This window comes from Felis catus, chromosome C2, assembly GCF_018350175.1.
Source record: "Felis catus isolate Fca126 chromosome C2, F.catus_Fca126_mat1.0, whole genome shotgun sequence".
NCBI lineage: Eukaryota > Metazoa > Chordata > Mammalia > Carnivora > Felidae > Felis > Felis catus.
Window position 1 is genome coordinate 8,050,984 of NC_058376.1, and position 239,277 is coordinate 8,290,260.

At 42.3% G+C, this 239,277-nt stretch overlaps 1 protein-coding gene, 1 long non-coding RNA gene and 2 pseudogenes across 4 annotated transcripts; 3 read left to right on the forward strand and 1 right to left on the reverse strand.

The window, feature by feature from the left end:
• The first annotated feature begins 6,856 nt into the window (after window positions 1–6,856).
• LOC109503314 lies at window positions 6,857–9,908 on the forward strand. Its single transcript, XR_002162215.2, has 2 exons — window positions 6,857–7,315; window positions 7,457–9,908. It is a non-coding gene; the product is annotated as an uncharacterized LOC109503314 (long non-coding RNA).
• DYRK1A (dual specificity tyrosine phosphorylation regulated kinase 1A) lies at window positions 8,700–158,128 on the reverse strand. Of its 3 annotated transcripts, none has more exons than XM_023238743.2 (12): window positions 157,997–158,128; window positions 104,586–104,671; window positions 49,312–49,508; window positions 42,675–42,767; window positions 40,482–40,670; window positions 35,961–36,108; window positions 31,548–31,834; window positions 28,861–29,007; window positions 26,670–26,810; window positions 17,884–18,190; window positions 17,038–17,162; window positions 8,700–12,036 (listed from the first exon to the last, which is right to left on the reverse strand). In XM_023238743.2, exons 2-12 carry the CDS (start codon window positions 104,593–104,595, stop codon window positions 11,416–11,418), a joined length of 2,265 nt encoding a protein of 754 aa, XP_023094511.1. In that variant the 5' UTR covers window positions 104,596–104,671; window positions 157,997–158,128; the 3' UTR covers window positions 8,700–11,415. The 3 variants fall into 3 exon arrangements, with proteins under 3 accessions (XP_023094511.1, XP_023094510.1, XP_023094513.1); XM_023238742.2 differs by having other exon boundaries at window positions 42,675–42,794; XM_023238745.2 differs by lacking the exon at window positions 104,586–104,671 and having other exon boundaries at window positions 42,675–42,794; window positions 157,997–158,110.
• A 49,849-nt stretch (window positions 158,129–207,977) lies between these two features.
• Window positions 207,978–208,062, forward strand: LOC111556425 (annotated as a pseudogene).
• Window positions 208,063–211,786: 3,724 nt separating this feature from the next.
• LOC111556478 lies at window positions 211,787–211,966 on the forward strand (annotated as a pseudogene).
• The last annotated feature ends 27,311 nt before the right edge of the window (window positions 211,967–239,277 follow it).

The following is a 239,277-nucleotide window of genomic DNA, read 5'->3' on the forward strand; positions in this document are numbered from 1 at the left end:
CGATTGAAGGGGGAGGCAGAATTTTTCCTGAAGAGGCCAGATGTAAAATATTTTGAGGTTTTCTGGGTCAAAAGCCAACAATCTAGGATACTGTGGATTTACGTCACAAAAGAAAAAAAATTTAATTGGCGAAACTCAAATATAATTATTGAGCACATTTCTTGAGGTCCACTAATGAGTGCAATTTTCATTCTTTTTAGCGGGGGCTTAACATTTCACCGAATTGAGGCGCAAAGCTAGAGTTGCCTCTCGTCAAAATCGGCTGCCCGTGTGTATCTGTTAATGCTGACCTGTAATAAGACTTCACAGGTTTCATCGCGGAGACAGCCTTCACGTGGATGGGTGCCTCACATCCGTACCAGGCCGTAAGCACGGGATTTTTAGCCAAGCACACTGACCACCTGAAAGGCACTTGTGGAATTCTGCTAGATTTTTCTCTCGAGGCTTATTTACCTTTGGGCAGATTAATCGCTTCCACTGAAGGGTCAGGCAGGAGTTCCGCAATGGAAGCTGGGTGGATTTTGCAACATGGGAATTTCTTGTGGGTTCATATTCACGTCTACAAGAGCACCTGCTCGAACTGCGGTGGGAGGTCCTACACCTGCTGCAAATGCGTGTGGAACGGAGCCCTCGCTTTCGGTGTTAGCTCCTGACAACACGGCAAGTGTAATGAAGCAGGGTGATGTTATTCTGACATTAGCTCCTGTGGAGAGGACTCTACCTGGTCTGAATCCCGCGTAGAAAACACTGCTTTGCTTTGTGATTTTAGACAGAATCAGTGAAGAGGGTCAGGTCTGCAGCCAAAGCTAATTTCCAAAGCTCTTCGGGGTTGGGGAGCGGTGGTTGAGGGCCGTGCTTCTCATTCAGATAAAGTTCAATCTTGTCAGTCTTCAGCTCAAAGACTGAAATAAAACCTCACCTGAAAAAAAACTACCAAGCCGGCAAACTGTCGTGGGGCAGCCCATGTCCGGATATCACGCTCCTCCAGCTGATAAAACTCCACAGACCCGGGGATGGTTCAATCCACAAGAGAGAACGCAGCCCACTGTTGACAATACTGGGTTCGAGAACGCTGGACTCGAATGTTCTCCGCAAAACACCTGCTGATTTAAGCGATACAGTAAATAGCCAGAGGCTCTAAAATCTGGTATCATCACAAGCTTTGGAAGCCTTTTCTATTCCACACGTATGTTTTTCCACCGTCGATTGCGACGCATCTTGAGTCAACCTCAGGTTGTACGGAACCCGTTTCCTCCACTTGGAGAACGTTTTTGCCCGTGATGTTCCACCCAGGTTTTCGACGGAGCTGAAGTCTTGAGTAACTCGTCACTCGGCACAGACTCGTCAAACCACCGAGCCTTGCTGGTGCCACAGGTCACCCCCTGTAACAAGAGTCAGGGAAAGCCACTCAAAATCACTCGCCTGGCTTTTCAACGGGCTGTTGGCATCACCCACAATATCCTCAACCCTTGGAGAGGCCGTCGTCAGAGAAAGGCGAACAGTCCTACACGAATTCACCTTCCCTGGGCACAGTTCTCCAGCCGCCGCATCAAAACATGGTTTAACTGACCCACTGAGGGTCTGTGGTTTCCCCTGCTTGGCTAACGAACGAGCCAATCAGAAACGCTGGTTGTAGCAACACTATCATTTGTGTGTGTGTGTGTGAAGAAATTCTGTGATTAGATACTCAATTTTAAATTTTCCCATTTTTCTGGCCACCGCTTTCTCGTGAGTTAGAGAGATTTCAGTTCAGAGGCGTCACGCCAGCATCTATGGCATTCTTTAGGACAGCCACCAACCACATCAAGGCACTTTATCAGTAACGAAACAATCCACACTCCACCACGCCTGAGAGGCACGGAGATATCCGAAGTTTCCTTTCCACCTTCCTCGTTTTGACACGATGGGAAACACTGGTGAGAAAAAAACAGAACGTTGAGGCATGGCCACACGCGCGGCACTCAGAAGCCCAACGGGTTGTAGCCGTGTCCCAGCTCTTTGTGATCCCCCAGGCAGGAAAAAGACCCGTGCCACACGCTCTCTGTGGCAGCTCCTCAACTCTGCCACCGCAGCATGAAAGCAATCACAGAAAAAGACGCAAATCAAAAAAAAGAATAATCTGATGGTATTCCAATAAACTTCATTCACGGATTCCGAAGCTTAAATTTCCCGCAATTTTCACATCGTGAAGTATTCGCCTGACGTTTTCCAACCGGTTAAAAGGTACAAACCACTCTTACCTGGATGGGCCACGGGAACACAGACTGGCTGTGATGTGCTGACACTTAGTCTATGGCAACAGCAGGAAGCAGAGGCCAGTCAGCCCTGCCTTTCTAGAGCTCTCCCGTTCCTGAAGGACCCACCACCGTGGAAGGAGTGCCAAGGGCCTGATGCCAGCCACGGATTGGGAAATGCAGGTAACAGTAGCAAGAAAGCAGGCGGAAACATTTCAGGGAGACAAAAAAAAAAAAAAAAAGTGAGGCTTCCCTGGCGATCGCTGGAACATGACACATCTACTTTCTCTTCCATCCCGAGCCTATTTTTTACCTTTGTTCAGAGAATCCTAGAGGGCCTCCCTACCTCTTGGTCCAGAGCTACGGCCCAGGGTCCCTCTCACATGGCAAGGTCTGGATGAAGGATAACATACGGTGCCTGGAGTTGTGGGCACGGATGGGGACCGAACGCCACACGGGACAACCAGTTGCTGTGAAGGGCTACCGGGCTTTTGGGTCACAACACCCCGGAGCTGCCGCCAGGTGAGGGATTGCTGGACCCTGGAAACCAGGAGCAGGGAAGATGACCCAGGGAAGAGGGGGAGGGGGAGGGGAAGGAAGCAGCACATTCTCCGTCTGGATTCTTCAGAACCTCCTGGAAGCTATTTTAGTTGCCCAGTTGGATGAAAAAATCCAGATACATCTGTTCATTTCCAAGTTCATGAAAAGCCTGTCAGAATAAAAACTTTTAAGCACCACGGTGATTCATCAGGACAATGCAGGCGGTCTTAAATAACTACGCTTCTTTTAGCCCCTAAGCTGAGAATCTGGATTAATTGAGATTAAATTAGTCTCACCCAGAACTCTGCTTCTGGTGGTCCGACAACTGGAGGGGGCAGCCAGCGGTCGGTTGTCCTGGGGATCTCAAGGTCAAAGTCAACATGGAGAACTTCCAGCAGGCTGCCCTAGAGGCCAGTCGCGGGCCAGTCGGGCCATCTTGACCAAGTCGCTTAAACTCTTCGGTTGTCTCAAATGTAAAGGGAGGCGCTGACCACTGCTTCTCGAGCGATCACGCTTACTCGCCGCCCGAGGACCCTCGTAAGATGCGGATTCTGAGGCTGATGTGGCCAGTCCCCGGACCACCGAGTGCTGAGGGACGAGACCATCTCCACCTCCCCGAGACACCCTCAGGGTCATGGAAGGCATGATGGGTAATAAGTCTTGGAACAGACAGGCTTCTCGTGTTGAAGTGCCCAGGCTCTGCTCTTAACCCCCTTTCCATCGCCTCATTCACCATCACCTGCCTGACGAGGACCCACACCTCCCACCCCAGGCCGGACTTTCCCACCCTCAATCCGTTCTCTGGCACGAAACCGCCCACTGGACTTCTCCCCTCAGATGCCCTGCAGGCCCTCAACGCTCCGAGTCCTGTGACCGAACACATGAGCATCCGGCCCGCCTGCTCTCCCTCAAGTGCCCCAGGCCCCGCGGCCGGCAAGCACTCTGCCCCTGCAAAGCCGAGTCGACAAGTTGGAAGAAGCCCGGCTTGTCTCCCTCACCACCTCTCTCTCTGTCCACCCAATCCCAGAGATCAATCAACTCTCCTTCCCAAGTATGTGGACCCTATCCGTGTATCAACAGACACTGGCAAGGCCTCTCGATTTCTCATTACACCGGGCCTTGAACATCCTGTTGTCTTGTCTCAGGTTCTAGAACATTTCCACCACCGCTTGCACGACTCCCATTTGCCCATTAGATATCCGCTTCGGCCTCGATTCCGCAGGGAAACTTCCCTCGGCACCTGGACCAGAATACACTCGGCTTCCTGGGAGGTGTTCGCCATCTATCTGCTTCCGCTCCCCAAACCAAACAGTGACAGACGGTTGGTGTCACCCCTCGGACACAGCTAAGTGCCTTGCACATGACAGGTGTCGGGACTCCTCTCCTAGAGTCCTCACATCAGTTGCCCCAAGATCCCCGTTAATGTTCTCCTCCAGGATGAACTGACTGCTATCTTTGGTTTGGGGTGTCTTCTGTAGGAAGTAGGAGGGATATTTCTCCTGGTCTTCATCCAACCAGTAAAGGAGAGTGCAGCCTCGCTCCTCGTACCCGGCCGCTCCTGGTCACCCTCTGCTAGGGCCAACGAGACAGGACTCGCAGGGGCAGGGCCGAGCCGGGGAGAAAGGCCGGTTGGTAATCATGCCCATGGGAAGGCCTCAAGCTTGAATCTTCGCAGCCCCTACACGATGGGCGGGGGCCACCTCCGGAAAAGCTCTCAGCTCCGGGAAGGAGGGGACCAGTCTTGCCAGCGTCCACACCCTACACGTGGAGGAAGCCCTCGGAGAAGAGTCGGACTCGGGTCAGAGGGCAGTGGGAAGCAGATACATGCCGGGTAGGCACTCTGCAAACAGCAAAGCACCAGGCAAGTCTGGGATTGGCGAGGGAGGCCAGCCCTGCCCACGCTGCCCCAGAGGGGTGAGGTCAGAGCTGCACCCCTGCAGGCCAGGCCCCAAGGGGCAGCCACGTGCAAACAGGGCAGGCCCAAGACCGAGAGCTGTCAAGAGGTTTGCTTTACAGGTAGACGGCCGTCTGTTACCTGAATTTTAGCTGGGGGTGGGATGGGGTGGGGGGTTTCTGCTGCTCCCCAAAGAGTCGTCTCTACCTCAGGTGAACACTTAGACCCCATTATCAGATCTATGGTTTTCATCTTCATCCAAAGCCACAGGCCCGTGCAGTGCACACGTCCCGGTGAGGGGACGCCAGTCATGTATATTCTAAAGCTAATGAACTGGCTTTTTGCCCTAAGAAAGTGTTGTCCTTGGGCTTGTTCTAAGAAAGGGAATGAAAAGGGAATCACGTTGAGGGACTCCAAGATGTGGAGGTAGACAGTCTCCTACCATATGAGCAAAATGAATGGAAAATAAAAGCAGAAAACCAGCAGTAGCTAGCCCCTCATGCTTTCAAAATGTGGGTTACAACCAGTTAAGTTCTAAAAGCCTCCCCATGGTTATCAGTTTATGAACCCAGGAACCGATCGTCTACTTCTCCTGTCTTCCCCCTAACTCTGAAGGCTAACCACTCAACACGTCTGCCTCGGGGTGGCGACAGGGACGAGCGGAGAGGGGCCGCCGGACGCAAGACGACCAGGTCTAACCACACTGCCTTTCCACAGTTACTCCTCCAGCCTCCTTGAAGCTGTAGAGGAAAATTCTACTTGAAAACCGTCCTTTATGAGACATTTAAATATCACACGTTATCTCAAAGCAAACTACAAAACATACAACCTCAGAATCGTAAAATAGTTGTAAGTAGCAGCAAAACGAAGTACTGAAGGAAAAGTTACGACCCAGTGGCAGACTCCAGGAATAAAAGTAAACTGGAAAATAATCCTGTTGAATCATCCACAGAAAACACTACTCACCTGAGTTCCCGGGGTGGCTGCTATATTCACATATAGAAAAAGTAGATTGATTCGTGCTGCAGAGTCAAGCTCTGTATTCAGTTACAGATTCTATTTTTCGAGTGCTTCCCATGCCGAGCTATGATCCTTACGTTCATTACTAGCTCACTGAAGCCTGTGTAGAATCCCATACAGTGGATACTACAGTTACTCCCCCTCTACTGAAGAGGAAAGGGAGGCTCGGAGAGGTAAAGCGACTTGCCCAGGAGAAGAGCAAGGACGGGACCCGATTCTGAGCGGACAACCACGGGGCTTCCCAAACGTCTGCTTGCTCAGACCAGGGGACCAGTGGCCCGGAGAACTCCTGCGCTTCACAAAGACCAAGTGGGGCCAAGGCGTGAAGGACGATGTCCCCGGCCCGCTGTTGGGACACTTAACACGTGTCATTCTCACGGGACCTCCGAGGGCTGCGGAGAGGTCACATCAACCCAGTTCCAAAAGGGAAGATGCCAGAAAGACACAAATTGTTAAAGTCTGAGACCCTTACATCTGACCATTTCTGACTCTGTTGGAGGCTTGTCTGTGACATTTTATAATGCAATGTAAGTGATGAGTCTTAGTTGCTCGTTTATATATATTTTATACATCTATATGTATAAAAGCTGCAATAATAAATCTACACTTTAAAATCTCTTTACTAGAGACTCTGTCAGATGAGCCGCAGGCACCTCCTCGCCCTGAGAGGCGCCTGGCTATACAGGTGCAGGATCACCCGAAAGCTTCCCCCAAACCACAGCTGCCCAGGCCCCACCCCCACCTCCTCCACCCGTCACCAGCAACTCTGCCATGATTTCTCCTCCTCGCTTAAAAAAAAATGCGTATTAGCCAAGAAGATTCCCACTCTGGTCCTCCGCTCCTTCAGAAGCCAGGGGAGCTGAACCTGACCGGGCGGGGGGGCAGGGTTTGGGGGGGGGGGCAGAGGGCGGCCAGGCTCAGGCCCCGCGCGGGGAACTCCCGACACGAAATTCACACGCCTGAATCCCCACCCCCTCCGACTTCTCAGGAAGAGGACATCATCTCAAAGTGGGAAACCACGAACAACAAACCGCCTTCAGGTCAGGAGACCACTAGGTGTGCGGTCACAGGTTTCCGCCGGCCGAAAACTTTCCCACATCCAAAATGGCCGAAGACCCCCCCCCCACCCCCCCACCCCCCCACCCCCCCACCCCCCCACCCCCCCGGAGTCCTGGTGTTCGCTGACCCGGGAAATCTGAAGAGGAGTTTCGCTCTCACAAAACAGGCCGTTACCGTGCTACCACGGGTCTTTTTGCAAACACGAGCGGCACAATGCAAACTTCCGGAAAGCGAGGGATACTCGCCCCTGGTTATCCCGCGTGTGCTGAAATCTGAACGTTTTAGTTGGCGACGTAGCTTTCTTTTTGTCTTTGGACAAGATTTAGGGTAAGAAAGTGGAAACAAACTAATGACGATAAATACCTGGTGCTCACCGAGAGTCGTGCACGAGCACCCTGGTGCTCACCGCTCACTTGGAGCAACCGAAACCCGGGCGGGACACAGGCTGCGCGCACGCCAGCGAGAAAGACACACACACAAACCGATGGTCCGCTTACCTTGCTCAAGGAGTCTGCACAAAAAATATCTAGTGCTTGAAACACAGGGACGTGTAAAACTACGAGGCCAGGTGACCCCCAGGGGGACGAATGTCGGACACAGGGTACTGCTATGCGTTTTGAGGGACGACAAAGAAAAGAAGCTATTTTCTTCGGGTCTCTTTTCTTGTTCCTTGTCCTAAAAACTACTCACGGTTATGTTTTCACCCTAGGAAATGAAGTCTAGCGAAGGAGATCCAAGATTAAGAAAATGAGAGCTTCTGCTCTACTCTGACACCAAGGGCTTCTCAATGCGGGGGCCACCTGCTGTCCCAGGGAGGGTTCTAAGACATCTGAAGACCATCTCAGGATACCAGAATGGGCCCTGCCCAAGCCTTAATCTTAACATTTCAAACTGTCTTCATATATGGCACTAAAAACCAACCTCTGGTATCTGGAACAAACCATCTGACCTATCAGTTCTGGTCACCACTACAGAACTGGACATAGAAACGAGTACTGAGCTTGTATTCTGAGAGCAAAGTAAAGGCCAAAAGGAAACTGGAGAAGTGCCCTGGAAAAAATTTGGCATTTGCTATCCTGTCTTTGTATTTTGTTTATGTATTTTTTATCATATGACTTACTGCAACAGTCAGTTTCACAACACAGGAGCTGAGGAGGAGGGTACAGGGACAAATGCAACAGGCATTTCGTGGGTCTTCTAGAATTACCGCAGCCTTAAGGATTTTTACAGGTCTGCTTAGGATTTTCGGAGTCTGATCCCATCTAAAACGTGCCACTTACCGAAGTTAAACAAAATGCTCAGATCCTAAGAAAAAAACTAAAGCCAGGTTTTTTTTTTTTTCTTTCTGATGAAGTCTAACTTTGTGCGGCCAACTTGCCTTTTACGGAATCACATTTAACTTTTTAAGTTAAGTTTTCTGCCTTCCTGAAAGCCACCCTCATATATACTTACATATTAATTTATAAAAGGAAAAGACTTTAGGTTACACGTTAATTCACTGTGGCAGGAGTTCCAGACTCCACACAACAAAGTCCCTGATTCCCCCCCCCCCCCCCACGTGGATCTGGGGAAGGAGGGACGAGATGACGTGTATTTCCTCTTGTTTCCCAGAAGGTCCAACCCTATTAAAAGAAAAACCACTGAACCCTCACATCCATTCTAAAAACTACAAGCTATTAGCACTCTGAATAGGAGAGAAACCGAATATAGTGATCACTCATATAAAGAAATGATTTTGAAAATCAAAATGATCAAAACCAAAACCTCCAATTCTCACTTTCCGGGATTTGGGAAGCCTAGGTCCACGTCACCACCATTTCCTTCTCACACATTTGACCAAACTTATACTCAGTATACCTACCAGACCCATTACCTGGACCAGGTTAATTGCATAGGAAGATTTTTTTACTATGTTTACATCTTTCTTAATTTTAAAAAAGCATAGTAAAGAGTCTGAGGACAAATTATTCAACTGTTTATCATACATAAGACCGCATGACTATGATACAAAGGGGGGTTCTTTTTCATTTAACGTTACAATATACACAGCAAGTCCGGACCAGATCTTACAATCTGCACACAGGTATTTAACCTTTTCCATGCTGTTTATGTTTTACAATGCACAGAAGTCCTGTAACCAAACCGTGTAGTAAAGCACACAAAACTGGACTGTAACATAACACAGTATGCAGAAGCATTGGATTTTATGATTTCCTTTATGTAAATAGCGGTTTAAAAACTGCTTTCGTTTTTGGTGCTTGCTAAGATGTGGCAACCAGCACAGAAAAAAATGACCTGACCCATATAATATCTTCCCCTTATAGTCCTAAACAGCAGTAACTACTGATTCCTTTTGATATTGCTATACTCAAGATGATATCCTTTTATTCACTGTAAACTTTTATGAACTACCAAGTTCAAAAATCATCCACAGGCTTGACATTTAATTACAAAATAAATATGGATTTCCTGATTAACAACAAAAAAATTTTGTGGATTATAAAAACGGTATTTCCAAGTTTCCATTCACATTCACATAGTTTTAAGCCTTTCTTTTTGTCACTGTTTACATATAAAAACCTGCTTTTTGTTCAGAAAAAATTGACCTAGTCAGCCACATGGAATTGACCAATAAAAAGTAATGTGGTGTTCTGCTGAGTTGTTTTGAACAGGGTTATCGGCAGAGGTAGATTACTGCTTCTTTCCTAGGCTTCTTTTGATCCTGGACAGATAAATTACTTATCTTCATTCTCCCAATTCAACCGCTCAAAAGTATAACACCCTAAAATTGGTCAATTTAAAATGGGAACACAAATTTAGCAACTGCCAGACTGTGTTACATTAAGGCAGCATAATCTCAAAACTAGGCACCTGTTAAACACCAGCCTGTTCACTTCAGGTCACGCATGAGAGTTTTGCTTTACTCGTGCTCATATTTTGGACCTGTTGGTGCAATCAAGGTCTTGCTTTCAAGTTTACAAGTAGGTTAATCAGGAATACAAGAATCGACTGCTGGTTCCATAGCTTCTGGATCCAGTGTCCCTTTACCTTCAGAAGCCTGAACACATTTAGAATGTAACAGATGCTGTCATCTTGAATTAGATGTCAATCGATTATGTTCAGAACACAGATTGCTGTAGATGTATTGGCTATGGATTCAACAACAGTTCCAGTTTTGTTTAAGCAATAGTACAGCCATAATTTTCAACTGACATTTAAAAATGGTCTAGTTACACCTTGTGTCAAAGTGCAGGACTGCTACATTATTGGTTACAGACATCTATGTGCTATAAAAACAGCTTTGGTACAATAAATTATCAAAAAAGAAAATAAATTTTTGTAAAATTCACAGCATAATTGTGAGGCAAAAAAGCAGTCACATAAAATTCTGCATTTTTTAAAAATGTTCAGGATGAACAGAAGACATCTTTGTGCAGAAGAAATGGTGGAGATACCACGTGCCGAGAAAAAAAGCAAAAACGAAACAAAAAAAAACAAAAACAAAAAAAAAAAACAAAAAAAGTAAAAAGCAGGAAGGGACACAGCTGTAGCTATTTCCATCAAAGCAAACCACTACTTCTGTGACCTTCAACCAATAAGGAAGTCAACTTTATGACACACGCAAAGTGACCTTGCAATACCTTACAATTAGTGGGTCACAAAAGTCTATTTTAAAAGAAAGGCCTCTTGAATTACCCATTCTCTGTGTTTTCAGCATTAAGGACTGTCTGCAAAAGCATGTCCAAAAGTGATTGCATCTGAAATGGTAGGCTCTTCTAATTTCGAGTCCAAATCCATAAGGCCAAAGGTTATCCCAAAGACCACCACTCAGACCTCCCCAGGACTGGCCACGACTGACCCGTTGATTGCTTCTCAGTGCACCTCGGTTAGGAGACCAGTCACGTTCCATTACTATCTACCGTGGCCTCTCCAACAGGAGACCCACGGGATCCCATGTAATTGCTGCTTTGCTCCTCAGTAGGTTCAGACAGGAGAGTTCTGATCCCCGCCACTTAGCATGCTCACTGTGCCTTACAAACAAACTCCAAAACAACCGTCCCTTCCATACAGCTGAAGGTGATGTTTGTGTCAGCTGGAGGTCCCTCTTCCTTACAGTACTGCGTTTCCGTGCCCAAGTGTGTTTAGAGGACTTAAAAACCCAAATTTCCCACCCCCCACCCAAAACAAAACAAATGAGGGGGGGAGGGGGGTAAAGGGAGGAAAAAGGAAAAAACAAAAAGGAAAAAAAACACCCTCGTGGGGCCCTTTATGCAAATTATGTGCAGTGCCTTTTTATTTTAAAATTAGTTGGCAAATGACCAAGACCAACATCTGAACATTAACTTCTGTGGAACAGAAAAGACAAAAAAACCCACTACGGCTGGGGTGTGGCAAGTTAAAATGGGGGAGGCGAAAAGAGGACACCTCTGCGCTCTCCGTGACGACGGGTTTGTGGACATGGCTCTTTGAAAAACTTCATTGTCCCTTTGCAATCTTTTCAAGTTAAAAAAAAAAAAAAACAAAAAGAAAAAAAAGTCAGCTTTGCCCTCTTGTAGCGGTTCAGTGTGTTAATCTCCTTCTGATGCAAGCAGCTTTGCACTTTGTTTTTTGGAAAAAAACACCACTTCTATAAAAACACACAAGAAACAAACTCAAGTTTCAATTTAGTCACGAGCTAGCTACAGAACTCTGTTGCACACAAACTCCTGTCATGGGGGACTCTTCTCTGTCAGCTCCTTGCCTCATCGTCAGATGTCCCTCAGTCATGTAATGTGTAGAACCTGTATTAGCAGAAAATTGGTACGCTGAATGTCCAGCTAGGCCAGTCTCTTGGCGGGGATTGGAGTAGACGGTCAAATTAACGTCCATAGCTCCATTCTGTCCAAAGTCCAAGGTGTTAGCAGCCACCGGGCGATTCTGGTAGGCCTGGTTGCCTTGATTACCGGTAGAGGAGGAGGACGTAGAGGAAGAAGTAGTTGAGGAAGACAGGGATGTCATGGAGTGGTGACTATGGCCAACCTCCATAGAATCCTGGGTAGAGGAGCTATTCGTTGGAGAATTGTAGACCCTTGGCCTGGTCCGGTTACCCAAGGCTTGTTGTCCGTGGTGGTGGTGGTGGTGGTGGTGGTGGTGATGGTGATGGGAACTATTTCCATGGTGATGATGCAATGCATTCTGTTGAGGGGCTACATGAAAGGTTGTTTCTTGAACGGGATGAGTTTCAACAGTAACCTGTGTAGGAGCTTCAGTGCCTGACCAACCAAGGGGAGCAGGAAATTGTTGACGCACCTGTAAGAAGATTTTCGAAGCATTTATTCAGAGTACTGTTTCCAAGCTTTACTTAATCTTCAATCGAAAGCTAGGACACCAGCATTTATGTTAATTAGAGAGAGGGGATTTTTGAAACTTTTAATGTGTCAGTTCTAGAACACAAAATCCCAGGCTGCCTGGGTGGCTCAGTAGGTTGAGCATCCGACTTTGGCTCAGGTCATGATCTCACCGTTCGTGAGTTCAAGCCCCGCCTCGGGCTCTGTGCTGACAGCTCGGAGCCTGGAGCCTGCTTGGGATTCTGGGTCTCCCCCCTTCTCTCTGCCCCTTCCCCGCTCACACTCTGTCTCTCTCTGTCTCTCTCTGTCTCTCTCTCTTTCTCTCTCTCTCTCTCTCAAAATTAAACATTAAAAACAAAAAAATTAGAACGCAAAATGCCAAGTTATGTTTGAGTGAACCAGTATTTTACTGTGAAAGCTGCAATTTTTAGCAAGCTATACCCATAAACAGGCTCATGTATTTCACTGGCCACTTTCTTTCCTGGGATGCATTGTTTAGGCCAGGGATCAGCAAACTTTTTCTGGAAAGGATCAGATAATAAACATTCTTGACAGGTTCGAAATGAATTCCTGGCTTTCCCGTAAAGCCCCTCTTCTCTCCATCTTTCCCGTTTCAGTAAGAGCACTCTTTTCATCAGCGGCTCAGTAACTCCTGCATCCACACCATCAGCAAGGACCACGGAGCGTGCCTTCGAAACGGCTCCAGCCTGGCTGCTTCCCTGGTCTCCACCACCATATCCCTTCTCCCAGGCTCCTACCGTCCACCGCTCACCCACACTGCACAACTGCCTCCTAAATCAGCTCCCAGCTTCCATCCTTGTGCCTTTGTTCCAATCCATTCTTCATAACAGAAGAAAAATCTTCTCAAAACACAAATCCAATCACTTTCCTATTTAAATTCAAATCCTTTAATGATTTCTCCGTGCCCTTATTAGAAAAACAAAATAATGCAAAATCCATAGGTGGTCTGCCTCGGGGGCCACCGTTCGTCTCGCCAACCTTGTCCTCCAGCCATCCTTCCTCTTGCTACCTGGGCTCCAACACCGGGTCCTCCTCCTATTCCTCCACCCGGTAGTCATATCTTTCCAACGTCTCAGGGCATCTGTGCCTACTGTTCCTTCCTGCCTAAAATGCTCTGACTTCTAATTTCTGCTCGGGTGCTTCCTTCCCATTTCGGTTCGAGTCTTCTCTGACCACTCTGGCTAACACTGCCTCAACTCCTGTGGCAGCAGCTACCAGCTGTCCACATGGCGGCACTACACTTCCCAGCCTCCCCTGTCCTCAGGTATGGCCACGGGACTGAGTTCTAGTCCGTGCAACACGAATGAACGTTTTGATGTTTTTATGTCACGGCCGGACCTGGCCCACCAACACCTCCCACATCCTGCCTGGTGGATGCCAGCAGACAGCCAGGCCCTAAGGGCCGGAGTTACTCGCCCAGGACACGGGAGACAGCCATGCCACTGACCTGAAAGCCCTCCCGGGACCGCTACCCAAAAAAGAGACTTCATACTCCCTTTGGCTACCATATTTTGTGGGGTCTATTATCAGCCTGGCTTACTCAAATCCTCATGCATCCCACCCAACAAATCGCCATCCTAGATCACATCCTGATACCTTTTATCAGCAGTACTTGCAATTTCTATTAATTTGACTCATTTTGTTTATCTACTCTGTCCTTATGAGCTGGAAAATATGTCTTTTACCAGGAGCTGACATAAAGCGTTTGTTTCTTTCTCAGAGGAAGTGGTCTGGAGAGTCAAACTTTAAGACACACCACTGAAAACAATCCAGTAGAAAAAGAGGCAAAAGTTCTCAAAAAATACTGACGGCTCTTAAACTACAACACTACTCAAATTCATGTATAAATAGAAAATAAGCAGGGTTGCCTGGGTGGCTCAACTGGTTAGACATTGGACTCTTGATTTCGGCTCAGGTCATGATCTCACGGTTTGTGGGATCGAGCCCCGCATGGGGCTCTGCACTGACAGTGTGGAGCCTGTTTGGGATTCTCATTCTCATTCTCTCTCTCACTCCTCTCTCTGTCTCTTCCATAAAAAGTAAATAAACTTAAAAACAATTTTTTTTAAAGAAAAAAGAAAAACAAATAAGCAAAATAAAAATATCTTCTGTCCAATACCATTTTTCATTTCAGACTGATCAAAGGTGATCATGCCCCCCCCCCCCCCCGATTGTTTCTCCAAAGGCTTGCTGGTGGAAGGCTAAACTGGCAAAACTAAATGGAGAGCAACTGACAGCAATTATAAAACTTACAGATCACATCACTCTCTGACCTGCAATTTCACATTTAGGGGTTCCTATCACAGGTACACTTAATGTGTATGAGTGACAGGTCTGTGGCATTCTACCATCATCTGTAATAGCAAAAAAGAGTGGAAATTAACAGGGGAAATGACTTATGGAATATCTAAACACAGGAGTATCATGTGAAGAAGAAGGAAGAAAAAGTTCTCCAGGTACTGATGTAGAAAGAGCTCCAAATATATATCAAAAATACACATAAAACATATAACGACCCCCCCCCAAAACAAGCAAAGAAACAAACTCAAAACATCAACTTGTGCATGGCACGCTATTGTTTGTGTACAAAGATTAGGAATCTATATCTGTATGTGGATATGCATACAATATCTCAAAAAGGATACAAAAACCAATAGCGACATTTAAGTGAAGGTCTGAAGTGTAAGTGGCAGTGACCAAAGCCGAGAGAGGGGAAAAGTGTTCCAGGCTGAGCACAGAACATGTGAGAAACAAGAAAGAACGTGGTATATTCCAAAAAAATGACAAAAATCCAGTAAGACCAGAGCAAATAAAGAGGAGAAAGAATGCCCTGAAAAGGACCAGACCGTGGCAATCACTGAGACCTTCGCAGGAAGTCTAAATTCCCTTTTAAGTACAAAGGAAAAGCCAAACACTGGTTTAAAGTGGGGAAAAGCCACATCAGACTGCTTTACTGAATGTTCATGTGCCTGCAGGGAAGAAAATGGCGTTGACTGCTGAATGGAGTTAGATGCTGGAAGACCAGGTTAGAACATTCTTTACAGTAAGGCGGGCTGGAGACGATTGTAGCAATGGGATGAAGTGAAGAAAATAAAAGCTCATTTAGGATATTCAGAATTCACACAATTTACCATTTGATTCAACTGTGGGATGAGGGAAAAGACGAGTCAAGGATCAGCTCCCCAACCTAACCCCCAGGTGTAAGGCTTGAACAAATGGGTCAATCTAGGGCCATCTGTACAAGGAACACGAAAGAGAAACAGAGGCCCAGGGCTCAGGAGCGAGGTCCAGGTCAGAAACAAAGCTGGAGGAGGGACCTGTGCCAAGACGGTACTGAGGCATCGGACAGGGTGGGCGAGGTCAACCGGCAAGTAGGCAAGCCTTGGGAACATCCGTGTCTACAGGGTGGGCAGAAGAGAATCCAGGAAAAGAGACAGGGAAGGAAAGGCCAGACAAGTGAGGGAAACTCAGGGGGCATCCTGTCAAGGGAAAAGAGGGAAAGTGCTTCAAAGGGCAGGGAGGAGCCAAAATTGTCCATGTGGGTGAGGAACAAAAAAAGACAAGCCTCTGAATGCCCGGCACCGGCCTCCTCAGTGGCGGCCGCAGGTGACACTTGCAGCAACGGTGTCCCCCACCGGAGCAGACCGAGGAACTCTTCACGGGTCCAACACATCCACCACAGGCTAGCACGACGTAGGGCCAAACAGACACCAGACAGACACGGGCCAGGAGGAGGGCTGGCTCCAGCTGGGAGAGACCTCGGGGGATCAGATGCTGACAGAAGAGAATCAAGCAGACCCAGGAGCCAGAGGCTGAGCAAGAGGTCAGTTTCTAAAAAGAGTAGAAGGGGCATTGGAAACAGTGCCTACAGAGAACGGGGAGACACGAGGTGATGGTGCCTACAGAGAACAGGGGAGACACGAGGAATGGCGAGCCCGCCCAGAGGCTGGGCACTAGGAACTGGCAACGGCACCGACCATGCCAGCTTGATGCTTGTGGTCTTCTCCCGCAGCGCCCAGCAGCCCCAGCCACAAGAATGGGGCGTGATATTCAGCAACCTGTTCTGACTTCGCTTTTACCAAACGATACGCCGGCCCCTCGTCACACAGCACCGTGACACAGTGCCCAGTGTGAGTTAGTATTTTACAAAGAGTATTTCATAAATATTTTTACTACCAACATCTGCTTCATCCCATTAAAAATACCCGATTACAGACTCTTCTTTAACACATTTCAAAAACAAACGAGGGGGGCCTGCATGGCTGTCGGTTGAGTGCCCAACTTCGGTTCAGGTCACGATCTCACCGTCCGTGAGTTTGAGCCCCATGTCGGGCTCTATGCTGACAGCTCGGAGCCTGGAGCCTGCTTCAGTGTCCTGTGTCTCCCTCGCTCTCTGCCCCTCCCCGCCTCAGTCTCTGTCTCTCAAAAGTAAATAGATATTAAAAACAAAAGCAAAAGCAAAAAAAAAAAAAAAAAAACCCAAAATAACCCCAAAACAACATGGAGGTGAGAGACCACAAACTGATTCGGAATCAAGGACCATTAGTGACCAAACATCACAGGAAGCGGTCGGAGCACAGTAATGAAGAGCACAAGCCAGGGAAAGTTACTGAGCCCATCAAGGGTCAGTTCCCAAAGTTAAAAGGGAAACTCGAACAGCGTAAGGCTCCAAGTGCTACTGTCGTAAATGAGACAAACACAGCGAATAACAACTGGAACAGTGGCTGGTATGCACCCGAGAAATGTTAGCTGCTTCTACATAACGAGGGGGAAAACTGCAAAGACGTGCTTCCTTAGTTACGGACAGGGCAGAATTCCCTACACACGTGGAAGCTACTGAGACCCCGTGGGGTAAACAACACGACCATCGGAAACGCGCTTGGCGCCCACCGCGGCCCCGGCCGGCTGCTGCGGGGCCGGGCCTCCACGGCGGGGAGCTCACCTGGGGACTGTGAGTCTCACAGTCCATGGCCTGGACGGCAGCTGTGAAGTGCCCGCCGCTGTGCCGGTGCTGGTGCGTCGGGTCTGACCTGGCTCTCCCACTGTTGCTCGTCCCCGACGATCCACCTTCGGGATCACAACACAGTACTTGTAAGTCTGAAGTTAACTTTTGCTCAAGTATGTATTCCAACACTCACTTAACACCGAAGGTACGGCACGCACAAAAAGCTGTATGAACCTCAAAGCGTATCAGGAAGTCATCCAATTCTCTAAGTTCTTTCACACCGACCAGTGAACTAATACACGACAGTCTGGTTTGGGTTAAGTTAGGGGAAAGTTCAAGCACATGAACAAAGTATTTCTACTTAAGAAACCAAAGGAAAACTTTGGCTAAGAGGGGTGCCTGTGGGGCTCAGTCGGTTGAGCGCCCAACTTCGGCTCAGGTCATGATCTCGCAGTCTGTGGGTTCGAGCCCCGTGTCGGGCTCTGTGCGGACAGCTCAGAGCCTGGAGCCCGCTTCGGATTCTGTCTCCCTTTCTCTCTGCCCCTCCCCTGCTCATGCTCTGTCTCAAAAATAAATACAAACATTAAAAAAAAAAAAAAACATTTAAAAAAAAAAAGAAAGAAAGGGTTTCGTTTCCAACTGCCAAGCAGAATTTATCACGGGTAATTAAGTATCAGAGCTTGGGGACAGGTGAAATGTTTTACTAACTACAAAGGGTAGATTTAGGTAAAACAATTCCTCCCTATCCCCACAACCAATTCTTCAAAGACTTTACAGTAACCCCCACCTTGGAACAAAAATAAGAAACGCTTCCAGGCCTCCCTGAGTATCAGAAGGACCGACCTGAGCTGGAGGACGTGCTGGAGGTGGTTCCGGAGGACTGTGACTGCTCCATCGCAGGACTCGTGGACACGCTGTTACTTGTGTTTGTACCTTCGTCAGCTGTCTTCTTGAAAAAACTGTGCTGCAGGGCATAGTATGGTTGAATTCGAGTTTTGGGGTCATAATCAAGCATCCTTAAAATGAGGTCTTTGAACTTCAAGTAGTCAGCCACGGTATGACCCGATTCCCCAGCACGACGCCCACCAGGTCCTCCTGTTTCTACTCCGAGAATATTATGAAGTTTACGGGTTCCTGGTGGTTTATACTCCTGAAGAGAAGAAAGAGAAAAAAAAAAAAAAGCTTTCTCTAAATGTGATGGAGTATATAAAAGCCTGCATAACTTCAAATACGCTTAAATATGTTATATATTGAGACCTTTATTAAAAAGAACGCTTTATACTCAGATTCTCTGGGTTTTCACACATTACTATTCCAAATGCGCTTGTTGTTGGAGAAATTCAAAATAATTTCAAGACCAAAAATGACTATAAAGACCATGTAGCCCAGGGGTCAGCAAACAAAGGCCTAGCCTGGGCTGTTTTTCTATAGTTTCAGCTATGAATGGGTTTTATATTTTTAAAGGTTGTAAAAACAAACAAACACAACCACATAATATGCAATAGAAGCCCACAAAAGCCTTAAGCTTTTACCTTCTGGTGTGACCGCTGCTCCGGCCCAGTGGTCTGAATCGCTTTTCTGCCTGATACACGTGACCTTGGATGCACTTCCTTTCCTAACAGTGGCTCTCCAAAGCTGTGGTAATCACTCCAAGTGAAGATTCACTGGTTTAACCCTACACGCTCGGATTTACCGTTCTCATTTCGTTTATTTTTTTAAGTAATGTCTACACCCAGTGTGGGGCTGAACTCATGACCCCAAGACCAAGAGTTGCATGGTCTTCAGGCTGGGCCAGCCAGGCGCTCCCCCACCACTTTCATATTTAGATAAAGAAATTAAAAGCATTTAGAATATGCTGAGTAATAAATTAACACGTGTTGAGATTTTTCTGAAAACTCCTTTTTTAATAGATGGTGGTAGAACCGTTAAGACGCTTATGAATATTGAATTTATTCAGAATGGCATCACCGATTTTTGCTTCTAGTGACAATGCAGAAATTCGTAAGAGACCATGGCTCTCACTCTGAAAGCAAAAACAAGCCAGCAGGTAGGCCACAAAATCATTCCACTTAAAAAACCCATCTGAGTGCCAAGAACTAAACAAATCAGAGTTGACTGAATTCCAGAAAATGAGAAGCCCTTTCTAGGAGAGAAGAGACCTAAGGTGAGGGAAGGAGCAAATGCCAGAGATGTGGGCAAGAAGAATCCAGCCCAACTCTGAACCAACTCCTGGCAGTGTGGACGGGCCAAAGGCGGAGGGCAGGCGGAGAGCCCAGACATGAGCCCCCAGGGAACTGAGCAGCAGGACGGACAGACTGCCTGGGGCAGCAGGGCTGCAGAGAGAGCACTCAGGTCTCCACAGACACTGCTTAAAACCTAGGAAGACAGTGGAGAACAGAATCTAGGTGGAGCGAGCAAACAAACAAAGCAAGGCCCAGATTCAGCTCAGCTACAAAGGAGATGGACGGAGTCCCATATGACGGAGTAAGAGGTACATCTCTTTCTGGAGGGAGGGTTTACTTCCATCACAACTGTTCTCAGATACAAAGTCCAGCGTGCATTTAAAAAACTACAGACACAAGAAATTTTAAAAAGATGGGTCCATAATCAAAGTGAAAAAATCAGTCAGAAGACCCACATAAGTAAACCACCCAGATGCTGAAACCGGCAGGCCGGCATTACAAATAACCATGATAAACAAATAGGTAAAAGAATTTAGTTCAAAAGGTGCACATGTGTGAATAGATGGGGGGTTACAGAAGACCCAATGAAACCTTTCCCTGAAAGGTAAGTGGAAATGCGGAAATGTTAGAACTAAAATATGCAATATCAGAAATCAAGAATTCACGTAATGGTTTTAACGGCAGACTGGACTCAGCAGAAAAAAAAAAAAAAAAATCAGTGAATCAGAAGACCGAGCAAAGGAATTATCCAAACTAAAACAAAAAAGAAAACAGCATGAACAAACAGGAGACCTCTGAGATCATGCCGAGCCTGTCACACACATTTCAGTAGAGAACTAGAAGGAGAAGAAAGACGGAAGCAACAGATACTGGAAAAGATACAGTCTTAGGAAAAACTGACGAAAGCGATCAACCCACAGACCCAAGAACTTAGCAACTCCAAGGAAAATAAATACAAAGAAAGCTATACCTGGAGACATAAGAGTCAAATTATTGAATAACTGAACAAAAACAGAAAACATTAAAATCAGCCAGAAGGAAGGGGGAAAGGGAGAAACATTACATATAGGGAAGGACACTTAGAAAAGCCACTGGCTTCTCTTCAGAAACGTGATACACAAAGCAATGTTATAACCTCTTTTCTCTTTTGCTGAAATGTCAACCTAGAATTCTACATCCATGGAAATGTCCATTATCTTCCTTAAGAAAGTAAATAAAGATATTTTCAGATAAACAACTGCTGAGAGACACCATCAGCAAAAGTTATTCCCTACAAAATAAAAAAGTTAGACGAAGTTCTTCAGGCCGGAAGCCAAGAAGGGTGGGAAGGAATCAAGAACATACATAGGTAAACAGAAAAGACCTTTTTAGTATCTTTATTTTGTGTGTGTTTCAAAATTTCTTTAAAAGTCCCTTTTTATTTAAGCAGTCGATGTGTCTGCTGTGAGGGTTATAACATATGCAGAAGTGACGTATGATGCCACGTGCACAAGAGGTAGACAGTTAGACAAAAGGGCATGCTTGATCGAGTGGTGTTACGTGAACGTCAACTGATGCATTAAGGGTACATATAACACTAAAAATTACACACAGGGTAAGAGCTAAAGGGTCAAGAGAGGAGATGAAATAAAATACCAGAACACCAGAAAGTACTCCATTGACCCAAAAGAAGGCAGGAAAGAAGGAATGGGGGAAAAAGGTGAGACAGAGAACAAATATAACAGTTAAAACCTAAACTTCCGAATAACTAAATGGGTTAAAAACTGAACGTGAAAAAAAGAGACTATCTGACTGGATTAAAAGGCTTGACAACTAAATGTTGCATACAAAAGCCGTATTTCAAATATAAATACAGACAGATTTGACGTTAAAGGGCACAAAAAGTACAGACTATGAAAATGTTACGAATAAGAAGGTTGGCACAGATAGTGTAATACCAGACAAGTCTGACTTAACAATTAGAAATATTACTAGAGATAAAAAGAGACGTTTCATCATAATGAAAAAGTCAATTTATCACAGTCACAACAATACTAAATGGGTACACACCTACTAAGAGAGCTTTGAAACACATAAAGCAACGAAAGGGAGATTAAGACAAATCCAGAATTATCACTAAAGGTTAACACTCCCCTCTGTCATTGATAAAACACATATCCACAGGCAGACACATGGACACACATATAAAATAAGGATGTAAAAGATATGGAAAAAAAAAATCGAACAACCTGACCTATACTGACATCGGTAGACCACTACACCAAACAACTGTATAAAATGCAATTCTTTGCAACGGCACACAGGACATTCACAAGGTGAGATTACCTGCTATATTCTAAAACAAGTCTCAATGAATTTCATTTAAAAGAGTGAAATCATGTTTTCTGACCCATGATGCTATTGAATTAGAAATCAGCTAACAATAAGATACCTAGAAGATCCTCAAATATTTTGAAATTATACAACAACATTCTAAATAACAATGAGTAAAAAGAAATCACAAGGGAAATTAGAAATGTTTCAAAATCAATGAGACTTAAAATATATCAAAAGTTGCTGCATGCAGCTAAAGCAATAGTTGGAGGGACAGTTATACCATTAAATGCTATGAGAAGAAAGTTTTAAATGAATGATCTAAGGTTCCACCTTCAGAAGCTAGAAAAAGCAAATTTAGCCTAAAGTAAGGAGAAGAAAAAGAAATAACAGAGAAAAGCACCAGTGAAATAGAAACAAGACGAAGCAACAGTAAAAAACAAAACAAAAGACTGGTTGTTTGAAAAGACTGGCAAATTTGACAACCACTAGCAAGAGTAATGGGAGAAAGGAGAAAACAGGAATGACCGACATTAGGAATACAAGAGAGACTGTATCACTACAGATCCTCTAGAAACTACAAAGATATTAATGAAATATTAGGGGTCATTTTATGCTGACAAAGCCAACAACTTAGATGAGGACAAGTTGCTTGAAATCCATACCTACCAAAATGGACTCAAAAAAGAAACTCCAAATAGCCACATATTTACCAAAAAATGTGAGCTACAATCAATAACCTTCTAACAAAGAACATCTCCAGTCCTGATAGCTTCATCGATGAACTCTATTAAACATTTACAAAAGAAATAATGCCAATCTTATACAAACTCTTTCAGAAAAATCAAGAAAGAATACTTCCCCAATAGTTTTATGAGACCAGCAGAATCCTGGGATCAAAACCTAATGAAGGCATTATATTAAAATTTTAGACAAATATTCCTACCAATGTAGACTAGCAAACTGAACCCAGCAATATGTAGGAAGTGTGGTTTATCATAGGTTGAGCTTAATATTCTAAGAGTTATTGATGTATTTTACCACGTAACAGGGAAAAAACCATATGATCATCTCTACAGGTGCAGAAAGCATGTGACAACACTCAAAACCCACTCATGATTTAGAAAAACAAACAAGACACTTCCCTAAAAACATAGGAAACTACTCCTTCAACCCGACAGAGCTACAAGACACATACACAACGAGCACCATACTTAAATAGGTATGCTTTCCCACAAGATTGAGAACACGGGGAGATGTCCGTTCTCACCAAAACTACTCAATATACGGAGGTCCTAGTCAGTATGATAAAACAAGAAAAATAAATAAAGGCATACAGATTGAAAGAATAAAACTGTTCATTTGTGGAGGATGTAAGTAGAAAGCCCTACAGAATCTAAAAACAAATAAAAAACTAGAACAAACAGGTAAATGTAGCACGATCTTAGGATACGAGTTAATATACAAACTCAATTCTATTTCCACATATTTTCAATGAGAAAGTAGAAAACGATACTTTAAAAATGACATTTTAATGACTGTTAATGATACTTTAAAAATTGTATCAAAAAATCAGAAATTAAATAAAATGAACTAAAAATATGTGTGAAATTTCTGCACTAAACCCTACAAAATGTTGTTGAGAAGAATGAAAGACTAAATAAATGGATAAACCATGATCACAGACTGAAGACACAATACTGTTAAGATGTCCATTCTCCTGGATGGACCCTTAATGCAATCCAAACAGAAACTCCAGCAACATTTTTTTTTTTTTTTTTTTTTTTTTACAGACTTATAAGCTGATTCTAAAATCTCTACATAAATAAAAAGGACCTGGGGAACAGGGAGGGGAAAAAAAAAAAAACTGAAACGGAAGAAAAGATGCTGGTGAATTTACACTACCTGCATTGGGGACTTCCCACACGGTATGGAACCAGCACTGTCGTACCGGTTCAAGGACTGATAAAGCAATGTAACAGAACAGGGTGCAAATACAAGCCTGCACAAAAAGAACAATAACTGAATAAAAGCACCCAGATTGACGGGGAAAGGCAAGTATCCAACAAACGATGCTGTAACTCTAAGGCAGGCATCTGGGGGTGTGAACATCAACTCCTACACCTCATTCCATCCTTAAAACTTAATTCGAGATGAACCCCAGGACTAACCATAAAAGCTAGGATCAAAAAATCTTTTAAAAGAAAGCACAGAATACCCTCACAAACTTGAGGAAAGCAAAGATTTCTTCAGATACAAAGCCTTCACTAGAAAAAGTTGACAAATTTGATTTCATTTGAAAATAGTAAAATTTCCCACTCATCAAAAAAACACCACTAAGAAAAGAAATAGTAAACTACAGTCCAGGGAAAAAATATGGACACATGTATGACGAAGCACTTACATTCATTATGTGTAAAACAAAAACAAAAAAAACTCCAACTCAATTAAACAACTCAACAATAAATGAGTAAAAGACTGGAAAGATGGTCACAAAAAAAGCTCTATGAATGCTTAAAAAGCACATACCATTAGTCATGGGGAAATAAATGCAAATGAAACCGCTACGTACGTTCGCCCGTCAGAATGGCTAATTTCAGAAAGAGAGACCACGTCAAATGGGGAGGATGTCATACAGCTAGAACCCTCATACTCAGTAGGGATGTAAAATGATGAAAAAATTTGGAGAACTGTATTTTCTCATGAAGATCAACACACATATACCCTATGACCTGGCAATTCTACCTCTAGGCAATGACCCTAGAGAAATGACAACACATGTGTACAAAAGATTTATGCAATAATGTTCCCAGAACTCTTATTCATAATAGTTCCAAACTGGAAACAACCCAAACGTCCACGGACAGGTACATACAGATAAACGACAACATTTTAATTCGATAGAATACTATGAAGCAGTAAAATGAAATAACTGTTGACACACACAACACGCATGAATTTCCAAAAATGATGTTTGTTAAAGTGAAGGAAACAAAACAGTAAATACTATAGGACTACATTCATATGAATTTTGCCTATGAACAGGCAAAAACTAACCTAGGACGAGAGAAATCAGAAAGTAGGGGTGGGATGACAAAGGGTCACAACAACATTCTGTTATCTTATTCTAGCTAGTGGTTATATTATTGTATCTAAACCATACTTCAACAAATCAGCATCTTAATTCTTCATCCACTTTCCCCACCAAAAACACATACACAGAGTATAGATATCATTACTAGGCAGCTAAAAGGGGCTCTTGACACATAGGTGAGAAATTACAAGTAAAAATAAAATCACTGAGAAAATAAACAGTACAAAGATACCCAATGACAGCACACGCAATGAGTTCATACTTATGGTTAAACTCCCGAGTGCAGCCTTCATAAAGTAATCGTTTGGTTGTGGATTTGAGTTTTTGGTTGGTGCAAAATTTACCTATGTCCGAAGACAAATACTTATTTTATACTTTAAGTTTCTTAAATGAGTTGCTAATTACAACTAAGGGAAATCTCATAAAACCCACAGTTAAGTAAGAGGTATTCAATACAGGTTAAGATACTTTCAATTTTAAGAAGGGAAAAGATTTATCTACTCTTTTCTGAAATGCCCCCCCCCCATAATTTTGTTAAAAAGTAATTATAGCTCAGTTTGGGAGAAATGATAGGTTTCAGCCCATAGTAGCTTCACTGTGGTTTTATAAGGCAGAGATGTGCATGGGATGGGATGAATGTTTTCTTTAGAAAAAAAGAAAAAACCGGCAGAAAAAAAACAACAAAAAACAAAAAGATTCCAAATGGAGAAAGCAGTAGCCGCCTGTACTGCGGAGAGAGAAAACACGAAGGAGGTTTCATGCCCTCCAACTCTATTTCAAATCGACTGGCTGGAGCTACCTTGAATGCTGGTGAAGCTAAGGATCCCCAGGCTGTGCTCTCTCTGGTTCAAGGGGAAAGGGGCCATGACTGATAAGCTCGCTCCGTGGATAAAGGCAAAAGGATTCAGGATGCTTGTGTGGTGTCTGCCATCCCTTCCTTAGCGGGAGGAGGCTGACTGTGGCTGCCAGATATTGCCCTGCCTAGAGCTCAGAGAATAAGGCAGAGCGCAGTAAGTTACAACCAGGTATGAAAGATACAATTACGGATGTATTTTTAAATCTTCTAAAGAAAATCGTTTGGTATTAAAAGCCTACGTGAAGGTGAATTAAAGCCAAGAACCATCATCTTCAGTTCACTGGAAAGGACACCTGGTGGCAGCATCGCTAAAACGCAAGGGGCAAAATACAAAGTGGCGCGGAAATCGTCCTAAGTGGCAACAACGTGTTTAAACTACAACCCCAAGGTGTCTGGTGCAAAGATCACACACCATCGGGTATTGATACATCACGTTCATCTTACACCAGAGACAAACTAGATTACAAAACACATGATTATTTTCACATTTATATAAAACAAAAAGTAGATCAGGATGCGAAACTGCCATCGTTCACTCTGTTAAACTGACGCAGTCTAGCGATCTGAAACCAGAAGAAAATTACTACAACAACCTAACATTTTGAAAACCTTAATTGCAAGGGTTTTGGACTGACATCCCTGCCGTCCATGCCACCGAGCTAGGAACCAGAACTGAAATCTGCCGAAGGATTACGGAGTCGGTTGATATTCTTGCCACAAATCGCCCAAGTCAGAAATTCTTTTCTCCCGTCGGAACTAATTGTTTTGAAAAAGCCGTTTACTGCAATCCTGACCTCTACTGCCCACAGCTGCAGTACTGTTTACTGTGACGTCGTTATATACACTCACTGTGACAGACAGAGGCTGAACTTTCGGATTCTACTGCTGAAATGAGGCACGGTGATTTGATCAGCTGTGTCACACGGCAGACATACGGTTTCCAACATGAAGCCTTAACTCTGCCCATTAAACACACACTCGTCCATACAGACAGTCCAGGGCAAACTATACCCAACTTTTGAAGAAAGCAGACGCCTAGGTTATTAATGAAATTGTTAACGGAGACACTGATTTCAAGTAAATACAAAGTGAGCTACCAACAGCTGCAGTGAAATAAGTAACACAGGCTAAATAAATATATATGTAAAAATATAAATAAATAAATAAAGTTTCCCTATTTTACCCGTTTTCCATCTTTGGTCTTCTTTAAGTTCCAAGTGCCATCTGGCAACTTCTCAAAGAACTTTCTTGCTTTTGGTGCTTGGTCAAGAATGTGAGCAGGTGGAATACTCAGAACTTCCACTATTTTATTCATCTGATCTACCTGTATTAAAAATAAAAACAAAAACGCCTGTAACTTCTACTGTAGTACATCCTGCTTCTCCTCACCAGTTCATTCGTTCATCCATAAATTTTATTATTTTCTTTTTAATTTTTTTTGTAACATTTTATTCATTTTTGAGACAGAGAGAGACAGAGCATGAACAGGGGAGGGTCAGAGAGAGAGGGAGACACAGAATCTGAAACAGGCTCCAGGCTCTGAGCTGTCAGCACAGAGCCCGACACGGGGCTCAAACCCACAGACCATGAGATCATGACCTGAGCCGAAGTTGGATGCTCAACCGACTGAGCCACCCAGGCGCCCCTCATCCATAAATTTTAAACAGAGCATCTTGCGCGTGTCAGGCACTCCTCTTAGGCATTGAGCACACGATGATGAACAAAAGAGATACAGTCCCTGCCCTCCTGGAGCCCACCATTCCACACAGGGCAGGGCAGACAATTAAACAAATGAACACGTAAAATCAAATAACCATCCAAAAAAATATCCCACAGGCTTAATAAAGTGTGGACCAAATAAAGTGTATTTTTAAGTGCAGGTTCATTCACTCAAATACCAAGTGTCTCCTATATGCTAGAAGCCATGCTCAGTAGAACATAGCAGTAAACAAAACAGATAAAAAAAAATCCCTGCCAAAAAGTTCATATGATAGGGGAAGAGATCACTAATGAACAAACACATAATGAAACACATTATGTCAGATGACGACGAAGAACCATGAGGAAATTCAAAGATGGAGGGTGAGAAGGGCACTGCAACCGAAAGCAGGGTGTCACCAAGAAGAGGGTATGACAGCAAAGACCCAGGCAGGGAGGGAAGGAGCCACGCGCTCCCTGGGGAAAGGGCATTTCAGGCACGGAGAAGCACTAATGCAAAGGCCTTAGTACTATGGGCCTGTGGCTACTGTTTCCAAGGGACCACAGAGTAAGGCTGCGTGCTGGTCCAGAGAGAGCGAGGGGAGGCAAGGTCGCAGAGAGAGCGCAGGAGTCACAGGGAATGGGGGATTCTTTGAACCACTCAAAGAACTTGGCTCTTACCATGGGTGAGGTGGAAGCCACTGAAGTTTCACATGATTTAATAAAATACAGTTAATTGTATCTCATTATGTTTTAGTTAGAATTAATACAACTGAATTTAATACCGTGTAAGCTCATGAGAAAGATCCTGATTTACAGGATAATATTAAGGATAACAAAACAATACCAAACACACACTATGCCAGTTACTGCCCAGGACTAGCTCACTACTCCTGTAGTTCAAGTGAATTAAAAGGATGGAAGGGACAAGTTTCCGACGCCATATTAAGAGCTGTATAACCCTGTGTAAGTCATGGTCTTTCTTTTCTTATTTATAAATGCATGGACTGATCAAGATCTGTAATGGTTAACTTTTCTTCAAAACACAAAAAAAACCACAAGGTTTTAAAGCCAATGGAAGTCCAATTCCTCTGACTACAAGAGAGCATGGCCTCTCCCGTGCCCTCCTAGGCACTGCCTCTGACTTTCCAACACCTTCTGAGAACAGACCGGAAACCCATGAATTAAAAGAATTACATATAGCCTGTAGCTCTAAAATTCTATAATCGTAATTCACCCTGAATTACTCAGATCAAATCTCATCAAGGCTGCCAGCCATCACTTCTTAAATTCTAAATCATACCCTCAAAATTTACAGCAATGTTGACACTGTTTTCATAGTGGCCCCCGTGCCTTTGTTACCTTTTTCTGTTATATTATACTTAAAATCTGCAACATTTAAACCAAAATGCTGAACATTTTCTAATCTAACTTATTGTTCTCCTTATTAGCAGATGAAAAGATCTCACTTCCCATCTCAAAATCCTAAACTCACCATTATAATAATCGAAAAACTTTTTAAATGAACAATATAAATTCAAAACTGACCCAACATTTGAATATTTAACTTGATTATAAGCAGACGTCTTTTCCTAAAAAAAATTTTAAGATTACACAAAGATTAAAAAGGAAATTATGAAAACAGAAACAGAATTTAGAAAGCCATCATCATATACCTCATTGGCTCCACTGAACAGAGGTTCTCCAGTGTGCATTTCAACCAAAATACACCCAAGGGACCACATGTCGATAGCAAGGTCATAAGGCATTCCCAGTAGCACCTCTGGAGACCGATAAAAGCGACTCTGAATATACTGGTATATCTGAAATATATTGCAATATCATATTAATTCCAAGATAAGTTTTGTTTAATTGTGCTCAACACTGAATTAAGAACATTTATCTGGTATCAACAGAAAAAATAATTGGCTAACTCCTAAGTTGGGGTTCCATTTACTGATTTCACCTTTATGCTACAAGTATCATTTAAACAAACATTTCAAGAGAGTGGTTAATCACACTGTGAAATGCAAAACATACAATTCAAGCCCTTTCATTTAGTCCGATCCTAACTGGCAATCAAGATACACCTTAAAACAATTATGTTTTGTTAGAAAAAAGACATTATTGAGAATAGGGTCTCCCTATTAATTACTCTTTCTTGCCATGGATAGCACTTGGTTTGCCACTAATTTAAGGACTAAACTGTATTTTAATTAACCTACAGAATGTATTTCAGCATCAAGTCAAATAAACTCAGTACAATGTAAATGAAAATTCAGACATCTAAGACTGTACTGGTTTCACAGATGTATCTGAGAAACACCCCCATATAAAATGCAACCGGAGGTCATTCCTGATCAATCACTTCTTCTCTGCCCTGTCCTCCTCCACCTCCATTTGAGAATTCTTAGGGAAAAAAATCTTGAAATGGATAATTTTCAATGAAGTAATCTGAGGATGTCTCTAGAGACCAATTCATTTTCAGCCATCACAAATTTGTATTTAGAAACATCAGGAAAGCAAACAAAGTTTTATTCAAAAAGAGAAAGAAAGAAACAAAATCCTCCTAACTAAAGCTCTTCACACGTAACAGTCCAATTAGGTGGCCAGCGGCATGGTGCTTTCTCACGGATGCTTTTGTGGCTCCCACCTAAAACTCTAGCCGAGTCCCCAAAAACAATTTGATGCCCCATAAGCAGATCAACCCCAAACCTAAGGCCTTGTCAGAATGAAGAAAGTGAAATTCAAAGGGAGAGGTAAGAAGTATTACGTTTCCAAGTTTGTGGAGGGCCAAGAGCATCGGTAAGCCCCAACGACTCCCTACATCTCAAAGGTCTCACTTCCCAGCTTACGTCTGTCACTCGTCTATTCGGTTTGGTCAAAGCAGCAGCTGGGTCATCTACAAGGTTGTGCACCCAAATCCCCTGCAACACACCTGCCCGGCCACCTTCTGAGACGGAACCAGTAAGTGCAGGGCAGGGCAGGGCCACTGGGTGCACGTCTCAGAAAGGATCTCTCACTCTCACCTGACACGCTCACATAGTTTAAACCTCACGGAGCTAAAGGGATAGTTGTCTCAATTTGGCTGGAGAGGCACAGTAGTGTTTGATATTAGATCACAACATAGGATTTAGGTTTAAGAGGTGAGGGCGTAGAAATTTTCCAAATCTAAACCTATTCAAATGACGTTCAAGATGGGCATGTATTTCCCATTCACAATATACTTCATCCCCATCAACAACTACGCACATCTCTTGATTTTCAGAGGCATCTGAAACCCCAAACTTTGCTTCCCACTCCCCTAAATCTCAATCAGTGATCTACAGAACACTGCTACCGTAAGACAAGTTGTAGAAAGTAACAAAAAGCCTGATAGTCCTGTTAACTGGCTATGAACCTCCACGATTAAATTAACCAGCCATGCTTAAAACACAAAAAGATTGTGCAACAGAAAAGTTGCAAAGGATAAGAAATCCAATCGGGAAAACCAAAAAGCGGGAAGCCAATATGAAATAGTATCTGAAAGTCAGTTGTGGCCTTTCCTTTTTCCCCCCGCTAAGAAGTGCAGTTTCAATACTTTCAAGTAAATAGGAACAGTGTCTGAAGTGAGTAAAACATCATCAGATGGGGATCTGACTTCCTTTCAAGAAGAGAGCAACCTATCACTCCTATTCTATATGCAAAACCCGCTGTTAAGGGTAGCTTTCATTAACGCTAGAAAGAATAGCAGGGAAAATCTTTCTTCCATCAGCTAAATCTAAATCCATTTATTGCTATAGACAGGTCTGTCTTCAGCAGTCTGAGAAAAACCAGTTTGGACATGTGTCAGAATGTATACAGGGTCAAAAAGATTTAAACTTATTTATCAACACAAGTATACTAACCAACTGTGTAATTTCTATACAAGATCACCATGTGTAAATTACCTGTATTTTTCTTAACTTACCAGTTTTTGGAGAAACACATTTATCTTGACCTTTAGAGAAATATTTCATACCAAGGATTCAATGCTCTAGTATTGGAATAGCCCCGAATTTATACTAAAACCTCTACTTGGAAAATACACAGATCCACGTAATATTTAATTCGCTCATCTCCTATTCTCTCTTTTAGGCACACAGGTCATTTTTTAAACCCCATTTTAAAAAACCAATACCTTCTCATTCAAAACCTAAGTATTTGCATTTGAAGAGATACTTCCCCAAAATAGGTTTCAACACAATGCGATTCAAGCAGCACATTTTAAAGATAACCATCCTGTGATTACCTCTGAATTGTATACACATTAATAACATCTCAAATATCTACCGACACTTTTACCTACTTCTACTTTAATACACAAGTCCTGAAATACACTTACCCTCTGCCCCAACTGACAGGAACTGCCAAAGTCAACGATCTTGATTGCACTGCGTTTGGGGTTACAAAGAAGGATATTCTCAGGTTTTAGGTCACAGTGAATGATACTAAGTTCTGGAGTCGCGAGGAAAAGCAGTGCAGTGCACATCTGTTGTGCAAACTTTCGTGTTAGGTTCAAAGAGACACCTCGAAAATTGGTGTTCCTCAACAAGTCATAGAGGTTGTAGGACAGCATTTCAAAAACTAAACAGAGATGGTTTCGAAACATAAAGTGGCGCTTCAAATGCACTGAAAGAGGAAGAAAAAGTTTCATTTTAAATTATATATACCAATAAGATGAGAATAAGGTATGCATGCATGAACTCTCAAACAGTCTAACATTTCCACGTCAAATGTAGAGTGAAAACCAAGTTAAAATTTGGAGATCGGCATTCTGCACTAACGGCACATTCTGTAACCAGTCAGGAATATCTAGATTGTTCACCTGCTAATTAAACAGGTGTCGTGCCTGCCAATCAGCAATATAACGTGAGAAGTATCACCAAAATGCTTAGTTTAAAAAAAAAAAAAAAGAAATCAGGTCTGAAAACACACATAGCAAACTGACAAACAATACTGAGAATACTTCAGTGACTTTCTGCTCACTTCTATGAGAAAGTATTTTTTACTCCCTGAGAGCCCAACCTCACAACTTCATATAAAGCCCCACCCACTGGGATCTCCAGGTTGTGACCATGCTGCTGTAGGCGGCTCTCAGGCTCTGATATATATCCATATTCCGCTTTGCTGAGCCTTGGATCTCACTAGTAATTTCCTGTAACAATTGTCAAAGGAAGGCACAGATCTTTTTTCTTTTAGGCAAATACAACAAGTATGTGAAAAGCATGCTTTACAAGAATTAGAGTTCATAATCAAGGCATTTGATTATGTTCATCAAACTGGTACATGGGATATCTTGTGCACAACTGAAGGTTTGGGAAAACTTGAAAATAAACCTCAATCACAAGAAGAAATTGTAAGCAGGCTCATGAATGAGAAAAAAGAGTATAGAAGCCATTATATGCGATCAGTGTTGACCTCTAAAAAGGCTTAATACACACTAAATTGCTTCAAAGATTGTGCTTTTAGTATTAACACTGACTGCACATCAGATGAGGTCATTCAATAAAGTGCTGCCCTTCACTATAAAATCCTTATATATACCAAGCTGAACACTTGTTACTCAACTGGAATGACATAAAACAACCATCTGTCAAGGTTACCTTCATTTTGGTCTCTTAGTTTCATAAAAAAAAACAGGTTTCTCTACAGATCTATCTGGAGTAACTATGACGGTATTGAATCTCTGGTCCCCCAAAATGGGGGATATATTGTGTGCTCCTGAATGGCCTCCCCAGGAGCAGGGCCCGTCAACATTGGTTTCACATCATTCTTGATACAAACAATCCAAAGCTGGGATAAATAATACAAATGCTAAACGGCTCTATAGGAGTCTACAGTACAACTCAACACTCTGAAAATAAAAAGAATCCTTAAAGGTTACATAAGAACGTTTAACATCTGGGGCTCCTGGGTGGCTCGGTCGGTTAAACGTCCGACTTCGGCTCAGGTCACCATCTCCCTGTTAGTGGGTTCGAGCCCCACATCAGGTTCTGTGCTGACAGCTCAGAGCCTGGAGCCTCTTTTGAATTCTCTGTCTCCCTCTTTCTAACCCTCCTCTGCTTGCTCTCTCTGTCTCTCTATCAATAATAATAAAAAAAATTAAGAAAATTAAAAAAAAAAAAGAATGTATAATATCTGCTCTTAATCAGTGAAGTGCATAGGTTTAATACTATAAACAGAGCTCCATGGGCAAGAAGACACCCCAGCAACATGGTCAAGAGTTTTAATTTGATGAAGCAGTAGCCACAAAAAGAATGTAGAAAGTAACTGATGTCAAAATTCCAGTGTAATTACAAAAATTCCTTTAAGAAACTCTGTGATTACAAAGTTCTTCGAATGGAAGATCAATCCACTTGGTTCCACCTGACTTCCCAATTCATTACTCATTTACTGAGTAACTACAATGGGCTGAGCACTAAAGACATTGTCAAAAAAAGCTCAAACACAAGTATATTCATGTATCTTTTTCACCGAACTTTGGGGATACAGTTGTGTTATCTTTTGAACTGAACTTTGTTGAGGGTCAGCAAGACTTTGTTCTAAACCTGAAGTGAATTTTAACTAGACCCATGACAGATACCAAATAATCCACGTGAGCAATTATGCTGCATGCTAAAGACGACTTTTTTTTAAGTCTCAAAGACCTAGGACTACAAACTATTAGAATAAATTATTCTTATCAATTACTTCAAAACAAAAAGTTACTGACATCACAAAAGAGCAATATGACTTTGAGACATCTTAAATTTTAAGTATCAATTCTCCTGGCAGGGCTATGTCTAATTTTAAAGTTTTTGCTTGTTTTCCAATATAGAGCCTCAGTTTCTTGAGACACTGTGCATTCACCACCTTCCTAAATAAAAACTTAAAAAAAAAAAAAAAAACGCATCCCAAAAGCATCTATAATAATTAATGCCATTAATAATCATTAAAGTCAGTTTATTAAAAACAAATTGACAGCCATTATTATATACAACTGAATAACTAACATTTATTGAATGCTTACTATAAATTTGCCATGTTTTCTTTCCGTAAGACAGAATTCCAATGTAATGCCATCAACATTTTCTCTACCACTTAAGCAAACACTCAAAACACAAAACACAAGAGTGAGGAGGAAGATGTTCACAGATTATAAGTATCCTTCAAATGTCCTTCTTGAGCTTCTAAGCCCTTTGAATGAAAACAGGCTCAAATTTACACGTGATAACTGACACTGAACAGTAAATGTTCAGTGAGTATGAAAGGTTTTAGGGGCACCTGGGTGGTTCAGTCAGTTAAGCATCCGACTTTGTGGCTCAGGTCATGATCTCACAGATCGTGGGTTGCAGCCCCACGTCAGGCTCTGTGCCGACACCTCAGAGCCTGGAGCCTGCTTCGGATTCTGTGTCTCTGTCTCTCTGTCTCTCTCTGTCTCTGTCTCTGTCTCTCTCTCCCCCTCCCCCACTTGTGTTTCTCTCTCTCTCTCTCTCTCTCTCTCAAAAATAAATAAACAAAAAAAAAAAAGGGTTTAAATAGACATGTTATTACTATGGATTATATCAGGTTTTCTCTACAGAGAGGAAATTAAGAAAAATTAATAATATTAAGGTCATTTTACTGTAAACACTAGGGAATGAAGGCGGTTTCATAAGGGAAATCTGATCTTGGTATCTGAACCTTACATCTTTAAACATTTTTTGTTTCCACCATTTTGGGCACACTAAAGAATCATAATGCCCACTTATTCATAAAAAGATATTTATTAAATAAAATTTAACCTCATGTTTATCAAGTCAGGCCAGCATTTCTGGAAATGAGTTGCTATGTATACATGCCTAGAGAAACTTCTATAGTTAGTTGATCCTAAGGTCTCAATCTTAAAACTTGATGGTATTTTGTATTTATTCTTGGTAGCAATTTGTTTCTTGGCACATAGAATAATGGGATCTTACAATCCTTGGCATCTTAGATTTGACTGAGAACAGTATTAAAAACAAGGTATATTCAGATGTTGTTGGGCCCATATATCAACTGACTTCACTATTTCCAGAATTTTTCTCTTTTTTGTTTTCAGGAAAAACACTGTAAGACAAGGAAACAAACACAGGGTCTAGATTCCAGCAGAGGTAGGTTCAGATGCTAGCTGCAGAGCCCCTGGGATCCTGGGTATGTTACACTTTGTAAACACAGTCTATAATCTAAGGACCCCACCGCTTTCCTTACAGGACTACCCTATTACAGATGATGGAAGAAAAGCACAAGGAATATGATAGGAGTTCAAGAAATAGTGGCTATTATCTCTTTTCTGTTGTAATAAGTCTCAACAGCATCTAATGCTGTCAAACTGACAAATAGCCTGAGGAGGAGTCTGAGAACTTGGCTCAGACATTCCAAAACTAGTTCTATTATTGTAATATATTTGGCTTACTTCTAATTTCTGAGGGTAGGAGAAACAGTTAAAGTTGCTAAAAAGAGGACCCCTGGATAAAGTGCATCATTACAGCAAACAAATGGCACTAGTAAGTTGCAAAACATGATACTATTCTTGTGTTTCTAAATTATACACCACGAGGAATGCACATTCCCCAAGATTTAGAATATTACTGCCAGATCGAGTAACCGACAAAAATCTATGCCCTCCAACAGAAATAAACAGTTGAATTTTTAACCTATCACTTTAAAAATGAACATATTCTCCTTCAAAAACAACCATGAACTCAAACTTCTGGCCCATGTGAGGGCACATGGCTTTGTGTGCCTGTTTGTTTACCTATGTAGTATTTCATTTCAGTGTCATGTTTGTTCATGAGCTCAAGAAGTCGCACTTCTATCTGGGCTTGATTCAGAAAAGCCTTCTTGTTCTTTATTATTTTAATGGCAACCCATTCTTGCTCCACACGATCATATGCTTTTACAACCTAAAAGAGAAAAAAGAGAAATAATTCTCTACTAACGGCAACAACTGCACGACATTCTACGTTTAACTTTAATTGTACATTTACCTAATTCTCATTCTTCTCATCTCCCTAAGATGAGGTCCTGTTCGTTTCCATTCAGTCTCATCCATTTACTACTTTACAGTCAACTTTAAGTCAACCTTTTCAGTTACATTTCTTTTGTATCCTTACAGTATTTCTAAATATCCACAATATTGCCTTCTTAACAAAAGCTAGATTTCTCCAGAAACAAATTTACATCATGACAAGTGCTTTGCTTTTTTACCTTTTTTACTAAATGACACTATAAAACAATTCTCCTAACCTTTTAATGGGAGAAAAACCTGGTTTAAATCTCAAGTATATGTGTAAATTATTTATTTTTTAAAGTTTTTTTAATGTTTATTTATTTTTGAGAGAGAGTACGCATGAGTGGTGGAGAGGCAGACAGAGAGGAAGACAGAGAATCCGAAGCAGGCTCCACGCTGTCAGGGCAAAGCCCAAAGTGGGGTTCAAACTCACAAACTGTTGAGATCATGACCCGGGCCAATGTTGGACACTCACCTGACTGAGCCACCCAGGCACCCCTCAGGTAAAATATTTAAAATAAGGTTCTGAGTCATTTGAAAAATGCAGAAAGCTTCCTAACCTTAAGTTAGATTTTCACAAACACGGGTATATAACAAAAGAATAGGTTTACTTAAAAAAAATAAATCTAATACAAATTACTCAGAAAGTTCCATGACATAAGGTAAAAGCCACAATTAGTGGATTTTGATAGTTTTAAAGTAGGAATCAATGCTAAGGAAAGTGGAGTGTTCATAAGCAAATCACCATGTACACCTCTCATCTTAATTTTACTCATTTAAAAGGAGTTTCACATTACTAACAAAGAGAGTTACATAAAAATTAGGAAATCGGGGCGCCTGGGTGGCTTAGTCAGAAACATCCAACTCTTGATTTTGGCTCAGGTCATCATCTCACGATTTGTGAGATGAAGCCCCAAGTCGGGCTCTGGGCCAACAGGGTTGAGCCTGCTTGGGATTCTCTCTTTCCCTCTCTCCTTGCCCCTCCCCCATTCACGTACTATCTCTTTCGCACACACGCAAAATAAACATTTAAAAAACTCAGGAAATCAATACATTGATAAAAGAGAACTATCCACAAATCAGAAAGAGCAATCTGATTAAATGTTAATTTATATTTATAATACATACAATCTGAATAGGCAAGAGTTTTTATACATTTTCTAGCATATTCAGAAAGCCTGGAGATAGATGTAGGTAGAACTCCAGGTAATTCCAGTTTGGAGGCTGAGTACCACTAGAGGAGAGGAAGAGAATGGAATGCATGAAGATTTACATCAGTCAAGGTTAAACGTATCGTCAATGGTATATTATAAATGGTCCAATTAAAATCAAACTTGGAGGGGTGCCTGGATGGCTCAGTCGGTTAAGGGTCCGACTCTTGGTTTCAGCTCCAGTCACGATCTTGCAGTTTCGTGGGTTCAAGCCTCACATCAGGCTCTGTGCTGCCAGCTTGGGATTCTGTCTCCCTTTCTCTCTGCCCCTCCCCCACTTGCGCCATCTCTGTGTCTCTCAAAAAAATAACTTGTTAAAAAAAATTTTTTTTAATCAAACTTGGAATGAAAAATGCAATTATTTCTGGTTTCATCCAATTCTAGAAAAAAGAGTATCTACTGTCTTTAAAATCGGAGGCTACCCCTATAAACATCTGACCAAGCGGTTTTGATATTCTTCTGTTTCACTGACTATATTGACGGCACCAAGAGTTGCAGTTCTACGCCCGGATCCTAATGGTCTCCAGGACAAAGGCCACTAACGGGCCCAACTATTTACTGACTTAGCAAATAGTTAACCGGCTAAATGCTAAAGCAATGGTTTCCGACCCTGAATTACACATTCAACAAGCAGCTTGAAAAAATACAAACGCGCAGAATCCAGCCACAGAGATTCTGGTTTAATTGGTTTACAGCCCAGGTAGCAGTCCTTTCCCCCCAACATCCCCCCCCAACCCCCTGCCAAAGCTCCCTGGGAAATTTCAATGTGCAATCAAGACTCCTAACCATTAGCTAAAGAAATGAAGGAGCACCTTACTTGATAAGGATCTGGCAGAGTTCAGAGAAAATCTGATCAAGTCAGTATGGAAGACATTACCTGGTGAGTGACGGGTCCTGAACCTGAACACGCGTGAGCCTAAGGCAGGCATCAGTCTAACCTGATGAGATGGAGTTTGAGGTCAACGGGTCTCAATTTTCAATCGTTTAACTATGCTCACTTGCTCTTAGGAATTAAAGTATGAGAAAATCAAAGTGAAGGGGAGGAGAAAAACATCACTCTGAACTCAAAGACTACATATTTAGGGAAAACCAAAAAACCAAAATGGAAAACGAAGTTTAGAGAGTCGGCTATATGGCCACAATTTCCACGGTGAACAACACAGGGGTTAGAAAACCGTCCTACTGGGGCGCCTGGGTGGCGCAGTCGGTTAAGCGTCCGACTTCAGCCAGGTCACGATCTCGCGGTCCGTGAGTTCGAGCCCCGCGTCAGGCTCTGGGCTGATGGCTCAGAGCCTGGAGCCTGTTTCCGATTCTGTGTCTCCCTCTCTCTGTGCCCCTCCCCCGTCCATGCTCTGTCTCTCTGTCCCAAAAATAAATAAACGTTGAAAAAAAAAAAATTAAAAAAAATAAAAAGAAAAAAAGAAAACCGTCCTACTGAAGGCAGCTGCCCAAGTACCTGGTGTGATTTTCAAGGTGGAGCCAGCAATCCCTGGATCTAGAGTGCGTGCGGCCTTACTAAAAGCTGGGCCTCAGACACGCCTTTCCTTAGGAGATCCTGAGAGAGAAGGAGCTGCTTCTGACAAAAGAAGTAATACTTCATAAAGAGGGACTCCCCCAACACTGAGAAACCCCTAACTCAAAGAAAAAGAGGTTACAAATCAAGGAGAAGGTCCCTGAGTTCTTTACAAGTACTGCAACTACTTGGAATTTGAAAGCGGGAAGGGGCAGATACTATACACAGGTGGCACCAGGGTCTTGAAGAGCCACACTGGAATTACAGAGGCCTCCTAGCAACCTTGTACATATTTCCTTACAGGTTTAATAGCTGAAGATTTTTCTGGGTCTCTTCTGGGTGGCTGCTAATGGCCCACAGTACATTTTTTGTCCTAAGTGTGATCAGACACATGCACAGGCTAAAAAAAAAGGCATTATTTTTCCTTCTCTCAGAGCAGGAATGGGTAAATAGGAGCACGCGGGTTCCATAGTTTTAAAAGGCCCCAAAACAAAACAAAACCATTTTTCTTTAAAGGTGGTTCAGGAAAGTCATTTTGAAACCCATTCTATCCTCATCACTGAAAAGTCCAAAGAAGTGTTTGAACTGCAGGTTAGTAATGGCCTCACCACACAAAGGGCATGAGGCAAAGGAGACTGGGATCAGCAGTAAATCACCTCTCACACCAAACAGAGCTTGGGGACTCAATGAGATAGGACTGACAAGTGGGAGTAGCTAGCGGGGCAGGTCCACAGCCAGAGAAAAAGTTTCTCCAAAGTGCAAGGACGAAGGGGTGATGGCTCTCGGTCTGAGCACAACTGATGCAAGAGACCGCCATATTTAGGGTTTTGCGCTCTACGCTGAGGCTGGGTGGGCAGGTGAGGACGGAAGGGATGTGGGTGGAGACGAGGCCAGGAATAAAGACAAACACCGAGTTCTATTGGGGAGCCCCTTCCTCTCTTTTCCTGCTAGAAGCTGCTAGAAGCTAAAAGCTGCTGAATGATCCTTTCCATCACAGTCACAGTATCAGCCGTGCTGGTACTGTGAGAACGGGAAGAGGAAACCCTGAAGACCATGTGCCCACTTCAAGGCCTGATAACAGAAGGTAAGTTGAGAGAAAAACCAGGACACAGCCCCTGGCTTTCCCAGCCTCTAAAAAAGTGGCAGGGCACCTGCTGTGCCAACTGAACTCTTTTCTTTTTGAAGAGGAGTATCAGATAGGAAGGTAATTATCTCTTGCATCCATAGTGAAGAATCATCCAGAGACCATACACAATCCATATGAAAGGGGCAATACTACCTGTTAGCGATTCCGATCAACTCATGTATCAGTAAGGTAAGTACTTGATAGCTCTGGAAAGTAAATATGGGAAGTCTAATGGAGTTTTTAGAGCTGATGCAGTTTTACTGCCTTTGAAGGACCATGATAACCCCAAATACTCACATATCTGTTGTTTACATCTATTTACAGACATTGAAAGTGTACTACTGAGGAAAAGGCATAACAACATGATTCACTAGGAAGCTCTAATTTAGGAAATACAGCATTTTCCATTAAATTACCTGTCCAAAGGAACCTTTGCCTATCAAGGAGTCAATTTCGTAACGATCCATCCACTTCTCTCCGTTTTTTACAATATAATCATAGTTATCATCATCATAACCATCATTGTAAACCTTCCGCTCCTTCTTATGACTAGAATCGTCTCCCTGGCCCTGTTGGTGTCTTCGCTTCTTTTTTGCATAGTAAACCTGAAATGAGAATGTACCGGTGTTAAGTGTAGAATTTAAATCTTTGGGGGTGAGGAGGCACCATGTGCACGTGCGTGTGTGTGAGATACAGATCAAGAGTATACGTGAGACAAATGTGCCATCAGGAAGAAACTGATGAATTTTTATTCCTCAGAACAAATACAAAAAAATGAAATAAAGAATTTTCTATAGTTGCTATTTCAATTACGTAATGACACTGATATATAACCATTGAAAAACGTCTATGGTGAAATTCACCTTTAAATTATATTGTTTATACATCTTATCAACAGATGCTAAGTGACTAGTCAAAGTATCCCATTCAAGAAGACTAACAGAGTCTGATTTATATTGATTTCTTAAACTAGGATATAACTTGTATACAATGAGATGGCATAGCTTGTACGAGTATAATATGAGGGATGGGGCAGGGAGGGGGGTGTGTGTGTAGATACTGATGTAATCAACACATGCCAAACCAAATAAAGAGCTTTTTCATCCTACCAACTTCCTGCATCCCAATTTTATATTTGGTCTTAAGACAAAAGGTTTTAAAAATGAAAGTTTAGATGGGTGTGAACTAAAATTTTCCTAATACAAAAGGCCGTCTGAGACATTCCGGTTTTTAAGCCTATAATAACGTAATAATTAATGAAAGCCGGCCTCTCCTTCCCCTTCCCCTTCCCCATACTAAGGGCCGTAAACCCTGTGGCTGATCACAGTTGAGTTCTTCTCCTTCTATCTATTTTTCTTACAAAATTGTTTCTAAAGCCGGTTAAAAAATTACAGGTAGACTAGGCAATAGTTCAAGTAATTGGTAACTAACTGAGGAAATTATAAATTACACTGCACAGAATAAGACCAGAAAAATTCTAGTTTACAAGGTGCCAAAATGGTTAAAAACCTGCTTCAGCAAAGCTACCGGGAAACTCTGATTTCACCACAGGTTAACAGCAGCTTTGTTAATAATCTCCCAGATATTAACAAACTGACATTAATGAACTGTTAACAATTTTCCAGATAATCAAAACTAGTTTGGCACATCTTTTCTAACACACTGTGTACAAAATCCAACGCAGAAATGTTCATCATTGAGTGCATACTAATCTTATCTTGCCACACTGCCACAGTAATACAACTATACTGGCATTAAACAGCATCAAACTGATATAAACTGTACACATGCATAAGAACATGCTTTTAGTTAAATGGCTCCAGAGCTGGAACGGGGCAAGCCGTTAGTATGAAAGGAGACAGGGCTCACATGAAGAGGAAAGGAAGCATAGACACATCCAGTCTTCTCCAGAAAAGCTCATTTCATAATTAATTACGGAGCGAGAGCTGCGGCTAGAAGCAGATGGCAATCAAGCCAAAGGTCTAAGACACCAGAAAAATAATTTTTGGAGCCAAAGGGCCAAGGCGATATGAGTAATTCCAAGTGCTAAGTTTTTTACTCTATTTACATCCACCAAAAACGCTTTCAAATATTTACAATAAAGCCACACACATAAAAATTTAAAAGACAATTTAAAGCCACAGAGATAGAGACCTATCAAATAAAGTAGGCCAAATGCCTGTTAACTGGGTATTAGATCTCACTCTGAGTTTCCTGACATCCATGGCGAAAACAGAAAGACATATAATAATTCACACAGAATTCTAACATATGCATAATTTTACAGTGTCATTATTCCCTCCTTTTCTCCTTTCTTGCTTCAGAGAAGAGTTATTACAGAAACACGATCTCAGCATATATTAAATACAACTTGGAAAAAAGGGAAGTCATCCTACAATTATCTTAATTTTTTGCAGTCCTTGTTAATATAGTTTTTTTCTTTTACACAATTATATTACCTATAAATCATTAACACTCTGGTCTCCACAATAATCATCAATATTATAATCACTGGGAATAAAGTTTAGTATATTTAAAAAGGCCACAAAATAACTTTTCTTCCCTGCTCTATTGCAAGATATGCTATTAAAAGAAATCAGTCATCTTACCTCATTAATATGCTTATATGTTTTGATCAAGTCAACAGAAAGTTTTCTCAGGGGAGCAGTTGCTGGATCACGGAAGGTTTGGGGCATCCGCCTCTGTAACATGACAATATCAGGCATCACCTTAAATAGACAGAAAAGACTAGCACTTTAACTATACTGTACTGGTATAAATCCCCTCTCTTCTGTAACCTGTGTACAGGTATTTAAAAAAAAAAAGACATCTACATTAGAAGATCATACATTCTCTCTCAGTTATCTCTTTCTCCTGGATTCCAATGAAGACCACTGGAACAAAGAAGTGAAATTAGAAGGTAATGTGCCAGCTGTGGCTTTCGATCCCGTTCCCCAAATTAAAGTGGGATCACAGACACACCCATGAGTCCAGGAGACACACACGCCACTGCCCAAGAGGACTTCTCCATCATACAAGGAAAAAGTTCTTCCAAATTATTCCTAAAGCCCGATCTGGTTGACAAAAGGCAAAGGCAAAGACAAACCCAACTTTCAGCTTCCTAGGACATGGTGTTGGGACCCGCTGGGCGGCCACGGGGCAAGACTGGAGCCCGGCACTAAGGCGTGCAGCCCCCCACACCCTCGACCCTGCCTTCTGACAAACACCTGCCCTGTAAGCAAGGCGGAAACCTGCGTTTGTTTCTTTAACAAAACATGCTCTCCCCGGTAACACGCCTGAGCTTACTGTCCGCATTCCCTCCCCGCCTTAGCACTTAGCGCCACCTGACATACCATATTTACGCATTTACTGGTTCTAGTTTTTTCCCCTTCTCCTCCCGTTACAAGAAAAACCCCATGAAGTCAGGGATTCCTTTGCTCAGTGGTGTATTATTCCCTTTGCCTAAAACAGTGGTGGGCACATACGATATGTTTCATAAATACCTGCTGAATAAACCAACGAATTCACAATACCGAAATCTCTACTTACAATTACACTAGGAGGGGACCCCAAGTAAGTTCCAGAGAACACTTTAAAGCTCGTGAAACTCTTTTAAAAACTAATTCCAACCACATTCTATTAACAACCTCCCCACTCGAATCCTAACCGGTGTCCCTTTTATCCTGTAACAGGTGGTCAGAGTTCAGCTGTGAGCTTCCTGCTCGATGGGAGGGGGACCAGAGCAGGGGCATCCTCGGTACATACACCAGGAATGCCTCCACTAGTGCGCCATGATCCTGGACTGTGGTCCCAACAGGGCTTCTTGCCGTCAACAGATCCTCAAAACCGATGACGTGCATCAAGGTACCTACAGTCACCATCACCAGCCATTCGCGGATTCCTGTCTAGCTCTTGCAGACAGCGATGCCACAAAATCTAATGACTGAGCCAGATCCCCTGGCACAGCCCCTCTCCAAGGACACTCAGGTCAAGGTGAGGGGCTGAGAGGCAGCAAATGCATCATACCAAGGCCTCACCGAAATGTCTGGGGTCTTGGGATAATTAACCACGTCAACCCACACCAACAAAACAGAGGGTTGGTCTGTAAGGTGATGGTGGACTTAAGAGTCACCATCCCCTCGGTAAGACAAGATGGGAGCGATCGTGGCAGTTTTCCAGGTGCATTTTCTCTAAAACTAACATTAACATTGGTTTCCTCCGCCTCTATACTCAAACTCTAAAAAGCTATTATCCAGAGAGTAATTTCACTGAATTACTGTAGTAGGCTATTAATTCATTCTCTGTCCTCATGATCTTTCCCTCCTTAAAGTTCGAAATAAAGTTTAAGGGGGTAAAACTCTTTGGTGGTTAGAACTATTTGTCTGCAAAGATGGCAGCAATTAATAAGAAAATCCAAAGTACTTAATTTTTCAAATATATGTTGTTTTATCTTGCTAAATATAAAGAGCAGGTACAGTGAGATGCACAGGATATTTTATTCTTATACTGTTCCTTGGAGATGTAATTTAATCGAGTAACAATACTGGTAATAAGCATGTCAATTATTTTTATGTGAATGAATGCTATAAGCAGTTAAGATAATGAAAAAGGTTTGCCTTAACATATTTCCTTCTTTATTTTTTAAGACCCTGGCAACGTTTTCTCATGCAGGGAATTAACTCGGCAAGACCATCCTTAGAGCACCGGAATGCGGCTAAACCCCACCATGAGATCTTATAGAACCTCAACCAGTGAGCTATTTCGTTACTACTCTAAGAAAAGTTTGGCAGGAGGCGTAGCTGCGGTTAGAAACAAATGAATGACTTAAGTAGTTGACAGCAAAAGAAGAGAAGCAAGTACTTGCTCCACGCCCTGTCAGAAGCATACACAGATTTCTGCATCGCTCATGGAATCCTCTCAACGATCTCCTGAGAACCAGCAGTGTTCTTGTCACCAGCTTGCAAGTGGGAGACCGGAGTCTAGGATGTGAAATGCTCGGCCGGAGTTCCGCAGCTCGTAAAGGGCACCTGTGAGATGGGAACTGAGACCGTGCGAAGTCCTGGGCCCTGAACCACACAACACTGGGCCAGGAGCTCCTTCCTGGTCAGGGGAAGGCCTCAAGTCTACCCTCTTGGCCGAGTCGCTTTTAGGCTATTTGTAGGGCAACATCACGGAGTTGTGCTTAATAAATATCAATAAAATAAGCACGTGGATTTATTACAATTAGTTATACACAAAATTGTGACTGGGTTCTTTAAATTTTTAACTTGTCCATTTACAGTTCCACTGGTGTTTCAAACATGGGACAAACAGAACCAGTGACTCCATCTTTCCAGGAGCAATTATGCTCACTCAAAAACACCATAATCACACAATCAAGACAACAATTTCAAACGTACAGGACATACAAGAAATTCGACAAGAAGGTAATTTGGACTCAGTAGCAATGGTTTTCCCACACTCGACAGGAGTGTGCGCTAGGTGCTTGCATTTTATAAAATATCACCGGCCCCTTCCACAGTTGGCCAACTCTGTCTATGAGGCCAAACTGCCCAGCTAATTCTAAATACCGTGCTTTTCTTATATACTTCTTGCAAAAGAAGTTAGTACTTTGGGAGCATCTGTATATGTAAACCAGAGGTATTCTGCCCACAAACAATCAGCCTTCAGACCAGACTGCATTTCATTGCTTCAAATGGCACCTCGTACAAGCAGGTGCTCAAACTATGTGGAAAGAACAAACCAAGTAACACTCCCTCCACTAACTTTCACGGCGATTTCAGGCTCGGCAGCCAAATCTTCTGTGTTTTGATACCGTGCTGCTTGCTAGAGCACAAACCCAAAATTAGGAAGTGACTTTTCCAAACACTCGGTTACGCATCTATGCTAGACTCAAAGCTGAATCCTGAGCGTTTGACATTTTTTCTCCCTTTCCTGCTTCTTGTCACAAAGCCAGGAGCACAGAGAGGACCGGAGCGAGCTCCCTTCTTCCCTGGAGCCGGAGAAACCCACACCCCCAGGGCTCATAGCTCCTGGACCCCTCTGGGCAAAGACACAGATCACAAAGCTCAGGAAAGCATAGTGTGCATCTCCTGCTTAAATCAGTTCTGAGAGCTCAAACTGTTTTTTTCCTGAAAAGATTACACAGCGTAAGCTCCAGGACGTTAAAAATTATCTTCTAGCTTAATAATACCTATTCCATCCATTTTATTTATATTTACCTCATAGTTTCATATAGAATGAAGAACTAGAAACCCACATTCTGCCTTTCTTGCTGTTTTGAGAGCTACTGAAACAGCTGAAAAGCACAGGTAGGGCATACCTTAGTCTAGTCTGAGGACTGTGCAAGGTATGTGAAAATTCTAACAGCACAAAGGGACTCAGCAATCCCAACACCAAGCATACTTTTCTACAATTGCTTTTACTGCGTTTCTCTTGCTTCCTGAATTTACCTTTTGGACAAAACTGTTTAAAAACCTGTATAAAACACACCACTCGCATAACCAGAAATAAAACGTTAAAGTTATTAGTTCATGTCAACTTACTTATATAATAAACCTTAAAAACAAACAAACTAGGATGTTAACAAGAAACAACAGAAATCAAATAATAAAATTATCCAAGTTTACAGCCAGAGGTAAGTTTAGAGCAGTGTAGTCTTAGGTCCCCATCATACATTCAAGGAGCAGACAGAAAGGCCACCTCCTGCAACTACGTGAGTCAAGACCCCGGGCCCATGTCTTAGGACTTGCAGACCATATGCTACACCAGCCCACAGTTTCAGTGTTTTATGCTTCAGTTATAAGAAAAATCTCTTCTCATCTGCCTGATTAGGTTCAGAAATTTCTGGACTATGGTAGAAATACCTGGCTGAATACTGTTATTTAAAAGACAGCCTTTTTGGGTCGCCCGGCGGGGCTCAGTCTTAAGCATCCGACTCTTGGTTTCGGCTCAGGCCGTGATCTCACGGTTTGGGAGTTCAAGCCCCACACTGGGCTCTGCACTGACAGTGACACTGACAGCAGAGCCTGCTTGGGATTCTCTCTCACTGCTTCTCCTATTCTCTCTCTCAGAATAAATTTTAAAAAATAAATAAATAAAAATTTAAAAAGACAGTCTTTTTACATCATATGAATCCTTTAAAAACATTTTGTAACTAAAAAACAGAAATATTAGTGAAGTATTTCTGACTTTAAAATAACCCACAAATAAGATGTCAGTTGTATCTCAAAACAGGTGCTGTGCGGACCGAATTACCTACTACGATTACCTACTACAACTAAAGGACTAGAATTTTTTCTAGCCCTCCACAGATGCCAGGTGTCATACAATAGAAAGGGCACTGTGTCTAAGAAGAAAGAACCTGGGCTGCACCCCCAAGTCTACGGCGTCAACACCTGGAGAAGTCACAGGTGGGAGCTCAGGCCCTTCAGCTGGAAAACAATAAAAACAGGCACCCTGCCTGACAGGCTGCTTTTGAACATGTGAGAAAATGAATCCAAACATACTCTGTTTCTTAAAAGTACAGGTGATTCTTGAACAACGTGGGAGTCAGGAACACTAGCCACGCTCCCTGTGCAGTTGAAAATCCACACATAACTTTTGACTCTCCAAAAATTTAGTTACTGATTAGCCTACTGTCAGCCAGAAGCTCTGCCAATAAACAATTAACACATATTTTGTATATTATGCACTCTATTCTTACTATGAACAAAGTCAGCTAGAGAATGGAAACCGCTATTAAGAAAATCCTAAGGGGGCGCCTGGGTGGCGCAGTCGGTTGAGCGTCCGACTTCAGCCAGGTCACGATCTCGTGGTCCGTGAGTTCGAGCCCCGCGTCGGGCTCTGGGCTGATGGCTCAGAGCCTGGAACCTGTTTCCGATTCTGTGTCTCCCTCTCTCTCTGCCCCTCCCCTGTTCATGCTCTGTCTCTCTCTGTCCCAAAAATAAATAAATGTTGAAAAAAAAAAAATTAAAAAAAAAAAAAATCCTAAGGAAGAGAAAATACATTCACAGTACTGGGCTGTACGTATCAAAAAGATCCACATCTAAGTGGGTCTGGGCAATTCAAGCCCATGTTGTTCAAGGGTCAGCTGCACAATGCAAACGAATCATTGTGCTTTTACTATTTTTTGGATGTACCACAGAGCTGTCTTCTGGTACACACTTGCCAAGTGTGAACACTCGGACCACATGCTCCAATTCTCAAACACGCAACCTCTCAACTTACTGCATAAAACAAATTCTTAAGTCTTGCCATAATTCGTCTTAACTATGAATGTTATTCACATGCTATATATATTTTATGAATGTAAAGCCAGCTCAACTGTTGACAAAATTCTTCTTATAACACATACAAGGGTGTCCCCTCATCATGATGTTACTTAACTGGAGCCAGGTGCTCATTAAAACCACATACTATGGAATTAGAAATAAATAATCCAGTGTAAGAAATATATTCAAATTTCCCAAGGTTCTGATCATCACTTGATATATTAAAAGGCCTAAAAAACAGGGGCAACCCAAATTCCTAAGGGCCTTTTTCAGTGGTCATCACACCCTCCATCTAAGTGGGGAAAGAAACTTTACCACAACTGTAGTCAGTACAAAAATTCTCCCCAAACCAAAAATCAATGTAGTGAATGCAGTTAATTCAGGAAATATGCAAAACACACACATATATGTGTGCATACCAAGAGATTTCTGCATTTATTCTGTTACACTGTCCATTTTATAAACAACTGCTGAAATCTCTAGTCTGAATATTAAAATGACCAGTGCGGTTAATTTGCATTACATTTTTCTCTTCTCCATTTTAAGGAGTTTCATATTTATTGCAATGCCTGCGCACTGAAGTTGTTTATAATGGCATAAAATCCGCTCTGCTTAAGTTTGGAATCTGACCTGTTTTCCTCTAACTTATATTCTTCTCCTTAACCACCTTTCTATAAAAATAAGCTCTCAGTTTCTTTATTTTAACAGACATTCTTTAAAATGAACTTTTCCCCTCCCTATTACAGAAGGAGAGAATGTGGCTATGGTTGGTTTATAAGTGTTTTTTAATCGAGTGGAAGAGACAGAAAAAAGAAAAAGCTGACAAACTTGAACGCAAACTTCCTGACATCCTATCTCATCAATCCAGAATCTCGCGAATGGCACGGAAAAGTGAAAACCGTCAAGCCGTTTTTGCCTATTTACCATTCTACCACACTCCCAACAAATCACTTCTGAAACATCACGCACTTACCTGGTTAGTGAGAGGTTGCTGAATCTGGTCAGAATAAGATAAGGCAGAAACCTGTTGGTCACTTATGTTTGGCTGGCGACGGTCACTGTACTGATGTGAATGGGGCATCTGTCCAGCCATCTGAAGGCCAGCAGCATGGAATGAAAATGACGGTGCGAGCCGAACAGATGAAGGTTTGCATGCTGAAGTCTCTCCTCCTGCGAGAAGACAGTAAGTGAGGTTGAAGGATGTGTTTATATCCCAGCGTCCCCATCCTTTGACCGAGCTGACAGTCCTCTCCACAAGGACCTTAGGATTTGGGAGTTTCAGTTAATAGTAAAAGTTTTTAAAACCACACACTGCAAACAAATAACTATACTCAACACAACAGTTCTAGATTCAACGGGATAAAAAATACAGTGACTAAGGTGTCCATAAATCTGTGGTAAGAGAAAATCTTGTCTTTTCATAAACCACTAGGAGTAACAACCCTTAATACTTATTTTCACATAGGAGGTTTCCATCGAGAACTTTGAGTTAAGTAAGTAATCTTTGGTTTTCTGAGAAGGGCCTCTCCAGTGGATCAGCTCCAGAGAAACTAACTCAGACGAGATCGGGCGTGCTCAGGGTGCTGTGGCTGTAGACACAGAAACCAATTCAAAGGAACGCCCCTGGGATGCCGCTTCGCACCCACCGGGTGTACGCGATCGATATTCCAGCATCCCCCAAACCAAGTGAAAGATCTGTCCTCAAGGTGCTCACCACCGACACGGGTCATTAACACCTGAGCATACAAATACACAGATAACAAATTCACAGGATGCTGGGTTCCTCCAACTCTTCCGACACAGTCCCGAGAGGATCCAGACCCCGCAAGCTCCCCGCGAGTACGAACGGCCAATAATCATCCCACAGGTAAGGCTGGGACCACGGTCACGATTTTCACGGTAGAAATGGAAAATGAACACTTGGTCCATACAAGCATTGGGTAGCTGGCGAATAAAAGTTCATTCTTCCTTGAAAAGAAGACGTTTCTTCTTAAATTTAACCACACTTGTAATCTCAGACGAAAGCCAAAAGGTGAAGCGCCGAACCCTGGCCAACAAACCGAGGGCCCAGAATTCCCGTGCTGGTCTTCCTGAACAAACCAGCTAACTCCAACCAGACAACAGGCCATGTCGTTCAGCACCTGGGTACTTTTCCTCAAGTACTGTTTTTGAGACCTACAACAGCGCAGGCCCCACGGTAAAGAGCCCGGACGCTCGGCCAGGCTGCTGCACTTTGGAACCTGAGCTCCACGCTCCTCGACCGCGTGGCCTTGCAACACCTCATTTCGGCAAACGTGCAAAGGCTGTGGGGACGGTGTGTAAAATACTCGGAACAGCTCTGGCGGCTCATGAACGGCCCACACCGGCCACGATGCTGCCCTGTGGCGTGCGGTAACGGCTGGTGGGAACAGCACCCGTTTGGCGGGGCGAACAGCCTCTTCCTTGACGGTCGCCTAGACTCCCCAAACCGGAGAGAGCAAAGCTCGGCACCCTCCAAACACAAGTGCCACTTCTCTGCTCCACCAGAGCACACGGCACCGCCTTCCACCCAGTCACCCGGAACCAGAGCTCCTGCAGTCAGAGTTCTCTGCCCCCAGAGACCAGCCTCGGGCAAACAGCTGCCCAATCTGGCTGCCTCCACCTCCCGTAGAACATTCAAATACAGCCCCTCTCTTCATCTCCATGAACCCCTGTCTCACTCAGAGGACTACAACAGATCCCCACGAGCTCTTTTTTGTCTTTATTCTGCCCATTTGCAGCTCTGGATCCCTTCAGTAAAATGCTAGAGTGACTCTTCGAAGCAGCAAACCTCGAGTCCTCTCCCCATTACTGAAACTGGAACATAACCTGCCTTGGCACGGCTCTTAGACCTTAGCTTCTGTCCCCTCCGTTACAGCCTGAGGTCCTTAACTGACCCACAGGGCATGATCAATAAATAGTTGCTGAATAAGTGAAAGGACAATGCCACTATCATGATAGATGGGGTGATTTTCTAAACATTTCATTACTCATACTAAAAAAATACAGTCCATTCAGATACACGGAACAACTCTGTTCAGCTAAAAAACAAAACAAAACTGGGAATTTAGCCTAAGGATATAATCGATGACGTGCACAAAGACACGGAAGAATGTTTATCCTGGTATTGTCTGCAACCATTTTAAAAAAAAACAAAAAAACACGGAAACCTAAATGTCAAATAATGGGGGGAAAAGGAGGCTTTACATCTACATGACAAAAATACAAAAACCAAACAAACTGGGAAGGAATATAAATAAATTTAAATATATATAAATAGGATTAAGTTCTTTGATATATAAATAGCTCTTATAAACAGTAAAAACACTGAGGCACTGAAAGGCAAGTTACTTAACCACTCTAGGTCTTAGCTTCCCTATCTATGAAACAGAGATATTATTACACTAACCCTATTCCCTTAGGTTTATTATGAAGTTTTCAAAAAATAAGACACAAGAAAGCACAAATAATGGATCTTGGTACTTTACAAAATACTAGCTTCTGCTTCTACTACCAGTGTCATTATACACTAGGTTTAAACTCACTTATTGTAATATAGCAAAAAAAGGATAAAAATCATTAGTATAGAGCTTAAATAATTATCATTGAACTTGTTAAAGGGGAGAGGGGAGAAACATGGGCATCATCCCAGAAACCCCCCACATCACTCTCTGACCCCTCTCAATCAATACCCAATTCTCTCTACCCCAAAGTTGCTATCTTGACCTCCAAACCCAGATTAGTTATAACTTTATATAAGTGGGTTTGTTCACTTCATGTTGTGCCTATAAGCTGCAGTCTGGTCACGATCGTTACTTCATGGTAACCCATCTGTCCTACTTCCGACCGACACTTGGATTATTTCCAGTTCAGAGCTATTATGAACTACGTCATTAGGACGAGTCTTGTTAAGGGTCTTTCGGCACATACAGAGATGCTGTTCTGTTGCTCTTCTAATTGCTGTAGTTTCTAATTTCTGTAGTGTTTTTAATTGCTCCGTTTCTCCCCTGGAAGTTTATGAAAGTCCCTTCTGCTCTGTTCCTTCACTGACACCTGGAACCCTCAGTCTTCCTAATCTCAGCCACTGCTGGAGGTATGTGGTGGCTCTCCACCAACACATGAGCGTGTACAAATTTCCTGGTGGCTACGAGCAGCTGTTCATCTATTTAAGGCCGCTTAAAGATCCACTTAGGTTGCTTTTCCATTTTTCTATCAAGAAAGACTATTCCTGATACATTTCTAAAATTTAAAACATCCTATTTTTAACACATATTAGGTACGAGCCCTTTGTCGGTTATAAGTGGTCTGCATGGTCACTCTCTTAAGGGTGTTTTTTTGATGAGTACAATCTACTAATTTTATCAACTTTTGCTTTAGAATTCGTATTTTTGGTGTCCGTTTAAGAGATGTTCCCTTATATCCAAGTCATCAAGAAATGCTGTTATCTTCTAGCAGGTGAGTTTTCACCGTTCACATCTAGATGGGCAGTGCTCTTGGATTTGATTTCTGTGCATGTGTACCACAGGAATTCGGCTGCATCCCCCCATAATGGACATTCAACTGACTCAGGACCAATCATTACAAAGACAAACTTTCCCTGCTGCTCTGCAAGGCATGTGTATCATAAATCACATGCCCGTGCATGCTTGGATCTGGTTTTGGATTCTCTACTCTATTCTACTGGATACAGACCTACCTAGATTTCTTTCAACCTTGTGCCAGAACCAGCTTTACAAGTTTTAATATCCAGTAGAGAATTCTGTACTTCCTCAACAATGGTTTGGGTTATTCGTAGTCCTCTGCATGTCCGTATATGGTTTAGAATTAGCTCCCCCAAATCACAAAACAAATAAACCTATGTTGGCATTGTGGTTGAAACTGCACACCGTCTCTCTTCAACAGTGCTGCTCAACAGAATTTCTGGCCATGATGAATTGATCGGCATCGTGTAACAGGCTACCATCGCCACTAGCACTTCTGGACGTTTGAACGGTAGTTTTGCCTTCCCATTCCTTATTCTTCCCCCCCCCCCCCCCCACCTCATTCTCCTTGCCACTGTCCCTCGAACCTGGCAGTGCTCAGAGAGGGACACAGGTACTTACTTTCCTGTCTTATTCCCAATCTCAGAAAGTAAGCTTTCAACGTATCTCTAGTACTGCGGTTGATGTAGGTTTTGTTTTTCCTTGATGACCATTAACAAATGAATCAAGTTCCTTTCTAATCATAGTTTGCTAAAACCTTTCCCTCACAAATGGATGCTAAATTTTATTAAATGCTTCTTCTGCATCCATTGAAATGACATGAGTTTTCTGATCCACTGTTAATGTGGTAAAATATACAGATTGATTTTTGAATGTTAAACCGACTATGCATTTCCTGGAACACAATTTGGTCATAATCATCCTTTTGTGATGGACTCACTGATGAAACCATCTTGACTTGGAATTTCCTTTGTGGGTAGTTTAAAAGCTAATAATTACTTGAAAGTTGTATTTCTTTAAGAGGACTATTCAAATTTTGTATTTCCTGGTATGTCTGGTAAATTGTATTTTTCTAAGAGTATGGCTCCTTCGTCTACATTTCATATGCACTGGCATCAAGTTTCATTACAGCCTCTAAGCTTTTCTATCAATGTAGGTGTAAATCTAGTGCTATCTCCTTCAACTCAGGACTGGCTAATGAGGCCATCTCCTATCTTTTGAGTTTGCTAATTTTATTAAGTATCCTCTCTTATGTGGGTTTTCTATTTCTGCTCTCGTCTTGTTCTATCAGTTAGCAAGAGAGGTGTATTAAAAATATCCTGGGGCATTTGGGTGGCTCGGTCAGGAACCGTCTGACTCTAGACTTCAGCTCAGGTCATAATCTCAGGATTCATGGGTTCGAGCCCCATGTGGGGTTCTACGCGGACAGGGCGCAGAACCTGCCTGGGATTCTCTCTCCCCCTCTCTCCGCCCTTCCCCTGCTTGTACTCGCTCTCTCAAAATAAATAAACTTAAATAAAAACCTTTTATCATCATAAACAGCCCTTCTTTATTTCCAATAATGCTTCCCTTTTTTAATATGGCCACACCACACTTTCTCATTCTTTGTGTGGTATGCCTTTTGTCCACTTTTCGCTGCCAACTTTCCATTCTCTTACATTTTAGGTTTGTCTCTTGTAAACAGTATGTACCTGGGTTTCATTTATGTATGTACACTTATAACCCTTCTATTTACTCCAACTATTTCATGTTCCTTTCTTACCTTCTGCTGGACTGAGATTTTTATACCTCCCAGACACACAAATTATTTTATTACTTTTTAGAGATTTTTTTTTTTTTAATGTTTATTTTTGAGAGAGAACGAGCACCTGTGTGGGGCTGAGGGGGGGGGCGGGGGACAGAAGATCCGAAGCAGGCTCTGTGCTGACAGCAGACAGCCCGATGCAGGGCTAGAACCTATGAACCTTGAGATCACGACCTGAGCTGACGTCGGATACCTAACAGACTGAGCCACCCAGAGCCCCCACTTTTCAGTTATTTTATATGCTACAGTATAGATTACCATCCTTGACTCATCAAACTCTCATTACTCCTTTAATTTGTATACTGTTGTTGCCTCGGGCATGTACACACACACACCTACGCACACATACTCACAATCACGAAATATCAACAAATCATCCAGCATGAGTACAATCAGACTCAAGGGTACGCTTTGAGGAAGGGATGGACAATCCTGTGACATCCAGATAGCTATGAAAGAAATACAAAGAAACTGACAGCTGCTGCTTGATTATTGTAACTATCCTCCCAAAATATCTGTTTCATTTTCTCAATCTAGATCCCATCAATTAACGGATTAACCGCGTGCATTAAATTCGCCAAGCACTGAGAGGTTAACGTGACACTGTTTGGAGGGGACAATGCCACCCATGATCTAGAACAGTACTTCACAAACATTAATGTGCTTACAAATCGCCTCTGAATCTTGTTAAAAATGCAGGTTCTGATTCAGTACATCTAGGGTAGGGCCTGAGGGTCTACATTTCTAACAGGCCACCAGACGATGCCAAAGCGGCTTCGAACATCATCTAAAAAACAATTTAATTGCTTAACTTAATGAAAGAAAGCTATTTCCAACTAATCCAAGTGGCACATAACCCAAACCTCAGCTAGAATTGTGACTATACAATACACCATAGGGCTGGTTTCCCCCCAAGAGATTTGCCTTCCTGGTTAATTATTTGGGGCTTTTTATTATTATTAAAACACTAATACACACTCCTGTATGTAAGGGTGGTATGTTAGGTGACAAAGAATCCAATGTTCTTTTTAAATTTTGCTGTAGGTAATCAAAACATGGACTAACAAGAAATCACTTTTTGTTTTTCACTTGTAGTACTTTTTTTTTTTTAGCTACTTACTATACCATCTATCACAACTACTAACAGTCCCCAGTGATGGGGCCTCGTAACTATGGTCTGTATATAGGTGTTGTTTGCCACATGCTCACTGTCTCCTTTCTGAGTTCAACTGTTATGCGTGCAATGCAGAAAGATACTCAAGTTTCATTTCCTGCCACAAGTATTTAAGTTATCCATTCATTCATTCATTCATTCATTCATTCATTCATTCATTCTTCTCCTATGACAAGATTCCATTCAGGAAGACAAACTAATACGAGAATTCCTTCTTTACCTGATTTTATAATCAGGCCCATCGCCACGGTTTTTAGTCTTTCCAAAGTTTCCCTCTTCCCTTTCTTTTCTTTTATGTTTATTTTTGAAGGAGAAAGAGAAGAGACAGGATGCACTAGCATGAGCAGGGGAGGGACAGAGAGAAGGAGTCAGAATCCAAAGCAGGCTCCAGTCTCTGAGCTGTCAGCACAGAGCTCGACGCGGGGCTTGAACTCACGAGCTGAGCTGTGAGATCATGACCTGAGCCAAAGTCAGATGCTCAACTGACTGAGCCCCCCAGGCGCCCCTGCATCTTCCCTTTCAAGTCAAATGTTAAAAAGAACAAGGACTCAGTTCATCCTATGATGTTAATAAAGTATCAGGCTGACCTGTAGGAAACTGCTAATCTTAGACCTCCTCTGGCCTACAAAACAGCCATTTCATATGGTTTAACGTGACATCGATCTATACCATACTATATGTAATCCTTGTCCAACTAAACTAAAAATTAGCTTTAATATTTTAGCTCAAGAATGTGTCAAAATACATGCTGTAGTATCAAGTCTAATAATATTTAATTCAAAATTATCTTCATAATCATTATTTGGAGTTCAGTACCAAAATAGTATTTTAAATTGCTGCCAAATAGTGTAAAAGTATGGAAGCTGGAAAAAGTATGCAAGTGGGGTCCTGTGCGCATTTTTATATCCTTCTGAACTATATGGAGCTTTTTTACCATAAGTATGTTTTTGAATTTTCATAAAAATTTTGTTGGTAGTTTACAGGAAGGAAGGAAGGGAGGGAGGGAGGGAGGGAGGGAGGGAGGGAGGGAGGGAGGGAGGGAGGGAGGGAGGAGAAAAAGGAAGAACAACTAGCAGTAGCTTTCTCATTCCACTCCAGTTACAATGTTTCAGCAAACACCTAAACCAGGGACCATAACACTATAGAAATCAGCGGTGATTCTTCAGAGAAGCATTCCATGAACAGATCTGAGAGACTGGGAGATGGCGAGACTCAAACAGGCAGCCGGACACAGAGAGCACACATCAAAGAGAAAAGCCTAGGAGAAGACCCTCGGCAAAGAAAAAAGCCATTTATTTATCTCGGATGTGAGACCCACAAGTAGCTCCACCTGTAGCTAGCTTGAATTTCTTTTGTTGTTAATACGTTGATAGGGGACCATCCTTGTGACATCTTAAACCACATTTGATTTTAAAGAGAAAGTACGGTATTAAAGACCAAAAATAAATGAAAATAATCCAAGCTAATTAAAACTATAACATCCACAAAATGTGGAAACTCTTAGGAGGCCAAGCTTCTGAGACAGACTCCCCTGAGAAAGGAGGGGAGGGCAACCAAGATTATGTAGGAAAATGTGCCAAGATCACTTGCAACAAGGCACACCCATAACAAAGGAGAAGAATGTTAAAGGAATAGCTGACTGCACTTAAATGATGGCTACAAACACAGGTCTGTGATGAAGAGGGTAACTGGATAGGAATCCATGAAAAAAGTTTTATTCATCAAGGTATCACCAGTACCGAGAACAGTGCCTGCCACGTGGCCTGCATTCAACAAATATTTGTTCAGTGAAATAATGAACTGAATCTATCAGGAATATTTAGAATATGAAGAAATGGTTGAGAAGGGAGAGAGCTGAAGGGAGTAAGGATGGAAGAAGTATTTTTAAAATGAGGGGCTCATGAGTCAGAAATAAAGAATAGTCTAATCACCACACAGGCTAGAGCTGTTGCTCGACAATTTCTCTTACTCGTTTTTATATCCCGAGCACATAGCACACTGCATGGCTCCATGGGTGTTAAAAAAAAATACATATTAAAGTAAAACTATGAAAATGAGATACAGTCAAACTACATTAGGGCTCCGTAAATTATCTAATGATAAGGACAAATAGATGTTTTATTCCCTTCTAGTTAGTGGACAGTATATGTCATGACAAAATGAGTGTACATACATAACGTGTACACACACACACACACACACACACACACACTTGCTTTAACCTACAAGCCAAAATAGCATATTCAGTTGTCTACAAACACGACGAATTTGCTCATGTAAGATCCAAATAAATGTTGAAATTTTTCAGTCTGAAACTTTAATTCAATTGTGAAGAATAACTGTGGGATAGGGATAAAAACACGTACTTTTAAAAGCCTATCACATCAATGCCTCGTAACTGACCTACCTCACACACCATGAGCAAAACTGGGCAGCTGCACAAAAGCACTGTTTTCAGACCCAAGACGACAGGCCATGCAGATCTGTGATCCCTGAAAAAAATGAAACAAACCTGGGGGGCCCCACAATCACTCTGGCTTTCTATCTGGAGACAATTTCCACAGTCCAGTGTGGGGAGAGGGGGCCCAAACACAACAGAGGGGTCTTGCTGAGTGGGGAGGATGGAGATGGGAGGTCCAGGCTGGAACTGGTAAGGCAGGCCACAGAAAGGAGGGAGCTCTGCACAGAAGGAGCTCCATTACCCTACACCTAGAAATCCCCTTGATTCTTTGGCCAAATACTAAGCTGCCCAAGTGCTGGGTACAGGTCCCTGCGGGAGGCGAGGCAAAAAGCATGCGCCAGGAGCTAGGAGCTGAACAGCTATTAGAACTCGCACAGCACCAGGAAACGTAAGTGCTCCAATTGGCTAGGGTGGAGAAACCCAAAAACACCACGGACATTCAAAGCAGACTTCCCCCACAAAAAACATCCAAGCTTCAGCAGTAGAGCCATCCTGGCTGCCTTCTGCCTGTCCCAACAGACACTGAAACATACCTTCAAGAATCAAGACAGTGTGCAGCCTGCCAGGGCAAAATTCAACACCTTTCAAAGGACAACAAAACCCAGAAGCTCAACTACCTAGTATTTCTAATGGCAGTATCCAATCAAAAATCACTAGATAGAGGGCATCTGGCTGGCTCAGTCAGTAGAGCATGCGACTCTTAATCTGACTTGTGAGTTCAAACCCCATGTTGGGCATGGAACCTACTTAAAAAAATTAAAATCACTAGGCACACAAAGAAGCAGAGAAAGGAGGCCTGCTTCAGGAGGAAAACAAATCCACCTATAGATCCAGAAATGACAGAAATAATTGGCAGAGGAAAAAACACGCATACAAAGGCTTCAAAATAGAAGGAAAATGTAGACAAAATAAGAAAAAACAGCAAATCTTCTAAGTTTATTTAAACAATCTCTACACCCAAGACGGGGCTCCAACTCACGACCCAGAGATCAATAGCTGCACGCTCCTCTGAGCCAGCCAAGTGCCCCCAAACAGCAAAACTGAATAAAGAGAAAACTATAAAAAGGAATCAAGTGGTAATTCTAGAAATAAATAATAATTGAAATGGGGATGCCTGGTTGGCTCAGTTGGTAGAATGTGCAACTTTTGATCTCAATGTCATGAGTTCAAGCCCTACGCTGGGTGCACAGATTACTTACAGAATGAAAAACTATGAAAAATTCACTGGATGGATCAAACAGCAGATTAAACACTGCAGAAGATCAGTGAATGTAAAAACGATGCAACAGAACTTAACCTAACTGAAAACAAGTATAAAATACAATGGAAAAAATAATAATAAATGAGACAAGCATCTAAAACCTTCACAACAAAATCAAGCAAACATTCCTATCTAGAGGAAGTATTAAAAGAAAAGGAGAGAAAAATTGGGGAATGAAAATTTATGAAGAAATAAGTTAAAAATTTTCCCAAATTCAATGAAAAGTATCAACCCACAGATCCAAAATCAATCAACCCAAGCAGTATAAAAATACACAGGAGCATCTGAGTGGCTCAGTCAGTTGAGTGCCTGACTCTTGATTTCGGCTCAAGTCATGATCCCAGAGTTGTGGGATCAAGCCCTGGGTCAGGTTCTGCACTGAGCACAGAGCCTGCTTGGGAGTCTCTGTCTCTGTCTCTCTCTCTGCCCCTCACCCTGCTCACATGTGTGAGCACCCTCTCTCTTAAAAAAAAAAAAAATGCATGTGCGCACACCCACACAAAGGCACTCAATTGTTAAAAGCACTGATGAGAAAAAACCATAAAAGCAGTCAGAATGGGGGGAAAATACACATTCACATACAGAACCACTGACTTCTCATCAGAAACCATGCACACCAGAAAAAAAAAAAAAAAACAACAAAGCAACATCTTAAAATGATAAAAGAAGGGGTGCCTGGGTGGCTCAGTCAGTTAAGCGCTGGACTTCGGGTCAGGTCATGATCTCACCGTTATTGAGTTCGAGCCCTGCACAGGGCCCTGTGCTGACAGCTCAGAGCCTGGAGCCTGCTTCCAATTCTGTGTCTCCCTCTCCTTCTCCCTCTCTCTCTCTCTCTCTCTCTCTCTCTGCCCCTTCCCAGTTCACGATCTCGATCAATCTCAATCTCTCTCTCTCTCTCTCTCTCTCTCTCTCTCTCTCTCTCAGAAATATACAGTAAAAAAAATTTTTTAATTAAAATGATAAAAGAAAAAAACCTTTAACCTACAATTCTGTATCCACCAAAACAAGCCTTCAAAAGGTGGGCAAAACTCTTCCACAGACAAATGAAAATAAAAAAAGTCTTCAATAGCAGACTTGGCACTCCAAAAATGTCCACAGTTCACAGAAGGAAAATGACACCAGACAGAAACGGAGATCCACACTAAGGAATAAAGACCAACAGAAATGGCAGATACGTAGACAAATAGTAAAGATATTTCTTGTCGGTAGTGTTAAGAGAGAACTCATTGTTTACAGCAAAAATAACAACAAACTGTAGAGTTTACATCATTTACAAAAGTCATGCAGATGACAACCACAGCACCAGGTATAGGACAGATAAAAGGCAAATACACCACCGTGTAAGTTAAGGGTGCACGTGCTAAGCTCGCAAGCAACCACTAAGACGGACCAGATGGACAAACAGACAACTGGAACACACAAAATCTTACTTAACTCTACACTAAATGGGTCTTAACCCTTCCAATTACAGAAGGCAAATTACATTCTTGCAGCAGAAATAAGAAGTCAAGAACTTATTTTTAGGAATAGCATCTGGAACACACACAAAAAAGATGAAAATAGCCACCCAAAATATAGCTGCTGGATTCCATAAATTATTACACCATACAAGGTATAACGTGTAATACGTTTATATTTATATGGCCCCCAATATTCTAAAATTATAAAACATTTTTAGGTGGTAAAAATAAAGAAGCAGATAATACCTCCTGGTATTTTATGGGTTATCAGTAATCATGAAAATTCCAGGTAGAGAAAGCAATATTTTTTTTCTTACAGTACCCAGAATATAAAAATGTTTCATCAGTAATCAGCCCATTTAAATAAAAGTTTTCCCCACTTTGTTAGAAACAAGGTGTTAAGTAACCTTTGATCCTTTAATTTCTAGAAATAAGGTGGGGGAGGGGTCTTGAAACAAAAAACAGGTAGACAAAGATACAGTGTCTCTAGACATAAACTTAACAGGTGAGATTAACCTCTTAAGAAATCAAGTCCAACCTCTTGGAGAAAATAAAGATCTGTGACTGTGTAACTCAGGCTGGTGGCTGGTTGGTGGCCGGTGGTGTGATCGGAAGCCCAAGGTCTACCTCCTAGTGCCACGGGACTGAGACGTAAACCCCACCAGGACGTCCCCCTTCGTCCAGCTTTGTTCACTGCTGAATCCCCGGGACTTACAACAGTGCTCAGCACACAGAAGCAGCTCCAGAAGGAAGTGCTGCTCAAGTGACTAAATGAGCAGTTGAACATAAAGAGCACAGACAGTCATAAACATAAATGTGCACCCGTCGTTTGTAAAGTGAATCTGCCACTAGAAGATTTAGAAATCCCAGAACAAGATGGAAGGTTATTAATACGCTGCAATATATTAAACATAGAAGTTGCAGAATTTTAGGTACGACTACCTGATACGTGATTTTAAATAACTGTGACGAAACTTTTGGAAAACTGAAAACAGATACTTTACCAGAAAAAACATATGTGGAAGAAAGCAACGTATTTAACACAACAACTGAAGTTAACGGTCGCTTGTACAAAGTGTTCACAAACATGCTGCTGAATGCCGTAAAAAAGTTTATCTTCATGACTGCAGTCACATGATCCTTGCTGCCTTATAATTGTCTTAAATTTACAAATACTGTAACTACCCCCCCCACACACACACACACCAATCCTTTGGGAGAACATAAAAAGTGAATTTGTTTCTAACCAAAGTTTAATTTTAGATGTTTCACTGGGCAGCCTTGCAGAGGGGCAGAAAAAGATGCCTCCTGGACTAGCAGAATCCAGGTAACAGCACAAGGGAAGAGCTAATGAGCCAGGACCCGCTGAGGCAGCCTTTTCAGGAAATATCAGTGCCATCACACCAAACCCGTGTGTTGGTCACATATACAAGACCTGAATTACGGGAGTTTCTTTCCAGCTGAGGATTAAAATAACATCATCAAGGGCGCCTGGGTGGCTCAGTCAGTTGAGTGTCTGACTTTGGCTCCGGTCACGATCTCACGGTTTGTGGGTTCCAGCCCCACGTCTGGCTCTGTGCTGACAGCTCGGAGCCTGCAGCCTGTTTCCGATTCTGTGTCTCCCTCTCTCTCTGCCCCTCCCCTGCTCATGCTCTGTCTCTCTCTCTCCCTCAAAAATAAACATTTAAAAAATATATGTATAAAATAAATAAAATTAAAATAAAATATAAAATAAAATAAAATAAAATAAAATAAAATAAAATAAAATAAAATAAAATAAAATATCATTAATTCGACGGGTAACCAATCAGGCTAACCTGAGACCAAGCCACTAAGAAAAACATCCACAACCACTGTTGAGAAGATCTAGAAGATCAGGGAACCTGGGTGGCTCAGTCGGTTAACTGTCTGACTTCAGCTCAGGTCATGATCTTGCAGTTCATGAGTTCAAGCCCCATGTCAGGCTCTGTGCTGACAGCTCCAAGCCTGGAGCCTGTTTCAGATCCTGTGTCCCCCTCTTTCTCTGCCCCACCCCTGCTCACACTCTGTTTCTGTCTCTCAAAAATAAATAAATGTTTAAAAAAAATAAACAAATAAATAAAAGATCTAGAAGATCTACACAAGCTGTGACACTAGCTCCACCAAGCATCCAGACGAACATCAGAGAAAATGGGCAGGTGACCGAGGTCCCGACTAGACGGCAGGTCCAAAAGCCAGCCTCTTCTTTAACGGGAGGAGGCACCCTCTCACCGCAGCCACTCGGGCCTTCAGGAAGTTCAACTTCCATAAACACTCCTAGTGTTTTACCAAGATGATGTCATTCAAATCGACAAATTTATTAGTCATATTCAAAGAACGAATTTTTCCAAGCAAGCTGAGAAACTATGGCTCCGACCACACGGTGCGGCTGACCTTGAGATTCTGGCGTGGCTTCCAGTGAGAGGAATGACACCAGGGACCCTCCCCAGCTCAGCACGATTGGTCTCAGTCTCAGAGCGGTCTCTCATACAGGCCCCACCAGCTCAGGGACCCTTACTTGTGGTTTGGCGACTCCAGTCACCTACGCCAGGTTATCGCAGCGGTCACCGGCACGCCAAACAGCAAAAGGGCAGCCAGACTGGCAACAGCATGACAAGTGCGTTCGACGAAGGCCGCTCCCTACTTGCAGTCAGAAGAAAGGGTTTTCCCTCATTTCTCCCAGGTCAGTCATCTGTGGGACAGCTAAGGGGGAACACTGGAACAATCCAGACAGGTAAGTGCAGGTTCCAAGCTGTTCATAATCACTTTTGTCAAACCTTCTGGTCCCGGGCCCTGCTTTCTACATCCCTACAGATTCCTCTATAGCATGCAAATAGCACATTCATTTAGAACACAGAAAAAAATGAGGAATCCATCCGGAACATTCATCTTGCGATCCTGACATGCTGGACTAGAATTTAAGCCCTCCGCTCGCCTGCCTTAGCACAAGCATCAAGTGCAGCGTGGCAACAAACAGGTCCCTTTCCTCATACATGAAATAGGATTCGTCATCTAGTCCAATCACGTAAATCCAAAGCACAGAGGCCTTCCCTTGTATGATGCCATGGATGTGAAATGTTACAGACTGTTGCCAGAGAAAGAAAAGGCTGCTCAGCAGTCTGTCTAGAGCTTAAAAGAGGCACTTTAAAGAACGGTGGTTAAAATCTGTTTCCTTTTTTCAAAAAAAAATCTATACAAAAACACAGTAAAATGCTATTTATCTAGAAAAATGTTAGAATGTTATGTATACACCCACGTGCACACACATACATATAATACTTGAATTACCCAGAGATGGGCCCTCTCCCACCCTGTTCCAGTTTTCTTCAGATCTCCTGACCATAACTTTGTCAAGGCCTACATAAGGCACACTAAAGCTGCCTTCCAAAAACCTGGAAGTACAGAAAGAAAAGAAACTATATATTACAATGCATCTAAAAGCTGAAATAGTATGAAGCCATTAAAAAGCTGAACACAGCCTGCTTAGCTGCCTTGCCCTCGAGGAGGAGCTGCTGTGCCGAAACACGGAAAGAGGCAGATAGAAACAGGCAGGAACGTCACCTACCACAGGCCGCCCATCATCTTCGACTATGCCACAACCATGGCATTTTAAGAAATGTCTAAAGATGCTACCAAGTTTCAGGCACAGAAGGTTTCTTTGGAAAGAAAGCTGCCTCAAACTTTCCCTGATCTTTATACCACAAGCAGGCGCAGCAACAGCAGCTGGGGGGGGGGGGGGGGGGGGACCCAAACCACAAAAACTCAACCCAACACATTAAAAAAAAACTTTCCCTCTCTCCTACCCCAAGCAGAAAAGAGAACCATACACACACCCCTCACTCTTTTTTAGTTCTGGCTAAACAGCTGTAACATACAAGATATTTTTAAATCTAGTTAAGTACTTGGGTACCTATATTGAATTGCAGCATAATACTTAAAATTACCCGATGAGGCAATCATTTGGCTTTGTGATTCCAATTAAAACACTGTATATTTACGGGATTTTCCATTACAAAATGGCCAAAAGGCAAGATATTCATCTGACCAAAGACATTTTAAAAGTTAGGCATTGAGCAAACTGCTATAACCGTTCAATAGAGGTTATAAAATTTAATAACATAAAAAAAGGTAACCCTTCATTAAAAATATATTTATGTGGCAAACAAATACATCATTTTAGGGCTCATCGTTAGTTTTCCTCCTTCCAAGTCTGCTGTGCCGAAGTGCTTAAAACTTGTACCTGAGTTCTATGCCAGATGGAAACAGTACGGAACCCGTTACTGTCCAAAGTATTCTACAGTATCCTTAATATATTCTCTAATAATACAATTAACACCGAGATATGCCCCTCCCTTCAGAAAGGACAAAAGATGCAATTCTCACAAACGAATAATAAGTATATGAGAAAAGTAACCCGAAGTCAAAAAGTCAATCAATAATAAGTAACAAGGAGACTTCCTTTTTACCTCTCCAACAGGCAAATTTTTTTTAGAGTACCCTGAATAATAACTGTATGGATAAAACAAGTTTCCATGACCCTTTACTGGAATACTCTTAAGTAGTCAGAATTTTTAAAATGTAATGAAAGTAAAATTAGTAATATTCACTGGACTTTCAGTCCGTGCCAAATACCGTTCCAGTATGCCTTGGTACCCCCAGAAGCTCTACAAACGAGGTGGCATCATTATGGTACTCGTTGCATTTTACACAGAGAGAAGCTCCAGTCAAGCAGCTGGAGAGGGGCCCCAAGTTCCTAGGTTCACACATTAAGAAAGCCAGACTGACCGCCGTCTCCAGAGAACACTCTCGTCGCCACCCTGAGCCAGGCCCCAAAGCCAGGAGTGAGCGGAAGAGTGCTCAAGAGACACGGAAACCCCTCCTCAAAAGTGAGACTGCTGAAACCCTGCAAAGGAGCGAAGAAAAACTGAACCGGCGAGGAAACCAGGGGCCAGGAAGCGGCACCCAGCCTGCGTGCCCCTTCCCAAACACACCCTGCTTGAATTCAAGTGAAAACGGACCAGTGGGTGGCTGTGGCAGAAGAGAGAGGAAATTACACAAGAGTCTAGAGAAAACGAGTAGACTTCACATCAAGTTTCACAAAAAAGAAAGGCCAGTTCTCTAGTGTCTCTAGTTTTGTAAAGAGCCCATGCAAATGTCCTGTGGGAGAAGGCAAGACTAGGGAGGGGACCACACTCGGGCGCCAACCTCCCTTCGCAGACTAATCTTATGACACACTCCCTCCCTCGGAGGCACCGCCACACTCTCTCAAGCACACCCCCCTCCTCCTCTACTTCCAACCCGAGTGCCTCAATCACTTTGCCCCATCCACTCTCACTTGTCTTGCAAGGAGTTCAAATGTCGCCTCGACTTTGGCTTGGAGAACACAGACAAAGGAGCAGGTTAAGGACAGAAGGGCAAGCCGGGCCCAAGAGTCTTCTCGCCAGGCTAAGGAATTTAGACTGTGTGAAACAGGTTAAGAGAGTGCCAGGGAAGGTGTGCCAGGAGCGACACAGCTCCAGTTGTGGCTTTGGTTCTAGCCATTCACATTCTAGAGTGTCGAGATTCAATTTTGCCACTTACTGCCTAGCTACTGTGTGACTTTGGGTAAGTTAATAAAATCTGCGCATCCCTTTTCTATCTGCAGAATGAGTTAATAATAGTACTTGCACCTTAAGATTATTATGAAAATTAAAGAGTTAATGTTTAAAGTGGTAGCTGGCACATTTAAGTACTCAGTAACTGTTCTATTATTTAACCTGATCATAACAGAACTGGTGTGTAATAGGGGCTAGAACAGGGAGAGCCCACAAGCAGAGATCAATCAGGGACTTTTTTCAACAGTTCAAGCACAGGACCGTGGGAGCCTTCAGGAGGGAGGGTAATGATAGAAAAGGAAGGAGACATATGAACAGACCCTCGGAGGTAGAGGTGACAGGACCTGAGTGCTCGTCTAAATATGGAAGAGAGAAGACAAGCCAGATGCAAAAATGACTCAGAGGTTTTTTGAGCCTAGGTGACTGGGAAACCAGCGATGACGCTCAGAAAGGCAGGCAAGGGTACTAAGCTGAATGACGATAGTTCCTTAAACGTATTATGATCTGAACTTTAAAGAGTGACTCCTAGTATTTCGCACTTTATGAGGCATGTGATAGTTAAAAAACTTTGTTGAAAAGAGAAAGGAGAGTGGGGCGCCCAGGTGGCTCAATTGGTTACGCATCTGATTTTGGCTCAGGTCAGGGTCTCATGACTCGTGAGTCTGAGCGGGCCCTGTGCCGACAGCACAGGGCCTGCTTGAGACTCTCTCGCCCTCTCTGCCCCTCCCCCACTTGCACTGTCTCTGTCTCTCCCTCTCTCTCTCTCTCTCTCTCTCTCTCTCTCTCTCAAAATAAACTTAAAAAAAAAAAAGAAAAAGAAAGAGGAAAAAGTACAAAAGCATGAAAGGAGAACGAAAAAGGTAGAGCCAAGAAAAAGAAAACTGGCCCTGGGAGCAGCCCGTGTAGCAGCTACATGACCGTGGTGGGATGCCCCGCGTCCAAACAGCCCCTCTCCGCGGGAATATCATCACTCTTCATCTGGGGCGGCTCCAAAGTACATACATCACTCTCCTCTCCTGTCTCCAGAGCACTGTCCTGGGGAGCCTCTGTTTCTGACTGAGTAACCCAACCTGCTCTAGATGCGTGGGCAGAAAAAGAGGTTGAACGCCCCTGAATGACCACGTCCACAGTCGCTTCCAGCTCCGGCATCACGCGACATGCCTGAGCAGACCACCGTTGGGAGTGTACGAAGATGTCGCGCTTCCCAGTGAGATGAGCACTACGTATCTATCTACACACACGGGAGAGGCGCCCAACTCCGCGCAGTCAGGAGCCTACCTCCACCATCAATACCAGTGACTTTGTGGTCACTGGATTTCCATCAAGTCCTCTAGGTTTGGGGCGCCTGGGTGGCTCAGTCGGTTGAGTGTCCAACTTGACTTCAGCTCAGGTCACAGTCTCATGGTTCGTGAGTTCGAGTCCCGCATCGGGCTCCACGCTGCCAGTGCAGAGCCTGCTTGGGATTCTCTCTCTCCCCTCTGCCGTCTCTCTGCCCCTCTCTGCTCATGCTCTCTCTCAAAATAAATAAAAATAAACTTTAAAAAAATAGTAAAAATAAAGTCATCTAATCTTACCTCTTAAGTTGTTTTGGACACCACACTTTTTGACTCCCTGCACGATACCACACAGGGACATTGTGCCAATGACTTAAACATTTTAATATTAGAACCGTTGATGTTTTCTATTAATCCTACGGATATGTTCATAATTTCTATTTATTACAATACTTTTAAAGATGATCCTTAAAAGCTTTGTTTACAACATCAACGCCTGACACCATGAAGCCGTAACCTCAAAAACTGGTGTTATGTTTCTCTGCCTCGCTTTGTTCAGATTCGTTACATCCAGTGACCTCCACGAGCATCTAAAACTACTACAGAGGTGCTCCCATGCCTACGTCTCCCCCTCAAACAGAACTTTACCTCCCATGAACAGTATGCCCCGTAACACGAGACACTATGTAAAATGCTGTTTAAGAACCCAACGTATGTAAGGGCTGAGGGATAATGTGGGGGAAATAATAACTGCTCTATATTCCAACATGTACAGTACATAATTTTATAATGCCAAGTATCATCACAATGCTGGAAATCAGATTTGGTTAATTTTTAACACAGAAAATACTACTTCTCATAGCTGAATGACACCAAGGTAAAAATGGTGATACGTGCCAGTAACACTTCTTCCTACCTTCCACCTAAAAAGATGTTTTCCTTTCTTTTACAAATGTTTTTCTAGCTGAGGCATAAATGACATACATCAGTTTTTGGTACACAATATAATGATTCGGTCTTTTCTGTTTTTAAGTCGCTAGAGAAACCACTTTTGAGGCTTTTAAAATAACCCTCCACTCTCTACTACCTAAAATGAGGGAAAGGAATAGTTATAACACAATCCAATCAGTTTATGCTAGGGGTGCCTGGGTAGCTCAGTTGGTTAAGTGTCTTGACTCTTGATTTCAATTCAGGTCATGATCTCACCGTTTGGTTTGTGGGATCGAGCCCATTGGGCTCCACACTGACAGCACGCAACCTGCCTGAGAGTCTCTCTCTCCCGTCTTTCCCTCCCCTGCTCGTGCACCCTCTTGGCTCTCTCTTCCTCAAAATGAATAAACTCTATGCTAAACGAACTGGATTTGGGCCTCTTAAAATGGAATCAAAGAACATACCTCTTCAAAGGAGAGGAGACAGCAAGACAACTCTCCTTCACTGCAGAATCCACTCCCGACCGCCTCCTCATAAGCGTCCTCCAGCAATTAACCCCTCTGTCTCCTGTTACCTTCCACCTCTCTCTCCCCGGTTCTATCAAACACAGAAACATGCCCTATGTCCTCACTATAAAAATAAAACCCTTCCTCGAATCTACATGCTCCTTTAACAACCAATCTATCTTCTTTTAACTCATTTACTCACTCATTCATTCAACAAGTATTTACTGAGCCCCTGCTATGCTCTAGACCTGAGCTGTCCAATACGGTAGCCACTGGTCACAGATGGCTAATGGAGCACTTGAAATGAGACTAGTAGGAATTGAGATGTGTTGCAAATGTAAAACACACACAGGATTTCAAGGACTTGGTACAACACACACACACACACACACACACACACACACAGAATGTAAAACATCTTATAAATAACTTTTAATTTTGAAATACTGTATTTTAAATATATTGGGAGAAATAAAATATATTACTAAGGTTAATGGTACTGTTTGTATTTGCTGTTTTTTAAACTGTGACTCCTAGAAACTTTTTTTTTTAATACTTATTTAAAAGAGAGAGAAAGAGACACGCACAAAGAGACAGAGTTCATGCATGTGGAGGAAGGGCACAGGGAGGGAGGGAGGGAGGGCAGGGGAGGGAGGGAGGGGGAGGGGGAGGGGGAGGGAGAGAGGGAGAGGGAGAGAGGGAGAGGGGGGAGAGGGGGAGAGAGGGGGAGAGAGAGGGAGAGAGAGAGAGAGAGAGGGAGAGAGAGAGAGAGGGAGAGAGAGAGAGAGAGGGAGGGAGGGAGGGAGGGAGAGAGAGAGAGAGAGAGAGAGAGAGAGAGAGAGAGAGAGAGAGAGAGAGAATGAATATCCCAGGCAGGCTCTGTGCTGTCAGCACAGAGCCCAACACGGGGCCCAATCCCACAAACCACGAGATCATGACCTGAGCTGAAATCAAGAGCCGGCTGCCCAACTGAGTGAGCCGCCCACAGTACAGTTCTAGACAAAGTCTGTGGCATTAAGGACATAATATGAAGATGAGCCAAGTCTCCAGCCTCCGAGAGCTGGTATTTTATTGCCAGTGATGGGCGGAACCCTCAAACGACAAACGAGTGAACGTGAGCATTTCAGAAAACGGTGTTCTGAAGGCAGTAAAACCGAGAAAGAGAAAGTGGAGGGGGGAGGGGACCACACAGCAGCACAGGCCTCTCCCCCTCCATCCCTTACAACAGAGAAGGCAGCCAGGCTTCCTGTCGAGTACGACCTCCGCAGACCGCCAGTGGCCGTCTGGAACACGCACGATCACAGATGCCAAGGCTCCGAGGCTCCGAGGCTCAGCTGAGCTTCAGGTGGAAGGCACGCTCGCTCCGTCAGCCGCGCCCACCACGGCTGGGGATCAGGCACGAGGGCCAAGTCGGACCCGCTTCTATCCGCCAGTGGCGCCTCCCATCCATCCACACAGGCTAGAAACCTCTGCCGTGGTCACTCTCTCACTTCCGCCTCCCTACGCGCCCGCACACACACACGCAATCACACTACGTTCTGTGGCTCCAGACTCAGAAACGTCTCACAAAGCCATGTGCTCGCTTCCGTGTTCAGTCAACTACTTCTCAGAAGAAAGTGAAGACAGGGGTCTCTCCAGTAACTGCTCCTTCTCTGGTCTCCGCGCCTGAATTCTCCCCAATGCTGTCACCTTCGTTTCCTTAGAAAGTTTCAAAACCCCCAACACTTTCAAACCCCAGAGCTTCCAGGTTGAAGCGTTTACACTTCTTGTCTCACGGACCGCCTTTCTCTCATCTGTTCTCTCGGCTGCACTGACGCTGCTCCCTGTCAAGAGGTTCTCCTCTTTTCTGCTCCTAGAAATCCGGAACTCACGCTTCAAGACCCAGATCGAATGTCAGCTTCCCTAAGGAATCTTCCCAGAAGCTTAGAGCGAACTGCTCCCCGGCTCCATTCTTCCCGGAGTCTTCTGCCGTTCCCACAGCAAGCGTGCTCTGTGCCCAGAAACGGCACCACCTCCCCATCAGAACCCAGGGGGAAGGTCTGGTCTCAACTGCGCACTCCCCTAACGACAGCAATGCAAAGGCTTCACGCGGCCACACGATAAACGAGTGCGTGCGTGAAGCCGACGACGGCCTCTGCATCCCCTGCCCACGACACTCTCACCCCCTCGTCTGGAAGAGGCACTCCTCGTGGGTGCCCTACCGCCCTGGGCTGGACTACTGAGAGCACCTCACCCAAGCTCTACGCAAATGATTTCTCTGCTCACCCACTGAACTATGGGAAGGCTGGGATATCTCACTCATCTCTACTAGGCCAGCACATAAAGGCACCCAATACATGTTTACTTAACGAGTGGATGAATAGATCCTATGAGTTATCGACTTCCCCGTCGCAATTTACATACAGAAGAGGCACCTGCTACCCAGAGAGGTTTAGGGACTTGTCCAAAAAGGTCAGTGGCCAAGTCCAGACTGGAACACAGTCTCCTATCATACACCATAACACGGGACCGTATCTCCTGATGGAAAGGTCCTGAAGTGTTCGTCATTCCTTGGTCATGCATAATCTGGGCACTCACCACAGTTTGCGGGTATCATGAAAGAAAAAACGAAACAAAACAAAACTACACCACCGACTACAAAAGCCAAACGGCAACAAAAATTCACTCTTCCTTACTCCTTGGTAACCAGGGCTTGCTGGTAACCAGAGCTTGAACAGTCAAATGTTCCCGTTCAGTCAGAGTTTAGAAACTTGACGGGTCACTCCTGCAAGATGCAGGGACACTGAGAGCATAATCACATAGATACTCACTGCAAAGTGCCGGGAATGGCACCCCCACCAGACGGGCCTCTGGCTCAACCCTGGCTGTGTCCTCTGCTGCCTGGCTCTTTGGTTCCTACGTCTTTTTCTAGCATAGGCTCCAGCTTTCTAATCAATTCTGGGGCAAACATATAGCCCTCCATGAAATTCACATTCTTCTACCCAAGTCTGAGCATCAATTTCTGCTGTCTGCATCCAAGAACCTTGACTATCACGTATAAATGAACAATGAACCATCACCCCCACCCCCAGAAAAAGATCATGGTGGGCGGGGCAGAGGGGATGTTATTTAGCATTAACACGGGAGAATGAGCAAAGGAACAATGACAGTAGTAACTACATAGCATAAATCAGTGTCTAACTATGTTTAGTCACTTGCCATATGGACTAGATTGCTCATCAATAACCAAAGGCATTTCTTTCTCCTGACTGATGCAACTCGCCTCATTCAGCTTCCCTGCAGCTAGCCTCCCCTGCAGCTAACATGGCCCTGTGACTAAGATCCAGCCAATGGAAGATCAACATAAGTGATGTGTGGTGCAACCAGGCCTCACCCATAAAAATCTCCCCTGTACACATGCTTTTTCCCAACCCAGTAACTGGAAGCTAAACCCCAGGGTGATGACCTGTGGATACTCTATGTATAGAACACATGAAAAACCACCACCATCCCTGAATAACTGTAGAGAGCAGGACAATTTTCCCCTGGGGTAGAAGTCAGTGGGCTGTTACATGAGTAAGAAATAAATGTACAGATTTAAACCACTGATATGTTGGGTATTTTTATTACATCTGGTAGCCTACCAAAATGAATACAGATATTAATATCTACCTAGAAAGGCTAGTATATACTTAAATATTCTTTCCAAGTTTGAAAACATTGATCACACGTATGCCACTTACAATTAGTAAGGGTCTGCACTAATACAAAGTTACCTCCCCAAAGTTAAGAAATTTGTTTTTGATTTTGAGAGGGTAGACTTTTTCTTAGAGAACAGGTACAAAAGCAGAGGGTGAGCCAGAAAGACTGACATGAGCCTTCAAACCAAATTAACCCCTGTTACTGATATATATCTGTTTTCAGTATCTGAATTCAAAAAATCTCAGTATACAATTTGTTTTTCCAGAAGAAATCATGACCTCTTCTAGAAGCATGTTCTTATTTTCTATAAGTTTTCATAATGAAAACAGTTATAGTATAAAAAGTGCTACGTACTCAACAGCTTACTTGGGGAGTTTTAAAAATACAGAAGACACCCTAACCTCTAAAGATTTGGACTTTCTTAGGTCTGAAAGAGGACCAGACATCAATATTTTTCAAATACTTCCCAGGTGATCTGGTTACAGGGCCTTTCCATTAGAACAAGAATTTTGAGTCAGATTTGTAAGATTTAAAATAGTGATGATTATGGGACACCTGGGTGGCTCAGCTGGTTGAGTGTCTGACTCCTGATTTCGGCTCAGGTTACGATCCCAGGGTCATGAGATCAGGCCCCGCATCGGGCTCCACGCTGAGTGTGGCACCTCCTTAAAATTCTCTCTCTCTCTCCTTCTGCCCCTCTCTCCCCTGTTTGCATTCTCTCTCTCTCTCTGAAAATAGTAATAATAATACAATAGTGATGATTAATATTTGGTATAAGGGATAATTTTAAAAATCTACAATGTCTACTCATCAACAGAGAAGTTTCTATTAAAATCCTTTCTGCAATATTTTACATTAACAAGTAACAAATACTCAACTGTGCAATCATTATTCTTTGCATTTTGAGGAACAAAGTCAACGAAGAAGTCACAATGTGAAGATCAGAAATACAAATTTTTTTTGAATTATTTGGAGGAAGGTAATACAGACAGAAAAATCCATCTCTTAACAGCTCTTAATAACTAATACTTCTGAAAAGTGGGACCCTAGGGAAACAAGAGCAGCTTTCATTATCTACTTTATACATGCTTTTATTACTTTATCGTTTTAACGCACAGCTTTTAAATCACCATACACAACTCCCACTTACTAGAAAACACCAACAATAAATGCTCTCAGAAAACATAAGAGACTCCCCACCTCAAAGCAAAGTTAGTCACCCCCCACCTCTTGATTTACCACAGCGATCCATCCCAAACCCAGGGGACAGAAACTGCCCCTTCACTCCCAAAGTTCCAACCATCTGTCATCACTGCTGGCTACTCAGATCAATCTTTATTTTCTAGCTCTGAAGCTGAACCGTACCTTCAAGAACAATGGCTGTCAAGGTCTTGAGCAGGGCTCAGTCAATTTTTTCTTCAAGCCAAAGTGTGAATATTTTAGACATCGTGAAGCATAAAGTCTCTGTTGAAATTAATCCACTCTGCCCTTGTAGCACAAAGGCAGCCACAGACAATACCTAAACCAGTGAGCGTGGCTGTGTATTTACCAAAAAGAGCAGCAGGCTGGATTTGGGATCTTGAGGCATCAGAAGCAGTACGGTTAGTATGAGGCCCCCTGAAACTATCATTCATACACACAGGCACACGCATACACACACACACACGTGTATGTATTTATACATTACACATAGTTACATAATAGGAAATATTGTAGTTAGATAGGTAAATAAATCATGTGTTTGTGTTATTGTATCTTTCACCCCATCTATAATACAAGGTCCTTAAGGATGGAACTGCTGCTTCATTCACGGACAAATCTTTGGTGAACGAACATGTAACACTCAAAAACCATTACTGCCTGACTCAGCTCATGAGACTCAAAACACATATTGAGGAGGGGGATACAAGAGTTAACTTCTGCTATTAGAAGACTAGAGAGATTATCACACGTAAAGCTGTGCCCTCTCTTCCCCTCCTAAGCCATCGCTGTCATGAACAAGGAGGACAAGTGCTAACAAGGAGGCATGGTCACCTAGACTAGTATCTACTGCTAGAACAGTGAATCTCATCAAAACCATGCACAAGAATTACAGACAGAACACCCGCAGGGCAGGAGCCCCTCCCACCTACCCTGGACACTATGCTTCAAGAGCAGGAAGTAGGGGTGGCCACAGTGCCTACAGCATACAACAGGCACTGAGCAAATATGGTATTAAGAAGCATAAACAGGGGCACCTGAGTGACTAGTCGGTTAAGCATCTGACTTCAGCTGAGGTCATGATCTCACTGTTCATGAGTTTGGGCCCCACACTGGGCTCTGTGCTGACAGCTCAGAGCCTGGAGCCTGCTTCAGATTCTGTGTCTCACTCTCTCTCTGCCCCTCCCCTGTTCATGCGCGCGCGCGCGCTCTCTCTCTCTCTCTCTCTCAAAAATAAACATTAAAAAGAAAATAATTTTTAACACACATAGTTCAGTGTATTTTAGAAAAAAGTTAATATGCCTTTGTTTTTAGAGATCCTACAATACTTGAGATAAATAAAATAAAGCAGTGCAGTGTAATCTATTTTATGCAAAATGAGTGAATTGAGAGGACAAGTGCTCGGGAAAACTTCTTCCAACTTTCAGTCCTAAAATGTTCTTCCACATTAACTGTTGAGAAATATGGAGACTACGTATGGGTCACTAGCAGGGATTTTCAGCAACAAAATTTTCCTGCATATCTTTGCATTCTTTTCCTAATGTCTAAGACATTTCTGATAGCAAAATCTACTCGAGGTTTTAGAAGCAGAGAAGCCCTTACCCCCAAATGAACAATAATGTTAAGACTGCCAATACTGAGGGTTGCCTGGGTGGCTCAATCGGTTGAGCGTCTGACTTGGGCGCAGGTCATGATCTTGCTGTTCCCGAGTTCGGACTCCGTGTGGGACATCTGTGCTGTCAGCTGGGAGCCTGGAGCCTGCTTCCGATTCTGTGTCTCCCTCTCTCTCTGCCCCTCCCCCACTTACACTCCGTCTGTCTCTCTCTCTCAAAAATAAACAAACATCAAAAAAAAAAAAATTAAAAAAAAAAAAAAGACTGCCAATACTGACACTAAATTCCCACCTCTTCCTTGGCTTTGTGACAAAATGGACAGCAATTACAAATCACTACTTTCCCATCTGGAGCTGCCTGGGCTTTCATACGCACAACTGTCGTTCCCCTACTCCAAGTGGGAAAAAAGTGTAAGTGGTTCAGGATACAAGAGCAGATTTTCAAGATCTTATGCATGACTGTGATTGTCACTATAAAATGGAATAACCCACAGATAAATGTATTCATCTGACACAAGTCAAATGAACCAGAAGTCAAGCACTCCTTTGGAGAGAACACCCCTGACCTTCCTCACAAAACACTGCACCTCCCCCTACTGTCTACTTGTTTAGCGGTTTGCTGTGTAGCTCTATCCGTTAGAATGTGAAGTTCCACGAAAGCAAGGGCTAGGTCTTATCTCCTAGTATATACCTAGAACCAAGACGAATTCTTGGCACAATAAATGCTCAATAAATATTTGTTGCTTCTATCACACACCATTTCATTATTTTAAACCAACTGACATCTATTCCTTAGTTACTAACTGATCAAAAATAGTTCCATTATCTTCAGGTGTACATTCTGTACGTTGTCGAAATCAACAGAATTGCTTTGGATTTCTTACTTTTATTCCTCTTCCGTAAGTGACAAGTGAGGCTGGTATTCTAGTTGTCTGATAGTATTACAGTTTCTTTATGAAAGACTTAACACATTAAATGAGCAGCCTGAAAGAAAAATATCAGAGGCAAGCCTAGATGACCACCTGAAAACACCATGATTACTGCCCACGTTTGAATTCTAGCTCCGTCACTTATTACCTACATCCTTCGGTACCTTTCTTAGTTTTCTGTGCCCCAGTTTCCTCATCAGCAAGACAGAAATGATCCTCCCAGTATCACCTGCCAGTACTCTAGCCCTTTCACTCCTGCTGTGAACACTGGCAGTGCATCACCTACCCAGGAAGCCCCGCTCTTGATTCTATCATCCGTCGCGCTCTCTTTCATGGTAAAGCAAGGCCAACATTCATCAGTTCACTATCCGTTTCTGAATTTTCTGCAGTGTGAACTCAAGGAGTTGTCCCTTATTTCATCCACCTTCACCACCACCCCACCCCAGAAAGAGAATGCCTTTACCTGACACTTCCCGTTTCTACTAACAATACTCTCCCACCCGGCCAGGAGTCACATCATACTTCTTTAACTCTTCTTCATTCCCTCCCCTGAAGGACTAATCATTCTTCAAGTTCTGTCTAGGATTCCTTAGGAAATTCCTTTGTACGCATCTTCTCTGTTCTCCTATCTCATAACTCTCCACAAGAAGTAAATTCCTTAAGGACAGGAAGCAGATCTGATATTTTCAACAGGTCTACCTAACACCTACTGAAGGATTCTGTACTGAGTAAGCTCGATGAGTACTTGTATAATAAATTCATGCATGTCGGACCTGCTGTGATCACCTAACTGGTTCCCTAACTCCAGATTCCTGAGCCTCCAACTCTTCCTAAATGTTTCTTAAAATGCTTCACTCCTACAACTTGTCTGCTTAGACACACTTCTTAATATAGTCAGTTCAAGTACCCACTAGTTATAAAATATTGCAGGTGGTACTGGGATGGGAGCAAAGAACTGGAATACAATTCCAAAAATGAGTCCTCTCCAGTTGTTCAAAAAAAATTACAAGTCTGTGCAAGAAACAGCCATGTAAATACTTATAATAAAAGGCACAATAAAAATGCCTCTAAATATGATTGATTAGAATTAGTAGGGTCTTTTTAAGTAAGATAAGCAGAGGAAAGGAAAGCAGGCAGCCTAGGAGGAGTGAAAAACAAAAGACTCTAAGAACATAAAAGTGGTAGTTCAGGGGAGGGGGTTTAATTACAGGTTTAACTGTGTCCCCTCAAAATACATGTTGAAGTGCTAACCCCAAGTACTTCAGAATGTGACCTTACTTGGAAACAGGGTCACTGCAGACATAATTGGTTAAGATGAGGTCATTAGGGTGGGCCTTAATCTAGTATGACGGGTGCCCTTATAAGAAGACGACGTTTGGACAGAGGCACGCACAGAGCAAGTACCTCACGTGAAGATGAAGGCAGGGATCCAGATAACTCAGCAGAAGCCAAGAATGCCAAAGATTGCCAGCAAACCCTGAAAAGCTGGGCAATAAACACAACCACCAGGCTAGGAAGCGAAGCATCAAGATAAATTACACAGGGTAGTATCTTCACAGGAGGGAGGAATAATTAGATTAAATACTTGCTGGTCTCACCTACAAAATCTCAGAAGTGTGACTCAAAAGACTGAATTATTTTCAAACAACCTATCCCAGAAAACAGGGTCAAGAAAATCTGTAAGAATGTAAAAATACTCAGCACTCAACAAAGTTAGAATTCACAAATGTCTGGCACACAGTCAAAATTACCAGGCATGCAAAACACCAGGAAAACACAACCCATAACGAGAGAAAAAAATTCATCTGGAATCAACACAGCTCTTACAATTCGCAGCTGAAGACATTAAAACAAGTATTATAACCAAATTCCACATACTCAAATAAAAGGGAATCACAGAAAATATTTTTTAAAAGACACAAACTGAACATGTACAAATGAAAACCACAATGTGTAAAATTAAAAACACTGGGTGAGATTAATATATTAGACACTGCAGAAGAAAAGATTAGTGAACTTGAAGACACAGCAATAAAAAGTACTGCAGAATTTCAACTGACTGCTCCACACCTAAAATAGCTGTCAAAACAGAAAAAAGGACTAAAATAAATTTAAGACATTCCTCAAGTTCTGGGACAACCTCAAATACCCTAATGAGTATGTAACTTAATTTCCTCATAAAAGAAGGTAAGCAGAAAAAAATGCTAAATGAATTCACAGCCAAAATATTCCAATTTTGAAAAAAATTACAAATACAGATCCAGAAACTCAACAAATCCCAAGATCCAGAAACAAAGAAAGCTACATCAAGGTACATCATAATCAAATTGCTCTGCTTAAAACTGATGATAAAAAGAAACTCTTAAAAGCAGCAGGGAAGAAAGAAACATATATATATATATATATATAGAAAGGAAGGAAAATGAGGAAAGAATTCTTATAAGAAACAATGCAAGCAAACAGAGCAACACCTTTAAATTCCTGAAAGAAAAAAAGTTATCACCTAGAATTTTTATACCCACTGAAAACATCTGTCAAAAACAAAAGAGAAATAAAAACATCTTCAGATATACAAAAGGTGAAAGAATGTGTCCCTACTAGGCCTGCACTATAAAATATGTTAAAGGAAGCACTTATGACGAAGGAAAAAGAGTTCAGATATAGAGAGGAGCTAAACAAAACAATGAAGAACACAGGGAAAGGTATCTACAGGGGCAAATGTGTAACAGTTTTTCTAGTAAGTTAAGTCTCCTTAAAAGAGAACTATTAAACAACATTAAAAATAATGTAGTGAGGCATTTGTAACATATGTACAAATAAAATCTAGTTAAAAACAGCTGAAAACCAGTAAAAGATAAATGAAAGCACACGATGGTAAAGTCAATACACTACATGTGAAGGGATGTGGTATTATTTGGAAGTAGACTATGATAAGATAAAACGCAATCACTAAATTAAAAAACAAAGAGTTAAGTAAGCCAACATCAAATCATAAAAAAAAAAAAAATCAAAACATAAAAAATAACTCAGTTAATCCAGAGAATGCAGAAGGGGAAGTGGGGAATAAAGAACAGATGGGACAAATAGAAAATATACAGCAGTGTCATTTAAACCAAAGCATACCACATCAGTGACTTGTTTTCTACCTTAATAGAAAAAATCCAAATGAAATTCAAAGTGAAAGAATAAAAAAAAATAATGAACATCCAGAGTAGAAATCAATGAAACAGAAAACAAAAAACACAGAAAAGTCAATGAAACCCCAAGAACTTCCATGAACAGAAGATACAAAAATACTAAACAAAATTATAGTAAACGGAATCCTACAATCTAAAAACAGGGGACAATATGGGGCATCTGGGTGGCTCAGTCAGTTGAGCATCCCACTCTTGATTTCAGCTCAGGTCATGATCTCTCATGAGATCGAGCCCCAGCTTAAGATTCTCTCTTTTCCTGGGCATTTGGGTGGCTCAGTCAGTTAAGTGTCCGACTTCAGCTCAGGTCATGATCTCCTGGTTCATGAGTTCGAGCCCTGTATCGGGCACACTGCTCTCAGTGCAGAGCTCACTTGGGATCTTCTGTCCCCGCCCCCCCCGCCCCCCCCGCCCCCCTCCACCCCTACCTTGTCCATGCTCTCTCAAAAATAAATCAACATTTAAAAAAAAAAAAAAAAAAAAAAGATTCTCCCTCTCCTTTTGCCTATCCTGCTTGTACTTGCATGAGCACTGTGCTCTCTCTCTCTCAAAAAATAAAAATAAATTTAAAAAGAGACAATATATTATTACCAAGTGGCCATTATTTCAGAAACAGTTTAGCATTCAGAAATCAATGTTATTCACCAAATTAACTTAAAAAAAAAAAAAAAAAACCACACTGGTGAATCTCAACAGATGCAGGAAAAAATGTGACAAAACCCAACAACCATTCTCAATTTAAAAAAAAAAAAAAAAAAAAAAAAAAAAAAAAGACCTTTAGCAAACCGGGACTTGAAGGTATCTTCCTCAACCTGATAAAGGGCAAAGACTAGCACCACACTCAGTGGTGGTGACTGAATGTTTCTCTGTTAAGATAAGGAAAAAGACAAGCCTCTTTCATCACTTCAATTCAACATTGTATTCTATGTTCTTTATGTATTCTACATTCCATGGAAGTTCCAGCCAGTGCAGAGAGGCAAGAAAAGAAATACAAGGTAATCAAACCGGAAAGGGAGAAGCAAACTGTCTCTAATCACAGACAACAGAATCATGTAGAAAATCTCATGGCATCTACCAAACAGCTATTAAAGATAAGCAAGCGATTCAGCAAGCTGGGGCGCCTGGGTGGCTGTGTCAGTTAAGCACTGCACTTCGCTCAGGTCATGTTTTCACTGTCCGTGAGTTCGAGCCCTGCGTCGGGCTCTGTGTGGACAGCTCAGACCCTCGAGTCTACTTTAGATTCTGTGTCTCCCTTTCTCTCTGCCCCTTCCCTGCTCATGCTCTGTCTCTCTTAAAAATAAATAAATATTTAAAAAACATTTTTTAAGTGATTTAGCAAGGTTGCAGAAAACAAGATCAATATACAAAACTCAGTTGTATTCCTATGTACCAGCAACTACAATCAGAAACTAAAAATTAAAAACCACTTATAGTATCAAAAATAGGAAATACTTAGGTATAAATACGACAAAAATGTCACTGAAAGACCTGCACACTAAAAATTAGAAAAATTAGAGAAATTAAAGAAAAATCGAATCAGAGGGAGAGTTACACCACGTGCATGAGTCTGAAGAATCCATCCTGTCAGGATGTCAATTTTTCCCCAAACTATCTATAATTCAACACAATCCCAATCAACACAGAGTAGTCACAATTTTAAAAAAGAAGAAAACTGTAGGACTAACACTGATGTCAATACATGTTATTAGGCTACAGTAATAAAAACTACAGTATTGGCATCAAGGTACACTAACAGATTAACAGAACAGAAAAGATGCAGACCCACGAATGATTTTCAACAAGCATACAAAGGTGGAGAGAGAACAGTCCTTTTGCCACATGGTTCTAGAATAACTGGATATCCATTTCCAAAAAAAAAAAAAAAAAAAAAAAGAAGTGATCTTTTAGCTACCCCTTGCAGAACCATAACAAATGTTAACTCCAAATGGATCACAGACTTAAATGTAAAACCTAAAACTATAAAATCTGTAGGTAAGGGGGAAAAAAAAGAAAACCTTTTAGATCTTGGGACAATTAGGCAAGTGTTTTCCAAAGCATGACCCATAAAAAGATCAAATCAACGAATTATACTTCAGGGGCGCTTGGGTGGCTTAGTCGGTTAAGCCTCCGACTTCGGCTCAAGGTCATGTTCTCACAGTTCATGAGTTGGAGCCCCGCGTCGGGCTCTGTGCTGACAGCCTGGAGCCTGGAGCCCACTTCCAGTTCTTTCCCTGTCTCTCTCTTTCTCTCTGCCCCTCCACTGCTCACGCTGTCTCTTTCTCTCTCTCAAAAATAAATAAACATTAAAAAATTTTTAAAGACATAAATTACACTTCATAAAAATTTTAAGTATCTGTTTTCCAAGGTATTTTTTTAAGAAAATGAAAAGGTAAGCCATGGACTATGAGAAAATCTTTGTAAATCACATTATCTGATAAAGGACCTGTATCCAAAATAGATCAAGAATTCTCAAAGCTCCACAGTAGGAAGAAAAGTCAGACAAAGATCTGTACAAACACTTCACCAAAGACAACATATACAGAGCAAACAAGCATGTGCAAAGGTGTTCAACATCATTAATCACTGGGAAACACGAGTGAGATATCACTACACAACTATTAAAATGACTAAAATTAAAAAGAATGACCACACCGACTCCTGAAATCATTGTTTCACTATACGCTAATTTGGATGTAAATTTTAAAAAATAAAAAATGAAATTAAAAAAAACTAAAATAAAACTAAAAATAAAAATACATACATATATATATATATATATATATATATATATATATATATAAAAGAATGACCACACCGAATATGGCAAGATGTGGAGGCCGAAAGGCCCTCTACAATGCTGGTAGGAATGCAAACTGACACAACCACTTTGGAAAACAGTTAAACAGTTTACCAGTTTCTTAAAAAAGGAAGCATACACCTGCCATATGATCCAGTCATGCCATTATTAGGTGTTTTCATCCAAAACAAATAAAAACATGACCATGCAAAGACCTGTACATTAATATTCACAGCAGCTTTATTTCTAACAACCAAAACTGTAAAATGAACTCCATGTCTTTTCAACAAGCGAATGGTAAATTTTTGTGATGTATCTACACAACGACTACTCAGTAATAAAAGAAATGAACTACCGACATGTACTACCATCATGGATGAACCTCAAAATGACTGTGCTGAGTGCAAACCAGACAAAAAACGCCAACCAGACAAAATGATTCCATTTATACAAAATTCTAGAAAAAGTAATGTGTACTGACAGAAAACAGACCAGCAGTCACCTAGGGATTGGGGGGAGGTGGGAACGAACAAGAAGCAGAACTACAAAAAACTACAAGGAAACTTTTGAGGGAGGAATGGATATGTTCATTATCCTGGTGGTGGTAAAAGTCTCACAGGCGGTACATGTGGATTTAAAGCCATCAAATCGTGTATTTAAATAGGAGGAAGCTTATTATATGACAATTATAATACAATAAAGCTGTTAAAAGAAGCCGTAGCCCATCCAAAACAGGACTTTTTATAGGCATACCCTCTCAAATCTGCTACTTGGACAGCACATCCCATCTCATGTGATGGCAACTCAAACTTCCCAGTCACAAAGATCAAACACCTGGAAATTATTCAATGTTGTGTTTTAGCATTTTAAAATCAAAGAAATGTCTATTCTCAAATTTGTCAACATTCATAGAAGACATGTCTTCGTAAAACTGAAATACTGCTTTAAAAAGAATTTAAAAATCCACTTTTTTTTTTTTTACAAGAGAAACTTGAAAGTCAGTGCCATCCATCCTTCAAGGCCCTCAATAACCGTCTCTTTACCATCAACCTTAGTCAACAAAATGTTCTGAAAGGGCCTCCACCTTCAACTAGATAGCATCAGCCACACCCTACTGACTTACACTGTCACCTACTAAAATCCTATCCATTACCCAACACCATGGGAAATACCACTTCCACCACGAATCTCTTCCTAGTCCTGATCCAAAAAGGATTATTCCCACTTGCGAATTTCCACTTCTCTTACAGTGTGCATACTCTGCCATGTGATAAAGTTGTGGACAGACATACCTCAACCACCATTCTAAATTCCCTGAGTCCAAGAGTCTATGTTCCTTCGACTATGTAGGTGAATGAAGTATATATGCCTAGGAAAGCATTTTACAAATCAAATGTTAATGTTTAATTGCTTTTATTCTTTCCAAGGCTGTAAGACTGTCCAATGAGCTTATCCATCTAATTTAACTAGACTCTTAAAGACAGAACAAGTAAAGGGGTAAAAGTCCGTAGACTTGACAGACATCTAAATTCACACGAATTATTTTTGGTGCCATCTTGTATTTCACTGCTTTAGGGCCAAAAGGGAAGGAGGAAAAGAAGTTAAAAAGTCCTATGCTTTAACCAACAGACACAAAAGGGAAAAGTACTGCCTGCCACCAAACAAAGTGAAGAAAAGCCAAAGAAAATGAGAGCTAGAACACTACAACGGCAGCTCTTATTTTAAGGGAAGGACAACCAGCCCGCCTGGAAGCCCAGGCATTGAAATATCTAAGACACTGGGGGCCCTTGATCTATCAGTGTGACCATCTATATTGGACAAATGAAAAACACCAGAAAAATTACTTTCATTCAACTGCTATCTATTCTTCACACTCAAGTGTTCTTTCCTATTACTCTCCAGCTACTTGAATCCTAAGCCATGTTTAAAACCTTAACACAGGTGGTTCAGTCGATTTTGGCTCAAGTCACGATCTCAGTTGGTGAGTTTGAGCCCCGAGTCAAGCTCTGTGCCGACAGCTCAGAGCCTGAAGCCTGCTTCGGATTCTGTGTCTCCTTCTCTCTCTGCCCCTCCCCTACTAGCGCTCTCTTTCTCTCTCTCTCAAAAATAAATAAAACATTAAAAAAAATTAAAACCTTAACAAGTTCTATGGGTTTCCTCTTTAAGCCTTCCCCAAACACTCAACCCATTCTCCATGTCCCTATTCTTAAAATGCCTGATTTTTTTTTTTTCCTGTACTCTTCTGGGTAAATCCTTATGGCACTTTCTGTATGAATGTTTTCAATTTTATCTAACTTTGCAAGTATTTACCAAGTATTTATTCTTTACCTCTTAATGTTCCTTGAACAAAGCACTGAGTTTTGTATTTCCTACAGAATCTGCCACCTAACAGCACCCGATAAAGACTCAATGTAAACCAAACAATATATATAGTACAAGCAACAGTTAAAACATCTGACTTAAATTAGAAAGGCAGTAATAGCAGGAGGTGGTGAATAACACCTGATCTTCCAACTGAACAGAAGAACGTGAACCAGGAGTTCGAGTTTATGCTATTTGCTAGATTACATGGGCAGTACAAGACAAATTCTGCCCCAAAGCTTGCAGCAATTTATGAAAAACAAACATGTACCTTTATGAAAGGTTAACATCATGAGAAAAGTCAAGTATGTTACTTATTGCAATGGTACTATTTCTCATCTGGAATAAAAAATGGTCAATTTTATTTAACAGGGTTTCAGAAAACCTGTGCATAGTGCTGCTACCGGAGTTATATTTTGAGACAAAGCTAAATATTTCCCTTTTATGCTCTAAAGTATTTAATTAGATGAAGATTTTATACAACTTAGCTTCTGTGATATAATATACATATTTTGGTTACAGGTATTTAGCAGAGCAATTAAATCCTTATTTCCACTTCTGTTCTAAAATCCGCCTGCCCGCAGTGAGTGGGAACTGCTGCAGATCATTAAACACTCATTTATCAATGTCTCTCACCAGGCAACACAATGCAGCAGAACAGCACACAGAAACCATCCAGAACCCCAGCAACAGCGGCTAATTAGCATAGCCTACCACTAAACCGACACCATATGATTGGAACTGTTAGTCGGAATGCTAGCCAATCAAACTAGGTTATGCAAATAGCCTATTTTAGTTGCCAGGGCAGAGCTACTTCCAATTGTCCAATAGGAAAACAAGCAATAAACAAGAAATGAAATTGAGCTTTGTCACATTTTCAAGTTGCTGTTAACACTTTCAGGTTTAGAGCAAAATTAACAGCAACTGTAAAGGATTAGAATCATATTTTACCTTCCACTCCAAAAGCAATCCAACGGTAATACACACAGAATACAAAGTAGTGTATTTGTTATCATTTTAACTTTTTACTCTAAAGATGAGTTTTTCTAACAGAAGCTGCAATCAACATTTCAACTTTTCCCCCACCTAGTCAAAAGCAAGCATTATGTAAATGTCTTTCTATACATTTAAAACGATTCTCAAACATTACATTTTTGAGGAATCCTACAAAGCATATTTATTCTATTATGGGAAGGCTAAATGAAAGGTGGGTATAACAGAACACATGGCTTGCTAGAAGTCTTAAATTTTATCAGACTGAAGAAAAATAATATTTTGCTTCCGATTACGACACGTTACGATATAACTTCAAAAATAATTTAAAAATAATAAAACCCAAATTAAGTATTAACCTATAGGGTTTAGGATATGCAAATTGGGACCAAGTAAACAAGACTCTTTGGAACCAAGTTCAACTAAGATATAAGCATAATATAAACACGTTATATTCACATGTAAATTTTCTCATAAGGAATAAAACATTAAAGAAAACCTCTGTCAGTACATACTAACAACTACAAAGATAATTTTAAAGAACATCAGTGTTCAGACAATTCTTAGTTGTTGAGAGAATTTCTTCAAATCTCACATATTCAGAGAAATGCTTTGAAACATGTCAAGGAGACACAGTTCCCATTTGTGCCTTATAATTCTATCTTCATAAAAGATACAATTTTATTTTAAAATAGATCAACTTGTCCCACCTATCCTAGCAATTATCTCCTTCTAAATGGAGTACAGATTCATCCCATACCAAGGAAGTTAGTGATTTTAAAATCTGTTTTTCCGCACAATGTCTGTAAATGTCTCCAGAAAGACTTTCAGCATTTGAAAACTACACTGAATTAAGACACAGAGCAGATTTTGAGCACGAGACTGAAAGAAAACAGCATGCTGGTCCTATATCACTGCATATTATCTTCCCCTTTAAGAAAACTGAAGCCACTTCACCATCTTCAAGCACCCACCACCCATAATTGTCTCCTAACTTCTTCTCATGTTCTCTCCACTTAGAGATTCTGGATGAAAACCACTTAAAGTCCAATAAAACCAAACCAGAGTCAGCTTCTTGGAGGAGAGAGATCAATTACTGAACTTTAAAGGTGGAAGAAAGCTTAAAAATCATCTAATACTAACCTCTCATTCTATTAAAAAAGAAACTATGCTTTTTAGAAAAATAGTGCATAAAAGATCCTATCTATAGATGAAAATCAAAGCCCTCTCAAACCATCTTCAAACAATATCTATGAATAATCAATAGATCAGTCAGGTATCAATAAGCATCTTGGTTTACCCGCACATACGAAAATTATATTTAAACATAAGCTTTCAAAAAAGAGTAGCTCGGAATCATTCCCCATGCCATCACCTACAGCATCTACTAATCAAGGCTTAAGAAAGTTTGAAAATCACTCTCAAACCCAAAGCATTTAATCCATTCCCTGAAAGACTCAATGTCACTTCACTTCAAACTTTAGGTATCATCTGGTGTGTTTAACTACTTGGAATGCTTACAAACCTCCTTTAATAGTAAGGACAAAGGCAAGAAGAGAAATAAGAGAAAAATTTTAAATCAATTTAGTTCACATTTTTGTCCATGAGCCTTTAACATTTTGGCTAGTTCCCCCAGGTTCAGGCTTCTCTTATTCCCTCCACATTGGGAAAGCAATCCTAAGACTAGCTTCCAATCAACATCAGTAAACAAAGCATTTTCCATGTAAACAGGAATGTTTCCTAGTCCACCTCTTAAACATTCTTCATATCATGAAACTTTCCTGTCCTTGAAGGGGGAAAAATTAAAACCTTGGCACTTTTATTTTCTTTAGTGGCTTAGGGACCCAAGGAGACATCCTCTGCCTGGTTACAGGTACTCCAGGATAAAACACCCTGAATTTAAAATGTTTATCAAAAAAAATTTTAAGCTACTTAAATTGTGGAGTTTAGTTTAGGAAAGTGTCAATGACTACTAGTACTATCAGATTCCAAAATTAAACACTTAAAATGTTTAAAAAGTTAACTCACTAAATAAACCTTCATTACTAAAATATATTTTAGAATTCAACTCCTACTAAAGAAAATAAGTTTTCTAAGAATAATTTAATCATTAATTTTTTAAATACAGTATCCCAATTACATTCTCCCCTATATGGTAAAAAGAAATATATTTAAATAACTTCTCATTGATAATTAATGATGCTCAATATATATAAAAAGCCTCCAACCTCTCAATGTCTGAACAGGCCATTATTAGGCCAAATAATAAATCATCCACGATTTTCTGAAATGACATCATACCATAACGATTTTGTATTTTAGGGAGATATTAACGATTTTGTATTTTAGGGAGATATTAACGATTTTGTATTTTAGGGAGATATACAATGTAACTTTATAATTCTAAAATATGGCAAGTAGATTAATTTGAAGCCATCTAATCTGGAAAAATATTCAAACATTTTTGGGCAACTACTTTAATCAAGTTTGTAAAACCTCATTCCATAAAATGAGCCTGCCACCATTCTGTTTTGCTAACCATCTTTCACTGAAGATTAAGCCAAGTATCTGTCGTCTCCAACTTAAGAGGAATCTCCATGCTTTCTTTTACCCCCTCCTTCTCATTAAGTCCACTTATAAAAACAGAAGGTAAACTTTTATTTAAATCTGTATCAGATAAGACATAAATTTTTAAAGCCTGGAATATTCTTTACCCTTGTGGATCAACTATTTCAATGTGTGGTATGGTTTCATCTTCTTCCTCCTTCCCCTGATGAAACAAAAAAGACTCCTAGAACATTATCAATACTCGTTATTTTATATTAAATGTATTTTTGCTCCCTCATCCAACTACTGTGGAAATATAAAAGTTGACTGATCAGGCCTTTATTTAACTGTTACCATTATTAACGCATATCGCTAAAACAAAAAAAAGATTCTCACAAATTAAGTTGAGGGTTAAAAACCCATTTTGCTTTGTGCGTATCAAGGCAATAAAAGAGTTTCATCTTTGTTAAGTGCCTTCACCTTAAACTGTATTAAATATTTAGTTGTCAATTTCCATGTCATGTGAAAACAAGAGGACAGATTTATATTTATTCTTATTTTAAAAATGAACAATAAAGGGGCAACTGGGTGGCTCAGTCAGTTAAGCATCTAACTTCGGCTCAGGTCATGATCTTATGGTTCCCGAGTTCGAGCCTCGGATCGGGCTCTGTGCTGACAGCTCAGAGCCTGGAGCCTGCTTCGGATTCTGTGTCTCCCTCTCTCTCTGCCCCTCCCCAGCTCACACTCTGTCTCTCCCTCAAAAATAAATAAAAACATTAAAAAAAATTTTTTTTAATGAATATGAAAAATTCACTTTATTTTTTTTTTTTTAGTAATCTCTACACCCAACATGGGGCTCAAACTCATGACCCCAAGATCAAGAGTTGCAATAGTTGGGGCACCTGGGGTGGCTCAGTCGACTGAGCAGCCAATTTCAGCTCAGGTCATGATCTCATGGTTTGTGGGTTGGAGCCCCACACGGGGCTCTCTGCTGTCAGTGTGAAGCCCATTTGAATTCCTCTGTTCCCCACTCTCTTTCTCAAAAGCAAATAAACATTTAAAAAAAAAAAAAAGGTGTTGCATGCTCTTCTGACACAGCCAGGCACCCCTGAAAATTTCACTTTCAAGAGCTTTGCGTGGGAAGCACCTGAAAGAGAAAAGCAGTCATCCTCCAAAACTCAAGGTAATAAAGAGAGGCCATGTATCTGTCCATGGGGAGGTAAAACATGTGAACAGATCAGGGACAGAGGAAAAAAGTGCTTCCAAACAGAGCCCAAACCAAAAGTCACAAAGGCAGAAAATGAAGTACAGGTATTGACTTTCAACACGGCTGCTTCTCACATGGGCAAGTTTAAGTGCTACACTTAAAGTATACTACTTAAAGCAGGAATGTTTTCCTGAGACCCAAAAGGCCACCTACTTCTTTATACAGTTGACCTTTGAACAAGGGTTTGACTGCACAAATCCACTTATACATGATTTTTTTTTTATAAAGAGTACTGTAAATGTATTTTCTCTTATGATTTTCTTAGTAACATGGTCTTCTCTCTATCTTACTTTAAGAACACAGTATACAATACATACAACATACAAAACAAAACATGATAATCGATTGTTTACATTACCTGCAACAATTCTGGTCAACAGTAGTAGTTAAGTAGTTAAGTAGTTAACAGTAGTAGTAAAGTTCTTGGAGAGTCAAAAATTATACTTGAATTTTCGACTGCATCATTCGAGGGTCAACTGTGCTACCCGAATTCACCAGTAAACAGAGAACCAAGGCCATAATTGGAATAGTGCTTTAAAAAAATCCTCTTAGACTACCAGCAAGAAAAGAAATCAACACCACACCTAGAAGTTCAGTTTCCTGAGATGGGAGAAGAGGGTCCTTTTAAAAAAGAAAATCTAGAGCACTAGCTAGACTGAGCATACTTGTTTATATTGTCCATAATATCCACCAAAATGGTAGGAGGGAGTCACAAAAATAAAATCAATTAATTAAAGCACAGAATAGGGACTTGACAGTAAACCAAAGATTCTGACAGATTTCTTCAGGACAAAAGGCCAATGGGATCATACCAACGTTCAAAGGAATGTCAGCCCTCCAGCTGAAAGCTGGCACCAGAAACCACAGTGGAAGTGGTAAGTGCCATCCTGGGTGAGAAAGGAAAACTGGAGAAAAAGAAGACAACTATCTGCCACATGGTCACTCCTCTCCGGGTGCCTCTAGGAAGTACCCACTAGTCAACACACGGGGTCTCAGCCACTGAAACACAGGCGCCCCCAGGCTAAGGCCAAAGAAAGACCCTGTGAGGATACTAAGTCACGTGCCTAGGAAGGGCTAGATGGGCAAACCCAGCAGTCCATACTTCTCACTGGGGCCTCCTCAACCTGGCAATGGACAAATGAGTCCTTGGACAAATGGCAATGAGTGAATTGCCAAGACCCCAATTCACACTTGCTGAACTGAAGCCTGCAGGTCCAATGGCTCACCATAAACACCCAACCTGTCTGCAGTCCTCTCACAGGGGAAGAAGCTGACATGGCGGAGGAAGTGAAGTTCTTGAGCTGGGCAACAGGGATGCACAGGTATTTACTATTAGAATACTATTTAAAAAGGGGGGGGGGGGAGGGGCGCCTGGGTGGCGCAGTCGGTAAGCGCCCGACTTCAGCCAGGTCACGATCTCACGGTCGGTGAGTTCGAGCCCCGCGTCGGGCTCTGGGCTGATGGCTCAGAGCCTGGAGCCTGTTTCCGATTCTGTGTCTCCCTCTCTCTCTGACCCTCCCCCGTTCATGCTCTGTCTCTCTCTGTCCCAAAAATAAATAAACGTTGAAAAAAAAATTTTTTTTAAATAAAAAGGGGGGGGGGTCATGTATAGACCAAAGGTGACAAGTGTCATAAACAATTACTCTGCATCTGAGGCTTTTAAAAAAGTTCTTTCTGGTGAAAGTTCAATGCATATCAACTCATACAGTATCAGACAATTAAATCCTCTTACAAAACCAACCATTATATTGCCAACACCACACCTCAGTCCCAGGGTTAGCATCTCACCTACGAGTGGAACAAACTTAGTGACACAATATTTACATCTCCCTCTCTCCACTTTTCCAGGACAGTTTTTTGTTTTCAATTTTCAAAAATCTCAAAAACAAAACATGGGATTCAATTCTAGTTAAGGAGAGGTGCGTAAAAGTGTATATACTTATGTACATACAATGTAAAAGTGACCATCTGGTGGGTAAAGTCTGTGACGTAGTTAAGAAATGTAACAAAGGTCCTAAAACCCTCACTGAGTATCTTGGGAAATCAAGAGAAATTGTCTAAAAGTGATGGATCAAGAAAGAGAGGTTTAAATCAGTTTTATAAAATTTTAGTCATAATCAACAGAAAAAAAAACTTTAATTTTTTTTTAATATTTTTGAGAGAGAGAGAGAGAGACAGACAGACAGACAGACAGACAGACAGGGTGCAAGCAGGGGAGGGGCAGAGAGAGGGAGATACAGAATTGGAAGCAGGCTCCAGGCTCCAAGCTGTCAGCATAGAGCCCGACGTGGGGCTCGAACTCACGGACCACAAGATCATGACAACCTGAGCTAAAGTTGGATGCTTAACCAACTGAGCCACCCAAGCGCCCCCAGAAAAAAAACTTAGAAGACGACAAATTGGCAGGAAGAAAAGCAGCACAGAGAGCTACTCGATTTCGTCTTTCTGGGAGGACAGTCATTAGTTTTTTAAATAATAAAACAGAGCTATAAACACATTACTATATTTAAAGTTACAGAAGTAACCAAAGGAAGAATTGAAAAATTCAAGCTCAGTCAGTTAAATGTCCAACTTCGGCTCAGGTCATGATCTCACGGTTTATGGGTTCCAGAGCCTGGAGCCTACTTCAGATTCTGTGTCTCTCGCTCTCAGTCCCTTTTCCACTCAAGCTCTCTTGTCTCTCTCTCAAAATAAAAATAAACGTTAAAAAAAATTTTTTTAATTAAAAAAATAAAAATAAATGAAAATAAAAATTTAAGATTAAAAGCGATTTTACCACTAAGGAGAATAAGGAAAACTGATTATTTTTTCCTTTCATAATGAAGTACTAGCATACGCATGTAAACTGAGTAATTACTGCTTAATATAGAGGAAAAGTACAAATATGAATTTTTAACATGTCAGCTGAACATAGCCTAAAAAATACTACTTCTAATAGGAGGAAAGAACGCTGGTTGTAATGAGCAGGTTAGAGAAACAGCAAATATCCAACACATTTTTTTTAACTTTTATAACTTTACAGAAAGGAGATCTAGGTTTACAATAAGAAGATAAATATTTACATTTTCAAGTGTCTGCTTTTTGGAGTACTTGATTCCATGGGGTGTATTTCGGGGATGGTGTATAAAAACGGGAGATAAATCTGTGTTTCTCTCTAATCTAATCTCTAATACAGAGATCCATTCAACGATATAGATGCTACACGTTTTTTTAAATTTTTTTGTAATGTTTATTTATTTTTGAGAGAGACAGAGACAGAGTGTGAGTGGGGGAGGGGCAGAGAGAAAGGGAGACAGAATCTGAAGCAGGCTCCAGGCTCTGAGCAAACTGTCAGCACAGAGCCCGACGCGGGGCTCGAACTCACAAACCGTGAGATCATGACTTGAGCCGAAGTCGGACGCTTAACTGACTGAGCCACCCAGGCGCCCCAAGATGCTACACGTTTTAAAAAGACTAGCATGAAGGATATACAGGTCTTGACCAAACTAAAGAAAGACTACAAAGTAGCCTGATGTCAAATATCAAAGGAAAAGGAAGACAAAACCTTTTAGAAAGAGGTAAAATCTTAAATTACACACCTTTGGAGAAAGTAATCTACAATATCCAAATCTTAAACCGTAATAACTTTTTACTTCAGCTTTCTCAGTTTGGGCTTTCCTTTTACAGCTTGTTACTTCTTAAAGTAAACCACAATTTATTCAAAAATCTTTTTAAACAGTGGCCAAATCTACCCATTTTCTAAAACTACAAAAACTAAACTTCATCAAATTATTCCTAGAACCAAAACACATATTTTATTTCACTTGAATTTACAATTCAAATCACTGTTGTTAATACACATTCTTCACAACTCATACTTGCTAAAGAACAATGTTCCTTTTTAAAGCAGCAGTTACTTCCACAGACTTTCCAGAAAAGCTAATACAGATAAGCTTATTATATTTTATCGAAACCAAAGAGTAAATTAGTTATGAAACTCTTGGGAATCTCTTTAAAAGAGGAAATACAATCCAGAAAATAAAAGGTCACCACCATCAACAGATTATTAATGGGTTTGTTCTCATTTGTTCAAGAAATATTTGAGAATCTATTATGTCCCAGGTGTTACACTAATAAGACCTAGTTTCTCCATACAGAAACTTCAAAATCCTGTATAATGATACTGGGAACAAAAATTAAAAAGACAAATGCAAACTGGAAAATGTCTGATTGGCAGTAACTAAGTAACTGGTTAAGAGTCTAGAGTCACGCTTGCTCCCAGGTTTAAATCGTAGCTACATTCACAGGATCAACCTGGGGCAGGCCCCCTAATCCCTGCTGGGCTTATCATGCCTATCTCAGAGTTACCATGAAGAGTAAACACATTAAAAAAATGTAAATTGCTTGTAACAGTTCTTGGCATTACAATAAAGCTTCAATGAGGATCTCTTACAAATTAAAACAACAACAACAACAAAAACCTCAAAAAAATACCAGCAAAGAATATTGAAAGGAAACTCACATATGAATAACATAAAACATAACACATGAATAACATAGAACATACTCAGTCTCACTAACATTCAAACATGTGCAAGGGAAAATAATTAAGTTATTGTGTCTATCAAATTAACAAACATTTTCAAACCGCCAGGATTCTAGAGCATGGGAAAGTTCTGATGTGTAACTGGTAGAAGTGACAATTGTACTTTAAAACATATTTGAAAATATGTATCATAAGTCTTTTAAAATGTACATATCCTTTAATTCAACAACTACAACTTCGAGGAATTAGACCTAAGGCAATAAATCAAAGAGGAACAAAAAGACTATATAATAATGTTCACTTAAACATTATTTATGAACTAATTAGCAACAATGGGGAATAGGTTAAATAGTAACTAATTTGTAGAATACCAATTAGCCATTAAAAATGATGCTATAAAAGAATATTAATGATGGAGAAGTGTTGAAATTGTAAAAGACTATAAAAAGTAAGTAAAATATGACCCCGATTTTGTTTCTTAAATATGGTCTAAAGGAGTCACAAAGCACACGAAGTAAATCTGAATGTTAGGATCACTGGTGACTTTCACTTTCTTCTTTAAAGAAGTTCTACCTGAACTTGAGTTATTTTTAAGTAACAGTATGTAAACTGGATTGTGGTCGTGAGAGCTGCACAATTGTGCTAGTTCAACAAAAACTCAAATTTACTCATAAAATGAATAAATTTTTATGGCACATAAATTATGTTTCATGGAATAGTTACACACACACATGTGCGTGCGCCCCTGCCCCCCCCCCCACCTTATAAGAAAGGTGAGGGGATAAGAAAAAGTCCCTGCTGTCAAAGGAAGAAAAAAATTACAAACATGTTGTGTCTTACTCAATGGGGAAAAAGAAGAGCTTAAGTATTTCAAGTATCTTTCAATTTTGAAGGATATTGTTGAAAAATATAATAACTGCAACAAGATATTCATGTAAAAATGGATGTTATACATTCATCATTTCATAAGTATGAAAAAGCAAAATGTTAATTTTCAGCTATCTTGGTTCCAAGAATAACACCCTTTACCCATCACAGTTTTTCCCCTTCCGCCTACCCTGCTCCTGGAAATGCTTTCTGCCTAATTCCACAGTCCAAATCATAGGCCACAAAGTAGCATAATCCCAATAATAGATAAAACAGTCCTTCAACACAAATTTTAAGTTATGTAAATGAGATATGAATTCAAACAGCCTGTTAACTCTGGTAATACAAGCCTAACATAAAGTTTGAGACATTAACATGTAATTTGAAAAGACATCCCAATTTCTCAAATTCAGGAGAAATTTAAGAAAATGCAAGCCCCCCAATACACATAAATAGTACGGTAACGATTGGATGGGGTGAGAACACTAATCATAAAAATAAGAGCATATCTCCTGGGCACGTGCTAGGTACACACCATGTACTCTGTGTATTACAAGGTATTCTTACCATCGTTATGCTTCTCGTTCTCCACAAGAAACAGGTTTAGAGCTCTGTACTTTGTTCTGATAGTTCTGTTTTCCTTCCCTCTCATTACGTGTCTTGAGTTGAAGAAGTAGGCCCCGCTGATTCCCCTACTTAAAATCCTCACCGAAATTTAATGAGTAACGGTCTCCCCTAAACTGTCCTCTCCTCCGAGCATCTCATTTGAAGTACTACCCTTTAACTCCCCATGAAGAAGTAGGAACAATCAGCAACTTTCTTCTTTCATTTTTCCAGTTATTTGAACTGCACCTTCACTGCAGAGAGCACGGGCATTCTAGAACACACTCACAGATAACCATCATTCACTTTCAGTTCCACAAGCATCTGCTTAACGCTCCCCTTCTATCCATGTCCCTGCAGTCTTTCTGGGTTGCCCAAGTTTATTCTCTAGTAGAGTCCTCAAGAAGTGCTCAAAAAGAAACCAAAGCTCCCCAAATTCATACCTGTGTTCCTAACACTTTGTCTGTTTTTATAGTTTAGTCCATTTAGCTGGATATAAAATTCCAGGCTTTCTTTTTTTGTTTTGTTTTTTTGAGAAAGAGAGAGAGAGAAAGACAAACAGAGCACGAGTGGGGTAGGCACAGACAGAGGAACAAAGAATCTGAAACAGGCTCCAGACTCTGAGCTGTCAGCCCGGCACCCAGTGTGGGCCCTGAACTCCTGAACTATGAGATCATGACCTGAGCTGATGACAGATGCCTAACCAACTGAGTTACCCAGGCACCCTTATTCTTTCCCTTTAATAATGACTTATGTCTTTGCCTAGATACCCCAAGAATCTTTTTTATTTATTTTTTTACTCTTTACTTTTGAGACAGACAGACAATGTGAGTGGGGGAAGAACAGAGAGAGAGGGAGACACAGAATCCAAAGCAGGCTCCAGATTCTGAGCTGTCAGCACAGAGTCCAATGCAAGGCTCGAACTCACAGACTGCAACATCATGACCTGAAGCAAAGTCAGACGCTCAACTGATGAGCCACCCAGGCGCCCCACCAAGAATCTTATTTTAAGTCCAGTAATTTTTAAAAAATATGTCTACATGTTGGGTCATTTCTGGACCCACATAACACAAGTATACAACATACCTTTTCAAAACGTGGTGGCAAATCCTTTTTTTTTTTTTTTAATTTCAGGAAATTTAACTTTTAGTATATATATTAAGTTTCATTACTTTTGTTCTTCAGGATTTCTTATTACTGTATGTTGAAACCTTACTGCCTGTCTTTAATAACTGTCACCTTTTTCTAGATGGTTATTTTTCTTCAGTTCTTTTTTGTTTAATTTTCTTTTTCTATTTATCTCCAGTTCGCTAAAGAAATTCTTTATTGTGTTTGTTCACTCTTGTGTTCCTTCTAAATTAGGCTTCTAGATTTTTATTAATGACTTTCTCCCCGTTTCTTCAGTTACCACCACATTTCTAGGATTTCTATCCGGATTTATATTCATATTCATATCGCTTTCTAAATTTGGGTTTGTTCTAAAACACTAGGTTATCGTTTTCATTAGCTTTGTGGACATTTCTCGCTGTCACGCTTTCACTGTCTGCACAAATATTTCTCTGCTCCTTATTCCTTTCTTCTTACAAAAGCTCTGTGGGAAATATGACTGCAATCCTTGCCTGTTGCTCATTTTCATGTCAAATAAAAAACATTTATTTTTACTTTTTTTTTTTAAAGTTTACTTATTTGTTCTGTGAAAGCAAGAGAAACCATGAGCACGGGAAGGGGCAGAGGCAGAGAGAGAGAGAGAGGGAGGGAGGGAGGGAGGGAGGGAATCCCAAGCAGGCTCCACGCTGTCAGTGCAGAGCGCAATGCAGGGCTCAAACCCACGAACCATGAGATCCTGACCTGAGCCGAAATCAAGAGTGAGACACTTAACCAACTGAGTCACCCAGGCACCCCTAAAATAAAAAAACTTAGAAAACTGAAGAACTTTTCTGGCTTTGGTCCTTTTATGTCTCCATGAAGGGTACTGAAATACAGCCTCATAAGTGAGATCTCCTGCGTGTTCACCTTCCCTCACTTCATCCGACCTTTTTTCCCTTTGCCTCCACCGTCGCCATCCTGCTTATTTTGGATTCCGTTCCCAGCAGTGTCTCCTCAAGTGCAGGGCTTTGGCCAGGAAAGGAGCTTCAACTGTCTTTGAAAGTTCATAGGGACCAGACGGCTCTGACCCTCAGAACTCGCCACACGCCCCATATATCCTGGAAACTTGAAAACATCTTTGTCTCCCCTACTGTTCTCAAATTTGCTGGCCACCCTTTCCAGGGAGTTTTTGCTGGCGATCCTGCGGTTCTCCTGTTCTCAGGCCCTTCAGACGGCCTGCTGCCTCCTTCTGTACAAGCACGGACACCATGCACGTCTTGTAGTTACTGGAGATTGGCCCTCACCCACTTGCATTGGGGTCTGTGGGGACACCGTTCACTTCATCTTGTAGAGGTGGTGTCCACAAGGTATCCGTTTTGCTGTTCTAGTTACTTTGTTTTTAGAGAAAACTGTGGAGATTCAAAAAACTATGTCCTGCTGTCATCTTCCCAGAACTCAAACATTCTTTGGAGATACGTATAGTAAGTATCCCTAAAGTCTAAAATTAACAAATGTAAGTTTATCTGCTCTCACCTGGGTCTTAGAACAAAAGCCCTAAGGACTAAGAAATTCAACTCTGCAATGTGGCTACCCTTAGGTTTCTCATCGTTCCCATAAATATCGTATGTTCTTTCATGTGATATTTAGTCATATCATCATTAACTGCTTCCACGTAGCGATTAGAAGCTGAAATAATACAAACATGAATACTAAAAGGAGAGCAGAGGGAAGATAATGTGGAAGTCTTAAAACCATTTTAAGAAATTTATCAGAGCAGACGCTCACATTAAAATATTATTTAGGGATAAGGATGGCAAAAGTTACTATTTTTGCAAAGAATTCACCAAGCCATTTTTATGTCCCAGGAACCCTGCTCAACAGACACAGGGTACACAAAGAATAAGCCATAGCCATCTGACCTTGGGGAACTGTCAGACCAGGTGGGACAAAACAACAGTTAAGCGAACGAGTGCAAATGCCATAAAAGCATTAAATAAAAATGACTTGCTAGAAAGATAGAACCTGGAGGAGAATATCTACCAAACTATTAGCTTTGTTGCCTAATTTATGCATTTCTTTTTTTTTAAGTTTTGTTTATTTAAGTAATCTCCACACCTGCTGTGGGACTTGAACTCACGACCCCGAAATCAAGAGTCACAGGCTCTTCCAACCAGCCAGGCACCAATTATTACTTTAGACATTTCTGAAGAACTTAAAACTTTTTCCTCTATTGAGTATACACTATTACTTTTGTATTTCCTAAAATAGGAGATTCTTCTTTTTGCCAGCTGAATTAGAGTTATTTTTAACTGTAATACTCAACGCTCACAAAGATATATCAAAAGACACACATTCATGTAATGCGAGTGGGTATAAATTGGTACATATTACCAAAGGGTTTTCTGAAAAGTTGTATCAAGGGCCTTAAAAGTTTTCAAAACTCTATAACCCAATACTCACACTCCTAGGACTCAATTATAAGAAAGTAATTTAACACATAACCAAGCATTTGTGCACAGATGTTAGTACTTTAAAATAAAAAAGGAAAGGAAAAATTTAAAAACAATGTCAAATAGGAGATATCCAACTAGGAAATGATCACATAATGAAATATCCTCAAATCAGCACACTTTAAAGTGCATTTCTAAAAGTACTTCACCCTCAAAAAAGCTACAGTTCCGAATGCTCCAGATTTGTTTCAAGTTTCAAGTGATCTGACAGCAGATCACGAACTTAGCTAAGTTTTCGGTGACACAGGGGAATATTTATGATCCAATGCTAAGCCAAAAAAAGAGAATATGTAAATAACATAAAATACATTCTAACCCAAGCACACCATCCTGAATGTCAAAAATGGCACAGAAAACAAAAACTTGAAAGGAAACGTGCCAGTGTGAACTGGACAGAACTTTGGGTCTACTTCCTCCTACTTCTCTCTATTCTTACAAATTTCCAAATTTCTTCAGTGTCTGTGTATTACTTAATAAACAGGGAGAAAAAGTAACAGACTGAGAGCAAAATATAAATCCACTGGATTTACCATTCACCAAAAACAATAAATTTGTTGAATTATTAGAAGTGGAATCTGATTGCCCAGGGTTAAGAAATGAGTAGAAGCTACAGAAGGGAAAAACATAAAGACCAGATGCACAGGGCTGTGTGAAGAACAATCCCAAAAGGAGGCAAACTGGCAGTTATGTGCCAAAATATTAAAATGTGCAAACCCAATGCACCCTACATCTGAATGAGATTTAAAAGTTCATTTTTGGGGGCGCCTCGGTGGCGCAGTCGGTTAAGCGTCCGACTTCAGCCAGGTCACGATCTCGCGGTCCGTGAGTTCGAGCCCCGCGTCGGGCTCTGGGCTGATGGCTCAGAGCCTGGAGCCTGTTTCCGATTCTGTGTCTCCCTCTCTCTCTGCCCCTCCCCTGTTCATGCTCTGTCTCTCTCTGTCCCAAAAGTAAATAAACGTTGAAAAAAAAAAAAATTAAAAGTTCATTTTTTCTTTTAATTTACAGATCTGACTTCTAACTGCTACCCTAATAATATGCCATACTCCTAGGACTATTAAATATGCAAACCTTGCCCTAGAAAACTCACATTTTACAATGAATTAGAGGGGTGTCTGGGTGGTTCAGTCGGTTAAGTGTCCAACTTCAGCTCAGGTCATGATCTCACAGTTTGTGGGTTCGAGCCCCGCATCAGGCTCTGTGACAACAGCCTGGAGCCTGGAACCTGTTTCGGATTCTGTGATTCCCCTCTCTGCCCCTCCCCTGCTCGCACTCTGTCTCTCTCTCTCTCAAAAATAAATAAACATTAAATTTTTTTAAATAAATAAATAATAAGATGAATTAGTGAATCAAAAGTTAAAATTCTGCCATATTAGTTTTAAGCACTTAAATTCATACGCTTAAGAAATATGACAAAGACCCTATGAGCAAATCAGCACAATTTAAAATAATTTCCAGGGCATTCCACCTAAAAGAGTTGTAGTTCTATATGTTCCAGAACTCTTTCAAGTTTTAAAATGACTAACCTATCACTATTGTTCGACAATCTTAATTGTTAAAGAAGACGATGCCAACATCAAGAATGGTATCGACTGCTATATCCAACAGCTTTCCACAAATTATGTTCCATTGGATACTCACGAGCATAAAATAACAAATCAGAGTGGGAGGTCCTTTTATCCAATAAACTGGAAAAAAACATGCAAGAGCTTTTATATTAATGTACACCAAAATCTCTGAGGCAGTGCATTTTCCAAATGCAATCTCAGAAGTAAGTGATTCTACATCTTTTTTTTTTTTTTTTTTTTAATTTTTTTTTCAACGTTTTTTATTTATTTTTGGGACAGAGGGAGACAGAGCATGAACGGGGGAGGGGCAGAGAGAGAGGGAGACACAGAATCGGAAACAGGCTCCAGGCTCCGAGCCATCAGCCCAGAGCCTGACGCGGGGCTCGAACTCACGGACCGTGAGATCGTGACCTGGCTGAAGTCGGACGCTTAACCGACTGCGCCACCCAGGTGCCCCTCTTTTATTTTTTTTAAGTAGGCTCATGCCCAGGGTGGAGCCCAACATGGGGCCCGAATTCATGACCCTGAGATCATGACTCGAGCTGAGATCAAGAGTCCGAAGCTCAACCAACAGAGCCACCCAAGTGCCCCTCTGCATCTTGAATAAGTGAAACGTGGTTACCTCTTAATTCAAAAGGATAAAGAATGCTCCGAGGCTCCAAGGAGGACGGTGTGCTTGGGTAGACTGCCACTCATCTCTAACGGGAATGAATGGGAGGGCAGGGATGTGCGCAGAACAGACAGCCAGGAGGCAGCCACGGAGTCTGGAGCTCAGGAGAAAGGAGTAGGACACGAAAGTAGATTCACGAAACGTCGGCATGTGGGGGTCAGGTGAGGGCCAAGTACTGTGAATGCTGTTAACCAAAGAGAGCTTTCTGTTTTTACTCTAGATGCCTTGAATTCAATACAGAAGTTTCAAGAACTGATGACAAATATCCACTGCAGCGTTTACATATCTTCCCACTTCCCCAACTGAACGGGGCCATTAGCTTCTAGGCACAGGGATCCTTGTGGGCAGGCCACCTATCACGGTACGTTACAGTACCCGGTACAAGGCAAACGTGAGCCCAACAGTTGTTTGGCCACAGATAATTTTTGTCCCCAAATTTAAAAACAATTCAATTTTACTTCATTTATAGTCTTATTTTTAAATATGCAAAAAGACCCTCAAATCTAAAGGGTATGAGAATACCCATATACACAAGTACCAGAGGTGCATCAAAGTTTGACTTTAGCTTGGTGCTCAAGAAAAATCTATTATTAAAGCCTTTGCTTTTGAAAGACCAATCATCAGTCAACACCTAGTTCAACACACTTTCTAGCAGCTCTGGACCCACACCTAACCACCCAAGTGGGATGACAGAGCAGGGCATCGTAGCATCTAACCAACAGAGAGAGTCAGTGCCATGAAAGCCTAGGGAGAACAGAACACCCACTTTCGAGTATGCAGCAGCATTCCAGAAATAGCTTTCACGGAAGAACTCCTCGTGAGCGTTTGTGTGGTCAAGTTCTATCAGGTGAAGTACAATAAAATGTGTGCACAGGAACACAAGAGTGACTGCTGCCTTAATTAATGATGATCAGGACAGCTGCTAATTTCGTGCTCAAAAACAATTACTAACCTTTAAGTCATTAAAAGGGAAATACAGCAACAGCTAATACATATGTAGAGAAAGCCAGATCTTCCTTCTTGAGTTTTTCCCTCATAAGCCGCTAAGTGTTGATAACTTTTAAAGAACACAGGCCAAATGAGAGAGCCCGCATTAGATCATAAATCGAATCTTCGTAGAATTTTTGTGTTCCGGCATTCATGAAAGTGACTAGGTAACCTTTATAATAAACTGTTTTTACTCTTTAGACACCTCATGCCATCCATGAGCCTTTCAAGAAAAAGGGCTGCTTGGGAACCCTTTGTATCTCATAGAGATTAAAGGAGAAAGAAAAGAGCAACTTTGCCACGACCTCAAAATTTCATGCAGGAACACCTCCAACCAAAATCATTAACTATTCATGGATAAATCCAGGAGATATCCCACAAATGCTTGGTGTCTCTACTGACCTCGGTTGAAAGTGAACACCCACTTGGGAAAGCCAACGTGCCCTATGGTGCCCGACGAGCAATCCGCGGGCCGACAGTGCTGAAAACTGTTCCGGCACCAAAAGGTCAAACTTATAAAATCGGACAACAATATTTTCATCAAATTCTAAAGTTTTTCTCCGTAAATATTCCTACTCATTTCTCTAGGACAGTGACACTCAGCCTCGGCACCACGTTGACTTTACGAGCCCCTCAGCCAGAACGTGTTGTACACGGGGCAGCTCTAGGGCGCACGTCTGAGAGACGGATCAAAGAGGATTACCCAGTCACCTTTTACTTAAAAAAGAATTACCAGAAGATTCTGTGAATCCCGCATTAATGTAAAACATTATTTCATCTACAATTTCATTTAAAAATATATTCAAAACACATTTCTTCATTCAAAATAGTAGAGACATTTTTTTGAATCCCACTCTAAAGTCAAAAAGGTAATTTTTTTCCTTTAGAAAGCATAGATCACCAAAAACAAAAACCAGTCACAAAAACTTTAAGAGCTACACCAATAATGCAATTAAATCTCTATGTAAGGTTTATGTCATTACTTCTTTCCCAGTTAAAGACCACATTTTCAAACAGTTTATAAATATAATCCAATAAGACTATCCTGACAAAGTCTATAAATATAAGGCACTTGGTTCAACAAAAAGCCTCACAATCAGTGTGATTTAAAGAATATACAAGTTTAAAAATTACCACTTTATCCATCAGCCACCCTGTAGTTTCAAGAGTGTGAACACAGCCATAGATGGGCTAGCCTCCATTTTTCCATTTTCCATTAATAAGATCACCTCAATTAATAACTCAATCAAAAATACTCTTTCAAAAATGCCTTTATACTGCTTCTCCCATGTAAATACAAATAACAAAAGGATGAAAGGAAAGAAGGAAGGAAGAAGAGAGAGAGGGCTGGAGGAAAGGATGAAGGAGGGAACAAGGGAAGAAAAAAACAAAATCCCAGACTTTATTTTTCCAAGGAATCATACATATGGGTATAATATCCTTATTTTAACTGTCAGTCCGAATTTAGATACACGAACACCTACTCCGTATGCCCTTAAAAGATCTGCTCAATCCTAATGGGGAGCTGAAGGAAACATGCATTCAACCATAAAGGTGAATATTTTTTTTGTTTTTGACAGAAGCGCTTCAATTTTACCAAAGTATTAGCCAACCAACCACTTTGGAAAAAGTCAAGTACTAGCAATTACTATGCTGTACTTGTGTTAATACCACACTACTCAGTCACTAATATCAAACAGATTCCCAAAGTCAAGTTTATTAAATATCACAACTATCTTTGTATTTATCGATCTAAATATAATTCCCCCCACTACGATGTTTATCAGAAAGCACCCACATTCAAAATACAGCACCAGTTCCCACATTCGCTCAGACAGCCATAGCTTTACTGTATTTCAAAACTTGAGTCACCTGTATGCATCGTCTTCTTTCAAGTCTCATATCATCCTGATGGGGTGGGGGGAGGGAGGGAAGAGTCCAGCAGCAAAACTATAACACTGTGTGAAGAAAAACAGATTATGATAAGAGATAAGGATGCAAGACAATCACCCCTAATTGAGGAACATCTAACGTAACTACAATCCCCAAAACAGAGATACAGTGACTGTAAACTTGTACACTAACATTTATTAAGCTTACTTGAAAATAATTTTCATTAATGAAAATCCATTATACATATATATAATGTAATGTATTCCATTGCCAGGGAGAAAAGGTTTCAAAAATCTGTCTACCACCAATGAAAACTTCAGGCATTTCTAGGTACGAAATAAAGTCAATATTTCACTCTTCTATGTAATTTATCTGGGGGGAAATGTACATTTTGTAATATCCCTCAATTCACAAATCAGTATGAATGTGAATTCACTTCTCATCATGGCTTACTATCAGAGGTAGTTCGATTTGCCTGACGGTTAAGATTAACTTGTCAATCTACCAAGGTTATTTGTCAATGAAGTTCTGAGACACTGCTCAACTGCCCCCACCTAAGCCCACAGGCCGCTTCTGCTCCCCAAGTGGCTTCTCTTACTTTACTGTAAGTCTTGCACCGGACTTCCTATTTACTGCTTCCATTGGTATTTCACAAATGAACAGCAAATTTTATAGTGACTGATGGGAAAGCAATGGCAACCGCAATGTTATCAGCTGAGAGCAGGTGATAACAGACGAGAGACAAGGACAAGGACAGGCTACAACCTAACTTATAAATGAGTTCAGTCTACAAACCTACTTTTTCAACGGATACTGTGGAATTCAGTAAATATTACTAATGAAGTAATGCTGCTCACGTTGGCCAAGTTCCCAGGCCAGCCAAAAGAAACTTAAGTGATACTGAAAGATATTATTGGTCATGGGCACTGAGGACCCCTTAGAATACAATTGCAGATCCTCTCCCTATGTGAACAAAGTCTAAACTAGGTTGTTTTTCTTTGTTAGCACTCTCTCCGATCCTGATGTCTGTAATTCCCTAAATTTTACATTAGGGAATCCCAATCATCCTGCTTCCTAATCCTTTCTCCTAAGTAAGTTCTGTGTTCCTAAATTATTATCTAAAACTTCTACTGCCTCAGTGTGATTCACGTCAGGTATGTGACAGAAAGAAATCAACTAGACGGAAATAATTCACTTTAATATTTGCAACTTTCAACAAGGATGTGAGTTAGTCCAAATGAACCCCTAATTGGTAGAATTCTAATCATGTTACAAAATAAAGGTAAAAACAACCAAGCTTGTTTGAAGAAAAACGTTTGTAGGCGAATGGTCACAGATTTGAATGTGTATTTATTGCCCTCAAATATGTCTGTTTTTCACTCATTTCTCCTTCTATTTTTGAACTCCCAAGTTCTTTGAAAGCTTGACATTTGTACTCCAAATGGCAGCAACTGGAAAGAGCAGCTCGGGGACAGAGGTTTAAATGTATGAATTATCTGTAACTTAGGAACCGCCTATGTCTAAAATCACTACCTACATTCCAGACTCCACTTCTAAAGAACCACTCTTCCAGTTTAGATTCTACGGTAAAACCTCAGACATGGAACCGACTGGTACCCACTTTGAGGGGGTGGGTATGGACAGGTAGAGGGATGAACATTGAAGTACTATCTCAAAATAGTTTTATTTAAAAAATAATACTTGAAACCTCAAGATTAAGGATTTTTACATCAAAGACATACTCTTCTAAAAATTTTTCACTCATGAATGGTCAAGTCTTTACAATTCCAGCATAGACCATGGAGACAAGAAATGTGAATTAAATCTCTAGCTATGAATTATATACTATCAAATCTCTTGGGTTCTCAACATCACATTCTTCACCTATAAAATGTTAACTTACAATGTTACCGACACTTTGCCAACTTCAATGGTTTCAAAAGGATAGACACTACTGATACGAGAGAAAAATACTTCATACTTCATAAGAAAAAAAGCAAAAGCAGGTAAAGCATTAGCAGTCTTTTTATTCTACTAAAAGCAGTTAGAAATTAGCAGATTATTCCATCACTGTATTAAATATCTAAAGGTAAGAAATGCGGGCAGGCCAGCGGCACAACGGACTGCGTATCTGAGGATCGGAAGAAGCATGCCTCAAGCCTGTCCAATTGAGAAAAGTCATCCATTAATCACCACTCATTTGAAAAGCAGCCTTTAGCAACGGGGAAAGCATCTCTACAAGTTACGAAACTTGCCGAGGACACACGCGGCAACCAAACCGTCATCCACTGAGCGATAATAAACTCCGTTAAGTCTTGACCTTGGACTACTTGAAATTAAGATTCTACCGATAATTCCATATATCCTTCAGGCCGGTCACTTTTCAAAAAGATCTGCTCCTACGAGGTCAGGGTTTTATGACAATAAGTAGGTAACAGCGAACACCAGATGGACTTTGCAAACTACAAACACAATTTCCTTTCTAAAGTCTGAAAATCCAGTCATATTTTAAATTCTTCTCAGAAAAACCCACAGTGAATTTTTCACCTTTCCCTCTACAAATGGAGTCATTCACAAATGATGGCGCTCAATTAGATGCTAATGAAAAGCCTCTACTCTCCCTACCACAGGAACCTCCTATAATCCTCAAGATCTTTTAGAGTATGTTTTAGCAAACATTTTGCCAAAGGCAATAAAACGGTCTATGAACAATCCAGAAACCGAGCTTAACTGATTTTTGAAGCTAAACCTACAAACCATTTGTTTAGTTGTCTGAAAATCACTGCATGAAAGTAACCTAGAGCACATCTGCAGAGACAGAATTTCAACGCACAGAAGTTTAAATGCACGGAATGCCCAGGTAGGCGTCAGACTCCATCTGTTAGTTCGGGTCTCTCTCTACAGAGGGAAGGAGGGAGGGATAAGGTGAAGGAGAGCGAGGGAGAACACTGAGACACCTAATTAAAAGCAGTGACGGATTGAGATTTAGAAAATTAATGCTAATCCTCAAAGATCAAGATCGGCAAAACTGTTTGAAATGAACGCATTAGCTTCATATGGCAAATCCAGATTAACTCAGGAGTTAATGAACTAAGTGGAAGATACAACGTCTCCTCTCTGATGTCACAATGTTTTATAATGACATACAACTAAAAAGTGTATGCAGTTTCAAAATAAATTAGTAGGTATATATATCACAAGCAGCAGGTGAAAAGAATCAGCCCGACACAGGCTTTGGAAGTAATGGTAGGGACTGTTTTATTTCTTAAGCCGTGTGGAAGCACACAGCTGTTTTTTAAGCATCTTTTAATTTTGCATGGTATGTATATTCGCACATGTGTATTTCACAATTAAAAAATTTAATCCAGGGGCACCTGGGTGACTCAGTCAGTTGAGGGTCCAACTCTCGATTGTGGTTCAGGTCATGATTTCATTCATAGTTCGTGAGACTGAGCTCCGCACTGGGCTCTGAAAGGACCATGCAGAGCCTGCTTGGGGTTCTCTCTCCCTCTCTCTCTGCCCCTCCTGCCCTCTCAAAATAAATAAACTTAAAAAAAAAATTAATCCACGTGAAAAAATAAAATATAATACACAATAGGATTTAAAAGGGCAATTTAGATAGTTCAGAAGGTGCCAATCTGAAAATAAGCTACCCACTCCCAAAACAGAATAGGCTACAAAAATGAAATCGGGGACTACAATTTGATTCCATGCATTGAAATTACAACGTGATTATCTAAAAACTATCCTGTGACTGGCGTTCCTCGTAAATTTCTGTTCATTTACGCTAACATTAAGGAAGAGACAGAAGAAATGTCTTCCTTTTTCCACATAACAATTTTAGGAACACGTTTTCTAGAGTCATGATAACCAAAGGAGTCAAAGCAAAAAGAAAAGTTTTAAATACGGTTTTGATAACCTAACACAAGGAAAAGAAATCTATTAATTCTAATTCCCAATAAGATGCCAAAGAACACAGACAAAAAAGCATTTTCGCTAACCGGGATTTCAGGTGAAATCCTTAAAACCAAGACGATTTAGGACTCCACCAAAACCCCTAAAAACAGTCATAGTCTTAAAAAAATTAAGAAGGCAAAAAGCACAGGAGAATCCCAAAGAAATCTCGTGCAAAACGACAGGGAAAAAAAAACGTTCGCTCAACACTACACACCAACCACTCGACTGAGACACTGTACACAGGCTGACACACTTGATCTCCTGACAGCCCGACAAGTAGGCAATGTTACTTCCATTTCATCAATGAGGAGAGCAAACTCAGAGATCAGCCTACCTGGCCTAAGGTCACAGCTTGTGGACTCTGGTCTCACACCAAAATGCCCCTCGTTAATAAGCGCTGAAACAGTCATGAGAAAATTACAAAGCTCCAAGAATCAAAGGGTGTCTATGTCTGATTTCTAGACCCCATACTCAATCTTCCACCTCAACCGTCCCAAACATACAGTACAGTTCATAGGCAGTAAATTAATTTGTAAAAAGCATTTCAGTTTAGAAGAACAGAAAAGAAACTCTCCTCTAGTCTAGCAGAGAAAATCTGATCACAGCATGTAACGGACTGATATATAGATTCCCTTTACCAAACAATATTAAAGGAGGCAAACTAAAAAGAAGGTATAAACCAAAAGCAGGTAAGTCACTACAGCACGAACGCCTTGGGCAAGATAAAAAAAAAAAAAAAAAAAAAAGAAGGGTTACAATTATATGACTCCAATGGCATACTGGAAGTGAAGGTACCTGAGATACATACATGTTAAAGGAAAAAGGAAGATGTGATTTCTCATGAAACTATGTGAAAAAAACACAACCCTGAGTAAACATTAAAGAGAAGGTTGAAGAACTAAGAGCTGAGTGGATTACATAAACGTGGCCCCAAATTTTTGCTACTTCAAGCACCAAGTTACTTGGCCTCTCTGAAACTATCTACATCTGGGCTCAAATGCCAACAAAATTAGGCACTATTTGTATACAACAATACATAGAGGAAAACAAGAGGGAAATGCCTCATGTGCATATTACTTGTAACATAATGCACTGACAAATGTCGTTTTTAAAACCAGAGAGGAGAGACTAGAAAGTTTCTAGGAGGAAGCCATGATCAGTAAGCGTCAAGTACAGGTGCCCTGTCACGAATTCAAAATAGGCCAACTACCAACATATTTACATCTAGTCTAAGTTCCTCAAATTCTCAGACCACAAAACTTTCCAGAAACCTAATTCCTACTATGAGAGAGTGACTACCAAATAAAATAGATACTAAGAAATATATCACAGGCAAACCTAAGTTCCAGAAGGCTCATTTTTAAGACAGCAGGATGAAAGTCCACCAGTATTGTAGTTGTATGTGGAGCTACACGGGCTCTTACAAGGTATGGGGTTGGCTGCCTCTCTCTGCAGAGTTCCGGGACCACATTTCCACCCAGTAAACCAGGCTTGAATGTGCCAGGCATTATTGTTTCCTGGTTACCACTGAATAGAGGTCTTATCTTTACTGTACACATATTTTCCTTTAATTCACTTAACTCCCATAAATAATTATATAAGTAAGTAGTACTATTATCCCTGTTCTACAGGTGAGGAAACTAAAGCCCAGAGAAGTGGAGTCTCCACAAGTCGCACGAGACTAATGGTAAAGAGAAAATTCAAATCCAACCAAAAGGACTCCAAAGCCAGTGCTCCCAGGAGCATGTTAAACTGAATTTACAATCTCCTCAACCCTCTCCCCTGCTCAAAACAAAAAGGGGGGAAAGACCAGGCAGGACTGGGGGGAAAAATCCATTTCTCCTTCCTGTATTCCCAGTCTCAGGTTACACGTGTCACCGTCACCCCCATCTCCCAACTAGAACCTTAATCACCTAGGATCTCTTTTCTATTGCTTGCGACACACATCCACTCCGCAAATTCTTAGGTCGGGTTCCCCTCAGAAAGGTCCAGCTGGCCTCATCGCTCCACCTCTTAGTGTTCCTGCCACGGTCAAGGCCCTCCCGGTCCTATCTGCACTCCCTGCTCCAGTCTCCCCATACAGCCCACTCTCATCAGAACTGCAGGCCTCAAAACATGCTGTCACCATTCCAGCCCAATCACGATCACAAAAACGACCACTTGCCAGCAGGCCGTCCTGAAGCTGGAACTGAACAACGATGGTCTTCTCTCCATTTAAAATTAAAGACCTCAGGGGAGCCTGGGCGGCTCAATCGGTTGGGCATCTGACTTCGGCTTGGTCATGATCTCACGGTTCGTGAGTTCAAGCCCCATGTCAGGCTCTGTGCTGACAGCTCAGAGCCCGGAGCCTGCTTCAGATTCTGTGTCTGTCTGTCTCTCTGTCTCTCTGTCTCTCTGTCTCTCTGTCTCTCTCTCTCTCTCTCTCTCCCTCTCTCTCTCTCTCTCCCTCTCTCTCAAGAATAAACATTAAAAATTTTTAATTAAAGACCTCAAGGGGCGCCCGGATGGCCCAGTCAGTTGAGCATCAGCCTCTTTATTTCGCCTTGGGTCATGATCCCACAGTTTGTGGGTTCAGGCCCCGCACCGGGCTCCACACTGGTGGTGCGGAGCCTGCTTGGGATTCTGTCTCCCTCTTTCTCTCTCTCTCAAAATAAATAAACATTAACAATTAAAAAAAGATTAAGGACCTCAAGTTTTTCTCCCATCATTTATCTGAAATAAGCAGACTGCATTTCTAATTATAAGACACTACATTGTTCATTATTTTTTAAAAAGGGAATGAGAAGAAACTGAATAGGAATAACCAAAAGCCACACAAAATTCCGATGTCCTATGGCATCTCTGCTCATTTTCTTCCACACCTTTACATCAACAATTTGTATCCGCGGCACCTTACTCTATGCTTGGAGCATACACCCCTGCACTGACCTAAATGTACTTTAAACAAATACCTATTGGGGGATATTTGGGTTATTTCCAACTTCCCACAAGCATCAATTTTGAGCCTTGGAGCCTGTTTTCACCCACTCGCTAATTAAGGAATTTAAAAAAAAAGTAATACGAACACCAAGACTTTTCCAACCGCTACTGCGGATGTGCCTGCTTAAAGACATATTTCATATCACCTACACATAATGTACTCAAACCTTCTATTATTCAAACCGATCCCAGGGCATAAAAGGAATTAAAAAGGAATTAAGGGACTTCTAGGTGCTCTGAGATTCACATCAGAGCGAGATCTAATGCTTAGTTATCCCTAGTGCCCCCCCCCTCCCCGCCACCAACCTGAACAGCTGGGTTCATCTCATTCATTTATATATTCCTATCAGACACAGGACTCTCAGGAAGAGTGTGTGTTCAATCGACAGCCTGCAAGTCCTTCTCATGACTAGTTTTTAAGAAGAACTCTGGAAAACCACTCTGCTCTATCCTTTCTGATAGCACTGACTTTTCTTCTACAGTGGTCATATATATTTATATGACACACACATATAATTTTACTTATAAAACACACATTATGTATAATTAATTTACATAAGTGCACGCACACATATACTTAGTCGGCTGCATGTACCTTTATACATATATAATTATATACAATTTTATAAACCTTTGCTTTTAATTATCTTTACATTTCCAAAATACAGAAAAATAACCAGGCCCAGAAATAATCAAAAACAACACACTGTTATTAGTAGCTTGCATCTTCCTTCAACCAGCCCGTGACGATTACTAAGAGTAATAAATGAGTTTAGTTTCACTTCTTTTTCCCAGCCACACTTTTAAGAAAATTCCTAAAATGTGTGTGGCCTCGAGGCCCCCATGTCTCTTTCACTTGTAGCCCCAACCTCAGGTGTTACCTGCAGCCTCATCCCCTGCCCCCTCCGCTCAGTTCTCGATCCATCTCTCCCACCAAAAGAAATACTTCAAAGTCTTACTCTGAACTAACAATGCTGAAGTCTTTCCTCCACACTCACCTCCTGCTCAGTAGCTATTACAACGAGCGGCTGGGTGTCGCCTACAGTGCCATGTCACTACCTCAACTCCCCACACTAAAGACGCACCCTCACCTCCTTCCTCACAGAGCTCACCTTCCCATCTTTGTCCCTAACACCAGCACTCTTCCAGCGACATCACTAGAAACTGACGTCTTTAGCTACTTGAAGTGGTCTCACTAAGTCCTGGCCCATTTTCAAAATGCTTCATGCCTTAATTCTTCTCCATGCCCACTGCCACCACCTTGGTCTAGGTCCTTATTGCATACTTGGTATTCTAGATCCTCCTCGAAAAGCATCTGCTGGGCCTGGTGGTATTCTCAGAAACACTAAGGGAGGTTCTCAAAACTCGACTGCAGACTCCACACCCAAAGATACTGATTCGGGAAGCATGCAGAAGAACCCAAGAATTCTTTTTTTTTTTTTTTTTTTTTTTTTTTTAAATCCAGGTGATTTCTGAGCACAGCCCACTTTGGAAACCACCGAACGTAAAGGCAGCTTATCCCCTATCTCAACTCATCTGGCATATAGGGGCCACACAGATCTTCCGGAAGCACAGCACTTTCAACCTGGATTTAACTTACCCTCTGTAACTTAAAAACATTCGCTCAAATCTCACTGTCCTGAACACAGAGTGTGGCATGGCATTCTATAAAATGCCGTTTTGCCTCCTTCTGCACCGACGCTCAAATCATTCCCCTACCTACAGTTTGCCCCTTCTTCGCCTAACCCTTTACCTAAATCCTACCCATCCTTCAAGACCACCTCGATTCCCCCTCATCCAGCTGTAAGCCACTCCAGCCTCTCCTTGAATTTGCATTTAATGACCCACCACCATGCTCTGTTGGTTACTTCTGTTATACTCTTATTCCAGTGATATTATCTACTGCTTGGTGAGTTTCATATTTCTATTTTATCATGGTAGATGTTCAATAAACACATCGGTATCATGAAAAACAACATGGAAACTATTGTTCTATATAGAAAAAGTGAGTTATAAAGCAGGATGCAGACACCGTATGATTACATTTTTAAAGGACAGAAAAATAGTTGTGTGCATAAAAAAATAAAATAAAATAAATAAAATAAAATAAAATAAAATAAAATAAATAAAATAAAAACCTGACAGGTTATCCATAAACCATAAATAGTAGTGATCTCCAGAGAGAGGAACTGAAGAAAACTGTTATTCTTATTTTTTGTACTTTCAAATTTTCCTTAAAGGAATATGCATTTTGTCATGAAACCAAATCTTCCTAGAATCCTAGACCTTAAAATCTTAACCTAGAATTTTTTTTTTAATCAATAGAAATCCTGTGAAAAGGACCGGCATGGATATCAGCAGTCACACTGCCACAATCTTAATACTCATGACTTGTTTGTTAATGTCAACATTTCCCAGCCTTTATACTTCAAATTCCATTGGCATCACCAGGTGGATGTTCAACTTCCGGGACCCTGTTCACAGCTGTGCAAATCGATTTTATACATGAACATGCTACTTCTCTAGCTGTACAGGAGTGGTGTTTTGTTTGCGCTCTTGGTTTGTCCTTTCCATCAAAACTACAAATCTTAACACAGTGTTACTGCTCTCTTGTTTCCACATGAGACCAGGAGACACAGAATTGGTGAGAAAGCTGAAATTAATTTTAAAATAAATTTTAGGAATAAAGGTCTGGAAAAACCTTTAGAACACCATCTTAAGTACCCCTTTCTTCTTAAGCAGAAAAAAAAAAAAAAAACCCTAACAGTGAAAATCTCCCATCTCAAAGATTAATTCTCATGACAAACTATAGCAAAATGGTCCATCCGTAGTTAGAAATTCTATGCTAAATTCCCCTAGACAAACTTAAGTTCATGATGTTTCTTCTGCACACTGAAGAAACGGAAAAGAGCTGCACACAGCCTACAACACCCTCTTCACGTGCACAAACGCTCCTCAGCTTTCCTCCAACTGAACACGAAGACACTCGACGTGTCTTAAACTGAATTAGCCAGCCTCAGTCCATTTCTCCTGCTCAAGTCTCCTGCTTTCTCAATGTATGATCTCCAAATGTGTACACAGTCTACTTAAACGCGAGCCTTGCAACACTAAGTACTGCTCCTACGCAGTGTTCCTTTCTTCACGCGGCTCTGATACGTGGTCCGCTTGTGGTCTATTATGTCTCATGTTCCATCTCTAGATGGATCCATTTCTAGATTTCATATCTAGAAATCCCTTTCATGATAGAAAATACGACATCTTTATATACAAGTCTCATTAAAAATAATTTAGAAATCAGAAAATAAAAGATTTCAACACTAAAAAGACAAGGTGACAGAGGTTATGGTACATTCACATGACAAAATATTATGTCTCTAAGTTAAGTTCTTACGATAACTATGACTTAAGGGAAAGAGTCACACACTGTATCAGAAAGAACACAAAACCTTCCCTCCGAAGCACAATCTCAGGAAAGTAAAATAAATACACTGAAAAATCTCTGAGGAAAAATATAGAAGATTAATAACGAATGTCTCTGGCTAATAAAATTCTGGGTGATTTTTAAATTTGCTTCTTTATACTTTTCTGTCCATCACAACTTTTATAAATAAGCACATCTCTTATAATCAGTCACAAACAAACAAACAAAAAGGCCCAAGAAATTCAACCGACACCTTAAACGTGAAAGCCATCGTGCTACCTATAGCTCACAGCCACAACTATGAGAACCACCTCCAAGTACACCCAATTTTTTAAACCCAATACAGGTAAAAAGCTCACGCTAATGAACTATTAAAGGTCTTTATTTTTTAAAAATCAGTCGATACACTGGCAGGTTATTGTCCGCAATAAGACCCAAAAAAGCACCTAGTGTCGCTTAACTTCGGGTTGCTGACTCAAGGCCCTGCAGCCAGCCTGCCCCAGTTTAACTCCAGGCTCCACAACTTAACGGGAGGCCTTGCGCCAGGTTCCAACTCCTAGATGACTGCGTGTCCGTCCTCACCCACAAGGGGAGGATAATCCCGTAAGGTTGTTCTTATCAGTGACACAGCACGTGTGAGGCATTCACAACATGCGGTCAGCTGTGCCGAGCGACTCTCTCTGCCGGTGCGTTTCAGGCTACCGCTACCCTTCACCTTTCTAGTCTTCTCTCCTACCATCAATTTTCCCCAAGCTGACACTCCAGCCACAACGGGGAAGGCCACGTTGTTGCTGGGGCTGTTCCACGAGCTTTCCTCATCCTGCTCTGGGTGTCCACACCAAGCTCTGAGCCCAACACCAGCGCTGCCTTCCACGGAAGTCTCCGGCCCACGCTGCCCGCAGACCCCTCTCTCCACAGCCCTGCAGAGCAGCGTTTACACCGAGACTCTCGGGCCTCACGCCACTGGCCTTGGACTGTAGCTACCTAACTGCACACGTGCCGGCTTCCAGCCCCGGAAAATGGGACGAGCCTTGCTCATCTCGCCCTTGGGGAAGGCCAGCTTCCTCAACTACAGCAGACTCTCAATACACAAGAGAAAAACCACGATCATCAAGCCGCGTCATCTCCTAAAACACCTGCTTCGGGTTGCTTTGCTGAAACGAGTGAGTTAAAACTCTTCAGTATTTAAGACACGACGAGAAGTACAGTTAGGCGGTACACGAAATCTAGTGGTGGAGCAACGGAGTTCGCCATGGCTGGCTTAGTTCTAGAACCCACTTCAGTGCAAAAAAGCACAAAATCTAGCGGTTCTGCCACAGAGAATGTTGTCTGTGCTAAGAAATATGGGATTATCAACTCCACATAAAGCTTGGGCACAGTTTTATTCCTGTTAAACAGCAGAACTCTTTTTTAAAAAAGAATAATTTGGGGGCGCCTGGGTGGCTCATTCGGTTGAGCGTCCAACTCTTGATTTTGGCTCAGGTCGTGATCTCATGGTCGTGGGATTGAGCCCTGTGTCCAGCTCCATGCTGAGCGTGGAGCCTGCTTGGGATTCTTTCTTTTTCTCTCTCCCCCTCCCTCCCCTAATCGTGCTCTCTCTCAAAAAAAAATTTTTTTATTAAAAAAAAAAAAAGAATTATTTTTAATTACGGTATTACTTACACTGAAAATGCTCAAAAACCAGGCGGGCAAAATCCTGATCACTGCGGAAGCAAGGATGACAGGGACATGATGGTTCATTATGTTACTCTCCCTATGTATCTCTTAAGTCTTCCATAATTAAAAGTTCCTTTTAAAAATAAAGGGGTGGGGGCGCCTGGGTGGCGCAGTCGGTTAAGCGTCCGACTTCAGCCAGGTCACGATCTCATGGTCCGTGAGTTCGAGCCCCGCGTTGGGCTCTGGGCTGATGGCTCAGAGCCTGGAGCCTGTTTCCGATTCTGTGTCTCCCTCTCTCTCTGCCCCTCCCCTGTTCATGCTCTGTCTCTCTCTGTCCCAAAAATAAATAAATGTTGAAAAAAAAATTTTTTTTTAAATAAAAAAAAATAATAAATAAAGGGGTGGTCGAGTCTGGCGTCGGGCTCCGCGCTGACAGCCAGGAGCCTGGAGCCTGCTTCGGATTCTGGGTCTCCCTCTCTGCCCCTCTCCTGCTCATGCTCTGTCTCGCTCTCTCTCAAAAATAATCATTAAAAGTAAATAAATACAAGTGATGATATATGAAAAAAGTATTAGAAATACAATTCTTTAATCCATACAATATGTGAGCTACTTGACAAAAGAAACTGAAAGAAATTGAAAGATTCTGCTGTATTTTATCACAAGAGAGCTTACAAACAAACCGTTAACTCAGCAAAATTTGCTTTTCTATTCTTGTTTGTTTCTCTTTGGGGAGAGGAGAAAGGGGTTAAAGTAGCCTGGGAAACTATTTTCTATAAAATATTTTTAAATAAATCACTAACAAAGATTTACCTGTGTAAGTTTTGGTTTCTACACAATCTTTCCAGAAGCATTCATTGTGTTACTAAATGTACAGCTGTGGTGTGAAAATCCAGGGAGCTAGGTAGAAATCCCCTTTAGGATATCATCAGCTACCTTCGCAAGATCGGTACACCACCAACTCCCTCGTGCCAAAGTCCCCAAAACAGATGATCCCACTACTCTTTTCAGCAACTACCACCATCCTCCAGCCACTCCTGGAGGACAAAACCTGAACACTGTAACGACTTACCCCAACATTTCCTTTTGCTACCCACAGTCATGTTCTTCATCTTCCTACAGTTTTTATATTATGCAGATAGCACATTTTTCATACCTAATATAGATGAATTATACAGTAACATCAAATTTAATTATCAGACAGTTACAAGGACTTCAATTTCACCTCATTCCAATCAATCCTTTAGCAGATGTGGAAACCAAAGTCTAGAAGTTATGTGCCTTACTTAGGATATCTGAAAGTAAAATAAACACTGAAAAAGATCTAATGATCAAATCAATGATAAAAGTCAAATAATACTTAATTGCCATTTTAACCGAGCATTTAAACCCCACTGCTACACAGAAGTATGTACAAAGATAGCATACGTATGTAATGACAACAAAAGCATACTTATACATAAATGAAAATACACAGGAAAGAGTCCAGAAAGATGAACTGCACAGCTGTAAGAGCAGTACCTCTAGTTAGGACAATGGGCCTGGGAAGGTGATGGGGTGGGAGTGGGGAGAAGTCAAAAGAGAGACATTCGTACATCTGTACACACTGCAGAAGTATCATCCTTTACACTTATAGAAACAAATGAAAAATAATGCCAAATAACGGCATATATGCAACTATCCTAAAAATCAGATGATGTCTTGACATAAGGAGACTTTTAAATTCACCATTTCTTCAATGATCACGTGCCGAGTACCAGAGACACAAGGGCACAATTTACTGTCACTACGCCTGCCCTCAGAGAACTCATGATCCAACGTGGGAAACAGACAAAAATCACAGTAATATAGGACTGCAAACTGGGCTAACAGATATGAAATATGAATTACGAACAGAATATAAAAAGGGGAACCAATTTAGATTTGAGAAAGGAGTGTCAGAAACACTCCTGCCAAGAATATGACAGGAGAGATCTGAATGTGTAGTCTTTGTATCCGTACAGCTTCTCAAGCTCACAAGTCTTTTAACTTCTAGATGCACACAATGAGTGGCAATGAGAAAACCTAAAACTTCTGAGAAAATAATAGATGGATGGGAATCTGGAAGGACCAAGGCTGATCAGCCAAGATCAGTGAAAGACTAGAGGAACAGTGAGTAGATGCCTTCAAATAATTAAGCAAGTCTCACAATTATGGAATGAATTGACTAGCTTCCTGTGTTTCAAGAACACAGGACTAACATCAGAAATAAGAAGAACGTTACAGGAGAACACGTGGAGAAAGAATAAAAGAATAAAGCCATCCACTAATGGAGAGTTCATGAATGGCACCCCCCGTCGCTGCATGTTCCTGCAGAGCCTGGGACCCATAACACCTGCCTCAGCCATGACTCTAACACTAAGCAGGAAGTGGAATTCGATTACTCTAGAGTCCAACCCTCTGGCCCAAAAGCCCACATCATTGCATTATTTAAAAATGTGCCCGCTCTATGAAATATAACCAGGGGAATAGCTACTATTTTGTAAGAACACTTTCCTCCACTGAGCCTGTTTTGCCCTTGTTCTCTGAGGACAACTTCTCAGCAAGGCGGAAGGAGCTGGAGTCCAAGCAAAGCACGGGGGTCCTGCTGAGATGTGAAGTAAAGATCTCAACAACGGAAGCAGCTGGAATCTTGGTGGACAGGGCAACAGAGAGAAGGAAGCTGTGCAAAAGGGGACCCAAGAGGACCAGAATTCACATGGGCAGAGTGAGTCTACTCAAAGCGTAGCAAAGAGTGACTGCTAAGACGTTGAGAACAGAACAGAAATGATGTCGAACGAGCAGGCGTAGGCATGTGGGGAGTCCCTGCCCAGGCATCGTGGAAAGATCTAATTAATATCTTATAAAGGTTCATTTAAATGTGTCAACTTGACTGGGTCATGAGGCGTCCAGACATTCGGTCAAACATTTTTCTGGGTGTGTAGTGAGGGTGTTTCTGGATGAGGTTACCATCTGAATAAACTTCTCCCTACTGTGCGTGGCTTCATCCAGTTAGCTGAGGGCCTGAATAAAAAAATAAAAAGGCTGACCCTCCCACAATAAGAGAGAACTCCTGTCTGACCACATTGAGCCGGGACACCAACCTTTTTCCTGCCTTTGGACTCAAACTGAAACACTGACTCTTCTTAAGTCTAGCTAGAGCCTGTGGGTTTTCAGAACGGAACTTAAGTCATCAGCTCTTATGATTCCCAGGCCTCTGGACTCCAACTCAAATTTGCTACACCATCAGCTCTCCTGGGTCTCTAACTTGCCCTCAGCAGATCTTAGAGGACTTCCCAGTCTTGATAATCAGGTGAGCCAATTCCTTATAATAAATCATGTATCTCCCTTTGGGTCTATTTCACTGGAAAACCAGGACAAACACATACTCTTAACTTCCTTTCCTCATTTCAAGACTAAGGGCCGGATCTCCTAGAATATAGCCTATGAACCAATAGTAATAGTGTCTAAAACCAAACCCAGGGCAAGATATGAAGGCTCAGTTTGGAAGTCATCCCCCCATATTAGAGGGGATTCACCTTGAGCTTTCCATAGATCTTGCAAAATACAGTATAAAACCAAATATATATAAATTCAAAGTAACCAACCAGCCTTCGAGAATAAACATTAACACACTTAACAAGAAGAAAATAATATTTAGTCAAATATTAGTAAACAAGCAAAGGAAAAAACCATGTGATCCACAATCAAGGGGGGAAAAAAGGAGTCAATAGAACACCAACCCCAGGATGGACCAGATGTTAGATTTAGCAAACAAAGACTCTAAAGCAGATGTCTTACACAAAGAATTAGAAGAAAACACATAAACTTTAAAAAAAAATGCCCTTTAATGTGTGAACAGAGAGAATTATCTGAACAGCAGAAAAATTAAAACTACAAAAAAGAAAAAAAAAGGAATTCTAAGAGTAAAAAATATAATAACTAAATGAAAACTTTACTGGATGGATTTTAACAGCATACTGAAGACAGCAGGAAAAAAAAAATCAGTAAAATGAGAGGTCAATAGAAATTACCCACTCTAAAACAGAGAAAACTGGGGCGCCTGGGTGGCTCAGTCGGTTAAGCGTCCAACTTCGGCTCAGGTCACGATCTCACGGTCCATGAGTTCGAGCCCCATGTCGGGCTCTGTGCTGACAGCTCAGAGCCTGGAGCCTGCTTCAGATTCTGTGTCTCCCTCTCTCTCTGATCTGACCCTCCCCTGTTCATGCTCTGTCTCTCTCTGTCTCAAAAATAAATAAACATTTAAAAAAATTTTTTTTAATAAAAAAAAAATAAAACAGAGAAAACTGAAAAAAATAAAACAGACCCTCAAAGACCTACAGAATATAAAATGTTCTGACACATGTAAGTGAAATCACAGAAAACTGTGAGGAGCAGGCAGACAAATGTGAAGAAATCATGGCTAAATACCTCTCAAATTATAAGCATACCCAGGCATATCATGGGCAAACAGCTTACCACCAAAGATAAAATCTTGAAAGCAGCCAGAGCACAGACAGACACTACATATACACAGAAGAACAATATAGTAAAATCAATAGCATCTCATCAGCAACAATGGGAGCCAGAGACCGGACCACCACCCTTCATGCGCCGAATGACAAAAAATGATCAACCCGAAATTCCACGTGCAGTGAAAAGAACCCTCCAACACAAAGGTAAAATAAAGACATTTCCAAAATTGTTCAAAATCGGAGAGAATTCTCTGCCAGCAAACCTACCCAATGAAAAATGCTAAAGAATTTCTTCAGACTGAAGAGAAATGAGAATGGATGGAAACACAAATCGACACAAAGGAATAAAAAGTGTCTGAAATGCAAATAAGTAAATTTTCATAAATATATGTTGCTTCTCATAATTTATTAAAAGACTTGATTGTTTAAAACAAAAACTTTTAAGTTGGAGTTTAAAACATGTACTCAAAACTCGTAAAAATTGTATGCTGGAGTTTATAATGTATAATGTAACATATGTAGCAGTAAAAACCATGGCAACAACTGTACTCCGCGAGAGGCAGGTTAAACAGACTGATGTTTATGGTTATCACATTTGGGAAATGGGTTATGAGAAGTGGAAAGTGTCGGTGACTTTCACATTTGAAAACAGAGAGGCACTGCCCTCAAAATACAGAACACCTTCAGAAGTCCCTGTGAAGATCTCATGCACAGTATTTACAACACACAAAAAAACCTTCCATCACAACAGAAATCCAACAGATAACCCAAGGAACTAGAAATAACAGGAGTAACTAAAAAGATCTTCAAAATATGTATCTTAAGATGTTCAGAGAAATAAAAGACTACTTTTTTAAAGGCTGACAAAACAATAGGCAGGTTCAAGAAAGAACCAGGTTTTAAAATTAATACACATGGGTGATCTGGGTGGCACAGTCAAACATGTGACCCTGGATTTGGGCTCAGGTCACGATCTCGCGGTCCTGAGATGGAGCCCCGCATTGGAATCTGCACAGCATGTGGGGCCTGCTTGGAATTCTCTCGCTCCCCCCCCCACCCCTCCCCTGCTCCCACTCACATGCACACTTTCTCTCTCTCTCTCTCTCTCTCAAAATAAATAAATATTTAAAAGTAAATAAAACCAAGGGCGTCTGGGTGGCTCAGTCAGTTAAGCGTCTGACTTCAGCTCAGTCATGATCTTGCGGTTCGTGAGTGCAAGCCCCGCATCGGGCTCTCAGCTGTCAGTGCAGGGCCTGCTTTGGATCCCGTCTTCCTCTCTCTCTGCCCCTACCCCTCTTGCTCTCTCTCTCTCAAATAAACACACACACACAAAGTTTTTATATAAATTAAATTAACACACACACACATTTATGTCCATGACTAGCTCACAACTTCAAAAACCCTCCATTGACACCATCCACTCTAAGTGTGAACATCTTTTCTTTTTTTTTTTTTAACGCTGTTTAATATGTGTGTTCATAGTTTATCCACAATGAGCTAGCTGTATTTGTCCAAAATTAGCTAAAACAAAGGAGCAGAATAAAATAAAACAGTCCAACTATAACACATTTTCAAGTCTGATATAACCAAGCCACATTAGAAAAAGTATAATCATAGTATATTTTTCCCTCTATCCTGCAATCTGCACCCTCTCAGTCATTAAAATTCCTAGATTGCTAAATTAAGTGCCAACAATTTAATCATTTGCCTAAATTTAGATTCATTTTTAATAAATGCTTGATAAAAATTACCACTGTCAGCTTGAGCCAGCCCTAAAAGAATAACCCCCATTATTTAGAGACAAGTAGCTTAAAACCATTATTATAAATGACATGCAGCGTGGTGAAATTTGGGGTGAAGACTCCCAATCTGGATCCCAAATCTGGATCATCAAGCTAACACGGAAATGTTACAAGACATACTATGAACTCTTACTGTAACGGGAAACATACTCATGAGAGATCTAAAAGTTACTGTTTCAAAAGCCACCTTCCTACTCTTCCAAATAATTTATAGGAGTGGAAGTTGAAAGATGTCACCCCCCAAAAACTATCCACATCCTTACCTCTGAAACCTATAGGTGTTAGCATATTTGGAAAAGGGCCTTTGCTAATGTGATGATGAGTAAGTGAAAGATCTCGAGCTGAGGAGATATCCAGGTGCCCTGCCTGCCATCACAAGTGTCCGTGAAAGAGAAGGGCAGGGGGAGATTTGACACAGGAGAGGAAAAGGTGACATGACCACACAGGGAGAGACTGGAGTGTCGCCGTGACCAGCCGCCAAGGAATGGCAGCAGCCTCCTAGAGACACCTGAGGAAGCACAGCCACGCAGACACTCTGAGTTCAGCCCAACGGGACGGATTCCAGACTTCCGGCGTGACTAAGTTTGTGGTGATTTGTCACAGCAGCCACAGCAAACTAACACAAGAAAGACATTCTATAAACGTCACCTCCGAACAATGTTCCAATCTGTATCTGTCTTCCTGGATCACGTAAAAAAGTGTGTTTCATTTACGGGCACCTCTCGCTCGGAACGATCTGCAATCTTACCGGTTTTTGGTAAGTTCATTCTAGCTTCTTGACAATAACCAGGGGTGCCTGGGTGGCTCCGTCAGTTAGGCAAGTTAAGGTTCAGGGGATCCAGCCCCACATCGGACTCTGCACTGAGAGCACAGAGCCTGCTTGGGATTCTCCCTCTCCCTCTCTCTCTGCCCCTCCCCCACTTGCTCGCTCCCTCTCTCTCTCCCTCTCAAAATAAATAAACTTAAAAAAAACAACTCAATAAATAACAAAGACAACCGCTAGGAGACAGACCGTGTAAAATCCCCCCCCACTCATGCTCATCAAAACCCGATAGGGAGCCCCCCAACCTGGAAGAGCTCAAGCAGGTCTCCCACATAATCTAACGCGAACAGCAAACGCTAAGGTGCTGTCAGCAACGTGAGGGCACCAACCGTGTCTTTCTCCTTCTCACTACTTTAACCCTAACGTTTGGCACGCTGTCAAAGAAACCAACCTTCCCATTTCCCGTGGAGACTCACGGCCACCAAATGCCGCCTGTTTCCCCTCCCGCTCCTCCCGCTCCTCCCATGCTACAAGCCCCGCGGCTTCCTACTGAGCCCGCATCTCCAGCCGCAGCATCCCGCCAGGTCGCGCGGGCGAAAGGCTGCCCGGGCGAAAGCGAGGCAAATCCACCAGGCCGAAAGGAAGGATGGGTCTGAGATGTGCTGTGAAGCCGCCCCCCCAGGAACAGCCACGTTTTCGATTATCCGTGCAGAAGCCACAGCCGGCGCCAGCACCACCAAGTGCTTCTAGGCTGTGAGACCCACGCTCCTCCCACTAACGAACCCGGCCCGTGCCACTCGCGGGACCGCTGAACGGCTACGGTGACACGCGTAGGGCCCAGCACAGGGTCCGCACCATCGAATTCGTTCTGCCTCCCTCTACTTCAGGGAAGGGGGCGCATCCGTAACCCCTGCAGGCTGGTCTAGCATCTCATCTGCCTCCCAGGTCCCGACACGAGGGGGGAAAGGAGTCCTCCGAGGACCTGCCGGAGGCTGCTCTCTCTCAGGGAAGGGGGAGAGAAGAGGGAAGTCACCCCCGTCTCCAGCTGCGCCCTCCACCTCGCCGGACCTCTCCCTTCCTCTGAACGCGAACATCCGAACATCGTACTCAGATCCTGCCCTGTTATGGCTGCAGGATTAAGTCTTTAAAAAAAAAAAAAAAATGTTCCTAAGAACATGATCACGTTCTGTTCGGAAGTCTTCTCTATGAGGTTGTAACTTCCCAATGGGCAGAGACCGTGTCACATTCAGGCCGGCCTCGCCAAAGTGCAAAGCTCCAAGTTACCCATACTGATGACACCGAACGTGTGTCATCAAGTTGACACATGGTATCTTAACCATGTGGAAACAAAAGTACGTAAGTTATCTGGCCGGCTTGTTCCCCTGTTGGTAGTTACGCTGGGAGGTAACTTTTTCTGAATCCCCGTTCAATTACGCAGTATCAGGAAACCCAGATTTCTACCTTATAGTTATTTCTGGAGAGAACAGCACTTACCCCTTGGGTCTGTTGGGCAAATAAATAAGCTCGACTCCTGGAACGGACGTGGCTTATAACACCACTCTAAATTCCCTAAATTCTGGATGGTACTTTTTAGTTGTGAAATAATTACAAATACAACTCATTTCGTGCTCTCTGAACCCTATGAAGCCACATAGGTATAATTTTGCACTTTCGCGTGTGAGGCAAGTGAGGCACGGACTATGTACAGCCATGGTCCCCAGACGCCTCACAGCTCCAACAGAATCACCCTGAGGGGCTGGTTAAAAATTCAGATTCAGAAATCTAACCACCAGCACCTCCAGAGAGTAGGGCCAGAACACCCATTTCGAACAAGGGCCCTAAGGCGATTTTGACACAGGGCCAAATTTAGGGACTTCTGATAAGAATTCAGAGCCCAAGAGGCCTAATGGTATGTATTTAAGAAGGAGCTTCCTTCTACTGGGCTAGCTTACTGAAATGAACTATGGGCTACTCCTCCAGAAAACAGAGACGTGGTCTGTGACTGAATGTGTACCTGAATGTTCCTATGAACACAGAATGCCCCACAGATTAAACAACTCTTACCTAGCTTGTACTCTGAGGAGACAAAGGTGTCATCAGTTAGAGCTGGTCAGTTTTAGGATTCTGGTTCATTTTAAAACTTGTCTTTTGATATATTCTACTTAGCATTTTAACCCATCACTTGCCAAAACTTCCTCTTTATAGTAATTACATAATTTTTTGCATATTTTTTTAATAAAGACCTTAAGTAAAAAAGCTTCCCCCAAAAGTATACTAAGAAAATTAAATAGCTTCACCTACACTATCTGTGGCAAAGACAGTCCCCTCCTTCTTCCATAATTGTAGCCAAGCCCATGGCTGCCCAGAGAGGTTACATTTCCCAGCCTCCCTTTCGCCTAAGTATGGCCATGGGACAAAGTTCTCACGGACAAATGAAAAGTGAAAACATGGGTGGGGTGCCACCTGTGGGCTGGAAGACATGGAGTGAACACTTCTGTGTCTCTCTGTAAACTGGGGCAAGGACAACACAACTGACAGCCATACCTCGGGGTCTGGTGGCAAACCAAGATAAAAGAAATCTGCGTCTCTGAAAGACCAACTGAGGCAGTCACCCCCACCAACCAGGCCATTCACCTCCAGACGACTCTGTTCTTGGGGCCATCCATTAGCCGGCTCTCAGTTACAGCAGCTTAACTATGTACCCTGCTGTCTGTGTGGCAACCGGAACGAATTCCCTCTCACAACTCCATCAACCTGGCGGTATTTCTAATGTGGTCACGATATTAGGTAATAAAATTCTGGACCCTGAAGGGCTCTTAAAAGATCATCTACAAAATAACTCAAGTTTGAAGACAAGGATCCTGATGGCTAGGGAGAGTCAAAAGCACGGCAGTAGGAAAAACACTGGCCCCCAACATTCCTCTATCTTCCCAGTTCATTCTTCCTTCAACACTATTCTACAGACTGGATTCTAAAATTGTAGAAAACAGGGGCGCCTGGGTGGCTCAGTCGGTTGGGCGGCTGACTCCGGCTCAGGTCATGATCTCACAGTTCGTGGGTTCCAGCCCCACGTCGGGCTCTATGCTGACAGCTCAGAGCCTGGAGCCTGCTTCGGATTCTGTGTCTCCCTCTCTCTCTGTCCCTTCACGCTCGCACTGTCTCTCTCTCAAAAATAAACATTAAAAAAAATTAAAATTTTAAAAATAAAATCACAGAAAAGAAAACTACATTTTTCAAAATAACCTGTGGATGACTTTCATTCACTGATTCAACAGATAATCTAGCCCAGCATCTTGTCAGCTGCCAAGCAACGTGTTTTCAGGTGAATGCAGATTTTACAGAGGCCTTCAGTTTTCTGGATGTACTACTTCTTTAACTCTCCTGAGCCTGCACAAATTACACAGAAAACAAAACGAGTACAAATAATGTCAACACTCCCTTGAAGGACCTAGAAATACCCAAATCAAAATGTGGGAGTTTTCTTTACAGAAAGTAGTATATTGGAAACTTCTCTTCTACTTCTCCCACCACCATCCTCTCATACTCCACATCTTTTTGGAAGACTTTTTTACCCTAAGTAACCTCTACACTCACCGTGGGGCTCGAACTCACAACCCCAAGATCAAGAGTTGCATGCTCTACCAAAGGAGTCAGTCAGGCGTCCCCACAAAAAAGCATTTCCATTTATACCTAGCCCAAAACAGAGGAAAAGGCCAGCAAACCCAGGGAACAGTATTACTCCTACACTCCTCCTCCCCACCCGCCCCCCCTGCCCCCCACCGTGAACAGGGCCACTGGAGGTCCTGCCTTCCACCCCTCGCAGCCCTCCTCCCCCACCACGGCCTGCACCACACAGGAGACAGAAGCAAAGGGACAGGCCTCACTCCCTCGAGACAGGAACACCTCTTTCCTGTGGCATACAAGGGATCCTGGCGAGCTGTGTGTTAACAAGCTAAATAACACGAAGAGTTTTTGCTAATAGAGAGCTAAAAGGTTTTTAAATCCCAGAACAGAGTCCATTCCAGCAGTGCTTTGTTCATAAAGATAAAAATCAATCTGCTTGGATGCAAAATGCCATAGAGTAAAATGTTTCCATTCTCTAGATATTTTAAAAGAAATTCCACTTAACATCAGTAAAATCTTAGTCTTAAGAAACATTAACCAAATCACATACTACAGTTTCCCAGGATGGGGGGGGGGGGGGCGGTCACAGGTCCTGTGGGGCAGGTATGATGTCAGAATATTTCTCACAGGACGATATTTCTCAACCTTTTTAAAAGTATTCCCATCCTCAGAGGTCGGGGGGGGGGGGGGGGGGAAGAACTAAATCAAATTTAAATTAAATTTCTCCTTAATAAGAAAAATGAAACCTGAAATATTTTGTCAGGTAGGGTTGACTTTCAGAGGGCCACAAACCATCATTAATACCTAATTTTTTCACTCCCTCATCTCCAACAATTATTACCCTGGTGGGGGTGATATTACCCCCCATGGAGAACGCATTGCTCCTCAGACTTGACATCACCCAGATCCCTTCTAAGACTTCTGAATATGCTAAGTCTGGGGTCAACCCCCAAAATCTGCACCTCGCCTTAAGCTTTCCAAAGGATTGATTATATGGTCTGTGGGCCACAATGTTTCTGATGAATTTCCGTGGTCATACCCAATGCCTAGTAGCAGAATGACCTCAAAATAGAATCCAGATGAGAGCCATTTAAATGAAATAGCTGTCACATCCTGCGCATTAAGGAAAAAGAGATCTGTTCGGGTTTCTTACAGAAGATCTGAGGACGGTCTACCTCTTCTTTCTCCGGGACATAAGACAAGCACAGGATTACTGGAGAAAAGCCAGAGGTGTTTTTACGGACTGTAACACGTGACCCAAAAGGAGATTTATGTCACCTATTTCACAAAGTACATATTCAAAGTTTCTATCTAGTACTTCGGTACTTTCGCTTAGGTGTAAATTGGGGCCGAGCATCCCATAAAGTACTCATGATCTTTTCTTCCCCATCCCCAAATGTGGATTTATGAACCCTACCCATACACAGTCTAACTGAATTTAACAAATTATACTAACACTACACAGCTATCTGAGCAGAGCTCTAACAAACACTGCACTATCGAACGAATAAGCCAGTAAGATGAGACAAAGCAAAAAGAACAGAGAAGTCATCTTTTTTCCCTTCTCCCCTTCAGAAAGATACTTGTTCGTGCGGTGGAATGTTCTTTGGTGGCCCCAATAAGCCACTCTTGCCAGTGACCACATCTTACAGTCTCCTCCGCCTGAATCCAGACGGGCCCAAGACTCACTGCGGGACTGAAGAAGCTGGCGACGAGGACACTGTGCCGGGTCCGGGCCTAAGGCCTCAGGGGGCGCAGCAGCTCCTGCCGTCGGCACCTCTAGAATCCGGTCACCACCTCTGAAATCCAGTCAACCACGTACAAAGTCCAAGCACCCCAAGATCACGCCGTGAGAAAGCGCGTGTTGGAAGAAACAGCCGTGCAGAGGAAGACACACCAGACACCGTCCATGTGAAAGACAAAGTCATCTCAGACTCTCCAGTCCCCGCAGCTGCCACGCAGCATGGAGGAAGAAGCCCTGCCCAGATTGGAAAATTGTGAGCGAAGAAATGGTAAGCCACCAGGTTTGGCCTGGTTTGTGAAAAAGCCACAGATAAGCTCAACATTTTGCATGCAATCGCTTCTCAGCCTTTCGGCTAAGATCAGGTTTAACATTTTGTATGCAAATACAAAGGAAAATTACAATGTACCTGTCTGCAAAATGTTTGAAAGTAAATATTCTAGATCTTCTGAAATAATTTATCTTCTTGGACTTGAAAAAAAGGCTAGTAAATTCTAACAGACTGTATTAAGGCACTTCTTTGACAAATAACACAGGCGCTACCAGATGGCTAATGCTGGACAGAGACAGGGTCAAGGCTCCACCTCAAGACTAGAGACCTCCAGACACATCCAGAAACAGAACAGCTGATTTATTAAACTGCACTAAAAACTAACCCGTAGATGACCTCTTTCAGAGTGTATGGAGTGGAGGTTTTGAAACTGATTTGTATCTTTACATAGAGTCAGTGGGGTAAGGAAGAGTATTGTTTCCTACTGTTAGGAAATGACAACCATGGGTAAATGTCAATCTCTATCAATGAGTTCAGAGAATCATTGAGAATATTATACACGATGTGCCAAGCATCCTGGATACCAGGAAGAAAAAAAAAAACCAGTCTTGCCCACAGCAGTTCAACTTAGCAAAGGCCCCAAATACAAATAATGGTATTAGAAACATTTTCTAGAATAAAGCTGTGTACACGTAAACACAAAAGAACTAACAAGAACACAGAAGATGGAGCTGTTCTTTCTACCCCATTCCTGCCTCCTTCCAGGAGAGTTAGGAAAGACTAAAGGAGAGGACATCTGAGATGAGTAACTAAGGTTATGGAAGACCTCCCCTCAAACCCATCCCACAACAGCTGGAATTTAAGGATTCTAACGTTGGTCCCACGAGGGGCACGCTTATCAGCTTTGGTCCCCAAGGGTCTGTAGCATCTAAATCTGGGCTGGCCACATAATAAGATACACAAATGCCTGTTAAATGTCGCTGAACTCCGGGGCGCCTGGGTGGCGCAGTCGGTTAAGCGTCCGACTTCAGCCAGGTCACGATCTCGCGGTCCGTGAGTTCGAGCCCCGCGTCAGGCTCTGGGCTGATGGCTCGGAGCCTGGAGCCTGCTTCCGATTCTGTGTCTCCTTCTCTCTCTGCCCCTCCCCCATTCATGCTCTGTCTCTCTCTGTCTCAAAAATAAATAAATGTTAAAAAAAAAAAAATTAAAAAAAAAAAAAACGTCGCTGAACTCCTATGGACCTTGGGCAATACCACAGCATTCAGCAGCATTTATGTAAGATGAATAGTGGTGTACAGAGTTGCTTTGAAACTTATGTAAGATACCATATGATACCATTAGGAAACGAAGGTGGATAAAAGCAGTTTGAATGGCGTTATTTTAGAGGAAGCATTATTTATTTAATGTACCAAGCACCCAGTATATGCCAGGATCTGTGCTCTACGGAAAATGCTGTAAAAGAAGTACAGATAATGTGCTCCAAATGAAAGTTCAGAGAAAAGGAGAACGCAACACATGTGGGGAAATGTAAACTACTTAAATAGCTCTACATGGAACAAATACAGTAGGGCTGCAGAAAAAGAGATCAGAAAGGTAGGCAGAGGTACAACTACAAAGAGAACCTGAATACTGGATCTTCATTCCATGGAAATGAGAATCATGAAAGATTATAGGCTGTGGAATAGCACAATCAGGGTGGAAGGCGAAAAAGGGTAGCAGTGCAAAAGATAATCAAAGACAAAGAGCAGTGCCAAAGATCTGAGAGGGGAATATTACAGCTTCAATAAATATACATTCAACATAGACGGTAATCCATGCATTTACCTTTGCTCTCTCACAAAACTCCAATGAATATAAAATCTACTTAAAATCAATAAAGGAAAATAAAACAAGACAGACAGTGATGGAGAAACAGGTTTTTAGTGCAAAGAAGACGGACTGTGGTAGCAGACTCAGGGGAGAATGAAGGAAGCCACAGAATGAATGTTGACACTTGGAAGTACCAAGAAAACGAGGCACCCCGATCCTGGAAAGGTTCGGGACACACACATATTCTCTGGCTCTGTCCACTGAGAGCCTGGGAGCATGCACACCTTGAGAGCAGTGAGCATACCTAAAGCCCGGCACTTGCGTATTAAATGCCATTTCAACGAAAAGAACCAGAGCTCTAGGCAGAGTTCTCCAACCTGACTCAAATGCACGAACCACTGAAGAAAAATTTACTAAACTGAACTTCATTAAAATTTAAAACGCTCACTCTGAAAAAAACTGCTAAGAGGATGAAGTGACAAGCTACGCAATACGCTACGGACTGGGAGAGAGCACGCGCAGACCACACAGTGAACAAAGACCCCGCACCTAGAATACGCGAAAGAACTTTCATAACTCAACAGCAGAAAAAAAAACACCAATCCAATCAGAAAATGGGCAAAAGACATGAACAGTTACTTCACCGAAGAAGTGAGAGCAAATAAGCACATGAAAAGCTGTTCACCATCATCTGTCATTAGGGAAATGCAAATTAAAACCGCAACAGGGTATCACTACACCTATCAGAACAGCTAAATGAAAAACAGTCGTAACACCAAATGGTAAGAAGGATATTGAGAAACGGGATCGCTCGTACTTTTGCTGCTGGGAACAAAACGTGGTACGGACACTCTGGAAAGCAGTCTGGCAGCTGCTCACAAAACTAAACATGCATTCACCTTATGACCCAGCCATCTCAATCCCGGGCATATACCACCAAGAAACAGAACACTTACGTTTATACAAAAACCTGTACTCAAACGTTGAAAGCAGTTTTATTCACATTATTACACAATATATTGGAAAACAACCTAAATGTCCTGCCAGAGGTGAGCGGCTGAACAAACTTGGTCCATCCATACTATGGAATACTACTTGGCAATAAAAAGAAATTAACTACTGATTCACTCAACAACAAATGGACCTCAAGGGCATTATGCTTAGTTAAAAGAGTTGATCTCAAAAGGCTACACACTGTATGCTTCCATTCATACAACGTATGGAAATGACAAAACCACAGACATGGAGAATAAACTGATGGTTGTAGGGCTGTTGGGAATTCAAAGGGGTTGGATAGCAGAAGAGAGTTCTTATAAAGTGATGGAGCAGCTCTATTATCTTGATTGTGGGGATAGGTATACAAATCTAGACATGGTATAAAGTTACAAGGAACTACACACGCACACACGTAGGTTTAAAGAACACTAAAAACTGAATAAGGTCTGTCTGCTGTCTAGTTAACAGAAATGTACCAGATATGTCAATTTCCTGATTTGGGTATCCTGGTAGAGCTAACAGAAAACTCACCATTGGGAGAAGCTGGATAAAGGAGGTACATGGGACTTTAAACTATGTTTGCAACTTCTTGTGAGTTTATGATTATTTCAAAACAAAGGATTATTTAAAAAATAAAAACAGGGCTCCTTGGAAAAATTGTCCAATTCCAATTCCAGACTGAGACAGAAGTTCAAGATAAGCCTGCAAAGTGCTCAAAACATATTGGAGACATGCCAAAAGGGCAGAGACACCAACTTGAAGGAGCTTCTTCTTACAAAATCCTGGACAACTGGAGCATTAAAGTAAGTAACTAACTACAATTATGGATTATTACCCATTACATAAAATAGAAAATCAGGTACCCATAGTGATATAAAATAAGTGACTAAATTAGAAGTCTGATTACTAATAATGGGCTATTTACATAGTCTCAAAGTACCTCTACACAAAACACACACTAATTACAAGGGCGGGGATTAACTTTAAAATGAAGAAGTCTGAAGGCACCACCATAATCAAGTGATCAAAGTGAACATTATCAGAAAACAGGACAAAGTGAAATCATATGGCACAATAACGCTACCCCCCCCCCCCAAGGATGTCCACGTCCTGATCCTAAGAACCTGTGAACGTGTTACTTTACAGGGCGAAGGGTTGAATAAAGGTTGCAGGAGAAACTGAACTTGCTAATCAGATGACTTCAAAATAAAGAGATTAACCAGTATCATCACAACAGTCCTTAAAAGTGAAAGAGGAAGGAGAAGGAGATGGCAGCAGACGATGGACAAGGTCCAAAGCAACTACTCTGAAAATGGAGGAAGAGGCCAGAAGTCAAAGAGTACGGACAGCCTCTAGAAGCTGCAAAAGAAGGACAGACATTGTCCAGCAGAGCCTTCGAAAGGAATGGAAGCTGGCTTGCACCTTGATTTGAGCCCAGGTGAGATCCATTTTGGACTTCTGAACTCCAGAACCGTACTATAATAAATTTGTGGTTTTTAAGCCTCTCAATCTGTGGTAATTTGTTACAGCAGAAACACAATGCCAGGAGTACACCACCTAACAATGCAACGAGAAAAATATAGCATCGCTTCTACGATATTCCTACAAAGATGCTTCACGTACCATCTAATACAAAGAAACATCAGACAAACACGCATAGGTGACTCTAAAATAACCAGCCTGTATTCTTCAAAAATATCAACGTCATAGAAGAAAGAACAGATGAGGAACTGTTCTAGATCAAGACAGTTGAAAAGACACGACGATAAAATGCATAAGTAATCCTCGACTGTATCCTCTTCCCATAAAGAACACTCCCGGGACAACTGCCGCAACTTGAATGGGGTCTTAGGGATCAGACAGCTGTGATGTATCAATATTAACTTCCTGCCTTTTGTGGTGGTATTACCGTTACCTTACGCAAGAGAGTGTCCCTGTTTGTAGGAATTATGCGCTACGATATTCAAAAAGAAAGAGACATCATGTCAACAACTTTCTCTCAAGTGGTTCAGGAAATAGAAGTTACTTATATTATACCTGCGACATTTCTGAGTTCATTTCAGTAAACAAGTAAATAAAATAAGGCAGCAAGATCTCAAATTGCAGCCCAAGCTCTGTCCAGGCTGGCAACCACCATGTCTGCAAAGAGCCCAAAGGCATAATCTGTGGGGGACATGAACAGACGCTCTGGACCTGGAGACATCCAGTGCAACAGAGAACAGTTTTGAGGCGGGAAACGAAAACCGAATCCATGAAGAGTCTTGACACAGAACTGTGAACTCCAGTTCCCCTCCCCAATTCTGCCTCCAGACACCAGCAACAGGGAATATCCCTTCCCTCTCCCCCAGGCATGGGGACAATCAGGCGACAGCCAGAGGCCTGGAGTGAAAGCACTGGGGACACTCCTATTCGTGGGTTCCTCGATCTCCACACCACGCCTTCAGTAAAGAAGCCAGCCTCACACCTCACAAAGAGCTTCCATCCACTCAAAACAAGCAGAAAAATGGGAATCCAGAGGAAACTGAGGCAATGCCACAAAGAGGGAAAACAAACAACTAAAAAAACAATGGTGTTAAACTATACTATCATGTGCTTGAGGAGGTAAAAGAATACATGTTATCGTGAAGTAGAACAAAACGCTAGTTTAACAGAAAACAAAACAAACAAACAAAAAAGGCAGGGCGCCTGGATGGCTCAGTCAGTTAAGCGTCTGACTCTGATTTCATCTCATGGTTTGTGGGTTTGAGCCCCGCCACAAGCTCTGCACTGAGAGTGCAGAGCCTGGTTGGGATTCTCAATCTCTCCTCTCTGTCCCTCCCCACACTCTCTCTGTCTCAAAATAAGTAAATAAACTTCAAGGAAAAATAAAAAGCAAAGAACAAATGATAACCCTGATGGAAGATAAAAGTTAAAAAATATCTCCCAAGAAGAGCAAGAAGTAACAAAGAGCAAATAGACAAGATAACCAAAGTGTACGTCACTTGAGAAGACCACAGAAAAGCAGTTATCAAGGAAAGCATACAAGAAACTTACCCATATCTGAAGAACAGGTACCTCCAAAGTAAAAGGATGGGTCCAACATAATGAAACCAGCCACCAAAGCACATCACTACAAAACTTCACACCAGAGACAAAGAACAGATCCTTAAAACTTCCAGAGAATGCACAACAACAACAAAACATGGGGGAGGGGTCATACAAAAAGGACCAGAATCTACTAATAAATTAATATGTAATGGCTGCCAACAGAGTCGAATATTGTGTCCCTCCCAAAGGAAACCGATCACCCACCCACGGAGTAGTCTCCCTACCTACCACCCTCCTCCCAACAAAAAACAAAGAGAAAGCATTACATATGGAATGTTATCAAGCCTTAGATCTTATTACCAAGTACCAGAAAATACAAGGGACAGGGGAACATGTCAGTGACACCACAGGGATTCACTCAACATCTAGACTAGAGGTAAAACAAGATAGAAGACACCGTTTCTTCAACAAAGTCAAGGAGGAATAAAAAGATGCAGAGGAGCAATCAATCGATTAAGGGACCTTACTTAGATCCTGTTTGAATCACGCGTTTTAAAAACATACCATTATGAGGCAATCCAGGCCATCTGAACTCTTACTGGATATGTGAAAAATTACTGTTAATCTTTTTAAGGTATGATAATGGCACTGGGGTTATAGTTTAGAAATCAGCCCTTATCTTTTAGAGATATATACTGAAATAGTCACAACTGAAATCAGATATCTGGGTTTTTGTAAAAACTCAAGTGAAAGAGGGGTAGGCAGGAATACCGGTTTTTTGTTTTGGTTTTTTTTTGAAAGCAGCCAAAAAAAAAAAAAAAAAAAAAAAAAGCAGCCATGAATTGATAAATGATGATGCTGAGTGACAAGTATCTGGAAGCTCATTATGTTCTCTAACTTTTCCATACTTTTTGTTTTAATAGAATCCAGAATACAAATTATATCTGCTACATGCAGCTAGAAGACCATGAAGTAATATACTCAGAAGTTTGCAGTAAAACCTACATTCAAACTACAATCCCATACCCAACCAAAACTTCTGATCAGGAGGGAAAACAGATTAAAGATACTTTCAGACAAGGTCTCAAAAAATTGACCTTTCATGCACCCTTCCAAAGGAAGCACTGAAAGCGGTACTCCAGCAAAATGAAAGATAAAAACAGGAAAGGTAAAGGTCAGAGAACCAGGAAACAGAAGACACAACCCTGCTGGAGATTTGCAAAAGTTATACTATTAGGCCCAAAGAGCAGGAATTTCATACAGGCAAGGCTTGATGAAGGGTCCCCTAAGAAGATTCTTGTGGGGACAGGAGAACTAGCTATCTGATACGTTTGTGCAAAAAGCTATATTGAGAGCCTAATGGAAGGTATGGGAAAACTCAGTCACGCGGACCTAGAAAACAAAGCAAGCGGAAATACAATTGTTAATTCCAGGAAAAACAAAACTATACAAGGAGGGAAATGTAATCATAGTATACAATATAGCTCCATAGTGAACTTACATAATCATAAATACCAAATGCTTAATGAAAAAAAAAGTAACTATAACGGGTAGATGGAAAGAGAAAAGTATTAAGGCAGGGTTAAAGTTAAATGTTCACCTACCTTAATAGGAAGTCAACAAATAATATCTAAAATTTTAAGCTAAATACAAAAACAGAGTCAAGGTTACCTACCTAACCTACTCAGCCTCCAACCTCTCCTTTCTTCCTTTGTAATAGAAGCGGTTTTCGTTCAAGACCCATGTGCACATCACCCCAGTTAGGCACGTGCTCAGGGGTACGGTGTAGCCAGCTCCACGATGATGCCCAACTGGTCAAAGGTAACCCCATTTCCCTTTCTAGTGAGTGTTTCAGAAACAGTCATACAACCCAGACAAGTCTACCAAAGAGTTTCTGGGCAGTTTCCACATTCTTACACAGCTACAAGAAAGAGTTCTCTCCTCTTCCTGTGGACACTGTTGTGTCTGGATACAACTCCTCAAACTGCTGCAGCCACCTAATTAATCTGTGCATGGAGCCAGCGAGTGACTCGAGGGGGGGATGGAAAAACTGGGTCCCTGAAGACATTACTGTGCCACCAAATCAATTAGCCCTAGAGGCCATTCTACCTCTGGACTTCCAACTGAATCTAGTCTGAGTCCGGATCTCCGTACCAGCATCCAAAAGCATCCTGACTGATACAATAAGCATATCAGAGAGGTAAATAGAAGAAACCAAGGGCTGAGGTAAAAGAGCTCGCCAACTAGTAGGCAGGGCACGCAGAGCCACGAATATTTCAGATGAGCCCAGATCCCATAAAGACCTCGGGACCTAGACAGCCTCTTGTATTCTACCGTGCCCGTGTAGACCCTGAGGTGACAACGTTTGGGAAGACCTGCTCTAGGGTGCAGGACTACTGAGGGGTGTGTCTGGGGACAACTTTTTTCATTAGAAACCTTTCATTAGTACTCAATTTGGATTATATGCATGTTAAACTAAAAATTCCTTTTTTCATAATTTTTGTAAATGTTTATTTTTGAGAGAGAGACAGAGCACGAGCAGGAGGGGGCAGAGAGAGAGAGGGAGACAGAGAATCTGAAGCAGGCTCCAGGCTCTGAGCTGTCCGCACAGAACCCAACATGGGGCTTGAACCCATGAACCACAAGATCATGACCTGAGCCAAAGTCGGACACCCAACCTACTGAGCCACCTAGGCACCCCAACACTGAAAATTCTGAAGAAAACTAATGCAGTAAGCCGAAAAGAGACTAATCTGATCTCTTGAGAGGTCATTAACAATAATGTGAAGAAAGAACTTAATTGAAGACTATTTCAGAAACAAAACTCAAGAGGGTTTGGTAATAAGAGTAAATTTAAAAGTGACAGGAGAGGAACCAAGACTACAAAAATGTTTCTTCTTTGGGGACAGAACTCTACTAGATCACCCAAAGTGAAAACATAAATTATTTTTTGTTATACATTACACTGGTTGGATTACACTAGCCGCTACCTACCAAACTCTCAAGTTTTACAAGTACAGTTGACACTTGAACTACATGGTTTTAAACTCACGGGTCCACCTAAATGAGGATTTTTTTCCAATAAATACACTGGAAAAATTTTTTGGAGATTTGTGACAATTTGAAAAAATTCACAGATGAACTGCAGAGCCGAGAACTACCAAAAAAATTAAGAAACACGTATTATTGGGGCGCCTGGGTGGCGCAGTCGGTTAAGCGTCCGACTTCAGCCAGGTCACGATCTCACGGTCCGTGAGTTCAAGCCCCGCGTCAGGCTCTGGGCTGATGGCTCAGAGCCTGGAGCCTGTTTCCGATTCTGTGTCTCCCTCTCTCTCTCTGCCCCTCCCCTGTTCATGCTCTGTCTCTCTCTGTCCCAGAAATAAATAAACGTTGAAAAAAAAAAATTAAAAAAAAAAAAAAAAAAAAAAAAGAAACACGTATTATTGTACCCAGTATATAGTACGTATAACATACAAAATATCTGTTCATCAACTATTTGTTATGGGTAAGGCTTCCAATCAACAGCAGGCTATTAGCAGTTAACTTCGAGGAGAATCAAAAGGTTTATGTGGATTTTCGGGGTGCCTGGATGGCTGTCGGTTGAGTGACTTCGGCTCAGGTCATGATCCTGCGGTTCGTGAGTCCAAGCCCCACGTGGGGCTCGCAGCTGTCAGTGCAGAGCCCGCTTCAGATCCTCTGTGACCCTCTCTCTCCGCCCTTACCCCACCCCTTGCACTCAATAAATAAAATAAATAATTTTATATTATTATAAGTAATAAATTTATATTATAATAAATACATCTCAATAAATAAAACATTTAAAAATAAATAAATCAGGTCTCTCTTTAAAAAAAGGTTTCTGTGGATTTTCAACTGCACAGGGGGGTTCAGCAACCCTAATCCCCACACTGTTCAGGGTCAACTGTAATTTAACTTGGGAAGCTGAGACACAGTATAAAATAATACCAAAACGCCAACATGCAGCCATGTATTAAGGGCCAAGCAAGATTCTAGTCCTAGACACAAAATGCACACAAAATACACATGGTTTCTGCACTCATGAAATTAACCTAGTATCTGCTAACAACACAGTCCACAGAAGCAAACACTGAATGATAACGCTGAGTGAGGGCTGAGCCTGGTTTGAATCCTACCTTACCAACCACTACGAAAAATTACTTCAACTCTAAGCCTAAATTTTATCATCCATTAAATAAAATACTACCTTACTAGGTTGTGGTAGGCGTATACTCACACAGTGTGCAGAGCACGCTTGAGAAAGACTGTCCTTCCGCATTACCGGGCGACAAGAGGGTTTGCTATAACATGCTAATGGGCATGGTGAAGCTTCAGGAAGCCAATTTTCTCCGAGCGGATTTCCTCCACACCACAGCATCTTGAGGACAGGTCTGCAGAGCGCATTTACAGAGAAGAGAAGCTTCCCACCGTGTACTCTGCTTCGGATCCACCAGGAGTGATTTTTATTAAGTCTTCGTCCCTTAGGCCTCTTAGTTCTCCTGCGTTTTTTTCTTTTTTTTAACCACTAGTTAGTGTCCACTCTGGAAACCCTTACCATCAGTTTAAAGACTACTATGCTTCAGTCTCCCCATGCTAGCTAGTGGGCAGGGCACACAGGACCACGAATGTTTCTAACCACTTATCTTTTAGGCTGACCACTCCAGTACCTGTGAAAACAGAGTACGGTGACACTAAAAACGCCTTCTCAAAGCAACAACACATGCATTTTCACCTCATTCTTTCAGTCACTCAACAAACATTTATAGAGTCTTCTATGTGCCAAGCCCTGAAGACACAGCAGTGAACAGAACAGACCCAACCCTTGCTTTCAAGCAGCTTAGGCTAAAGAAAGCAGATGCTACATAAATAAATAACCTCACAGCTATAAAATTCAGGTGGAAAACGTGTGAAGCGATGAGAAGAAAAAGTTCACGGTATTTTAAACCTAACGTAGACAGGAGGTTAGAAGGAGTCAAAGAGGAATCAGAGAAGGCCTCCCTAAATATATGAGATCTAAACTGAGACAGAAGAGATGAGTAGGAGCTGGTAGGATAAAGTCCTGAGCACTTTAGACGCATTCACTTACTCTTCACGATACTATGAATAGTAGACACCTATTATCCCAATTCTATACAAAGGAAAACCGAGGCTCAGTTTCCACAGCTAGGAAGAGACAGGCCTAAGATTCAAAGCCAGGTTTCTAGATCAGACTCCACGGAATGCACTCTTCACCACTACACACTGGACAGACCCTAGCATGGCTCCTATGACACGGCCTCATGCTGTTCGTGGCCTTGTGGCATGGCCCGCTCCTTGACCCGGGGTCCGGGACCTTGCTTCTAACCAAGAGAATGCAGGAGAAGTGATAGGACGTCACTTCTGCAGGTATGATACATAAGAGTGTACATCTGTCTTGTGAAGAGATGACACTCTCCTTTACTGTCTTTGAGAAAGTGAAGTGGCCCTATTGGAAAGGACCATACGGCAAAAAACTAAGGGCAGATGCCTGCTAACAGGTAGTAACAAACTGAGACCCTCAGTGCAATAGTAAACAAGAAACTGAATTCTACCAACGACCAAATGAGTCTCAAAGAGATCTTTCCCCAGTCATGCCTCACATGTTACCAGAGCCCCAGCCAACATCCTGACTGTAGCCCTGAGACCCTAAAGCAGAGGACCCAGCTAAACTGTACCCAGGCCTCACACCCCCAAAAACTATGAGATCATACCTGTATGTTTTAAGTTTCTAACTCTGTGGAGAAACACTGTTACATACCAAAAAACAACTAAACGCTGTTGCATAATAAAGTTCGTCCATCATACCTCAGTGCTTTACTGAAATACTGATTTTCAACTACTCTTAACTACACAGCAAGCCAAATTCAGGTAGCATTCACAATTGTTTTTAAGCAAAACTCACGTATGAAGGTGTCGACGATAACCATAATCTCTGACCCTACATTTCATAAAGCTATCTGAACTACCCTGTTTGCTAGTTCCATTATCTCTGTCATTTCTGTTTCTATTGAGTTTTCTCTTCTAGGTCTTCAAATTCATTAATCTTTTCTTTTGTAATGTCTAATCTGCCATTAATGCCATCCAATGTATTTTTCATCTCACACATTACTTTTCACCTCTAAATGGTTTTATTTGGGTCTCTTTTTCACCTTTCCAGTCTCTACCTTTTTAAACATATGGGATACAGCTACAAAAACTGCTTTAATGCCCTTGCCTGTCAATTCTAACACCTTTCAGTTCTGGGTTGGTTTCAAATGACTGATATCCTAACTATAAGCCAGGTGAACCTGCTTTTACACATATTTAGGAATTTCTGATTGGATGCTGGACATTTTAAACTGTTAAGTATTAGGTTTTGTTATATTTCTTTAAAGAGTATTGGACTTTGCAGGCAATTACATTCCGTTCAGATTAGTTTGTGCCTTTCAAGGCTTGTTTTTAAACATTTAAGTGAGATCTAGAGAAGCCTTTATTTGAGGACCAATTTGGCCCCACCACTACTAAGACATGACCCTTCTGGAGTCTCAATGAACACAGCATTTAACAAGAACTTTTGTCTTCTGGCCACAAGGTACTCAAATTATTTCCCAGCCCTATGTGAGCTCTGAGAATTGTTCTGCTTACAGTTTTCCAGTGGATTTCTTCCCCAGGAACTGTTCCTTTATGAAACTGCACCCTACATGTGCACAGATTAATCTTCAATCAATCATTGAAGAGGACCACTAAGAAGACTTATGCTCTGCCCAGCTCCCTTCTCTCCAGAACCCTGCTCCTCAAAACAGAACCATTCTGCTGGAGCAGAACCCCAACTCCAATCTTTGCTTCCTCAACTCAGTGAGGCCAAAGGCTCTATTTGGGATCCCCCTCCCTGCACTGAGATCTGAAAATTACCTCCAAGAAGAAAGCTGGGCCATCAAAGGGCTCACCTCATTTGCTCCCCATCTGTCAGGGATTACAGTTCTGTACTGCCTGTTGTTCAATACCTGAAAATAGTTGTTTCATGTATTTTGTCCAGTTTCCTAGGTGGTTACGGAAGGTGGGTAAATTCAGAATGTACTGCCTCATAGTCAAAAACCCAAGTCACGACTCCGGACAATGATTTTAAAGTAAATGTTTTATAAGACACATCTCCTAAACCTACCCACACCCGTTATCTATCACATTACCCCACCTTTATTTTCATCATGGCATTTATCCCTCTTTGCCATTGTTATTTGCTCTCTTGCTTTCTCTACTTTTCACAACAGAATTAAGCTCTGTGAGGGCAGGGATCTTGTCTATCTTGTCACTCCTGTATCCCCAATACCTAGAAGAGGCAAATTCAAATCAGCAAATTCATTAAATCAATAAGCAGCCTGCATGTAACTATTTCGCTTAATATACATGAGATGTTCCCACTAATAAATTCTAATCTAGATGCAAGTAACCCTGACCCTGGAGTTTCCTGGAATTGTCAATTACCTTAATTAGCATCATCGAAGTAAATGTTCTTAGTTGCAAACAAAAGAAACTAACTCTGGCTTTGCTGAAACTGAAAAGGAAGTTATTAAAGCATATTAGGCAACTCACAGAAAACCCCAGGAGGGCCAGACTGGAAGGCTACATAATGAAGAACACCCAAAATTCAAACCACAGATCTGGTCCAGTGGAGACAACACAGGGTTCAGTCACTGCAACGAGTACAGACGCCAGTGACACCAGGAACCAAACGCTACAGCTGAATCTTTGTCGCTGCCCACCTCCGGGTAACAGGTGCAGCTGCCATCCCCTTGCACTGCGGGACACAGATTTTACAAAGTGTCTGCTTCTGAAAATCACTAGCTTCTGAGGTAGTGGCCTGGAGGCCCCAGGTCACACGACCACGTCCCAACTCCAAAAGACGCAGAGAAAATGAGCAAATTTGGCTTTCAAAATTGAAGATTTCTACTTCCCCCCAAGACGCTTAAGATAAAGAATTCCTCAAATATAGAAAGCGTTTAGGGGTGCCTGAGTGGCTCAGTCGCTTGAGCGTCTGACTTCAACTCAGGTCACGATCTCGCGGTTTGTGAGTCCAAGCCCCGCGTCGGGCTCTGGGCTGACGGCTCGGAGCCTGGAGCCTGCTTCGGATTCTGTGTCTCCCTCTCTCTCTGCCCCTCCCCTGCTCGTGCTCTGTCTCTCTCTGTCTCAAAAATAAACAAAACATTTAAAAAAAAACAATTTTTTTAAAAAAGCGTTTACACATTTTTGTTTATTATTGGAAAAAACGAATGAACCAGTAGCACAAGGCATCAATCCCAGTATACCAGAACTTGTATCTATTTCTTCAATTAATGGATTATAGAAGCTCTATGTTTCTCTCTCTTTTCTCTCTAAATGTTTAACTTTGCGGCACTTACCCATTCAACTAAGTTTTCTATTATCTGGAGGCAGCATATGCAATCTGCTATGATGATCCTTAAGCAAATTTACTTCCCTACATCTCAACCTTCTAGCTTATAAAACAGAGATACGACCAACCACCTTGTAGAGTGGCTGAGAATATTAAAATAACTAATAATGAATATGTACAGTGTCTGGCCCATAGCAGGCAATCAATTAATAATAGCTATTGTTACTATTACTATTGTTAAATAGCTTATTTTTTAAGAGAATAAATTCACTGATCGACATTAACTTTTTTAAAAAGCTACCAACACCCTGAAGATCTAAATTTCTATTTTACATGGTACTATAAATGTTCCCCCCTTTACCTCCTTCCTATGTTATCACAGATAAAGCAACACGTAGCTTGAAGGACTCCCAACATGTTGCCACCAAAAACAAGTTCAAGAAATAAACAAAAGGAGGGAGGGAAGGAGGAAGTGCTCATGCTGAACGTGTTTCCTTTACATTTCTCTCCAGGGAGTTCCTGACTATACTGAAAAGCCTCATGAGGGCAAGGACGTGTATGTCCATGTAACTCACTCCCAAGGGCCTAGCATGGCACCAGGCAGAGAGGAGAGCTTCAATAGCTACTGAATAATTCTGAATATGTTTTCCTAAATATTTACAACAGACCTGTCACTGAGAAAGGTTTCAGAACTATTTTAAACAAATCCCTTATAAACTTTTAAAAGCTCATTCACCTGGGGGCACCTAAGTGGCTCAGTCAGTTAAGCGTCCGACTTCGGCTCAGGTCGTGATATCGCGATTTGTGGGTTCAAGCCCCACGTTGGGCTCTGTGCTGACAGCTTAGAGCCTGGAGCCTGCTTCAGATTCTGTGTCTCCCTCTCTCTCTCTCTCTGCCCCTCCCCTACTCATGCTCTGTCTCTCAACAATAAACAGATGTTAAAAAAAAATTTTTTTTAAGGCTCATTCACCTGACAAGATCAACAGCTTCAATAATTTTCTAACTACGAAACTCATTCTTTAAAAAAAAGAAAAAAAATCCATCCATACAATGAACTTTCCCTAATCATTTTCATCCTGTTGTCCAAACTTGAAAAAGTTAAAGCCAAAAAGCATCCAAACAAATCACCGTCTCCGCTTTTCCGTCACTTTTTAGATGAAGTCAAAGCTAACACTTATTTTAAATGTGAACCCGACATTGGCTACTGCAAATGCCAGATTGACATTCCAGAGATCACTGGAGAATGAACCTCACTCTGCTGGCTAGGAACCGTGAAGAGTATCCAGGCTGATTCCCTCTACAATTTTTAAAACCTCTCCAGATGAACACTAAGGGCTGTACCTATTTCAATAAACTACGAAAATGATGTGCTCCTTTAATAAAGAAGGCACAATCCAATACAGCATAGTCAAATAAACTTTAATAAAAAATAAAAAGGCACGATGTTTCTATTCCATATTCCTAACATCTGGCTTCTCACAAACAGTAGGTATTTCACAGGCATTGTTAAAGGAATCCAGGAGCAAATAATTCTTTTTCCTGGCTACATGGTTTTCCAGTCCTATCTTTAAGAAGACAGTTCTTGGGTCCTTGAGACCAAATAGTAAAGATCAAAACATGTAGTTCATTGATTCACTCAACAAATAAATGTTTACTTGGTGCTCAGTATGTGCCAAACACTTGCCAATCCCAAAGAAGGGGGGAGGGGGCCAACCACTGCCCCTTCTCTCTGAAAGGCATTAGTCAACTAAGCACTAAAAAAAATTATCAAGTGTAATAAGCACTATAGAGAAAAATACAGCAAGACAGGAGATATTAAAAACGAAGAGGTGATCGCTTCTCGGCCTTTTGGCTAAGATCAAGTGTAAAAACGAAGAAGTGGCAGGGGCTGGGGGGCAGCTTTCCCTGACAAGGTGACATCTGAGCTGAAAGTGAAGGAGGAAATGGAGCTGACTTCAAGAAAGGGGAGGACTACCGGCCGAAGAAGCAGCACATGCCCAGACGGGGTCCGGAGACCCGGAAGGTAAGACTGTGGAAGTGAGCTGGGGCCACACCATCCAGTTGCGGGGTCCTGTGACTAGCAGGAGTCCCAATGTACCATTAAAAAGCTGTTCTTGGGGCGCCTGGGTGGCTGAGTCGGTCGGGCAACCAACTTCAGCTCAGGTCATGGTCTCACGGTCAGTGGGTTCGAGCCCCACATCAGGCTCTGTGCTGACAGCTCAGAGCCTGGAGCTTGCTCGCGCGCTCGCGCTCTCTCTCTCTCTCTCTCTCTCTCTCTTCTCTCCTCCCCCCGCCCTTGTGTTCTATGAAAAATAAATAGACGTTAAAAAAGCAAAGTTGTTCTTGCTCATCATTTGCTCAGATCACTCTTTCATTCCTGCCCATGCTATTGAACTTTCCTTTTTTTCTCGACTCTCCCTCCATGCCTGCATCCTTTCTGTGTCTGGATCTTCGTCTTACTCAGCAAGAAGCCTTCCTCCAAGCGGTCTCTCCTGAATCCTCAGGCTCCTGTCTTCAATTTCTTCCCTCTGCATAGCTGACTGGAATACTGCTGAGTAACCGCGGGCCTTCGGGCCAATTCTTAGGTAAATTCACCTAGCTTTCCTGATGTTTTGAACTGTACCATAGAACCATTATAGGGAAGTTGAAAAGGTGAGATTGGATAATAGTATGCTCAAATGAGATCCTAATAATTTCCTACCACTGCTACTTTGAAAAAACTTTTACAAAGTCTTTTGTACCATGGAAGTAATGTCATTCAGTAATGAATGTGTTCGATGTAAAGATGAAGTTAAAAAAAAAAAAAAACAAAAAACACTGAGATGACAGTTGTTCTTTTCAAGGAGAAATGATCAAATCGGAACAAATTTTTCAGCACACAGAATTTGTCTTAAAGACTAGAGTCCTATTTATATTCAAATAAACTTTAACTCAAAGTTAACTGCCAAAAGAACTCTAAAATGAGACCAAAAAATTGACCTTCAAAAGGCAACACCAAAATCACTCAATTTCATGGACTCTGTGTTCCCTTTAATGAAGATTCATGTCTACCCTAGACTAAGTCCATGAGCCTACTCTAGAGATCCCAAAAGATCTCCCACCAGATCCTGACTCCCATCAGGACACCCACAGTAGGCTTTGCTGTAGCACTGACACCCAGGCCCCAGTTCCACGTATGGCACCAGGAGGTACTCCATAAATAATCCCAAACACCTCACGAGATAAATACATTTTAGATTATTGGTATCCTGATAAGGATACACGTGAAAAGAAAGAGAAGATGAGACTTTTCAGGAAAACACAAAGATACTCTGTCACGTGTTCAGCTACTCTATACTTCACAAACCACGTACTACCGTACAACCTTTTCCTTTCCAGAGTCACACCTTCTAGCATTGCCTTCTCCCACTGCCCTATTTTTAAGCTCATCTTTAATGGTGCTACAAATGATTTCCAGCTGCCCTTAATGGAAGCGTGACTACACTAATAATTCCATCTTCTGTTCCTTGACAGTTCCTTCAGGCCTTCGGGAGGAAACGTTCTCAACCGTCCCGCTAAACCAATCATTCCGGTACCGTACTGCTACCTAAGTTCAATTCTCTCCTTTCTATCTCCACAAATTTGGCCACGCTGCTGTTTGAACACAGTGATATTCACTTGTCCTGCTGAAAAGTAAATAACTGAGAATTTTCAAGGCGCTCCAAACTTGGCTCTCCCATCTGACTTGTACCTTTTACCTCTTCGTATTCCTCCAAGCCTATACACCTAGAACGAGCTACCTTCCAGGCAGGCCCTGCTTCTCTCACTGTCATCTCCCTAACCCAGACCCATCATCACTGCCCTGTGGAAACTCCTTCAATTGCCCCAAATCAAATGCCTCACGATCTGTAAGACCCATCACTGTCATTTCTCAGTGCAACCGTCCCTATCCCTCCTCCAGGATCGATCGATCTCTCTCTCTCTCTCTCTCTCTCTCTCTCTCTCTCTCTCTCACACACACACACACACACACACACACACACACACACACACACACTGATACTCGGGGCTCACGAATCTGTCATTCTCCAGAGTCACCCCTCACTTCCCCTGCTACCACAGGTCACCCACAGGACAGCCCCCAGCAGACTGCCAATGCCCCAGGTTCCACCAAGACTCAGTCCCTCCTCCTCAAGGCTCACTCAAACCCCCAGAATCCTTACTTCTCTACATTCTTCTAGTCCTTCACATGTCAACTCTTCTCCATGTCAGCAGCCGTGGTCTCTACTATGATAATGGTGCCTGCACCCAACAGCTATGTCAACACTAACAGCACAGGTAACCAAATCTCACCCACCTCTGTAGTCAGAGCTCCTACCACCACGACGCGCATGCCTCATACAGAGGCCAGTCAAACGTTTACTCAAATGATGAGGAAGAAGAATCCCCTTGCACAATTTATCAAAGCATTTACAATTACAAGCATCTACAGGTTATCAAAACATCCATTTTCCATTCAACAGAACAAAGAAATGCAGGAAAATCAGAAAATATTTTTAATTATGTATCTGACAGAGAATAAATATTTCGTTTTTTAAAGTACAAAACTCCGAGTACAACTTAAGATGTTCAAACTCACTCATAATTAAAGAAATGCAAATCCAAACAACTGAACATCATTACTCACCTATTAAACTGACAAAGATTTAAAATTCTGACGACACCAGTATTGGTGAGATCTGGAAAACTGAACTCTCAGACCCAGCTCATGAAGTAGAAATTGGTGCTACTTTTGAGAAGACACTTTCGCAAGACATATTCAAATGTGCATATACTTGGTGAACCAGTAATTTCCCTTTGAAATATGTAATCTAGGGCTAGTGTTCTAGAGAACACAGTTATATGCACAAGGATGTATACTGGAACACTTTAAAACAAAAATACAAGAACAATTCAAATGTTCTTTAATAGAGATTGAGTAAATTGGAGTACATCCATAACACGGAATACTCCCTAACCATTTAAAAACAACAAGCAAATATCATATGGCCAATAGGGAAATACGGCCCAAAGAGATCAAGACACTTAAGATGCAAATCTGTGTGTCTGGCACGATCCCATTCGCTCTTAACTGCAGACACTACACATACACACACATACACACACACACACACACACACACACCCATCCATCACAATGTCTGTGCACTTTAAAAAATAAATAGGATCAAGGGTGCCTGGCTGGCTCAGTCGGTGGAGTACACAACTCTTGATCTTGGGACTCGTGAGTTCAAGTCCCACACTGGAGGTAGAATTTCCTTAAAAAATACTAAATTTTAAAAAATAACAGGATCACACTGAACATACAGCTTTGTAACACACACATATAATAAACGTTTAATGCACACATATACAGTTGCACCTACATGCACAGGACATTTCTGGTAGGAAAACAACAACTATGACCTACGGAGCATGAGGTGGGGGGGGGGGGGGGGGGTGATAAGGCACCATTCTATAGGGCTTGAACTTTTTTTTTTTTTTTTTTATATCATGAGGACATTATTACTTGGTGATCTTTAGGAACTAAAATTCCCTAGGTCATCAGAACGATTCCTGTATGTTTGACATGGTATAAGACCGCTCCAAAGGAATGATGAACGCTAATTTAAAAAAAAGCCTTCTACTCCCAATCAAGCAATCAAGTGGTCTTCCTTAAAATTATCCACAGTTTCATGACCAACACTCTTAGTGACAGGAGACCAGCAGTCAGTCTAATACCACCAACCTCTGGCCACCAGAAAAGCCTCCAGCAACCTTTCCAGGACTTTACCACAAGCTGACACTTTTCAAAGACATGCCCTTCATTTTCCTCCGGCAAGGGCACACGTGCCCTGTTCTTCCCCCCACCCTTCCCACAAAGCTCTCTCATTAGTACAGGTGCTCATCTCCAATTTTTAAAATGACAGCCAGCTAATTCATAAGAATAAAGTGTTAACTTGATATACAGATAAAGCACATTCCTCTGAGAATATTTCCATCTTAAATTAGGGAATCCAGCTCTTCGCTTCATCTAAAAGAATGAATTTGACAGTGAGAACTGCAGATTTTGAAAAAGAAAGTAAGAACGGGGACAAGACCTACTTGGTTCCTTCTCCTCGTGCCTGGCAGGCACCTACCTACCATCTCCCCTCACGCTGCCCGTCCACGACCCTGTCCACTACAGCACTGAGAGTAACGACACCTTATTCAAAACCTCAACTTCCCACCTTTAAATATTCATCTGACTACCTCTATTTGTTAAAAGGACAATTAAGTGATCCAACCACTCACTACCAATGAGCTCACACATAAAAAAAACTATTTGAGAATGACCCATATCCCTATAAAATCCCAATGCTGGGGCGCCTGGGTGGCGCAGTCGGTTAAGCGTCCGACTTCAGCCAGGTCACGATCTCGCGGTCCGGGAGTTCGAGCCCCGCGTCGGGCTCTGGGCTGACGGCTCAGAGCCTGGAGCCTGTTTCCGATTCTGTGTCTCCCTCTCTCTCTGCCCCTCCCCCGATCATGCTCTGTCTCTCTCTGTCCCAAAAATAAATAAACGTTGAAAAAAAAAATTAAAAAAAAAATAAAATCCCAATGCAGTTGGTATTTCGTCCTCTCTTGCGTTTGTATGAAGAACAAAGAACCGGGAGTCGGGAAAACATACACCAGCCCCGGAGACCAGCCTATTCTGGGGCACTGGTTAGTCATTTAGCTTCTTTACATCCATTTCCTTCCCTAAAATGAAGAGGATGAACTCTATGAATGTTTCTCAAAATGTTTCTACTGTACCAGGATTACCTGGAGTCCTAATTAAGAAAGTAGACTCCTGGGGCGCCTGGGTACCTCTGTCCATTAAGCTTCTGAATCTTGATTTTGGCTTGATTTTGGCTCAGGTCATGATCTCACGGTTCGGTTTGTGGGATCGAGCCCCGCATCTGGCTCCACGCTGACAGTGCGGAACCTGTTTAGGATTCTCTCTCCCTCTCTCTCTCTGCCCCTCCCGTGCACACTCACTCTAAGAATAAATTAAGAAAGAGAGAAAGAGAGAAAGAGAGAAAGAGAGAGAGAGAGAGAGAGAGAGAGAGAGAGAGAGAGAAAGAGAAAGAGAAAGAGAAAGAGAAAGAGAAAGAGAAAGAGAAAGAGAGGAGAGGAGAGGAGAGGAGAGGAGAGGAGAGGAGAGGAGAGGAGAGGAGAGGAGAGGAGAGGAGAGGAGAGGAGAGGAGAGGAGAGGAGAGGAAAAGAAAAGAAAAGAAAAGAAAAGAAAAGAAAAGAAAAGAAAAGAAAAGAAAAGAAAAGAAAAGAAAAAAGAAAAGAAAAGAAAAAAGAAAAGAAAAGTCAATTCCAGAGCATCATCCCAAACCTATAGAAAGAGAAGTATCTGAGTTTGGGCAATCTCACAACTCTGAGAAGTTCTCCAGAAGCCTGTTTGAGAACCATTAGTTTCTCAGGTCTCCACTAGATCAAATAATAACACTCTCTAGTTCAAAGGAATCCTAGACTCTCTTTGTTCAAACCCACAGAAACTTAAGAGGAACATACTTGGATAGTAAACTTATTTCTAAACATCACTGCTATCATCCTTACAACTTCAGGGGCTCAAACATTTACTGAAAACCTGACAAGACACAGGTGTTATTCCAGAATTGTCTGCTGAGAGTATGAGTATGAAAACATACCATAAGAATACCTGCTAGGAAACTATGAGAATAAAACTCAAAAGCTGAGACTCCAAATACTGGTTACATAAAATACAGTCATGGCAATCAAGAACCATGTTTCTATTAGAAAACAGTGTCAGTAAAATAACGTGCCAAAATCCCTTCACTACTAAAAGTTTAGCTACATGTTTTCTCATCTGACCATATATGCGTATATTGCAGATACTAAATAGTGATCTATTTAAATCTGCACACCACAGTTCAAAAGATTAATGACCAAATATGGAAAGTAAGTCTTATTAATTAGTGCAGTAAGTTGTCTTTTCAAGGTTTATTTCTGTATGTTTCTTCCAAAACATTTCAAGGTGTGACAGGAAATGCCTCATAATCCCCCCCCCCCCCCATTCTCTTCTTCAGTAGAAACAGATTTTCAACCAACCAGCTACCCTGCCAGAGACCACATATCCCAGCCTCCTTTGCAGCTAGCCACCTGACCCAGTTTGGACCAACAGATGTGAACAAAAGTCACGTATGCAACTTCCAGGTTTGTCTTCAAAAGGAGATGTGCTTTCCCCACATCTGTTCCTAGATGGTGGATGTGGTGGGGAACGGTCTTCTACCATACAGAAACTGGGGTTTCCCTAAGCACAGGGAAGGGACCAAGGTCCCCTCTACCATGGAGCCCCCACATTAGCCTTAAAATTACTTCCAGGAGAGAGAAATAAACTTCTTGTTTAAGCTACTGTATTTAATCAGAACAAAGGCCCAATCTTGTATTCTAATTAATGCATATAGAAAGTTTAAGTGTATAACAAATATTAATAACTTCTTACTAATTCAGTAAAGCTGAAACTCTAAGTTCTTGGGTAACCCCACCACTGAAATTATTGCTACTGTACCAACTTATGTTTAAATGGCATTTTACACTTTTGCAAAGCACCTCGTTACAGTATCTCATTCCACAGTCTCAAACTCCTGGGCAGGGCGGCTGGTGCTGTGCACATCTGGCATATAAAACACCCAAGCCCAGAGAAGCTACTCTGCCCAAGACTGCACAATTATGGAGCGGTACTAGGACAGGACTCGGCAGATAGGTTCCTCATTCCATCCTCTATACACATATACGTCTATCTACCTCTGCTGTACTGGAAGGGTGATCAAAGAACTATTCCTGTCCAGGTGGATGTTACCATCTAATGGAGAGAAGAGACAGACATTACATAAGTAGAACTGTGAATATATACGAATAATCGTACAGCTATCTGCAATAAGAGCTATTAAAAAAAAAAAAAAAAGCAGAGTCCTATAAGAACGCACAGCCAAAGAACCCTACCTAGACTGGGGTTTGGGGGAAAGCCTCTCTGAAGAAGTAGCATTTATCCTGGGACCATAACCATGAGTATGAATGGAGGAGGAAAAAGAGGGAGAAGCGAGAGGAGAAAGCTATTAAGAAATGTGCATGTGTTGCCCCAACCTTCACAAGAGCCCTATGGGAAGTATCACAAACCCCGTGTTACAGAGGAAGAAACCAATGCTTAGCAAAATCACACGGCCAGTGAGTGGCAGGACCTGCTGAGATTCCGGATCTGCCTGACTCTGGAGCCTCTGCCCAGCACCATCTCACAGGCCTGTACTCTGTTCCACAGGACCACGCTGTCCCAACGGCCATCTATAACTAGACATTATGCGCATTTTGGATGGGTGTCAGATGCAAACCCTAACCACAAATATCCATAAAACTTAAAAAAGAAAAATCAACTCTTGTCATTAGAAATTTGATATACTTAGAAAAATTACAGGGTTACTTAATGAACAGGGATGTTATGTAAAATAAAAGGGATGTTGAAAACCAGATTTGTTCCATGTTAAACCAGATCCCTAAGCTCCTCCCCACTGATTTACACAAGCATTTTAATTATGGGAACAGAAAATTCATAACAATTCTAAAGTAAAAACACATTTTAAGCTATCATGCAGTATTACATATGAGCATATATCCCTCAAGCAAAAGCTAAGTACCTTGTCAAAACTTTAATGGTACTATAAATTTTTCAAAATCTCCTTCTAGGGGCACCTGGGTGGCTCAGTTAAGCATCTGACTTCAGCTCAGGTCTTAATCTCAGTTTGGGAGTTCAAGCCCAGCACTGGGCTCTGTGCCGACAGCTCAGCACCTGGACGCTGCTTCAGGTTCTGTGTCTCCCTCTCTGTCTGCTCCCCCCCCCCACCCCTTAAGCTCTGTATGTCTTTCTCAAAAACTGAATAAACATTTATAAAGATTGTTTAAGGGACACCTGGGTGGCTCAGTCAGTTAAGCATCTGCCTTCAGCTCAGGTCATAGGCTCAGGTCATAGGCTCAGGTCATGATCTCACCATTCGTGAGTTTGAGCCCTGCGTCGGGCTCTGAGCTGACAGCTCTGAGCCTGGGGCCTGCTTTGGATTCTGTGTGTGTGTGTGTGTCTCTCTCTGCCCCTCCCCTGTTCCTGCTCTGTCCCTGTCTCTCAAAACCTGAATAAAAGTTAAAAAGGAAAAAAAAAATAAAAAAGATTTTTTTAATAAAGTAAAAATAAAATAAAACAAAATAAAACAAAATATAACAAAATAAAATAAAACAAAAATCCCCTTCTAGAACAGAGGTGCATAGCTCTGGTAGAAAAATCAACTGTCAAAAATCCCAAAAGTGGTTCTACATTAGCACAAAGTATGCCCACCAGGAACCACATCACTTTAGACATTCAACGTACTGTAAGTTATTACCTCCAAAAGAAAATTTTAACTCGTTATACAATTCTGAAAGGATTTCAAAGCAAAAGCTTAACTTTTGAAAAATGTTTAGCTGGCCTATATAATGCAATACTCCCAAACCATGTTCTTTCCATACACTAAAAAATGAAACTCAGGCTGCCTGTAGCCACTAAGTTAGGAACACAACTTGTCTTTAATTACCTAATACAAATCTTTGATTAATTATTTTGTCCTGTGAAGCCAACATTTCATTTTCACGTAACCAACGATAAACTTCACAGCTCCAGCTTAACACTGCAGGCAAGATTTCAAAAAATTTATTCATTTAGGGGCAACTGAGAAGTTTTAGATAACCTGAAATAATTTGATGATTCTTTTCCAAGCAATTAAACAAAAACTTTAGCCTCCCAAAATTTTTACTCAAAAACTATATAAGCTGTTGTTAGGAATTACCACAATTTCTCTAGCCATCAAAACACTGACCAACGGTGAAGATCATACACGGTAAGAAGTCTTTTAAAAGGCATAGGGGTACCTGGGTGGCTCATTCAGTTAGGCATCTGACTTCAGCTCAGGTCATGATCTCAAAGTTCATGAGTTTGAGCCCTGTGTCCATCTCTGTGCTGACAGCTCAGAGCCTGGAGCCTGCTTCAGATTCTGTGTCTCCCTCTCTCTCTGTTGCCCCCCGACCCACTCATGTTTTGTCTCTGTCTCCCAAAAATAAATAAATGTTCAAAAAAAAATTTTTTTAAGGCATAATCACCGTGTATACTCAAGTCCCACAATACCTTGACAAGGCCAACTGTGTTAGCACCAAGTTTCAGGTGACCGTGTTTGATAACTTCAAGTAATATTTTTACTTGTAAATAGAAAACAGGTATACCTACCAAAACACTCAACAGAAAGTAGAGATTCTTAGCTCATAGCTGGAATTACTGATAAGGAATACAACAAAATTGTAAGGGCAATAAAATGCTGTGTAAGTGCTAAGTTCTTTATAAAGACTCTTCCTGGAAGTTTCTGCGTTTTGCTGGGTTCAAATGTTTCATTTTTTTTCTTGGGGCAATGAGAGAAATTGCTTGGGGGTGTGGGCGTAGGAAATGTGAAAGTTCTTTGAAGTGAGAGAGAAGCTAATTCTGAAGCAAAAAGATTGACACCTTTATCACAAATACAAAGAAAGTCAAAAATGAAGACTCCTATTAAACTTACTTTTACTAAGCAATTCCCTTTGCACTCATAATAAAGTTACTTCTATCCAAATTTTCTTCCCCAAACTAGATACTTACCAACCATAAACACACATGTAAAAACATCCCTAGTAATCTAAGTAGCTAAGCTGTTATTTAAAAAAAAAAAAAAATGTTTTCAAGTAGTACCCAAAATTCGATACAAATTAGCATATTCGTTTTTTTGCATATTAGTTTCAAAACAAAATGCAAGCCAACGGTCCTTCTATAACTTCTGTTGTAAGTTGTCTTTGACTTTGCTTTGGCAGATAAATATTCACAGCACTATAAAAACCTATGTATGTAAATTCTTTAAATACCAGTTCCCTAACCCCCCCCCAATCTTTAAGTCATCAACACAATAACTCTCCATAAACTGAAACCCACAGGACAGTCATCTGACAATATTCTAGGAGGTAAAAATATACTAACCAAGGATCTTCTTTTTTTTTTTTTTTTTTTTTTTTTTACTATACACATTCCCAAACAAGACACTGCATTAAAATGGAGTATTTTCATTTATTTTGAACATCAGTTCCCCTAAAAGACTGGACTAATGGGTTAATTTTTGAATCCCAACACACAGTAATTCTGTGTATCTCTTAAGTTTCTAATAAGTCCCACCAAAATGTCTTTAAAACATGTTTAAGAATCTTATACCCAAATTCCTTATAACAAAGATCCCACCAGCTCATTTGGTCCACTTCCCATCCCCTACCAATAATGACCATCCATTCATTCAAGTCTATTCCTTCAAATCATAATCATTTTTAGATTTTAAAGCGTGCCTGCTACCTTACACAGAGGTGACCCTAGAATAATGACTTTCTGAGCTTATGCCTCTTATGAACTTTTTATACTGTTTTACAACAGAACTTGGTACACATGTTAACAGGAGTCCTTAACTTTCTGATAAGGTTGGAAGTGTAAATGAATTTGGACAGCCAACACAAGCACCAGGGCTATTTCAAGACGAATCTTCCAAAAGCACTGGGGTACTTTAAGTGTAAGTCATGTGTACATTAAAAATCTTAACTGTAACTGAGTAAACTTTTCTCTTAACTGCTGTTTCTTTGAAACTATCTTCTAGTCTCACATTTATAGTCTGTCTGAAGATAATTATTTCTCTCAAGGTAACTAAACAATCAAGACATGACAAATTTAGGAAAACAAAACCTAAAGGTAATTCCACTGAATTATTAGAACTCCCCCAAATCAAATTAAATATATCCATTCTTAAACATTTTGTGTATGTAAGGTACAAGAGGTCATACAGGAAATCTATTCAAAGATTTAAAAATTCCTAAAAATAACTTTACACAAAACTTTCTCATGACTCATCAATACTTAAGTGATGCCTACAGTTAAAATTAAGTGTGAAGAACAAAACGCACCAAAAAATATTTCTTAATTCCTTCCATTCAAGAACTGCCTACATAGTTGGGGTTTTTTTGGGGGGGGGGGGGGGGGAGGGGGGAGGGAAGATCTGACAAGTTTCTTTAAGAGGGTCTCCTTTCAATCTTTCCACTTCCGCAAAGACAAAGTTAATTCCATGCTCAACACTGCCAGGGGCACAATCTCTGGGTTAGAACCCTGAGTCATTACACACAGATCGCTCCAAAATTTGCCAGTGTTTATAATAATCGGTTATAACCTAGTGATTATGAGCCCAGGCTGGCTACGGACTCCTGGCTCCTGGAGTCCCAGCTGAATGACCTTGGATGAGTCACAGCTCAGTTTCCTCATCTGTGAAATGGGTTAACAGTTCCTACCGGTAGGAAAAGCAAGTTCATACATGTAAAACCCCGACAATACTGCCTGGTACCCTTCGTCCTAATCTTTAAAAAATGCGTATGAAAACAATGCCATACGGTGTATTTTCTAACAACTTGGGCGGAATTCAAAAACCAAACGGTGCTGGCATTCAAGTGCTGCACCTAGATTACGAGGACCATATAATCTAGTGCTGAACGAAAAGCAGAGCCCATTAGCCAGAATCACTCACTAATTTTGCCATTTTTAACTATTTCAGACTAGGGAGGGGCCTTTCGAGAGGTGTTAAGAAATTCGGCAGCTTTGGTGGATCCAAACGAGAGCGGGTTTGTGCCTGTAAATAGACTTGTGAAGTTTTGTTGCAATAGCCAGGTATCAATTATAATTTACGCATTCTCAACCACCAACTCCTCCGGCTGCTAAACAGGTCATTACTCCACCTCGAGTGGCCGGGATCACTTGCACTCACTGCACAACTTCGGAGCACGCCGAGTGCCCTCGCTCCGGCACACACCCCAAGGGCCGCTGAGGGACCCGGCTCCCGACCTTCCCCGGCGCCTCGCCCAGCAGCCAGCCCCATTTTCTTAACCCGTGCATTGTCCTTGCGGAGAACCCCGGCGGATCCCACACTGGTGGGGACCGAGAGGAGGGACGAGGGAGGAGCTGGGGGAAGAGGATGAGGAGGAAGAGGAGGAGGAGGAGGAGGAGGAGGAGGAAGACAACCTCCTCCCCTCCGCTCGGGCGACCAGTGAAGGTCTGGCGCTTTCTCCGGCCCCCAGGCCCCGGCTCCCGGGAGGCCGTGGCCCCTGCTCCCACCCTCCGCAACTTTCCCTCCGCTCGCACCCGCCTCTCCTCCGGGACCGGGCCTGTCGGGCTCCCTCCCCCGGCGGCCGGCCCCGGGCCGCGGCGCCTCCTCCTAAAATGGCAGGTCCCTCCCTCCGCCCGGCCGGCCTCGGCGCGGGCCCGGCTGCAGGCCGCGGGGGGAGCCGGGCGCCGGGCCGGGCGGGGCCGCGGCCGGGCCGGACACTCACCGGGACGATGGCGGGGCGCTCGCGCCGCTCCCTCCGGTGAGTCTCAGCCTCGGGCTCCCGCCGCTGCGCTCCCGCCGCGGCCTCCGCAGCCAGCGCCGCCCCGGCCGCTTCTCTCCGCCCCCGGCGCTCCCGGCTCCGCGGCCGAGCCGCAGCCTTCTCAGTCTCTCTCCGGCTCCGCGGTTCCAGCGGCGCCCGGGGCCGGGGAGGCGACAGCCCCCTCCCCGGCAAATACCGCAGTCCCCGGACCCCGACTCCCGGCGGCGGGGCCGCGCGGCCCGGCGCGGCGCGGAGGGCGGCGGCGGCGAGGCCGGGCGCCGAGTCGCGGCCGCTCCCGGCGGCTTCTTCCCGAGGAGGATTTTGTAAATCTCACAAAATGGCGCGCGCTCCAAACCTGCGCAGCGAGAAGCGCCGGGGCCCGAGCGGCGGCGGCGGCGGCGGCGGCGGCTCCTCCGCCAGGAGAGCCCGAACCGCCCGCCCCCGAGTCCCCGCACAGACAGACAGACACACACACACACTCACACACACACACACGCACGCACACTCGCCCTCGCACACGCTCACTCACACACACTCTCACACTCACACCGGTCCCGCCCGCTCGCCGGCGGCGGCAGCGGCACCAACAGCAGCAGCAGGAACAGCAGCAGCAGAAGCGGCGGCGGCGGCGGCGGCGCCCGCACCCCCCGCTCGAGGTGTCCGCTCCCAGAGCCCGACCTGGGCCGCGATCAGCAGCAGCGACGGCAGCAGTCTCCCCGAATCCCCCCGCCGCTCTTGCCGCCGCCACCCCCGCCTCACTCCAATGGGGCTTTTTATTATTATTCGGGCGGGAAGCGAAAGGGTTTAAAAAAAAACCAACCAACAAAATGGCGACGGACCGACCCGGTCGCTATAGCAACTGTCAATCAAAACGCAAAACCCCGGCTGACGTGCTGACGTCCTCCTCCCGCCCCCCGGCCCCAAGCCGGCGGGCGGGGCCTGTTGCTCGGGCAACGGCAGATTCCGTTCCCTCCTTTCCCTCTCCCCCTATGTCCCCAACCAACCACCCAACCCCCTCAGGTCACGTGAAGGATAAATTCGGAGCTCGGGCCCGCTACGAGTGTCAGAGGAGGGCGCGTGATTCGCTCGGGGGAGGGGAGAGGAGGGGGACGGCCGGGCCGAGGGAGGGAAGGGAAGCGAAGGGGGGCGAGGCGGCGGCCCGGCCTGTGCGCGAGCGCCCGCCGCCTCCCCGGCCTCCTGGCCGCGCCCCGCCCCGCGCCCGCGCCCGCGCCGACTGCGGCCCGGGGAGCGCGCGCGGCCTCCGCGCCGCCGCCCCCGGAACCCCGCGCTTCCGCGTCGTGCGCCCGCAGCCCCGCCCGCGCCGAGGGGGAGGGGGCCGGGCTCTGCGGCCGCGCGGGGACCCGGGAAGCCCACCCCCTGGCGCCCGGGCCCGGGGCTCTCACCTTCATCCCCGGGGAGCGCGCCGGCCGCGGGAGGGCGGCCCGGGTGCGCACGGCCGCGCGTTTCAACTGTTCTTCGAAGGGTTCGCGTGCCCCCCTCGCCGGAAAATGCCCACGGAGGCCGCGGCGGGGGTGGGGAAGAGGCCGCCTCCGCGTTTCAGACATCTCAGGAATTCCGGACGCTTCGCCCGAATCCGGGATGCCCCTGCGGCTGACACCTTGATTAAATCCTGCCTCTCGATTTTTGCGGCAACCAATGCCAACGATCAGATATTATGCACAGAGCCATCATAAAAACTTTTTTAGGCTGTGCACGCTCTCCCAGGCTTTCCCACCTATTCCAAACCCCTCCCCACCTTTCTAGGCGCAGCCTTTCCTTCTGGAACGGAATGCCCCTAACATTCATCCTCTTGAGCTATTACTGTATCCTGGTTGCCCAACTCCTTGTTTTCCTCTTTGATGCACCATCTCCGCTTCCCGATTCTTTTCGCCCACCGCTCTTCATTAATATTCTGGTTTCCGTGCGTTTTTATTTTATATACCCCTTCCGCCTGGCTAAATATCGCTAGGTGTGCTTCCCAGGCATTAAAATCTAGATATGCTAGTAGCCATGCTGTGCTGGCTACATTGTAAGCAGTAGACAGCCACTGGCTAAAAATTATATTCTGTACCAATGCTAATAAAATGGCACTTAAAAATGTTACGCTAAAAAGGATGATATAGGTGTTATTTTACACCAAGTCACAAATTTATTGATTTCTAAGCTTATTTTCCCATCATATAATAGTGTTCCCGTTTTTTTAAGCTGTTCACAAATACATTAGCAACAGATATGATCTTGTTGGTGTACAGAAAGGCCCCATAATAAGTACTGGTCTCTATCCTATGTGACTCAAGGAAAGATACTTGCTTTAAATGATTTACAACAAACGTTTCCCTCCTACACTTATCAGAACATTGGTATAAGGCAACCATTCAAATTAGCCAGGCCCTGAAAAAAATCAGACTAAACCTCAAATATATTAGCTAAAAAGTAGGCAAATAGCTTACTTCAGACTGATTCTCCATGTTATCAAAAGTTCACTTGGGGGGCACCTGGGTGGTTCAGTCAGTTAAGCATCAGACCCTTGGGTTCTGCTCAGGTCATGATCTCAGGGTTCTTGGGTTGGAGCCCCACTTCCTCCCAGGGCGCAGCCTGCTTGGAATTCTCTCTGCCCCTACCCTCCCTCTCTCCTCCCCCCTCCCTGCTCCCCCCCCCCCGCAAAAATAAATAAATTTTTTTAAGTTCTTTTGGATTGCTGCTCCTCAAAATTGACTCACTAATGCAATTAAAATCCCCATTCAACTTGATTGTTTTTGAAGGAAGTAGCCAAGCATGTCCCTACTGAGGTGAAAGATCCTACCTTGATTCTTCCCAAGCTCACACTTCTCCTTACACAACTTACACAATCAACTTCTTCCTCCACTGGCTCGTCTTCTCCCTGCTCCCCACCCCACCCTGATTCACCAGTTTCACTTCTATCAGAACACTTAAGCATTTACAACCGGTAACACTAGATTTGAGTCAAATTTTTATTGCTGGTGATGAAGGAAACTTGCATAATTAAACTTCTAGGTAACCTGCAAAATTTTATGGCAATGTCTCAGGAAATGTGTCCTTGTCTTCAGTCAAATCAATCTGGAAGATCAGGTTGAGGCAGAATCTTGAGCTAATAGTCATGCATCATAGAAAGCATTGATGGTCTTCATATCTAGAAGGCTATATCCCTTCTCCCCAACACCCCTACCCCCAGCCTGACAGCCTTACACAATATTGATCAATGAACTATCGTGTCCAGGTTGGAGTGCTGTAAAATTAGTTTTATATAGGGCTTCACCTAAAAAGGAACATGTAAGTTGTACTGACTCCAAACAAGTGAACACAGGTAGGCAGGAAGGACTCTGGTAGAAATGCCAGTTCAGTGTTGACCAGGTTCATCACTGTCATCTGAGACCTAGCCCTAGCAGACCCTGTGGCAGATATATCCAATCATAGAAGTGAACCTCTAAAAGCAAAGACCCCCCCCCCAACTCACAAATAATAATAGCTTCCATTCACCCAGTACATTCTGGGGTAGCTCCAATCTCATAGCAACATTACATCCCCACTATACAGATGAGAAAATAAGTTCTGAGTAATTCAAAACACTTTCCCAAGGTCATAGCCCCAGTACCTGGTAAAGCCAACATTGAAACCCAGGTGTAATTGCAAAGCCCATATTCTTTCCACACCATACTCTTGAGATGGCTCAAGAGTATTTGGAGATTGGGTTCTTACCAGAGGTAATCAAGAGTAAGCCCTAATCGAATATGACTTATGTCCTTTTAAAAACGGGAAATTTGGACAGAGACAGAAACACACACAGGGAAGACAAAGGAAAACACCTTCTACAAGCCAAGGGATAACTGCCAGAAACGAAAAGAGAAGTTGGGATTATTGCTCACAGCCTTTAGAAGAAACCAACCTCCTGGGGTGCCTGGGTGGCTTAGTCGGTTAAGCGCCCAACTTCAGCTCAGGTCATGATCTCACAGTTCGTGGGTTCAAGCCCCACGTCGGGCTCGGTGCCCATAGCTCAGAGTCTGCAGCCTGCTGTGGATTCTGTGTCTCCCTCTCTCTCTGCTCCTCCCCCACTCATGCTCCGTCTCTCTCTCTCTCTCCGAAATAAACATTAAAAAAAAATTTTTTTTAGGGGCGCCTGGGTGGTGCAGTCGGTTAAGCGTCCGACTTCAGCCAGGTCACGATCTCGCAGTCCGTGAGTTCGAGCCCCGCGTCAGGCTCTGGGCTGATGGCTCGGAGCCTGGAGCCTGTTTCCGATTCTGTGTCTCCCTCTCTCTCTGACCCTCCCCCGTTCATGCTCTGTCTCTCTCTGTCCCAAAAATAAATAAACGTTGAAAAAAAAAAAAACAATTAAAAAAAAAATTTTTTTAGAAGAAACCAACCTCCTGACACCAGAATTTTGGAGTTGCAGCCTCCAGAACTGTGAGGCAGTAAATTTCTGTCCAGCCACCTGGTTGGTGGTGCTTTGTTTTGGCAACCCTAGCAAACTAATTCACAGATCCAAGCCAAGATGCCCGGATTTTTTGTTTGTTTCCACTTGTGTTAATGACCAATCTTGGTGGTGCACCTACTAAGCCCAGGAGTTCACTAGTTGGAGCCCTGCCAGGAATTAGAACCCAAATTTTCCAAGGACAAACTAACAAATATTCCTATCTCTGCCCCTCCTACCAGGTGAGAAGGTGGACTATTGACAACTTATCCCTGCACAGTGGTGTGGCTGCAATCTGACACCCATGCTCTTCTCATAGACTTCTGAATGAAGGTCCTTGATTGATCCCTTTATACAAGTTTTACTGTTTGCTCTGAATTTAATAGTAATTCATGTGTATAAAACATTAAAAACAAACAAAATAAGACAAGAGACGGGCATTATTTAAACGGACAATGGTAGTATGTTATGAACCAAGAAGCTAATACAGTTGGCCCTCGATCAACACAGGGTTAGGGATGCAGACACCCCCTTCCCATTACAGCCAACACAGAGAACTTTAGACTCTCCCAAAATTTAACTCTTAAGAGTCTATTGTTGACCAGAAGCCTTACCAATAACATAAACATACAATGAATACATATTTTGTATGTCATGTGTATTATAAACTGTATTCCTACAATAAGCTAGAGAAAGAAAAATTTTTTTTTTAATTTTTTTTAATGTTTACTTATTTTTGAGACAGAGCACACGGGGCAGAGAGAGAGGAAGACACAGAAGCTGAAACAGGCTCCAGGCTCTGAACTGTCAGCACAGAGCCCGACACGGGGCTCGAACTCACGGACAGCGAGACCGTGACCTGAGCTGAAGTCGGACACTCAACCGACCTAGCCATCCAGGCGCCCCAAGAAAATTGTAATTTTTTTTAAAGATTATCAGGGGCTCTCCCATTATTATTTTTTTTTAATTTTGTTAATGTTTACTGATTTTTGAAGGAGAGAGAACGGAGTGTGAGGGGGCAGGGGCAGGGGTAGAGACAGAGGGAGACACGGAAGCCAAAGCAGGCTCCAGGCTCTGAGCTGTGGGCACAGAGCCCGACGTGAGGCTTGAACCCACAAGCCATGAGGTCATGACCTGAGCTGAAGTCGGGCGCTTAACCGACTGAGCCACCCAAGTGCCACAAGACAATTGTTTTTAAAAAATCACAAGAGGGGCGCCTGGGTGGCGCAGTCGGTTAAGCGTCCGACTTCAGCCAGGTCACGATCTCGCGGTCCGGGAGTTCAAGCCCCGAGTCAGGCTCTGGGCTGATGGCTCAGAGCCTGGAGTCTGTTTCCGATTCTGTGTCTCCCTCTCTCTCTGCCCCTCCCCCGTTCATGCTCTGTCTCTCTCTGTCCCAAAAATAAATAAAAATGTTAAAAAAAAAAATCACAAGAGGGGAGCCTGGCTCAGTCGGTTAAGCACCCGACCTCAGCTCAGGTCATGGATCTCAAAGTTTGTGGATTCAAGCCCCACATAAGGCTCTGTGCTGACAGCTTGAAGCCTGCAACCTGCTTCAGATTCTGTCTCTCTCTCTCTCTCTCTCTCTCTCTCTCTCTCTCTCTCTCCCCCTCCCTTGCTTGTACTCTGCCTCTCTCTCTCTCTCTCTCAAAAATAAATAAACATTAAAATTTGCGTTTAAGTCACAAGAGAAAATACATTTACGGGATCAGCTGTACTCAGTTCTCTACATCAGAGATCCAAAAAAAATAAAAGTGATATATGGTCACTGCAAACAGTTTTACAAAATGGAAAACAGTAAAGAGGTACAGATCATTCGTAGGTGTCTCCAGAGATAAACCTTATTCATATCTTCATATTGACATATACCCTCCCAGACATTCTTAGGAATGAATGCATACACAGAGGTGCATTTCATGCCTTCTTTACTTACAATTCTGTTATGAACACATTTTTCTGTTAATCAGGTAACATTGAGGTGATTGTTTCAACAGCTGCAAGTATGCTATCAGTTGAGTGGGCCATAATTCATTTAACTGTTCCTTTATCGTTTAAGGAAGTTTTCCCTTTTTTATTACAACTAAAGCTGTACAGAGGTGCCTGGGTGGCTCTGTCAGTTACACATCCAACTCCTAGTTTCAGCTCAGGTCACGATCTCACGTTTTGTGAGTTCAAGCCTCACGTAGGGACTTGGGATTCTCTCTCTCTCTCTCTCTCTCCCCCTCTCTCTGCCCCTCCCCCGCTCTCACATTTTTTTCTCTTTCTCTCTCTCTCAAAATAAATATTTAAAACAAATAAATAAGTAAAGCTGCATAAACATCGCATAAATACATTTAACACGCCTGTCCAGCTATTATTCCTCAGGGTGAGGTAAGGGCATACATCCTTAAAAAGCTTTGATTCCTGTTGCCAAAACATCCCTCAGAAGCGATTTCACCAATTTGCAGTCGTAAAAGTCGTGTGTGAGAATGACGTTTCCCACTCTCTACCACTCTCTTGTTTTAATTTACCTTTCTTTGATTATTTAAGGTCTTCTGTCTTTTATATGTCTATTGGCTATTTATTCCCTGCCTGTATATATATTCATTCCATGCTCATCTGGGAGAGAGGTGGGATTTTATTGATTTTATTTTTCTAATTTTAATTTTTCTATTTCTATTTTTTTTTTAACTTTACTGCAAAAAAAGAAATAAAAGGGAACAAAGGAAAGGAAACTGGAAAGCTATATGTAATGGTTAGGCTAGTGTTAGATGCCCATCACCCTGATTTATCTGTGGCCATCTCTATTCCTGTCTCCCCGGGGGATCTAACCTGGACCTTTTCCCTGCCTCAGCCTCTGCCCTCCCCCTCCTACCTCCTCTTGATGAGACCTTTGACCAAGTGCTCCATTCTCCTAGCATCAGGAGGTTGCTTACAAGGTTGTTCGATGCCAAGATTTGGATCTAACGGTGCCATCTTTAAAAAGGAGGACAATATTCATAACTTTCCTATCATGTAAGAATGTTTACCAAGTATTATCGCACGAATTATAGTTAACGTTTTCTTTTCCTGTGACATCAAGATAAAGGCTAAATAGAAAATGTGAAGGGTTAAATAGAATATGTAATAGTATATATTTTGCACTGTTTGAGAATAGCTTGAAACAGTATTTAAAAAATTTTTTTTAATGTTTATTTATATTTGAGAGAGAGAGAGAGACAGTGCATGAGTTGGGGAGGGGCTGAGAGAGAGAGACACAGAATCCGAAGCAGGCTCCAGCCTCTGAGCTGTCAGCACAGAGCCCGACGTGGGGCTCGAACCGCAAGCTGTGAGATCATGACCTGAGCCGAAGTCAGTCAACCGACTGAGCCACCCAGGCGCCCCGAAACAGTATTTTGCAACATTTTGGCAAGACTTGAAAAGGAATGCACTTTAATATATTGATTCATAGGTATATAATAGCTTCAACAGGTTGGGAGAAAATGCCCTAATGAAACTGAAAAACAATTAAGTATGTGGAATTAAAAATTAGGCAGAAGAGGGTCGCCTGGGTGGCGCAGTCGGTTAAGCGTCCGACTTCAGCCAGGTCATGATCTCGCGGTCCGTGAGTTCGAGCCCCCCGTCGGGCTCTGGGCTGATGGCTCGGAGCCTGGAGCCTGTTTCCGATGCTGTGTCTCCCTCTCTCTCTGCCCCTCCCCCGTTCATGCTCTGTCTCTCTCTGTCCCAAAAATAAATAAACGTTGAAAAAAAAATTTTAAAAAAATAAATAAACAGAAAAATGTTTAAAAAAAAATTAGGCAGAAGACACAGAAATCTACAAAGGTCACTTACTTCAACGCTTCGTTAGCTCAACAATTCGTGAGTTGGGGATTATTTTCTTGGCTTTTTAATGTAGCTACGTAATGGACATCATTGAATATTCCTACAGTGTTTACTGATATGTGCATTTCCTGCTACCGTCTTCAACATTTTTGCCGTTTTGCTTCTATCCAATTCAAAAGACGTCTGTGATTGTGGCAGTGGCGTCACTTTATTATACTGCATTTGCATGCCTGTCTCTTAACCACCAGCGTGCTCGTAGGGCAAGGATCCTACACTTTCAGCCTTTCATCCACTACCCCTGTATCTGGTCCACCATAAATACAATATCGTTTTGTATTTTTTAAATGAATGGTGAGCTCTAGCCATTTGCTTCCTATTTTCCTCCATCCCATCTGACGTTTTAGGCAATTGTAAAAATTTAGGGGAAACTGTCCAGCGATTTGTACAGAAGCAGGAAATGTTCTCTTCTGATCTTAAAATGGATGGGATTTCTCTAGCACAAGAGGAAAGATTGTTGCAGTCAGCAAAGCCAGCGAAAGAAAATTCCACGTAAGAGATACAGTTCTGTTCGTGATCACCATGGAACTAGTTAGTTCTACCACCGCAGTGTTTCTCAAACCAGTGTTCGTGCACAGTCTGCAGTTCACCCCAGGTATCTCCAGTTTGAGAAACTATAAATTCGGGCATTCTCAGTGGACAGAGATTTCAGAAGGACCTCTGTGTCACTGACACTTTTTTTTTTATTTAAAAATTTTTTCTTTAAGGTTTATTTATTCATGAGAGAGAGAGAGAGAGAGAGAGAGAGAGAGCACAAGCCAGGGAGGGGCAGAGAGAGAGAGGGAGACCCAGAATCTGAAGCAGGCTCCAGGCTCTGAGCTGTCAGCACAGAGCTTGATGCAGAACTTGAACTCGGGGAAAGGCAAGACCATGACCTGGGCTGAGTTTGGACACTTAACTGCCTGAGCCCCCCAAACGCCCCTGTGTTGCTGAGTCTTTTAACATCTATATAGCTGCCTGCCTGCACTGTTAGTAACTCAGGGGCAGGGCCAAATAGTCAAAAGTCCATTTATGAAGGAAAGCAAACACGTCTGTCTATTCCCACATCTGAATTTACTTCCAGACTCTTAAAAGCGAAAATTATTTATTACATTTCCTTCTTAAATATGTAACACACAGAGTATAGAGGACCAGACAAAAGGAGCCACTAATCCCATTGCCCAGATAATGTTTAATTTTTTTAATAAAAACAATTCAAGTACGTGGTTTGAAAAGCAGAAAACAAAACAGAATAAAATAAAGAGTAAAAGCCCCCTCCTAACTTCCCTGTCTCCTTTCTCTGTCACCCTCCTTTCCAGGGCCACAGGGACTTTTTCTCAAATGCTGTGTCATTTGAACAACCCAAAGGGCTCTCTTAGCTTTCGGGATAACATTTCTGTCTTTCTTTTTTTTTTTTTAACGTTAATTTATTTTTGAGAGAGAGAGCAGAGTGAGCATGGGAGGGGCAGAGAGAGTGGGAGACACAGAACCCAAAGCAGGCTCTAGGCTCTGAGCCGTCAGCACAGAGCCTAACACGGGCCTCGAACTCATGAACTGTGAGATCATGACCTGAGCCGAAGTCGGACACTCAACCTACTGAGCCACCCAGGCGCCCCTAGGGTATCACATTTCTACTACTTGTTAGTGTGTCACGATCTAACCCCTAGGTCCTTCTTGGCCAGGTGAGACCCCAGAACATAATTGGCTCTTTTCTGCATACCCTTCTCCCCCTGGAAGGCCTTGTTCCCTGGCCAAAGCCTTTACCTTCCTGTGTTTTTATTGAAAGCTCCCTTTTCTGTCAGCCGGGAGAAAAAGAAGCTCTTCAAGAGCAGAGACCTAACTCACTTGGCTTTTTTTTACCTCCCCTCCCCCGTGCTTGGCATATACTAGTTACCAAATAAATGTTCTGGTGAGAATAAAACCACCACAGAATTGCAAGACAGCAGGAGGTGGCTTCAGTAGGCAAGCAGCTGAAACCAGGAAATGGTTAAAACCAAGAGGAATACACTTCTTCACCCAGGGCTTGAAAGGGGGTGGCCATCTGCTTCCGGCTTTCCTCTCCCTCCCACAGTGGATGCAGGCTTCCTGAAGACTGGTGGGGATCCTGACTGGGAGGGTTGTCAACCCACAGGAAAGGCTGCAGTGGCTTCAGTGAAGCACGGAAGGAGTGTGACTTGGGGGGTGGGGATGTCACTGTCATGGTACCTTCTGATTTACTCTGGCTAGAAAGGCGGGTTGGGGGGGAGGGTGGGGGAGAGGAGGGATGGAGGGGTGGAGGGGAGGGGGGATGGGAGGGTGGGGAGGTCAGGGGCCGTAGGGGTGCAGCAGGGAGCTGGTCACCTGAAGATGCTGCCAAAATGGGACCTTGACATTTCCTTCTAGAATGTCTAGTCCGAGAAGGACTGGGATGAAGGCAAGAATTCAGGAGGAAGCAGAAAGCAGGAACCAATTCCTGGGTGACGTGCTGTGCAGCGAGGCAGGTAGAGCGGAGGGCGAAGCCCAGGGGTCCAGGGTTCTGAGTTGAAAGGGTCCAATATATTCGAGGTATATGATTTCAGACCACTAAGGAAGGGCGCTCTGTCCTGGGCAGAAGTCACCTGAGCCATCAAAAGCTCGTAGGCTATCAGAATGGGAAGAGCCAGGCCCTTAACCTGTCCAAACCCTAATCGTGAAGTCGCTGCTATGGGCCAGAAAAAACACACAGGAGACCTTATCTGTTAACTGTATGGCGACATGCTGGTCACATTCGTCATTGAAAAGATTTTCATTTTCTTGCAGGAAAGCAGGGCATAGGCAATGTCCTGTGAATCTGGACTTTCTAGAAGAGTTGGTGACCTTAGTAATCATCAGAGCAATTGGGAAAAAAGTGGTTGTAGGGATGAAGAATGTGGGGATCTAGTCTAGGGTCAACCGCATCCCAGCTGTAAGGTCCTGGGCGATTTAGCCTCTCTGGATCTTTTTCCTCGTTTTATTTTATTTTTTTTATTTTTATTTATTTTTATTTTTTTTCAACGTTTATTTATTTTTTTGGGACAGAGAGAGACAGAACATGAACGGGGGAGGGGCAGAGAGAGAGGGAAACACAGAATCGGAAACAGGCTCCAGGCTCTGAGCCATCAGCCCAGAGCCTGACGCGGGGCTAGAACTCCTGGACCGCGAGATCATGACCTGGCTGAAGTCGGACACTTAACCGACTGCGCCACCCAGGCGCCCCTTTTTCCTCGTTTTAAAAGGGGGATTCTTATAAATAAAAAAGTAGTAACAGGAAAAATAAAAAGATAAACGGGGATTCTTTATCATCTTTGTGAACTGTCAATCATTATGCAAATATTGGGCCCTGACATATAGAATAAGCACATTGCATTCAAATTTTCACTTTTGAAGCCTTTCCCAACTGGCTTTCCCCTTCCAAAAAAAATAGGTGAACAAGTGACTTGTTCCACACTCTCAAATGCTCCAGTCTCTCTAAACATAGTTAAGGCATTATATTCACAGACGTGATCTTAAGCTTATGCTTAAGCATCTTCACCAGCTGGAAACGCCCGACTTCCTGAAACTAACCAGACTTTTGACTGCCCTTGGCTGAGGAAAGTCCGGCTTTATGCACCAGAAATTGATCTCCCCAGAGTTTCCACCCACCCGAAGTCTTCCCTGTTGGCTCCGCACAGACCAAGTCAAACTCCTGTTAGAAATGCCAAACTTCGGGGTCCCTGGCTGGCTCAGTCAGTGGCGTGTGTGACTCTTGATCTCAGGGTTGTGAGTTCAAGCCCCACTTGGATGTAGAGAGTACTTAAAAATGAAATCTTTAAGGGACGCCTGGGTGGCTCAGTTGGTTAAGCATCTGACTCGGGCTCAGGTCACGATCTCACAGTTCATGAGTTCGAGCCCCGTGTCGGGCTCTGTGCTGACAGCTCAGAGCCTGGAGCCTGCTTCGGATTCTGTGTCTCCCTTTGTCTGCTCCTCCCCCACTCGTGCTCTGTCTTTCTCTCTCTCAAAAATAAACATTTAAATAAATAAATAAATGAAGTAAAATGAAATCTTTAAAAAAATGCCAGCCTTCAAATGTTGCAAGAAAATTGTGATTTCCCCACCTGAGTTTAAACTCCTTGGCTTCCAACATTTGCTTATCTCATCTATTTCCCAGGGCCAAGCCCCCACACCTCCTTCACAAGCTTCAAGGATTTCCTCAAGTTGAAACATTGAAAACAACCTAAACATCCAGCAGGGGAGCCTCGGTTTAAAAATGTGGCATATCATGGGGGCGCCTGGAAGGCTCAGTCATTTGAGGGCCCAGCCCTTGATTTGGGCTCTAGTCATGACACCAGGATCGTGGGATCGAGCCCTGTGTCAGGCTCCATGCTGAGCATGGAGCCTGCTTAGGATTCTCTCTCTCTCTCTTTCTCTCTCTCATTCCTCTTCCCTCTTCCCCCACTCTCTCTTTCTCTAAACAAACAAACAAAAAATTTGAAAAACAAGAAATGTGGCATACCGTGTCAAAATAGAACACATAATAAAAGAATATTTCATGACATGAGAAAAATGATCACAGTCTGTTAAAAGATAAAGGAGGTTATAAAGTAGTAGTATTTAATTTTGTAATAAAAAGTGCATACTTTTTTTAAAGTACATTATTAAAATAAATTTTTGTAATATTTATCATTGGGTAGTACAATTTCAGGTGACACTTATCTTCTCTGTGCCTTTTTTCAAATTTTTTACAATCAATTATTGGTAATCAGGAGGAAAAACAGGCTCTATGTCTCTATAGGTTCTAATGGCCCAGGTTATCATAAAATAGGCTTCTTCCCACTTCTCATTTCTGGAAAAAAAAAAAAAAAGTAACAATGAGGCCAGAATACCACGAACCTGGTGGACATCCAAGAAATATTGGTTTCCTTCCTTATTTGCTAGGTTCTTTTTTTTTTTTTTTAATTTATTTTTGAGACACAGAACATGAGTGGGGGAGGGGCAGACAGAGAGGGAGACCCAGAATCCAAAGCAGGCTCCAGGCTCCGAGCGGTCAGCGCACAGCCGGATGTGGGGCTCCAACTCGCAAACTGTGAGATATGACCTGAGCCGAAGTCGGATGCTTAACCAACTGAACCACCCAGACTCCCCTTTATTTGCTAGGTTCTTAGGAACTACTTTCATATCCTCCCTTCTTACTAATCTTTCTCTCATCTGCTTTCTTCTTAATTTTTATTTATTTGAGACAGGGAGAGAGAGAGAGAAACAGCACAAGCGGGGGGAGGGGCAGAAAGAGACAGAGACACAGAAGTAGGCTCCAGGCTGTGAGCTGTCAGCACAGAGCCTGACGCCGGGCTCGAACTCACGAACCCTGAGGTCGTGACCTGAGCTGAAGTCGGACGCGTAGCCAACTGAGCCACCCAGGCGCCCATCTCTCGTCTGCTTTCTGTGACGTGTTTCAATTTTCCATGTGACGTTTGCTGTACCTGCAGCTTTGTCCAAGCTTTTGATTGGAGGTCCCTGATAGTCAGTAGCTTCAACAACAAAAAGCAGACACATCTCTCCATAAGGGAGAAAAGTATGAAAGGAATGTCAGTTCCAACACTTTGCAGCATTTTTAAGCCCAAAAAACCCCAGGATATATCTTTTTTTTTTTTTTTATGTTTTTTATTTATTTTTGAGACAGAGACAGAGCATGAGCAGGGGAGGAGCAGAGAGAGAGGGAGACAGAATCTGAAGCAGGCTCCAGGCTCCGAGCAGTCAGCACAGAGCCCGATGCGGGGCTCAAACCCACGAACTGTTGAGATCATGATGTGAGCCGAAGTCAGACGCCCAACCTACTGAGCCACCCAGGCACCCCTTATTTAAAAAAATGGTTTAATCTTTTTAAAAAAATTTTTTTAATGTTCTTATTTATTTTTGAGACAGAGAGAGACAGAGCACGACTGGGGGAGGGGCAGAGAGAGAGGGAGACACAGAATCGGAAGCAGGCTCCAGGCTCCGAGCGGTCAGCACAGAGCCCGATGCGGGGCTCGAACACACAGACTGTGAGATCATGACCTGAGCTGAAGTCGGACGCTCAACCGACTGAGCCACCCAGGCACCCCACAGGATATATCAAAGCCAGCTGGGAGTTAATTGTTCCGTCGATACCCATGACATCGTATTAGAGTACAGCCTATTTTCTGATCCCTGGATCTGCAAAGGGACCGAATCCTTTGCCCTAGAGTGAGAGTGCAAGTGTGCACCGTTCACGACTTTGTATGTTACAAGTTTCTGTCAAGAAGGAAATCCAGACAGTGAGTGGTTAAACATAAGTAAATGAGGAAACAACAACAGCAACAACAAACCGGAGGTCTCAACTTGTCAAACCAGAACTAGCCTTCATCCTACATTGTTCTCTTAGATGACACATTCGGGCCTACAGCCGCCATTTTTTACAAACCGAGTTATAAGTTGCCACATGTATTGACTCCACATGTATTTGAATACCTGCACTGTGTCAGACACCCTGATCATGCGGGAGATACAAAGATAAATTGGATGGGGCTCCAAATCTGAAAGATTTGCCATGCACCAGAAAAACTATAATATGGCAAGTTCTGGGATAGAAAGGAGGGGGGCAGATGGCCCTTGTCTTGGGGAATCCCAGGTCCATAGTCTGAGGCATTTCTCTCCATATAGTCTTTTTGAGTTTCCACCCCACCCTCCCACACCGCCCACACCCAGCTTTTAATGATTCACTCTGGAATGCCTGGTAGAGAGGTGATGAGAACTGCAGAAAAAGAAAGAGTTTGTATAAAGACTGTTTCTCATGAAGAACTTCAGGACAAGCCACCCCAACATATGACTTTTGGTACATTGATTATTTTGAACGGAAGGCACTGAGGAACAATAGGTGCAGGGCCGACTCTCTCTGAAATCCCTCATCTGCCTGAAGACATCTCCAAAAGGAACTTGGTCATCTATCCCCTCCCAGGAGTGTCTTCAGCAGGGAAGATAGACTCTCATCACTGGAGACATGAGACTAGAAGAAACTGTCATGCATCCCATCTAGTCTTCTGAGGGCCCCTTCTGCTTCCCTAAAGTCATCTGCCGTCCCCTAAGTTGGCTACACCCCCCTCATTCCCCTATTAAGACATACATAAGCTTTCAAGTCTCACCCACCTTTCAGTATTCTCTTTTTTCCCTACGACGCCCCTGTGTGCCTTATATTAAAAGTGAATACATCTGTCGACCTTTTCTGCTGTGAATGTGCCTGTTGTCTGTCTATTTCATACACCCAGCTACACAGCCTAGGAGGGTAGAGGAAAGTGCTTCCTCCCCTACAGGGGAACCTCCAGGTTCCAAGACTGTTGGTGACACCGGGTTACCTTTGTGGCTGGTGGTCTTTCCTTCCAATTGCTGCAAACGCTTTGTAAATTGTCTCTCAAAACCCGACAGAAGGAAGGGAGAAGAGTGGAGAGGCCCCCGGAAGAGGCGTCAGCTGGCCCGTGTGCTACCACTCTGCAGTTCATCGGTGCTTCAACTTTGGGCAAACCTCACAGCCCCTCTGGGCTGCCATTTCTCATCTGTGCAAAGGATGGGGGTGGGGTGGGGAGAGTATACTGAGTCATCTCTCAAATTCTTTACTGCTCAAAAACTCAATGAGCCGGTTCCTGAAACTTGGGCAGAAGCAAGAGAACATATTTGTTGCATCATTTGTACTATGGGCACATTCGATAGCTGGTTGGAGACCTACTGGCTTGGTGTTTCCCTTTAATGGGCTGCTTTCTAATTGCTTTTCCTCTTTTTGAAATGGGTATTAAGGAAATATCTGATTTTTTTCTTTCTTGGCTTACAGCCATGGCTTCTTGTCCCAGCGTTTTCCAAGTCTGTGAATAATGATCTGGTTTAACTTATGGATACCCTGAAGGTAATACCACAAAATGCTCATGATTCCGCTTTGCTTGTGCTTCCCCGTGCAAAGTTCTCCCCGTCTAAAACACTCCGGGATGAGAACTTTACCCACAACACTACTTTAAATGTACACAGACCTTTCCACTAGAGTGTCTTTCACATCTCTTATAGCAGTGATCAACACAGGCTTTAGTGAGGAGTGAGGAAAAGTAAACATCTTCAGTAGTGTTAGAAGGGCTGTTTAAAACAGATTTCTCACTTTAGTTTTCATTCTCCAATTTCTTCGTGGCTAATGTATATAAACAATTGATTTCGGTATTTTGACCATGTATCCCACAGCTTTGCTGAATTCACTGATTAGTTCTAATAGACTGTATAACTCTCTTTGGATTTTCTGTGTATACAATCATCTGTGAATAACACTTTGACTTCTTCATTTTCTTTTTTTTTTAAGTTTATATATTTATTTTAAGAGAGAGAGAGAGAGAGAGCATAAGCAAGGGAGAGGCAGAGAGAGAGGGAGAGACAGAATCCCAAGCAGCCTCTGCGCTAACAGCATGGGGTTCAATCTCACAAATCTTGAGATCATGACCCGAGCCAAAATCAAGAGTTGGACGCTTAATTGACTGAGCCACCCAGTCACTCCTTTCTTTTCAAACTATAAGCTTTTTTTGTCCCTTACTTCTTCTGCTCTTGCACTGATATGAACCACCAGTATTATGTTGAAGATAAATGGTGAGAGCAAATGTTTTTTCTTCCCTGAACCCAGAGGGAAAAGCATTTGCTATCTCACAATTCAGAATTTTTGTATATTATCCATAGGCCTTTGTAGATACTCTCACCAAGTCGGGAAATATCCTTCTCTTCCTACTTTACTGAGTGTTTTTGCGACTGATGGGTATTGAATTTCACTGAAGGACTCTTCTGCATCTATTGAGATGACCCTTTGGTTTTTCTCCTTTATTTTGTTAGTGACTTTTTAGTTAATAATAGCTTTTCAAATGCAAAATGTACTTGGTAATGATGTGTTAACCTAAATTGTTGGATTTAATTTGCTAGTATTTTGTTTAAGATCTTTGCATTCACCAGAGATATTGGTCTATAACTTTACAATGTTTTTGTCAGGTTCTATTATCAAAGTTATACCACCTCAAAAAATGAGTTAGCGAATATCCCCTTTTTCTCATTTCTGTGAAAAAGTAATATAAGATTAGTATCATTTCTTCCTTAAATTTTCAGAAGAATTTACCAGTGAAGTCACCTGAGCCTGATGTTTTTATAGTGGGCCTTTTGTTTTGTTTTGTTTTAGTAGACTTTGCACCCAGCTCGGAGCCCAACATGGGGCTTGGCCTCACCACTCTGAGATCAAGACCTGAGCTGAGATCAAGAGTTGGGTGCTCAACCAACTGAGCCACCCAGGTGCCCCTATAGAAAGACTGTTTTTTAATAATAGATTCCATTTCTTTAAAAGATATGAGAATATCTATATATTATGTTTCTTCTTGTATCAATTTTGATAAATGAATTTTTTCAAAAAATGTCTCCATTTCACCTCACCTGTCAACTTAACTTTGTTTTGAATGTCCTTCTATTATGCTCTCATGTCTGTAGGATCTGTGGTGATATCTCAGTTTTCATGACTGATATTAATAATTTGTATTTTCTTTCTTTTTTATTCATCAGTCTGATAAATGTTAATTAGTTTTATTAATCTTTTTAAAAGACCAACTTCTGGTCTTGTTGATTGTGTCTATTGTCAGCCTATTTTTCCATTTCACTGACTTCTGCTCCTAAGTATTTTCTTTCTTTCTACTTTCTTTGGGTTCAATTTCATCATATTCTTCTAGCTTTTTCAGATGGAGTTTAAATAATTGATTTTCAACGTTTCTTCTAATTTATGCATTAAAGCAATACATTCTCTTTTAAGCATTGCTCTGGCTACATCCTCCACATTTTGCTAGGGGCGCCTGGGTGGCTCAGTCGGTTAAGCATCCAACTTCCCCTCAGGTCATGATCTCATGGTTTGTGAGTTCGAGCCCCACGTCGGGCTCTGTGCTGACGGCTCAAAGCCTGGAGCCTGCTTCCGATTCTGTGTCTCCCTCTCTCTCTGCTCCTTGCATGTGTGAGCACGTGTGCGCTTTCTCTCTCTCAAATATAAATAAATAAAAACTTTAGAAAAAGCATTATGGTTTGAATTCAAAATATGTTCAATTTTCATTCTGATTTTTATTTGACTCATGGGTTAGTTAAGAATGTGTTACTTACTATTCAGATATTACTGGTTAGTTTTGTTTTTGATTTCAACTTTAATTTCACTGTAGTTAGGAAACATGCTTTGTGTGACTTCAGTCTTTTGAGATTTGTTAAGACTTGTGTGTCACTGGTGTGCCTGAATGGCTCCGTTGGTTAAACATCTGACTCTTGATTTCAGCTCAGGACATGATGTCAAGGTTCATAGTTTCGAGCCCCACATCAGGCTCTGTGTTGACAGTGTAGAGCCTGCTTGGGATTCTCTCTCTCTGTCTCTCTCTGCCCCTCCCCTGCTTGTGTTCACGTGTGTGTGTGTGTGCACATGCACACATGCTCGCTCTCTCTCAAAATAAATGAGTTATTTATTTATTCATTTATTTATTTTTGAAAAGACTTGTACATCAATATACGGCTCAATGTATGATTTATTTTGGCAACTGTTTCACGTGCACTTGAAAATAGTGTTACTGGGCAGTTTGGGGGTGAAATGATTTATAAATACCAATTGGGTTGATTTGGCTATCAATGCTATTGAAATCTACCGTGATTATACTGATTATTCTTGCTTGTTTTATCAGTTATTGAGATCAGAAATTGTGGATTTGTTTATTTCTCTTTAATTTCTGACACATTTTGCTTTTCATATTTTGAAGATATACATACATTTAGATACACGTACATTTATGATTCCTCTGTCTTCCTGTTGAATTCACCCTTCCAGTATTATGAAATGTCCCTCTTTATCACTAGTAGTATTTCTTGCCTTTCCATCTACTTGTGTGTGTGTGTATGTGTGTGTGTGTGTGTGTGTGTGTGTGTGTGTGTGTGACTAATTTGCCAGACAAACCCAGTGTGGAGCCTGATTTGGGGCTCGAAGTTACGAACCGTGAGATCATGACCTGAGCCGCTATCTAGAGTTGGACACTTAACTGACTGAGCCACTCAGACTCCCCTTTTTGACTTTAAAAAAATGTTTATTTGTTTATTTTGAGAGAGAGTGCATGCAGCAACCAGGGGAGCGGCAGAGAAGAAGAGAGAGAATTCCAGGCAGGCTCCATGCTGTCAGCCAGAGAACTGTGAGATCATGACTTGAGCCGAAATTATGATCTGGAAGCTCAACCGACTGAGCCACCCAGGTGCCCCTTTTTCTGCCCATTTAATAGTTTAAATGGACACAGCTTCTTAATAGGCAAGGAATTGGTACTGAATCAAAATCACATGGAAAAGCCATATTTGCAGGAGAGGCATCTTGTTAGTGAGAAAAGTTGGAGCAGAGAGACTCAGCATTAGGAACAGCACTGCAGAGCTGACTTTTGGTCATTGGGAGAAATAAAAGTGGAAAGAGTGCATCCAGGCACACTATCTAATATTCAGAAACATAACCTTGGCCCCTCCTCCATCTGAACCTGTGTTTGTCCATACAAAACTTAGTCTACTCAGTCTACTTCATCTCAGAGTGAACTAGAATAGAACTGATAGAATTATATTGTCAGAAGTACATGAAAAAAGGAAAAAAATGACAAACGATGAACATTAGATAGAAAAATATTGCCATAATGAAGATGAACACTGTGAGCGTAGATGAAAATCGAACAGAAAACACTGAACTACAAAAGCTCAGTGAATGTGTTTCCCCTACAATGCAAAAGTGCAAATAGAGATATAAGTGGCCAGGAAAAATGCCCAGACAACCCCCCAAAATGAAAGCTTAGAAAGGAAATTGAAAAAAAAAATCCTGGAAATGAAGGTCAAACTGAGAGCAACACAAAAAAGAAAGAGCATTGTGGAAAGCGTAAGAATGGAAATGGAACATAGGAAAAAGAAGAGCAAGAAAAAAATAAAATAAAAATGAATAAATATTTTTAATGGATTAGAAAGAATATATGGAAGACCAATACCAGTAAGATCCAACATACATAACCTTCATCCCATTAGAAGAAAACAAAACAAAACAACAACAATGAAGACAAGGTGGAGAGTGGAGAGTATACAAAAAAATATTTAAAGATACAATTCAAGAAAATTTTCCAAAAATAAAAGAGGACTTTATAGAGTATAAGGAAATAACTTGTTCCAGGGGGAAAAAAAACACACATAAAAGGATAAACATTACTATATTATCTCAAAGTTTCTGTTCTTCAAAGATACTTCTTTAGGCATCCTGTAAAAAGATCAAGTTATGTAGGATGACCACATAATTTGTTATTTAACTGGAACAACCGAGTGAGTCAAAATGGGTTGTTATTAGTTGTTACATTGGTGCAACAGCATGAACTGGGGTTGTCTTTGGTAACCAGATGTATAGATAGCCATTCTCCTTATAAGAAGGAAGGAGTACACGAACCCCAGACTTTTTCACAACAGCAATTAATGAGCATTCCTGGCCTCCTCCAGGGAAGTGTATGCAACCTCAGAATTTCACACAGGGACTACCGTTCCCATGAACGCTTTTTAAAGAAATTACTACAGAATGCAATTTAACCAGCTAAGATAGCATGACCACATATAAAGCAGTGATGAACATTAAGCCCATGTAACTATATGACAAGCAGGGAGACTGTGCTCATCAAATAGAATAATAACACTGAAACTCCGGAGAATGTAAAAAATGAAATAACTCAGAAAGCCTGTGGGCAATGTGGAAAGAGGGTGGGAACTGTATTTCTCCATCCTTTTTATAACCAGAAATACAAAGATATCATTTAGAGCCAATAAAGGAGGGATCAGCATATTTAAAGACATAAAGGTGAACTTCAAAAGAAAACCTAGTGGTTTAGTAGAATTGCATGGTAGGAGGAAAAGGACAGAGAGGAAGAATAGTAATTCTAACATTGCTTATAGTGAGGGGTCAAAATATGACATCTAAAGAAAAAAATCATCTCCATTTGGATCACTAAGCCAGACCATCTACGAGAGAAATACCTAAAACAGAGTGACTCAGCAAGGTTCACCTGTTCATTCATGAGTATTTATTGTCCTACTGTGTGTCAGGTGTATAATAGGTGCCTGCAAACTACCCATGAACCAAAACGACAAAGCTCTTACCCTAAAAATGCTTTGTTTTAGAAGAAGGAGACAGATAATAAACAAGAAAATATACGGTGTGTCAAATGACAAGGAGTCCTACAGAGAAAAATTAAGCTGATAAAGAAGTGGGGATTGAGGAGAGCTATACGGATGAGTAATCAGGGAAGCCAGGCCACATAGGATTCTGCAGGCCATCAGACAGACTTTACCCTCCCTCTGTGTGAGATGGAACCCTCTGGAGGGTTTTGCATAATGGTTGCAAATCAAAGAATCCGTAAAGAAATATGAGGTAAGCGCTTAAGAAAGAGAGCAGGTAACATGATTTTTATTTCACACATTGGTTAATTCAAGGCAAAAAAAAAGAGACAAAAAAAAAAAGGATATTTTAAAGGCATTAACACCCACAAAACAAAAATTACTAGAAACATAAGGAATGAAACAGAAGACTCTCCCTGTCTATGACAGGTCAAATGAACAGAAATGAATAAGTATGTAAAAGATCTGAATAACGTAATTATCGAGGTAGATGAAAATGATACATATACTGTATTCTCACAACAAGCTGCTTGTTAAGTGCTCACAGTACATTCACAAAAACTGATAACATATTAGATCACAAAAAAATCTCAATTCTTCTCCCCATATAACCAATACTTCCTCAAAATAGCAACAGCACAAAATACCAGTTCCTAATCACAATGTGGTATAACTAGATATAAATAATACACTAAAAACCAAAAAGGTGCTACTTCCTGGAAGTTGAAAAATTCTTTCATAAACAACGTTCAGGTATAAGAGACACAACAATCGAAACTGCATAATATCTAGAGAAATAATCACAATAAAAAAAACTAAGTCCGAACTCCTGAGATACTGTTAAAGCGTAACTTGAAATGCGATGCTCAACTCTATGCAAATGTGAATACTTTTCAGGTGCCTGGGTGGCTCAGTCAGTTAAGCATCTGACTCTTGGTTTTGGCTCAGGTCATAATCTCAAGGCTTTGTGGGTTCAAGCCCTTCATTGGGCTCTGGGCACTGGCTGCGCAGAGCCTGCTTGGGTTTCTCTCTCTCTCTCTCTCTCTCTCTCTCTCTTTCCCCCCTTCCCCACTTGTGCTGTCTCTGTCTCTTTCAAAATAAATAAATAAACTTAAAAAAAAAAAAAAAAAGAAACGGACACTTTTCATGGAAAATGTAAATTAACAAAGTCGACCCCAGAAGAGACAGGAAACTAAAACGACAAAGCCTCTCACAAAAAAATGCCAGATGGATTTAACCATAGGATTCAACCCAATCTTTAAGAGATAGATAATGCCAATGCTATCTAAATTGTCCTAGATTGCAAACAAGATGTCCCCAACCTTTTCTGCAACGATAGCTTAATGTCAAAACAAAAACCCAACTACAGTAGCATAAACAAAATGACAGAGTAGTATCATTTAAAACTGACAAGGTGGGGCACCTGGCTGGCTCAGTCAGTAGAGCATTCAACTCTTGATCTCAGGGTCATGAGTTCAAGCCCCACATTAGGCCTAGAGCTTACTTAAACAAACAACCAAACAACACAAACAAACAAACCTGACGAGGCAGGAATTCTAAATAAAATATCAGACAAACATTACACGACTATTTCAATGAACATGTGGAATACATTAAAGAAAATGAAAAGGTGTGTTGCTATTAAAAAATCTATTAAAACAATTTACAATATTAAAATATTCAAAGAGAAAATAATTGGTTGTTTCTATTGACAATAAAAAAGCATTTGAAAGCAACCACTTCTGGTTTTACAAAAATATCGTCACTACAGTAAGGGGCGCCTGGCTGGCTCAGTAGGAAAGAGCATGAAACTCTCGATCTCTGGGTCTTGAAGTTCCAGCCCCATGTTGGGTGTAGAGATTACTTAAATAAATAAATAATTTTGGGGCGCCTGAGTGGCTCAGTCGGTTAAGTGGCCACCTCACCTCAGGTCATGATCTCACAGTCTGTGGGTTCGAGCCCCACGTCAGGCCTGTGCTGGTGGCTCAGAGCCTGGAGCCTGCTTCCGATTCTGTGTCCCCCTCTCTCTCTGCCCCCTCCCCTGCTTGTTCTCTGTCTCTCTCTCTCTCAAAAATAATAAAATATTGGGGCGCCTGGGTGGCGCAGTCGGTTAAGCGTCCGACTTCAGCCAGGTCACGATCTCGCGGTCCGTGAGTTCGAGCCCCGCGTCGGGCTCTGGGCTGATGATGGCTCAGAGCCTGGAGCCTGTTTCCGATTCTGTGTCTCCCTCTCTCTCTGCCCCTCCCCCGATCATGCTCTGTCTCTCTCTGTCCCAAAAAAAAATAAATAAACGTTGAAAAAAAAAATTAAAAAAAAAATAAATAAAATATTAAAAATTTTTTCTGTTAATAATAAATAAATAAATAATTTGAAAAACATATTACAAAGCTACAGTAACTTTTAAAAAGAAAAGCGTGGGGCACCTGGGTGGCTCAGTCAGTTGAGCATCTGACTTCAGGTCAGGTCATGACCTCACAGCTTGTGGGTTCAAGCCCCATGTCAGGCTCTGTGATGACAGGTCAGAGCCTGGAGCCTGCTCAGATTCTGTGTCTCCCTCTCTCTCTGTCCCTCCCCCCTCACATTCTGTTTCTCTTTCTTTCAAAAATCAATAAACATTAAAAATTTTTTTAAAAACAGAGGAAAAGGGTGCATTTCATTAATAACAGTGGGTTATTAATAACAGTAGTTGAACTGGGAAAAAACACAAAAACCATGGCAATTGGCTTGGAGTGTTGGCGCTGGAGGGAATTGGATGGATTCAAGAAACAAATGGGGTGCCTGGGTGGCTCAGTCAGTTGGGCGTCCGACTTCAGCTCAGGTCATGATCTCACAGTCCTTGAGTTCGAGCCCCGTGTCGGGCTCTGTGCTGACAGCTCAGAGCCTGGAGCCTGTTTCAGATTCTGGATCTGGTTTGGATCCTGCTTTGGATTCTGTGTCTCCCTCTCTCTCTGCCCCTCCCTTGCTTATGCTCTGTATCTCTCTGTCTCAAAAAAAATAAAAACATTAAAGGGCACCTGGGTGGCTCAGTCAGTTAAGCATCCAACTTCGGCTCAGGTCATGATCTCGTGGTCCGTGAGTTCGAGCCCCGCATCAGGCTCTGTGCTGACAGCTCAGAGCCTGGAGCCTGTTTCAGATTCTGTGTCTCCCTCTCTCTCTGACCCTCCCCCGTTCATGCTGTCTCTCCCTGTCTCAAAAATAAAATAAACGTTAAAAAAAAATTTTTTTAAAAACATTAAAAAATTAAAAAGAAAAAGAAACAAATAAGAAATAATATATAATGAGAGGTACTATGTTTTCATAGGACTTGGTGATTGATTGTATTGTGGAAGGGAAGCGGGGTGGGGTGTTGGAGGAAGGGGTGAAGGAGAAATTGTCAAAGGTGACTTCCTGGTACCTGGTGGAGCCATTTCCTGAGCCAGGAAATACTGAAAGAGGTAGATTAGTGAGGCATTATTTTGAGTTCAGTTTTGGATCTCCTGAGTTTAATCCAAATGGAGATGTTGAATAGACAGTGGTGTGTGCCCAAATGATCTCAGGAGAAAAGTAGAGATAAATTTCTGAATTTCTGTGTGTTCAAATGGCTTTTGAAGCCATGGAGATAGATAAGAGAGGTGTGAAGGGAGAGAGCCCAAGATAAGTCCTCCGGAATCCCAATATTTGAAGGTCCAAGGGGGGCGAGGGAAGGGACTTGACAAAGGATACCGAGAAGTGGTGTTAGACAGAGGAAGAAGACCAGAAGTCGGTGGTGACACGGAAGCCCAAAAGACCAGATTATTTAAACCAAAAAGTCTTCAGGATCTCAATTATGTGCCACATACATTGAGGTGAATTGAATTGAATTGAATTGAATTGAATTGAATTGCATTGCATTGCATTGCATTGCTGGATTCACTGAAGAAGAACTGAGTCAGAAGCTGAATGGTATTGTAAAAGCATGCTGCTGCTAAATAAAGCTCAGTTCTTTACACTCATGGCCTTCCCTTGGCTACTCAAGGTCAATAGCACAATTGATTGTCTACCCTGGTCTTTCTGGAGGACTTGGAGGTGGCCTCCCAGCCCTGCTCTATACACCACCTCAAGCAGCTACCACGAGCTAATCAGACTGGCCCACAAGAGAATAGATAATACCAAACTGTCCCTCTCACCTCTCACTTGGTTCTCCTCATCCCCATCAGCCATCCAGCCGGTGCCACTCATTTCTAGAGGATCCACCGGTTCTTATCCCTGCCTCTCCACTTGTACCACGGCCGCCATGGGGCTGAGCTTTCCTCTCTTGACCACCTCACGCTTCCGGCTTGGTCTTCCTGCATCCCAGGGTGTTCTCTGTCCAATTAATCCTGCAAACAGCAGCCTTCAAATAATCTTCTGAAAATGCAATTTTTTTTACCATCTTAAGCACCCGTTCAGAAATCTTTGGTGACTCCACACAGCAAACATAGTTCAAAATCACGAGCATGACACTCACAGCCAGCATCCACCTTTCCAGTCACATCCCTTGCTCTTGCCTCATGCAAACTTCTAGCCTGTCGAACCCTAGACCACAGCCGCGAGAAGTTCTCTTGGTGGTTTCTCACCTTTATTTCTTCTTCACATTGCTCTCTTTCTTGCCTGGAAAACTCCATGCCCACTTGAAATTCTACCCATCTGTCAAGGTTAAGTTCAAATCCTAAATCTTCTGTGAAAACTTTTCCAATCGTCTCTGCCCCGCTGCTTCTGCGATATGTTAGTACTAATACTCACTTGGCTTCCCGTCTACATCATCTGTCACCTACTTTGAGCATATTTTTTGGTAAATCCTAATGACACTGTAAACTCATTCAGGACAGGACACCTGTCCCCCTCTGTCGTCTTCATATGAGACACCACCACATCTTATTCATTGTAAGCTTCAAACACTAACTAGGTAAACAATATCCCCATAAAAGATTTAACATATAAAACGGCATTTTCTTTTTTTTTTAAACTTTTTCTAATGTTTTTTTATTTTTGAGAGAGAGAGAGAGAGAGAGAGTGGGCAGAGGGGCAGAGAGGGAGTGAGACACAGAATCTGAAGCAGGCTCCAGGCTTTGAGCGGTCAGCACAGAGCCCAACGCAGGGCTCAAACTCATAAGCGGTGAGATCGCGACCTGAGCCAAATTCAGATGCTTAATTGACTGAGCCACCCAGGCGCCCCTAAAACAGCATTTTCTAATATATCTTAATCACAGTGAGTCACTCCATAGTCTAATCATAGCTCCTAATATGAAGAATCAAATAAAATCTTCAATCAAAGAATCTGAATTTTACTATTTCTACAACGGCATCCTTTTTGGGAGAAGAAAAGAACTTTAAAAAGTTTTAAGTATAAAAGTTACATCCTATTTGTCACTTGGAGCTTTCTCGTGTCCCACAGAGTTAGCGCTATTAACTGTTTGACTCTACTATCGGATGTCAACTTGTTGCCAAGACCATTGGGCTTAAACGCTGGTTTTAAATGTTTTCTTAAGGGGGTAATGAATTTTACAATCAACATTTGCAAAATACCCCATGCTCCCACTGGCAACTTTTCATTCATGAATCTTAAAGCAGGTTACCTTAAAAAAATTTTTTTTAGTGGAAAGAATAACTGACACACAGTGCACAAGTCTCACGTGACCGGCTGGAGGAATTTTCACATGTGTGTATCCTGTGCCATCAGCACTCAGATCAGCACATAGAGCATTTTCAGCCCCCCAGAATGCTCCCTCCTGCCCTCTCCCAACCAGTATCTGGGTAACCCCCCTGCTCCGTTTCCTGTCATGATAGATTTTGCCAGTTTTTGAGATTCACAGAAGTGCTATCATCCAATCAGGATTCTCTCGGGCTGTTTTCACTCTACGTCTGCGTTGTGTGCTCTGTAGTCTGTGTTATCATTGCTGAAGTCACATTACCTTTGTTACTGTACACTTTTTTTAATTGACAATTGTTTGTTTTTTTAAGTTTATTCTCCTTATTTTTTAGTGATCTCTACACGCAACGCGGGGCTCAAACTTGCAACCGACTGAGCCAGGCATCCCTGTTACCGGGCACTTTTTGCTGCAACTGACGATAAATTGACCATACATGTATTTAATTAATATGCTGATATTTCCATTGCATTCACAACATTTATCTACATTTTATATATTTAGATGTACTATACCTACGGGTTTAAAATTTCTCGTTTTACCCCCAAGTAATAGCAACTGAGCAAACAGATGACCCATAGCAGTTATGAAAAGCAAAATCTGGGAATATTTTTGAACAACATGATCAATGGTTTTTACCTTAATGACCGGGGGAGAAATGTAAGACTATTACTAGTATGGTCTTTAGTGTTTACTTTAGGAAATGTTGGTGAGTTTTGAGGATAGATTGTCTGCAGATGTTATCTTAATTATTGAATCTTAATTCTTGATTGATTAGGTAACACTAAGCAAGTTAAAACGTCTAAGTCACCTTTCCCACACTGCTTATGTTTGGCCAGGAGAATATAATCTTTTTAGTGCTCTGAGCATCACAGAAAAACCACCCAAAATCCAAGTTATCATCATACTAGTTGGCTTTCGCTAAGTTAGGTTATAACTAACAAATAATCCCAATGCTACAACATAACTTTGTTCTAACAAGTCTCTGCGGCTTGCTGCGGCTGATCTCTTCTTCATAATACATGTCCACGATCCATGGCTCTGCACCGCGTATTCTTTATTTCAGGACCTGGGTTAAAAGCAAGTCTCTCTTGAGACATGCCTGACTCTACATAGAGGGAAAAGAGATGTGATGGCTTCTAATGCTTCTTCTTCTCTGCGACAAACCTTTGGCTGGAGCAAGTCTTATGGCCGAGTGTGACCTACAAGGGGAAGGAAAATCCTGCAGGATGAGTCCCAGGAGATTGGAAGTGAACATATTGACTGAGAATTCAGTCTACGTCAGGTAGTGTCATAGTATCATCATCACTGTCACCACTATTACGCATGATCTATGCCATATGAGATTTTGCCTCCATATTCCTCTGAGAGCCTATGGAACTCCTTTGTTTAGGATGACATCGGCCACCTGTCTACACAAAGGTGGATAATTTAAAAGCAATATGTGGATACCCCAACATGTAAAAACATTAACTCATTTTTTAGCCTTTCACGCAGGTGTACAAATCTTGGGTAAGCAGCCATTGAGGAAGCCAATTCATATCCAAAGCCACAACTGACACCAGCAACTGACCTTTCCAGAAGGAGTAATAGTACATTCGAACCAACAGAGCTCCTGCTGCTTGTGTGTTACCTGGCTATGGTTTCAAGAATAAATGAGCTGAATGAGTCAGAGTGACTGCCAAATAGCCTGGAAGATGTTCCTGGTCAAATTGACACAAGTATATTCTGATGGAGAGATATTTATGATGTTAAGGTATGCATAAGCACCTATCCCACCTGTCCAAAGGTGAGATGATCATGCTTTAGAGAGAATGAACTCAAGGTCACCTTATCATTCGCGATCAGTTTGTCACTAACTGCTGTGTGAAATTGATAGGTAACCTTGCTTGACTTTGTCTTACAGGAAACCTGCAAGGCTGATATGAGTAATGAATGCCCTGTTTCTATATAATTCCCAGGTCAATACTGTGTATTGGCTTTTCTGATTGGAAGCTATGTTGTTTAAAAGGCAGAAAGAAGCACCCTTGAGAAATATTCAGAGATCTTAAGGTGTTGGCAGTTGTTATCAATAGAGGAGAATGAACCTGGTCTTTTATCCAGTTATACATCTTTTTTTAAATAAAACTCAGACAGAAAGGGGAGGGTGGGTGCCCTGGCTGGCTTAGTCAGTAGAGCATGTGACTCTTAATTTTAGGGTCATGAGTTTGAGCTCCACACTGGGTGTGCTGATGGCTTAACAAAGAAAATAAAGTTGATAAAAAAAAAAAGAAGAAGAAGAAGAAAGAAAGAGAAAAAAAGGGAAAAAAAAGAGAGAGAGAGAAAAGATTGGTATAGAACCAGTTGTGGTTCAAGATAGAGGTCAACAAATTTGTCTGCAGAGGGCCTGATAGTGAATATTTATGGCTTTGGGAGCCATCCAGGCTCAGTCCCAGAAACTCAACTCTGCCATTGGAGTGTGAAAACAGAAGATACATAGGCAAGAGGATATGGTTGTGTTAAGCAAACGTACGTACAAAACACTTTATTTACAAAACACAACCTTCTAGAATTCAATTTGGCATTTGCCCTGCAGGTTGTAGTTTACCCACCCTCGCTCTAAGATAATGTATGGGGGCCTGCCATAAGATAACCTTTGGATGACAATGTTCTAGGCATTCTAGAACTCTTAAATAGGGAGTAAAGTCAGGAAAGGAACTATGACTTAAGCAACGATGGTAGTTATGCCTCAGTGCTGTGGCCCCCCAGAGGGAACACAGTCTGGGTAATACTGCTAGAAGGGAGCATACCTTTTCCCCACTTCTGTTTTCCATAGTGAGAGCTTTTCCTCTAACAATAGAGAGGTGGAACCATTATTTAGAAGATGAGGTAGCGTGCTTGGCTCAGCTCTGCCCTATTTCTTCTTGAGAGGTCCTTCTTGAGCAAGGACCAAATGTCCTCTGCTGTGTTCTCATGCCTACACAGTAGCCCCATAGAAGGAGGCTTGATCCCATGAAGGATTCCCTGGGACTAGGTAAGAAAGACTGCCCAATCTGAGAGTTAATATTGACAAGCTAACTTGTGGAATAAGCCGAAAGCTTTGTTTGCTAACGTGGCCTCCATTATTCATAAGATAATAGTTTGGTCCTCATTGTTTTTCTTCAAACTCTTTACAAGTCAAGTAGGGGAGGGTGGCATTCATTGGGTGCCAACTAAGAGGCCCCAACATATAAAACAACATTGTTTAATTTAATACTTTCATTTGAGAGAGGCAAATAAAATACTTTAAGTCAGGTTTCAGACCACCAAGATAAAGGTATGACCAGAGGTGAACTGAGTCTTACTGAAACTGCAACCCAACCCCAATCCATCTCAGTTCCCAACTGGACTGAGGTGATTAGCTCTTCACCCTATATATTTCACATAGGAAAGATGAAGTCCTGGAGACTCTACAATCCTTTTATATATAATGTCTGACATACAGTAAAAAAATAAATTTTCAAAGAGACAAGACCATATAATTAATAACCAATAAAAACATAAATAAACAACTGATGGAGACCAAGAAATATTACAAGTATCGTCATTAACAGACAAGGACTTTAACCGTGAACACCGTGTAAAAGTAAATGGAGGAAAAGATGGATAAAATGGGTGAAACATGGAGACTTTCAATGTAGAATTCATTTGTAGATGGAAATCTGTAAAAAGAAACATGGACATTTTTGGACTGAAAACAAAATTACCGAAATTAAGAACTTATGGGAAGAATTTAACAGAAGACTGGCGTAACAGGTGATAGAAATAATAAAATAAAAGTGAGATCAGCAGAAAAAAAAATCCAAACTGAAGCTCAGGGAGAAAAAAGCAACAGACTTGGCATAAAACATTTGTGGGACACAGCAAAAGGTCTCACAAATGTACAACTGGAGTCTGAGATGGAAAGGAGACATAGAATAGGGCAGAAGCCATAGCTGAAGAGATAACGCGGGAGCATGAAAACATTAATCTATAGGTTCAAGAAGTTTGGAAAGCTGCAAGCAGAATAAATAAAAAGAAATTAGTATTCAGTCACATTATGTCCAGATTACTAAAACCAAAAACAAAGAGAAAACACCATTTAGAGTAAAAAACATACCTTTAAGAACCTACAATTAGACTGACAGCTGATTTGTCAATGAAACTATGGAATCCATAAAATAATGGAGCCACATCTTCAGACTGCTAAAAGGAGAAAGAAACACTGAGAGCAGACTTCTATACCTAGTGAAAATATCCTTCAGATATGAAAGCACATAAAATCATTTTCAAACAAAAATGGGGAGACTTTATTGCCAGAAGTTCTGGATTCAATAAAATGCCATAGGAACTTCTTGAAATTGAAAAGAGATGATCACTCAAAGGAAACTAGAACCGCCAGAAGCACTGAAAAGGCTAAATAAGAGAAAATATAAAGGACTGTTGATTGTATAAACCAGTGACAATCCCGTCTTAGGTGTTCTCTGCCATCCATAGGAGGATAATACATGACCACATTAGCACAAGGAGCAGGAAGGGAGTACAAGAGTTATGGTGTCACGAGGCTCCTGCATTTAGTAAATGGTAAAAGTACGAATTCAGACCCAATTGTATAAAGTCAAGGGCGAATGATGAGATCTCTCACTAAAAATTATATAAGAATATTTAGTTTAAAAGATAATAGAGGAGGGGCTCCTGGGTAGCTCAGTTCACTAAATGCCCAACTCTTGATCTCAGCTCGGGTCTTGATCTCAGAGTCATGAATTCAAGCCCAGAGTTGGGCTCCATGCTTAGCATGAAGCCTACCTAAAGGAAAAAAAAAAAAAAAAAGATAATAGAGGAGAGAAATGGGATGTTATGATGGAGATGATAAGAGTGGTTATTTCTGTGGGGAGAAAGGCACAAGGAAGGATGATGGTATGCTGGAAATGTTCTCTATTTTGATCTGGGTGGTAGTTATGAGGATACATTTAAATTATAAATGAATGTATGTAATATATGCTATACACACCTTATCCTACTATTAGCATTTACAATTTAATACACATAATTATATAAATGTTACAATTAATTATAAACATATGAATGTATCATAAGATAATATGTATCATATGATATATGCTATAATATTTATATACATTTACATTATATATAAATATTATGACATATTTATATAATAGCATATAATGTATATAAAATATGTATTTTTTAAAGATTTTTAAAAGTTTATTTATTTTGAGAGAGAGAGAGAGCAAGCACAGAGGAGGGTCAGAGAAAGAAGAAGAGAGAATCCCAAGCAGGCTCTGTACTGTTAGTGGGGAGCCTGAGCAGGGCTCGAACTCACGAACTGTGAGATCGTGACCTGAGCTGAAACCAAAAGTCGGACACTTAGCAGATTGAGCCACCCGGGCACCCCTATAATATACATATTTACATATAGATTCACTGAGCTGTACTCTCATGGTATGTGTACTTTATTATGTGCAAAATAAATCTTAATAAAAAATTTAAATATGTCAGCAAAATAAGAGAAACATTGTATCCATGAAACAAGAATAGGATGCTTAAAATGGAACAGATTGCAGAATAAAAATGAGTCTTTGAAAACTGCAAATATGATAGATATAAATATATCTAATAGCAAAAAGAAAAGAACAGTAAAAGAGCTGAAAGATTAAGTCTAAAGTATCTCTCTGAAAGTAGAACAAAAACACTATGTCCCACAGGAGAAAAAGGTAACAAAATTAGAAGCTCATTGTGGATGTTGAATATCTGGCTAACAGGAGTCCCAGAAAGACCAGAGAAAGTGGGGGAAAAAAGGAAATTATTGAATACATAGTTCAATGAATTTTCCCAGAACCAAAGAACACGAGTCTCCAAATGAAAACTTCCACCGAGTGTCCGGCACGATGAATGGAAAGAGACCGACATCAGAGAACACCATGGTGCAATGTCAGGACATCAGATAGAAGAAAATATCCCAAGAATTTTTAGACAGAAAAAGAAGGTCACCTACAAAAAGTCAGGAATTGGAATGGAATTCAAGTCCTCAACAAAACACAGACAGCTATGAGATAAGGAGGCGAAAGAAAACACACGATCCAAGAATCTGGGGATCTAACGCAGAAGAGACACACTGGGGATTCCCAGCTCGGTGATGAAGCAAAGTCCCAGTTAATAATTGTGCAGTAGGCCTGGGGGCATGCCGTACGGACCCACACAGGTGGTCAGAGAACTCCACACCAGGCGTCCTCACAAAGAAAGTGCGACTGATACAGATTATCTGGGGAAAGATGGCATTGAGTGGGATTTTACAGAGCTGTTATTTTTAGGTGAGAAAACACTTAATGGCTCCTAAAAAGCAAAGCAACTGAAGAAATCAAGCAATTAAGTCCAATAAAATAGGCAGTTTTTACAATACAGGAACTGTAATTGTTGTATACTCATTAGTCAGTATATGGCCCTATATCATGTAGTAATAATAGTGAGAATATTGAATATGGAACTGAACGCAAGAGAGCTAGCATCGTCTCCTACTACACCAGAGAGTTATTAGATCTAAAATTGTAGAACCCAAGAAATAACAGTATCTGGGTTTATTTTTAAATTGGGAGATAAACACAGAACTGGCAGCTAAATGCACTGAAAGCAGGTATCGTGGGAAACAGGAAGTGGAGGCAAAGGGAAGACTGCATTTTTTGTAATGAGACTTTTTGCCTTAAACCGTTTTCTCTTTTATTTTGAAAAATGTCAAGTGTATGTAAAAGTTCAAGAGTACAAGGAACACCCAGATACTCTTAACCTGGATTCCACGTGACCTTTATCTCTCCCTTATTTTCTTTTATTTTTTTCTGAACCACTTGAAGTGAGTTGACAACATCACAATACTTCCTTCATAAATACTCCAGCTGGTGTCTCCTGAGAACAAGGACATTCTCCTCCACGCTCAGAATATCATCATCACATCCAAGGAAATGAACACTAATCCCTTGTGATCCCCTATGTGGATTGATGTACAGTCTACAGTTAAGTATTCTCCACAGTCTCCCAAATCCTGTTTATATATATATATGTATATGTGTGTATATACATATGTGTGTGTATATATGTATATATACATATATATATGTGTGTGTATATATGTATATATACATATATACACACACATATATATATGTATATATATTTTTCCATCAGTACTTAATCAAATTTCACAGTTTGCCTTTGGTTGTTTCATCTCTTTGGACTTTTAAGTTATGGAATAGTCCCCAGTGCCCAGATCTTTCTTGTTTTTCATGACACTGACTTTTTGGACGGGACTCTAGTTGTTTGGTAGGATGGGTCACATGCTGGAGGTTTCCTCATGACCGGATTCAGCTTCCTATGGAACTGTTCCCAGGCACTATTATATTACTGTAGAAAACAAAATCAAACGGAAAAAACGGAGATGGTATTTGTTTACATTTATTGAAAAGACGACTCTGTTTCTCTCTCTCTCTCTCTCTCTCTCTGTCTCTCTCGGTCACCTTGGGCTGGAGTTTGCTGCCTTCCCTGTGTTAATTGGGTCAGCATGTGCTCACTGAGTGATCTCTGACACAAGTCACTCCAGGAAGCAGGTTAAACACCTTTTCTCAGAGAGGCATACATTTTCACAGCTTTTCATTTGAAATTTGTTCCCAGTGGGGATTTTTTCCCCCTCATCTTCCCAAGAAATTCTGTGACTGAAAATTCATGTGTTAGTTATCTCAATCACAAACGGAAGTTGTTTCTGCACAAATCCCTCGGTAGCTGAATGGATTTGATTCTCCTGTGTGATAAAGCCAGATCCAAAGGCAGCACTGTAGGGACGTGGGTTCTGTGCCCAGATCTGCCATTGACACCTTGGGTGACCTTGAGGAAGCCCTTGGCCTCTCTAGGCTCCAGTGTTCTTATCTATAAAAAGAAGGGGGCAGAACAAGTTGATAATGAAAGGTACCTTTCAAAGCATGATTCTGAAGGGAGCAGAAAGAGAGGTCAAGGGCAGGTAGCCACCCCACACCTGGTGGATGGCCCTTTTTACCTTCCTGGAACTCAACTCAGACGCACTCTCCACCCAACAAGTCGTTCCTTGGCTGTGATCGGGAGACAAATAGGTGGGGGAAGGGCACAGAGAAGAGCAGATCAGGGGCAGTGGTGTAAATACCACTGCTAAGGGGGCGGAAGAAAACCCCGCTTCCAGGGTGATCTATGTGATGATAAATCGCGAGACAGACAAATAGTCTGAGAAACAAGTGTAATGTTAAAAGCAAAAGAAACCTCAAAATATTCTTGTGAAGTCCTCAACAAACACTTAATAAATTTAATGATTTAATGGCAAAGGACCTCAGGACACGCTCCCCCAATATGTGCCCCTTTGGAACACCGACTGTTTTGAGCTGAAGGCTCTGGAAAACAGCAGATACAGGACAGACCCTCTCTGATCGCCCTTATCTGCCTGGAGACAACTCCAAAAGGAACTTGGTCATCTATCCCCTCCCAGGAGTGTCTTCAGCAGGGAAGATAGACTCTCATCACTGGAGACATGAGACTAGAAGAAACTGTCATGCATCCCATCTAGTCTTCTGAGGGCCCCTTCTGCTTCCCTAAAGTCATCTGCCGTCCCCTAAGTTGGCTACACCCCCCTCATTCCCCTATTAAGACATACACAAGCTTTCAAGTCTCACCCACCTTTCAGTATTCTCTTTTTTCCCTACGACGCCCCTGGGTGCCTTATATTAAACGTGAATACATCTGTCGACCTTTTCTGCTGTGAATGTGCCTGTTGTCTGTCTATTTCATACACCCAGCTACACAGCCTAGGAGGGTAGAGGAAAGTCCTTCCTCCCCTACAGGGGAACCTCCAGGTTCCAAGACTGTTGGTGACACCGGGTTACCTTTGTGGCTGGTGGTCTTTCCTTCCAATTGCTGCAAACGCTTTGTAAATTGTCTCTCAAAACCCGACAGAAGGAAGGCAGAAGAGTGGAGAGGCCCCCGGAAGAGGCGTCAGCTGGCCCGTGTGCTACCACTCTGCAGTTCATCGGTGCTTCAACTTTGGGCAAACCTCACAGCCCCTCTGGGCTGCCATTTCTCGTCTGTGCAAAGGATGGGGGTGGGGTGGGGAGAGTATACTGAGTCATCTCTCAAATTCTTTACTGCTCAAAAACTCAATGAGCCGGTTCCTGAAACTTGCGCAGAAGCAAGAGAACATATTTGTTGCATCATTTGTACTATGGGCACATTCGATAGCTGGTTGGAGACCTACTGGCTTGGTGTTTCCCTTTAATGGGCTGCTTTCTAATTGCTTTTCCTCTTTTTGAAATGGGTATTAAGGAAATATCTGATTTTTTTTCTTTCTTGGCTTACAGCCATGGCTTCTTGTCCCAGCGTTTTCCAAGTCTGTGAATAATGATCTGGTTTAACTTATGGATACCCTGAAGGTAATACCACAAAATGCTCATGATTCCGCTTTGCTTGTGCTTCCCCGTGCAAAGTTCTCCCCGTCTAAAACACTCCGGGATGAGAACTTTACCCACAACACTACTTTAAATGTACACAGACCTTTCCACTAGAGTGTCTTTCACATCTCTTATAGCAGTGATCAACACAGGCTTTAGTGAGGAGTGAGGAAAAGTAAATGCCTTTGATAATGTTGGAAGGGGTCTTTAAAACAGATTTCTCATTTACTCCTAGACTCTAAAATTTTTCCTAGGTCCTGAGAGCCATGAAAGCCTGGAGAAAATAGAAGAGGAAGGAACTCGGATGATGTATAGTGCTTTTTCAAACAGGGGATAAAATGCTGAGTCAACCAGGTGGTCTCTGATTCTAGGTCAGACTTACCAGGGGGTGAGGATTGAGGAGAGAGAGACATATGGAGGCAGCGCCCCAAGATTTAAAAGTCTTAGGAGATACATTGGGGCATCTGCCTTTGGCTCAAGTCATGATCTTGTGGTTCTTGAGTTTGAGCCCGCATTGGTCTGTCTACTGTCAGCACAAAGCCTGGATCCTCTGTCTCCCTTTCTCTCTACCTGTCTGTCCCCTGCTCACGTGCTAGCTCTCTCTTTCTCTCTCTCTCTTTCTCAAAAATAAATAAACATAGGGGTGCCTGGGTGGCGCAGTGGGTTAAGCATCCGACTTCAGCCAGGTCACGATCTCGCGGTCCGTGAGTTCGAGCCCCGCGTCAAGCTCTGGGCTGATGGCTCGGAGCCTGGAGCCTGTTTTCAATTCTGTGTCTCCCTCTCTCTCTGCCCCTCCCCCGTTCATGCTCTGTCTCTCTCTGTCCCAAAAATAAATAAACGTTGAAAAACAAATTAAAAAAAAAATAAACATAAAAAAAGTCTTAAGAGATACATTAATCACAACGAATGGACTCAAACAGCTTGTTTAAAAAATTATAAGGGGTGCCTGGGTGGCTTAGTCGGTTGAGCGTCTGACTTTGACTCAGGTCATGATCTCATGGTTCGTGAGTTGGAGCCCTGCATCGGGCTCTGTGCTGACAGCTCGGAGCCTGCTTCGGATTGTGTCTCCCTGTCCTGCTCCTGCTCTGTCTCTCAAAAATCAATAAACGTTAAAAAATATATTATTCTTATTTTAAGATGCTCTACTCATGTTCTTCATGTTCATTTTGGAAAGTTTGTATCTTTTAGGATAATTCTTCTAACTGAACTGCTAACTGAAATCATAATGATGTCTGGTGATCGCTTCAAAATAATTTGAGTTGGGGAACCGGGTGGGGTTATAGGTGGAAATAGATGAGCCAAAAGCTAATGAGCATTGAAGCTGATGGATGAGTCTGGGGAGTTTGTGCTATGAGTCTTCATTATCTGTTTGAAAATTTCCATAACAGTTTTTAAATAACTACCAAGGAAGCAAATCTTCTCACAACAGAACAATCAGGGAAGCGAGAGAAGCCAGGGTTTGCCCGTCCCGTTTTACACTAGGCACCCCTTTGGGGTTTTGGGGTAGAAATAAACTCTTAGAGTTTGAGGTAACCGTGAAGGATGGAAATGGAAGAAGGAAGAAGGGTCTCGATGCTTTTATATTCCCCAACAATGCTAATATCGCCACACATTCGAATAACGTTTCACAGTCTCAAGTCCTTTCTGTCTCCCTGGACCTTGGAAAAACCTGGTGTGTATATTCGTTGTCATCTATGACACCTGATGAAATGTCGTCATTGTGTTGTGTTCGTGTTTGTTTTTGTTTTTGGATGATTTACTTTAAACCTCTGGAAATAGACTCTTGCTTCTTTATTAGTCTCATAGTTGATACTTACGGATTTATTTCCTGTTCGAGTTTTGCGTGGAAGACAGCCTGCCGGTCTATTTACGGTATTAGAATTCTTAAATGCTCCCCTATCATGATTTGGAGCAGTTTTCTTTTTCCTCTTAGCTTCTATTTGGGGGGGGGGGGTGTACAGGGGAAAAGCCATTCTTATTTCCTTTGAGCCCACCCAGCTCTTTTATTTTGTGTTTCCCCTTATCTATCTCCCAGGCTTCCAGCAGGAGTTGCGAAGCCATCAGAAGCGTTCTGTTCTTTTAAATCCCTTACCAGCTTTTCCTTTATTAGCCACATTATCCTTTACCTCTTTCCTGTGACAGCTTTTGAAACACAAATTGATGAAGCCATGCCTTTTGTTATTTAAATATCATACACATCAACATTTACAAGTGTATTACAAGAAGATTGAAACCCAATACCCTACCCTAATTCTGACAAACGTACACATTTGCAGAAATACCACTTTCCTTTCCCCCTTCTTTGTGTATCTCGGGTTCCAGGATTCTACCCTCCTAGCGCGTGAAACTACCAGAGGCTCTAGTATTAGAAATTCCAAACTAGTCACAGACCTTCAACGAGGTCAAGAGCAGTAAACACCTTATCTTTATAAGGGCAACACATTCTTAAGTTAATACGAAGGCCTGGATGTATTTTGCCAGCATTGGCCTTTATGCAATCACGGGACCACCGTTTAAGGGTGCAACGAACTTCTATGCCATAGGAAGCTCACCCTTTAAGGGTCTCTAAGCCGAGCTCTGGTGGGTGAAGGCTTCCCTGGGCTCCGACAGGAGTCACCCTGTGACTCTGCAAATATTAAATATAGCCACATGAATCACACTACAAAATTCCAGTCCTGAAATCTGGTGTCGGGCATAACAATTTGTTCTCTCTCCTTGCTCATGAATAACAAAGAATCAATTGAAGAAATTTTGGCCTGTCTAAAGAATACCCTGATGTTTTTTTTCCTCCCTGGAGGAGACACATTCTGTATTTGACATGACATATGCTTCTCAAGTGTTATTTTGTTTCATTAATCTTTGAACTAAATTGTCAGTCCTTGTAACTAGAAAGACATTTCCCCAGAACCCTCCTGACTCATGCTAAGGGTACACAACAGCTGATAAACTCTAGTGACCTCTGAGGAGACAGATGGGCTGTGTGGCTTTCAACACCCACGTGGCTTTCTGGACCGTGGGTGACAACATAACCCAGGTTAAAACGTTCGGCAAAAATGGGCAGACCTTTTCCAGATGTGTTAAGTCGACAGCAGGGGCTGCATTAACCGGTTCTACTGTTCTATCAAATCTCTTGGTTTTAACTTTTCCTCTCCCTTATTCTTTCTCATTTATTTATGCCCGTGTGTGTTTCTCTTAATAATTACAAAGTAATGCAGGCTCATTGCAAGAGTAACAACGGCTAACATTTATTGATGGCTTCTCAGGTGCCAGGCACTCTAGGAAAAGCTTAAAACTCTCACCTCACTTCATTTTCAACAACTCTTTGGGGGAGGTAATATTATCTCCAAATTACAGATTAAAAAAGCTTGGACGTACAGGACTCAGAAAGTTTATCACCCATTCATGCTTCCTGAAAAAATTTCCTTTGGGGAAAAAGCAAGGAATCCAAGAAAGAGAATACAATTCAAAACGTGTAAAAGTGGTGAGAAAACTAAAGCAGTAAAATGTATACTTAAATCTTAAGGTTAAGAGATTTAAGAAAGGGTTTTAAGAAGACAAAACAGAGTAATGGGAAAAGAACTTAAGTGACAAACTGGAACTAAAATTTCAGATTATTGCTACAAAACATGAATTGCTTAAGATCTTGTCTTGTTTCCCCCCCAAAAGTTACACTGACTCATTCTAAGCGCTGGTAGAAAAGCATTATTAAAAGCTTTCATTAAAATTGAGGGCCATCTCCTGCAATTGTCAAGGTCATCAAAAACAAGGAGAGACTGAAAAGGAGTCAAGTCACAGCCAAGAGGACAACTGAGGAGCGGATAAAGAACATTTGACAAAAGCTGAAGAAGTATGAATAAAGTATAAACTCCATTTAACAAAATGTCTCAATATGGGACCGTTAATTTTGACAGACGTGCCATGTTGAGTATACAGGAACTCTCTGTACTGTCTTTGCCATTTTTCTGTAGATCCAAAATTACTCTAAAATAAACATTTTATTAAAAAAAATAAAACCAACCTCATACAGGTGTTGTAAGGATTAAATGAGATAATCGATACAGAAAGATCTGTGCAGGGACTAGAATATAGTAGTTATGTGAAAATCTTGGGGTTCAGAGCGAACAGTCGAGAAAGAATTCTTGAGGCATCTTCACTGCAAAAAGGGTGGTTTGATTAAAGGACAGGGACAGGACCCGGGGGCGGAAAGAGCTGCACTGGGGTTGTGAGGAGTGACTGATTATTTAATTTCAAGTTGGGAGGGCGTTAGGGATAGCGGAATTTGGAAGCAAGGTTTCCAGGACCTTGAGGGACTGGCAGCTGTTAGGAAAAGGTCGTTGTACCACTAACAAAACCTTAGTCCTGAGACCCTTCAGATGTAGATCAGTGGGCCATATGCTTGGAAGATGATTACTAACGTAAATCTTGGGGGCTAGAGAGAAAGGAAGTTTCCAAAAGAATTTTTATATGTTAAAGGAGACTTACAGGATCCTGGACGTCAGGCTAATGTTAAGCTAAAGTATTAACATTGAGGGAGTTGAGCTCCTAGAGGAAGGTCACTCTGCCTGTCTCAAGGACTCGTCAATGGGCTGTAAGTTGTAAGGAGATTTTATTTATTTGTTTTTCTTTTGCCTTTGTTCTCCACATCAGTAAGTATTCAGTAAATATGAGTTTTTAAAAATGATTAAAAAATTAAGGGCTGTCAATAGAAGAAAAGGAATAGAATGCATATTTTTCCAAACTATGGGAGAAGTAGAAGACTTAAAGAAAATTCAAGAACCCAATAAAAATAGAAAAGTTAAAGAGCAAAGAAAGTAATGTAAATAAAAAAACGTAGGGGCGCCTGGGTGGCGCAGTCGGTTAAGCGTCCATCTTCAGCCAGGTCACGATCTTGCGGTCCGTGAGTTCGAGCCCCGCGTCAGGCTCTGGGCTGATGGCTCGGAGCCTGGAGCCTGTTTCCGATTCTGTGTCTCCCTCTCTCTCTGCCCCTCCCCCGTTCATGCTCTGTCTCTCTCTGTCCCAAAAATAAATAAAAAATGTTGAAAAAAAAAAAAAAACGTAAAGGGGCGCCTGGGTGGCTTGGTCGGTTAAGCGTCTGACTTCTGCTCAGGTCATGATCTCACAGTCCGTGAGTTCGAGCCCCGCATCGGGCTCTGTGCTGACAGCTCGGAGCCTGGAGCCTGTTTTGGATTCTGTGTCTCCCTCTCTCTCTGCTCCTCCCCTGTTCATGCTCTGTCTCTCTCTGTCTCAAAAATAAATAACGTTAAAAAAAATTAAAAAAAAAAACGTAAAATAAGACACAAGGACTCAGTAACTACAGTAAATGTGAATGAGCTAAACTCATCATTAAAAAGCAAGTGTCCACACTCATTAGGTTGGCTACTATCAAAAAAAACCCAGAAAACAACAAGTATTGGCAACTAAAATGTGCTGCACTCAATTCCAATGTGGGGCAGGCAGGGAGGGGTTCCTGTACAACCACCAAGCAATGAACTCAATTCTGACAGTATCTACCTGGAGATAGCATCAGATCCCACAAGTTAAGGGTTGTGTCTCACAGACTAGCATCCCCTCCTTCAGATGCCAGCCACAAGACCAGGCTGTCACCTGTGCTTCAGTTCTTTTGACCAGAGATGGGAGGTTCCAACAACCCCCGCCTTGGGTTCCATTAATTCCTAGATTGGCTCACAGAACTCAGAAAAACATTGTACTTACTAGATCATTGGCATATTACAAAAGATTGTAACGCGGGAGTAGCCAGATAAGCGAGATGCATAAGGCAACATGCCCGGAAAGGGCTCAGAGATTTCATGCTCTCTCTGTGAAAACCAATTTCCCCAAATCTCCATGTGTTCACCAACCCAGAAGCTCTCCCAACTCACTCCATTTGGATATTTATCGAGACTTCATTACACAGGCATGATTGATTAAATCATCAGCCATTGGTGATCAACTGAGTCAATGTCTAGGCCCTCTCCCCTTCCTGAAAATGAAGGGAGTGAGCGGGACTGGAAGTTCCAACCCTCTCTAATCACAAGGTTGGCTCTACTTGGCAACCAGCCCTCATTCTTAGGTGGAATCCAAAAGTCACCTCATGAACATATAAAAGACACCTTTACTGAGCAATAAAGAAATTCCTTAGTTAATTCCAGAAAAGGGGTTAAAGATACACACACACACACACACACACACACACACACACGTGTGTGTGTGTGTGTGTGTGTGTGTGTGTGTATCTTTCCTCAAATATATATTTGTTGTTATAAATCACAATATTATGGTGAAGACGTGGAAAATTGAAACACTTGGGCATTAGTATTGGGAATGTAAAATGATGCTACAACTATGGAGAACAGTATGACAGTTCCTTACAAACCTAAAAATAGAATGACCATATGAACCAGCAATTCCACTTCTGGGTATATATCCCAAAGAGTTGAAAGCAGTCTCGAAGAGATATTTGCACACCCATGTTCGTAGGAGCATATTCACAATAGCCAAAAATGGAAGTAACCCAAGTGTTCACTGATAGATGAATGGACAAACAAAATACAGCATATACATACAACGGAAGACAATAGTATATACAAACAGAATGAAGAAGAAAATACATTCTGACACATGCTATGACATGGATGAACCTCGAGGATATTATGCTAAGTGAGACGACCTAATCGTAAAAAATGTTGGGGGCACGTGGGTGGCTCAGTCGGTTAAGGTGAAGAGTCTGACTTTTGGTTTTGTTTCAGGTCATGAGCTCATGGTTCATGAGTTCAAGCCCCATGTGGGGCTCTGCACCGGCTGTGTGGAGTCTGCTTAGGATCCTCTCTTTCCCTCTCTCTCCGCCCCTTTCCCTCTCTCAAAAAATAAATAAATAATGTTATATGATCCCACTTATATGATGTTTCTAGAGTAGTCAAATTTATAGAAACAAAAACAGAATGGTGGTTGCCAGGGGCTGTTGGGAGGGGAAATGGGGAGTGGTTTCATGGATAAAGAGTTTCAGCTTTGCAAGATGAAAAAGTTCTGGAGATCGGATATACAACATTTAGAAATGTTAAGTATACTTAAGTATACTGTATACTTAAAAATGGTTAAGATGGTAAAAAAATTATTTTTAATTTATGTATTTATTTTGAGAGAGAGAACATGCACTTATGAGCCAGGGAGGAACAGAGAGAGGGAGAGAAAGAATCCCAAGCAGGCTCCACACTGTCAGTGAAGAGCCAGAAGTGGGGTTCAGTCTCATGAACTGTGAGCTCATAACCTAGAGTGAAATCAAGAGTCGGACGCTCAACCGACTGAGCCACCCAGGCATCCCTAAGATTGAAAATTTTATGTCATGTGTATTTTACCAGAATTTAAAATTTTTTTAAAGAGAAGATTCTTAGACTGGGTGAAAACATAAAAATGCATCAAGAACATTCTGTGTCACCAAAGAAAAGGAAACTAAACAACAATGAGATATTGCTACATACTCACCAGAATGGTGAAAACCCAGAACACCGACATCACCAAATGTTGGTAAGGATGTGGAGCAGCAGAAACTCTCATTCACTGCTGGCGGGAATGCAAAGTGGTACAGCCACTTTGGAAGACAGTTTGGCAGTTTCTTGGAGAACTAAACATACTCTTACCACAAGATCCAGCAATTGTGTTCTTTGGTATTTACCCAAACAAATTGAAAACACGTACACACAAAAACCCATACACAGATGTCTGCAGCAGCTTTATTCATATTTGCCAAAATTTGGAAGCAACCAAGATGTCCTTCGGCAGGCAAGCGGATAAAGTGTGGTCCATTCCGACAATGGCATATTATTCAGTGCTAACATCAATGAGCTATTAGGCATGAAAAGACGTGAAGGAACCCCAAGTGCATATTAGTAAGTGAAAAAAAAAGCCAATCTTAAAAGGCTATTTATGGTATGTTTCCAAATATATGACACTCTGGAAAAAGCAAAACCATGGAGATAGTAAAGAAAAAAAAAAAACCAGAGGGGCGCCTGGTGGCTCAGTCGGTTAAGCGTCTGACTCTTGATTTCAGCTCAAGTCATGATCTCACGGTCTGTGGGATGGAGCTCTGCACTGGGCTCTGGGCTGACAGCACAGAGCCTGCTTGAGATTCTCTCTGTCCCTCTCTCTCTGTCCCTCTCTCTTTCTCTTTCTCAAAATAAATAAGTAAACTTAAAAAAAATAAGTATGCCAGCAAATAAGACAGAAATGGAGTTGCCATTTAGGACCCACCTCGGGAAGTCACATGGTAAAAATACTCAATTGGTCAAAGCCACCCCAGATCGACCGGATTCAAAGGGAAGGATAAGACCTAATCTGATGGGAAGACTAGACTGGTCACATTTTAGAATGTCTTGTCAGATATTCTTGTCAGAAGATATTTTTGCAGCTATCTTTGAAAAACACAATGTGTGACATAAATAAAAATCAATAACAATACAGAAGATTTGAACAATGCTATTAAACTGATGCAATTAGCTTATGTAGATCCCTGCATATATGGCTGTTAAGTACAAAATACCCACCTTCTGAAGTATTCATGATGTCTTTACCAACAGCGATATATGCTGAGCCATAAAGCAAATCTCAACAAATTTCAATGGGTAAGAATTATATAGAGAATGTGTTCTGATGCGCGACCTGAGCCAAAACCAAGAGGCATACACTTAACCGACCGAACCACCCAGGCGCCCCTAAGTCATGGGGGCTAAATCATGATTTTAAAAACAGCATGTGGGGCGCCTGGGTGGCGCAGTCGGTTAAGCGTCCGACTTCAGCCAGGTCACGATCTCGCAGTCCGTGAGTTCGAGCCCCGCGTCAGGCTCTGGGCTGATGGCTCGGAGCCTGGAGCCTGTTTCCGATTCTGTGTCTCCCTCTCTCTCTGCCCCTCCCCCGTTCATGCTCTGTCTCTCTCTGTCCCAAAAATAAATAAAAAAAAAAAAAAAAAAAAAAAAAAAAAACAGCATGTATCAGGGGCGCCTGGGTGGCACAGTCGGTTAAGCGTCCGACTTCAGCCAGGTCACGATCTCGTGGTCCGTGAGTTCGAGCCCCGCGTCGGGCTCTGGGCTGATGGCTCAGAGCCTGGAGCCTGCTTCAGATTCTGTGTCTCCCTCTCTCTCTGCCCCTCCCCCATTCATGCTCTGTCTCTCTGTCCCAAAAATAAATAAACATTGAAAAAAAAAAACCAGCATGTATCAAAACTTGTGAAACTTCTGCGTGTTGCCACGTTGTAGAAAGCGGTACCAATCTAGCCTTCCCACTCTTCCCACTCAGAAATGGCTAGAAAACTTTAAAATATATATATAAACTAAATGCTGTCAGATATCACACAATACGCAGTGCTGGACTATGAGGTCTTTAAAAAAATTTTTTTTTAATGTTTATTTATTTTTGAGAAAGAGAGAGAGAGAGCACGAGCCCATGTACGAGCAGGGGAGGGGCAGAGAGAGGAGAGAGAGAATCCCAAGCAGGCTCCGTGCTGTCAGTACAGAGCCCGACAGGGGACTTGATCCCAAGACCATGAGATCATGACCTGAGCTGAAGTCAGACGCTTAACCGACTGAGCCAGCCAGGCGCACCTTATTATTATTTTTTAAATGTTTATTTATTTTGAGAGAGAGCACAGGGGAGGGCCAGAGAAAGAGGGAGAGAGAGGATCCCAAGCAGGCTCCACACTGTCAGCACGGAGCCGGATGCGGGGCTTGATCCCACGAACTGTGAGGTCATGATCTGAGCTGAAACCCAAAGTGGGCCACTTAACCGACTGAGCCATCCAGGCATCCCTGTCTCTCCAATCTTGTTGCCACAATTTGCCTTGTGTCATCCCCTCTCTTATGGATCCGAGAAGAGTTGTTAATTTTTTAGTCTGTTCGGCTTTTTACTTATTAGGATGGAGTGGTGGCTTACCAAACTTCTTACATGTAGAACTGGAAAGTGTTAAGTCTCCTTCTTTCATTTCTAACGCTAGTAACTTGTGTCTTTTTTTCTTGGTTGGCTTGGCTAGAGTTTGATCAGTTGTGTTCATTTTTTTTTTCAATGTTTGTATTAGAGAGAGAAAGACAGCCAGTTCGTGAGTGGGAAAGGGGCAGAGAGAGAGACAGAATCTGAAGCAGGCTCCCGGCTCTGAGCTGTTAGCACAGAGCCTGATGCGGGGCTTAAACCCATGAACCGAGAGATCATGACCAGGACCCAGGAGCCCCATGATAAGTTGTATTTTCATTTTTATTCAGTTTAAAATATTCTAAAATTTCTCTTGAGAATTTCTTCTTTAACCCATGTGTTATTTAGAAATGTGTTGTTTGCTGTGTCTCCCTCTCTCCCTCTGCCCCTCCCTCCCTCTCTCTCTCTCTCTAAAAAATAAACATTAAAAAAAAAATAAAAAGAAATGTGTTGTGTAATGCCCAGATAGTTTAGGATTTTCCAGTTATCTTTCTTTCGTTGATTTCTAGTTTAATTCCACTGTGGCCTGAGAGGACGCTTTGTATGATTTCTATTCTTTTAAATTGGTTGAGGTCTGTTTTATGGCCCAGAACATGGCCTATCTTAGTGAATGTTCCATGTGAGCTTGAGAAACATGTGAATTCTGCTATTGCTAGATGGAGCAGTCTATAGTGGGCTTAGAAATAAACCCATACAGGGGCGCCTGGGTGGCTCAGTCGGTTAAGCGTCCGATTTCACCTCAGGTCATGATCTCGCGGTTGGTGAGTTCGAGCCCCGCGTCGGGCTCTGTGCTGACCGCTCAGAGCCTGGAGCCTGTTTCGGATTCTGTGTCTCCCTCTCTCTCTCTGACCCTCCCCCGTTCATGCTCTGTCTCTCTCTGTCTCAAAAAGTAAATAAACATTAAAATAAATAAATAAATAAATAAATAAATAAATAAATAAATGTAATAAACCCATACAATTATACATGTTTATAAACGTGTGTCCTAAACTACTCTACTCGGGAATATTTTTGCTCGTTTTTGGTTTGGTATGTTTCTAATGTTAAGGCTTTACAATACTAAAGCAAAAAATATATATATATATATACAGTTAAAACAAAACAAAATAAAAAACAAAACAAAAAAAAGAAATAGACCCATGCATGTGTGGTCAGTTGGCATAAGAGGGCAAAGACAATTTGCTGAGGAAAGAGTGGTCTTTTCAGCAAATGGTGCTGGGACTCTAGACAGCCACATAGAAAAGAACGAAGTTCGAGCCCGCCTGACACCAGATGCCAAAATTAGCTCAAAATGGATCAAAGACCTGAATGTAGAAGCTAAAGTATGAAACATCTAGAAGAAAACATAGGAGTAAGAAAATCTTCATGACCTTGGATTTGGCAATGAATTCTTAGATATGACACCACAAGCACAAACAACAAAAGAAAAAAACAGAGAGACTGGACTTCATCAAAATTAAAAACTTTTGTGCTCCCAAGAAAGTTATTAAGAAAGTCAAGGGGCACCTGGGCGGCTCAGTCGGTTCAGCATCTGGTCTGGATGTTGCTCAAGTCACGATCTCACGGTTTGTGAGTTCGAGCCCCACATCTGGCTCTGCACTGATAGCACAGAGCCTGCTTGGGATTCTCTCTCTCTCCTTCTCTCTGCCTCTCCCCTGCTTGCTCTCTCTCTCTCAAAATAAATAAAGTTTAAAAAAATTTAAAAAGTATTTCTTCCTGAGGGTCCTAGGCCAAAATATTCAAAGCCATTGATTTAATATCTGAAGTTATTATCTGAACATGTTAAAACAGGTGCCACAAAATGTTTCTTACGTCTGACCTTGAGCAATTTTACCATTTACCGTGTTAGTCTCAAACAATTATGTTATGTATAACTGTATTAGACTTTGTTTCACAACCAGTTACATCTATAGAAATACAACCCATAGAAGAAATTATGGTTTGAAAAGCCTTTCTATTTTTCTTTCCTTTTTTTAAAAGTTTATTTATTTATTTTGAGAGGGAAACAGCACGAGTGGGGAAGGGATAGAGAGAGAGGGAGAGAGAGAAGAATCCCAAGCAGTCTCCATGCTCTCAGTGTGGAGCCCGACAGGGGGCTCGAACCCATGAAACTGTGAGGTCATGACCTGAGCCAAAACCAAGAGTCTGACACTTCACCAACTGAGCCACCCAGGCACCCCAAGCCTTTCTGTTTTTCTTTACAATATTTAAACTCCTTTGTTGAATAGCTAGATGAAAATTTAAATACAGTTAAATATTTAACATACTTAAATATTTTGAATATTTGAATTTCCTTAAAACATTATTTTAAGGTCTGAAATCCGCAACTTAACTGACATTTACCTTGGGTTAGGGATGAGAAGTGATGGAGGGCCTGATTTAGGTTTTACTTCTTATTAATACAACCTTGTCTATAAAGGAATACGGCTCCATGGAAAAGTGATCTAACTATTAATTGGTTTATTGACTCGGCTATAATATTTGCTTTATTTTCTCATGGAGTAAATATTTCATAACAAAAAGATTTTTAAATGCTGTCCTTGTAATTCTAACGTTTTAGTGCCATTTAATTCACGAACACCTGAGATGTAACTAAGGGGGTCATTAGGTTCTTGAAGGGAGAAATAGTTTTTGTTCGTTTTTTTTTTTTTTTTTTTTTTTAGTCTTGATGCATTTTGATGAAAAAAATGTCCTTACTATGACCTCCTGTTTCCATGAGATAGAGAGCGGGTCTTTAGTCTTTGGAAGCAGAGGAGCCCGAACTTAGACAGTAAAATACGTTGTTTTGAGTACACATGTGTCATACAAGAGCAAAAGCCTACCGTGGAAAGACCAGTCAGGAGGGCAGTGTTGCAAAGTCCAATCAAAGGAAACCCCTCCCTCAATCTGAGAAGTTGTGCTGTGAAAGGAATAGACGTTCAGACACTAAAAAGGAAACTGAAGACTCCTGGTCTCGAGGTGGGCCCTCAAATGTGTCCACGGTGTGAGAGTAACCGTGAAATCAAGACAGCAATGGGTCAGGCAAGGAGCGATGGTCTCCTTGGGTCCTCTGACAGACAATACTTTGGCCACCTTGAAAACGGGTAGGCCTGGAGGTGAAATGGACAGCCACACTCAAAAGGAAAACTAAATATTCCTCCTCGGATCCAACCCCCCCACAAAACCCACTCTTAACCATAATGAATATATAAAGAATCATCAGACACTCTGGAATACTCAACAGGCACCCTCCCTCCTCCTCCCTCCTACTCGCTCCTCTAAATAAGAAGGTACGCACAGATACAGTAAGCTTTTTGGAGACGTTGGAGAACTCTCAAGATGCTTTATTTTCTGACACGCATGCTTTCAACCTATTTGGAAAACGTTCTACTTAGAGCAATGTTTCTCACCCTTAAATTCACCAAATAATTTTTAATAAAATAAAAGCTACTAAGTATATTGTGCTCGCTGTGGCAGCACAAATACTAAAATTGGAACAATACAGGCAAGATTAGCATGGCCTCTGCACAGGGGGACACACAAAAAGCTACGTAGTACAGGGGCGCCTGGGGGGCTCCATCAGGTGATCCTCTGACTCTTGATTTTGGCTCAGGTCATGATCTCACGGCTCGTGAGTTCGAGCCCTGTGTCGGGCTCTGTGATGACAGCACAGAGGCTGCTTGGGATTCTCTCTCTCTCTCTCTCTCTCTCTCCTTCCTCCCCCATAGTCACACACACACTCTCTCTCTCTCTCTCTCTCTCTCAAAATAAATAAACAAACATTTAAAAACAAAACAAAAAACACTACTAAGTATATAGTCAAATGTGGTTTGTTTAAATTTGAAAGGCAGCTATAGATCTTAGCATATTTTGGATTGCATCAGAGAGGAGTTGAACACAAGCTCTGAGATGTTATTTTCATTCAAAGGAAGGGGGGTCATCCGCAGCCGGCATGTTTTTATTCACACGCTAGTTACATGCTGCACAAGACCCATTCCCGTGAGAGGTGACTGCCTTTGGAGGCTTACTTTTAAGATCGCTAATTTAAGAAGTGTCTTCTTACTTTTGAGTGTCGATAGTTTCGTGTTCTTTCAGAGGTATTCCCCTGAAAAAATTTCCATCCTTATTTTTAGAGTTTCTTATTATGGAAAAATTGAAATATATGCAAAAGTAGACAGACTAGCACAATGAACCCAAGTCACCTAGATTCAACAGTTATCAGCTCAAGGTCAACCTTGTTTCATCTATGCCCTCACCCACTTCCTGCCTTCCAGCATTGTTCAGAAGCAAATCCTGACATCGTATCATTTCAGGCGTAAATATTTCAATATGTAACTCTAAATGACAAGGATTCAGATTCTTTTTTATTTAATTAAGTAAGTAAGTAAGTAATCTCTACGCCCAGTGTAGAGGCCCTGATTCACCACCCTGAGATCAAGAGTGTGTGTTCTTCTGATGAGCCAGCCAGGCGCCCTGACAGATTATTTCCTTTTTCTTTTCTTTTCTTTTTTAAGACTTTATTTTTAAATGATCTCTACACCCAATGTGAGACTCAAACCCACAACCCTGAGATCAAGAATTACGTGCACCACCAACTGAGCCAGTCAGGCGCCCCAAGTATTTTTTTTTTAATAAAATAAATCTATAGTTCCATTTTGCACCTAAGAATTAATAATGATTGTATAATTTCAAATACAGGCGACGTATCACATTATAGATAGTAATTCAAACCAAACTGGGTTGTTTTTTTTTTTAATTTTTTTCAACGTTTATTTATTTTTGGGACAGAGAGAGACAGAGCATGAACGGGGGAGGGACAGAGAGAGAGGGAGACACAGAATCGGAAACAGGCTCCAGGCTCTGAGCCATCATCAGCCCAGAGCCCGACGCGGGGCTCGAACTCCCGGACCGCGAGATCGTGACCTGGCTGAAGTCGGACGCTTAACTGACTGCGCCACCCAGGCGCCCCCAAACTGGGTTTTTGAAAGCTCTGATTTTGTACCGTAAGGAAGACATTGTGGTCTGCCTTCCTGTCTCTGGAAGGAGGGGATTCGACAGTTAAACCAGGACAGAGATAGGCAAAGGGTAATGTGATCTTACCTGGATTAGTGAGGACTCTGACTGCAGGTCAGAGCTGGAATAAACAACCATAAGAGGCTCTTTTCTTCCTTTCTAAATGTTTTATTCATTTTTGAGAGAGAGTGCACTATAAGGGGAGGGGCAGAGAGGGGGGATAGTGGATCTGAAGTAGGCTCTGTGCTGACAGTAGTGAACCCAATGTGGGGACTGAACTCACGAATCTTGAGATCATGACCTGAGCCGAAGTCGGACGCTCAACCTAGTGAGCCACTCAGGCGCCCCAGTGAAACTCTTTATTTCGATGAGACTGGAGAGTCTGATGGAAGGGAAGTACAGGAAATCAGCAAGGGCTCAGAAGGGATCTGAACTGAGAACTGAGGTGGAGGCACGCCAGAGGGACCCTCTGCATCAGACAACTCTCCTCTCTCTCTCTCTCTCACCTATATTTCATCCCTCTTGACTGGAAAAACAGCTGTGTGAAAGCCCCCGAATTTTCTCTCTTTCTCTGTATGAGAAACCAAACAAAACTGGGATGGGAATATCTTCGTAATAATTGCCAGTTTCCAGGAAAACCGGCTCCGATTGGGCCAATGTGGGTTAAGTGTCCACCCTGGGTCCAGTCGGCAGTGACCGATGGGGGGAGTGTCACATGTCACAAACATGGCTGCCAAAGTTTCTCCATGGTCTGGTGGGGAGGCGAATCTCCCAGAGAAAACCAAGGGCCATTGCTCACGGACTGGGTTGTTGCCGAGGAAAACCGGGAGCAGAAGCGTCTCTGGAGCTAAGGAATCAACGGTGGATCACCGTGTGCAGGGTCTCACAGACAGGAAGGCATTCCTCCCTCCTCGTGCAAAAGTGGATAGGTGTCCTCACGAGCGAAGAGGTTCCGTCCTGGGCTGGGTTGTCAAATTCAACCAACACTGTGCTTCTCTCCCCCTCAACAGTGATCCCAGAGTGAGAACCACCCTACAAGCCAGTGAGTGAAGGTTTCGTCTACCTCTAGCTCGGTCATGTCCCATGGTGGGTGGGGGCTGGGAAGTTGCAAGAGAAAACCCTTTCAAACTCTGCCCTCCGACCGTCACAGGGGGACTCCTCTACCTGAGAGCAAGGCTAAGAGGCAGGTAAAGAGGAAGGCACACTATGAGATGTGGATATGAGACAAAGAGGTTTGGAAAGAACCAAAGACTAAACTCAGCTGAGGTGCTTAACGCAAGGCCTGGCTAGGTATCTTCATCACTTTCATTGGGTCCTACTTATTCCTTACTCTTTCTTGTTTGCTTGCTTTCTTGCTTTCTCTTCCGTTCGTTCCTTCCTTCCTCCCTCCCTCCCTCTCTCCCTCCCTCCTTTCTTTCCTTTTTTCTATTTCTTTCTTACTTGCTTTCCTTCCCTCTCCCTCCTTTCTCTCTTCTTTATTCAGTGTTCCTTTATCTGTGTTTTGAGGATCAGCAGCAGAAATCACCTTGGAGGCTCCTGCAGGATTCAGACTCTGGCCTTTGTTCCCAGACATTCAATTTGGTCTTGAATGGGCCTGGCCTGGGAATCTGCCTTCGTAACAAGTCAGGAGATTTTAATGCACACCCGAGTTTGAGCACCACTTGCTGTGGACAGAAGCACTAGTCAAGTTGGCCCCAGAATTTTCCATTCATTCCCATGCCTTTAAGCGAGATGAATTTTCCTAATATAATTTCCCTACATTTCTGTGGTGATGGAGATGTGTGGAGCCAGCATACCACAGTTGTCAGTGGAGGCATTCAAGTCTACACCCTAAATACCTCTCCTCCTGCCCCAGGAGCTGCCCTAAACAGCTGCCTGGTTCAAGAAAAGCTCCCCCAAACTCTCCATTCTCCGAGTCATGTCACATCTCCCCAGATGAGGGAGGTGGTTTCTTTGCCTCTCTCAATTTAATGTATTAACACTCTTGAACATGGCATTGGTTGGCCAATATAATCACAAGCATGTTTATATAGAAATTGTCAATTCTAATTTTTGAAATGTCACCAAGCCCGATTTGATATAACATCATCTAGATTTACACGTCAAAGTGCCCTCCTCAGGAGAGAGTCTCCCCCATGCGAACGTATGATGGCTACCATGAAATTATAGGCAAGGCAAGCTGGTTGTATAAAGTAGTCTTGGGCTGGTCCTGAAAGAACCATTTCTTTTCGTTTCTTTTTAAAAAAAACAGCTTTAGCTTTATTTTCAGCCTTTTGGCTAAGATCGAGTGGAAGATCTGTTCTTATCAGTTTCATATCTGATACGTCCTCTATCCAAGGACAATGCATTAAATGGATTTTAGGAACAGGTAGATAGAATAGGAGATTGCTCTGCCCACTCCTCCAGGTACAGTGCCCCCCTGTCCGGAGCTTCAAACTTGGGATAGCTGGGAATGCAAGCTGGTGCAGCCACACTGGAAAACAGTATGGAGGTTCCTCAAAAAACTAAAAATAGAACTATCCTACGACTCAGCAACTGCACCACTAGGCATTTATCCAAGTGATACAGGTGTGCTGTTTCGAAGGGACACATGCACCCCCATGTTTATAGCAGCACTATCAACAATAGCCAAAGTATGGAAAGAGCCCAAAGGTCCATCAATGGATGAACGGATAAAGAAGACGTGGTATATATATACAGTGGAGTATTACTCGGCAATCAAAAAGAATGAAATCTTGCCATTTGCAACTACGTGGATGGAACTGGAGGGTATTATGCTAAGCGAAATTAGTCAGAGAAAGACAAAAATCATAGGACTTCACTCATATGAGGACTTTAAGAGACAAAACAGATGAACATAAGGGAAGGGAAACAAAAATAATATAAAAACAGGGAGGGGGACAAAACAGAAGAGACTCATAAACAGCGAGAACAAACTGAGGATTACTGGAGGGGTTGTGGGAGGGGGGATGGGCTAAATGGGGAAGGGGCACTAAGGAATCCCCTCCTGAAATCATTGTTGCCCTCACTATACGCTAATTTGGATGTAAATTTAAAAAATAAGATTTAAAAAAAAAAGAAAAAAAGAAAACAACATAAAACTAAAAAAAAAAAAAACTTGGGGTGGCTTTGGGGCATTTGGCTGGCTCAGTTGGTACAGCATATGACTCTTTATATATATATTTTTTCAACGTTTATTTATTTTTTGGGGGACAGAGAGAGAGACAGAGCATGAACGGGGGAGGGGCAGAGAGAGAGGGAGACACAGAATCGGAAACAGGCTCCAGACTCGGAGCCATCAGCCCAGAGCCCGACGCGGGGCTCGAACTCACGGACCGCGAGATCGTGACCTGGCTGAAGTCGGACGCTTAACCGACTGCGCCACCCAGGCGCCCCAAGGTTTTTTTTTTTTTTAAGTTTATTTATTTATTTTGAGAGTGAGAGAGTGAGCAAGCGAGCAGGGGAGGGGCAGAGAGAGGGGAAGAGGAAGAATCCTAAGCAGGCTCCGCATTGTCAGCAAGGAGCCTGATGTGGGGCTCGAACCCAGGAACCGTGAGACCACGACGCAAGCCGAAGGCAGATGCTTAGCCGACTGAGCCGCTCAGGAGCTCCTGTTCTTTGTTTGTTTGTTTTTTTTTTAAGTTTTATTTCTTTTTGAATCCAGTTTTCCAACACTTCATCCGTCCGAAAGTCTTCCTTCGCCTGTTGGCAGTCCCCCCCTGCTCCCACCCGCAGCCCCAGGGCAACCACTGATCTACTTCCTCCACGGTTTTGCCTTTTCTAGAAATTTTCTAGAAATAGAATTATAAATAGAATCTATAATAGAATTTTAAATAGAATTGTAGGGGCGCCTGGGTGGCGCAGTCGGTTGAGCGTCCGACTTCAGCCAGGTCACGATCTCGCGGTCCTTGAGTTCGAGCCCCGCGTCGGGCTCTGGGCTGATGGCTCAGAGCCTGGAGCCTGTTTCCCATTCTGTGTCTCCCTCTCTCTCTGCCCCTCCCCCGTTCATGCTCTGTCTCTCTCTGTCCCAAAATAAATAAATAAATAAACGTTGAAAAAAAAATTAAAAAAAAAAATAGAATTGTAGTCTTTGTGTCTGACTACTTTCACTCAGCAAAATGCTTCTGAGGTCTAGCTCAGGCTGTTGTGTAGACCGAGAGTTCATACTTTTTCATTGCCCGGTAGTAGTCCGTGTAAAGGATCATTTTAAGGCCTTCATTTAAAATGTCTTCACATCGGGACGATTGGAACTTCTCTATGACTAGAAACTCCAAACCTAGACGATTTCTTGCCTCTCTGTGCCACGAGTGGAGAGGAGGCCTGCCCGTCATTTCAACTGTACCAGGTGGCAGAGAAGATGAGAGGATCGTTTTCTGAGTGTTGCTTCGACATTCAGCTTGTATGCTCAGACTGCAACCTATTTTTCAGTAGAGAAGCAGGCCGTGTCTTTTCCAAGATGTAACTGTTGAAGGCAAGGTGTTTCTGAAACATGCTAATATCATTGATCAGGGAAGATTTATAATACGCCTGTGAGCTTAATCACCCTTTTATATGTATTTTACTACATAAGAAGATCCATGTAAGACTACATGATCTAGGGGCACCTGGGTGGCTCAGTCTGTTAAGCATTCCACTCTTTTTTTTTTTTTTTTAACGTTTATTTATTTTTGAGACAGGGAGAGACAGAGCATGAACGGGGGAGGGTCAGAGAGAGAGGGAGGCACAGAATCTGAAACAGGCTCCAGGCTCTGAGCTGTCAGCACAGAGCCCGATGCGGGGCTCGAACTCAGGGACTGTGAGATCGTGACCTGAGCCAAAGTCGGACGCTTAACCGACTGAGCCACCCAGGTGCCCCCAAGCATCCCACTCTTGATCACAGCTCAGGTCTTGATCTCAGCGTTGTGAATTCAAACCCCACCTTGGGCTCCATATTGGAGCCACTTAAAAAAAAATTTTTTTTTTAATTAAAAAAAAGAAGAAAGCCAACTACGTGATCTATCGCAAGCATACCAGTCTGTGGCACACATGTTTTATAGTTACCTTAATTCTTGGATTCCCAGGAATGGGCTACCGGTCCTAAATGAGCTAAAACTGTGATATTCTGTGAATGTGCTCCATGCATCTATTTTGGAGTGCATGGTCTCTGGTTCGAATATCTTTGTGCATATATTGCTTTGGAAATACTTTCTCAGCTTCGGAGGCATTCTCCAAACACTTTCCGACATAGCCCACATTCCAGGGTGTTTGCAGAAGGGCTGTCGCTCTCCCCCCACGATCCATTTCCGGCTGCACAGCTGAGTGGCCCAAAGAGGAAAGAGTATCTACTAGTTTGGAGAATGTAGTTCAGTGGGCCCTAGAGGTCTTTATTTTTAACAGTATGATTAAACAATATTTCTGACAGCACAGGAAATTAGACACATGCTTATGAAGTGCTTCTTTTGAAAAGGGCACAATGCCAGGCTAGAAAGCAAGGATTTATAGACTTCATTCATTAAAAAGACATTTTTGCAAATTAAAAAAAAATTTTTTTTAGCAAATTTTTAAAAAAGAATTTTGCTAGGTGCGGTGGGAGGTACAAACGGGAGTAATTCTCAGCTTCAAGCACGTACCATCTGAGGAGGAAATGGGACTTTGGCGTTATTCCTCAGGTGATCTGTGTTTGTCGATGGACTTTAAAATATTTTTTTTTTCAACGTTTATTTATCTTTGGGACAGAGAGAGACAGAGCATGAACGGGGGAGGGGCAGAGAGAGAGGGAGACACAGAATCGGAAACAGGCTCCAGGCTCCGAGCCATCAGCCCAGAGCCTGATGCGGGGCTCGAACTCCCGGACCGCGAGATCGTGACCTGGCTGAAGTCGGACGCTCAACCGACTGTGCCACCCAGGCGCCCCAATGTCGATGGACTTTAGAAACCCACGTGTTCTTTCCTTTGGTTTGGTTTGGTGTGACAGAAAAATGGTTTCTGAATTATTCTGGAGACAGAAGTCTTTTGCTTCACCAGAATACAATCGGAAGAGCAGGAGTTAAGTGGATCCAACTGTTGTGGGAAGGTGCATTTAAACAGGTCTGCAGCTTAGGAGATCGTTTGTCTTTTGTGTCCCGGGAGCCAAAACAACCCGGGTGCTGATTCCGGCTTTGCTGGTTTTTTGTTTGTTTGTTTGTTTGTTAATGTTTACTTATTTTTGAGAGAGAGACAGAGAGACAGTGCGAGCAGGGGAGGGGCAGAGAGAGAGGGAGACCCAGAACCCCAAGCAGGCTCCAGGCTCCAAGCTGTCAGCACAGAGCCCGACGCGGGCTTGAACTCATGAACCTCGAGATCAAGACCTGAGCTGAAGCCGGATGCTTAATTGACCGAGCCACCCAGGCACCCCCCCTCCCTGCCCCGGCTTTGCTGTTAATTACCAGGGTGATCTTGGCATCTATGTGGGTTTCCCCAGGGTCTTGGTTGTTTCTCGTCTAGAAAAGGAGGACACGTGTGGCTATAAGTTTTTAGGTTCCTGTCAGCAAGAAAATTCCACAAGGCCTTTTTCACTGGGAAAACAAATCCCTGGCAAGCTCTTGCCTAATAATTACTGTTCGGTAACCCTCCTAAGGCTTTATGACTTTTCTAATCTTCCGGCGTTATACATTTTTTTCTTTCCTTGGGTTTGTAATGGAGCAAAGTTAAGAAACATGTCGTTGATACACATTGAGGTTTTAAACATTGACCTTTGCCTGAGTAGCAATGGGAAAATGAACGTTTGTGTTTCTTTAACATATATATACACATAGACACACACACATACCCCTTCTACCATGAAAATGAGAAACTCGAGTCATTAACATAAACAAATGAGAAGAGAGACTTTGGGGTTTGAGTGTGATTCCTCCCACCCTCCTCCAACCTCCGATACGAGACTGATAAACCGTGAGGCTGGTGGTGGGAGTCACCTGATGCCATGTCCCAATGTCCCGCCGTTCTTAAATAAAGGAAGGATAAAATCCCTGTCTTCGTAATGTGAAAAAGTAGTCTTTGTTCATCTTTTGCATTTTAACGATTAATTTCTCAGCCATCTGCAAAAGCTGTGATGAAGCTTTAAGAAGAGCAAAGGATAACAGAACATCAAACATAGAAATGAAAGATTCAGTGCTCACCCTGCCTCCGTGTACGTGACGCGATGCAACTGGGCATAGGGCACCCTGGTACATGTTGATAAAATTCAGATATCGGGTTTTAAATCCGTAAGTCTTCATTCTCACCAAACAAATATCTGTTCTTCAATGTTAAAAAGACGTATCAAGAAAATCGACCTCGAAGTTTAGGAGTTAAGTCCAATCTCCAATTCGTTAGTCATGGAAAACGTGATGATCAGATAATCAGAAAACAGTCCCTTCCTATCCTCAGCTGAAAATGGAAAACGAAGTGCCTGTGTGTGATACGGGCTCGGGAAGAAAGGCCAGGGTCACAGCGAGGCAGGAGCGAGCACAGAGAGGCAATGGCCAGGGAGGATCTCACGGCGTGGGGGGACTTGGATTAACGGTGAATCTAGTAACGAGTAGGCATAGAGTTTTGCAATCTGGATGTAAGCAATACAAAAGGAAGTGTCAAAGAAAAAAAGACGAGTGAGTTTCAAGCAAATGCTGAAATTAGGTCCTGCTGCAAACGACACAAAGCCCAATGTAACAGTGGCTTAAACATGATTCCTATGTTTTCTCTAGTTGCGCGAAGAGCGCCTCCATCAACAGGAATCCAGGTTCCTTCCTCCGGTTGCTCACATCCTCAACATAAAGCTTCACCTCGTGGGCCAAGACAGCCCTTCAAGCCCCATCTAGGCAGCAAAATAAATGCCTCTATTCAAGGATACTTCCCAGAAGTGGCAAATACTAACTCCACTTATATCCCATTGCCTAGAATTTAGTTACATGGTCACAACTGGGGAAGTTGGGTATCTGGTGGAGGTTGAGTTCTTTTTAAAGATTAAAACAAGGGGCGCCTGGGTGGCTCAGTCGGTTAAGCAGCCGACTTCGGCTCAGGTCATGATCTCGCGGTCCGTGAGTTCGAGCCCCGCGTCGGGCTCTGTGCTGACAGCTCAGAGCCTGGAGCCTCTTTCAGATTCTGTGTCTCCCTCTCTCTGACCCTCCCCCGTTCATGCTCTGTCTCTGTCTGTCTCAAAAATAAATTAGCGTTAAAAAAAAAATTAAAAAAAAAAAATAAAGATTAGAAAAAAAAATTGAAGTACAATCTACCACCCACCATGGGGCTCCAACTCACCACCCTAAGATCAAGAGTTGCATGCTCTAAAAACTGAGCCAGCCAGGCACCCCTGGGTTTCTTAATTCTGGGTACTTTGTGCTCAGTTAAAAATTGGGGTTCTAGGGGTGCCTGGGTGGCTCAGTTGGTTAAGCATCTGACTCTTGATTTTGGCTCAGGTCATGATCTCACTGTCAGGAGATCCAGTCTTGCTTCGGGCTCCATGCTGAGTGTGGAGCCTGCTTAGGATTCTCTCTCTCCCTCTCTCTCTCTCTCTCTGCTCCCCTCTCAAAATAAATAAATAAGCATTTAAAAAAATTGGGGTTCGATTGTGCAGAAGAGTGCATCTGTGTAGTGAAGACATTAACCTTGCCTGGAAAGCAGTCTGGCCCTTGTCCTCTCCTTCCAATAGGTTGTTAAACTCCACTGGACTGTGTAGATTGGGGGCCGCCATGCTGGAAGTCCATGTCATTCAAGGTCATTTAGGATGAGGTGTTTGGGTCGTGAGGTATTAGTTCAACTTCAAGAGGAGCTTGGGGGATGCCTGGGTGGCTCAGTCAGTTGAGCATCCAACTTTGGCTCGGGTCATGATCTCACAGTTTGTGAGTTCAAGCCCCGTGTTGGACTCTGTGCTGACAGCTCAGAGCCTGGAACCTGCTTCAGATTCTGTGTCTCTTTCTCTCTCTGCCCCTCCCCTGCTCACACTCCATCTCTCTCTCTCCTTCCCCTCTCTCTTTCTCAAAAATAAGTAAATCATTAAAAAAAAATTTTTTTTTTTTTTTTTTTTAAAGAGGGGCTTGGGACTGGGTGGCTCAGTTGGTTAAACCTCCGACCTTGGCTCAGATCATGATCTCACAGTTCCATGAGTTTGAGCCCCACGTTAGGCTCTATACTGACAGCTCAGAGCCTGCTTGGGATCCTCTCTCCCTCTGCCCCTCTGCTCGCACTCTGTGTGTGTCTCTCTCTCAAAACTAAATGAAAAAAATTTTTTTTTAAAAAAGAGGGGCTTGGGACTCACATCAGATATATGGGAAACCAGCACGATTACAGGGTGGAGCCCCAACAGAACACGTCTCAGAGGGTGGACGGGCTTCCCCGGGGGGCAGTGCCCCACATGTGTCTTCATGCATCGATGCCGGGAAAGTATGCTGCCCGCGACCCCACAGGGAGAGGACAATGGAAGATCCACCCTGGGTACTTTCCTGGACTCTGCCCTCTGTACGCCTTCCCTTGGCTGATTTTAATCTGTATTTTTGTTGTTGTTCTTCTTCTTAACTGTAAGTATGGGTACAGCAGCTTTGAGCGGGCTCTGTGAGACTCTCCAGTGAACTATTGAAACCGAGGACGGTTGGAGGAATACCCCTAACTTGTAATTAGTCTCAGAAGCGAGAGTGGTTTTATACGGATTGTGCTCACTCTACCTTCAGAGCATCCCAACCCTGTCCTGGGGATGGCACAACGGTGCAGAGGGCAAGGCTGTTTGTGGCCAGAGGCTCTGTGCGCTCTGGGCCTTACTTGTCTGGCCTGAAAATGAAGGTACTAATATCTGAATAAACTTGTAATTCAGTCGGGACATCCCAGCACACTGCGATGAAAGATATTCTGCTATAGAAGAGGGGGGAGAACATTGGGAGAGAAAAGGAAACCACCACAAAACCCACTTGCCTTCGGCCACCCACGTATTTATATACCCCTCCTCCCACACGGAGTACAGATTTATACTTTTTGCAAAAGCAACAACCTCAGAGTCCCATCTAGGCATATCCTTCAGTTCAAAAGCCTGCGTCTTGGGTGGCGTCCAGAACTCTCCATTAGTGCAGAGGGCTCCTTGTGGTCTGGAACGCGTGAACCTATAGAAAAGCGATCTGCTTCAAAATAAGCAATATACAATGATGCAGTAGGAAAAGTAGCTCCAGTGAAAACTCCCATTGGAAAGGGGAGTCACCGAGGACACCCAGCAGTCCTTGACCCACAGCAGGGATCAAATCCTGGGGGAACGGGATTGGTGGGGGCCCCCTTCTCTGGCAGTACAGTAAAGTATTTGGACAGTGCATCCGAATACCTTTGGCTCTGGAACAAGATTTCTTGCCTAATATCCTCCTGGCTCCAGCCTGCAGGGGGACCTCCTTGTCCCTCATTTTCAAAAGCCCCATCAGAAGTGAGCTTTAGAGATTATTTGCTGCCTGAGAGCGGAACAGATACGGGGTCCTAAGAATTGCTTTAGGGATTGGTGGACTACTTTGCAGTTTCTTTTTTTTTTTTTAAGTTTATTTATTTATTTTGAGAGAGAGAGAGAGAGAGAGAGAGAGTGTGTGTGTGTGTGTGTGTATGCATGAGCAAGGGAGGAGCAGAGAGAAAGAGAGAGAGGGAGAGAGAGAACCCCAAGCAGGCTATTCGATGTCAGCGTAGAGCCCAACACAGAGCTCAAACAGACGAACGTGAGATCATAACCTGAGCCGAGATCAAAAGTTGGACACTTAACCGACTGAGCCACCCAGGCACCCAAGTCTCTTTATTAATATAACTAATACCTTCACAAATCTCCTGGGTTTCTGATATGCTTGTTTCTGGTATGTTCTACTTTAGGACTGCCAGATTTAGCAAATCCTCAGAAAACACAGGATTTCCAGGTAAGCCTGAATTTCAGATAAACAATGAATGATACTTAGAAGTAGAATACTTGAAATTAATTAATCAATTAATTAAAAGAGAAGTAAAATATTGGAGACACCTTTACCCTAAAAAACCATTTGCTGTGCTCTCCTACCCCCTTCTCTTCCATCAAATTACAGTCCCTTTGGATCCGATGAAATGGTGGGCTTGGTTACAAAGATAACACCCATATAGTGATGTCTGCCTCTGGACTGGCTCTCACTGCTTGGCAGGAAAACCGAGATATAAAGGTCTTTGTGAACTTAGGAGGCCTCAGTAAAGCCGCCTACCCAGGCTGCCTTTGCCTGGGTTATAGAAGCTTGGGTTTTTTAATTCAGCAAGACTCCAAATTATCAGTTTATGAGTCAAATGAATTGTAGACTCCAGACAGAGGAGATTTCCCAAGCAGAACAAATTCCCCATTCTGTTTCTAGGCTGCCTGGCTTTTTCCCGACTTCCCCTCTCTTTTGGACTTTTTGGGAAGTGGCAGGAAGCAGCCGAATGTGCCCCAGATTCTGAAATTTTCCAACCATTTTTTCCTAACGTTCCGCCTTGGTCAGCAGGCAGTGTGCCTTCTAATGTAGCAATGGGAACATGGCACCAAATGTCTCATGGCCATGCGCCTGCCTGTGAATCTTCGTCACTCAACTGCTTAATCAGTTCACCATCTTTTAAGTCCTGTTAGGACTGGAGCCAGCTGCAGATGTCAGAGGTCACGAAATAATAGTCACCGAAGTGGGTATATTAGTTTCCTATTGTTACTGTAACCAATTGCTACAAACTTAGTGGCTTAAAACACCACACGTTGGGGGCACCTGGGTAGCTCAGTTGGTTGAGTGACCAACTCTCAATTTCGGCTCAGGTCATGGTCTCACGGTTTATGGGATCGAGCCCCGCGTCAGGCTCTGTGCTGACAGCGTGGAGCCTGCTTGGGATTCTTTCTCTCCCTCTCTCTCTGCCCCTCCCACACCTAGTGATAAGGGTGACTGAGAAATGTAGACATTATTCCGGACAGACACCTGCCCAGCTAAAATAATTGGGGTTTCTACTGCTACAAAGGAAGAGGAGGGTATCTGTTGGGGGACCCCTAGTAGTCTCCACTGATCCTGACTAAATTTCTAAGATGATATGTACATTGTGGGGTTGAAAATGAACTTAATTCACATGCAACTGCGCTGAGTTCCAGAAGGCAGACAATTTTTACCTATGACTAGTCTCGTGCAGATCTTTGGAGTAACAAGCATCCTCTGTGTAGCACTGAGACCATGTTCCCTTAAAAAAAGAGAAAGAAAGAAAGAAAGAAAGAAAGAAAGAAAGAAAGAAAGAAAGAAAGAAAGAAAGAGAAACATACATGTAAATACCTTCCAGGGAATAAGAACATGAAATGGAAGTTTGATGATTCCGGAAATAAACACAGGAGACTTTCCTCCAGAACTCAGAGTGAACCAAATGATCTATCAGTTAGCAGTGAATGGGTAATTTGAGTTCTTACTGGACAGAGGTGTGGTGGCTGGAGGAGGTGCATCTCAGGGCCGAAGTGAGGCTCCAGGACGTGGAGAACCAGGAAGTGGGATGGGGTTTGGGTGAAACTGGGACCCTGCCTCCTCATCTATAGGTAGAAGCCCTCTTGCTCTCCCAGCTCACACCCCTTCAATAATCAAATCACATCGGGGCTAGGCGCTGAGATGTCCCCTCTTGGCCCACTTCTCTTCTTCTTTCTTACATTATTGCCACAACTGTTGTCCAGTCACCGTTATCTCTTGCGAAGATTTCTACAAACATCTCCTAACTGCTCTCTGATATATTCTTCACATTGCCGCCAGAAGTATCTTTCTAGAATGCAAAGCTGATCAGTTCACGGTATAGGTTGAATTGTGTCCCTGCAACGACAATATGTTAGAGTCCTAACCCCCAGGACCTCAGAATGTGACCTTATTTGGAGAGAGGGTCTTTGCAGAGGTGATCAAAGTAAGATGGCATTATTAGAGGTCCTACAATAATAACTCTTCGTGCTGCTGGAATTGCTTGCTCCACCTTCTTTTCCCTTCTAGGCTGGATGCTACATGAAGGGAAGACCTTATCTGTTTGGTCCCCAGTGAGTCCTCAGGATTTAGCATAATAAATAAATGTGAGACCATTGACCAAATGAATGAATATATATTTTCTCATAAATTGTGTATTTCTATTTCCAATTTCACCCCAACTTTTATTTTAAAACTTTGAAACATGGAGTGGAGCTGAAAAAATTATATAGTGAACAGACATATGCCAAATATCTAGATTCTAGAATTAATATGTGGCTATGTTTGCTTTATCACCTACCTATCCATCCACTAATCTTCCTTATTTGAGTAGGAGTTTGAAATTAAAAAAATTTTTTAATGTTTTTTTTTTGAGAGAGAGACAGACAGACAGACAGAATGTGAGTGGGGGAAGGGCAGAGAGAGAGGGGGACACAGAATTCAAAGCAGGCTCCAGGCTTCATGATGTCAGCACAGAGCTTGGCCTGGGGCTCGAACTCACGAACTGTGAGACCATTACCTGAGCCGAAGTCGGATGCCCTACCTACTGAGCCACCCAGGTGCCCCTGAGTTTGAAAGTATAGATGCCCCCAAGGTCCTTGGCAAAATGTCTGCTCAATTTGGTAGATATCCCTAGGACAGCAGACTAGAAAATTCCTGAAAGCTATATCCTAGTCCTTTGTGCTAATGCTATGATCATGTGAGTTTTTTAAAAAATATATTTAATGTTTTATTTATCCTTGAGAGAGAGAGACAGAGCATGAGCAAGGAAGGGGCAGAGTGAGAGAGGGACACAGAATCCAAAGCAGGATCCAGGCTCCGAGCTGTTAGCACGGAGCCCAACGCGGGGCTTGAACTCACAAGCCATGAGATCACAACCTGAGCCTAAGTCAGACGCTCAACCAACTGAGCCACCCAGGCACCCTGATCATGTGGGTTTTTGACTGGAATTTTAAAAGTGGAGCTCTTAGAATTATCTAGCATTTTCCTTATCCTAGATGTTTACCTATTTCCAGATTAGGTGTATACCTAGCATTAACATCGAAACTGTTTTGCATGAATATAGAAACTACCAGGTAAAGCAGGAAGAGCTCGGTGATGACAGAGAAGCTAAATCAATGGGGCTATAACTGAAATCGAACAAAGGACACTTCATCTGGAGGATGAATCCCCGGGTGCTGCCGTTGTCCTGCTCAGTCAGGGTCAGAGAGGGTGAACCAAGATGTGGAACTTCCCTACAGGGCTGTGGTGGTACCAGATACCTCCTTGTCACCCAGCCCCCCTGAAATTCCAGGAAAACCCAGTAGTCTCTCAAGGACACCAGAGCACAATCCTGTAGTTGACACAGGAGCCAGAGCAGGGACCAGGCTGCTGTCATGTTTAAACCTCAGTGAGTCCCGGGGGGCCTAGGTGGCTCAGTCGGTTGAGCGTCCGACTTTGGCTCAGGCCAAGATCTCATGGTTTGTGAGTTCGAGCCCCGCGTTGGGCTCTGTGCTGACAGCTCGGACTCTGGAGCCTGCTTCGGATTCTGTGTCTCTCCTCCTCTCTCTGCCCCTCCCATGCTCATGCTCTGTCTCTGTCTCTCAATAATAAATAAACATTAAAAAAAAAAAAAAAAAAGAAACCTCAATGAGTCCCATCCCTGATGTGCTCTTAGACGTTCATGAGGAATGGCAGGGAATCAAGTTAATTTCGTGATTTCCACCCCCCCCCCCCACTGCTCCCTGACATCATCTTGTTCTATTCTTTTTTTTTTTTTTTTAATTTTTTTTCAACGTTTTTTATTTATTTTTGGGACAGAGAGAGACAGAGCATGAACGGGGGAGGGGCAGAGAGAGAGGGAGACACAGAATCGGAAACAGGCTCCAGGCTCCGAGCCATCAGCCCAGAGCCTGACATGGGGCTCGAACTCACGGACCGCGAGATCGTGACCTGGCTGAAGTCGGACGCTTAACCGACTGCGCCACCCAGGCACCCCTTGTTCTATTCTTTTCAGAGTTACTCACTTTACTCCACAGTTCACATTTGGGGGGGGGAGGGGCTTGTTTTGCATAAGTTCTAGCTACATTGATTATAAAAACTTTTTTAGTGGATTTACACTTTACTTTTAACGGATTTACAAAGTGTTGGGACATGATGGCCCACTGATGTGCTGTAGGGAGTTTGCAGGTGACCCATTGGCAGTGTCTCTGTGGGGGACGACACCCCACCTCATGGCAGGTAGACAGAAAGCAAACAGCACAAACGAGGAAAAGACCTGTGTGGCACCAAATGCTCACTCTACACAAGTTGAATTATCGGAAGGCTGTGAAAATGAAATTAATGTAAGAGATGAAACATGTGACTTTAACAAGTTGTCCTTCCTGCATTGCCTTTTGGATGACAAAAGTGCTCATGATTTAGTATTCACCGATTTGCCTACTTGAGAGAGATTTCAAATGTCTCCCCTATAAATGGTAAAGATCTCCCGTCAGGAAGAATACCCAGAAATGAGTAAATTAATCTTGTCTATCACTTAAAACAAGCCTGTCTTTGACTTGAGTTAGGAAAGCCAATATAGTCATGGTTTGCTTCAGATCATTTAAATCAGCTCCTGACTCTTGCAGTTGGAAAACTCCTGACTGCCCTTATCAATTAATTCCTCTTCCCTCTTTTAAAGTTTAATGGCTGCAGCTTCTCTGGAAAACAGTGTAGAAGTTCCTCAAAAAATTAAAAATGGAACTGCCCTACAACCCAGCAATAGCACTGCTAGGAATTTACCCAAGGGACACAGGAGTGCTGATTCATAGGGGCACATGTACCCCAATGTTCATACCAGTGCTTTCGGCAATAGCCAAATTACGGAAAGAGCCTAAATGCCCATCAACTGATGAATGGATAAAGACGATGTGGTTTATATACACAATGGAATACTACTTGGCAATGAGAAAGAATGAAATCATCCCATTTGCAGCAACATGGATGGAACTGGAGGGTATTATGCTGAATGAAATAAGTCAGAGAAGGACAGATATCATATGTTTTCACTCATATGTGGATCTTGAGAAACTTAACAGAAGACCACGGGGGAAGGGAAAGGAAGGGGAAAAAAAATAGTTACAGAGAGGGAGGGAGGCAAACCTAAGAGACTTAAATACAGAAAACAAACTGAGGGTGGATGGGGGGTGTGGGGGAGAGGGGAAAGTGGGTGATGGGCATTGAGGAGGGCACTTGTTGGAATGAGCACTGAGTGTTGTACGTAAGTGATGATCCATGGGAATCTCCCCCCAAAACCAAAAGCACACTTTACACACTGTACATTAGCCGATTTGACAATAAATTATATTTAAAAAGTTTAATGGCAAATATATTTTTTAACTTTCATAGTAAATATTTTAAAGATTTTGGTTTATTTTTTTAAGTAATCTCTATGTCCAGGGCGCCTGGGTGGTTCAGTGGGTTAAGTGCCCGACTCTTGGTTTCAGCTCAGGTCATGATCTCGAGGTTTTGTGAGATCGAGCTCCATGTCAGGCTGGTGCTGGCAGCTTGAGATTCTCTGTCCCCCTCTCTCTTTGCCCCTTTCCCACTTTCACTGTCTCAGTCTCTCTCAAAATGGATAAAATAAACTTTAAAAAGAGTAATAATCTTTACGCCCAACGTGGGGCTCGAACTCTTAACCCCAAGATCAAGGGTCGCACACTCCACTAACTGAGCCAGCCAGGCACCCCTTAGCTTTAATAGTAAATACTTTAAATTTGATGGTAAATACTTTTGAAATCATGCATATTTGTGAGAAGAACCATGTCCTAAATACCCCAGCACAGACATTGTTGACAGTTCAGGGGCATCTCTTTCTCTGCTAGGTTTTCTGTGCTTTTTGTTTGTTTAACCTAGAGACTTAGGTCGCATGTGTTTTATTTGTTTGCCTGTTTTTCACAACTGTGATCATATAGATAAAATTCTGAATTTTTTTAAACTTTGATTTTAACACAACCATTTTCCAATGTTAGCATGTGATCTTCGTAACTATACTTTTGAAGTCAACTTATAGAAGTATAATTTATATAAAACATATCTGCTGTGTGTGTATATATACAGATTTATGAGTTTTAACAACATAGATAACCTGCGTAACTACCTCCCCAATCAAGATATGGATTTTTCCATTGCCTTAAATGTAACCTCCTGACCCTCTGAGGTCAGCACCACTATGTCACAGCCCGACCCTCCCTGGCCACCTCTCAAACATCCCCTTATCTGTCTTATGTCATATTGATTAGTTTTACCTACTTGGAACTTACATTAAGTATATAGATTTTGATGGCTGACTTCTTTTGCTCAGCGTATCTTTGGGATCCATCCATGCTGTTGTGCGTGTCAGTAGCTTATCCCTTTGTATTGATAGTGTTTTATCGTATGGATATACAACAATTTGTTTACCCATTCACCACTTGGTGAACATTTGGGTTGTTTCCAGTTTTTCTCTATTATGAATAATGCTGCTATGAACATGCAAGTGGAAGTCTTTGTGTGGACATATGTTCTCATTTTCCTGCATAAACACTAGGAGTGAACATGCTGAGCCACTTATTAATTAGGCTGTTTGTCTTATTATTGGGTTTTAAGAGTTTTGTACACATCCTGATATGTGTACTTAGTCAGATATGTGTACTGTGAATATTTTCTCCCAATGTGTTGCTTGCCTTTTCATTTTCTTAGTGGTATATTTTGAATAGCAGAAGTATAATTTAGCATTTTTCCTTTTGTAATCCATGATTTTTATGTTCAGTCTAAGACTTTTTTTGTCTACCCTAATGTCAGGAAGATTGTCTCCTATGTGTTCTTTCAAAAAGTTTATCCTTATAACAATCAGGACTATGATTTATTCCAAGTTAATTTTTATGTATGGTGTGAGGTAGGGGTTGCGGTCCTTTTCTTTTTTTCCAAATAAGTTTTTCATGATTTTGCAAATATCTAGTTCAAAACCCTATGTTGAAAAAGTTTCTCTTTCCCAATCAAGATTATCTTGGCATCTTTATTGAAATTCATATGATTTTGTTGACTATATATGTATGGGTTTATTTCTGGACTCCCCATTCTATTCCATTGATGTATTTGTCTGTCTTTATGCCTTGACCATTGCTTTATCCTAGGTCTTAAAGTCAGGCAGTATAAATCCTTCAACTTTGTTCTTCTTTTTCAAAATTATATTTGCTATTCTAGGTCCTTTGCATTATCATATTAAATTTTTGGAATGTTTATCCATTTTTTGAGAGAGAGAAAGATAGAGCATGTTGGAGGATGGGCAGAGAGAGGGAGACACAGAATCCGAAGCAGGCTCCAGGCTCTGAGCTGTCAGCACAGAGCCCGACACAGGGCTCAAGCTCATGGACTGCAAGATCATGACCTGAGCCAAAGTTGGATGCTTAACAAACTGAGCCATCCAGGCGCCCATCATAACAATTTTTTAATTAGTTTGTCCATTTTTAAGAAAAGGCTGCCGGACTGTTGAGTAGGATTGCATTGAGTGGAAGAATGGACATCTTAATAACACTGAATCTTATACTTCATAAACATGGAATATTTCTCTATCAATTTACAACTTCTCTTTTCAGCATAGTCATGTTTTTAGTGACAGATAATATCTCACCAAATTGGAGGCATAGTTTACCAAATCTGCCTATTTTGTCATTTAGGTTGTTTCTAATTTTTATTATTAATAATTTGCTGTGAACATCATGGCATTTAAAGATTTTTTTTTCGGGGCGCCTGGGCGGCTCAGTTGGTTAAGCGTCCGACTTCAGCTCAGGTCACGATCTCGCGGTCCATGAGTTCGAGCCCCGCTTCGGGCTCTGGGCTGATGGCTCAGAGCCTGGAGCCTGCTTCCGATTCTGTGTCTCCCTCTCTCTCTGTCCCTCCCCCATTCATGCTCTGTCTCTCTCTGTCTCAAAAATAAATAAACGTTAAAAAAAAAATTAAAAAAAAAAATTTTTTTTTCGAGACACCTGGGTGGCTCAGTCGGTTAAGTGTCCAACTTTGGCTCAGGGCATGATCTCATGGTTTGTGAGTTTGAACCCCATGGCGGGCTCTGTGCTGACAGCTCAGAGCCTGGAGCCTGCTTTGGATTCTGTGTCTCCTTCTCTCTCTGCCCCTCACCAACTTGTGCTCTGTCTCTCTATGTCTCTCAAAAAATAAATAAATGTGGGGCACCTGGGTGGCGCAGTCGGTTAAGCGTCCGACTTCAGCCAGGTCACGATCTCGCGGTCCGTGAGTTCGAGCCCCGCGTTGGGCTCTGGGCTGATGGCTCAGAGCCTGGAGCCTGTTTCCGATTCTGTGTCTCCCTCTCTCTCTGCCCCTCCCCTGTTCACGCTCTGTCTCTCTCTGTCCCAAAAATAAATAAATGTTGAAAAAAAAATTAAAAAAAAAAAAATAAATAAATGTAAAAAAAAATTTTTTTAAGGTATTTTTTTCAAACCTAGGGTTCTTTTCTTTTCTTTTTTTGAAAGTAGGCTTCACGCCCAGTGTGGAGCCCAACATAGGGCTCAAACTCATGACCATGAGTTCAAGACCTGAGCCAAGAGCAAGAGTTGGTTGCTTAACCAACTGAGCCACCCAGGCACCCCTAGCATTATTTTCTTGAGATAGATTTACAGCAGTGAAATTACTAGGTCAAGGAATATAAACATTTTAAAGGCTTCGGTATATATTACCGATTTTCTTCCTATCTGTGTTGTACCATTCACATTGCTATCACAATGAATGAATACTCTGTCAATATTGAGTATTTTGCTAATTTAACCTGTGAAGTGGAAGATTCTTTCTGGAATTTCTTTTATTGAAGGTAAACATTTTTCCATATGTCTGCTTACTCCGTAATTTCATCTTTTGCAAATGTTACTCATGTCCTATTTCTTAGAGTTCTTCTTGTTTTTTTTTAAAAATTACTATTTTATTTTATAGAGAGAGAATGAGCAGGGGAGAGGGACAGAGGGAGAGAAAGAGAGAGAATCTTAAGCAGCCTTCATGCTCAGCGAGAAGCCTAATGTGGGGCTTGATCCCATGACCCTTGTATCACGACCTGAGCCAAAATCAAGAGTCAGATGCTCAACTGACTGAACCACCCTAGCACCCCATTTTAGAGTTCTTACAGATTCAAATGTTATCCCTGCTGGTAGTCAAAATTCCAAGAATGACCCCCACTGACCTTACCCTTGTATGATCCCCTCCATTTAGAGGGTGGGTGGACGTGGGGTGTATGATGAAATATCATTCTGAAGATTATGTTATGTTATATGACACCATTAACTTTAAAATTGGGAGATTTTCCAGATCAGCCTAAACTTGTTATCATAAGCCTTTTATTTATTTATTTATTTATTTATTTATTTATTTATTATTTTTTTTAAATTTTTTTTTTAATGTTTATTTATTTTTGAGACAGAGAGAGACAGAGCATGAATGGGGGAGGGTCAGAGAGACAGGGAGACACAGAATCGGAAGCAGGCTCCCGGCTCTGAGCTGTCAGCACAGAGCCCGACGCGGGACTCGAACTCACAGACCGTGAGATCAGGACCTGAGCCGAAGTCGGAAGCTCAACTGACTGAGCCACCCAGGCGCCCCTCATAAGCCTTTTAAAAGCAGAAAGTTTTCCCTGGGAAGGAAGGAAGGTAAGATCGAAAGGAAATTCAAAGAGATTCAAACCACAAGAAGGATTCAACATGCCATTGCTAGCTTTGAAGATGGAGGGGTCCAGTGGAAGGATGAAAGACAGATCTCTATGAGCTGAGAGTGGTCCCTGCTGACAACCAGCAAGTGAGCAGGATCTCAGTCCAGCAACCACAAGGAATGACTTCTGCAAATAACCTGAATGAACTTGGGTGTGAGGCTTCCAGAGCCTCCAGATAAATAGCTCCGCTAACAGACACCTTGATTTCAAGCATGTGTGATCCTAAGCAGAAAACCCAGTTGAGCCCACCCAGACTTATATCTGATAGAACTGTGAACTAGTAAACAAGTGTTATTTCAAATCCCTAAGCTTGTGGTAATTTGTTACACAGCCGTAGAAAACTAATGCATCCTCTTTAAACAAGACACGATCTTTGCTTGTCATATTTGTTGCACATCTTTTCCATTCTTTTTATTATGGGTTTTCTCCCTTTGTGTATAGTAAAAATGTATATACATTGAATTGATTCTTTTCTTTTCCTTTATGATATTATTTTATCAGTCAATCTCCAGTCACAAAGTCTTCCCAACTCTACTCCAGCTCCACAGTTTTTTCCCCCACAGTTTTTAAAGTTCAATTATATTTTCTAGCTCTTTATGTGGTTTAAATTTTTAAATTAAAATTCCTTTTTATTAAATGCAACATGTATATAATTCTAAAGTCAAAATTGTGTGGCATGGAACATTCAAAGAAGTCTAGTAGCTTCCATCCCCATACCCACCCCATTCTGTCTTTTCTCCTTAGGTAAGCATTTACTTTGATCGTCTATTGCTACATCACAAACCATGTCAAAACTCAGTGGCTTGAAGCAATGGCCCTTTTGTTATCTCTCACAGTTCTGATGGTTGATTGAGGCTCAGCTAAGTGGTACTTTTGCTGGTCTTGCTTTGCGTCATTCATGTGGCTGTGGTCAGATAGTAAGAAGGGTGGAATGTTCAAGATGGCTGCATTCATATGTGTTAGGTACTTGGAGGGGACAAGCGGAAGGCTGGTCTTAGTGGTGGGGGACTGGTGCTCTTTTTCCCTCCATATTGACCAAGGCCTCTGTTTCTCCCTGTAGCTCATCAACATGGTCTCTCCACCAGTGTCTTGGGGCTCCTTACATGGTTCTCAGAGCTCCCAAAGCACAAAAGCATAAGTTGCTAGGCCTTTTGAAGGCTCAGGCCCAGAACTCTCTCCACATGCTATTTGTTAAAGCAGGTCATATGTGCTAATATCTGTATGACATGGCCCAGGACCCTCACCTCCCCAGTTGCTCATTTCTTGTTGGAATTCTTTTGCTGGTTATTCTTGCTTATTTATCATTCCAAATAAACTTTATAATCAACATGCCTGGTTGCAAGAATAAAGAGTAGATGATATTTTTATTGACATTGCTTTAAATTGATCAATTAAGCAGAGGACAATGAACATTTTGATGCTATTGAACCTTCTTATCCAAGAACATGGTATGCCTTTCCTTCCCTTCAAAGCTGTTGTCATGTCTTCTACAAGACTTCACTAGTGTTTCTCAAATAATTTTTCCACATTTCCCGTTAAACCTATGTCTAACTTGTTCTATTATGTCCTAAACTTTTTAATTTCAGTAGGTTTTTGGGGGTGGGGGGAAGAGGGTTATGGCAGGATAGCAAAATCTAAATTATCTTTTCACCTAAGTATGAAGCCATTCAGCCTAATATCATTTGCTGAATAATCCTTTGTTCTCTGCAGATTTATGCAATCTTTTACCATAAAATTTCATATATACTAACAAATTGGAATTTGTTCTGAGCTACTCTGTCCAATTGATCTTATGCCAAAATGATGCTGTTTTAACTCTTACTGCTTTACTATGTTTTATGCCTACTAGAGCTCTTTTCCCTACAATTAACTTTTCTTAAAGATATATAAATTCCATTATTTTTAAGAAAAATTGCCATTAAATTTCCTTGTTAAAAATTATATTGAGAGGAATCAATTAAGCCTAAAAATTAATTTTATAAGACTGTACATTTTTTAAAAATTTAGATTTCCTGGTCAGAAGTACTGTGCATATCTCCATTTTTCATATTTTATACACATATCTATATTTCTTATGCTTATTTATTTTTGAGAGAGAGAAAAAGAGAGAGACAGAGTGCAAGCAGGGGACAGGCAGAGAGAGAGGGAGACACAGAATCTGAAGCAGGCTCCAGGCTCCGAGCCGTTAGCACACAGCCCAATGCGGGGCTTGAACACATGAACCAAGATATCATGACCTGAGCTGACGTTGGGCACTCAACCAATTGAGCCACCCAGGCGCCCCTATCTTATATTTCTTAATTCAGCTTTGTAGCTTTCTTCATGTAACTCAAACATATATTACATTCAAATTACTCTGAGTATTTTATATTTTTATTGCTATTGAACATACAATCCTTATTTTCATTTTATTTTCTGACTGGTTACTGCTGTTAAATAGAAATGCCTATTGATTTTTGTATATGTAGCTGTTTTAAAATCTCCAGGCACAACACATAAACGGTCAAAAAAGTAACAGTCTTCATTTCTCTGTAAATTAACCTGATTTAGCTCTCCAGCAACCGTTTCTGCTGAGGGTGGGGAAAAAAAAATCAATCTTACTATGTAGTTGGAACTCAGTTGATACTACATTACATTCCCTTTGCACATCCCCATTCTCTTTCTTGCCTTCTCTCTGAAATCATTCTATCCGGGATGGGGAGAGGTGGATGGTTCAAAAATGTCATATATCTCGGCCAGTATCCCTGCTGGTGCAGTTTGTAGTCTCCTCCCGGTCCAGCCAACACCATGCTAGAGCGTTTTGCTAGAATAAGCCTGAGCTCTCCCCACTGCCAACTCAATTCGAAGCTCACTCTTGCAGGGTCTTCTAATCCTCTCCTCTTTCACTCAGGCTCTCTGCTTTTTCCTTTCTTTTCATAGCCCAGCCCAGCCCCATCCTCAACCAGGATGGTGACTCCGGAGGACAGGCAGCCAGCCCTCGCCCCCAGGTCGGTTTTGCTCTTTCTGTGCCTTTTCCTGTAGATCAGACACGTTTATTTCATGTCTTTGGCAAAATGCTCTTTATCACAAATTCGTGATCCGGGGCATAAATCTGGTGGAGGGAGGGTTGGTGGTGGCGTACCTACTAGGAATTACAAGGGATAAAAAAAATACGTTGGCTAGTATTTCAAAAATAGTGTCTCCTTCTACTATGGGATTCGAACATACAGAAAAGCACAGAGAATAGTATAATAAAGCTCCATGCCCTCATTATTCAGCTTCAATAATTATCAACATCTCTCACCCATGGCCCTGTCCCAACCATACCTGCTCTCTTTTTTCTTCCCTTCTTCATGGAGTTAATTTAAAGCAAATTCCACACATCATATCATTTCACGTGGCCAAATATTTAAAGTCTTTTCTAATAATTTTACAGAGGAATCTTTCTTCGGTGTATCCGAAGGCTTTGGTATGAAGCATTCACACTTCCTTATTTTTAGTCGATTACTGTATTTTAATTTGCTCCTTGACCTAATGTATTTGGGAGAGTTTACCTGAATTTCGAAATAGTTAAAATTTGGCTGGTTTAAGTATCTGGACCATACTTAGTTATTTGAATATGAGATTTTCTTTGTGGTATAGTATGAATCAATGCTGACAGATAACTTGAAAAGGTGAATCCCCTGTGATTCCATTACATTTAATTGTACTTAATTATTTAAAATCCTCTATACCTTTATTGTTTATGCACTCAGTCTCTAACAGGTTGTGTTTTGTTAAAATCTTCTACTAACTGTATCTACTAACTGTACATTTATCTTTATATGTCTAAATGTTTTTGGGACACCTGGGTAGCTCAGTCGGTTAAGTGTCCGACTTTGGCTCGGGTCATGATCTCACGGTTCATGAGTTCGAGCCCCGTGTCGGGCTCTGTGCTGACAGCTCAGAGCCTGGAACCTGTTTCGGATTCTGTGTCTCCCTCTCTCTCTGACCCTTCCCCGCTCATGCTCTGTCTCTCTCCCTCTCAGAAATAAACATTAAAAATTTTTTTAAAAAATATTTTTGTCTATATATTGTTGCCATATGTTACAAGTTGAATTATGCCCCCACCAAATTCATATGGTGAAGTCCTAACCCCCAGAACCTCAGAACATGATTGTATTTGGAAATAGGGTCTTTACAGAGGTTATCAAATCAAAATGAGGTTATTAGTGTGGGCTCCACTCCAACATGACTGTGTTCTTACAAAAAGGGAACACTTTTTTTTTTTAATTTTTTTTTTTAACATTTATTTATTTTTGAGACAGAGAGAGACAGAGCATGAACAGGGGAGGGGCAGAGAGAGAGGGAGACACAGAATCGGAAGCAGGCCCCAGGCTCTGAGCTGTCAGCACAGAGCCCGACGTGGGGCTCGAACTCACGGACCGCGAGATCGTGACCTGAGCCGAAGTCTGACGCTCAACCGACTGAGCCACCCAGGCACCCCACAAAAAGGGAACACTTAGGGGTGCCTGGGTGGCTCAGTTGGTTACGCGGCTGACTTCAGCTCAGGTCACGATCTCACAGTTCGTGAGTTCGAGCCCCATGTCGGGCTCAGTGCTGATAGCTCAGAGTCTGGAGCCTGCTTTGGATTCTGTGTCTCCGTCTCTCTGTCCCCCTCTGGCTCATGCACTGTCTCTGTCTCTCAAAAATAAATAAAAATATTTTTTTAAAAAGTGGGGGGGGGCATTTGGAGACAGACGCACATGTGGGGAGAATGCCAGGTGAGGATGAAGACACACAAAGCAACGCAGTGTGAGGGGTCGCAGAGGAAGACCACCATCTGCAAGCCAGGGAGATGCACCTGGAGCAGAACCTTCCCTCACAGCCCTTGGAAGGAACTAACCTTCCTGCTGGAAGGAACTAACCCTGCTGACATCTTGTTTCCAGACCTCAGTCTCCAGAACCAAACAAGAGAGAATAATGTTTGTGGTTCCCAGCTGCCCATTGGCAGTACTTTCTGATGGCGGCCCCAGGAAGCTCATGTGCCATACAATTCTCCCATGGCTTTTACAGCGTGTGCCTTCACCATCAAGTTCTCTCAAATCACCTTTGACTGTAAGTTGAACTCTTGTTTGACTTTCACATTTCACTGGCAGTTCTTTGCCTGGTCTTTTCATTAAGACCCTCTGTCCCCTTGCACCAAGCCCAACGTTTGCCGCGTGCACATATGTAGCATGGTGACTGGTGACTGCACATGTGAGCTCTGGATCAAAATGGGTGGCTGCCACTTAGCTGCTACATGGCTTCGGGCGAGTCCACTAACCCTTCTGTGCCTGTTTTTCCCTTTTGTAAGGTGAGGGAGTCATAACTGTACTTATAAGGATGGAACAAATTAAAATATTTCAAGTGCTTAGAACAGTGCCTGATCCACAGCAAGTACTTTATATATATGTGAGTTGCTATGAATCACTTTATAAGGAAAGAAGCACTGAGATCATTTTACAGAAGCTCAAAGAAGTTAAGTCAGGAAGCTGGCGTGACAGGATTGTTGCAGGCTGGTTGCCAAGGGCCGGCCCTGAGATGGAGATTAATGTGCAGGAAATAAATTAAGGAGTGTTCCCCAGATCAACAGGTGTGTTGGGGGTGGGGTGGGGGTGAAGCAAGCAGGGTTGGGTTGGGCAGAGGGAAAAGTTTAATTGTGATGCAATCACAGGAAGGCTCCCCAGCCAATGGGCGCAGAGTGCTTTAAAATATGTCCAGATTCTTTGATATTCCCTTCCAAAGGCGCCAAATTCCCCTTCCCTTGGGTGTGGGCTGGAATCAGACTCTCTTCTTCTTTTTTTTTTTTTTTTTAATTTTTTTTTCAACGTTTATTTATTTTTGGGACAGAGAGAGACAGAGCATGAACGGGGGAGGGGCAGAGAGAGAGGGAGACACAGAATCGGAAACAGGCTCCAGGCTCTGAGCCATCAGCCCAGAGCCCGACGCGGGGCTCGAACTCACGGACCGCGAGATCGTGACCTGGCTGAAGTCGGACGCTTAACCGACTGCGCCACCCAGGCGCCCCCGAATCAAACTCTCTTCTAACCAATAAAGGAAACGTAAACGTGAGAGTTCAGAGCCTAGGCCATAGAAGGCACTGCAGAGCTCCGTCTGCTCTCCCTGTGGGACTGCCTCGTATGGGAGAAGCTGGCTGCCATGCTGTGAGGGCTCTCAAGCAGCCTGTGGAGAGTCCCACGTGGTGAGGAACTGAGGCCTTCAGCCCATAGCCATGTAAGGGCGCCATCTTGGAAGTGTACCTTCCAGTCCAGTCCAGCCTTCAGAGAACTGTTGACTTGGCTGCAACCCCCTGACACCTTGAGCCAAAACTACCCAGTGAAGTTCCTACCCAGCTCCTGAGTTCCTGGCTCACAGACACTACGAGTTCAAAAATGTTTGTTGTGTTAACCTGCTAATTGTTGGAGGTAATTTATCACACAGCAATAGGTAACTAATATAAGGATCTTGGGAGCTGACTTGTCCTTCAGAGTCGTTCCAAACTGGGGTGAAGGGTAGAAGTCTTTATGTTCTAAATTGACTAGTCATTACAGGTGGGCTGTCCCTCCCCCACCCAAATGACCATGACTTTGGGCACTGCAGTTTTCCTCAGCTAAGGGCAAGCTTTAAAGAGTGAGTTTAGCTGACAACTTTTGAGAGCAATACTCCCAGCAGCTCAGAAACACGTTCCTCAGTCCTAAAAGGTCTGAACAGAGCAGCACAGCTTCCACTAAAAGATGTTTAGTGGTCCGTCTCCTACAGTCCCAGAATGGGCAATACGCTCACAGCTGAAACAAGCATAGTGCCCCATCTTCCAACAAAAGATGCCTACACTTGGAGGCAGGTATTTTCCCCAGAGCTTAATAAAGAGCTGCAGTCAAGTCCTGCTTCCACCAAATACTTCCCCAATCCTCTCCATCTCAGTCGACATGGGGAGGGAGAGGAAGGAATAAAAGGAGGCAGTTGGCCTTGCAGAGTTCAGCGTTTCTGGTGGGAGGTGACGTAGAGGGGGAGGCTGCAAGGTAATCTCTCCTTGGTATTGGTGGACTACTGCAAGGAGAGGCTGGTCTTTCATTGACTCCTTGCAAACCTGTCTGGCCTACATTCTTGATTTATTCCTGCCTGCATTTTAGGAGGGAGCAAGAAGATTGAAGAGAGACAGCAGGGTGGAGAGGAGAGGCCTTGGGGCAGGTTCCAGTCCAGCCCTTTTGTGTGGCAAGGATGTGTATTTCTCATGGGTCACGCGGACTCCGTGGGAGACAAATGGTCTTGAGCCGCCTTGCTGAACCCTCACAAAGAGGCTGGGTGTACTACTGGGTGCTGGTAGGGGGGTGATAAGAAAATATTGACCTGGAGATAGATCTTCCATGGAAACGCATGGGAGGCAGAAGGCCCACCAGACCTTCTCATACGTGCCCCACGAAAGGAGTTTTGAACAAGGACCAGTCGTCAAGACAAGCAGGAATCAATTCAGAGAGAACTTTGGCAGTGGCCAGTTAAAAGATGCTTGCCTCAACACAGAAGCATCCAGGCCTTGAAGAGGACGCTGAAGAAGTGTCTGAGCCAGAAGCATGACTCGTACCTTCCCACTCCCAACTAAGGATCTGGGATCCCACTCATGTCCTGAGATTGGCACTTTGACGTGGTCTGATTTTTAGTAACTGAAACTGACCAGACAGGAGTATGCCCGAAGGTGTAGCTGAGGGATGGAGAAAAGATTCAAAACAACAGTGACCGGAGAAAAACGGACCGTTTCATGCTTGGAAGCCATCACACAGAGAGGGCCCCAAAACTGATTACACTGACAACTGCTGGAACCAGAGCTCTTTGCTCCGCACCAGCATTCCACACAAATTGTGTACAACTTACAAAGAGGAATATCAACATGGCCTAGCTGACCTCAGGGAATAAGAAATGTTTGGTTGTAAAGTTAAGTAGAAAGCAGGTTTGCAGAAGCAGACAAGTCTAGGACGTGGATCCCTGTAAGAGGTTTCTTTTCCTGTTTCCCTGCATTGTCTGCTGAGATTGAGATTTACCAGTTGGAAATGCTGGGTGAGTCTAGTGGAGAGGGATTCATTTCTTGAATTGCAAATAGACTAGTCTGTGATTATCAAGTCCCTAATGAATTGTTTTAGAATTGCTGAGTCTGAGTTGCAGGAAGACATCCAAGACAGAGAGACTGAAGCCCTGAGGGCAGAGAGGAGCTGAAACCGGAGACCTGAATATTGGGAAATACCACCTTGTATCACCCTTCAAAAGCAATTGTAGCTATAGCACCATCAGTGTCGTCCTATAAAATGCCTTAAATTCTCAAGAGGGAGGCACCGGTCACACTAATTCACGAAATCGTTTTACGGAAGATTTCTAACGTCATCCTGTAACTAATGCACATTGAAAAACAAACATCAGAACTAAAGAATTTAAGAACAAAAAGCACTTCTTCACCGCATTGCCAAAATAACGAAATGTTACCTGCCTGCTTATTGGCAAAGCCCTCGTTTAAAACATCTACGAGGAATTTTATTCGTCACGGCAAAACGTTTCCTACCACTTTATTGCTGCCCTGCCTGGAGGCCACTCCCCCCAAAACCAATATGTCTTGTGTCTGCTTCAGTCGGCTCCGTCCGGGAATGAAAAACAGACTGGGCAGGTCCGCTTCGGCTCCGAGGTTCCCATCCGCGCGCGCTGCCGGCACCCAGGGCCTGCGGGCCGCGCCTCCCCGCATCCTGCGCACCGTCATGAATATTCAGCCCCCGGTTCCAGGGCGCGCGCCGGGGGAGTACCCACAAGCCCCCGCGGCCCCGCCCAGCCGGCCTCCGGGGACTCGGAGCGGGGCGAGGTCACCTGGTGCTCCCCGAGACCTTGGCCCGCGGCCCAGCGGCAGGGGCGGGCCGGGCGGGCCGCCCGCCAATCGGCGCCTTGCGGGCCGGGAGCGCGGGGCCGCGGGCAGGGGAGGCAGTGCCGCAAAGGCGAAGACACCAGTCTTCAGAACCCTCGGGAGAGAGTGGGGGAGGACTAGAGACGGCGAGAGGCAGGAGACTAGGGACGGAACTCAGTCTTCAGTTATCACCACCTTAAGGCCAACATAGCGCAGCGCCCCTGGGCCGCACAGCCTGACGGGAACTTCACTTACCCCGCAAA

What these genes read in the sequence shown, in the direction of transcription:
- DYRK1A (XM_023238742.2), bottom strand. An exon ending in AGCAACCTCTCACTAACCAG is followed by an intron (nt 42,795 to 49,311) that starts GTAAGTGCGTGA and finishes TGTCTATTTAAG; the next exon opens with GTGATGCCTGATATTGTCAT. An exon ending in TGTTCAGTGGAGCCAATGAG is followed by an intron (nt 26,811 to 28,860) that starts GTATATGATGAT and finishes TTTTTAATACAG; the next exon opens with GTAGATCAGATGAATAAAAT.